The 266,587-nt window shown below is 55.5% G+C and overlaps 80 protein-coding genes and 13 non-coding genes across 93 annotated transcripts, besides 22 other annotated features; 48 read left to right on the forward strand and 45 right to left on the reverse strand.

Moving 5' to 3' along the window:
• Positions 1-1,815: 1,815 nt before the first annotated feature.
• CYME_CMH048C (hypothetical protein) lies at positions 1,816-2,553 on the reverse strand (the record flags this gene model as incomplete). Its single annotated transcript, XM_005535976.1, has 1 exon — positions 1,816-2,553. The coding sequence occupies one exon, from the start codon at positions 2,551-2,553 to the stop codon at positions 1,816-1,818; it is 738 nt and encodes a 245-aa protein (XP_005536033.1).
• A 435-nt stretch (positions 2,554-2,988) lies between these two features.
• CYME_CMH049C (unknown homeobox protein) lies at positions 2,989-3,975 on the reverse strand (the record flags this gene model as incomplete). Its single annotated transcript, XM_005535977.1, has 1 exon — positions 2,989-3,975. One exon carries the CDS (start codon positions 3,973-3,975, stop codon positions 2,989-2,991), a length of 987 nt encoding a protein of 328 aa, XP_005536034.1.
• Positions 3,976-5,765: 1,790 nt separating this feature from the next.
• CYME_CMH050C (hypothetical protein, conserved) lies at positions 5,766-6,293 on the forward strand (the record flags this gene model as incomplete). Its single annotated transcript, XM_005535978.1, has 1 exon — positions 5,766-6,293. One exon carries the CDS (start codon positions 5,766-5,768, stop codon positions 6,291-6,293), a length of 528 nt encoding a protein of 175 aa, XP_005536035.1.
• Positions 6,294-7,726: 1,433 nt separating this feature from the next.
• Positions 7,727-8,944: a sequence feature (possible transcribed region).
• A 2,138-nt stretch (positions 8,945-11,082) lies between these two features.
• Positions 11,083-12,879, reverse strand: CYME_CMH052C (pyrophosphate--fructose-6-phosphate 1-phosphotransferase, beta subunit; the record flags this gene model as incomplete). Its single annotated transcript, XM_005535979.1, has 1 exon — positions 11,083-12,879. The coding sequence occupies one exon, from the start codon at positions 12,877-12,879 to the stop codon at positions 11,083-11,085; it is 1,797 nt and encodes a 598-aa protein (XP_005536036.1).
• A 767-nt stretch (positions 12,880-13,646) lies between these two features.
• Positions 13,647-16,287: a sequence feature (repetitive element).
• Positions 16,288-17,709: 1,422 nt separating this feature from the next.
• On the reverse strand, positions 17,710-19,041 carry CYME_CMH054T. Its single transcript, XR_002461296.1, has one exon. It is a non-coding gene; the product is annotated as a hypothetical transcript (transcript).
• Positions 19,042-19,229: 188 nt separating this feature from the next.
• On the forward strand, positions 19,230-25,820 carry CYME_CMH055C (hypothetical protein; the record flags this gene model as incomplete). The annotated part of the gene is made up of 1 exon (XM_005535980.1): positions 19,230-25,820. One exon carries the CDS (start codon positions 19,230-19,232, stop codon positions 25,818-25,820), a length of 6,591 nt encoding a protein of 2,196 aa, XP_005536037.1.
• Positions 25,821-26,882: 1,062 nt separating this feature from the next.
• CYME_CMH056C (protein kinase YAK1) lies at positions 26,883-28,955 on the forward strand (the record flags this gene model as incomplete). The annotated part of the gene is made up of 1 exon (XM_005535981.1): positions 26,883-28,955. The coding sequence occupies one exon, from the start codon at positions 26,883-26,885 to the stop codon at positions 28,953-28,955; it is 2,073 nt and encodes a 690-aa protein (XP_005536038.1).
• On the reverse strand, positions 28,952-31,135 carry CYME_CMH057C (hypothetical protein, conserved; the record flags this gene model as incomplete). Its single annotated transcript, XM_005535982.1, has 1 exon — positions 28,952-31,135. The coding sequence occupies one exon, from the start codon at positions 31,133-31,135 to the stop codon at positions 28,952-28,954; it is 2,184 nt and encodes a 727-aa protein (XP_005536039.1).
• Positions 31,136-32,011: 876 nt separating this feature from the next.
• On the forward strand, positions 32,012-33,886 carry CYME_CMH058C (eukaryotic translation initiation factor eIF-5; the record flags this gene model as incomplete). The annotated part of the gene is made up of 1 exon (XM_005535983.1): positions 32,012-33,886. The coding sequence occupies one exon, from the start codon at positions 32,012-32,014 to the stop codon at positions 33,884-33,886; it is 1,875 nt and encodes a 624-aa protein (XP_005536040.1).
• A 282-nt stretch (positions 33,887-34,168) lies between these two features.
• CYME_CMH059C (eukaryotic translation initiation factor 3 subunit E interacting protein) lies at positions 34,169-36,433 on the reverse strand (the record flags this gene model as incomplete). Its single annotated transcript, XM_005535984.1, has 1 exon — positions 34,169-36,433. The coding sequence occupies one exon, from the start codon at positions 36,431-36,433 to the stop codon at positions 34,169-34,171; it is 2,265 nt and encodes a 754-aa protein (XP_005536041.1).
• Positions 36,434-36,978: 545 nt separating this feature from the next.
• On the forward strand, positions 36,979-40,944 carry CYME_CMH060C (eukaryotic translation initiation factor eIF-3 subunit A; the record flags this gene model as incomplete). The annotated part of the gene is made up of 1 exon (XM_005535985.1): positions 36,979-40,944. One exon carries the CDS (start codon positions 36,979-36,981, stop codon positions 40,942-40,944), a length of 3,966 nt encoding a protein of 1,321 aa, XP_005536042.1.
• Positions 40,945-40,997: 53 nt separating this feature from the next.
• Positions 40,998-41,882, reverse strand: CYME_CMH061C (eukaryotic translation initiation factor eIF-2 beta subunit; the record flags this gene model as incomplete). Its single annotated transcript, XM_005535986.1, has 1 exon — positions 40,998-41,882. The coding sequence occupies one exon, from the start codon at positions 41,880-41,882 to the stop codon at positions 40,998-41,000; it is 885 nt and encodes a 294-aa protein (XP_005536043.1).
• Positions 41,883-43,138: 1,256 nt separating this feature from the next.
• On the forward strand, positions 43,139-43,798 carry CYME_CMH062C (hypothetical protein; the record flags this gene model as incomplete). Its single annotated transcript, XM_005535987.1, has 1 exon — positions 43,139-43,798. The coding sequence occupies one exon, from the start codon at positions 43,139-43,141 to the stop codon at positions 43,796-43,798; it is 660 nt and encodes a 219-aa protein (XP_005536044.1).
• A 1,800-nt stretch (positions 43,799-45,598) lies between these two features.
• On the reverse strand, positions 45,599-46,441 carry CYME_CMH063C (similar to Surfeit 1, a protein involved in cytochrome c oxidase assembly; the record flags this gene model as incomplete). Its single annotated transcript, XM_005535988.1, has 1 exon — positions 45,599-46,441. The coding sequence occupies one exon, from the start codon at positions 46,439-46,441 to the stop codon at positions 45,599-45,601; it is 843 nt and encodes a 280-aa protein (XP_005536045.1).
• Positions 46,442-48,168: 1,727 nt separating this feature from the next.
• CYME_CMH064C (similar to guanine nucleotide exchange factor) lies at positions 48,169-49,806 on the forward strand (the record flags this gene model as incomplete). Its single annotated transcript, XM_005535989.1, has 1 exon — positions 48,169-49,806. One exon carries the CDS (start codon positions 48,169-48,171, stop codon positions 49,804-49,806), a length of 1,638 nt encoding a protein of 545 aa, XP_005536046.1.
• CYME_CMH067T lies at positions 49,537-52,244 on the reverse strand. The gene has a single exon (XR_002461297.1). It is a non-coding gene; the product is annotated as a hypothetical transcript (transcript).
• On the reverse strand, positions 49,824-50,246 carry CYME_CMH065C (60S ribosomal protein L14; the record flags this gene model as incomplete). The annotated part of the gene is made up of 1 exon (XM_005535990.1): positions 49,824-50,246. One exon carries the CDS (start codon positions 50,244-50,246, stop codon positions 49,824-49,826), a length of 423 nt encoding a protein of 140 aa, XP_005536047.1.
• Positions 50,514-51,191, forward strand: CYME_CMH066C (mitochondrial ribosomal protein S15 precursor; the record flags this gene model as incomplete). Its single annotated transcript, XM_005535991.1, has 1 exon — positions 50,514-51,191. The coding sequence occupies one exon, from the start codon at positions 50,514-50,516 to the stop codon at positions 51,189-51,191; it is 678 nt and encodes a 225-aa protein (XP_005536048.1).
• A 1,529-nt stretch (positions 52,245-53,773) lies between the features above and the next one.
• Positions 53,774-57,118: a sequence feature (repetitive element).
• Positions 57,119-57,315: 197 nt separating this feature from the next.
• CYME_CMH069C (conserved GTP binding protein of unknown function) lies at positions 57,316-59,172 on the forward strand (the record flags this gene model as incomplete). Its single annotated transcript, XM_005535992.1, has 1 exon — positions 57,316-59,172. One exon carries the CDS (start codon positions 57,316-57,318, stop codon positions 59,170-59,172), a length of 1,857 nt encoding a protein of 618 aa, XP_005536049.1.
• Positions 59,173-59,715: 543 nt separating this feature from the next.
• Positions 59,716-60,322: a sequence feature (possible transcribed region).
• Positions 60,323-60,878: 556 nt separating this feature from the next.
• CYME_CMH071C (60S ribosomal protein L5) lies at positions 60,879-61,775 on the forward strand (the record flags this gene model as incomplete). The annotated part of the gene is made up of 1 exon (XM_005535993.1): positions 60,879-61,775. One exon carries the CDS (start codon positions 60,879-60,881, stop codon positions 61,773-61,775), a length of 897 nt encoding a protein of 298 aa, XP_005536050.1.
• Positions 61,776-62,755: 980 nt separating this feature from the next.
• CYME_CMH072C (hypothetical protein, conserved) lies at positions 62,756-63,529 on the reverse strand (the record flags this gene model as incomplete). Its single annotated transcript, XM_005535994.1, has 1 exon — positions 62,756-63,529. The coding sequence occupies one exon, from the start codon at positions 63,527-63,529 to the stop codon at positions 62,756-62,758; it is 774 nt and encodes a 257-aa protein (XP_005536051.1).
• Positions 63,530-63,719: 190 nt separating this feature from the next.
• CYME_CMH073C (hypothetical protein) lies at positions 63,720-64,676 on the forward strand (the record flags this gene model as incomplete). Its single annotated transcript, XM_005535995.1, has 1 exon — positions 63,720-64,676. The coding sequence occupies one exon, from the start codon at positions 63,720-63,722 to the stop codon at positions 64,674-64,676; it is 957 nt and encodes a 318-aa protein (XP_005536052.1).
• Positions 64,677-64,776: 100 nt separating this feature from the next.
• CYME_CMH074C (ubiquitin-specific protease UBP15) lies at positions 64,777-67,221 on the reverse strand (the record flags this gene model as incomplete). The annotated part of the gene is made up of 1 exon (XM_005535996.1): positions 64,777-67,221. The coding sequence occupies one exon, from the start codon at positions 67,219-67,221 to the stop codon at positions 64,777-64,779; it is 2,445 nt and encodes an 814-aa protein (XP_005536053.1).
• A 745-nt stretch (positions 67,222-67,966) lies between these two features.
• On the forward strand, positions 67,967-69,058 carry CYME_CMH075C (similar to mitochondrial carrier protein; the record flags this gene model as incomplete). The annotated part of the gene is made up of 1 exon (XM_005535997.1): positions 67,967-69,058. The coding sequence occupies one exon, from the start codon at positions 67,967-67,969 to the stop codon at positions 69,056-69,058; it is 1,092 nt and encodes a 363-aa protein (XP_005536054.1).
• A 479-nt stretch (positions 69,059-69,537) lies between these two features.
• CYME_CMH076C (similar to FKBP-type peptidyl-prolyl cis-trans isomerase) lies at positions 69,538-70,041 on the reverse strand (the record flags this gene model as incomplete). Its single annotated transcript, XM_005535998.1, has 1 exon — positions 69,538-70,041. One exon carries the CDS (start codon positions 70,039-70,041, stop codon positions 69,538-69,540), a length of 504 nt encoding a protein of 167 aa, XP_005536055.1.
• A 210-nt stretch (positions 70,042-70,251) lies between these two features.
• CYME_CMH077T lies at positions 70,252-72,087 on the forward strand. Its single transcript, XR_002461298.1, has one exon. It is a non-coding gene; the product is annotated as a hypothetical transcript (transcript).
• On the reverse strand, positions 71,573-72,526 carry CYME_CMH078C (hypothetical protein, conserved; the record flags this gene model as incomplete). Its single annotated transcript, XM_005535999.1, has 1 exon — positions 71,573-72,526. The coding sequence occupies one exon, from the start codon at positions 72,524-72,526 to the stop codon at positions 71,573-71,575; it is 954 nt and encodes a 317-aa protein (XP_005536056.1).
• A 70-nt stretch (positions 72,527-72,596) lies between these two features.
• On the forward strand, positions 72,597-74,267 carry CYME_CMH079T. Its single transcript, XR_002461299.1, has one exon. It is a non-coding gene; the product is annotated as a hypothetical transcript (transcript).
• A 229-nt stretch (positions 74,268-74,496) lies between these two features.
• On the reverse strand, positions 74,497-76,077 carry CYME_CMH080C (hypothetical protein; the record flags this gene model as incomplete). The annotated part of the gene is made up of 1 exon (XM_005536000.1): positions 74,497-76,077. One exon carries the CDS (start codon positions 76,075-76,077, stop codon positions 74,497-74,499), a length of 1,581 nt encoding a protein of 526 aa, XP_005536057.1.
• Positions 75,583-77,156: a sequence feature (possible transcribed region).
• A 987-nt stretch (positions 77,157-78,143) lies between these two features.
• On the forward strand, positions 78,144-80,321 carry CYME_CMH082C (DNA polymerase epsilon, subunit B; the record flags this gene model as incomplete). Its single annotated transcript, XM_005536001.1, has 1 exon — positions 78,144-80,321. The coding sequence occupies one exon, from the start codon at positions 78,144-78,146 to the stop codon at positions 80,319-80,321; it is 2,178 nt and encodes a 725-aa protein (XP_005536058.1).
• A 1,183-nt stretch (positions 80,322-81,504) lies between these two features.
• CYME_CMH083C (similar to mutator MutT protein) lies at positions 81,505-82,173 on the forward strand (the record flags this gene model as incomplete). Its single annotated transcript, XM_005536002.1, has 1 exon — positions 81,505-82,173. One exon carries the CDS (start codon positions 81,505-81,507, stop codon positions 82,171-82,173), a length of 669 nt encoding a protein of 222 aa, XP_005536059.1.
• A 682-nt stretch (positions 82,174-82,855) lies between these two features.
• On the reverse strand, positions 82,856-82,990 carry CYME_CMH084R. The gene is made up of 2 exons: positions 82,926-82,990; positions 82,856-82,891 (listed from the first exon to the last, which is right to left on the reverse strand). It is a non-coding gene; the product is annotated as a tRNA-Phe (tRNA).
• A 709-nt stretch (positions 82,991-83,699) lies between these two features.
• Positions 83,700-85,088: a sequence feature (repetitive element).
• Positions 85,089-85,236: 148 nt separating this feature from the next.
• Positions 85,237-86,590: a sequence feature (repetitive element).
• Positions 86,591-86,774: 184 nt separating this feature from the next.
• Positions 86,775-87,068, forward strand: CYME_CMH087C (hypothetical protein, conserved; the record flags this gene model as incomplete). The annotated part of the gene is made up of 1 exon (XM_005536003.1): positions 86,775-87,068. One exon carries the CDS (start codon positions 86,775-86,777, stop codon positions 87,066-87,068), a length of 294 nt encoding a protein of 97 aa, XP_005536060.1.
• Positions 86,940-87,426: a sequence feature (possible transcribed region).
• Positions 87,427-87,550: 124 nt separating this feature from the next.
• Positions 87,551-90,289: a sequence feature (repetitive element).
• Positions 90,290-90,301: 12 nt separating this feature from the next.
• CYME_CMH090C (cysteine--tRNA ligase, cytoplasmic) lies at positions 90,302-92,242 on the forward strand (the record flags this gene model as incomplete). Its single annotated transcript, XM_005536004.1, has 1 exon — positions 90,302-92,242. The coding sequence occupies one exon, from the start codon at positions 90,302-90,304 to the stop codon at positions 92,240-92,242; it is 1,941 nt and encodes a 646-aa protein (XP_005536061.1).
• Positions 92,243-92,485: 243 nt separating this feature from the next.
• Positions 92,486-93,406, reverse strand: CYME_CMH091C (hypothetical protein; the record flags this gene model as incomplete). The annotated part of the gene is made up of 1 exon (XM_005536005.1): positions 92,486-93,406. The coding sequence occupies one exon, from the start codon at positions 93,404-93,406 to the stop codon at positions 92,486-92,488; it is 921 nt and encodes a 306-aa protein (XP_005536062.1).
• A 245-nt stretch (positions 93,407-93,651) lies between these two features.
• On the forward strand, positions 93,652-94,269 carry CYME_CMH092C (hypothetical protein; the record flags this gene model as incomplete). The annotated part of the gene is made up of 1 exon (XM_005536006.1): positions 93,652-94,269. One exon carries the CDS (start codon positions 93,652-93,654, stop codon positions 94,267-94,269), a length of 618 nt encoding a protein of 205 aa, XP_005536063.1.
• Positions 93,789-95,425: a sequence feature (possible transcribed region).
• A 246-nt stretch (positions 95,426-95,671) lies between these two features.
• CYME_CMH094R lies at positions 95,672-95,740 on the forward strand. Its single transcript has one exon. It is a non-coding gene; the product is annotated as a tRNA-Glu (tRNA).
• A 1,034-nt stretch (positions 95,741-96,774) lies between these two features.
• On the forward strand, positions 96,775-97,701 carry CYME_CMH095C (similar to inositol monophosphatase; the record flags this gene model as incomplete). The annotated part of the gene is made up of 1 exon (XM_005536007.1): positions 96,775-97,701. The coding sequence occupies one exon, from the start codon at positions 96,775-96,777 to the stop codon at positions 97,699-97,701; it is 927 nt and encodes a 308-aa protein (XP_005536064.1).
• Positions 97,702-100,501: 2,800 nt separating this feature from the next.
• CYME_CMH096C (hypothetical protein) lies at positions 100,502-101,050 on the reverse strand (the record flags this gene model as incomplete). Its single annotated transcript, XM_005536008.1, has 1 exon — positions 100,502-101,050. The coding sequence occupies one exon, from the start codon at positions 101,048-101,050 to the stop codon at positions 100,502-100,504; it is 549 nt and encodes a 182-aa protein (XP_005536065.1).
• Positions 101,051-102,180: 1,130 nt separating this feature from the next.
• Positions 102,181-103,539, reverse strand: CYME_CMH097C (hypothetical protein, conserved; the record flags this gene model as incomplete). Its single annotated transcript, XM_005536009.1, has 1 exon — positions 102,181-103,539. One exon carries the CDS (start codon positions 103,537-103,539, stop codon positions 102,181-102,183), a length of 1,359 nt encoding a protein of 452 aa, XP_005536066.1.
• A 351-nt stretch (positions 103,540-103,890) lies between these two features.
• Positions 103,891-107,161: a sequence feature (repetitive element).
• Positions 107,162-107,975: 814 nt separating this feature from the next.
• Positions 107,976-108,280: a sequence feature (pseudo-gene of 3-oxo-5-alpha-steroid 4-dehydrogenase).
• Positions 108,281-108,446: 166 nt separating this feature from the next.
• On the forward strand, positions 108,447-110,501 carry CYME_CMH100C (probable trehalase; the record flags this gene model as incomplete). Its single annotated transcript, XM_005536010.1, has 1 exon — positions 108,447-110,501. The coding sequence occupies one exon, from the start codon at positions 108,447-108,449 to the stop codon at positions 110,499-110,501; it is 2,055 nt and encodes a 684-aa protein (XP_005536067.1).
• A 642-nt stretch (positions 110,502-111,143) lies between these two features.
• CYME_CMH101C (hypothetical protein) lies at positions 111,144-113,864 on the reverse strand (the record flags this gene model as incomplete). The annotated part of the gene is made up of 1 exon (XM_005536011.1): positions 111,144-113,864. One exon carries the CDS (start codon positions 113,862-113,864, stop codon positions 111,144-111,146), a length of 2,721 nt encoding a protein of 906 aa, XP_005536068.1.
• Positions 113,865-113,896: 32 nt separating this feature from the next.
• CYME_CMH102C (similar to splicing factor 3a, subunit 2) lies at positions 113,897-114,400 on the forward strand (the record flags this gene model as incomplete). The annotated part of the gene is made up of 1 exon (XM_005536012.1): positions 113,897-114,400. The coding sequence occupies one exon, from the start codon at positions 113,897-113,899 to the stop codon at positions 114,398-114,400; it is 504 nt and encodes a 167-aa protein (XP_005536069.1).
• A 1,063-nt stretch (positions 114,401-115,463) lies between these two features.
• CYME_CMH103C (similar to short-chain dehydrogenase) lies at positions 115,464-116,378 on the reverse strand (the record flags this gene model as incomplete). Its single annotated transcript, XM_005536013.1, has 1 exon — positions 115,464-116,378. One exon carries the CDS (start codon positions 116,376-116,378, stop codon positions 115,464-115,466), a length of 915 nt encoding a protein of 304 aa, XP_005536070.1.
• A 302-nt stretch (positions 116,379-116,680) lies between these two features.
• Positions 116,681-118,123: a sequence feature (possible transcribed region).
• Positions 118,124-118,783: 660 nt separating this feature from the next.
• CYME_CMH105C (hypothetical protein, conserved) lies at positions 118,784-120,544 on the forward strand (the record flags this gene model as incomplete). The annotated part of the gene is made up of 1 exon (XM_005536014.1): positions 118,784-120,544. The coding sequence occupies one exon, from the start codon at positions 118,784-118,786 to the stop codon at positions 120,542-120,544; it is 1,761 nt and encodes a 586-aa protein (XP_005536071.1).
• A 782-nt stretch (positions 120,545-121,326) lies between these two features.
• On the reverse strand, positions 121,327-125,124 carry CYME_CMH106C (hypothetical protein; the record flags this gene model as incomplete). The annotated part of the gene is made up of 1 exon (XM_005536015.1): positions 121,327-125,124. One exon carries the CDS (start codon positions 125,122-125,124, stop codon positions 121,327-121,329), a length of 3,798 nt encoding a protein of 1,265 aa, XP_005536072.1.
• A 427-nt stretch (positions 125,125-125,551) lies between these two features.
• On the forward strand, positions 125,552-126,379 carry CYME_CMH107C (ubiquinone biosynthesis protein COQ7; the record flags this gene model as incomplete). The annotated part of the gene is made up of 1 exon (XM_005536016.1): positions 125,552-126,379. One exon carries the CDS (start codon positions 125,552-125,554, stop codon positions 126,377-126,379), a length of 828 nt encoding a protein of 275 aa, XP_005536073.1.
• Positions 126,380-127,157: 778 nt separating this feature from the next.
• CYME_CMH108T lies at positions 127,158-129,277 on the reverse strand. Its single transcript, XR_002461300.1, has one exon. It is a non-coding gene; the product is annotated as a hypothetical transcript (transcript).
• Positions 129,278-129,528: 251 nt separating this feature from the next.
• CYME_CMH109C (raptor) lies at positions 129,529-134,787 on the forward strand (the record flags this gene model as incomplete). Its single annotated transcript, XM_005536017.1, has 1 exon — positions 129,529-134,787. The coding sequence occupies one exon, from the start codon at positions 129,529-129,531 to the stop codon at positions 134,785-134,787; it is 5,259 nt and encodes a 1,752-aa protein (XP_005536074.1).
• A 611-nt stretch (positions 134,788-135,398) lies between these two features.
• Positions 135,399-137,717, reverse strand: CYME_CMH110C (hypothetical protein; the record flags this gene model as incomplete). The annotated part of the gene is made up of 1 exon (XM_005536018.1): positions 135,399-137,717. One exon carries the CDS (start codon positions 137,715-137,717, stop codon positions 135,399-135,401), a length of 2,319 nt encoding a protein of 772 aa, XP_005536075.1.
• Positions 137,718-137,984: 267 nt separating this feature from the next.
• CYME_CMH111C (similar to 4-hydroxybenzoyl-CoA thioesterase) lies at positions 137,985-138,707 on the forward strand (the record flags this gene model as incomplete). Its single annotated transcript, XM_005536019.1, has 1 exon — positions 137,985-138,707. One exon carries the CDS (start codon positions 137,985-137,987, stop codon positions 138,705-138,707), a length of 723 nt encoding a protein of 240 aa, XP_005536076.1.
• Positions 138,708-140,760: 2,053 nt separating this feature from the next.
• Positions 140,761-141,115: a sequence feature (possible transcribed region).
• A 1,010-nt stretch (positions 141,116-142,125) lies between these two features.
• On the reverse strand, positions 142,126-143,861 carry CYME_CMH113T. The gene has a single exon (XR_002461301.1). It is a non-coding gene; the product is annotated as a hypothetical transcript (transcript).
• Positions 143,862-143,982: 121 nt separating this feature from the next.
• On the forward strand, positions 143,983-145,221 carry CYME_CMH114C (similar to FKBP-type peptidyl-prolyl cis-trans isomerase; the record flags this gene model as incomplete). The annotated part of the gene is made up of 1 exon (XM_005536020.1): positions 143,983-145,221. One exon carries the CDS (start codon positions 143,983-143,985, stop codon positions 145,219-145,221), a length of 1,239 nt encoding a protein of 412 aa, XP_005536077.1.
• A 1,031-nt stretch (positions 145,222-146,252) lies between these two features.
• Positions 146,253-147,314, reverse strand: CYME_CMH115C (2-C-methyl-D-erythritol 4-phosphate cytidylyltransferase; the record flags this gene model as incomplete). Its single annotated transcript, XM_005536021.1, has 1 exon — positions 146,253-147,314. The coding sequence occupies one exon, from the start codon at positions 147,312-147,314 to the stop codon at positions 146,253-146,255; it is 1,062 nt and encodes a 353-aa protein (XP_005536078.1).
• A 2,430-nt stretch (positions 147,315-149,744) lies between these two features.
• CYME_CMH116C (similar to indigoidine systhesis protein IdgA) lies at positions 149,745-152,051 on the forward strand (the record flags this gene model as incomplete). Its single annotated transcript, XM_005536022.1, has 1 exon — positions 149,745-152,051. The coding sequence occupies one exon, from the start codon at positions 149,745-149,747 to the stop codon at positions 152,049-152,051; it is 2,307 nt and encodes a 768-aa protein (XP_005536079.1).
• Positions 152,052-152,596: 545 nt separating this feature from the next.
• CYME_CMH117C (RNA polymerase II second largest subunit) lies at positions 152,597-156,151 on the reverse strand (the record flags this gene model as incomplete). The annotated part of the gene is made up of 1 exon (XM_005536023.1): positions 152,597-156,151. The coding sequence occupies one exon, from the start codon at positions 156,149-156,151 to the stop codon at positions 152,597-152,599; it is 3,555 nt and encodes a 1,184-aa protein (XP_005536080.1).
• A 300-nt stretch (positions 156,152-156,451) lies between these two features.
• Positions 156,452-157,696: a sequence feature (possible transcribed region).
• Positions 157,697-158,479: 783 nt separating this feature from the next.
• On the forward strand, positions 158,480-159,127 carry CYME_CMH119C (20S core proteasome subunit beta 4; the record flags this gene model as incomplete). The annotated part of the gene is made up of 1 exon (XM_005536024.1): positions 158,480-159,127. The coding sequence occupies one exon, from the start codon at positions 158,480-158,482 to the stop codon at positions 159,125-159,127; it is 648 nt and encodes a 215-aa protein (XP_005536081.1).
• A 328-nt stretch (positions 159,128-159,455) lies between these two features.
• CYME_CMH120C (hypothetical protein, conserved) lies at positions 159,456-161,162 on the reverse strand (the record flags this gene model as incomplete). The annotated part of the gene is made up of 1 exon (XM_005536025.1): positions 159,456-161,162. One exon carries the CDS (start codon positions 161,160-161,162, stop codon positions 159,456-159,458), a length of 1,707 nt encoding a protein of 568 aa, XP_005536082.1.
• A 2,819-nt stretch (positions 161,163-163,981) lies between these two features.
• On the forward strand, positions 163,982-165,505 carry CYME_CMH121C (cystathionine beta-lyase; the record flags this gene model as incomplete). The annotated part of the gene is made up of 1 exon (XM_005536026.1): positions 163,982-165,505. The coding sequence occupies one exon, from the start codon at positions 163,982-163,984 to the stop codon at positions 165,503-165,505; it is 1,524 nt and encodes a 507-aa protein (XP_005536083.1).
• Positions 165,506-166,088: 583 nt separating this feature from the next.
• CYME_CMH122C (similar to DNA invertase) lies at positions 166,089-166,409 on the reverse strand (the record flags this gene model as incomplete). The annotated part of the gene is made up of 1 exon (XM_005536027.1): positions 166,089-166,409. One exon carries the CDS (start codon positions 166,407-166,409, stop codon positions 166,089-166,091), a length of 321 nt encoding a protein of 106 aa, XP_005536084.1.
• A 298-nt stretch (positions 166,410-166,707) lies between these two features.
• Positions 166,708-167,784: a sequence feature (possible transcribed region).
• A 268-nt stretch (positions 167,785-168,052) lies between these two features.
• CYME_CMH123C (hypothetical protein) lies at positions 168,053-169,795 on the forward strand (the record flags this gene model as incomplete). The annotated part of the gene is made up of 1 exon (XM_005536028.1): positions 168,053-169,795. One exon carries the CDS (start codon positions 168,053-168,055, stop codon positions 169,793-169,795), a length of 1,743 nt encoding a protein of 580 aa, XP_005536085.1.
• Positions 169,054-171,251: a sequence feature (possible transcribed region).
• Positions 170,119-171,633: a sequence feature (possible transcribed region).
• Positions 171,634-171,719: 86 nt separating this feature from the next.
• On the reverse strand, positions 171,720-174,848 carry CYME_CMH126C (eukaryotic translation initiation factor eIF-3 subunit C; the record flags this gene model as incomplete). Its single annotated transcript, XM_005536029.1, has 1 exon — positions 171,720-174,848. The coding sequence occupies one exon, from the start codon at positions 174,846-174,848 to the stop codon at positions 171,720-171,722; it is 3,129 nt and encodes a 1,042-aa protein (XP_005536086.1).
• A 1,642-nt stretch (positions 174,849-176,490) lies between these two features.
• On the forward strand, positions 176,491-180,261 carry CYME_CMH127C (hypothetical protein; the record flags this gene model as incomplete). Its single annotated transcript, XM_005536030.1, has 1 exon — positions 176,491-180,261. The coding sequence occupies one exon, from the start codon at positions 176,491-176,493 to the stop codon at positions 180,259-180,261; it is 3,771 nt and encodes a 1,256-aa protein (XP_005536087.1).
• Positions 180,262-183,299: 3,038 nt separating this feature from the next.
• On the reverse strand, positions 183,300-184,406 carry CYME_CMH128C (cyclin dependent kinase, B-type; the record flags this gene model as incomplete). The annotated part of the gene is made up of 1 exon (XM_005536031.1): positions 183,300-184,406. One exon carries the CDS (start codon positions 184,404-184,406, stop codon positions 183,300-183,302), a length of 1,107 nt encoding a protein of 368 aa, XP_005536088.1.
• A 486-nt stretch (positions 184,407-184,892) lies between these two features.
• CYME_CMH129C (hypothetical protein) lies at positions 184,893-185,384 on the forward strand (the record flags this gene model as incomplete). Its single annotated transcript, XM_005536032.1, has 1 exon — positions 184,893-185,384. The coding sequence occupies one exon, from the start codon at positions 184,893-184,895 to the stop codon at positions 185,382-185,384; it is 492 nt and encodes a 163-aa protein (XP_005536089.1).
• A 1,211-nt stretch (positions 185,385-186,595) lies between these two features.
• Positions 186,596-187,386, forward strand: CYME_CMH130T. Its single transcript, XR_002461302.1, has one exon. It is a non-coding gene; the product is annotated as a hypothetical transcript (transcript).
• A 2,623-nt stretch (positions 187,387-190,009) lies between these two features.
• On the forward strand, positions 190,010-190,846 carry CYME_CMH131C (similar to basal transcription factor ABT1; the record flags this gene model as incomplete). The annotated part of the gene is made up of 1 exon (XM_005536033.1): positions 190,010-190,846. The coding sequence occupies one exon, from the start codon at positions 190,010-190,012 to the stop codon at positions 190,844-190,846; it is 837 nt and encodes a 278-aa protein (XP_005536090.1).
• A 156-nt stretch (positions 190,847-191,002) lies between these two features.
• On the reverse strand, positions 191,003-192,076 carry CYME_CMH132C (succinyl-CoA synthetase alpha chain; the record flags this gene model as incomplete). Its single annotated transcript, XM_005536034.1, has 1 exon — positions 191,003-192,076. One exon carries the CDS (start codon positions 192,074-192,076, stop codon positions 191,003-191,005), a length of 1,074 nt encoding a protein of 357 aa, XP_005536091.1.
• Positions 192,077-193,149: 1,073 nt separating this feature from the next.
• CYME_CMH133C (hypothetical protein, conserved) lies at positions 193,150-194,088 on the reverse strand (the record flags this gene model as incomplete). Its single annotated transcript, XM_005536035.1, has 1 exon — positions 193,150-194,088. The coding sequence occupies one exon, from the start codon at positions 194,086-194,088 to the stop codon at positions 193,150-193,152; it is 939 nt and encodes a 312-aa protein (XP_005536092.1).
• A 3,810-nt stretch (positions 194,089-197,898) lies between these two features.
• On the forward strand, positions 197,899-201,188 carry CYME_CMH134T. The gene has a single exon (XR_002461303.1). It is a non-coding gene; the product is annotated as a hypothetical transcript (transcript).
• Positions 200,553-201,380, reverse strand: CYME_CMH135C (unknown transcriptional coactivator; the record flags this gene model as incomplete). Its single annotated transcript, XM_005536036.1, has 1 exon — positions 200,553-201,380. The coding sequence occupies one exon, from the start codon at positions 201,378-201,380 to the stop codon at positions 200,553-200,555; it is 828 nt and encodes a 275-aa protein (XP_005536093.1).
• On the forward strand, positions 200,908-202,692 carry CYME_CMH136T. The gene has a single exon (XR_002461304.1). It is a non-coding gene; the product is annotated as a hypothetical transcript (transcript).
• A 538-nt stretch (positions 202,693-203,230) lies between these two features.
• CYME_CMH137C (similar to pyrroline-5-carboxylate reductase) lies at positions 203,231-204,265 on the forward strand (the record flags this gene model as incomplete). Its single annotated transcript, XM_005536037.1, has 1 exon — positions 203,231-204,265. The coding sequence occupies one exon, from the start codon at positions 203,231-203,233 to the stop codon at positions 204,263-204,265; it is 1,035 nt and encodes a 344-aa protein (XP_005536094.1).
• Positions 204,266-205,452: 1,187 nt separating this feature from the next.
• CYME_CMH138C (pantoate--beta-alanine ligase) lies at positions 205,453-206,514 on the reverse strand (the record flags this gene model as incomplete). The annotated part of the gene is made up of 1 exon (XM_005536038.1): positions 205,453-206,514. One exon carries the CDS (start codon positions 206,512-206,514, stop codon positions 205,453-205,455), a length of 1,062 nt encoding a protein of 353 aa, XP_005536095.1.
• A 365-nt stretch (positions 206,515-206,879) lies between these two features.
• Positions 206,880-207,419, forward strand: CYME_CMH139C (hypothetical protein; the record flags this gene model as incomplete). Its single annotated transcript, XM_005536039.1, has 1 exon — positions 206,880-207,419. One exon carries the CDS (start codon positions 206,880-206,882, stop codon positions 207,417-207,419), a length of 540 nt encoding a protein of 179 aa, XP_005536096.1.
• An 862-nt stretch (positions 207,420-208,281) lies between these two features.
• Positions 208,282-209,112, reverse strand: CYME_CMH285C (hypothetical protein; the record flags this gene model as incomplete). The annotated part of the gene is made up of 1 exon (XM_005536040.1): positions 208,282-209,112. One exon carries the CDS (start codon positions 209,110-209,112, stop codon positions 208,282-208,284), a length of 831 nt encoding a protein of 276 aa, XP_005536097.1.
• A 1,372-nt stretch (positions 209,113-210,484) lies between these two features.
• Positions 210,485-213,928, reverse strand: CYME_CMH140C (hypothetical protein; the record flags this gene model as incomplete). The annotated part of the gene is made up of 1 exon (XM_005536041.1): positions 210,485-213,928. One exon carries the CDS (start codon positions 213,926-213,928, stop codon positions 210,485-210,487), a length of 3,444 nt encoding a protein of 1,147 aa, XP_005536098.1.
• A 233-nt stretch (positions 213,929-214,161) lies between these two features.
• CYME_CMH141T lies at positions 214,162-215,817 on the forward strand. Its single transcript, XR_002461305.1, has one exon. It is a non-coding gene; the product is annotated as a hypothetical transcript (transcript).
• Positions 215,818-216,023: 206 nt separating this feature from the next.
• Positions 216,024-217,040, reverse strand: CYME_CMH142C (hypothetical protein; the record flags this gene model as incomplete). Its single annotated transcript, XM_005536042.1, has 1 exon — positions 216,024-217,040. The coding sequence occupies one exon, from the start codon at positions 217,038-217,040 to the stop codon at positions 216,024-216,026; it is 1,017 nt and encodes a 338-aa protein (XP_005536099.1).
• Positions 217,041-219,811: 2,771 nt separating this feature from the next.
• On the reverse strand, positions 219,812-220,420 carry CYME_CMH143C (hypothetical protein; the record flags this gene model as incomplete). Its single annotated transcript, XM_005536043.1, has 1 exon — positions 219,812-220,420. One exon carries the CDS (start codon positions 220,418-220,420, stop codon positions 219,812-219,814), a length of 609 nt encoding a protein of 202 aa, XP_005536100.1.
• Positions 220,421-221,316: 896 nt separating this feature from the next.
• Positions 221,317-223,899, forward strand: CYME_CMH144C (1,4-alpha-Glucan branching enzyme; the record flags this gene model as incomplete). Its single annotated transcript, XM_005536044.1, has 1 exon — positions 221,317-223,899. The coding sequence occupies one exon, from the start codon at positions 221,317-221,319 to the stop codon at positions 223,897-223,899; it is 2,583 nt and encodes an 860-aa protein (XP_005536101.1).
• A 512-nt stretch (positions 223,900-224,411) lies between these two features.
• CYME_CMH286C (chloroplast ribosomal protein L10) lies at positions 224,412-225,134 on the reverse strand (the record flags this gene model as incomplete). Its single annotated transcript, XM_005536045.1, has 1 exon — positions 224,412-225,134. The coding sequence occupies one exon, from the start codon at positions 225,132-225,134 to the stop codon at positions 224,412-224,414; it is 723 nt and encodes a 240-aa protein (XP_005536102.1).
• Positions 225,135-226,037: 903 nt separating this feature from the next.
• Positions 226,038-227,856: a sequence feature (possible transcribed region).
• Positions 227,857-228,749: 893 nt separating this feature from the next.
• CYME_CMH145C (hypothetical protein) lies at positions 228,750-231,434 on the forward strand (the record flags this gene model as incomplete). Its single annotated transcript, XM_005536046.1, has 1 exon — positions 228,750-231,434. The coding sequence occupies one exon, from the start codon at positions 228,750-228,752 to the stop codon at positions 231,432-231,434; it is 2,685 nt and encodes an 894-aa protein (XP_005536103.1).
• A 203-nt stretch (positions 231,435-231,637) lies between these two features.
• Positions 231,638-234,367, reverse strand: CYME_CMH146C (polyribonucleotide nucleotidyltransferase; the record flags this gene model as incomplete). Its single annotated transcript, XM_005536047.1, has 1 exon — positions 231,638-234,367. One exon carries the CDS (start codon positions 234,365-234,367, stop codon positions 231,638-231,640), a length of 2,730 nt encoding a protein of 909 aa, XP_005536104.1.
• Positions 234,368-234,579: 212 nt separating this feature from the next.
• CYME_CMH147T lies at positions 234,580-236,214 on the forward strand. The gene has a single exon (XR_002461306.1). It is a non-coding gene; the product is annotated as a hypothetical transcript (transcript).
• On the reverse strand, positions 235,598-236,551 carry CYME_CMH148C (hypothetical protein; the record flags this gene model as incomplete). Its single annotated transcript, XM_005536048.1, has 1 exon — positions 235,598-236,551. The coding sequence occupies one exon, from the start codon at positions 236,549-236,551 to the stop codon at positions 235,598-235,600; it is 954 nt and encodes a 317-aa protein (XP_005536105.1).
• Positions 236,552-239,241: 2,690 nt separating this feature from the next.
• Positions 239,242-240,584: a sequence feature (possible transcribed region).
• A 1,062-nt stretch (positions 240,585-241,646) lies between these two features.
• CYME_CMH150C (hypothetical protein, conserved) lies at positions 241,647-242,393 on the forward strand (the record flags this gene model as incomplete). Its single annotated transcript, XM_005536049.1, has 1 exon — positions 241,647-242,393. The coding sequence occupies one exon, from the start codon at positions 241,647-241,649 to the stop codon at positions 242,391-242,393; it is 747 nt and encodes a 248-aa protein (XP_005536106.1).
• A 1,198-nt stretch (positions 242,394-243,591) lies between these two features.
• Positions 243,592-245,774: a sequence feature (possible transcribed region).
• Positions 245,214-247,054: a sequence feature (possible transcribed region).
• Positions 247,055-248,145: 1,091 nt separating this feature from the next.
• CYME_CMH153C (probable leucine aminopeptidase) lies at positions 248,146-250,068 on the reverse strand (the record flags this gene model as incomplete). Its single annotated transcript, XM_005536050.1, has 1 exon — positions 248,146-250,068. One exon carries the CDS (start codon positions 250,066-250,068, stop codon positions 248,146-248,148), a length of 1,923 nt encoding a protein of 640 aa, XP_005536107.1.
• Positions 250,069-251,310: 1,242 nt separating this feature from the next.
• On the forward strand, positions 251,311-252,153 carry CYME_CMH154C (20S core proteasome subunit beta 1; the record flags this gene model as incomplete). The annotated part of the gene is made up of 1 exon (XM_005536051.1): positions 251,311-252,153. The coding sequence occupies one exon, from the start codon at positions 251,311-251,313 to the stop codon at positions 252,151-252,153; it is 843 nt and encodes a 280-aa protein (XP_005536108.1).
• On the reverse strand, positions 252,116-254,881 carry CYME_CMH155C (probable ATP-dependent DNA helicase RecQ; the record flags this gene model as incomplete). Its single annotated transcript, XM_005536052.1, has 1 exon — positions 252,116-254,881. One exon carries the CDS (start codon positions 254,879-254,881, stop codon positions 252,116-252,118), a length of 2,766 nt encoding a protein of 921 aa, XP_005536109.1.
• Positions 254,882-259,674: 4,793 nt separating this feature from the next.
• Positions 259,675-261,318, forward strand: CYME_CMH156C (hypothetical protein, conserved; the record flags this gene model as incomplete). The annotated part of the gene is made up of 1 exon (XM_005536053.1): positions 259,675-261,318. The coding sequence occupies one exon, from the start codon at positions 259,675-259,677 to the stop codon at positions 261,316-261,318; it is 1,644 nt and encodes a 547-aa protein (XP_005536110.1).
• Positions 261,319-261,906: 588 nt separating this feature from the next.
• On the reverse strand, positions 261,907-262,878 carry CYME_CMH157C (hypothetical protein, conserved; the record flags this gene model as incomplete). The annotated part of the gene is made up of 1 exon (XM_005536054.1): positions 261,907-262,878. The coding sequence occupies one exon, from the start codon at positions 262,876-262,878 to the stop codon at positions 261,907-261,909; it is 972 nt and encodes a 323-aa protein (XP_005536111.1).
• A 1,789-nt stretch (positions 262,879-264,667) lies between these two features.
• Positions 264,668-266,167, forward strand: CYME_CMH158C (hypothetical protein, conserved; the record flags this gene model as incomplete). The annotated part of the gene is made up of 1 exon (XM_005536055.1): positions 264,668-266,167. The coding sequence occupies one exon, from the start codon at positions 264,668-264,670 to the stop codon at positions 266,165-266,167; it is 1,500 nt and encodes a 499-aa protein (XP_005536112.1).
• Positions 266,168-266,587: the final 420 nt, after the last annotated feature.

The raw sequence follows: 266,587 nt of genomic DNA on the forward strand, positions 1-266,587 counted from the left end.
CCGGCTCATTGCATCATACCGGCGCTCAACTTTGCGTCTGGGCCTCGATCAGAGCGGTTTCGCTGCATATCAGGAGTGCTTACGTACAAAGCAAATTTCATATTGAAATGGAGCGGATCTATTCAGCTAACTTGGGTATACGCGCTGAAGTTTTGGTTTCTTCCCACTGTTACCAACACCGGCGTTTGCGAGCTTTATCTGCAACTGCTTTATTTTCTCCTCTCTAGGCTTCGACATAAGATACACTGGTCATTCATTTGCCTCCAGATCCGATTCAGCAGACGGATGATGTTGATGGCATGCTAAAATCCTGATTTCACCGCTTTCGACAGTAGTCCACATATTCAACGTGCCGGCTGTATACACGACTGCCTTGCATACCATTTTCATCTCTATACACGGCATCGGTGCGCCCTTCGCATCTTTAGCACTTGCCCGTTGTCAGCTGTTCCTGTGTATCCATCAAACCTCCTCCGATGGTCGCTGCATGGCGCGTGAACGTCTACTTTATCGCTCGGCAGAAGTCCTTGACGGTTCCAGGAGGTGTTCGTGCATGCTTTCCTCCGTTTCTGCGCCAGATGCCATGCCTACGATCAGGGGTTTCTTCTGTAAGATCCCTTGGGCGGGTACTCTGTGTTCTGCTTGCGCAAGCGCACGCTGTTCCATTCGATGACGCAACATTCGCCTTCTTGCACGCTCTTCATTTTCTCAAAACTCTGACTACAAAGCGTTGGCTCAAGCATGATGGGCATCGAGTTACATAAGACACTCGCGGGTATCCTATCCATACATTCCACCCGAAAGTGATGCTGCGACGAAGGCTTCTGCAGAAGCCGTCTGTTTCGCTCGCTTCGCGAACGATTCTTTTATTCCTTTCCTTCCTCTGATACTAGATTTAGGGGCACTCGAGCACAAGTTCTGGCGTTGGGCACAAGTCGGAGGGTTCGAAACCCGTGACCCCAAAGCGTTGCAGTTTATCGCAGGTCGGACCGCTCTTCAGGTATCATGGTGGCGCATGTGTGGCGCGTCGCTCTCCCGCGTTCCGACCTATGCAGATCGCGTTCGGTGGCAACTTTACGATGCTATGTGTCTGTATTAATCGTTATTCCTCTCGGAATTTCTCCTCCTAAGAAAGGAAGCGTATGAGCTCTAAGAGAGCCGTGAATCGTTTTGTGACGTTTGCGTTCGATGTCGGCGGGTGTCCGCACGAGATCGGTTTTGATTGAGGACAATATATCTCCTCCACGTTGCGCGAACCTCCCTTTCCCTCCTCCTGCTTTGCCATAGCATTTTTCTTGAACTACAGTCTCTTTTTTCCTACCGCGGTTCATGAGCGCTTTAACAAAGGAGGGCATCGGTTCGATCCTTCTTTACCCGTCAAGTGCATGCGCCAAACGATAAAGCAAGCCGCCATGCGCCACAGAGCGGCGCATGGAACAGAATATGTGGTGGACAGATCAGAGCACATGACCATAGTCAAGTGTTAGGGATGCGAAGGGCGCACAAAGACTGGTTACCCTGAGAATGAAAATGGCTAGCCAGGCATAGCCCCCAGCTTTCAGATGTACATTGCATGTGTCGAGAACATCAGGCAGCGGCGCAAACCGGACCTTTATCACTACTATCGATATCCTTCGACAAATGAGAACGGCGCTCGAGCGACACGAGAGACCGATGTATTTCAAGCCGCAGAGAATGAAAAGGAAAAGACAGCAGTCGCGGATAACCATCCCAAAGCCTTCTGCATGTGACACTGGGGAAGACCCGAAGTTTAGCGTGTGACCGCACGAGTTAGCTGAGTGGACCCGTTCCATTTTAGCCTGACATGGGTTTAAAGCGACGCGCAACTGGCTTGACGACGAACTGGTCTACAAGCGGCGCCAAGAGCAATGCACCCGCAATGCGAAACGGACGGGAGAAATTATTCAACAACCACATGCCCGCCACAACTTTCAAAAAGTTTTGCCAGGTTAGTGGTGCATTATCTGTCGCCCTTTTGAAAGTGATAAGTGCGATAACGAAGCTCGCTGAATAAGTGATTGCGTCGAAAAAGCCGTACGCGAGGATTGCAGCGAGCCCGTATGAACGCAGCCGTTGAAGCGCTGTTTCCTTCTCCGGGAACAAGTTAGTGAATGCACCCTGCAACCGCTTCCAAAACCCCTGTCGTTTCCGCGCTGTGTTCATGGCCTGCTCCGGAGCGCTGTCTCTCGGTCTGACAGCGTTATTCGACTGCTCCAAGCGCCGTTGCTCCAGCTGCTCAAGGTACGACAAAGGGCGCGTACTAGTCGAGCTTGAGGAGCCATCCTCCATAGGCGGACGCCGCGTACTTTCAAGCCATTTCATATATTGGTCGGTTTGGCCGGTGCATGAAAGTCGCAACGCAAACGGAGGCGTCCTGTGGAAGCCTCGTGGAAGCTTCCGGCGAGCGCACTCTGAATCCACTGTTCGGTGTCCGTGCACGATGAAGTCGTTACGCGCTTGTTTGACTGAGGAAAACCTTTTTGCGTGCAGCGGCGCTGTGAACTGTGTTGCCGTGTTCAGAATCAAGAACATTATGCTGGCTCCTTCTTGTTCTTCTCACGAGAGCAGCAGCGCAAAATAACCGTTTCTTCGAGTGATTTGAACGCAGGGTCGTCCAGGGCAGTCTCTCGTAACATGATGGACATAGCGGACAGTGCCGCATTGAATGTTAGGGCGCTCTGCGCGCTCCCTCGTGATAGCTCTTGGATTAGAGACTTCAACCAGTAGTGAAGCGAACGCTGGTTTGACCGGGAAACCTCGGGTAGAGAGCGGGCTAGTATAGTCTAGCACAGCGTTTTCGTGGGAATGGAACGACGAGTTTTCGAAAAGTCGCGGACTCTTTGTCGCGCAACGCGGGGCTGCTCAGCGTCCTCGCAGTGCGTGCAAGCAGCAGGGTCAGAACGAGGCAGATTGGCGATTTGACCACTGCAGCTTGGCCACTCTTTTGGAGCAGTTTGCGTACTCCTCTCAGAACGTTTCCCTTGACAGCAGATGTTTGGCGTACGGGAGGACGCGAGCGCGCCACACCGCGCCGCGCCTCGAGAAATCGACTGCCACGTCTCTGCCGAGTGGTACGGACCAGGATTTTTGCATGACCCCAGGCGGCGAGCTCGGAGGTACCGCACGACGGCGCAAAGTTTCGGCTCGCCGGCGGCAACGCACCCTTTTGTTTGCAAAATAATCGTTCACCTGCCGCAGGGTTAACCCGCTTCGAAAGGCGAGTTCGCATTTCTCCCTCTCGGAAGGGTATGGGTGATCAAAATGCTTGAAAAACCAGTCTTCAAGAATAGAACGGTCTGGGCAGTACGTGCAACTCCGTGATTGTAGAGTATCGCTTGTCTCGCGAAGATCTCGCTTTGTATTGATGGATATATTCCCGCTGTCTTGGCTGCTGGAATCGAGATGCGCTGCAGATATAGGACTCGCTGGTCGGCGGCGACCAGCGCCCGTCGCTTCGGCATCTGGAAGGAGCAAGTCGAGCGTGTCCGCGGGTGTGTTGAAACGTTGCAGAGCGACCCAAGCCTGCAGGTTCCGTACATAGCAAACCGCCGCAGCGAGGGTATCCAGGATCGTAAGTATTTGTAGCTCCTCGGCGGAGGAATCTGCCGGCGGTGCCACTACTACATCTTGTACGCCGCTTGCTAGTTTTCCGAAGAAGGAATGGCTACGTACGAGGGCGAGCAACTGATGGAAAGGTACCAGCAGACCGACGGCACATACGTTCACTGGTCGCTGAAACTGTGACTGGAGACACGTATGCATTGCGCCAGCTGACTTTCGAGTTCCCCAGCAGCTGTTACCCGATCCAGGTGATAGCAGTGGCTTCTCTGCTGCTCCTCCTTGGCTGTCCATCGAAGAAACCTCGGCCTGTATGGCCGCTGCCAGGGTCTCAGGCCCGCTGTTGATACGATTTCGCTCTGTTTGTGTCTGTTTGAATGTGCAAGGAGGGTACATAATATGGCCATCCGACTTGGCGAACGCCAACAGCCATACTGTTAAAAAGACAACTCAGGAACACGAAACGCTCTATCGAACTGGAACGGGTGGCGGCTTCTGAAAGTGGTCCATTGCCGCGGAAAACAGCTGGACTATGTCACGGCTGCTGGCGATTTGAGAAACAGCCGCGGCGAGCCCTGGCGCGTCCAGGATCCGCGTTGTCCTTTTCGTCTATAATTGAGAGTCAGATTAAAATAGGACATTTAGCGACACGTTTTTTCCAGCATATTCTTTTTCTTTCGAACCATGTTGTTAGATACACAGCCTCGATACTCGAATTGCAGCAATAAGGGCCTACGGATTCATAGACCTTTTTGACGCTCTCGGTCTTCATTTTCGAAAAGTGCGAGCGACTCTTTGCCACTGGAAATCGTTCCGCGACGGGAATCAAGATGATGCGCGGTGCCTTCGAACAAGGTTTCGTAAAATAACCAATTCCATGATCAGATTCATTTGTGAAATCATCGACGCCTCTCCTCTCCTCTCCTCTCCTCTCCTCTCCTTACCTATCGCCTGCAACAAGCAAGCCTTCTTCAAGTGCACGATCTTTTTTCTCATGAATACCCTTGGTCACGGTAATTCGCGACCCTGGAGGGACAAGCGAAGAACTCGACGTCGTCTCATGAGGACTTTTTACCATCTCACGCCGGAAGTTTTCTGTATATGTACCGTCAAATAATCGATTCCATTCGAAGCACAAATCCTCCCCTTTTTGTGGCCAAAGAAGACACTCTATTCGACAGCAACAGAATGATAGATTTCACGGGAAATGCTCCCAGAGGTCCCTGGATCTTCTGTTTCCATGGAACGGCGCCTCGGATTCGGAACTGAGCTATCGCAGCGATCGCATCCAGTGGGGACCGCATAAGCGCTTTGCACGATGTGAGCATAGACGGATCGAAATTTCTTGACTTTTACCCAGAATGAAATTTTTTCAGCTACTTGTTCCTTCGTGATAATCATCACTTTCCACAAAAATCCTCTATTGAATCGAACAGCTTGCGCTTTCATGTGCGGCAGGTAATGTTCTGGCGGAGAATATAGCCCCGGAAAGCCCATTAACGCACGATACAGCATCGGGCGAGGAAACGGAGGAGCGTATCCAGAGAACCTTTCTGTACTCTTCTATTGCATGCACGGAGTGGTATAGCAAGCGTTCACGTGCCAACGGTCGATCCCGGAGAAAAACGAGGAGTCGTGGACAAATGATAAAACCTGAAGACAGTCAAGTGCCAACTGTGCAAAGGCGCGCACCGGGGTTGCATACAAATAAGTTGACAATGGCAAGCGATGTGTAGATCGCAGCTACCACCTGTGAATGAAATGCGTTGACAACTGCGGGAATCAGCGAAATCGGGAAATTAACGCTGCTACCAACATCCTTCGAATGCTGACTACTCGGCGCACGATAAAACCTATGAAACGAGCAATATATCCGAGAAGAATGGCTTATGGAACTTGGAAGCAGAGCGTGGTATGATGGATGGTTCACTGTGCGCTGATATCAAGCGCGCTGTTGTGGAACGATGGCCTGCGTCAACGTCTTGACAAATTGATACGAATAACAGCTCGCGTTGTACGAACAGGAAGCATTCACTTGTCAGAGTGAGCGTGCATGAGTTGCTCATAGCCGCACCGGCGTCAAACGGGGAAGAATCGCTCTTCGCTGAACTCGAACACCTGGCTGACAGACCCTACAGCAAAAGAACGTACAACTGAGACGCGCCCCGCGTGAAACTGTTTCTGCTATGTTTCTTACTGCTGCGCCCTGGTCTCTGCGACGGAGTAAACGGAGCTGCAGTCAGTGTCCGCGAACGCTCTTTTGTTGCACAGGTACGACGCGTATGGGAGCGGAGGGGTCACTGTGGCGTTTGGCAAATGCGGGACACGCGTTGCTGTTAGTAGACCACGGCAGCCGGCGTAAAGAAGCGAATGAAGCGCTTTTCGATATGATTGAGCTATTGAGGCGTAGAGCACCACCCGGAATAATCATCCACGGCGCTCACATGGAAATGGCAGAACCGACGCTGGACGACGGTTTTCGCGCCTGTGTGGAGGCCGGAGCGCGGCATATCGTTGTGGTGCCGTATTTTCTCGCTCCAGGGAGGCACTCTACGACCGACATTCCGAATATGGCTGCAGAAGCAGCTTCAAAGCACGCCCATGTTACCTATACCGTGACCGCGCCACTGGGTGTACATGAAAGCATCGGCAACGTGGTCATTGAGCGGGCAATGGAAGCCATGGGGCTGGACGCTCTGCGAGAGCGCGACTAGCGCGACCTGGTTTGGAGCCATACGCCCGAAGCGTATTAGGAAGCTCGCGGGAATGTACGAGCGCTGGTGCGTGAAGTGGAATCATCGGGGTAAGGCAATATGGAGGCCTGAGTCTCGTCCGCTCGTGACTTTGCATCCAGGTCGCATCTCAGGAAAGGTACGTAGAAAATGTTCGAAGTTGTGCTGCAGGGTCTCTTGCTCCGTAATCCAGGAATCGGCACTGGCCGAGTTCAGTGACGTACAGCCGGATACGGGACTTGTATGTAGCGGCCCGCTACACCACTGGTAGCAACGCGCGGACCAGAAACTTGAGATCTCTACTCGAAAGTTGCCGAAACTCCTTGAATGGTCGGCATTGTTCTGACTGAGAGCGAGACAGAAGCTGCGTGCACGTGTCAAGGACCTGATCTATCCCGCATGGGCATACGCAATCCGCTTACAGACCACGAAGGACTGTTGTTGTTGTTGTTGGAGGCATCCAGGAAAATACCTGCCGGGGAGCCGCTGCGCGAGCCCGTGCGAAGAGCTGCGTCACTCAGATTTGTAAGGTCACTGGCTGGTACCTTGACCTGCGGCAAGTCTTCTTTCCATGACGAGGTGCTCGCTTGACTCCATGCTCGATGCGTGAATACGCTGCAGATCAGTGAAGAGTTCCCTTGCGAGGACGAATGCATGTGATAGCGCTTTCGCCTGTTGAACAAGGCTGCCGAAGAACATGACGGCTCCTTAAGGATTCTGTTCGCTTACCCAATGACATGAACGAGCATGCTCCGCACCACAGCGGTAACCTCGCGAAGTTCCGACGAAAAACTTGAAGAATATTTTACGAGACCGCGTCCACTGAAATGATGCATCTGACGTGACGCATCTCCCGGATCGAGTCCCATTCGACACCAGAGACGGGTCGTTCAACTACTCGGCGAACTCTTTGATCGCGGTTGAGTTCAGCGCCCACAAGGTGATGTGCGCGCTGCGTATACAACCAACAATACCCTGAAACTCTCCGCAGAGAGGCATCATTGGGCATTGCAAACTATCAGGTGCGTTCCAGGTAACTCGCCCGTGCCTACAAGAAAGAACACTCAAATTTTGAGGTTTACGGCGTCTTTTCCGTGACATCAGGCATCCGTGGAAGTCCTGAAGCCCTCTGACTCCTGACTGGCTGTGTCTGCGCATCCCTGGAACACAGAAATGTTTCATGCGTGTTTCACCTTAAGCGAGTTGCGAAAAAATCACGTGAACAGGCGAGCATAGAGTCCACGGGCATCCCCGATCTGGGATTAACCCCATGAATTTTGTCCCAAACGATGATACAGACTTTAGAATGCATTCACTGCTCCCGAGACGTCGAACATGCACCATGAACTCATGAAGTCTTCGACCGACGCCCGCAAGGGTATGGCAATGGCATTATCTCTCAATGCAGCGTTTGCACGGTGCTGTAGACATCACAAAGAACGTTCGCGGCAGGCACGTAGCACCTGAAGAATCGTGTAAACTGTCGAGTTGACGTCCGCGAGGTTCCGCCAAAGCGGGTCTGTCTATGTGCAGTGCTAGCACGGACGTTATTGGCATCACAGCGGACACTCACGGCTGGCGTAAGGCTCTTTGGCGATCGTACGAACTGACCAGCATCCCCTAAGGTATGTTTCGGTGGTGGTGGTGGTGGTGGTGGTGGTGGTGGCTCGCGGAACATGCAGGTTTGATGCAAAGTGGTAACCGCTTCCCTTGCTACGAAAAACCATCTCGCAAACTGGAATTTTCTGGTTAGGTTCAACGATCGCACGGACTCCAAAAACAGCTGACGACTGAGTGCTGTTGCCTCTGACCTGAGCGGCGCCCCGTTTCCCCTCCGGCGATGCTGGCGGAAGCTTGTACTGAGACGCTTGCACCAAGATTCACCCCAGAGGCGCGCAGCATCTGCGACCAGACCGCAATAGCGCGTCTACAAACTCGAACAGACGGAACTAAGAACTGTTCGAAAAGAAGGTCGCGGGACACGCCGTCTCTGACGTCTCCGGGCGTAGCCGCCGCTACCCAGAGCGCACGCCGTCTGTTCACGCTAACAAGTCGTTGCAACTTGTGTATGATGCCGCAAACGGTTCCACGGCATTGAAGGCCTTTGGCAAAGGACGCGGTAAGATCAGCACCTGGAGCATTGCTGTTGAAAAAGAATTCGCATTCCGCCCGGGCCTATGAGGAGCATTGTCCAGGAGACAAGCTGCGACGCCGGGTTCGCCACAAGACCCCGGCATTGAAATATGCTCTACTCGGAATAATATTTCTGGAATACCTCTACCTGGATACCATTTCTGTGCTTGTTTGTATCTCTCGAAGGTATTCAACAAAAGGATACATCCTATGCACTGGAGAAATGTTGAGCGAAGACATTATGCTGTTAATGGAAGTTTGCTACAAAGCGCTCGCTTGTCCAAGACAGTCATTCGAGCGATAGCAGGAGGATGAACTGCTCTTTTCGCAGTCCTAATCCTGAACGTCCTGCACCAGAACGGAACTCATGAAAATGCTATCTATGGGACTGTATAGTGGTCAATCCGCTCCACTCTATTCCTTCTGTGGAAAATGCTTCCGAAGAAGACAACGGATATGAAATATCCGCACCATTGATACGAACGACAGTGAACAATTGCTGATGGATAAAGAGAAAACCACGCTTTTTGGAAGACCGCTGCGCGTTCAAAAGCACACGATCGATTTCGTGCTGAAACGCGAACGCTTATATCATGCAAAGCTAATGATCGTCTCACCTGATGAGACTTCATTCGGGAGGAATGGCATCTTTTTATGTGAGTCCTCCAAAAAAGGGAAACTGATGTTCGTGAAGAAGAGACAAGCGAGCATGCCGACAACTTCAGCATTAGCGGAGATTCTGCCGTGCGGTCGACTATAAATCGCCAAACGAACAGGACCATTGAATAATTCATGCTGCGTCGAAGCACTTTGCGGCCTGTACATTCCACATTCTTCCGTCCTGCTCTTCCACAGCTTTGCTTTCCATGACTAAAATATGTTCATCGATTACACAGCTGAGATTCGTGCTGAGCTGCTCTTTTTACCAACCTCTGATCCTCTTTCAAATCAGTCGAAGGCGCCTCCTTTTTCGAACGGCATTTCTACGCGCACAGATCGATAGACGACTCGTCCGTATCTTTGATACCCATGATCCTTCATAGGTCGTTCTCTACAGTCTCCAGCCCTGACCTGCTCTGCTGCTTCTCCGTGCGTGGGCATGTGGGAGCGGAGAGCCGCGCTGCGGTCCGTATGCATCTTCGCTATGGAAAGGTGGCGACGATGTACTCGAGGAACGCCAGATACGTGCAAATATAGAAAAGGCAAGTTTCGGTCCCATCGGCCATCCAGCGCCTCCGAATTAGGCGAAAAAGAACGAATATCGAGGTTTTTGACTACAAAGATGCCACCACGCCAACTGAAGAAGCTGTGACCAAGGAGCAGATCTCTGAGAACGAGTATAAAGCATTCAAATAACTTCGCGGAGAGCATTTCTGGAGCTCCTTCATGCTCTCTCGTTTAGAGGCCGGATAGCGGGAAGAATTTTCCAAGGACGACGGAGACCGATGGAATTTCAGTCTGTATGGAACTTGCGAAAACCTAAGCCTGGAATGAGCAACGAAACCCGTTTCCAACCGTTCGGGGTAAGGGAACAGAAATGCATCGTGGGGCGCGTCGTAGCCGTCTCCGTAGGTCTTAATCAAGACGAAGGAGCCCAAATTCTCAACAGAATGCGTACGAATCCGTTCAATTTATCCAGGCCTCGTTATAATCGGGAGGCGGCCATGGTCACCACCCTGAGGCATACTAACAAAGGGATGACGGCTTCAGCATACGAGTCTCGACGCTCTGAGCACCGCTTCGAGAAGCAGAGACGCCTTGCACGCTTCTTTCCCGATAGTGTACATGAACTTCCATGGGGCTTTTTCGAACGATGTATGGCTTCGGTACATAAAGGTGTGCTGGGGTCAGCGACGGTTTCGGGTGTACGGCGGTAAGAGGCGTGCATTCGCCAACTAGTGCAATAAGTCGAAGAGGAATACAATGGATAATTCGCGTCGTTTGGCGGTAGCATACGGTGCTGGTCGTGCTGGAGCGCGCAATAGTTGCGCTCCTGCTCCTTCGACGAGAGCGCACAAGGAGTGCAGGAATCATCCTGCGCGATTCCAATCGATACATTCGGTACGACGAACACGGTTCATGAGTACGAGTACGCACTGAAACAGTTGGATAGGAAGAGAATGAACCAGGGACAGACGCACGAGATGTTGTGCGGTCAACTGCATGGACGTCAGATGGAGAGGCAACCGATCACGAGTTACTTCCTAAGGTTTGATGCTACAAGCGGCAATGCGCAAAAGCTCATCCCGTGCCGATACTTCAGCGCCTCGATTGACATCCGGAAATGTATCGTGCTTTCGGCGCCTTCAGTGGCTTAGAATCAAGCGAACGTTCGAGGGACTACTTTAGTATTGAGTATGAGCATTTTACTGGAACGCGTATCGCCTCTGATGAAAAGAAACAGTTGTCAGGAGAGAATGGACTGCATTCTAGACTGGAGGAAGACGCTGGAGCGATACGGTGCAGATATCCAGCAAAGCCACAGCGCCGTACCTATCCACGTAAAACGATTCTCCCAAGCAACTGGTAAACTATAATAGGGTTCTTTATTGTGCATAGCTGATTATATGGTTCTTTTAAGGAAGACTTTTCAAAAAAGGTTTGCAAACATCACGAATGTAGACTGTTGAATTATGAACTAATCACCGATTTGCATGGAGATTGTCAAACAATCCGCTCCATCACCGTAAAACTGCATCGGACCGACGATACGATAGTCGTCGGAGAGGGCCCAGCTGTGCCGTTCTCTCTTGAAGTTCTGGAATATGGGACCCGCCATATCGACCACAGACTTGCTGATGACGGGGATATCCCGGCCTTTGCGGCGCTCGATGGTCATCATGGCGGTAAGCGGCACGCCGCCAACGTGCCACAGCTCAGGCGCCTGAGTCAAACCAGTTGCGCGGGCTATATAGCCATTGCATCCGTTTTCAACGAGACCTCCAGCAACGAGACCCAGTACATAGCAGTAGTTACAATCGAAATTCGATGGCAAGCCGCAGCGACCCTCATAGCCCAAAAAATGCGTCACCGCTGAGAATTTTCCCCGGTAGGTACCCTCTTGCTTGCGCTTCTCGAGTTCGCGCTCCACCATTTCCGCGACAAGTCGTTCTGACTCTATTTTGCTTACCTGCACATTGCCGTGAGGATCCCGGTCCATGCAAAGCTGAACCGCAAACGCAGATGGAAGTGAGCTCAGTAGCTCCGCGGATTCTTTGCTAAGCCTCTGGGCAATGCGGCGGATGACGACCAGAGACGCATCCGGATCGCCGAGGGCATTCGCCTCATCGGCTTCCTCGGAGGGATTCTGTGGTGCGTCTCCGGCGGCAACGCCGTTCCGCGCTGGTGCTTGAGCGAGCACTTCGTTCAGTTCTTGGATCAGGCTTTTGATATCGGGCATGAACTCGACGAGTCCTTCGGGCAGGATAATGACACCGTAGTTCTTTGCAAGGGCGGCTCGCTCGCAGACCAGATCGGCAATTGTATCCACGATCATGCCCAAGGTTTGTTTGTGTGCAGCAACTTCTTCGCTGATAATCGCCAAGTTTGGATGTGTCTGGAGAGCCACCTCCAGTGTAATGTGTGAAGCAGAGCGCCCCATCAAACGGCAGATATGGTAGACTTTTTGCGCTGAAACGGCATCCAATGCCAGATTGGAGACAATTTCGGCATACAACTTGCAGGCAGAATCGAAACCAAAACTCGCTTCAATGTAGGCGTTCCGCAAATCGCCATCGATCGTCTTGGGAACGCCAACCACACAGGTCGTGCCACCTCTTGCAGCAATGTACTCTGCCAGTACACATGCATTGGTATTGGAGTCGTCACCACCGACAATGACAAGGCCGTCCAGTTGCAGACGTTCACAAGTGGTGAACGCAGCATCGAGCTGCTCAGGCGTTTCAATCTTGGTCCGTCCTGAGCCAAGCAAATGAAACCCGCCCTGATTGCGGTAGCGGAAGAGCGTCTCTTCTGTGATCTCCTTGTATTTGCCCTCGATCAGACCGGAAGGGCCTCCTAAAAATCCAACTAATGAGCTAGAAATATTCCGGGAGGCTAAAAAGTCATGCAGACCGGCAAGAACATTGTGACCGCCAGGAGCAGGTCCGCCCGAAAACAGCACCCCCAAGCGTAGCGGTCGCCCGATGCTCATTGGCTTCTCACCGTCATGAAATGCGATCTCTACAATGGGCTTGTGATGAACGTGGGGAAACAACGCCTTGATTCGTTCGTCATGGTCCATAGCGGACTGCGGTGACGAGGCGCGCCGCACCGTGAAAGCTCCCCGTAGTACCGGTGGGCATCGCGGCCGATACAAGTGCCGCTGCAGGGCGAGTGGCGTATGCTTCTCGACACGGATGCCAAGTCGTTTGCGCGATAGCTCAATCGCTTCCGGATCTTGCTCGTAGGGCAGCTTTGCAAGCGTCAGTGGCATTTTTAGAGATCCGTCGCTTGAGAAACAAAGGAACGCGGCACACTATGAAATCCGGCTACTTGGAAGTGCGGATACGAACGATCAAGCGTGCAGAGAGATAGATCGGTGCGCTGCAGAGCTGATCCACGCTTCTCGGAAGTGCTGAAACAAAAGATCAAGCGTACGATGAACCAGATCACTGCCTCGCGGACCTGATACACGCACAACTAGCCAGATCGAGCGCTACTCAAGTTCTGCACAGCCGTTGACTCTTCCAGTACCTTGGAGACACCAGGTTTTCAAAGCGCTAACAAAGTTGCAGTTTAGCAGATCTGAAGAAGATCACAAAATCTCTCAACAAACGTATTCGAATCAGGATTACCAGGAAAAAACTGGTCACCGATAAGTCACGATTCCGCGTACCAGGTGTGGCGTTCACGAATCCGTATCTATTGTATGCGCTGCTGCGGCGTCATCGCCGAGTGGCATCTCGCCGTTCGGTGAGGGATTCGTGGAGGCGTAGCGGTGGACGCCTGCGCTCGCCGCGCCTCATCGTGCGGCCTCCAGAGCGCATTCGATTCGCGATGCTCTGCGGCGTGTTTTGATTCTCTTCCGATGGACAGAGCGTCGTCGCCATTGACCATGGATTCCAGCTTGCGGGATGGATATTTTCATTCGGGAAAGCGTGCATCATGCTGCTGCACCCGACCTCCAAATTCCATTATTTATACTTGCTTTCGGGTGTACTGGTCGTTTTGTACGTTCCATCGTGTGCCGAGAACTTGACTGCACCCGCCTTAACGCTTATACCGCCGGAGCAGATGCATCACGGAGGCAGAACAGCGTTGCCATACCGCTGAGGGCGTCGGCTCGAGGCGTGGTGCAACTGACTTGGAATCTGGATTCAATATCATTCTGGGCTCCTGAAAGTTGTGCTGATAGACCTACTGCCTGCGGCAGCGCGAAGCGATACACTAGGAGTCCACTGCGAACAGTGTGACGCTTAGGCGCAGCCCATCTGCTCATAGTTCCTGAGTGAACTGCGTTTCGGACATGCTGCTCAGATCTCGCCACAGCACCTGCCTCTGAGGGAGCGTATGAAGAATTCGCCTAGCAGACTCGTCCGGCTCGCTGGACCTTACGCCTGTAGGGTAAACTTTCGACATTACGGAGAGCTTTTCGTGCTTTTAACGCTTACCGTAGAGGGGCAAGGAGATTGTTATCTCGTTTCGAGTTCGTGGTCAGCCACTGTTCTTTTTATGCAGCGCGGTCGAGACACGCACCACCAAACCGAGCAGGAATGAGAAACGACGCGCATCTCGCGGTTGAAGGGATATGCGATCCTGATCATTATCGCGTAGTTCTAAATTACAAGATGCGTCCAGGCTGAAGCCATGACAAAGTATAGTGTTTCATCTCAATTGTTTTTCGACCATCAAGTCAGTGTATTCACGTGATTTTTCGGGGCTTTATAGCAGAAGCGTTCTAAATACGTTCGTTTTCAAAGATAAGAAAGGAAAAATTGGGGGGTGCAAGTCGAGGATCCTGGAGGGCCGGTATCGTCGGCTGCCGTAAAAAAAACGAAAAACAGAGCAGCATAAAGGGCAGCAAGACAAGACGAAGAACCAGAAGCAAGAGGCTATCAGAAACCGTGTCGCGTCCTCCTCCATGGGTGTTTGGGAGGCTTCTTCAAGGACGATGCATTTGGTGAAGGAGATGGATCGCGACGTCGCGGATATCAACACAGTCGAGGCTCCGGAAGAATTTTTTAACAAGACCTTCATCTGTCTCCTGATGCTTGACACGGGGGAAACGTCGAGGAGAAATGAGGGAGTGCACGCCCTCCACGAAAATCACGCCGAATTCCACTTCAACAAGACTAGATACAGGGGTGACGCGGATATTTATATTTACGGGGCCATCAAGTGCCTCATGAACCTGAAGAACCACTTGGCCATGAACGTCAAACGCTTCATGATACGTTCCATCTTTGCACCCTAGCCGGGCCTGTCTCGGAAAGAGATATGAGCATCATAAACGGCATCACGAACGATAGTAAGAATGAACAGGAGATCGAATTCGTCGACAAGAAGACATCACACAGGAGAATGAATGAAGCTTCTGTAAACCGTACGACTATTAAAGAGCACCGCGCGGCTCTGGGGCTGGTCAACCCAATAGAGAACGTATCAGATATGGAAAAAGATAAAAAAAGCTGTTCCCTTATACTGCGCTATGCCGTTTTTCTGAACCGAGAGCATGAACGCAAGGCAGTGATGGAGCCGGATGTGGAGCATAATGAAGAGTCGGAGAAATGGAAGGCTGCGCTTCCAGAGAAGCGCTTCAACGTCGTTCCGATATGCAACATCAAGTCGCATTTTGTGGCAATCGACTCCAGCGTCCTTCATGACATTATGAAGAGGATCAGTACGGAGTTCGATATAAGGAGGGAGGAATTTATTGGTGAAAACCCGTAGACTTACTGGTAAATTATATTCGACTTGAAGCGCGTCAACACGAGCAAGAGAAAGATTTTCAGGGCGACGATCGAAAGCGATGGAATCTCGGTATATGTGCACCCTGCAGGCGCCTAAAGGTAGATCGTCCAGTTCCGTCTTCGTTTTCGCACTTGACGGAGCAAGCAGACAAGAACGGGGTCCTGATGCGTACAAGGCACAGGAGAACGACTTCGTAGTCGGCGCGGATCTCGGGAACACGAATGTCATGACCGTAGCAGTAGCCAAGTGTGGGGAAGCTGGCATCGAAGGCAACTTACGACAAAAGGACATGCGTCTTTTAAAGTTCTCAATAGCGAGATACTACCGAGAATCGGGAATGGTGAATCCGAAGGGAAAAAGATAGAAATGGATCTCAGGAGTGAAGGGGCATCTGGGAGCGATCAGCCTGGTGACTAGTCGAAGTGCGAACTTTCCAGCTTTGCGGGAATTCATGAAAGTTCGTGCTGCTCATGACGAGGAGCTGTGGAAAGAGTATACAAAGCCCCGGTGGGCTCGTCAGCGTATGAAATTGTACCATGGGAAGCGACATGCATTCTCCAATCTCTTCAACCAGTTGAGCGCTATCAAAGAGACCAAGAGTCAAAGGCTCGTAGTAGCATCCGGAGCAGGACGCTGAGCGTCAGGAAAAGGGAGCATACCGATTCCGTCGACTCCAGCGTACAAGGAGTGCGCACACCGTTTTGTCACAATACTGGTAGGTGAGTTTCGAATGTCATGCATAGACCACGAGCTGGGGTGTAAAGTTCAGAAGGTCGAGATGGAAAAGTGCCAGCGGAGCGCTGAGGATATAGAAAAGCACGGAGAGCTGACAGAACAGGAAATGGAACGCAGGGCGCAAGTTCGAGGACGACACGCATTACTGATTACAGCCAACGAGCAGAGAAGCATGGAGTTCGTGAATCGAGACTTTGACGCCGCTACAGATATATGGAGATATGCGGTGCCGGAGAGGAGACTCCCGGCGCTGATGGGAGCGAATTTTCTCGAAATACCACATAGCGAATGCATGTAGCTAACTTAGGCGTGCTTTCTAAGGATTAGTTCTCTCCCTGCTGTCATCAACACCAGTCTTTGCGGGATGTTCCTGCGCATGCTTCATGTTTCTCTCTCTTAGCTCCGGCTTGGGATACGCTGGTGTCTCTGTTCCCAGCAGTTCTGCTGCCAAGAGATATTGATCGTTAATCACATTTTTCATAGCCAAATTTCGCAATGTCCGGCTATTACTGACGAATTTCATGCACAGGTGCAAGTCGCGATCGACGCTTCGCTTGCCATTTCCATCGTATTGTTTACACGACCTGTGCCGCCTCTGCACCTGTGGCAATTTGCTCCAGTCCGGCGTACCCAGATGTCGATCGAACCTTCTTCGATGGCTGCCCTGTGGCACGTGAACACTTGCTTTAAAGATCGGTGCACACCCTTGAGAGGTACAGAAGGCTCCGCTGGATGACCTCCTACTTTTCTGTTCCAGGTGCCGTTGCTTAGGGTCATGGGTTTCGTCTGGGAGACACCCCTGGCAATTACCCTGTCCGCTGCATGCGTCATCGCGCGCTGCTCCATTCGACAGAGGATTCGTTGAACGCAATACTTGTCGTGGCGAAACTAGTGCCAAAAGGAGAATTCATGTTGGAGAAAACGATGAGCGTTTTCGATCCGTTGACGCCCCGACGTGCAAAGCTATGACGCACGCGTCACTGGAAGTGATCGCTGCGATGACTGATGACTATGCCCAAGACCCTTTTCCATGCAAACAGAAGAGAGGAGAGCCTCTGGGAGCAGATCCTGCGAGATGTATCATGTTTTTGTCGAATGTCGTTTCTTCTGTGACCATAAAGAAAGAAAGATTCGTATTTTGAACGAAATGGATTATTTGGCGTGAAAGGCTAAGTGAACTTTTGGTATAAACTTGCGAACAAGTCTTCAGGAGACCACAACGTCGAATGTTTTTCGCTCGTCGATCCACCTGCTCGAATTGTGACGCCACGAGTTGCTTGGAAACACCAAGATCGATAACTTGAAGCATGCGTGAATTGAACATGCCGCACGTAATGAAAGGAGGAGAACGCAACCTTGCACTTCTGAACTGGATGATTTTTTTCGATTCTTTTACGAGCCCTCGTTCGAGGGCATCGCGTATCACTTTGGTTTCGGTGACGTGACGAATTCCATCGACAAAAAGATTCGAGAGCGTTTTGCCCGATAAACAAGCGAGAATCCTAAGACTTCCTCTGAACCCATACGCCCTCATTACTGTGCTGTGAGTGTCGAGGCAGCGCATCTACAAAACCTGAGAAAAAAGAAATCTTAGGGTAGGAACAGAGCGCGCAGCTCACTTTTCTATTTCTTTACTGAAACGAGTCTAAAAGTCCATGAAGGACCGTGTGCCCGAAAGAGAAAACCGTCCCGAGTCTGCGTTGCTCGCTGATGTCGTGATTGAAACTCGATGCTAGACGTATTCTTTACTTACGAGATTTTCCAAATGAGCCCATTCCAGAAACCTGTTGGTGGCTGCTCGATTTCTAGAGCCAGCTTGTGCACGCTGGCGGCCACCAGGTACAGGAAGAGCTAAACGCAGACTTGAAAAATAGGCCGCTCGGCAAGCAGGTGCCAACTGGCCAACGTAGCGCCCTAAGCTGCTTTGTAGTCGCACCTAACCATTCCATGCAGGATCGCAGAGGATGCAATTCATCGATAGCTCTCCACCGTTGCGTGAGCATGCTTCCAATTCAACAACACGCTGGTATCACATCGGATCCATATACTGCATGCAGTTTTGCGAAGCATGCATCGAACGAATGCATCGCTATCGATCCTATATACATTTTTGCATTTTCATACTCGTTTGTACTCCGTTTCGTGTTGTCCATGCGCTCATTTCCAGATTCTCGTCAATTATCCTGGGTATTCGCAGATGGTGCAAGTCAGCGAGCATCCTGCAGCTGCCCCAAGTGAGATGCATTCTGTGAGCTCCTGGGTCCGAGTCTTCAAAATTACATTGCTGACGGTTTCACTGCCAGAAAAATTATCTTCCGAATATTGACCGATCCTCAATTGCCACGGGAACATATCCACGCTCGCCGACAACGGGTCTACTTGCGTAAGAGCAGGATCAGGCCGTGTATACACATCCGAGGATACCGTGCGAGCGCTCCAGTGAGCCGTACACCAAGTGTCTCTGTTCCGTGATATACGGTTAGCTCTAAACCGCAGTTCTGCCTCTATCGATGCGGTAATATGAACTTGAAACAGTCCTCCAGTAGACTTTTGCGGCAGAAACAAAGTAATCTATGCAGAAGCGTTTTTTTGCCCCGGAAACGCTTCTGAATAGTCGTTAGGCGTGATCGTCATCCGCTGAGGATGCAAACGCCTATCCGTAGACATCGTCTGACTTGAGTGCAAAACTCAAGCACGGCAGCACCATAACTTTGTGAACCTCAACAGGTCCCGCGCTTTGAGACACGCAGCCTGCACGCGTGTCGCCGACTCCACTCGAGCGCTGCTCGGCATATCGGGTGTTTTCAGCAGTCTCACAGGTCTTCTAAACACACCCCACACGTTGAAGAGAGGGCTCGCTGCCCTTTCTTTTTATAAGCCAGTGATCAGCGCTTGCCCCCGCAAACTACCTCGAGCAATTATCTGCAACGCACAGAGCGTACAGCTTAATGGACGGCCATTGAGATGTGCGCTGCGGCATCGCTGTAGCCGCCTGGCAGCAAACACGCCGCTCGATGACGGTGGACTCTCGCGACTTGCAAACACGCGTTGCTAGCCACACATGCGTCAGAGCTTGTATTCGAAAGCGTTTGGGTTTCAGAAGGAACTTGCTCATTGAAGCTCCACGCTCATCTGAAGATGGAAAGCAGCGAATTGGCGGACTCTGAACCCAGTGCACAACAAGACGGCGTCGCTGCGAGCGACAGCCCAGCGTCTACCGATGGCACTCATGAGCCTCGGAGCGGCAAGTCTTCTGAACACGAAGCCCACAACTTTCCCAGAACGGGCAGCATCATGGAAGTAGAACTTGAGTTTGATTACATCGAACATCTCTTAGAAGAGAAACTGCACCGAATCTTGGAAAAACTCTGGGAGCAACGGCGAGTTGAGCGTTCGCTCGTGACCGCTGCCACAGCACGACTCTTTGCAGCTCAAACACTTCGCAGGGTGAAGTTGGAGATTCGCGATGCGCACGGAAGCCTGCTGGGGTCTACCTCATACGTCGACTACGACAAGCAGTCTAACAAGGTACAGTTTCGTCGGCAAAAGGTGAAGTTTTTCGTGCACATCGCAGACAAGCCTACCGCTAGAGACCTCATCCGCGTGAACGTCATTGGCCGAACAACGCCGCTGAAAAGGTATTCATCGTATGTGCTGCCAATCCCGCCAGCGCTGGCGAAGCAAGCAGCAGCTAGTGAGCATGCTACCTTGGAGCACCAATCGCTTGCGGTTCGAGAGCAATACTTTGCGAGCTTGCCTGTGGATGAGAGCGCTGCCTTATCTCCAGTGCCTTTCCCCAGCAAGCTTCTTCTGGAGCATTCCAAGCGAAAACCCACGTCAAGCGCAGTGCACCAAGACGCGACACGTGGCGCATCCACTGTGGATACTGAAGACGAGCCAGAGGCGCTGCCGAACACGCAAAATAGCACTGAGGCATCACCGCCGACGGATGCTGCTGTTGCTTCTTCCCATCATAGCTTACATTCGACTAGGATCCATTTAGGTCACTGCAGCCTGGAGCTGCATCGCCTGTGGGCACACCAGGGTAATGCGGTGTACCACGCCCTCCATGCAGCGGGGCGTCACGCACGTTTGTTGCTGCGTCGTCAGGTGCACCTGTTGCCGTTCTGCTCGCTATCATTGGCGGCACGACTCCCGACCTTCCCGCACGGCAGCTACTCTATAAGGATTCATGTCCATGATGTATCGATCTTTCAGTCAGGTCCGAAGGCTTTCACATCTATGAATCCAGTCGTTCACGTGTACGCTCTGGGCGATACCCAGCACACGCAGGTGTGTCGCTGGTCATTCACTGCAATCTTCGACCGAATGTTGTTCTTCAGCAAGACGCTGGGTCAAGAGCAGATCCGCGATGAAGTGATCACACTGGCTGTGTGGAACTGGAACTTTTGGCGACCTTCGCAGCTTATCGGCTCCTATAGCTTTGATTTCTTAGCCTTGTGGAACCAGAAAGATCACTGTTTCAGAGAGCGGTGGCTTCCTCTCACCAATACGACTGGCAATGAGGACGATCTTGTTGGTTATATTCGCATCTCTGCTGTTGTCTACGGACCAGGTATCATGCCGGTTGCAGAGCACTCGACACACGCAGCACGTACAACTGCAGCCGCTCCTCGTTTGCTCAAGAATCTGGTCATTCAGCGCCCGAGCTTATTGATAGAGCGCTGGAGACTGTATATTGCGATTCTGGGTATCGAGCTGGCGCCATCGACGCCAGAGGCGGCTCTCAATGCCTCAGAGGCATCGCATACGCCAGCTGGCACCAACGAGAAAAGCTCCAAGCTGACGAGACATCGGGCGAGCCAAGCACGCCTCCTATCGAGAAGGTCAGAGGCCGGGGAGTCCAATGGGAAGCAAGTATACTGTGAAATTGTTTTTGCGGGACGCGAGAAAAAAGCCGTTATCGCGTCCGAAGTTGTGCGCGTTGGGTTCGGCAAGGAAACGAGTTTGTCCATGGGATTCTGTCTCCCGATCTCGCTTACCAATCACGAGGAGGCCAATTTTGAGGACATCTTACTGCGGCTGCGAGAATCTCCCAGCAGTCGCCTCATAGCGGATGTTCATTTGCCCTTGAGCGGCTTGCTGCAGCGGGGATGTACCGCAAGCATCCAGTATCGCGATCAAACGCAGCTGAGTCTAACTGCAGATACAGAGATGCACCATCACCGCACAAGTGCCGCGAGTTCGCACTTGGGTCATCGCACCCACGGCGAATCCACGACCAAGCTGGAGCGTTTGTTCCGTATCGTGCATTGGCTGGAGCAACTTGTCCACAGTCACCTGCTCCACCAGCACAAGCAACACGGCCACATCCGCGAGCGTCGAGTGTTTGAGATGCGGCCGCACTACATCCATCTGAATGCGTCTCCCACGAAGTATGTGGGGAGAATTCTGCTCGCTGCCCGAATGTGGCCGCATTCGCCCCATTGCAAAGCGATCCCGCTGTGGTACCAGCGGCTGAACTGGGCTGAGCTGTTCACGGCCAGTCAGCGGGCCCCGCATCGTCTCCAGTACACGCTGTATGTGAGACTGCAGCGCATCACAGAGCTCCCACTGCCGGATTCCAGCTTGGTTCGGGTGTACCTGAAGATCGGCGACCGCCTCATTGCCCAGACTGACTTGGCTCCGGTGCATCATCACAGTGCGGTGACGGGGGCGCTGCTTCCGGTACCACCGGTTCAGTCGGTGACGAACCAAAAGACGCAGGCCATGAAGCTGGAAGTAGAGCAGGACCTGCGAAATATTCCAGACTTGTTTCTGCAAGTATTCTATCGGATGGGGCACGATGCCCCAGAACGATATTTTTCGCTGTTGCGGCTGCCAGCGTCGCTGCTTCACGCTCTGCCGGATGACGGCCTGTGTCGATCCTGGCTCATGGATATGCCTGTGACGGAAACGGAGGGCACTGATGTGTCCGTTGCCGGCACCGCGTATCTCTATATCTGTTTGCGGCACCAGGGGGATGCGCACGCTCCGACCAAAGTCACCCGAGAGCCATCCAGGTCGCGTCATTCAGGGACCAGAGAGGTGTCGTCAACGGGACCTGTGGACGGACACAATATCTCAGCAGATACTTACTGGGTTGAGTGCAATATTCTTCGCTGCCGAAATTTACCGGCAGCGGACCCTACCGGCTTCTCGGATCCTTTTCTAGTTGTGCGCTTTGGGGCGGCGCGAGCGTTTGGCACCCGTCTCTGTCACCAGACTTGTGATCCGAGCTTTCAGGAACGACTGCTGGTGGGTCCTGTGCAGCTCAGCCGCTTCGAAGCGCTACCACCGGTGTCCGTCAAAGTCTTCGATTGGGACGATGACCCAGCCGCGTTTGATCCTAGAAAACTTGATAAGGCGGAATATCTCTGTCGTGCTGAGGTGGATCTCACAGCGTTGGACGCTTCGGAACCCACCTGGTTTGACATGTTCATCACGAACCCCTTGATTGTACATGGCGGTATGCTGGCAAGCTTCAGGCTGCTAAATTCGAGCCTAGCGAGTCCGAGCGCGCTCGAGACACGAGTTCTGCGGGATCCGCACATCCATTTGCGAGCGCATGTAGATACTCCGACGCAGGCGCTTACATCAGGTAACAACCCGCAGTCGCCAGACCAACGAGACGGGGATATGGCGGTGCAGCGGCCGCCGCTGACGATTACACCAAAACCTGCCGACCTGCAGTCGCAACCTAGTCGCGGACCCGCTGCCTCGTATTGGATGCTCGTGGGTCTTGTGTCCATTCACCATCTGGGTCTGGGCTGCTTTGGTCTCGATCCGAGCCGAGACTCACTCAGTTTGCGAATGTTTCTCAACTTTCGTGATGGAATGCAACGAAGCGAGCCGATCCACCTGAGTGCTGGCAGCAGCGGCAGTCTGGGCGCAGACCAGAACCATATAGGGGATGTTGTGATCCTGCGGTTGCCCCCTGATATTGGTGATCTTTCCTCACTGCATATTATACTCGAGAGCCGAGATGGTGAGCGCTTCTACGCGAGCGCGAACATCACTCCAGAGGAATTTGCAAAAAAGCATCTACTCGTCGGCGGCCTCCAGCAGTACGGCCTAGAGTATCTGGAGCAGAGGGTGCTCATGCGGCGTGCGAAACGTCAGCACGGGCCGCTTGCGGGTATGCAAGAGGCCTTGGAAACTGCCAGCAATGGAGCGCCTCAACGAAGCGGTTTCGATCTGAGCAGCTTTCGCCGACAACTCAAGCAAGTCTGGCAGCACGACGTGCGCGCATCGGGACTGGCGCTATGGGCAGCGCTTGTGAATTACCTCGTGGAGATTGCTCCTGAGATTGCACTGCGATTTGGACTGGAGGAGATGGAATTTCCGTCATCGCGCCTGACGCCGTGGCTTCTCCGTTTCTTTCGCCTCTTGCACCACCGGGGCCTCGTGACGGCCCTAGAGCATTACGAGAGATCCGTCATTGGTGGGCGCTCTAAGGGCCCCGAAAGGCCAGACCACGCTGTTTCAGACAAGTCGGACGCACACGGCGTTCACTCGGTCTCCGATGAGCTCGAGCGAAGCCTTGAACCGCATGCCCAGTTCAGCGAGGCCCTTCTCCGACATGGCCTCGTTCGCCGCAAGAGGCGCCGGGTCAACCTGACTGCTACTGGCGAGCGCGGAATGCTTACCGGAATCAAGAAGATGCGCTTACCGCAGATTCGGCCGAGTTTCCGAGCGGAGCCGTCGCGGAAGCCGCGGCATGCTCCGAGCACAATACATCCAGAGGCCGCCGCACTCGAACAAACAGCACCTGCTCCATGCAGCGTCCTTGCAGCGGAAACGCCGAACTCTCCCGCCACCGAAGATGCTGAAGTTGTCGCGGAGGAGCGTTCCTTGTCAGGGGCTCAAGCGGGTCCCACTGCGGGTACGGTAACCAGACGGTCATCGTCGACAGCGGTGTGCGCGGCTGTAAGCCCGGTGCGAAGACGCCTCCGAAGCGGCTCAGGGCATGAACGTCGAGGTGCGAGACCTCTGAGGCGAGGTCGCGTCTCCGGCCGTGCAACCGCCTCGATGCTATATCGTAGAGATGAAACCGAGCGCCGACTCAGTCTCTTGCACCACGAGTCGAGGCGTTACAATGACCCGGTTCCGGTGGGCAAGCTGGCCCTCGACTGGCGCATCGTGCGAACCGGATACGCTGCAGTCGCTGCTGACACGAACGTGGTGACGGCACTGCAGCGCGTCGAGGATGTTTCCGATCTGGAAGCATACGCGGCAGCGTTTCGAGAGCAAATGCGACGCCGCTACGTCGAACGGAACGACGTGGTGGTGCGCTTGCATGTATATCATGCACGCGGCCTTAGAGTACCCAGCGGAGATCCAAACATCTACCTCAAAGTGGAGCTCAACGGCGGCGAGAAGACCCTATCGACGAAGCGATCACCGGTTCGGCACTCTTTGAACCCGGACATATTCCAGTCGTTCGAGTTCACCAATGTGCGCCTGCCTGGCTCTCGCCTCACGATCCGAGTGAAGCACTTTGCCGGTCCGGACTTTGAGGTACCGAATGCCGCAGCGCTGGTGCCCAGGTATGCGACCTGGACGTTTGGCCCATTTGTCCACCGTGCGATGAGCAGGGACGTGCGCGTGGACTTGGTGCGGGCGGGAATCGGACGCGCCCTGCTCCTCGGCGAGACAGAGATCGACCTGGACCAGCGTTGGTACACGGACTTGCCGCCGTTATCTCGTCTGGAATCGCCAATGGAGACGCGGCGTCTGTTTGTGCCAGACCGTGTCATACCCCGTGGCGAGCTGACGCTACGACTTGAGCTGCTCAGCGCTGAAGAGGCAGCGAATAGACCGTTTCGTCCACTGGAACCGCTCGATCCGCACCAATACGAGCTGCGGCTGGTCATATGGCGCGTCATAGGTTGCAAACTGGAGAGGGTCTCGGAGCCAGTCCATGGCGGCGATGTCGATGGAGCTGCGGACGGTGGGCGCACCAGGGGAACGACCGCGTCAGCAGCGGTCGGCACGACTCCAAGTGGCAACGCCAACGCGTCTGTGCCGTTGCAGGACCTCCAGGTGCGAGCGCAGCTCGGAAACGACACCTCTTCCGAGATTCATACCTCTGTTGTCCATAATTGCGACGATGGGTCTGCGAATTTCAATTACCGCCTCGTGTGGCGCCCGCTGCACTGGCCGGATCCAGAGCTGGTGCCACGGCTGCGACTGCACGTCTGGGACGTCCACAGTCCGTCGGGCTTCCCGCTCGTTGGTCAACTGGCGCCATCTGATCCGCAGCTGTTAGCGACTGTCACTTTAGACCTTTCTTCCATTTTCGAGGAGGCCCATCGGAACAACGGGCGAGCGCAGCGCTTCCGCCAGTGGATTATGATGCATCGAGTGGGCTCCGGGCCGGTCGCCGCATCGCCGCGCATACAGGTCTCGCTCGACCTGCTCAGCAAAGAGCAGGCCATGCAGCATCGGGCAGGCTCGCAAGTCGGTCAGAGTGGCCTCCCGGAACCGCTGCAACCGGTGCCATTTTCAGCCTTTGCGCCTCAGAGGTACATCCGCTACCGCATTGCTCGGCAGTGGCAGGATGGATTCTGGTATTTCGTGCAGGCGGTCTTGCTGGTGCCTGGCGGCATCGCTGTGCTCAAAATCCTTGCAGCGCTGCCGCTGCTGCTGTACATTGCCGGTGCGATTGTTGGGATTTTCCTGGTCTTGCGTATGCGTCGAGTCGAGCAAGAGCTCGAGGCCATGTAAAGCGTGCTATGTCGCAAACACCATCACTGTTATCACCAGCGGCTACGGCAGCAGCCGGCCTTCTTATACGAGTCTAAGACGCAACGGCTGCGTTGCCAGCGGATTGATATGATCCGGCTACTGGGAGAGCCTGCTACCCACGCAGCGGAGCGCTTGTTGCGAGAATCTGCATGCTTGGGCGGTACTGTCCCACGCAGCCATGTACACCAGCATCTCTACTACAACTACTTCTGATACTACGACTGCTGAGAAAGAGACCAGCGGATTCTTACTGCCTGTCCTTGTAACGACAAATGCCTGCTAGCGTTCACCATTTGCCGCCATCGCATCCATGCGTGCTGCTGTGCACGCATCTACAGAGGCACGCATCGCTTAATATCTATGCACGCATATCCCGAATCATGAATAAAGTGCTGTGCTGTCTATCTATGCACGCATATCCCGAATCATGAATAAAGTGCTGTGCTGTCTATCTATGCACGCATATCCGAATCTTGAATAAAGTGCTGTGCTGTCTATCTATGTATGTATATCCCGAATCATGAATAAAGTGCTGTGCTGTCTATCTATGCACGCATATCCCGAATCATGAATAAAGTGCTGTGCTGGTGGCGGAGCGCGAAAGCGGCATCCGGCATGAATCACCCACCATAGCGCCGCATTGATGCGGGTCTACAGCACGCGAGCGCTCTGTCAAAGCGCGCAACTGAACTCGTTGAATGCCGCCGCGTCTGCGATACGCTGCGATCCACAGAACGTCTCTACTGACCATGGATTCCCGGATTGCGCACTGGCGATCGGTTTGTCAAGCCATCTGCGCTGCTACGTGTCCGTGTGGCAATCGCAGCATGGCGCAATCGGCGCGTCGCATTGCGGGTCGTGTACCGAGCGTTGGGCGCGCGATGCAAGCCGCAGCGCTTGCGGTTCATCCATCGCTGCCTGGGGCGGGGCGAGTCTCGAGCGGAGACTAGTGCTCCGCGGAAGTGCGGGTTTTCTCAGGCGCTTTGTTCATGGGTACAAGGCGTGTTTCCATTGACTGGCACGTCACGCACTGAAGTCCACATGTCGTATGGAGGACACGAAAGCTCTCTGCAGAAGAGGGCGTGGTCTGCTAGAACGCGCTCGACGCCGACTGCAGACGGGGCGAGCACCTCTGCCTCCGCTGGTGCGCGTCAGCGGAAGCCGCTGCTGGAGCTCCTAACCACCGATATTTTACGCACGTACCGACGAGTATCTTCCGTATTCGAGTACGATCCGAAGCTGAATCCTCGAAGAACTTTGACGAGGCCAGACCAGCCGCGGTTTAACAACGGCTACGATAATGAGAATCACGACTTCATTCTCCGTGTGCATGATGCTATTCGCTCCCCGAACGGGGACGTTTACGAAGTGCTGGACCTGCTTGGTGTGGGCACTTTTGGACAGGTAGTGAAATGCTTAGAACTGGGCAGCAGCCGGACGGTGGCTCTCAAGGTGGTGAAAAACCAAGAGGCATACCTGCGACAGGCCCTCATGGAAGTCTACGTGTTGCAGATGCTCCATCGCACTTTTCCTGCGGAACGCGTCCGCCACGTGGTTAAGTTACTGCAGCACTTTCAGTTTCACCATCATCTATGCCTCGTCTTGGAGAAGCTGGGAATGTCCTTGTTTGATCTTTTGAAACAGAATCGATTTCGAGGCTTGGGCCTCCTCATTGTTCGTTCCGTGCTGCAGCAGTTGCTTCCGACGTTGGATCTGCTCGCGCAAGCGGGAATCATCCACTGCGATTTGAAGCCTGAGAACCTGCTCCTCTGCCGAAACGATGGTGTGGAGGTGAAACTCATCGACTTTGGCTCGGCGTGCCAGGAAAATCACGTCATATATTCGTACGTCCAGTCGCGTTTCTATCGCTCACCCGAGGTGATCCTGGGACTGCCCTACGGAACGAAGATCGATATTTGGTCTCTGGGCTGTATCGTTGGGGAACTGTTTTTGGGTTTGCCACTGTTTCCGGGCCACGACGACGAAAACATGATTCAGCGAATGGTGGACATGCTTGGTATGCCGCCGGCGTGGATGATTCAAAGCGGCAAGCAGAGCCATCGCTTCTTTCACAACGGGCATCTTCGCGGTCTGACTTCGGACGCGCTGACAGGGCAGGGGCCTGTACCCTGGAAACAGTACTTTAAGCACCGGAAACTGGAGGATATCATTGTGAAGAGCCCCATGAAACCAAACACGGATGAGCGCGAGGAACTGGCACAGCGGCGCGCACTGCTCAGCCTCTTGCGCGGAATGTTGGAGTGGGATCCTGGTCGGCGTTGGACGAGCACCGAATGCATGCTGCATCCGTTTCTGAGTGGACGCGGCATGATGGACCAGGAGACATGGTTGCCTCCGCGCCTTCGATCGCCGAACATGGGCCTTCGTTTCCACACCCGCGATCTTGCAACCTATGGCGATGAGGCAGCGGAGGATGCACGGGCACTGGCTTCAGCATCATCAGCAGCACATGGTAGCTCGAAAGCGCAGCTACCTCCGGCGTACGTGCTGTCCACAAGCGCACCAGCATTCGCTCTGCACGAGCGTGCCGGTGACGAGGCGGCTTCGCTGCCTGCTGCAGCCTCCGATGCCACCGCCAGGGAGCAGCGCACGCGCAGACTCGCACGACCCCGCCAGGACAGCTCCATGATGCAATCGCTCAGTGCGACACTGGAGCAGGCGCTGCAAACCGTCCAAGATTGTCAGCGAATGGAGCGCACGCCCCAGCAGTCGAACGCTCAATGCTCCATCGCCTCCGGTGCGAGCCGCACATTCGTCGAGGGCAATCCAATGCTTGCCAGTTCGCCTGGTATGCTGGCAGACATTGCTGCATGCACATCGAGCGCGCTGTACGATGCCGCATGGAATCCATTCGCCATTGAGGAGGCGGTAGAGCCCACGAACGCCTACATGTTGGGTGACGCTTCATCCAACATGCCGCACGATCCTGAGATTCCCGAAGACGATGCAGATATCGTGCCACCCGCTGTACCAAAGGCACCGACCACGGCTCTGGACTCAGGCGCTGTGGCTGCGGCGAGCGCACCAGAGCCGGGCGGTTTAGCGAGCAATGTCCGAATATGGCCGTTTGCGGGCCAAGGACGCGGCCACTAATCGCAAACGCGTGCACCGAAAGAAACTGGTGCCGGAAACTCGAACTCGCGACGCAGTTGATTCGCGGTGATGTATGCCATGCGCTGTGATCCGACAATGCGGTGCAACGCCAGGGCATCATCTGGCATGATGAACAGCGTGCATGCTTGTCGGAAACTCGACCCAGAGGCTTCTAAACTCGCAACGAGCTCGGTGTAGAACTGGGGGAATTGAGGAACTCCGTAGAAGAAGATGTACTGGGAGCCTCGAAGATGATAGCGGCGATAGAAATGGAAACGCTCGGTAACGAGGAGGAAGCGTACGCGCCCTTCGAAGAAAAGCAGGCGATAGCGACTGATATCCTGAGGTTTGCTGTACTCGGAGCAGGCTGCGAAACTGAGTTTCGAGGCCGGGTAGACCGCTTGCTCTGTCCATTTGCGGAAGAGGTTGCGCACCCGCACAAAATCGAAATACGAGGGAATGTAGATTAGAATGTGCGTGTGCGTACTCTGGACAAGTTTCGGTAACCAGTCGTGGGAAAACGCAGCAAATCGCAGCTCTGCCGCCTCCACCGCCGAAAGTGTGTTCGTTGCAGCGCCTTCGCGTCCCGACCCGGTGCCGTGCGGTGTCGCGAGCCGGCGGAACACATGACGGACTCGTCTGGGTGCTGGAATATCCGCGATCACCCCAGCGTGCCGTGTTCGAAGTAGTTTTAGCACGCCACTTACATTACCTTGGTGATCTCTTCGCGCTAGACGGAACCATGCATGGCATTCGGGAAAATCAAATGCCGACAAGAGAATATCCTGGCGGTAGGCCGCAGCGTGGTCTTCAAGAAAGCGCTGCTCCACTCGTGAAAAGTCTGTCTTTTGCGGCACCTGAGCCGGCATTCTGTTCACGGCCTCTCGCACAACGCGCAGCAAATGGTCCCAGTTCTGCATGAGCATCATATGCGACCGTAAAATCACCGCGATTTCAATACTGGAAAGTGGATCTGCTGCACCGCCTCGCATGCCGCCCTTGTCGGGATCGTCGAGCACACGCTGGAGGCCCAGCGGGGACACAACCACAAAGTCAGAGTCCGCGAAATCCGCGAAAAAGTGGAGGGATCGGCGCTCAACGCGAACCCCCAGACGAAAGTCATCATCGATATTGCCTTTGAATGCGGCTCGGTGGTCGCGAGGTTTTGCACGCCAATGTCGAGCGCGGCTGGTATCTGCACCTGGATCAGGCACCGGTTCCGTAGGCGGCACCAGTAAAGTGTTCGGCTCTTCGGAGACAGTCCCATCGTCTGCGTCGGGTCCGAATGCTCCCTCAAAGCGCTGCGCGTGCCCGATCTGCCGTGGGTTCAGGTATCTGAGCACCGCAGACAGGAACGCATACGCTACCTGCCGGGTTGGCGCAAAGACAAGCACTCGAGCGCGACTGAGGCCCCGGTCACGGTACTGATCCCAGTCGTCGTCGACGACAGACGCACCCGGCCGCTGTGCCAGCTGCACATTGTGCTGCTCCTGTCGCGCCTGTGCCTGCAGAATGTGCGCACAAGTGTAGGCCGCAACGATCTCCAGGTGAAGCTGCTCCTCGTCAACGGAATCGATACAAGCAAGCAGAACATCGGCCTTGGTAACGAGAGCTCGAGCGAAGCACAGACCGCGCTGCAGGAGCAGGTCGCGCTCTCCGTAACGAAAAGGCGCCGAGGCGGCAACGTCCCCGGCACTAGGATCCACCAGTGCCGCGAGGCGCCGCTGGAGCATGGGCGTAGCCGCCACCAGGTCTGGTATGGAGCATAGTCGACGCTGCGCCTCTTCATAACGTTTTCTGGTGACGTGTCCTTTCACAGCGGACGCAAAAATGTCCGGTGCATCCCAGGAACGGGCGTGCGCTCCAGTGACTGGCTCCGTGTCCATGCAGTTCGCCTCGCAGCGTTGCCACGTAAGGGCATCTTCCGTGGCGTCCGCCGCCGTGGGGCTCAAGCTCAGGTGCTCGCGTAGCATCTGGACGCTCAGGTGCTCAGAGGCGCTCTCCGGTGCAGGTCGCTGGCAAGTCTGGCGATCGGAAACAGACGAGCCTACGGTGTTCGCCTTTGAGGTAACACCACCAGCTTTCGTTGCTGTTTCGAAGGTCAGGGAGTCAGCTTCGTCGGCGCCGCGCTGATCGCCTACCACGACAGACGCCCGACGCTTCCCCGCTTCGGCGCGCATGGCAGCAAGCGCCCAAAACTAGGCCCTCCTGATACCAGGCGCCGCTCACTGGTCCGCAGCACTCCACGAGCAAGAGCTCTGAACGTCGTCTGTGAAACCGCTGCGGTACCAGAAACAACAGCTTCGTAAAATACTGCTATTGCTACTGCTGCTGCTGCTGCTGCTGCTGCTGCTGCTGCTGGAGCCATCGATCCTGCGTTCGCGAATCGCCACCGAGACGCCGCTGCGGTGACGTCGGCGGAAGCGCGCTGTCGGCTGGGAGCGTCCACAGGGACACGCACCCGTATCGCCTGGATCGCTATTGGGGAGTGTGGGTCATGGAACTTGGAGATAGAATGTGGAACGATAGCTGCTTTACCAGTTTCTAATACCAAACGCGCCATCGGAAATCCCCTGGTCTACTTAAACGCTCTTTCTACAATGGAGCGGTGCACAAGCATCGCCTGGATCTTTTGGAGCGGCGATTCACTCGCTGGAGACCGCCACCGCCGTCGCGCGCCGGCAGCGCAGGCGTCCCGCGACTCCCGAAACTGCCTCGTGCGCTACATATTCTTTTGACCAAACGCGGCACTGAACGTCGTTCGAAAGAGGCGTCCTGTTTGACCGCGAACGTCGGGTTCTTGCCAGAACTTTCTCCCACGCTTAGTAGAACCGCAAAACGCTGTATGAACGCGTTGGTTGCGGTGTGCAGCGAACGCAGCGAGCGAAACTGGCGAACGCTTCGTACGAACATAGCGCTGGAGCGGGGAGTGCGGGTCTCGAAACTGCCGCGTTACCGGTGGCGATGCGCATGGACTTGCACGTGAACTGCCTGCTTGGAGAATAGACTATCAACTACGGCTCTGATAAGAGAGAATCCGTTTCGAGTTTCACGTCATGGAGCTGGGAGGATCTTCCGGACTCGTCAATATCGGAGGCGGTAGTGAAGATGCGCACTACCGCTACAAGATGCCTCGCATCATGGGCAAGATTGAGGGCAGGGGGAACGGCATCAAAACAAGAATCGTGAACTGCTCCCAAATTGCCAAGGCGCTGCACCGGCCGCCGGGGTATATCTGCAAGTTCTTCGGCTGTGAGCTCGGAGCGCAGACCAAGATCAGCGATGATGAAGATGTATACATCGTGAACGGCGCGCATGATCAGAAACTGTTAGCCGACACGCTTGACAAATTCGTGCGGATGTTTGTTTTGTGTCCAAGCTGCAATATGCCGGAGACGGACCTCGTCATCGATAAGCGCGGCAACATATACCACGTCTGTAACGCGTGCGGTGCGCAACATCTCGTTGACATGAGCCACCGCGTGACCACCTACATGTTGAACAACCCCCCTGATGGCGCTAGATCGAAGAAATCTGGCAAGTCGAAAAAGGAGCGGAAGGAGTCGAAGAAAAAGAAAGGGCACGAAAAAGGCTCAAATGTACACGAGGAGGCACCGGATGCGGACGACGCACCTGATTCCGGAACGGACGGCAAAACGAAAAAGAAAAAATCGAGCAAGCGGCGAGATGGGGAAACAGAAGAGGCGTACCGCGAGCGCCGAGCGGCAGAGAAGGCGGCGCGTCGTCAGGAACGTGCTGCGCAAAAGGCTGGTGCGTCTGCTCCCTGGCACGCAAATGGAACCGAAGCGCTCGTTGCACCCACGGATTTGGACGCGTTGGCTCAAGAAGCGGAGGCCATGAACGCTGCACTGAATCAGAGACGTCGCCAGACAAATGCTACCGGCCAGGAGGACTCTGAGCTGGACGAATCCGGTAGCGGCGATACCAGCCCGAGCTCACCAGCCGCTGCGCAGCCGCATGGATTCCCGTCTGATGCGGCTCAGCGGCACGCTGGCGATCGCGGCATGCGCACGGCATCCCACAAGTCCGGTGGGCATCTCGAGAGCGATCGCAATGCGTTGCGTCCAAATGGTGACCACCACTACAACGACGATGACGACCATGAAGATGATGATGACGACGATGACGACGACGGCGAAGACCCGCAAGCAGACGGCGACTGGACTGCACACGACGATCAGACGACGTCCCAAATGAAACTGGCGGCTGCGAGAGCAGCGGCGCTCCTGACCAATGCCGGAGTGAATGGCAACGGGGAATCGCCTCAGCGTGCCGTGAGCAAGACAACGTCGAAACTGGACGAACTGCACCTCGTCAGTAGCAAAGGAACAGTGCAACGCGCTACCACAGATGTGTCCGTGGACGACGAGAAGCTGGATCGTTTTGAAGCGTGGCTTCGCCAAGGTCACCATTCTCCCGCGTCCATTGCCAGCGAAGCGCGCAAATATTTCCCGAACGATAGCGCCAGTGCTGCGCAAGCGATCTTTTGTGCTGTTGTTGCGCACGCCGCGCATCCGGAATGCAGACCCGGAGAATCCCCCGCGCGGCACGCAGTGCACGCAGTCGATGCGCTGCGTGCGCTTTCGCTCAATCACGCAGCACAGGCGCGCCTGTTGGATGCGTTCGAGGCATTGGCGGGGGTCGGATCGGACGAGGCGCGCAACCTAGCGCCCTCGGATGTGCAGCGTGGAGCCAAGCTTAGTCTCCAGAGTCGTCTGAATTCGATACCCCACATCCTGAAACTGTTTTATGATGAGGATATTCTGGATGAACAGGTGATTATCGATTGGTTTACTCGGAGATCGCCAGGTTCATCGACCGCGGCGGGCGAGCGGGCACGGGATGCGGCCAAGCCGCTCGTTGAATGGCTGCAGCAACCCAGCGAGGCAGAGGACAGTACTGAGGAATAGAGGAAAGCATGACTCCACCGAAAGTGAATGCGAAAAACGGATCTGCAAGGAGCGTAAAACGATTGTCGACGGCTTGATTGCGGGTCGCGTGTCGCTGGCGCGCATTCCATATCCCGATATCCGTTCCGAGTCCGTGCAAAGCGCTGCGTTTGAGCATGTCATGGAGCGGAAGCGAGACACTTTTCATTTTGAGGCCGCTTATTCTCGATTCCCTACATAGACGAAGAGCGGTGATTCACGGTCTGTTTAGGTGATCGCGGTCCACGGATCGTCCCGGTCGCGCTAGTGACTGCGTTCGACACCGGCGAGGCGCTCAGCGAGACTGAGCGGACGCGGCGGCAGTACCGGCATCGTGTCGGGCGCCTGCGAGAGACGGGCGTATTGCTCGCTGTCCAGGCGTTGTTGTTGTTGTTGTTTCTCTTGGGCTTTGCGTTGTTCGCTCTCGCGCTGCTGTCGTGCTTGTTCTTTCTGCGCGAACGCAGCGGCGGTGGCGGCGAGGCGATCCCTTTGGATGCGACGGTACAAGCTGACTTGTTCACCAAGTCTCGGGATATTGCGTAGGAAATAGTCCTCTGGACGTTTGCCCGTGCGCGTTTCAAACACATCGACCATGCCGACGTCGTCGATAACGAATTCGGTGTCGTTCGTACCGATATATTCGCTGTCCATCGCAGTGCCAAGCGCGGGTGATCCGGAAGCAGAGGCGGTTGCGGCGCGATGCCTGAGCAGCGCCCGGTACTTGAGACAGAAAAGCGCAGCGAGCACTTGTTCGGTGCTGTGGTCCGCAGACCCGCCCAAACCTAGGTATTGTGAGAGCTTCTGTACGTCTATGGTGCGATAGATGCGTAGATAGGAGCTCAGCTGCGCAGGCAGACCTGATTCGCTCTGTGCAACTTGCTGCAGAAACACCTCACGACAGGTGTTCGCAACGCTCGGTTGCAGAAACTTGGGACACGCATGATTATAAAGTTCTTCGAAAGCACTCAGATCGCCCTGTCGTATGCGCGTGGTGCGATCGCCGAGTTTTTCTCTCAGCCAACTGTTCATGGAATCGTCGAGACGGTTCCGCCCTAGGCACTGAGCTAACGAGAGGAGCGCAAGCATCTGATCAATCCGCTTGTTCACCTGTTCATATTGGAAGGATCGGACGTGGATATGTTTGGTGCGCGTGATGTGCACGATGGTCGGCTGCAACGCTCTAATCGCCTCCTCGTAGCGTCGAAGCATCAGCGCGCTGAATCCTATGTAGTAGTACACGGCTACATGGCAGGCGGTAACGTGGGTATGCAGCCGCAAACGGAGGTCTGTTGATTGCATGAGGCTGCCTTCGGTTCCCGCAGGCTCTGCGTTAGCGGCACTGGGGATAGGTTTTTCTCGCGAAGCCCTGGCAACTGCGGAAATGGTTACAGAGCGAATCCACTCGGTTTCAAATAGTGATGGAGGATCTAAAACTGAAAGCGCCGCGAAGAAATCTCCCGTGGCACAGTGCAAGCGTAATAAACCGACCATCGCAAAATAACCGAGGTAGCGATACAGCAGCGAGTCGGCAGCCAGACAGCGTTCAGGGGCGAGTGTACCTAGATCCTCATCCGCATCCGTTAGGCTCTGGTCTTCAGAATCGTTGGCCATGTCTTCTTCATCTTCTTCTGCAGCTCCAGGTGCACCGCGAAAGTCTTCAGCATCATCCTCGTGGACGCCGATATTGTCAGGGCTCGCCTCCCCAGCTCCGCCCCCGGTATCTTTGGCAGTTTCCTCGGCAGAGTCGCCTCTTGCAGCCGGCGCGATGGAGCCCGTAGCGGCTGTCGCTGCGCGTGCGCCCTCTGCTGTTGCTGTTGCTGCTGCTGCGTTATTCACCGATGCAAATGGGTAGTTGTCATCGGGTTTGGGAGCACCGACCGCTTCTCGCAGCCAGCCGACGATGCCACTCTTCTCTACTAGTGTACTCAGTATCTCTAGAGTTGTTCGGACATTCCACATCGAATTCATGTTCTCCGTTTCGAGCTCTTCAAGCGTGTGCCCATCTTGGCTTCGGGCGCGATACTGATGGTAGTCCTCAAACTGGTAGAGAAACTCGTCGATCAGATCCCAGAGCCAGGAGGCTGGCAGCGCACACTCCTGCAGGTGCCCCTGGGCAAAATGCGCAAACAGAGCAAGATAGTTTGACCACGACTGGGACCTCTGTTTCAGGGTCGGGTGCAGCCTCATGTGCATATGTCTATATCCCAGTTCTTGGTAAAGCAGCATGAATAGCTCGATGTAACTAGGGGCATGCCCAGCAGCAGCGTTCGCCGATTCGTCGTCGTCGTCAGCTTCGGTACCGCGCTGCACCTTGGCCTCCAAATCTCGCAGTAGCTCACGCACAACAGATGATTGCGGCAGCAGGCAACTTTTGTAGAAGCGCTCAGCGATACGCGTGAAGCCACTCTCGTAGAGGCCGTGTACTGCCACGCTGTCACCGTCCACGAACTTGTTATAAAAGTTTACCAAGTACTGCGATACCTCTTCGGGGAGCGTTGATTTCCGCGGATCAACGATTGTTTCAACCATATTTCCGATTCCTGACTACGATCCGGCAACGGGTGGCGTGCGAAGAAACCGAGTCGTTATGCTAGGAGCAAACTGATGGAAGCAGAGTTGCCCCAGTGCGTCGAAGTGCGCACAGTCAGGCAACCGAAAAGAACGCTCTCCAAGGAAACGCGTCTGTAACAGTCTCCGTCTACCCTAGCAACCGACAAACGTTCGCCAGGAACAAGTGCTTGTGAGCGGTATATCGCGAAACTCAGCGATGAGGCGAAGAGCGCAACGTCGACGTTGACTCCGAAGCATGCATCTCGCAACACGCAGCTCTCCCTGCGGCACATCGCGGCGCGCTACGATCATCCAAGTGGCAATGCAAGCGGGATCGCGCGGCGCGCGGCATGCCATCGCAGCGTCACGTGACACCTGAGGAAGGAAACGACGGCGCCTGACTCGGAGACGCTGCTGCATGCGTGCTGCGGCGTTGCTGTCCAAGCACGTGCGTGCAACGCAGTTTGTAGACACGAGGCAAGGCTCCCATAGTCTACCACTGCGGCAACGTTTTCACTATCTTCATGAGTGGTGCTTACCCAGGGCGTTACGGTAGTATGAGCCGCGGTGGTGGTACTGGTGGTGGTGGTGGTGGTGGTGGTGGCTACGGTGGTCACCGCGGCCGTAACCAACGGTTCGGTTCGCGTTACGGCAGGCCGATCCTCAAGCCCGAGAACGCCCTGAACCGGGCAGAGCAGCTTCTGGCAGTGGGTCAAAAGTCTGCAGCTCACGAAGCGTTGTACACGTTGATAACTGAGCATACACCGATAAACGTCGGCGGCCGCGAAGCCCAAGCACTCGTCGCCCAGGCGCAAGCGCAAGCGCAGGCTGCTGCACAGGTGGCTGCGAACGCGGCTGCCGTCGCTCAGGAGCAGGATGAAGGCGGTGCTCGCAGCACAGCTGCTGCAGCTGCAGCTGCGGCCGCGGCCGCTGCCGCAGCTGCAAGCGCGATCCAGTCGTCAACCTCAGGCTGGAGCAAAGTCCACGAGGGTATCATGATGCGGCTGGTTGAGCTCAGCGTTGAGCTTCGCCGGCCACTGGCACTCAAGGAATCGCTACACCGTTACCGTGCGCTCTGCGGAGTCGCGAACACTGCTTCCCTTGAAGCCGTTGTGCTCCATGCAGTGGAGTGCTCTGAGGCGGCGGTGGACGCGGCAAGGACGCTGGCTATGGAGAGTTTCCACGCGAGCGCCGCTGCTCAGAGCCCAATTACGGAGGACGCTGGAGATGCGGAAGGCGACGGGAATGAACTGATATCCGAGGGCACGGACGACATCGTTGCCGATGAGGTTGCTGACAGCGACGACCGCGGCAACGCCACCGACGACGATGCCCAGCCCGCATGGGGCGTTGAGGTGCCCCAAACGCTGCTGCTTGAGGCCAATGGTATGCTTGCGTCTCGCACACGAATAGAGAGACAGCTGCTCGCACCAACCCTTATGTTCGCATGGGAAGTTTTCCGCATGTGCCTGGATATTCTCAAAAATAATATTCGTGTAGAGAAAGCGTATAATGAAGTAGCAGAGCGAGCGCTGCTTTTCACGGCAAAGTTCAATCGGGCAACGGAGTTCCGCCGATTATGCGACATTCTTCGGCAGCACATGGCAGGTTTGGTGCGTACCATTGTGCGCTCGCCGCAGAGCGAGATCGACCAGGTTCATTGGCCGACCGTCCAGCGTATGATTCGGATCCGCTTTCAGCAGGCAGATCAAGCGATGGCCAGTGGACACTGGCAGGAGGCCTATCGTACCATGGACGACCTGCATGAACTTTTGCGGATATGTACGCGAGGTCGCAGCCCTGAAATTTTGGCTGGTTACTTTGAGCGACTCGCAACTATCTTCGAAACGACTGACAATCTACTTCTGCATGCACTTGCGCTTTACAAGTTGTATCTGGTCCGGCAGGCTGCCGCAGAGGCTCTCCAGAACCAGGATCCGAACCAGGATGCGGACGGGCAGGTTCCAGGACCCTCGTCGGAGACGCCACGAGACACAGCAGTTCGACTTTTGGTGGCGACGCTTTCCATCCCCGTCAAGGAGCTCTCTGCTCACAGTAAGGTCATGGAAGTCTTCGCCGATGCAGCGACGCTAACGAGCTTTGAGCAGGCGCGTCAGGCCAAAATGCTAGACCTGTTGCAGTGGCCAAGCGCGGCCTCTGCGGGCTCGAACGAGGCATGGGATCGCTTGATTTCAAATCCAACAAAATCGTGGCTGATCGGAGAAGTTATATCCAATGGTATTGAGGAGGCGTGCCCTGAAGCGCTTCGCGAATTGTTGTACGAATTCATCGATCCGGGACTGCTCCGCTGGAAGCAAGCGGGCAAAGCTCGACTTGGAACGCCACAGTCGCTGGCTGCTAAGGCACAGCGCTGGTTCACCAGTATGCATCTTGACGTCGGTTCCGAGGTCGCCGGAGTTACTGGCTCAGGCGGTGTCGATGGCACCGGTGGCGACTGTACCGGGGCGGGCGCACCCAGCAGCAAACCTGGCCAGAGCGCACGTGCCTCCATGATGCCGCTGAGTCGTGCCATCATTGCTGAGCTTTTGTTACGAATCGCTCAGTACTACGACAGTTTCTTGCTGTGGGAGCTTCGCTCTATGGTGAATTTCCTTCCGTTTGTGCAGGTGCATGCCATCGTGCTCGAATTTCTTCGAGCGGAGCTGGTCCCATTTCGCCTGGATTTCCGAAAGGGTGTCCTCTATCGCTTCTGCAGAACCATAGAACAGGAGGAGCTGGGCGATGCTCTTTGTCGCATTGCCACGCGCCTGCAAGCAGCGGCTAGCACCATCACACAGCGAGCATCCACAGCGGACGAGCATGAGATCCGTATTCTGAACGCCAAAGAGGCAGCATTTCCGTTGGAGCGCTTGGAGAGAGAGCAGCAGCGGCGCGTGACGCAGTTGGAAGTGCTGCAGTCATTCCTGAAGCAACTGGATGAGGTTGCACAACGCATGGAACGCGAGGAGCAACGCCAAGCGCAGCTTGAGGCCGCAAGACACGCCGAGGAAGAAAAGCGGCGCCTCGCAGAAGAGGCGCGTCGTCGCGAGCTCGAAGCGATCCGGCGCGAAATGGAAGAGAAAGAGCAGGCTGAATTGCGGCGTCTGAAAGCTGAAATGGATGCACGCCGAAGAGTCGGCCTCTCAGCGAGTGGTGCAGCGGCTGGGCTTGCGCTGCCCTCAAGTGTTGCTGGGATAGAATCCACCGCCGCCGGAGCGTCCCTAGGAACCGTTGGTATCGGAGTGGATAGCGTGGGCGGGGCTGGCGGGCCAGCGCGAAGCGTCTGGAGTCGCAGCGGATCCGGGACAGCGGCCGTGCTTTCCGGTGCTCGTGCAACAAGCGCGCTGCCTGGTGTTGCCGTCGACTCTGTGCCGGGCATCGGTGCCGGTGCAGCAGATGGCTTCACGGCGGTTGGCGCCGATGCACTGGATCATGACGGTGATCGCCTCAGTCGACAGGAGCTTTTGCAACAGCAGCAGCAGGAGCGTCTCCAGCAACGCAAGATGCTCGAACAAAAGATATTCCAGCTGTCTCGTCGAATGGACTATTTGGATCGTGCGCTCCACGAAAAGCAGGCGACGCATCTGGATCAGGTTCACAAGGAAATGGTACGCGAATTGATTGCACGTCGGCAGTCGGCAGCAACCTGCCGTCTGCGTCAGCTGCAGGAGCAGTTTGAGAGCGATCTTGCACGCCGTGCGCGGCTGGAGAGCATTTTTAGGGATCCGCTTTACCAGAAGGCTGTCGATCACATCAAAGAGGAGGCTCGGGCACGTGCACTGCGTGAGTGGAAGCCGCGTCAAGGCAACGGTTCTCCGAATCAACAGACGCCTATAGGCAATGTATCCGCAGAAGAAACCCCTGCAGAGCAGACACCTGGTCGCACAGCAGCAGCAGCAGCAGCAGCAGAACAACAACGACAACAACAACAACCACGGAGCGACACTGGGTCCAATGGAGTGCCTGCTTCTGCGTACGAGGCAGCGGCGGAACATTCGCCGACAGCGACTGTCCCGTATCCCAAACAGGTGCCTCTGGCGGGTACACCCACTGGCAATACCGTGAGCGCGACTCGCTCGAGCGGCGATAACCACTCGGGGCCTGAGCGGCCGGTGCCACCCGCTGGAGAAACAGTCTCCGAACGTGAACAACAAGCGCGGCACGCACCTGCACCTGCACTTGCACCTGTAGCGCCCCGTTCTGGCATTGTGACGATCGTTCACGCTGCGGACAAGGGTCTCCTCGGTGATCAGCCGTTTGTCACGCCATCCACGGCGACGTCAGCTGGAATCCCGGCCCCGAAAGCGACAGGAAATGAAGAGTCGAGCCAAAGGCGTGGCTACGTACCGCCACACTTACGCCGTCAGCAACAGGCACCACAGCGTCTAGCTGCAAACCAAGAACCAGAGCAACGAGCAGGGCTAGGTGCCAGGGCCGGGCCACGGCGCGGTTTTGGCTTCACGGACTCGAATCCACGCCCGTCTTCATAGTCGTCGTCGTCGTCGTAGAAAGTGCTTCTCTTGGGCGCTTTCCCTCGTTACGACTAGGCGGCGTCACGTCGAAGCGATCTTCGCTCGGTCTGTGCCATGAATCCCTGTCGAATCGGAGCCACCGACCGAGAGGAGCCGCAGTTTTCGCACTTCATAAAGTAGAGCCGCGTATGGGCATCGCGCATGAGCACGGTCTCGGGGCTCTTGCAACTCGCACACATGACGTATTCGCGGATGTAACGCCGCAGCACACCCTCGAAACCAGCGGGCTGGAATCGCCCTTTGAGAACCAGACGGGCACTCTCCTGCAGATTCCCGGTGGTGCCGAGCTCAGCGGCCATGTAGGCTGCCAAGTGCTCCGGTTGTCGACGCAGTGACTGGCATATATCCCCAAAATTAAGGAAAACGGTACGCTTGGAGCCTTCTCGTGCAATCTGCGGAGGTCGTAGCGATAAGCGGCGACGACCGTCCGGGTTCCCGCCCAGACCCGGGTGCCGTCCGTGGAGCATGTCGAAGATGCGGCGAAGGAGCTCGTCGTAGGTGTAGTCACGATCCGTACCTTGCCACGGCTCCGCTGCCTCCATATTGTTTTCATGGCTAACGCTGCTGCTGGACGTCGTGATGGTGCCTGCGTTCACCGCTGTCCCGCTGTCGACAGGCGACGCCGCTCGATCGCCGTCGGATTCGACCTGGAAGTGCACGTGCCGTTCTGTCGGAGCCTGTTCCGAGTCAAGCGCAGTTGTCGTATCCCCGGCATTCGTTCCTTGTTCTACAGGTTTCTTCTTCTTCTTTTTCTTCATCGATGGGTCGAACAGCAGCGGCTCCGCTGTGTTCAAAGCAGCAGCGGTGTCCGCAGTTGCGCCGGCGCCAGTCGACGCGGACACCTCGGCAAGGTTCCCGCTCGACTCCTGGAAGGCACCATTTTCATTCGGGGGCATGTTAGACGTCCAGGTGCACGTTTGGAAAACTGCTATCGAGACTTGCGGAAACGCCTGCACCGCAGTAAGCAGCTCTGTTTTTCCTCGCAGAACGCGTAGCGTACAGCGCAAAGCGTCAGCGCGGCGGTGGATGCGGCGGTGGCGGTGGCGGTGGCGGGCGCCCCGCCAGTGTGTGTGTGTGTGTTTGTGGGTGCTACCTGGGAGCCGAGTCCTAGTGTTGACTCCCGGGCATCGCTGTGACGATGTTTACCATGAAGGTTGTGATTCCTGGAATATCTATAACAGGGCTGGTGCTTGCCTCCGATAGTTTTTTCTCGATGGTATGCCCTCAAAGGAGCATATCGTGTAGACTGGGGTACCGCCATGGGGAAGCTGGATGCTAGAGCTGCTCTCTAGAATAAACCGAACTATTTTTTGATTTTTGTTGTGCATACGCGAGAAGCGTGCATTTGGGCACCTGTTCATGGAGTTGGAAAAGGAAACGACAGATACGTTGCGTCGCTTGGTGGTAGCGTATGGCGCTGGATTGCTAACGATCGGGAACAATTGCAGCACACCTGCACCGTTGACGTGCGTGTCCAATGCGTGCAAGCATCGATGCTGCACGATTCCCATCGATGTGTTCAGAATGCTATACAAGTATCACAAGCAACATTGCACGCTGAAACAGGTGGACCATACCTGCGTGAAACAGAGCTGGATGCACGGAATGGAGTGCGGCAAGCGGAGCGAACGTCAGACGGCGAGGCAGTGGAAGGTGACCGGCATTCTACGCTGCGATTCTCTGACACCTAGTGCATGGTATCACTGTCTGCTCCGAAACTTGACCCTATAAGATCAACGTCCGGTAATATCTTGTGTTTTCAGAGCGTCCAGCGGCTTTACGTCGAGCGCGCTTACCAGGGAATATGGGAGTACTCAGTATAGGCAGTGGTGTGAAGCGCGGAAGACTTGTGACTAAAAAATCAATGTGCTGGAGAAAGTGATTGGAAACTCGTCTAGTGCGAGACACTGGTATCAGGTGGTTCAACAATCAAGCCCGAAAAACTGAAGCGCCGTCGATGCATACTCGGAACCATTTTCCTGCGCAACTGGTGTACCACACCATCGTGATCCATCATGATTCGATAGATACCAGGGAAAAGGCCTTGTGTACGTTGGGCACGTTCGCGTTTTGCTGCTGAACCGTGTGTGGGGCTCGTTGGTCTCGTAGGGAACCGGAGGATGGACGCGGGGAGCAGGTCGGTTTCCAAGAGATGGACCTAGAGAGTGAGTGGCGAGAAAATCCACACGAAACTGCGCGGTTCGAAGTGCTGCTCGAGCGCGTACTCGGCAACGGCACTGACTCGGACACTGTGACGACTCCTGAACCGTCGTTGAAGGTACCAGCTTCCTCGTTGCGGTTGCAGCTGGCTCCACAAGCTGGCGAAAGACTTGACTGGGAATCAGAGGCGGACGCTGCACACCACAGAGGAAACGAGGCGTTTCGCGCGCGTTTCCTGTACTACGCGTGGCTCGAGTACACCCGTGCGTTGCTCTCTAAACCAACGAACGCAGCTGTGTATGCGAATCGAGCGCAGGTAGATTTGCTGCTGGCACAATCCGTTCCCGAACATTCGCTATCAACTGCTGTTGACTGGTACCAGCAAGCGCGGCGAGACGCACGACACGCGTGGGGTTGCCTCGGCGGGAGCGTTACCGCTGAAGGCAACCCTGACTGGGACGAGCGCTCTGCCACCGCGTCTATCCCTGAACCCAAACTAGCCCGTTTGCGATGGAAGGTGTGTTTACGGTACGCAGCAGCGGCTCGCGGACTAGGTTTGGTGGCTGAGGCAGACGCCGCAGCTGCGAGCGCCCAGCGCCTGAAACTTGCTGCGCGAGCGTCTCAGCAACGACAGCGAAACGCAAGCTTCTAGCGTATGGAAGAGCGCTGCGAATGGGCCGTTTGCTGATCCAGCGAAACCTGGTTGCATCTGCCGAAACCCAGACGGCAACGCGTGACTTGACTCTTGCGATACCCCGAGCTGTGGATGAGGTCTGGGATCGCGTGCTCAGGATTCGTGTCAGTGGCGGCGCTTGTGTGCGACACGTGTGGACGCGCATCTGAGCATACTCGTGAAAGGCAACTGGCACAGAGAGCCCAGCTCGGCACCTGGCGAAGACTAATACCGCCGTCTCCGCAAGTCGTCGATGTGCCTTTCCTGGTATCAGCGAACGATACAGCGGTTTGCAACGCCTTCAAGTCCATGCATTGTACATGTATGCCGCACGGTGCAGAGTAGGATAGCCTAGTATTTCACGAGTTTGTTGCCCGACGCCGTCGATACCGACATGACTTTATATCGTGCGAGGACGTGCACCCGAACCTGCGGATTCTTGGCGAGGCCATACCGCCGGTGTCAAGGCCCGCGTCATCGCCTGAGGCCGTTCGGTATGCGCTGCGACAGGTGTTGGCGGGATCATAGATCATTTGGGAGCACACGTCTTTCCATCCACATTCCGAGTGCCATTCCATTGATCAAACGCTATGAAGGAATAGAGTCGATGCTTCGATCAAGAATAACCGAGTATGCGGGCGCTCTCAAGCAGCAAGCAGTACATGACAGCGTACGCGCCAACTGCGCGTCTCGAATGGCTGCGTACCGAAGCTGTCGGCAGGAGGCGGTCGTGCCGCGATACCCGCGATTCCGGTCTATGGTCGCCGCCGTTGCCTTTTGGTGCCAAGTGCGGTGCCTCTAGCTGACACGTGCGTCCCGAAGACCCTGGTTCAACGCATACGTTACAAAACCGAAAAAATTGGTAGGTTTCGCACCGCCACCAACGGCTGGTCGCTCGTTGGCTTCACCAGGGCCGCACCACGCGCTCAGTTGGCCACCTGCACCGAGGCCTCGGACGCTCACGAGCGCTCGGAAACGCTTCGGAGGAGCTGCTCTTCTCAACAGTTGACAGAGGGGCTTGCGAACTGTGCGGATGCAGTTATGTGCTTGTTTCCTACGCGAGTTGCTTGCGTGCGCGTGACGGAGGCGTTCTGTCACGGACACGGCGGGTTTTACCCGGCCGCAGCGCTGCTCGACCAAATCGTCGCACTGATCGAAAGATGGCAACCCGGCTCGAAAGCAAACTTGCGAGGCGTCAACAGCCTGGTTGGTGGTTCACCCACAGGCACCTCGTGGACCGCTGAGGCTTCGTTGGTTGACAACCCCCAAACCGGGGCCCGGAGCACCGCGGTCACCTGCTCTCGGGGAAAGCGGCCGCTACTCCCCGAACGTATCAGTTCGGCAAACACCCCGTTTGAACTCGTGCAGGCACGCTTTCGGGAGATCGTACGACCACCATGTGATCTGGTTTTACGAATTGAGCGACACGAGGACGGTCCGCGAGGTCGCATGGTATTCGTGACGGCTCGTAGCGCGTCACGACTAGTCGCGGATGTATGCTTCATGTTGCCCGCAGGGTCAGCGTAGAGCGTCATGCAATCCTCCAGGAGGAGCGCTTTGGTGTACGCGCACCAGCTGCTGCACGTGCACAAGGCGAGCAGCTGTTTCATCTGCGCATATAGCACTGAGGCCAAGCTCCTGGCCCGATGCATAGAGCATGCGTATCTCTATGTCAGCATTGGGGTTGCTGCACGCCCTGGACACGCCATCACGTAAAAGCGCCTGTTCTGAATGGTGCTCGCTATGGCTCTGCTACCGTAATCGCAGTTCCCCGGTAGCTTATCGCTTGTCAAGCAGCAAACGACGATTACGATACCATCCGAGGAACCCAAGCGCAGCACTCAATGTGAACCAGGTCATACTGTATCCAGCGTGTGTCTCCGGTGAAATGTAGAACTGACAGAGTTCAGCGGTTAACGGGCGGGAGACGGACAAGTCGTGGAGCGGATCGTTTTGCGCAGTCTCTCCTGGGATGGTGCTTGCCGGCTCTGCGAGCTCCGCAAGCAGCAGCTCGCCCCCAAGATCGGTAGGATCAAGACGAAACCACTTGTGCTCCGCGGGGTGGTTGCGAGGTATAAAGAATGTCGAGCGCTCTGTTTTCTGCAGAACGGCAATCAAGCTGTTCTGGTGTTCAACGTGACCGGTGAGGTTTTCCTCGACCTGCCGAACACGCTGCCAGTACTCATTGACTTCCAAGCGCGGAATCCAGCCCCGATTGACGAGGACAGGCCAGTTTATCAAACCGCCGTCCAGTTGAGGCACGTTCGGCTGTTCCGTGCCCGCCACACGGAAAGGTGTTACGACAAAATAGCCGTATGGATCAGCCGCAGACGCTTGTGCTCCTTGGTCGCCGCGTGGGCAGGGACGCGGCCCGACTAGACGAGTTTCGTGGTGAACCCACTCGCCCTGCAAACGAACCAACCGATAGGGTTGTGTTTCGAGTGTTCCCCTGTCCTGTGAAAAGATAGACTCATCGAGCGGTGGAAGTGCAACTTGCTCCCTGCAATCGTTGAGTTGTTCGATTTTCTCTCGACGACGATCGAGCTGCCACAGTCCAAGACCAAGCGTTATACTCGCTGGTACATAGGAAATCAGTCTGCTCCATGCTCGAGGGTAAATCATGCACGAGAGCCAAAAACCCCTGCCGCATCACAGGGAGAAGCGCAGTCAACGCATTGTTGAACGTGCTCGCTGGCTGGGCGTGCTGTCGCCGCAGGACGCCGCCGCAGGAGCGCCAGCGCTCTGAACGCTGCCCGCAGGCCCTGCGGATACCCGGCACGCTTCTGGTGTGTATCGGGCAAAACAGGACGCTGAAACAGACCACAAACCGTTGCAAGGAACCGCAGCTGCAATGACGGAGACGACCTACGCGAGTCGAGTGTCCGGTGGAGGCGAGCTCATCCAGAAAAAAAAGCGTCTGCATGCGCAGTTGCTTCGATGCGGCGAGCTGTTCAACGAGTCCTAGGCGGAAACGCGTCTGTTGTCGTCGTTGCTGCATCCATGAAGTGCGATACCAGTATTGTCGTGGAAGCTGCACCCGCACACTGACTCCATGCATGCGCTTTGCGTTCACGAAACACGCTCGGGGAGCGGGTTGCGGCGGTGAACACGAATCGAAGGGACGTTGGTCATGTGCAAGTGGTACTGAGCAGCACAGGCGTCGCTACTTTGGTGCACGAGCGCGAGTGTCCAGATCGGATAGCGTTCCCGCGGACGTAGCGGGCAGCAGTGCGTATCGCGCTACCCACAAGTGCGTCGACGAGGTACCCGAAGGCGAGCAGCATGCCGTCGAGGTGCGCCCTAGGAGCAAGTGTACTCGCGCGCGCTCTCTCTCTCGCTCTCAAGTCGCAGGCAATGGATCCAGGAACGTGCGCTAGTCCGCGTATCTCTGCCGGCTCTGTTGACAGCATCGATTGTATACACCAGGATACGATTGGTTGCTTCGCTAAACAAACTTTCAAAACAATGGAACACTGGCGCAGGCGTCAGGGCGTCGCGCACTGCAGCATAAGGGAAGAGTGCTTTTGGAGTCACTGCTGCAACATATGGAAATAAGGACTCCAGGTCGACTCGCGTAGCATGGCTGCGGTAAGGCCTGCCGCCCGCCATGCGCCTCTTCTGCCTCGTACGCAGCGGCGTTCGGACGCCGAATTCTCGCGTCCAGTTCTTTTTTTCAGATTCCAAAACGTTTACATTGACCATGCGTCCCAGAATTCGCAATGGATAATGGCGCTCGGGAAAGCGTCCATCATGAAGCACCAGCCTTCAAGTTCCATTACCCATACTTCCTCTCGGATAGACTGGTCGTTACGTATATTCTATCGTGTGCCGAGTGTCTGCCTCGAGCACCCGCCATAGCGCTTATATACCGCTGAAGCAGGTGCTGCACGGAGACAGAACGGCGCTGCCGTACCAGTCAGGGCGTCGGCTCGAGGCGTGATTCATCCGACGCGGGGTCCGGGAACATAACCATTCTAGGAGCCTGCGACAGTGCGAACCGATCTACTAGGAGTCCACTGCGACCAGGGCGACGCCCGGATGCAGCTTTACTGCGTCTATTCCCAGAATGAAATGCGTTGTAGAGGAGCTGCGCACGTCTCGCCACAGCACCTGCCACAGAGATAAGCATGAAGCACTAGCTAGCCCTGCAGACTCGTCCGGCTCGCGGGACCTTCCGCCGAGAAGGTAAACCTTCGAAGATACGGAAGCTTTTCCCCTATCAACGCTTATCATACAGGTCGAACGAAACTGTTATCGAGTTGCTAGTCAGTGGTTAGATTCTGTTCTTTCTTCCCCAGGAGAGTGCTCGCAGCTCAGGGGCAGGCACCCTCGCATCCACTGCTGCTGCAATGCGATTCGCAGACCCGAAGCCGCAGGCGTCGATACAGACACCGTGCTGCGCCAGCCAGTCGCAGCCTGCTCGCTTCGAGGCGATACCACGTCCAGCGAGCCAGTCGTGCAGCGCGGGAGGCAAAGCGGTTTCCATGGCTCCCGCCAAGAGCGACGAGCAAGTGGTGCCAGACGTGGCTTCCGAACGAGGCACACCGCAGAGAACAAGTCTGGAAAGCTTGTTCGAGGAAGAGTCGCTCGCACAGGGAGAAAGGGTACGTTCGCAGGTATCCCGCCTGGGGCTGCGTCGAGCACCTCCCCTGGCTAGTCAAGGCGACGAAAGCATAGAAACTGCTGCGAGCCTTCCTGAGACGGAGGTTGAGTCTTCCGTCCAGACAGAGAGCAGGCAACGCAGCGAAAGCGTTGGCGTCACCGTGGACCTGGAGCAGGTCTATAACCGGTTGCGCGACTCGCAGACGGGTCTGCAGCTTGCTGACCGCCGCTGGCGACTAATCACGTATTCCCGCTGCTTCGTCGGATCCGAGGCGGTTCAGTGGATGCAGATCAACCTGGGAATATCTCGTGAAGAGGCCATTGACCTGGGCCAGCGACTGATGGATGCTGGTTTGTTTCACCACGTGACCTACTCGGAGCCGTTTCGTGATGGAAACTTCTTTTACGCTTTCCAAGAGGACGAGGAATCGAACGTTCTGAATACGAAACTAATATGGGATCCGACACGGCGGCCACGGGACCCGGTTGTCGTGGCAAAAGAGCTGATTACCCGCCTTGCGCTGCTCTGCGAGGTCTTTCGCCATCCATCCAATGCGAACGAGGTCGACTTTGAAAGTCTCCGGTCGAGTGACGCGTTTCGCAAGTACACCTTTGCGGCAGCTGAACTCCAGCGGGTCGATTTAGGGCCGCTCAGCCCGGAAGAGCGCCTCTGCTTCTTTTGCAATGTGTACAACGCGCTCTGCCTGCATGCTCACGTCGTCCATGGACCACCGAATACCGTGCTTCGGCGATGGAGCTTCTTCAAGTCGCTTAGCTACCGAATAGCGGGAATGGACTTTACCCTTGATGACATTGAACACGGTGTTTTGCGCGGGAATCAAACCCGTCCCTATGGCTTGATCCGACAGTTCCGGCCGGGCGACCCCCGCATGCAGTACGTGCTGAGTCGCCGCGACCCGCGCATCCATTTTGTGATCAGCGCGGGTACGCAGAGCGATCCGCCCATGCGCATTCTCGATGGCGAGAATATCGATGAAGAACTTCACTTTGCCACAGAATCGTTTCTCGAAGAGAGTTGCAAGGTATCCGCATCTGCTCTTGAGGTGACGTTGCCGCGAATTTTTTCTTGGTATCGAGACGACTTTGCCAAGGGGAATCTTGAGCTTTTACGATGGATTTTGCCGTACCTGGGTCTGGAGAAGCGGCGAGCGCTGGAGTCGATGCTTGACAATGCCAAGAGTGACTCGAGCATATCGATACGATACGAGGCATTCACCTGGAATGCAGGGGCCCGCTTCAGTGCTGCCATTGTTCGCCGCAAACGCAGACGATTGGAGCAGGAGCGGGCGTCATCGCAGCCGCCTGCCGACGAGGAACCTGCTGCGGCTACTGCCGCAAGCCCTGTTTCGAGCAAGCCAGCGTAAATACGCGCTCATCACTCCTACGACGCAGAAGTCTTTGTTTCAGATCGGAGTCGTCCCAGTTCATGTTTGATGAGCTGGCTGCGTCGCTTCCTTGCAACCATCACGCGAAACCGATCAAAGTCGGTTAACCGGGCACGCACTCGTTGCTTTTCAACCTTTTGACCCCATGCAGTTTCCCGGAAACGCTGCACAGCCTGCTGCGCCTCAAGAGCTTTCCGTACGACGCTCGTTTTGCAAGCACGAGGCAACTTAACGACCACGTCCGTCAACTTCAAGCGCTTCACGTTGATGACCGTACGAGGGACTCCGGAGTCGGCCGTGGCATCAATCACAACATGACCCTGATCCTGGATATCCACGATAACACAGATCTTGTCAGCATGCTCACCGTAGCTGATAATACACAGTCGGCCAACTTCCACAAACCTTTTGAAAGCCATTCCTGTTCGTGTGAACTGCGTACCAGCGAGGCAACGCGGTAAGGAGCTAGTTGCAAAAGCACGCGCGCCCGTCGTGGACGACCATGCAGGCGTCCGCCGATCGATCGGCGGCTCATGTGGGATAAACCTGAATCTTTAGGAACAAAAATGATAATTGTGGAATGAAACTGACACACAGCACGTATGACGTCGACGGGTACTTCCAGCTGCGAGGCTTGACGTACATGCTTCGTTTCGTGCGGGGCGTCACGCGTGACCACAGCGTTCATGAACAGCGGGGCTGTCGGTCTCTGGCGGCGACAGACCTGGGCTCTTTCTGCGCTTTCACGGGCTGCTACAGGGCTATGTCCAGCCCTGCGGCCGCTTGCAACTGAGGCGACTGACACCAACGGCAGTAGCGTCGGCAGCGGCGGCAACGGCCAAACGGCTGCAACGGGCAGGCCTGAGGACGTTTCCGCAGAACGAACGTCGGTCACTGCACCGCCACAGTCGTTCCCAGTAGCTGCGGAGCTCGTCGGCATACCGCGAAACGTTTACGACTCGTTGCCAGAACCTGTGCAGACGGCACTGCTCGCGGAGTTCGCCACAGGGGAACAGCTCCAGACCTGGCGGGAGCGCGTTGCAGTGAGAGCCTTTCAGCGACACGAACTCGACACGGGCTCTCCCGAGGTGCAGATCGCTATTCTGACCACTCGCATAGCGAACCTGACCCGACACTTGCGACTCCATAGGAAAGACGTGAGGACGAAACGAAGCCTGGAGCATATCGTCGCACAACGCCGAAGACTTTTGCGATACTTGTTTCGCACAGAACCAGGGCGCTATGAGGACACCGTGGAGCGACTCGGTATTCGCTCGGGTTCTCTTGTGGATCCACAGACAGAACGTCGTGCACGTCGACCCGGTGATCTGAGTGTACCCACCGGCAACCGTAATCGACCTTGAGCATGACACCACATGATCGCTGCAGGTCTCTAGATGAGGGCAGTACCGACCCACGTCGACGTCGTCGTGTTGGTAGAAAAAAAAGCCATGCGAAGAGAATGATGCGCTGATGAATGCGCTCCCAGCAAGAATGCATACTGCCGGGAGGCGTTTTGCGCTACGTTGGACGCCTACGAAAGGGGCGAGAGCGGCGGCCCTGGCAGTGAACCGTTGGCGCTGCTTCGGCGCTGTTGGATGAGGTGCTTTGAACCAATCCAAGCGCTTTCCAAGTCGGTCAGAGATGACGGCGACAACAGAATTGAATAGAATTGAGAGGTACTCGTGTCTACCCCGGTTGTCGTTCTGGTGCTGGCGGCAGGCAATATCGGTTTCAGCCGTAAACGCTTCGCTGCATTCCTGGTCGAGCAGCAGCAGACTCGCGTCGAGCTGATCTACGAGGTCGTTTCTGCCGCTCCAGACACAGACACACACACACACAGAGCCATATGCGCTGTGACTTTTCCCTGTCCAAGCTTTTGTTCTGCGTTCTTCGAGACAGTTATGGGCCAAATAGCTCCTGATGCTCTGTTGCAGTTCCTGTCGACGCCATTGTCGAGCATCCTTTGCCGCAGGTCAGGACGAGGATCGCTCGTCCTCAGAGTGAATCCGACGGCCGGTGGCGCCGCTCGTTGTGCCCACTCGACCCTTCCCGTAGAGGTCGTTGCCACCGATGAGCACCAAGTCTGAAGCACCGGCGCCACGCACCGCCGGCGTTCGGCTGCGAGTGCTAGGTTTTCGCTCCCTCTCGGGTTTGTACACGAACCAGTAGAAAACTGCGCCCGCAATCGACCAAGCAAGCAGGTTCCTGCTAAGCGGAAGCTGAAACCCCATGGCCACGTCCAGCACGTTTACCAAACAAACTCTAGTTCTATTCAGGGACGCCTTTTTTCCTCGACAAAGCGAACGAGGTACCGCGACCAAACCCAGTTAGCCAGCGTACGCTATCGCGTCGCTTGGTCGCTGCGTGAACCGCACGAAACCTGCTGCTCCTGTGGAAGTGTACTCGACTCGGACGAAAACTGACTGCCAGTGTCACGAGAACCCTGCGCGAATTATTTTCATGGACAAAACGTTTCCTTAGGCCAGCGATCTCCGATTATGCGCTTTTCCTTTCTTTTTGTGTTTTTTCTCAGTGCACGGTGAAGTATCCATCAAACCCCTACCTCCAATTTACATTTCCTATACTTCATCTCGGATATTCTGGTCATCTCACAAGTCCTATCGTGTGCCGAGCCTGCCGAAAGAGACCGCAATGGCGCGTGTAGCATCGGTGCGGTCGCTGCACGGAGACAGGACGGCGTTGCCGTACCACACAGAGGGCGTCGACTTGAGGCGTGGTATCGAGAGTGTCCCTGTTGTCTCGTCTTCTGGGGTCACCAGTATCATCCACTACGCAGGGATACCGTCGATGCCAGGTGTTTTGCGGTTGCTTGAGCATAGCACGGTCCGAACAGATTCAGGCCAGAAGATTGGGTCGTTCCATTCCGGTACCGGGTCGAGGCGCGGTAGTTGTGCAGCATATCGGTGCCAATAGATTCTGTCCTGGCAGTGCCCAGTTGCGTCTTCATGCAGCTCTGTCCAGTGGTCTGTGCAGGCCTCATTCACTGAGGCACTCTCCGTCCTCAGCGCCTCCTTTTAACAGTTGGTGTGAGCCCCAGGCACTTTTTTGGTGGGTCCAGTCTCGATCGAATATAGCGCCAGGTCTCATTCTCGTTGGTGCTCTCTAGCATAGATTTCGCCAGGGAGGCGATTTTGCGGTTTCGATCCTCTCGTTTGTCTTCTCTGGGAAGTTTCTTCTTTCTTTTGATAGCATCCTCATGTTCCGCCTGTAGCGCCGGTAGCGCTGCCTTCGGTTCCTCTTCTCCGGCGTTGGCATGTATGGCGGTGCGGTTGACGATCTTGTTGAGTCGGTGGCATTCATCATTCCGAGTTTTGGTACGTCGTTTCAAGAACTGAGGTTTGCAACTGTTGTGTTCTGGTCCAAGCAGTCCCAGCTCTCTGGCAATCTTCTGATTCCCATCTACAAACTCGCGTCCTAGTTGGTCTCAAAATCTGCATGCACGGCTTTTCGGATCTACAGCGCTGTGAGTAAGTGACTGGGTTTGGCGACGGCTTTCTTGGGTTCCCGCTGGGGCACTCTTTCAGGGGATCACTCATGATGGGTTCGTTCGGGAGTTCTTCTCTCTATTCTTCTGTTTTTTCTTGTTGGTCTTCTTCTTCTTCGGGCTCTTTCCTGAGCTGCTTTCTCTGGATATTTTGCATCTAGGTGGATCATGAGGTTTCTGTGCCTCCTTCTCCGTATCTGGTTGGGTCTCTTTACCTAACGCAGAGTCCTCCACTTGTATCAGTTCTTCGTTACAGTACTGGTAATTCGATATCTCGTCGTCTAGTATCGAGGCTGTCCCACAAATATTCCATGATGCGAAACTTATCGAGTCGTGGCGCGTAAGGGAATAGGAGTAACGCTGCGGTGCTCCAGAGATACGTCGTCGATTTAGGTGCACCCTCGACGAGGTGTGTGAACGCACATGCCACAAGCGCCTCCCGCATTCCAGTCGTTCATTGAGTGCTTGGCGCAGCGCTAGCATAGAATCAGAAGTACTCTAGTCAAGGTCGATTCGAATGCGACCGTTACGCTGCCGGACGCGTGAAGCTACCCGCAACCACAGGGGATACTCTATGAACCACCCTTTCAGCAGCTTCGTGTCCGCTCCCCAAATACATAGGCGGGCAAGTCGCTTATTCCAGCTTCGACCGCGAACATGCTGCCAGCCGTCTTCCAAAATATCCGCCGAGATTGTTTCCAAAGTTGAGGTAGGTACCCATGGTAGGTGGTAAAACGGAGCCCGAGTTCGAGGATGGATCTAGGATTTGCGCCCGAACCTGCAGCGTTATTTCGAGAGCAGCGGATAACTACTCAGAATTCTCGTCAATATTTTCTGCTGCTACTGCCTCCGCCCCTCCGTTCGTTGCGGTCAAGGTCCGTGTCGTGGGCTCCCTTCGTTGTCGCACGAACACCACGGTTTAACCCACTTTCAGAGCTTCTGCGGAAAAACTGGACCCCTTAGGCGGGCGTGATGTGTAGAGCTTTAAGATAGTTGGTCTTTAATAAATAGTTTGCGACTAGTTTGCATTGCGCTCGGTGAGCACGCCTGGGAGATCCGGCAGGCATGAGACACGACGCACATGTTGCCGTTGAAGGGGAACGTGATCCTGATCTCTAGCATGTAGATCTAATGTAAAAGTTGTAATTTCTTTAACTTCATAGCCAAGTACAGTTTTTCAGTTCATTTTTGTTTCAAACCTCAAGTAAAAATATTCAATTGATTTTTAGCAGTATATAATAGAAGCGTTCAAAGAGCGTCCTTTTTCACAAAACAAAAAAGGAAAGTCATGAAAAAGCAAGTTCACGATTCTAGAGGCCCAGGGTCGCCGGCTGCCAGAAAAAAACAAAAAACAGTGCCGAGTCCAGAAGAAAAGGAAGAGAAGAAGGACCGAAAGGGGAGGTCGTACGTCGAAGGCGGCAAGATAGACGGCTGTACGACGAGATGGTGGTGAAAACCTTTCTTCTTGGACATATCAAGGATCCCTACAGAGAAAAGTTGCGAGACGCTATCAAAAAACGTGTCGACTCATACTCCAAGAGTATTGTCAAGGCGTCGTCAGGACTGATGCATTTGGCGAGGGAGATGTATCGCGACGTGACGGACATGGAAACGGTCGAGATTCCAGACGAGTTCTTCGACAAGACCTTTATTCGTCAGCTGATGCTTGGTACAGAGGAAACGCGGAAGGAAAATGAGCGGGTTCACGCTCTTCACGAAAACTTCGCGGAATTCCGCTTCGAGAGTAATCGATACAGAGGTGATCGGGATATTTAGACATACGGAGCGAAAACGCACATCACGAGTCTGAAGTACCATTTGACAGTGAACCTCGAACGTTTCATGATACGCGCCGTGGTTGCACTCTACCCGGGCATCTCTCGCAAAGGAATATGGGCGATTATCAATGGCATCACGAAAGATCGTAAGCATGAAGATGAGATCGAATGCGTCGACAAGCAGGCGTCAAACGAGGGCACGAATGAGGATTCTGTAATCCGTGCGGCTAAACAAGAGCATCGTGCGGTACTGGGGCTGGCGAATCCAACAGACAAGATATCGGAGTTGAAAAAAGAAAGATATTATCGCCTCGTCCTGCTCTATTTCGTGTTTCTGGACCGAGAGCTCGAACGCAAAGCAGAGATGAAGCTGAGCGAAGAGATAAATGAAGAGTGGGAGAGACGGAAGGCTGTCCTAATGGGGAAGCGCTTCAACGTGGTTCCAATGTCAAATATCAAGTCACATTTTGTGACGATCGACTCCAGAGTCCTTTATGGCATCATGAAGGAGATCAGTCCGGAGTTCGATGTTAGCAGGGAGGAGTTCACCAGCGGAAACCGGCAGACATGCTGGAAGAGTATCTTCGATTTCAAACGTCTCAAAGTCAGCAAACGAAAGGTATTCACTGGGATGATCGAGACCGATGGAGTAGCCTTGTGTGTACACTATCGGCGATTGAAGAAAGATCGTCCAGTTCCGCCCTCGGCTGCGCCTGTGACGAAGGATGCAGAAAACAAAGAGGAAGATCCTGCGACGCAGGAGGTGGAGGATAACGACATTGTCGTTGACGTGACGAAGGATGAAGATGAGAAGGTGACGGATCCTGCGACACAGGAGGTGCAAGATAACGACCATGTCGTTGATGCGGCGAAGCATGAAGATGAGAAGGAGGAGGATACCGCGACGCAGAAAGTGCAGGATAACGACTTTGTCGTTGACGTGGCGCAGCATGAAGATGAGAAGGAGGCGGATCCTGCGGTGCAGAAAGTGCAAGATAACGGCTTTGTTGCTGGCGCGGACCCCGGGAATACGAATATCATCACCATCGCAGCACCGAGGCGTGCGGAAGATGGTACTGACGGTTCCTTGCGTCAGAAAGACTTGCGTCTTTTGAGGTTCTCGAGAGCAAGATACTATCGAGAATCGGGAATCATGAATGCGAGGAAGAAAATTCCTGCATGGAATGCAGGAATGAAGGATCACCTGGAAGCTTTGAGCGAGGTGACGAGCCGAGGAGCAGACTTTCAAGCTTTTCGGAAATTCATGGAAGTTCGCATTGCGCGTTGGCATGCACTGTGGGAGGAGTATACCAAGCCTCTGTGGGCTCGTCTGCGAATGAGTCTATACGGCGGGAGGCAGCGCGCGCTCGCGAACTTTTTCAATGAGTTGAGCGCACTCAAAGAGGATGAGAGTCAGAGGCTCGTAGTAGCATACGGAGCAGGGCGCTGGAAGACCCAAAAAGGGACTACGCCAGCTCCAACGACAAGAACTTACAAGGAGTGTGCAAGGCGTTTTGTTACGATACCTGTACATGAGTTTCGAACGTCCTATACACACCATGAACTGGGGTGTACACTTCAGAGGGTCGAGATGGAAAAGTGCCAACGGGGTCCTGAGGAAATAGGAAAGCACGGAGAGGTGACTGAGCAGCAAATGGAAAGGAGGGCGAAAGTGCGAGGGCTACTTGCATTAGCAAATACAACCACTGATGGCAAGGAACGTATGGAGTTTGTGAATCGTGACCTTAATGCCGCTATCAATATAAGGTGATGTGCGGTGCTCGAGAGCAGATCTCCAGAGTCGACAAAAGAAAACGTTATTGGCCAGCCTCTAAAAGTTGAACTATATGAGAAACAATTGGAAGCAGTGGCAGGTGGCCGCTCCAAAAAGACTGGCAGCCATCAGCACGTCAGTTGGAGATGTCTAGCCTAGGGCGCGGTTGCCGCCACTACTGTACCACAGGCAGCAACGTTTTTCTTTTGAAAGACGTTTGTTTCCAGGGGTACGCTCTCGTACACCACCGTTCAGTACAGTGCAGTGCAGTGCAGTTTGGTACAGAGTACTGCTCATCAAGTGAACACAAGGTCTAGCTACGCTCTTCGTGCACAGGCACTACGCAGAGCTACCGAAGAAAGTGTAGGAACCCTGTACAGACTCAGAGCGCTGGAAGAGAGAAAAGGCTCTGACACGTAGTCGGCAATATGCTCGTGAAGGCTCCGCTTCCGACTGCTGAGGAGCTGCCGCAGGCCAAGGGCGCAGCGCACACGGTTGGGAGCAGCACGCCCACCGATGTGCAGGATACAGACCGTGCACTGGACCTGGAGAACCTGAACCTGGACTCCAACACGGAAGTGTCTCTGATAGCCGCGGACTTGCCCCCAGAAAGCGACGAGGGTAACACGGAGTACAAGCGGCAGCTGGTGCAGCCGTCACCCCAACGTTTCGCAGAGCTGGTGACACAACTCAAGTACCGCATGGCAGCGGGGCACGGGGAAGCTATGTACCAGCTAGGGTACGACGATGACGGACGCGCACGTGGTGTTCCAGAGGACGTTTTGGAGGCCTCAATTGAGACCGTGGAACGCATGGCTGCAGAGCTCCGAGCAGACGCCACCGTGTGGCGACGGGCTCGCGGACGCGACGGCTGGGTCGCACAGCTGCTCATTCGAGCGCGACCGCGAAGCTGCGAAGAGTTTACGGATACTCGTATTTGTGTATCTGGCAATGTGGACGCGGGCAAGTCCTCTCTTCTCGGTGTATTGTGCGGAACCGGCCAACTCGATAACGGACGAGGTCTGGCACGAGCGCAGGTCCTGACACATAAACACGAGCTGGAGAGCGGGCGCACCTCGGCGATTAGCATGCAGCTCATGGGATTCGACAGCGCCGGTCATGTGGTGAACTACACGAACGTTACCACGAATCGCCAGCTATCCTGGGCTGAGATCGTCACAAATTCATCCAAACTAATCACGTTTTGTGATCTCGCCGGGCACGAAAAGTACCTCAAAACGACAATGTTCGGCCTAACGGCACATGCACCAGACTATTGTATGATGGTCGTTGCCTTGAATCAAGGCGTGCTGCGAATGACCCAGGAACACTTTGCTATAGCACTTGCGCTCAAGATTCCAGTTTTTGTTGTTTTCTCCAAGAGTGACCTGGCACCTGCCAACGTTGCCGAGCATACCATCAGCGTCATGACGCGTATGCTCAAGTCGAGCGGTGCTCGCAAAATCCCCGTCCTGGTGAACTCCCTGGATGAGGTGAGCATCTGCGCGCGAAATATCCCGAACGACCGCATGGTACCGATGTTTGTGGTCAGCAATGTTACCGGAGCCGGACTCGATCTACTGCGAGCGTTTCTGAACCTGTTGCCATGGCGTCACGACTGGAACGAGCGGAAGAAGAGCGCTTTTGCCGAGTTCACCGTCGATGATCACTTCAGCGTACCAGGAGTTGGCACAGTTGTTTCGGGCGTGTGCCTGCGCGGTGTTCTCCAGCAGGGACAGAGCGTTTTTCTGGGACCCGATCGACATGGTCATTTCGCGCGCATTGCGATCAAGTCCATCCACTACAAAAGGGTCCCTGTGCAGCGACTATATGCCGGTCAGTCGGGATCGTTGGCGCTCAAGAAAATTCGCCGTGAGCGTGTTCGCAAAGGCATGGTGGTGCTGAGCACCGCTGGCTTCTCCAACGGAGCCAAGTCGGGGTCGTCACCGGCAGCGTCCGGAAACGGGAATACGCCGACGACGCCCGTATCTGTCATCGAGTTCGAAGCGGATGTTGCGCTCATGTACCACAGCACGAGCGTCCGGGCGGGCTACCAACCGATCGTTCACTGCAGTACGATCCGGCAGGCCGCCCAGGTGACCTGGATGGATCGCGACGTGGTGCGCATGGGTGAGCGTGCACGCGCTCAGTTTCGCTTCCTCTACCGCCCTGAATGGCTCCGGGTCGGTGATCGTTTCTGTTTTCGTGAAGGAAGGACCAAAGGTATTGGTCATGTGACGCGCCTTGTGGAGTGCTGGACTCGTGACCTCATCACGATAAATTGAGATGGAGTTGCGAAGCGGGCTGCAGCACATTTTGAGCAGCGCTCCAGAGAAGCTACGCTGGCGGTGGCACGCTTACCACGAATGCAGCGCAGAACGGTAATTGATGCGGGAAGCACGACGCTGTGAAGCTTTGTGTTGCATGATGCGGCATGTATCCGGGGCTTTGGTTGTGAGGAAAATGCGGGTTCAGGCGCTCTTGAGGCGTTGACAGTGCAAAGCATGTTCATTCGAGGTACATTGTCCGTGCGATATGGTTGCGGGCTCGCACATCTGGAGGAGGACTCTACGGGACTCGAGCTATCGGTGATGCAAGACCCGGGGGTACGAAAGCTAGCTGGCTAGCTAGCTGGCTGAGCGCCGAGGCCCCCTGCAGGACAACCTGGTGCATATTTGTGCAAGTCCTCGCAAATCGCTCGACAAGACATGCGGCCTCGTGTCTGGAACTGCACGCGTATCAGATGCCGCGGGAATACCAGACCGCTGGCTCTATTCCTGCTTTGCGATCTTTTCGGAGCCTGTTCAGACTTATTGTCTCTATTTTCAAATTTAAGCGATAAGGGCTTACGGATTCAGATGCAGTTCTAGGATGCTGTGTCGTCGTTTCGGAGACGTTCGTTCGAGTCTCTCTGCCACTGCAACTCGTTACGTCAGTGGAATCAAGATGCTACGCGGCATTCCGGAATGTGCGTTCGTAAAATAACCGACAGCATGATGCCGTGCATGTGAGCAAGCTTCCGTGCTTCTTGTTGCTCCATGAAACACCGCCATGAACTCGTTCACATGGGTCATCGCAGCGATAACTTCCAGCAGGGCGTGCGTCGACGTTTTGCATGAAGCGACCAGAGACGCATCGAAGTTTCGTGACGTGGTATCCAGCGTGGATTCCCATTCCTCTACCAGTTCTATCATGGGCAACGTCGAGTTTCACAAATCCTCGGTCGAATTGAATGGAGCGTGCTTGCGCGTGCAGCTGGCACAGTGCTCGCCGAACAGATCGCCCAGAGGCGTCCCGTGATCACGGGGTACTCCAGCGGGCGCGGCAACGGAGCGGGGGCATCCACGGAATCCTTCCGTGCTCGTCGAGGGCATGGATCGACTGTTAGCACAGGCGTTCATGTGTCACAGGGCGGTGTTCAGAAGAGGAGATGCGGCGAACGCGTGAGAACACCAGACCCCAGTCAAGCGCTGCGGATGCATATGGCGCACTGAGGCCGTCTACAACGAGAAATACATGGACCTAAACAGACAACATAGCACAGTTTGAAGCAGTCATGACGCGCCAACGTGCCGTGCGTATGCGTCGCAGCAGCTCAGCGCCCAATGTTTTCCGCGTTACGAAATCGACGTTTCTTATCCTGGCAACCCTGGATGTGCGCTGGTTATCGATAGCTATGGACGCTCCAGCGTAGACCGCCTCAGCGCTGGCTAGTAGACGCTATCGTCACGAGAGCGCCTACCGCCGCAGCACACTTGTTTGACAGATCTGAATCTTATTGTAACATTACGTATAAAAATATATCTTATGGTCACGGGTGCATTGCGGCGGCGGCGATCGTCGGCGTCGATGCCCCTTGTCTCCCGTAGCCTGCATCGGCAGCCTGTCTGGCGTTTGCACGAGCTTTGTTTCGAGCGCGCTGCACCACCCTAGGACACGAGGTGTCGACAACGTACCTCGTTCCGTGAGCAGTGTCTAGAGATCGAACGTCATGGCGTTCGTCAAAGTCGTCAAAAACAAGGCATACTTCAAGCGGTTCCAAGTCAAGCCTCGACGCCGGCGGGAAGGGAAGACTGACTACCACGCTCGAAGGGCCTTGATCATCGTTGACAAAACCAAGTATAACACCCCAAAGTATCGTCTTGTCGTTAGGATTACGAACTCGGATGTGATCTGCCAGATTGTAACGGCTCGTGTTGAAGGAGACAAAGTGATAGCAGCGGCGTACGCGCACGAGCTCCCTCGTTATGGCATCAAGGTTGGTCTGACGAACTTTGCTGCAGCCTATGCCACTGGTTTACTCGTAGCCCGGCGGACGCTGACGATTCTCGGGCTTGCCGATGCATACCAGGGTAAGGTTGAGGCGGACGGCGAGCTTTACCAGGTGGAGCCGGTCGGGGAGACCCGCCCCTTCCGAGCGGTGCTGGACGTCGGGCTCGTGCGAACGACGACTGGCCATCGGGTGTTCGCGGCGATGAAAGGCGCGGTTGATGGAGGAATCGATATTCCACACAGCGAGAAACGTTTCCCAAAGTATAAGAAGGGATCCGAGTTCGACCCTGAGGAGCTGAAAGCACGCATATATGGTAACCACGTGGCCGACTACATGCGAATGCTACGAGAGGAAGATCCCGAAAAGTACCAGCGGCAGTTCTCTCGTTATATTCAAGCAGGAATTGATCCCGATCAGTTGGAGGACATGTATCGGGAGGCCCATCGACGCATCCGAGAAGATCCACGCGCGGTTCTAACCGACAAGTCTCGTGTAACGAAGCGCCCACGAAAGACACCTAAGTTGAGTCGCGAAGAGAAGCAGGCGCGGCTGGCGGCGCGGTTAGCAGCGCTCGCCCGCTCTGGCGCCACGGAATCGATGGTAACCGTTTCATGAAATGGCAACACAGGCGTACCAAAAATGCTTACCGACGAGCACGGTCAGTCGGGTCGCGCGCTTCACCAAGGACAATGCGCAGCTAGCGCAACTCCCAAAACCGCACCAGACGCAGCGAAAGCTAAAGGAGTATCGTTGCCGTTCAAGAAGCTCGAGATGCTCCTTCTGTGTATCCAAGTTTTCAGCGCAGCCGCAACCTCGTCACAAACGGTACTCGATTCAGAGCGCAAAGACGCAGATTGCCATAGTACTTGAGCGCTCGTAAACCTGCCTGCTTTACGAGCCTACAACGAACGCACATGGAATAGCCTTGAGCATGCCGCCTCCAGCGCTGTGGTGAAGAGCCCGATACGCGGTAGCGACTCCGATCGATGGACGCACACTGCTAGTCTACAGCATCCAGCCAGGTTAGCTGAATCGATTGCTTGATCTACTGATTGACCGATTGATTGATTCTGTACGCCCGTCCGGAATACTCATGCGGCGCTGGTGGAATCTAGAAGCGTCCGCAGACCAAAAGACGATGCTTTGACCGGTTCAGGAGCACGCGCATCTCGCGGGAATTCTGGGTATTTCCATCCATACGGTACCGTTCGAAAAACGCATCTATGCGGTGATTCTCAATGGTGCACGATCCAAACATATTTGTTGAGACTGCCGCGAGCGCTTGCAGTGCTTTCGAGAGCCTCGAAAGACACCAGCGTAACTCGATAGGAAGAAAGCTGCGTTCGACAAACATCAGCCGGCATTCCCGCTGCGAAACTAGGTTCGCTCGATCCAGCTGCCTTTCTGGTGTCGAGCACGACGCAGGCGCTTGTCCCAGCACCGGATGCACTGTTGCCATAGTCGCGCTATGCAACTAGGACGTTGTTTCGGTACCGTAGAGGGGGTGTCGGGTCGCGGATCCAGGGGCGATACCCCTGTTTGGAATACCCCACCACGAAGCCGGTGCTGTCGTCGGGTATCCCCACAGGACACCCTTAGTTCAGCGGGAGCAGCGAGGCACGCAACTTCTCGATGTACGCCTGTGGACGTGGAACGTAGCCTGCACGGTGCTGCTCTACTGCTGCCAAATACTCAGAAAGAGGCATCCATCGAACCTGCTCCACCTCTTCTTTTTGAAGGAGAAAAGTGTGCGACGTCGCTGACGTGCCGAGCGCATCGGCTTCATCGGCGTTGGCGGTGGCGGTAGCGGCCCCTGGGATGCACACAACGTAAACGCTCTGAACCTCGCGGTCCCGGAGGTGATCGTCGACGTACTCGCTCCGTACAGTAAACAAGAGTTCCGGCTCGACGCTCCCAATACCGAGTTCTTCTTCGAGTTCCCGCTTAGCAGCTGTCGAGAGGTCGTGTTCGCCACTATGCAAGTGCCCAGCAGCAGACACATCCCAACAGAGCGGGTGCGTATCCTTAGCCGCACTTCGGAGCTGGAGGAGCACTGCATCAGACGCGGGGTCGTACAACCATACGTGCACCGCGCGATGCCAGTCGCCGTCCCGATGAACCTCGTGCCGCAACTTTTTCCCGACAATTGTATGCAAGTCAGTCTGGTCGAGAACATCGAACCACTCGGGCTTGCTGGTACCTCTATGACGTATGTCGGTGTAGTGGCCGCGTAAGCCGCGAGCACCGCACGAGCGCTGCACGCGGTAAAAGCCACGCCACGACAAACCTGACAGCAAACCGCACCTTGCAGGAAGACTCGCCGGACCTGAAACACCGACACCCGACAGCTGCACAAAACCTGCTTGCATAAAAGCGGATCGGAAACCAAAACCCGGAGCTCGTTCCAGGCCAAACAAGCGCTCAGTTCCACAGTAGGGCAGTTGCAGCAACGCCAGCACGCTGGCACGAAGTTTTCGCGCACTCGTCGGTGGTGCCTCCTGTTACCAGATAACGGCAGCGTTGTAGCGCGAGAGCCGATACCTCGGTAACGACGCGCTCATGCTCCGTCAACTGTCACTGGTCGTGACAAGTAGATCAACGAGCTCAAGGCTCTTCGTCTCTCTAACCAAGAGAAGAGGACTGGCGTCGGCGGGAAACGACGGCACCGAAGAACCGCCCAAGTCGCCGAAACCCCAGGTACCACCGGCTGACGTCCTCGACGAGGACCTGCTCACCGAGTTGTTCGCTGCTGATGAAGACCTGCGCAGGCTTGAGAAGCAGCGCCAGCTTGAAAGCGTCCAAGAAGAGGGTCAACGGCGTCAGGAGCAGGTCTCACCTGCTGCTACCTTCTTTGGTCCAGCGTTCGCAACGGACCTGGCGCCGGCGGAGGTAGCGGCGTTGCTCACGGAGCTGGAGAAGCGCATTACGCAGGACGTCGACCCGGATACGAAAACACCTGTATCCAGACTACACGTTTCACTGTTACCCCTGCTGCACTATGGAACTCGTCTCACGACGCATCGTATGTACGTTGCGGGGCACGAGCTGGGCGAGCACCCGATGGAACACAAAGCCTCCCTCGAGGTCGATACCGACGCACTCGTGCAACGCGGCCTGATATCGCAGAGCTTGCGTAGAGCGATGGAGGTTATCGCGGGGCAGCGCTTTCAACCGCCGTCATGCATACGTCTAACATGTGGTCGTTTCGCAAGTCGTGCGGAAAACGTCCGCTGGCTTCTTTATGTTTTCGACTCGCTGGTACAACACGCACGCTACGCAGTAGGCGAATGGGACAGACAGCAGCTCCAGCGATGGCGGTATCCAGGCGGTACCGCGGATGCTCCATCATCACACGAGATGGACTGGTTGCAGTCGCGCTGGGACGCGTCCTCTGAGCGCCAATTGAACGGATATCTGGAAGGTCTGCCTCAGATCCTGGTCAACGAGCGGCAACGCTGGTTGCGTATTGATCGCGATCTCGGTGAGCCTTTTCCCTATCCAGGAAGCGAGCCCTGAGGCCCCGCTCCGAACCGCGCCGATATCGACCAGTGCCGGTGATCCAGGCGCGGCGTTCAATGACGATGATGAGACGATGATGATGGCGAAGCGATCCGTCCTAGAGCGACGATGCTGGTGCCGTGTCTCGATGACCGTTGGGTTGTTCTCGGTCGAGTCGGCGTTGGTAGAAGAGAATATATGCAGAGGGCGATACAATGCGTTTCGCGACCTCCTCTGGATCTTCGGGAAGCGCAGAGACGTAGGCATCATCGAAGTAGAACCAACGTGAACACGAAGCCCGATAGCAAGACGCCGTGTAGTGGCCGCTACCAAGGCCGCCCATGTGATGGCTCACCGCATACAGGTCGTAGACGACGCGGTTGCCCGCAAAATCCAGCTCCAAATTGCGGAGCGGAAACTCTACGAGCACATCGAGTTTGTCCCGGAACCATGACGTGTACTGGAAACGCTTCAAATGAATGATAAGAATCGATGGTGCTCGATAGAGCGACAGCTGCTTCCAGGCGCGTTGGTGCTTCTTGCACCGCGGACAATACCACAGATTGTCGTCATCGAGTTGCTCGGTTTCACTCCACAGATGGAGACACTGGTGGAGATCGATGGCGCCGTTCGAGTTCCGCCGATTGCCTCCGTTCGATTCACTGGCAGGGTTCAGTGCCAGAAAGCGATCGACCTGGGCAGCGTCTTCTGCGCGATGCCACTCCAGCTCGAACAAGAGCGCGCTATGCGGTGTGTGCGTTCGCGGACGAAGCGTATAGGCGTCAGCGTCGAGTTGCGGGAGTGCGCCTCGTAAACGCTCGTTGATCGACTTGCAGACTGAACGTTCATCGAGCGCATCCTGGGGTAGCGTGAACAGCAGGGGAATGCCAACGGGATCCCGATTCGGGCTGTACTGGTGTACTTCAACGAGTTTGGCGTCAGCGCCTGGGATCGCACCATTACCACACGCGGTTGCTCGCACCGCTTCCGGAATGGCGCTGAGAAGGCCTTTGCTTCCGCTCTGTGATCGCGTTCCGCGGCCCTCAAGCTGGGCCAAGGCGTCAGGGTCCTCAACTTGGATCGCTGCCAACTCCTCGACATCGCTCGCTTTCTCGATGCGTCTGCGGGCGGCTACGAGGCAACTCGTATCGAGGGCCAGACTCGCAGCCCCGCAATCCACCACAGCTATATCATCAGCATCGATGCCGGCTACTTGCTGGAGTCGCTCTTTGAGCATGCGAATATTCGCCCGCCGTGGGATGCGCAAATCCAAACACTGTGGTGGCTTTCGATTCTGCATGTCGTCTAGAGTCCACAGTCGAATGGTGACCAGGCGTTCGCGTCGTCCTGGCAGTGGCAATGACAGATACATGAAGGGATCGTGTGTTACGCTGATTTTGTCGCATTCGGGACACTGCACTCGAGAGCGGTACTGGCCGTGGAACAAATCGACGATAACCGAGTCATTTCGCGCCTTGTGATATCGCCATGCTTCATCCGGTGGAACGTCTTGGTCGGGATCCAGCGGTATGTACGGTTTTCGCCGTACTCGATTAAGGTCTTCGTGCAGACCGTCTAGCAGGAAAGTTATCCATTCTTGCGCATCGTGCTGGCCGTATCCCGAGAACTGGGGTGCATATCGAGAGACCTGGTACTTGAAGCGCCGCGGCGCCACCGTTCCCTGGCTCGTCGACCATAACTGGCGTACGAGCGCCGCGAACTCCTCCGCCAGCACACCGCCCGTTCCCAGTGGGTTGCTGCGGTTGAGATCCTTTCGATATTCGCCGGAGAGAAAGAACTCAGCCAACGGCACTGTAGATGCCAAGCACTGAATAGCCGAATTCATGAAGCATGTGTTTCCCAGGTTACTGAGGCCAACAAGGCCTGTCGCCCGAGTTGCAGCGATCGCGTTTGTCTCTGTGGAGAGTTTTCGTACCCTCGCCCGTCGAAGACTCTCTTCACTCGAATACAATTCCGTATTATCCGTGATCATCGCATCGCGTACGGTGCCAGTAGCAGGTAGCGGCTCGGCGGAGTCCGCTAAGAAGAGCGGACCAGCGTGGAGACTCTGGATATCTGCCTCCTGGGAGATAAACCGCTCTTCGCCGTCGACTAGGACACGCAGTGGGCGAACTTCAACAAGACCGTTGCTCATCAGAGGCAGCGGGTCTGGAAGCGGTGCGTCTGTGCCGTATTCCTCGGCGAGTTGCCGGTACTCGGAGTCCGGAATCAGTATAAAGTCCTCGTATTCAACGAGACCCGCGCGCAGGAGCTGGGGCCGCTGTGGATCCGTTAGTGTTGAAATAGGCATCGCCTCCGGGTGTTCAACACGCTGTTGGACCTGCTCACGGTACCAAGTCGCTGGTACAGCCCCGTAATAGCGCGTTGGTGCAGCGCCGTTGTGCTTGGGGCCGGCGGGCTCCGCCTCGGTAGGCGCCTCGTGCGTGCAGCCGCCGTCACCAACAGGGGAAGCGCGCACTGCCCCGTTCAAGTCCGTTGCACTTTCCTGACGTGCTGCACTCGCATTTGGTCGCTTGCTTTCCGGTTCCTGATAAAGTGTCATACTTCAGTACGCAGTTTATCACACCCGTGTGTGTCTGCAACGTCGAGCAACACAGCGTTCGCTGAGACGGCTACGCAAGCGCCCCGCGACTGGAGGAGTCCCTCTGCCAACGCAGGCGGCTCGTACGCGTGGCGTGTCGTCTGGGGCGGCAGCGGCTTCGCGAAACGCGCGTCGATGCCCTGTTGCCGCCGCGCTACACAGCGCGTCCGCACAAGCGATCTGCGGCAGCGGCCTGCGGAGCGCGGGTGCTGATCAGCGAATCGTCCAATGGATCTCTATGTCCACTTATAACAAACATGTATAGATACGTTCTACGTTAGACAACTTGTTAAGCGGATGCTGCCGTGGGCTTCCCTGTCCGTCTAGCACCATAATATACATTTATATTCTATATTGTATAGTTGTTTTAGAGCGTTCATGCCTGGATGGAGCATGCGCCTCGGTGTCGCGGCGTGCGGGCAACAGCGCGCGCCCGCTGCCTGTGGCAGCCTGCGCACAGATGGCAGCTGCAGCCACGGCCGCAGGTATGCGCCACCATGGACCGGTCGGTACGCTATACCGTACACGTTGACGCGCAAGCGATATACGGTGCAGGTGCGAAAAGCGTATTGCACCTGCACGAAGGGAGCTTGGCTACGGTTCCATTCAGGTGGTCGGGCTGGTTCGGTAGTGGGCGCGGACTGACGTCTGAGGATAGGTTCTCCTGTTGCTGCGTCGGTTGTCCAAAAGGGAACGCGCCTGTGCTATGAGCTCGGCAGACTCCCGAGAGCATAAGCGGCTTGCCAACTTTTTGGCTGGTGCACTGTCGGGGCTAACGACCACGTTGGCGCTTCAACCGCTAGATGTCGTGAAGACGCGCATGCAACAGACGATGCTGTTCTCGAAGACCGTCGGGCTGCTGGACGAGAGCCGCGTTCGGTTCGATCCGAACCGCGCCCAGCTGCGGAAGCCGCCTTTTCGCCCAGGCAAGGCCTGGCGAGCTGCCCGCAGTGTCGTTGAAGAAAACGGTTTACTGGGTCTTTGGCGGGGCACAACGCCTACAATCCTGCGGAACATGATGGGCGTAGGCGTTTACTTTGTGACGCTAAACCAGCTCGCTACTCGCCTACGAGGCTCGGATCCGGAGCTTGCCCCACAATATGCGCTCCTGGCCGGTGCAACTGCCCGCTCCGTTTCCGCGACGCTGCTTTGCCCGCTGACCGTCATCAAGGCGCGATTCGAAGCTGCCGGGCCGCGCGAGTACCGACATGTGTTTGATGCTCTCTACAAGATCGGTCGCTACGAGGGTATTCGGGGACTGTTCTCGGGGCTTTTGCCAACGGTTCTACGCGACGCCCCGTACTCGGCGCTTTATGTATTCATTTACTTGCGAACTCGCGATCGCGCCCAGGAACTCGCTCCCAATGTGAACAGCATGGTGATTAGTTTCACTTCGGGGTTTGTTGGTGGCGGCCTCAGCACGCTTCTGACTCAACCACAAGACGTTGTGAAAACTCGAATGCAGCTCGCTCGACATGTCGAACTAGAGCGCGATCAGTACGCAACGGTACGAATGGCCATTAGACGCATCTGGCGCGAGGAAGGCATGTTCGGGTTTTTCCGAGGAGCATCGCCGCGAATACTAAAACGTTGCCTGGGATCCGCCATTACGTGGATGATATACGAAGAGGTCGTCGTGGTGATCGACAGGTTGCTCGGGGCAGCGATTCCGGCGCCGGGAACATCGCCCGCTGCATTAGGTACGAGTGCGGACACCAAGACACGGCATGGTGGCACACGCCAGACTGCCGCTGCCGCCGCCGCCGTTGTTGGCTCGCCAGGTGCTTCGCAACGATGACTGGCGAATCGTCCGTATCCAAAAACGTTGCAAACCTCCTTGATTCTACCAGGATGGGACGTGCACGCCCCAAGTTTGTGATTTGAAAGGAAATCAAAGCTCTGTGTACATATATGAATAGGAAATAGACCCACTCTCGATCGCTCCGACAGGCAACTCTTTCCCAGAGACCATTCATAGGTGCGAATCGGATGTCCCTGTCGCAGCAATACCCCAAATACGTGGCATCCGCGGAACGAAAGCTGGGCGCTGTTCGAGCGATACGCAGCGTAGAGCGACCCGCTTACGGAATTATCGATACACGGATTCCTGCTCGATGCGGATAACTGGTTCACGTTTCTGCACAATTCCGTGCCTATGCGCTTGTTACACGATGCAATATGATCGCGACAAACGCACGGCTACGTGCAACATATCAGCCGCAGAGGGATTCTCATGAATCGCTTCCACTTCCACACCCGAGTCCAGCGAGCGTTCGTCTACGTACTGGGCACGAAGTCGAGCAGTTCGACCTCGAACTCGAGTGCTGCCGACGGAGGAATCACGCCGGGTATCCCGCGCTCGCCATACGCCTCACTGGGATCGCAGTAAATCCGAGCAAGTTCGCCTCTATGCATGGAACTTATCGCGCGATCCCAGCAGGGAATCACTTGACCGATTCCGAGTTCGAAGGTAAAAGGCTTCCCTCGTTTGTATGAAGAGTCAAACTCCCGACCGGTATTGACAATAAAGCCGCGATAGTGCACAGTAACGATGCTATTCGCGGCGGGCTGCGAGCTCCTCGGGTCGCTGCCGGCGGCAGGTTCACCGGGTCGTAAAACCCGCTTTCGAACTCGTCTCGAAACGATCACGAAGTTGGTCACTCGGTTGAGTAGAATGATGAAACACACAACGACAAGGACCACGCGTACGGTGTTTGCTCGCGTCCAGAAGCGGTTTGCAGTGCGCGCGGCGCTGGACGTGCCCCGCACAACCGAGGCCATCAGTGGAGGCGAATGAACTGGAACACGTCTCCTTCGCGACTGTTGAAGCTGTACTTATAGCAAAGCTTAGATGTTACGGATATATCTATGAAAATCGTTCTCTCGTACTTGTTCTTTTTCTAGTTGAACACGGGGCACGCTTTCTGCAGTGGCAGATTCGCCTGGAGTCGTTGGTAGCGAACAACGCGGCGCGAGCGCAATGGTGTTTGCATTCGGATGCACTCGGAAGGATGGACAAGCCGGTGCAGGTGAGGTGTTTCTGGGCTACGACCTTGGCGTACTCTCGCTGAGCGTTTTCCAGTGGTCGCAGTATGCGCTTCCGTGCCGACATTGGGAGCTTACGCTCGAGATTGTTTCATGTGAGACCTGTTATTCCCGCTGGGCAGAGCGTTCGCACGACAGTCGCATCCAACGTGACACATCGAGCAGACGCCCCTGCACACGAGGGTACTTTATAGTCGTTCTGTCTCCGCGCGGTGCGCACAGCAAGCACTCGGCATTCAGAGGGTCGTACGAACGGACCACGACCCCCAAAGGCAAGTCTGGGTGACGGCTGCTGGCCCGCTGAGCTCTAGCGCTGGTTGATGCCTGCTTTCCTAGATGTCGATAGCTGACGCGCACTCGATGCTCCCTGCATAGATATAACGAGCCTGCACATTGAAGACTCCAAGGTAGCTCAGCGCTGGTGATAATGGAATTGGTCCTGATAATATGCCTCTTGTCTGGAGGCGTGCGTCGTACAACTCGTCTATGGAATGCACGCATATCTGGATCGGTCTCTTTCATGGTGTTTACATCTGTCCACAATGGACGCTATACGATGCCACGTGCGCTGCGCTTATCGAATCCATAACTCCACACGAATTCTGGGGTGCTTGCCTGCCTGCCTGCTGCCGGTAACCAGGGAGCAGTCCTCCGTTTCTCTGCGGACGATTCCGGAGTTCACGCGCTCCGGTCCACGATGTCCATCTAAAATCGCGGCTCGATGGATCCAGCAATGTTGTGGGTACCGAGCCTGTCGAGGGCGTTCGTCGCGGTGACGGATACGACAACGCAGTTTCCGTGTGGAGACGGCATCGCCGACGACGACGACGACGCCATATGGGCATGCGGCACCTCTAGTTGTATGCGCTGCCGTCATTCCACCCAGACAGCTAGGTGCATTTCTGCATAGGAACGTTGCGTGCTCGTTTCAAACCGTGGTGCATTACGCGCGGACGCTCCTCCCGATGCGATCAAAAAGGCTGTCGCATTCACGATACCTGCTGGATCTATGGTCAATCGGTGAGCGCGCTCTGCCCACCGGAATCGAACAGGTTCCTGCATGAACGATGCGTGGTGGACACGTCGCAAGCGGAACAGATCATGTGGATTAGTTTCCAGGGGTTCAATGCAGGTTTCAGTGGGCGCGTGGCCGTCCGTTCGCGCCCATGCCAAAGCGAGGAGCTGCTGGTGTCCCGTGCGCTCACGATGCAAGCCTCCACAAACGAGACGAAGCTTCACGGCGCGAAACGCATGTTTATATGGCCTGTTATCGCCAGAGGTCTGGAAACAGACGCTGTCGAGCTCGTTGCACATAGACGAGATCCTCGCCGGGGAAGCGTTCAAGGAACCATTCCGGAGTACGTGACGGGTCACCGAGTTGTCTCCTCCGGGTCGCTCGATAATAATGGCATTCATAGAGTTCGCGATTCTTTCGTCGATCAAAAATGGTGCTTCCCGACGGATACGGCGGCATAATGATATCGAGCATAGCGCACGGCTCTCGAACTGCAACGAGCTCGTGAATATTGCCTCCAGACCTGGGGTAAAGCGCCCAGGCGTCACCAGCTTCGCGCTCTGAGCGCTGAATTGTCGACTCTGCCCAGCCTCCATTGCAGTGCATCCATTCCAACTCTTCGTAGTTGGTGTAATGATCCGTCGCAAAATCAAACGCGCGCATAACAAGTGAGCCCCAGAGCACACGCGAGACGACCACCATTCCAAAGTGGTCATGCAGTGGCAAGTACGCTCCCTTCGGCAGGTAAAATACCCCGACGGAAAATAGATCAGACTGCTCGGCACCGAAGACGTACTGGATACGGCGAGTTGGCCACCTGCACTCCTCTGGCCAGCTGGCCTCCGGGAGCGACACGTCTTGGCTATGCTCCGCACCGTCCACAGCGCTAACTAGGTCCGATTCGGAAAGTTCGAACTGCGCAACGTCCACACTATTTACAACGGCCATGAGAGCGCTCACGTGCTGTCTAGCTTCGGCTTCGTACGCGTCGCTGAGAACGTGCGGCGTGCGCTGGCGTGCGTGTCGGAGCTCCAGCGCGACTCGCTGGACGCTCTCCACGAGCACTTCCGCATCGCGCCTATGACTCGTGCCTTTACTCGCAGTGCCGCCCATGTACGGCCCGCAGTGACGCGAGCGTATACGAGTGCTTCTCAAACGAAACACGCTCCGAAAGCGAGGCACGGCAACGCGTACCCAAGACAGCATACCACGAGCGTCAACGATGAACGTCGGTACGCGCAGGCCACGTGCGTCGTCGCAGTGCGAAGCGCCCGGCATGCGCTGCCACCGCGGCAAAGCTACGAGGTAGAGTGTTTCGGAGGGGTTCAGAAGGAGGACACCCATGTGGTCGTTTTTCTGCGGCAGTGAACACGTTGCCTAGTCTTCCGGAAAGTCTGAAGCCAACTGGAAAACGCTGCGTTGCTGCACTACTGCAGCGAGTCCTGTTTGAGAGCACGGGCCTGTGCTGGGTGTTGTTGTGGCTGCGCAAGGTGTCAGTGCCGGGTGTTGTTGTGTGATGCTTTCCGCGAAGAGGCGATGCAGAGCGCTGTAACTTGGGCTATTATGAGTCCAGAACCAGGGTCGTCACGCTAGAGCTTTCTTTGGAACAAGTCAGTTCCAAGATTGTACAGTATGATGTGCGGAACAGCGCTGCTGCGCGCGTTGTAACCTGTTCAACTTCTTTTCCAGAAACGCAGTGTTGAACGTGCGTGAAGAGTTTTGGGCTTCGATGAGCCTTGCTTGCGCTGCACTAGTTCTGGTGCTACGATTGAAACCGGACCGGGTACAATACTCTATGCCAAAGGCGGCTCGGAACCGAGACTTGACCACAGCATAGCGAGCCCTCGAGGCCTTTTGCGGGTACGCGCTTGCCGCTTCTTGCGGACCGGGCCAACGCAACGCTTGCACGTGCAAACGTACCGTTGTGTTTCGTGACGTGACGTCGTCGCAGGAAAGAAACTCGAATCCCAGACTCGGGTGCGTACCGTTTCGGCGATATGGATACGAGGGCGTGTAGTCTTTCAACCCGAGTGCGATTCACCCCCAGGTGCATGATTTCAAATGCTTTTTCGCGGTTTATAGCAGATGCGTTCCAAGTGCGTGCATTTTGAAGAAATAATTATCTAATGAAAAGGCATGGAGATGGAAGGCGGGGGATCCTAGAGGGCCGGTGTCATCGGGGGCCGGAAAAGTAACGAAAAGAAATCCACTTCTCGCCGGCCAACGAGCGACAAAGAGCAAGGAATGAAGAAGAAGAAAGAGAAGCGGCGCGAGAGACGGGAATGTATTGGTACACAGGGCACGAGGTCCCGGCATCCTTGTAATGGTGCGTTCCATCAGCGGCAAGAAACGGATGGAGTTCGTGAACCAAGACTTCAACGCAGTCATCAAAATCAGACGGTGTGCAGTGCTGAAGAGAAGAGACTCGAGGAACTGACGCAATCCAATTTTGCGGGGTTACCTTTCAGAGTCGAAGTGTACAACGAGAAACTCAAGCCGATAGCAGCCGGCCGGTCAAACAAGACTGGGAGGCGTCTGCGGGTGCGTATGTGTATATACCCTCCATGGTCGTGAAACGTTGTTCGTTTTAATGGTCACATATAGCATGCGACTCAACGGAATGCTGCGACGCAGAAACGACCTACCGACCTCAGTATCCATCATGCGTACTCTGCAAGCGTGGTCGGAACAGGTTCGTGGCGGGCCAGTCATGGACCATTGCATACGCTGCCACGAAGCTGAACGGGATACTGGACCCTTGTCGATGTATTCGACGACGACGTACGACTTGAAACTGTGATGATATTTGGTTTTACAAATGCCGCTGGTACATCCATGCCTGCGCACTTGAGCTTGTCTCTGCAATGTTCCCCGAATACCATCGCGCGCTTTAGATCATCAATACCTGTATTGCCAGAGATAAGCATATCGTATAAATTCGGATCATGTCTTCACATGGTTTGCATTGATTTCGATATCAACAGCTCGCACAGCGTGCCCCAGGCTGAGGCGTCGAGCGTCGCCTCGAGGTCGCGAGACGCTGCCAAGAGGTGCCGATGTGCCTTTGCGCAGCGTCTTCGCAGCGGGCCCAGCGCGTACCATACGTAACCGGCAACGCTGCACATGAATCCATGCCCTGCCACAGACCGATGAACACATGACCTGTTTAACGAATCTTAGCTGTTCGGCCAGGCAACTGGAATCCGCAGCCTCGCCAAAACCGCAGAATGATCCGAGAGCGAAAAGTCCTCTTCAGGAAAAATGCGGGTTCGTGCCGCCTCCGGCACCGTGTAGCGATAGATGCGCACCGCACCGTTTTCGTCGCCATGCGCTATAACGGGTCCCTGCCGCGGATCAAACAGCAAATAATCGATACACTTTCCGTCATCAGTGATGGGATGCATCCCGCTGTGGGCAAGGCTGACTAGGTCGACGACCTGGAGGGCAGCGCCTTGTCGCGGTGCGCTTCCAAAGCGCTGCATCAGCTCCCGATACCAACGACTTTCATGCGGATTCTCCGGCGAGATTCGGGCGTTGATGTTGAAATCGCCAGTGATGAGTACCGGCCCTGCGTCATCCGCGACCTTGCGTGCGATAAAGTCACGCATTTCCTCCGCTTGATGAAAGCGAATCTCGGCGTGGTAGGCCTCCGGTTCATAGCCCGGTCGATCACCTGCTTGCATGTGCGTGCTGAAGATATGCAAGTAGCGTGCATTGGTCTGGCTCTCGACCCGCTTCGCTTGAACTGTGCTTGAAGGAAACGCGGAGCGATTCCATTTGCGCGGGAAGTCGGCAGGCCAGTACACTGGCAACTCAATGCGCGCATAGAGCACGCCCTTACCAACCAGCGCGTCGATCGTGTGGTACACCACGTTTCGATAGTGAATATAGTCCCATGCAACGATCGGGAAACGGCTGAAGATGCTGACGCCTCCATCGACGAATTTCGGAGGTATGCCAAGGATCCGCTTTGGCAGATAGACATGGTGGCGCAGGCCGTATTCCTTGAGCGCCGCCTGCATGGCTGAACGGCGATTGCTGTAGGCATCAAAGAGCTCTTGGAAGCATATGATGTCGAAGGAGGCAAGCTCAGGGAGCAGAAGTTTGAGGCGCTCATCTTTCAAGTCGTCACCGCTGGAGCCGGACACACCTGGCGGCCGTACGCATATATTGTATGAGAGGAGGCGTACCGGCAGGCCCCGGCTACATACGTCATCCAACGCCGGGTCGGCGAAGAGGCGCGCTCTGTGCTGCCGCGCCACAGCGATGTATTCGCGGGTCCGGCGTCGATAGCTGTTCACCAACGTTGCTGCACCGAGCAGGAGCAATGCAAGGCCGAACGCCAGGGCAACAATATTCACCTTGGTCCGGTGAGTCTGCAAAAACCCTCTGCCACCACCAGTATTCGACAGGAAAAAATACGCAGCACCAGAGTCGAGAAACGCTTCGCTCGAGTCGCTATTCGCACGTGCTCCGAAGTACACAAGACCCAGGCTTGCGGCAGGTAGAGTTAACATAAGAACAGGAAACAGCTTGCGCACACTGACGCCAAGAAGTGTGGCCTTTCGCACCTGCTGGAACGAGAAGAACAAGGCCAGCAGCAGCTCAGAGATAACGGTGACGCCAAGTGCGAGCCAACAACCTCTTTGTGTTATCCACTTTCTCCACCAGGTGCTCCAACGTTCCACAGCATGAGACACAGCCGATGCTAATCCAATGCATACCTGAGTTGCATATGTACTCGCATCTGATTCCATCAGTTCTAGTTGGCTACAAAGGATATTACGGCTTAACGGAATCCATGGTTAACGCGGCTATCATGGTGTTCCGGAAGGTCGGCTCCGATCCAGAGCCGCAACCCGCGATCTGGACGGCGCGATTTGATCCGTTTTGTTCGCCGATCGTTGCGCGATCGTCAACGGTATCTGCACGCGTTTCAGATGCCGCGGGAATACCAGACCGCTGGCTCTATTCCGGCTTTGCGATCTTTTCGGAGCCTGTTCAGACTTATTGTCTCTATTTTCAAATTTAAGCGATAAGGGCTTACGGATTCAGATGCAGTTCTAGGATGCTGTGTCGTCGTTTCGGAGACGTTCGTTCGAGTCTCTCTGCCACTGCAACTCGTTACGTCAGTGGAATCAAGATGCTACGCGGCATTCCGGAATGTGCGTTCGTAAAATAACCGACAGCATGATGCCGTGCATGTGAGCAAGCTTCCGTGCTTCTTGTTGCTCCATGAAACACCGCCATGAACTCGTTCACATGGGTCATCGCAGCGATAACTTCCAGCAGGGCGTGCGTCGACGTTTTGCATGAAGCGACCAGAGACGCATCGAAGTTTCGTGACGTGGTATCCAGCGTGGATTCCCATTCCTCTACCAGTTCTATCATGGGCAACGTCGAGTTTCACAAATCCTCGGTCGAATTGAATGGAGCGTGCTTGCGCGTGCAGCTGGCACAGTGCTCGCCGAACAGATCGCCCAGAGGCGTCCCGTGATCACGGGGTACTCCAGCGGGCGCGGCAACGGAGCGGGGGCATCCACGGAATCCTTCCGTGCCCGTCGAGGGCATGGATCGACTGTTAGCACAGGCGTTCATGTGTCACAGGGCGGTGTTCAGAAGAGGAGATGCGGCGAACGCGTGATGACACCAGACCCCAGTCAAGCGCTGCGGATGCATATGGCGCACTGAGGCCGTCTACAACGGAGATGAATACAGCAGGCGTGGCGTGGATCGCAACTTGCTGCTTTGCACGAAATGCGTGAAAAATCACCCAAAGCAGCGGAATCGGGATTTGGACCATGCCATCGACACGCTGCGACTGTTGACATCGGAGCTGGAGGGTGGGGAGAGATCGGTGTATTTAAAGGCAGGGGAAAAGAGAAACAGAAAACAGGGGTCTCAGAACAGGCGCACAAAGGCTGATATTGATGGCCTCGCGAAGACGAGACACAACCTTAGTCGTACACAACCGAGTCAGAGGGTACGACCCTTTCTATTTCATCCTGCTATGTACATAGAACAGTGTCGATTCTTCAGCACCAGACCTGAATAGATTCGATTTAGCGTTGAGCGCGTCTAGTGACGGGCAACGCCTACCGTCCACGACACCAAGATTGCGTTTTACGATCTGGGACAGAGGTCCTGCGGACTAGACACGTCCGCAGGGCTCGTGCTGTGTGCGCCACCACGGCAGCGACTGCAGAGGCGGTGCAGGCGCAGTCCCAATGCAGCGCATCTCAGTCAGGCTGACCCCGCTGGAACGAGGGAGAGTGGCGTCTCCATCGTCGCCGGGATTTCTCCAGCATACCGCTCCGTGCAGCCAGCACGAGATCTGCATGCACCAACGGTTTGGTCCTAGGAAGAAGTCGAATTCTGCCCTTGAATGGTATCACTCACTCCAGAATCCGAAGGCTGCGATGTTTCGCAAAGCCGCAGTATCACCAGGGTATGACCGCGACGACGCGTAGCGTAGCGCAGCGAGCGCGCACGGCAGGCTCCTGTTCAAGGAGGCTGCAGGGTCCAGCGTACATATTCTCCTCAGAAACACTGCTCTACGGTTGAAGTAAGCAGAAACGTATTTGCAGCGATAAAATCTCTTCCAAATTCACCAGCAGCGTCTACGTACCTCAAAGAATCCGGTTCAAAATATCCATCTCATTGCTTGATAACATTCAAACGAAACTTTTTGATGCTCTTTGCACATGAGGCAACCTGTCGAAGCGCGTCGCAGATGCACACAGCCGGATCGACATATTACCGGAAGCGCTATTCCGCTTCGTGGCGCGAGAACAGAGCGGCTGGTTTGTGGACGTGGCTGCGGATGTCGGTGGACCCCCAGACGCGAGTTTTGGTCGATGAGCTTCATAGACTGGGATTTGTTGTAGAACCAGCTGCTGTTTACTTGCTGCAGGAACGATTTTGCTCTGATCTTGAGCTTAGTCTTCTGGATGAAGAGGAACGAGTCGCGGCACTAGCAAGCCTTGTGCAGCGCTTGCGGGAAACTGCACTCGAGCAGGGAACGCGAACAATATCCACGGAGGCAGTGGAGCGAACACTGAAACTGGGTTCAGGCGGCAGTTTCGGAACGGATCGGAGTGGGACTGGCGCTGGCATAACGAAACACGGGCGCGTGAACGTGGCGAACGGGTGGAAGCTCCATGTTACCCGAGAGTTGAAGGAAACAGACTTGCTGCAACTGCCGCCCATAGCCAAACGCAGGGAAGCGCTAGCGTTTCGATATCAGACGCTTTACAAAGATCTTGAGCGTTGTTTGCAGATATCTGCTCTACGTAGGGAAGGTACAACACAGGAGAGTCCCTGGCCAAGGCAAGTCGTTCCTGTTGGCGTTTTGCGATCTGCCCGTGCGAGCGAAAACCGCCTGCAGATCGTGATGGGCATGCTCAGTGCTCAGGGTGTGGATGAGTGGTTGCTCGAAGATCCGACTGGATCGATCGCTCTTCGGCTACATGGAGAACGTTCTGCTGTGGACGATTACCGGCTCTGTGGCACGAAATCGTGCTCGCTCGTGTGCGCAGGATGTATGCTCGTTGTAATTGGCGTTTACGACCCGATAGGAGATGCGATTGTCGTGCGCGAGCTTCGACAACCTCCGCTTTGTCCTGACTGGAGCATGAAGTTGCTGCCGCTGGAAGAGACTCCGGAATCATCAGCACCGCTGAGCCATGCGGGCGACCTGAGATTCACTGGGACCACAACTCTGGATGCTTCGCTGGACGCGCACGCCAGCGATTGCTCGGTCAGGTTGCCTCACCCAGAGTCACCGCAGGTAATGGATGCTTCTCGCGGGAATCTATTGGCCGCGAAGGATTTTCCTGAGGTACATGGCGACGTATCCGTGGCGCAGGAATTACAAGGCAATGTATCTCTTCCTCGAGCGGATCCTGAGAGCGAGGTCGAATCCCTGGACGACCCGGACGGCGAACTGCATATTCTGTTTGCGGCCGATTTGGCCCTTGATGACAGCACCTCGTACGCAAAGTGGCGAAAGCTGCTCAGGGAACTCTACCTACCGAACGAAGCCTCAACGATGCAGGGGACGAGCACACTGCCTCCGACCGATGAAGCGGCCGAACACCCTTCCAGGCCAGAGGCCTCCTTGCCTCACTGCATTTTTGTCCTTTGCGGGCCATTCCTAGGTTCAAAATGCATGTCGTGGCCGCCAGTCACGGAGCCTGCCCATGAAGATGCACCAACGGCTGGTGCTGTGCAAGGCGAGTCCTCGCTCACGCCGAACGAGCAAGCGTTGCTTCTGGCTTTGCGACGTTTTGGGAAGATGCTGGCAGCGTTCCGAGCCCCATTGCGGTCGTCTGGCTCTGAGTTCATTCTGATCCCAGCGGAGCGGGATATGGATTGCTTTGGTGAGGTGTTGCCGCGGCCGCCTCTGTCGAACCTCTTTGTGGAAACGTTGAGAGTGCATAGTGGACTCCGAACTGAGCAGATCCGCACGCTCTCGGATCCAGCACGATTCGATGTGCTGCGGGGAGAGCGCTGCCGCTACAGCGTCCTCGTCCACGCAACGGAACGCCTGTGTGAACGTCTAGCTGCAGAAGCACTTCCATGGCCAGCGGAACGTGAGCAGCGCAACTACGCTGCGGATATGCAGCAGTTCGCTTCCAATGTTTTCCGCACGATTCTTCACCAGCGTCATGTCGCCCCGTTGCCTGTATACAAGCAGCCTATATTTTGGACGTTTGACCGGCAATATTTATGGACGCTCACAGACCCTAACCGTTTTGTTGATTTTCTCGTGCTCGCCGACAATACGCTTCCGTTGTGCATGGAGACATATGCAGTTGGCGGCTTCGCATCTCTCGCGGGCGGTCTCGAACCCAGCATGGTTCTCTGCATTGCCCCGGGAAGCTTTTCACGTGATGGAACTGCAGTATGGATTCGGCTTACTGGTCAGGCGCAGCAGCGTATTCAGCCACGATCGCTGCATCTCGTTGCAGGGCAACAAGCAGAGCCGAGCGACCTGTAGGACGTTCCCGGCAAACGGTCCTGAACTGCAAGATGCAACGCATCAACGACGAGGCGGCGTTGAGCGCGCCAGCTCGGTTGGCGGAATAATCTGTCAAAGAGAGGTTGCTGCACTGGTCGGGCGCATGCATTTGCGCGATGATCTCTGATGATAAACATTTTGTTCGGCGAAGCGTACGGAATACAAGTTTCCTGACGATGATTAGGGGAGCGAAAATTTCGCTACTGCATGGTTCATACAGCTGAGACCCAGCATGGTCACCATTCAATACTTGTTTGCAGCATACCCATGTTGATCGTGGCATGCAGCAGGCTTTCATTACCGAAGCTGACTTTTCAACATACGAGTAGCCGCCCAAAAGTGACAGGTAGTCCCAGCAGCACGATGCTACGGAGCTCGTTGAGGATGCACTGCGAGCAAACCGCCCAGCAGCGCTCTTTTGCACGTACCGTAACTTGCAGGCGTATGCGATGACCAAAGTGATTTGGATGGCGTGCGTTGTTGCCTGACAAGAAGCTCGACTGTTCACGGAGGCGTCGCAGACCCGTCGTCGTTCACAAGATGTATGCACACGTACGAGCACAGTGTCCATCGCTATTCGATTTCTACGCATGCTGCTGAACAGGAATGCATGCATCCGAGCACACGCATCGATTCGTGCGTGCGTGCGTGCGTGCGTGCGTGCGTGCGTGCGTGCGTGCGTGCGTGCGTGCGTGCGTGCGTGCGTGCGCGGTTTCAAGCAGACTGCGACTTTTGCACGAACGACGAGTGAAGGTCGTTGTCGCATATGCTGTAAGCGTGTCTGCACGGTTCGGGAGTGGAATGCTGACAGACGCAGATTTATTGCGCTTAACGTTGCGGTTAGGTTTCTTCGTCTGGATCTGCGTCGTTCTTTACGTTTTTCTCGCGGTACCTCTTCCGTCAAAGCAAACAAGCGAGGCCAAGGGTCGTGCAGTGACTCTCGCAAGTGCGGCAGGCCCAGCGAGCTCGCGAGACAAGTCTGGGCGGCGCTGACGCTCCTGTTCTAGGTGAACGGTTACAGCATACTGAGCTAACGCTTGCTCTTTGATATACTAGGACGGATCAGTACTGTGTCCGAGGCGGTGCGGAGATAGGTCGACGAGTATCTGCAGACTCGCGTATCCACCGGAATACTCCTGAGACGGCCACAAAATATTTCGTCATGGTCTATCTGCGTTCGTTGAAAGTCCCAAGAGGATACGCGGCGGCCTTTATGGTGGCTGGACCATACGCAAGGTCGGGTTGCTGCTCCCGTGGGGCGTGCGTGCATCGTCGAACAACCGTACGAGGGTGCGAGACCAGTAGCGCGCCGCTGGCGCCTCGCGTTGCTGTATCCTCTGTGGTCTGGCAGCTGCCGGAGGCGGCCGCGCAGGCGTTTCAGGAGCGCAACTGGCAGGACTGTGCTTCTATTCTCGTGGAGACTCCCGTTCAGACTGCACAGTGCTTGTTAGTACAGCGCACGAAAGAGCCGGCAGCGAACCTTTGGTCTTTTCCCGGTGGCAGTTTGCACTTCGGCGAGTCAGTGCTCGACGGCATAGCTCGTGAGCTCTTTGAAGAGACTGGCCTCGCCCGGTCTGACGTCATGCTTGGATCAGAATACGAGGTGTATGAGTACATTGCACGTGAATGGCACTACATTATCTTGACTGCAGTTGGGCTGGCGCGCCACGGTGTAGAGCCTGTTGCCGGTGATGATGCTCGCCGAGCTTGCTGGGTGCCGCTTCGTGATCTGATGAATCCGAACTTTCCGAGTACAACACGCTGTCTGGAAACAGCGAGGAAGCTTTGGGACCGACTAAGAGTACATTCTACTTCAGCCCGACATAGTTAATTGGGGGAAGGTGCGTGGGATCGTCGAGACGTTTCGCTGGAAAGCGCCCATTTGGTCTGTATGAGGCGTTTGCGCACTGCTCGTCCGCCCATAACTCCGCCATGGCTTTCTCCAGTGAATCCTTTGACGCCAGCCTCCAAGCGCGGCCAAGTTAGAACGGGATAGCCTCCTGGTCCAATGGACAGGATTATCGCGGGACAATGCTCGACTGTCTCCGTGTTGTTCGTTTGCAGGAATGTAGGTGATCGAGGCAGACACCCAGTTGTGCTCGCTCTATTGGAAACAGAGGTTTCGATTACGTGCTCGGTTTCGCTCTGTCCAGAGCTGCGAAAGATCCACGACGGCCGCGGCTGCTATGGTGCGTACAGTGTCTGCGATCGTCAGAATACGTAAAAATCAGGGTGCGGAAAGATTGCTGGAAACGTTTTCTGGCGTCATAGCGCCTATGAGACCCCTTTTCCCTGGGAGTCGAGCGACAAGCGGTGGCGCGTTCCCTTGGCTGTCTATCGGACAAGGAAGATAGGTTGAAAGCAAGTCTCGAGCATGACGGTAAAGGGGACGTATATGTTCAAGTGCTCAAGAGCTTTCTCGGCTGTAAGGCTATAGCACTATTGCCACGTGCACGGTGGACTTTTAGCGGGTAGTGAAAGTAGGTGAAGCGACTTGGCTTCTGACAAAAGGTTGCCATCGCGCGGGATCGAACCGCGGACCTTTGCATCGCTCGACCGATTGCTGACGATCGTTGCGAGTGCCTTCAGTGCAACGCTTTCGGGCGAGCATCGAATGATGACTCCTCTCCCTGCTGAGCTACAATGGCAACATTCATGTGATATCGATTGCATAAATTGGATATAAAGGCTTGTTGGCGTCCGCTCCCACGCGCAGTTGGACAATCATGACTTTAGCGTATATTTATGTATTAAACGGACACACTTCTCTGCATTCCGTTTTGCGGCTCTCCGCATGGGTGTCGATCACGGCTAGGCGAGCCCATTCCGAGCAACTAGGCGTCAATCGCTGGCGCTGCGACCCACGGACTGATAGGACGCGCTTTAGACAGAATGGCCCATTGTCTTGCTCCTAGCGCGCTGCGTGCCGCGTCTCCATACGCGTCGGACTCGTCGCGGCAACGTTGCGAAGACCCGTCGCCTCCGCGGCTGTTCGTTTTGTACACGGCAGAGCGGCGACTCGGTCCTGGACCATGCGCGTGATGCCTGTCGTCGCCCCGCAAAACGGCTGTCTCTCTAAGCGCTACACGTTTGCGCATTGTTTGCGTGTCGGCATGACGCGCAACTGGCAGAACAGCGCCGTATAGCACTCGCACAGACGCGAGCGTGGACAGAAAAGCAGGTACAGGCATAGGTACAGGCATAGGTACAGGCATAGGTACAGGCATAGGTACAGGCATAGGTACAGGTGTGGGCTCCAGGTCGGCCCCGGAGAAGGAAGCGTGTGCAAGTACCATGGCGGCTAAAAATCGTTCGCAAAATATCACTTTATAGGCATCGAGGCTACGCATCAACGCACGGACGATCACTCACTCGCTTTCCATAGGTCGTATCCTTCCTCCATTGCATCCGGTCTTCCTTACATCAAGGCTTTCACCGCTCTCCGCTTTAGTTCCCCTGGAACTTTTCCTTGGTGGCATCTGCTGCGTGCTCTATTCCTTTCTTCGCAGACTGACCGGTTTCCTTCAGGTGATCCACTGCATCACCCGCCTTGTCTTGAGCTTTCTCCTGTGCGGACTTTTGCCCGGTGAGATCACGGAACTTGTCAGAGATCGTCTCCTTCGCCGATGAAAACGCACCAGTGACAGACTCTTTCGCAGAATCCAAAGCGCCACCCGCTTTCTTCTCCGTATCTTTGAGAGCCGACTGTGCTGAGCTTGTATCTTGAGCTCCGGAAGACATATCACAATTTATAATGCTTTCGTAAACTCGAAAAATGCATATGCAAATGAGGTACCACGGCGCGCGCGGTGGCCGCACAGCCACAAACACAGGAGATTTTACCGCAACAGGACCCGCACGCACCGCAGTTTGAAAGTCGAACGACGGCGGTGTACAGTAGCGGCGAACGATGCGCCCTAGACGACGTCTCCAACTGAGGTGCAGACGCCTCCCGGCCTTTTTGGACCGGCCACCCGCTACTGCTTCCAACTTTTTCTCAAATAATTCCACTTTGGGAGGTTGTCCAATAACGTTCTCTCGTGGCAACTCTGGAGGTCTGCTCTCGAGCACCGCACATGTCGTTATCTTGATAGCGGCGTTAAAGTCTCGGTTCACAAACTCCATACGTTCCGTGCCATCATTGGTTGTACTTACTAATGCAAGCAGTCCCCGAACTTTCGCCCTCCTTTCCATTTGCGCTTCCGTCAGCGGTCCGTACTTTGCTATTCCCTCAGGGCTGCTCCGACACTTTTCTATCTCGACACTTTGAAGTGTACACCCCAGTTCATGGTGTGTATACGATGTTCGGAACTCATCTATCGATATCGTAACAAAACGTCGTGCACACTCTATGTACGTTCTCGTCGTTAGAGCTGGTGTACACCTTTTTTGGGTCTTCCAGCGCCCTGATCCGTACGCTACTACCAGCCTTTGGCTCTCGTCCTCCTTCAGGGCGTTCAACTCATTGAAAAAGTTCGCGAGCACGCGCTGCCTCCCACCGTATAGACTCATTCGCAGACGAGCCCACCGGGGCTTTGTATACTCCTCCCGTAGCGCCTCCCGATGAGGAACACGAACTTCCATGACTTTCCGAGAAGCTTGAAAGTGTGCTCCGCGGCCCGTCACCTCGCTCAAAGCTTCCAGGTGATCCTTCATTCCTGCATCCCATGCAGGAATTTTCTTCCTCGCATTCATGACTCCCGATTCTCGATAGTATCTTGCTCTCGGGAACCTCAAAAGACGCATGTCTTTCTGACGCAAGGAACCGTCAGTACTATCTTCCGCACGCTACGCTGCGCGATGGTTATGATACTCGTATTCTCAGGGTCCGCGCCAACGACAAAGCCGTTATCTTGCACTTTCTGCACCGCAGGATCCGCCTCCTTCTCATCTTCATGCTGCACCACGTCAACGACAAAGTCGTTATCCTGCACTTTCTGCGTCGCGGTACCCGCCTCCTTCTCATCTTCTTGCTGCGCCACGTCAACGACAAAGTAGTTATCCTGCACTTCCTGTGTGGCAGGATCCGCCTCTTTGTTTTCTGCATCCTTCGTCACGGGCGGAGCCGAGGGCGGAACTGGCCGATCTGTCTTCAACCGCCGATAGTGTACACACAAGGCTACTCCATCGGTTTCGATCATCCCAGTGAACAACTTTTGTTTGCTGACTTTGAGCCGTTCGAAACTGAAGATATTCTTCGTTGGGATGATCGAAACCGATGGAGCAGCCTTGTGTGTACACTATCGGCGGTTTCAGGCGGATCATCCAGCTCCGTCTTCGACTTCGCCGGGACGGAGCATGAAGCGAAGAAAGAGGCGGATCGTGCCACGCAGAAAGTGCAGGATAAAGAATTTCCCATTGACGCTACGAAGCATGAAGATGAGATGGAGGCGGATACCGCGACGCAGGAGATGCAGGATAACGACTTTGTCGTTGGCGCGGACCCTTGGAACACGAATATCATTGGCATGGCTGTACCCAAGCGTGCGGAAGATGGTATCAACGACAGCCCATTTCAGAGAGACATGCGTCTGTTGAGATTCTCGAGAGCAAGATACTACCTAGAATTGGGAATCATGAATGCAAGGAAGGAAATTGAGGCATGGAATGCGGAAGTGAAAGAGCATCAGGAAGCTTTGAGCGAGGTGACAAGCCGAGGAGCGGGCTTTCAAGCTTTTCTGAAATTCATGGAAGTTCGCATTGCGCACTGGGATGCATTGTGGGAGGAGTATACAAAGCCCCGGTGGGCTCGTTTGCAAATGAATCTATACGTTGGGAAGCAGCGGGCCTTCGCGAGTTTTTTCAATCAGTTGAGTGCCCTGAAGGAGGATGAAAATCAGAGGCTCGTAGTAGCGTATAGAGCAGGGCGCTGGGCGCCCAAGAAAGGCACTACGCCAGCTCCAACGACGGGGGCGTACAAGGAGTGCGCACGGCGTTTCGTCGCGATACCGATAGATGAGTTCCGTTCGTCCTATACACTCCATGAACTGGGGTGTACACTTCAGAGAGTGGAGATGGAAAAGTGCCAACGGAGCCCTGAGGAAATAGCAAAGTACGGACCTCTGACGGAAGAGCAAATGGAAAGGAGGGCGAAACTTCGGGGGCTACTTGCATTAGTAAGTACAACCAGTGATGGCAAGGAACGTATGGAGTTTTTAAACCGAGACTTTAACGTCGCTATCAATTTAAGGAGATGTGCGGTGCTGGAGACGAGACCTCCAGAGCTGACAAGAGAGAACTTTGTTGGACAACCGCCCAAAGTAGAACTATATGAGAAAATATGGAATCAGTAGTAGGTGGCCGGTCCAAAAAGGCTGGGAGGCGTCTGCACGTCAGTGGGAGATGTTTCGTCTAGGGCGCGTGCTTCGCCACTATTGTACACCGTTGGCGTCGTTCGAGTGCGAAAGGTGTTCCCTTAGCGTCGCAGTGACAATGTCTTCTGGGTCGCAGGATACCTCTTCTGGTCAATCAGTTCTCAAAGATGCCGAGGCGAAGGTAGGCAGTGCATGGGAATCCACGAAGGAGTCAGTTTCTGAAGCGTTCACTTCGGCCAAGGAGACTATCTCTGACAAGTATCGTGATCTCACCGGCCAAAAGTCCGCGCAGGAGAAAGCCCAAGACAAGGCGAGCGAGGCGGTGGATCACCTAAAGGAAACCGGTCAGTCCGCGAAGGAGAGTTTGCAGCACGCTGCAGATGCAGCCTCGGAAAAGTTAAAGGACGGCTAACGGAGAGAGCGTAGAAAGACTTGAGTGAAGGATGCACGGAAGTAAAACAGGAAGGATACGACCTATGGACAGCGAGTGAGTGATCGTCCGTGCGTTGATGCGTAGCCTCGATGCCTATAAAGTGATGTTTTGCGAACGATTTTTAGCCGCCATGGTACTTGCACACGCGTCCCGCTCCGGGGCCGACCCGCAGCCCACACCTGTACCTATGCCTGTACCTGCTTTCCTGTCCACGCCCGCGTCTGTGTGAGTGCTATACGGCGCTGTTCTGCCAGTTGCGCGTCATGCCGACACCCAAACAATGCGCAAACGTATAGCGCTTATAGAGAGATAGTTGTTCCGCGGGGCGAGCGCCCGCAATCGCAGTCGAGGGCACAATCGACTCGATCGCTGCCGCACGGGGCGCGACGCATCGCACGCTGTGGTGCAGCGCAGCGCGTACCGGCCTCTGGAAGCAAGTTGTGCGCAGCAGCGATCTGAGGCCTTTATCCATCGGTGCAGCGTCTCGCGCGGTGCACGCATCGCGCTCGGTGAGCGTACCCGGGAGATCAGGCAGATATGAGACACGACGCGCATGTCGCCGCTGAAGGGAAACGCGATCCTGACCATTCGTTGACGTGTTGTTCTAACGTAAAACTTGTATTTGCATTGGAATCGTAACAGAATATATTGTTTCATCTCAGTCGTGTTTCAACCTTCAAGTAAAAATACTCGAGCGCTTTTTCGCGGTTTAGAGCAGAGACGTTAATAGTGCGTTCTAAATCAAAAAAAAAAAACTAAAAAAGGAAAGTTCTGGACAGCGAAGTGGAGGACCCTGGAGGGTCAGTATCGCTGGCAGGCGAGAAAAAAGGAGCAAAAGAGCCAAACATAGAAGAACGAGACAAGACGAAGAAGCAGACGGGGGAGGTCCTACGTCAATGGCTGCAAGAAAGACGACAGTACGACGAGATGGAGGTGAAAACCTGTCTTCTCGGCTATAGCAAGGATTCGTAGAAGAAAAAATTGCGAGAGTCCATCAGAAACTGTGACGAGTCGGACTCCATGAGTTTTCGTAAGACTTCTTTAGGAATGATGCATCTAGCGAGGGAGATGTATCGCGACGTGACGCACATGGAAACAGTCGATGTTCCAGAAAAATTTTGCAACAGGAACTTTATTCTTCACCTGATGCTTGGTACAGGGGAAACATCGAGGAGAAATGAGCGGGTTCACGCCCTCCACGAAAACTTCGCGGAATTCCGCTTCGAGGGTACTCGGTACAGAGGTGACTCGAATATTTACATATACGGGGCGATGAAGTACCTCACGAATCTGAAGAACCATTTGACAGTGAACCTTGAACGTTTCATGAGACGCTCGGTGTTTGCACTCTACCGGGGCATCTCTCGCACAGGAATACGGGCGATTACCAATGGCATCACCAACGAGCACCAGAATGAAGATGAAGTCGAATTTGTCGACAAGAAGGCGTCAAACGAGCGCACGAATGAAGCCTCTGTAATCCGTGCGGTTATACAAGAGCGCCGTGCAATCTTGGGGTTGGCGGATCCAATAGACAAGATACCAGAGTTGAAAAAAAATATAAGGAAAGACACTATCGCCTCATCCTGCGATATTTCGTGTTTTTGCACCGAGAGCCCGAACGCAGTGCGCAGATGAAGCCGAGTGAGGAAAAAATATGAAGAGTGGGAGAGACGGAAAGCTTTCCTAATGGGGAAGCGCTTCAACGTCGTTCCAATGTGCAGCATCAAGTCACATTTTGTGACTGTCGACCCAACGTACGTTACAGCAAATTGAAGGAGATCTGTCCGGAGTTCAATGTAAGGAAGACAGAGTTCGCCGGTGAAAACCGGGAGACGTACTGGAAGAACATCTTCAATTTCAAACGGCTCAAAGTCAGCAAACAAAAGTTGTTCACTGGGATGATCGAAACCGATGGAGTAGCCTTGTGTGTACACTATCGGCGGTTGAAGACAGATCGGCCAGTTCCGCCCTCGGCTCCGCCCGTGACGAAGGATGCAGAAAACAAAGAGGCGGATCCTGCCACACAGGAAGTGCAGGATAACGACCTTGTCTTGACGTGGAGCAGCATGAAGATGAGAAGGAGGCGGATACCGCGACGCAGAAAGTGCAGGATAACGACTTTGTCGTTGACGTGGTGCAGCATGAAGATGAGAAGGAGGCGGATCCTGCGGTGCAGAAAGTGCAAGATAACGGCTTTGTTGCTGGCGCGGACCCCGGGAATACGAATATCATCACCATCGCAGCACCGAGGCGTGCGGAAGATGGTACTGACGGTTCCTTGCGTCAGAAAGACATGGGTCTTTTGAGGTTCCGGAGAGCAAGATACTATCGAGAATCGGGAGTCATGAATGCGAGGAAGAAAATTCCTGCATGGGATGCAGGAATGAAGGATCACCTGGAAGCTTTGAGCGAGGTGACGGGCCGCGGAGCACACTTTCAAGCTTCTCGGAAAGTCATGGAAGTTCGTGTTCCTCATCGGGAGGCGCTACGGGAGGAGTATACAAAGCCCCGGTGGGCTCGTCTGCGAATGAGTCTATACGGTGGGAGGCAGCGCGTGCTCGCGAACTTTTTCAATGAGTTGAACGCCCTGAAGGAGGACGAGAGCCAAAGGCTGGTAGTAGCGTACGGATCAGGGCGCTGGAAGACCCAAAAAAGGTGTACACCAGCTCTAACGACGAGAACGTACATAGAGTGTGCACGACGTTTTGTTACGATATCGATAGATGAGTTCCGAACATCGTATACACACCATGAACTGGGGTGTACACTTCAAAGTGTCGAGATAGAAAAGTGCCAGAGCAGCCCTGAGGGAATAGCAAAGTACGGACCGCTGACGGAAGCGCAAATGGAAAGGAGGGCGAAAGTTCGGGGACTGCTTGCATTAGTAAGTACAACCAATGATGGCACGGAACGTATGGAGTTTGTGAACCGAGACTTTAACGCCGCTATCAAGATAACGACATGTGCGGTGCTCGAGAGCAGACCTCCAGAGTTGCCACGAGAGAACGTTATTGGACAACCTCCCAAAGTGGAGTTATTTGAGAAAAAGTTGGAGGCAGTAGCGGGTGGCCGGTCCAAAAAGGCCGGGAGGCGTCTGCACCTCAGTTGGAGACGTCGTCTAGGGCGCATCGTTCGCCGCTACTGAACCACTGGCGGCAGCGTTTTTCTTTTGAAAAGCGTTTGCTGCTCGGGGTGCTAGCGTTCCTGAAATGGAACCGAAACCTACTGTGTTCAACTCTTTAACTCGTGAAAAGGAGCAGATTACCCTTTCATCGGATCGCAGCTTTCTGAGCTGGTATATCTGCGGACCAACGGTCTACGATGCCGCACACGTGGGGCACGCGCGGAACTACGTCTCTTTCGACATCGTTCGACGCTTGCTCGTTGATTATTTCGGCATACCGGTACTTTATCAAATGAACATAACGGATGTTGACGATAAAATCATTCAAAAGTCGTTTGATTCTGGGGAGAGCTTCACAAACATAGCGCGTCGGTTCGAGGCGGACTTTTTCGACGACCTGGAAGCGCTGCACTGCCTGCCACCGGACGTTGTTACCCGAGTGACCGAGTACATTCCTGAGATAACGGCATATGTTCGCAAACTTATGGAACGTGGATATGCCTACGAGGCGGCCTCTGGTTCCGTCTACTTTGACGTGGAAGCGTTTGAGCGAAGTGGACGACACCGTTTTGGGAAGCTCAGGCCTGCCGCTGCCGCAGCAGCAACGAGCGTTGAGACCCGACCGCATGCGGGTGCAAACGGGGTCGATCCTCCCAGCCTTGAGCAGCTCTCTGTCCAGGAAGAAAAACGGAACCCTCGAGACGCTGCTCTGTGGAAAGCCTCCAAGTCAGCAATGGAGCCAGGTTGGGAAAGTAACGGTCTAGCGCGGGGGCGTCCCGGCTGGCACATTGAATGTGCGGTCATGGCGTCGCTGGTCAGCTGTGCGGGTACGACACACTTGGATATTCACACCGGTGGTATCGATCTCGAGTTTCCGCATCATGACAATGAGATCGCGGAAGCGGAAGCGTACTTCGAGACCGACCTGTGGTCACGCTACTTTCTCCATTCGGGGCATTTGAATATTGAGGGCCTCAAAATGTCCAAATCGCTGAAAAATTTCATTACCATTCGTGAAGTTCTCCGTCGATGGAATTGGCGCCAACTACGTGTTCTGTTTCTCATGCACCATTACCAGACGACCATGAACTATTCTGAAGAGAGCATGACACATGCGGCAGCAGTCGAAAGGACCATCCAGGAATTTATGCGTTCTACAGAGGCAGAGCTGCGGGCGCACTTGCCCGAGGAACGCCATCGGAAGCCCACAAAAGTCGATCTAGAGCTCTTATACCAGGTACTGCCTGCAACTGAGGCCACTGTTCGTGCCCACCTGAGCGACAACTTCAACACACAGGACGCGTTGCAGGACTTGCTTACACTGATTCGCACGGTGAATCTCCATCGGCATGAAACACCGGGGGGCGTTGGATACGCCACTCTACATCACATACGCAGCTCCGTCGGTCGTATACTATCTTGTTTCGGTCTTGACTACGACGTCAAGGATGATGTCGCGTCCCAGGGCGGAGCTGCACTGGCCTCCGTCGAACCGTGGATTCAGGGGGCCGTGCGCCTCCGCGACCAGATTCGCGAAGTTGTACTTTCGGCGGATGCAAATACTGACGCGAACGCCCTCAAAGAAAGTATTCTTGCGGTGTGCGACGAGTTTCGGGATGCGGTATTACCGCCTCTGGGGGTACGGCTCGAGGATCGGACGTATCCGAAACCAGCAATCTGGAAATACGATGATCCTGCGGCTATTCAGGCGGACATCGAGCAGCGGCGGCAAGCCGAAGCTGCGCGAGCAGCGGAGAAAGAGGCCCGTCGTAGAGAAGCGGAACAGCGGCTCTTGAAAGAGCTCGAACAAGGTCGCACGCATCCTAGTCAAATGTTCCTGGACCCGAGTCTCTATTCCCAATGGCGAGAGGACGGCATTCCGACGCATGACGCCGAGGGTCGCGAACTCGAAAAATCTCGCGTGAAGCGACTCTTGAAAGAGCAACAGCGTCAAGAGCGTCTACATCGCAAATTTCTGGAAGCACAGGCTTCGGGCCTCTTGTCCAAACTTGGCATGGAGCCTTGACACCCATCTGATCAATATGCTTCTCGCACCGAGACTGGTTTCATTCGCGAAGATGTAGACGTCGGGCTTACGATCTATCACGTACCATGAAAGTCTCCAGCGAGCGCTTGCTACGAAACAGCAGCGAATTTGGCGCCGCCGGTTACGTTCGCAGACAATCGCTCAGCGCCAAGGCCAGCAACGTTATCGATACCCAAACGCATTCGGCCCGACAAGCGAGCTGTCGCGAAGGAACTGTACGTTTCAAAGCGAGCGGAAACGTTTCTGACTTGGCGTACGGCGCCGAGTGCGCAACCACTGCCAGTCCAGCGTTGGCAGAAGCGTGCACAAGGCATCTTCTAGTCGCGGTTGATGACCATGATCTAAACGCCACCAGTACTCGACGACGTTCCAAAACACGAGTGGTGACACCTGTGCCATTTTCGCTGGTCGCAAATTCTCTCTATGTTCAGGAGGCATGCCGTAGACCTCCCGAATGATTTCCCGCAGCACATCCACAGGCAGACTGCGCACATGGGTGTCTTCGTGCATTGCCGTGCGTGCGCCCATCTTGGGATACTGCACGATCCAAAAGCGAGACGCATTCCCGGAAGCACCAGTGTCAGCGTGGTCGGACTCCTCGCGTACCACGTGATATGAGCGTGCGAGTGCCGCTCGGTACCGATCCGCCGCTCGTACCTCCTGGTCGTGTTCAGTGCGCGCTTCACGCAGCGCTCTGCGAAACGCCTGTGCTTCCCGAGCACTCCCCGCTGAGCCCGATAACGCGTTTACGAGTTGCGTTCCCAGTGCAGCAGTCGCCTCAGCGGGTTGAATCGCTGCATCCGTTGCCAGTTGTTTCGCACCCCGGGTGCCAACAGGTCGCTTTCTATTTCTGGACGCAGTGTTCGTGTTCGTGCTCGGTCTTCGTCGATGGTGTGGCGTCTCAGGCACAGTGCTTTCCAGCAGAATCGTATCCAGGGGCTGAATATCCGCCGCAGTCTCCACTAACCGCGGTGGAACGCCAGCCCGCAGACGCTGACATGCAACGGGTACAGCGAACACCTGCTCAAGCCGCTGTCGCAGAGCCTCCAGACCGTGCTCGCCGGTCAAGTCGACCTCGTCGAGCACCTCCGCACGACCGGTACCCACGTGCCGCACACATACACGAGCACAGTTGCGAGACATAGACTAAGAAATGAGTGGCGATACGGAGTAGCCGGTCAGGGCGCCACACGGACCATTGGTGCGTCAGCGTGTGGTCGATTTGCGGCCGCGTTCGTATCGCTGGTGTTGCGCTATGCGCCGACTCCAGGCTTTCGCTCGCTCCTTACTGGGCATTGTCGATACCTACATACGTACAGACGTACGAACAAATCGTAGACTCGGTGGAGTTGACGCGTTGACGGACTGGCGAACGACGGACGAGACGTATGGCCTGTGCGCAAACCATGTCTCTTTTGGTTGAAGACGAGGAGACCGGCCACGCTGACAAGGAAGGTCAAATCAGCGGGGCGCGTGTTCGGAAGGTGGTGCCAGCGCCCTGGTGTCGCAACCCGTTGGTCGAGATTCTGGTGATTTACAACGCCGACTCGACACTCGTGGGAGAGGTTCGATATTTTTTGCAAAAGGTGCTATTTCATAACTACTGCGCTGCTTGTGTGCTGACGCACGGACGGCGTAGCGAGAAGCCCGAGTGGGTCGCGCTCAAGTCCGGGCAGCACGACTGGGGTTCCAGGGTTCGCCTCCGGAACGTCCACCGAGACGAGATAGGACCAGAGGCCCGAAAGGTCGCCGGCAAACATCTGCCTTGTGTGCTGGGACGACTGGAGAACGGGTCGTACTTGTTGCTGCTCACGCGCGAGGAGCTCGAGCTCTGTAACGGCCACGTGGGCGGGTTCCGGGAGCGCCTCAGCGAAACCCTGGTCCGGCACGGTCTCTTTGTCTGGCTGGATGGCACTACAGGGGACGCGACCTTAACCAATGGTGCCTGCAAGATGGTCGCGGAGCACCTCGAGAATACGAATGCGACTGTAACGCATTCTCGATAGGGATGCTAGTCTGTGGTATATTGGTTGTGTGTTTGAATTTCACTGCATCCGAGCAGAAGCTCCCGGATGCGTCCGTGTTACGGGCAACCAGGACAAAAACCCGGATTCTTCCTCGAATGCTTCCACTGTTGACGGGCCCAGTAGAGTTTTCCGGTAAGGAGCAGACAGCGGCGACATGCCGGCACCGTCCGCGTGCCGGCCTGAGCGCAAAACTCGCATCCAGACCGAACCGTTTTTGGCGGTAAGATGCGGATGTTTGCCCGATGCAAGGTACGGTTGCATGCCCCTTGAAGTGCTTTCTCGTGCGAATGCCACATTTATGTTCGTGAACACGATTGCTCATCATGTTGTTGGATACGGAGATCGATATAGCAATCAGACAGGAAGGATCCATACGAACGGCCTGCGCGGTGCATTTGAAATCTCTTTTTTCAATCCATTATCGGCGTTGTTTGAACGCCGCCCCATACCACGCTGATTTAGCTGCTCCTTAAACCCCAGAGTACCTCAATTGTGGACCCGCTCTTGCAGTGAACGCTGGCGCACCTATTCTTGCGGTAGTCATTCGACCGCGGCGCTGAACAACGTTCCGAATGGCGCAGCGTGCCACGCCCGTGATAACTCCCGCTTCTGGGGTTCTGTGCAGTCCTGGGGCTCCCAGACTCGTAGCGTATTATTCTTGTCTATGCACGGCGGGTCCGGGTTCCCGTGCGCATCCCAGGATATTGCACTGGTTTGACGCTTGGGAACGTGTGCTCCCGACGCAAGGCGCCTCAGACTCGCATCGACTCGGTTTACGGCAGGGGCTCCTGCGCAAAGCCTTCATGCTTCGATACGCAACGATCTTGACACTTCGAAGCGCTATGATGAGCGAAGCACCCGTTGTACGCAGTTTTGCTGCGTCGTTCCGTGCAGGCCTCTGACGCACCTGTTTGCGTAGCAGCGGTCAAACGTGGAACGTCAGCAGACGAAAACTGCCCTGACGCATCGATTATACGCAGTTTTGCTGCGTCGTTCCGTGCAGGCCTCTGACGCACCTGTTTGCATAGCAGCGGTCAAACGTGGAACGTCAGCAGACGAAAACTGCCCTGACGCATCCATTGTACGCAGTTTTGCTGCGTCGTTCCGTGCAGGCCTCTGACGCACCTGTTTGCATAGCAGCGGTCAAACGTGGAACGTCAGCAAACGAAAACTGCCCAGTATCAAGCCTCGCCACCCCGCGAGCCAGGCCATCGGCGCAGTGGGCAAGCGCGCAGCAGCGGCAACTGGAACGATCGGCATGGCGCAGTGAAGTCTTTATATACAAATTTTGTGGAACGTTCATAGCGAGTTCCTGTTTCTCGCGTGGTCTAGTGACCGCATCGAGCGACTAGATGTTAGCGTCAAATCGCGTCTGCCTGAAGCAGACCTTGACAACTCAGATGCCTGGCTTTCACCCAGGAGATCGCGGGTTCGAACCCCGCCGCGAGAAACCCCTTTTGACATCTTTTCGAATTGGCAGCGTACTGAGCAAGCGGCTCCCGCGCCGCGTTGGACGTGAAAACGCGTCACCTAAAGAGGCTGCCATCTGTTGTGCATAGTGCAGACTCGTGTTTTGCGTCGATCTTGCTTTTTGATGCCTATGGATGTGTGGGCATGAGGCCAGCATCATCAACGCTTTACCGTTCCATGCGCGCAAGTTCACGAGATCTGTCCGGGGCCCAGACGTTGCGTCGCACAGGTACGGTGTGCGAACGGGTATTCGACACTGAATGTGCCGCAGCGACGAAGCGGGTATTGTCGGGCGGGTACCCGGCGAGCGCTCTACCTACCAGCGCAAGCGCACGAGGGGTGCAAGGAGCAGTGAGCGGGCCCGGCGTCACGTCAGTAACGACGTTGTACGCGAGCATTTGGGGTACAGGTGTGCCAGGCTGGTACCCGGAGGACGTGTTGTTAGCACGCTCACAATGCGTCCATGCGGAGAATCCGGGGAATCCTTTTCTGCCGCGCAGTGCTTTCAATATGCGGGGTCATGCAACCGAGTCAGCGCGTGCATGTTTTCGATCGCGACGCGGGTGCGATTCACGCTGCTGTACCCAGTGGGACGCTCAGTTGCGGAAATAGCGTGGAGTTGGTGTGCAATGCTGGGGCCTGGTTGCTCGTGATCCGTTTCGCTGCAACCTGATCATGGGTTCTCGCATGGGGTGGCGGATGGCATTGGTAGTGCCGTTTGTCGGCTGTGCGCTTGAGCGGGCAAAAAAAGAGCCGGTTGAGAGCGCTGTATGATAGCCGTTACACCACGCCGGATGTGGACGGGGCGATTTCCGGCGCCGGGATGTTCGAGGTGTCCGATCGAACCCGGATCTCAGCGGCGCTTTGCCGGAGCTGTCAAGTATAAGCGTGAAATCCGTATATAAAGCCTTGTGAGGCTTTGGATTGATCGATGCCAGTCGGCTGATGCCTTGGGCGCTACGGGGTGCTGCAGCTTGCCGGTGTCGAGGATTCCAGCCCAGTATTGCAGTCTTTATGTGGGTCACGAGTGCGTATGCTCGTGGAAACCGGTTTGCAAGGTTCTTCGGCAGGCCCCGTTCTGCAGGAACGTGCGTCAGCGGGAGAATGTGTTCCATGGAGGTGCCCGCTCCAGCACACTATTCCGGGAACGTCAGCGACGACTTGGTCGCTCTCGCGCGAAGGATCGCTTCGGCCGGGTCTCAGGTGGTTGCTCGGCACTTTCGCCGAAAGGATTCCTACGTATCTTATACGAAAAAGGACCGCAGTCCTGTAACTGAGATTGACCGACAGGCCGAAGAGGCCATGCGTGCGGTTATTCGACGTGACGCGCCCGCAGCGCTGCAGGGGGTTCTCGGCGAGGAGCTGTCCGACTCGGACGTCAACCCACGCACTGGAGGCTTTCTCTGGGTGCTGGATCCGATTGATGGAACCAAAGCTTTCATGTGTGGAAAACCGACTTTTGCTACCCTGGTGGCCCTGCTGCGAGACGGCGAGCCCGTTCTCGGTATCATTGAGCAGCCGTTTCTTGGCGAGTGCTGGCTTGGTGTCCACGGGCGACCGACGCTATGGAACACCCAAGTTGCGCATACTAACCAAACAAATACTGAGTTGTCAGCTGCAATTCTAAGCGCAACAACACCGGCTATGTTCCAGCACGCAAACCGCGAACGTTTCTTCGAGGGACTGGCAGCAAAAGTTTGGCAGGTGGTTTATGGCTGTGATAGCTACGCGTATGGCCTGCTCGCTGCCGGGTTCATCGACATCGTTGCTGAGGCAGATTTGAAACCCTGGGACTACATGGCCTTGGTTCCGATCGTTACTGGTGCTGGAGGTATCATCACTGACTGGAATGGTCAGGCGTTAACAGTGGAAAGCGACGGCCGAGTGTTAGCAGCTGCAAACCCCGAACTTCACCGAAAAGCGCTCACAGCATTGCAGTAATCGTGGACGAGATGATCAGGCTGTTTGCAGTAATGCCCGCGTATTTCCTCAGGGCGCTCCGTACCGATGGTGGCACCAATACAGGTACCTTGGAACCAGCATTCCACCTGCGTATCGGGGCGATTCCTGCTCGCTTTCAGAGTGCATTCTTTCGGTCGGTGTGCCTGCGTCGACGTGGTGCGGAAAAGCTGCGGTAGAGTTTGTTTTTGCGCGTGGTTCCGCTTGGTAGCATCGATTTATCCAGCCCCGGCAACTGAGCCGAGCTTAGCACGACAAGAGCATGCGCTCGCGCTTGTTCAGGGATATTCTGTGTACGCTCTAGGCGCTCTTTTTTTCTACATGGTAGAAACTCGAGTCCATGCGCCTCCAGCTGGTCGAGGTATCGCATGCACCTGCTGGTCTTGTTTTTGACCGCGAACCCGCCTCGCGCATCATTCGTACCGGTTTTATTCGGCTGTTGCTGCGCTTTGCAGAGAATTCCGGAACACCTGTACTAGCACGCCATTTTCTCTGGTAGGTATTCTATAGAAGAAATGTCTCTTGTAGATCGCGGGAAGATCGCGGAGAGACTTGATGCATTCAACACATGCTCGAGACAAAAGGCCTTCATTCGATAGGTCTATGATTCTAACATCTGCAAGAGGATGAACCACGCTTGTCGTAGTCCTCATCCTGAACATCATGCACTAAAAGCAGGACTTGTGGCACTCTACGTATCAGAGCGTCTGCTCATTCATGCATTCCACACCGTAAGTAGTCTAAAAAGTCCCCCCCCCCCCCACCCCCAAAGAATCCATAAGATATAAAGTTTCCATACATTTGATTCGAAGGCTGACCAAGAGATGCGCATGGACATAGAATCATGTACGCTTCTAACTGCGAATGTCGTGCGCTCAACAAAAATTCTGTCCATTCCGTACGGAAACCCGAACGCTCATTCCATTAGGAATTGATTTCGTCTCAGTCAGTGAAAGCCCATCCAGGAGAAACGATTCATCTCTAAATGGATACTATAAGAATACCCATGCAACGATGCTGGTGAAGAAGAGCTAAACGAGCACGACGAAGATGCCATGCCAAGCAGCGGTACGGTCATGTGCTCGCCAACAAATCGGCAATCGGACAGAACGGATCTGCATTTCATCCTCTTTAAAAAAAGCTCTCTTCGCGGCTTCTCAATCCCGAATGCTTTTGGCCTGCACTCAGAAAACGTCGCTTTCCACCACACAAAAGCGATCAAGGAGTGCCTGGTTGAGACTGTGATTGAGCTGCTCTCCGTGGGAGCCCGGGTTCCGAGGTTCAGTCGAGTCAACGGCGTCTCCGCTGTTGACGAAAGCTCTGTTTCGGCTCACGGCTCATTCGACGAGTCGTTCGCATTCATGGCACCGAGAGCTGCCGGACGGCATTCGGGATGGTGTCGGTTCTTGCTCATGGGAGGCTCGGCGAGCTTCTCCCGCACTCCTGCAGCGTTTCGAGCATCCGAGGGTAGTAGTTCCGGAAGCGGTGATGTCAGTTGTCCGCATTCCTGTAGCATTTTTTCATCAAAACTTGGTGCAACAAGACAGCTGATACTCGGGATCCAAGTCTAACACGGCCTCATCTTAGGATCAGAGATATGCACACACGCTTTCCGAAACCTCAAGAGAAGTAGCTGTACGTGGGTAATCAGAACGTCTACAGAGCAGGCGCCTGAAAGTATCCAACGAAACATTAAACCCGTATGCGGGTCAATGTCAATTGCTTCATGAAGCGCACCCTGTGGGCGTAGTACCCCCAACGTACCGGTCTTCGAAAAGCGAGTACTCATCACACAGGGGCCTTGGAATGTCCATGATGGCAAATGACGCGAGCGAGCATCGCCTCGGATCGTCCAGACCCATCGTGTAGCGCTTGGCTTCGGATCGACGAACGTTGTATCCAACGGATGGTGGGCGCGTCATGCCTGTCCTGCTTGCATCGTACGCTCCTACGCTCTGCTGATTAGAGCTCTCCAGCACAGAGCAGACTCCATCCACGAATAGAAGAGGATAATCAATTAGAAACTGATACACAATATGACGGACGACAAGCCGCCCGGACTTGCGTTATCGAGACAATCGAATGCGAGATTCTCTCTACAGCGTGATCCTAGCAGCAAGCATGCGCACAAGCATTTCCTGAATCGAGACTTGGGCGCCTCCAGCTGCATCTCAAAAAGCGTCGTGCTTCCGGAACGTGCAGCGGTATTGTTTCGAGCGAGCATCCCATGTAATGGTGTGGTACGCAGTGCGGGCAGCATCTGGAAACGCTCAAGACCTCCGTTTCGACCTAACCATTGGCCAGGAGTGCGGGTATTGGATTCTCGCCCGAAGCAAGGCACTCGTATGGCACGGTCAGCGATCTAGCAAGGCTGCGATACCGTCCATATGGATCGTAAATAACTTTCCTGGGCTATTGGTGAACGATCGTGAAAGCCCATGATTCGATGCTACTTGGCATACTGCGCAGCCTCTGATGCGCGGCTCCCGGATCACTGGTGGAAAGATGGGTAGTAACGTCCATCGTTGCACATCCACAGGCATCTCTCTGTGTCTCTCTAATGCAAGACTCTTGGATTCCTGTTGAAAAAAAGGGCGTTGGCGTCTGTCGCTGTACAAAAACCGGCATCTCAGTGCGAGTGCCGCTGCCCTCAGACTGCTGCGACCGCGAGTCATCGCAGCGCCGCTCTGAACCTTGATCAGATGCTTTCACCAAGCGAACCCAGTGCTCTTTGCATCCGCCTTGTTAAAAAAAGGTCATCAGGGTTGGCACAACAAGTTCGTCACTCACCAAATGTGTTGGTTGCAGGGTGCGCGCTTCGCCACTGCTCGGCCCGCGGTGCGCTGAAACACGACGCGTTGCCCTCGACTTCCCCCAGGATACAACAACGCACGGCTATCCAGTCAGAAACTCGGTTATAATGGATCCAGCGAGCCTCCGAGGCGCCCTGTCCCGCCGCCTCAATAAGAACTGCCGCCAGTAGGTGCTTACATAACGATATGTCCGCACAGCTACACGAACAGCGTAGAGGGCACGATTCACACAGGTAGGGCGCCCCTGAAAGCGGTCGACCTGGTCGAACAAGCGCAAACCACTGAGCCTTAGTACAGTGCAGCGTGATGCGTTTTGATTCGCTCGCAGCGAGTTCCAGTGCTGCATCCAAGGTTGCCGCGTTGCAGCCACTCAGAACATAGAGCGCAACAAGCTGGTCGTTGGTTAGCGTGCCGCGACTTGCTCGAAGCTCTTCAACGAGTCGATTGAAAAGCTCTTCCGTCCATAGTTCTGCTAAACGAGCTGCTGCGTCGTCGTCCAACCTGCTGTCTACGTCCATGACAACACAACAGAAAGGTGTGGGATTTTGAGATCTGACGTCAACGCGACGCGGTCTAGGCACCTCACCGTTGCAGCGAACGCGGCGCTTCCAGTCGTCAGAAGCAGCGTCTCGGAGCTCTATTTCTGAAACAAGCAACGCAAGAGCTTTTAACTTTATTTAAAAACACTATCCGCCAGACAAATACGATGGTGTCAGCGAAGAACGCTGTACGCAGATCATACAACGAGCGGTGGAGCCGGACGAAGCACACGAACGACACCGTCGTGAATCCAAGCAGGGGCACTGGTGCCGTTCGAGCCCCCGTGGATACCATCGAGGCTCCAACGCGTTGACGCGAAGCACGAAAGGTTGCGGAACGCGCTATGCCGCAAATATGGCACTGCCGTGTCTGCTGGCTTTCGATCAGCAAACAAAAGGTTCAGTTGTGTGCTCTGAGACGCAACTCATCAATCCAGTGCATCGGTTTTGGAACCTTTGATGTGCAGCGCAAAGCATATCGTAATGCAGAGCGGGTGTTTCAGAAACACGCTTGGCCTCGCCCGCGGCATCAATGGCCGGTGCGGACGCTTGTGATCCTTCCGTGCACATGTGCAACATTCCCAGAGATGCCCGCCATATACTGATGCCCATGAGCGTCGTAGCAGCAGCAGCAGCAGCAGCAGCAGCTTCTACGCAAATGCCCCGATAACCTGCCAACACCGCCGTATTCGCAAGCGATCATCGTCTGAACGAACAGTGATCTCCAAAGGCAAGTCTCGATGGTGGCGATGGTGATGCCGATGGCATTCGCGTACCCAAAGATCCCTGCTTCAGTGCTAGAATCTCGCACACCATAAGAAAAGCGAGCGAACATGATGCTCCACTGACGTCTCATGGCGAGCGCATACCGGTGTCGATCGCCGTGCACGAGCAGCATCGGCCCCGGCAAGCGCACAACACGACGCACGACAAGCAAAGTCGCAGGCGTGCAAAAATGTAACGCAAAGGCGAACTCGCTCGTTCATCTGGGAGCATCTGGTTGCTCGCTTCAGCTCTAGACCATAAATAAAGCGCGAACACAAACACATAACGTACCCTTGATCATATCCAGTGAATCCGGGCAGGGCACACCACAACAGCCTTCGACATCAACCAAACGTATCATAGTCACGGTTTGCATTACGGTTCGATGACCAGAAGGGTGCGCGTTGCAGAGGTCGCCACCGCGTGCCAGCGGCTGCTTGTCGCACTGGTGATATCGCTCCTGCTGGTGTGTCGAGAAGCAGAGGCTCGCTCAGAATCGGACCGACGGCAACGTTCGCGCTCGCTTCGTGATCGCGCTCCAGCGCCTGACTCGCCTCAGTGGCAGCTTCGTTTTCAGTTCGATGAGCGGCCCGCTCTTCCCAGCGGTAAATACACAGGCCAATGAGGATCACGACAAGGCCAACGAGGTCATACCAGTCGACGGGTTGCGCCTCATCGCCCATGAAAAATGACATGCAGAATGCAAAGCTCACCAGAGGGAGACGGAGCGTCATCAGCATCGTATAGAGCGTTGCACCCCCGTGTTTGATCACCAGGATGCCGAATACATTATACAAGATGTTCGCAATCATATACAGAAGAACTGGGAGCCATGCCCCCCGACAATGGTCGCACGGCGGCAGGGATGTGCCGTCGTCCCCGCGCTCTATTATGCAGTCGGTGCGAAGGACATCTTGACCGAGTAAGCACTTGATTCCGTTCAGAAGAAGGCTAGGCAAGTCATGCAGTGGGACGCGGGCCGGTCCAAAAAGCCGCAGGGAATTCACCGGAATCAAAGAGAGCCCGATCAAGGACTGATACCAGGCGATGTAGAACATGACTATGAACACGCTCATCTCTTGGCCGCGAAGGGCGTATTCCTTGTACACATGGGCTAGAGATTGCGGCAGTTGTGCAGCGAGAAACACCAAATTGAAGAACAGGAGGTCAACAGTGCCTGTGCTTGTGCTCCCGCTGCTGTGGATACCAATGAGCCGTGGCGTTAACACGACAAGTGCCCCTCCGATGATGACGCCCGCCGCAACAAACTGATGTACGACGTATCGCGTCCCGAGAATGCAAGCGGACCAAAACATGGTCATGGGGATGCTGGCCTGGACGAGGATCATTTGTGTTGTGCCGCGAGTGTAGACACCTCCGAGGACGGTGCAGATTCCTGCGATTGCCTCTAGGAGACCGACAAAAGCGAGCTTGAGCTGCGGCAGCTCCTCATCTTCCAATGGCGACGGCCGATCGAAAACGCGCTTGAAGAGCAGCACGAGGCCCAGGACTGGCAAGTAAATCCAGCTCGTGACCTGCGATAGAAAATAGGGATAATTTGGCATGGTATTTGTCATACGCTTGAAGAACACAGCATTCCAAACCGAGAAAAAAAGCAGTGCCGATGCATAAACGCCCAGAACGCTCTGCTTTAGCCATCGGTCCGCAGGCTGGGACGGTTTCCAACTCGAAGCGCTGCTCATATTGCTCGCTTATCGCGTGCGCTACGCTGTCGACGGACAACGTACCAGGTTTTTTCGTCGTTCCAAACAGGTTCTGGATCTCGATGTGGTAACGCAATATCTTTGCCAGAATAAATACAGGACGCGTGTCCACGCAGCGCCTCCAGCTAAACGAAAGCGAGTTCCGGGCCCAGGTGCGTACGCCGCAGACGGACCGGAATCCTTCTACGAGGACTCGAAACTCGCAAGTGACTGTTTGATGGAGCTTCTCGGTGATCCGCGGCGGAGTGAGCTCTTCATCGCCTTGACTGCAGCAGCGGAAAGCGGATGGGACTTTGTCGCGCTGGCTGCGCGATCGGCGAAGCCTGTGCTCACACACCAACAACGCCGCTCTAAAGTCGAACGACGTCGGGCGTGTACAGTAGTGGCAGCAACCGCGCCCTCGACAAGACGTCTCCAACTGACGCGCAGACGCCTCCCCGTCTTATTGGACCGGCCACCGATTACTGCTTCCAACTTTTTCTCATATAGTTCCACTTTGAGAGGTTGCCGCACAAAATTCTCTCTTGTCAGCGCTGGAGGTCTTCTTTCCAGCACCGCACATCTCCTGATATTGATAGTGGCATTAAAGTCTCGATTCACAAACTCCATACGCCTCTTGCCATCATTGGTTGTACTTACTAGTGCAAGTGGCCCTCACACTTTTGCCCTCCTTTCCATTTGCTCCTCCGTCAGCGGTCTATACTTCTTTACATCTTCAGGGCTCCTCTGGCACTTTTCCATCTCGACCCTCTGAAGTGTACAACCCAGCTCGTGGTGTGTATAAGATGTTCGGAACTCATCTATCGGTATTGTAACGAAACGCCGTGCGCACTCCTTGTACACCCTCGTCGTTGGAGCTGGCGTAGCTCCTTTCTTGGGCGCTCAGCGCCCTGCTCCGTACGCTACTACCAGCCTTTGGCTCTCGTCCTCCTTCAGGGCGTTCAACTCATTGAAAAAGTTCGCGAGCACGCGCTGCCTCCCACCGTATAGACTCATTCGCAGACGAGCCCGCCGGGGCTTTGTATACTCCTCCCGTAGCGCCTCCCGATGAGGAACACGAACTTCCATGACTTTCCGAGAAGCTTGAAAGTGTGCTCCGCGGCCCGTCACCTCGCTCAAAGCTTCCAGGTGATCCTTCATTCCTGCATCCCATGCAGGAATTTTCTTCCTCGCATTCATGACTCCCGATTCTCGATAGTATCTTGCTCTCGGGAACCTCAAAAGACGCATGTCTTTCTGACGCAAGGAACCGTCAGTACTATCTTCCGCACGCTACGCTGCGCGATGGTTATGATACTCGTATTCTCAGGGTCCGCGCCAACGACAAAGTCGTTACCCTGCACTTTCTGCGTCGCAGGACCCGCCTCCTTCTCATCTTCCTGCTTCACCGCGTCAACGACAAGATCGTTATCCTCCACCTCCTGCGTCGCAGGATCCGCCGCTTTGTTTTCTGCATCCTTCGTCACGGGCGAAGCCGAGAGCGGGACTGAACGATCTTTCTTCAACCGCCGATAGTGTACACACAAGGCTACTCCATCGGTTTCGATCAACCCAGTGAATACCTTTTGTTTGCTCATTTTGAGCCGTTTGAAATTGAAGATGTTCTTCCAGTACGTCTCCAGGTTTTCACCGATGAACTCTTCCCTGTTAACATCGAACTCGGGAATGATCTCCCTCATGATGCCATAAAGGATTCTGGAGTCGATAGTCACAAAATGTGACTTGAAGTTGCACAACGGAACGACACTGAAGCGCTTACCCACTAGGGCAGCCTTCCGTCTCTCCCACTCTTCATTTTTCTCTCACTCAGCTTCATCTCTGCCTTGCGTTTGAGTTCTCGGTCCAAAATCACGAAATACCGCAGGACGAGGCGATAGTATCTTTCCTTATCTTTTTCAACTCTGATATCTTTTCTGTTGGATTAACCAACCCCAGTACCGCACGATGCTCTTGTATAACCGCGCGGATGACGGAATCCTCATTCGTGCTCTTGTTTGACGCCTTCTTGTCGACGACTTCGACCTCATCTTCATGCTTACGATCTTTCGTGATGCCATTGATAATCGCCCATTTTCCATTGCGAGATAGGCTCTGGTAGAGTGCAACCACGGCGCGTATCATGAAACGTTCGAGGTTCGCTGTCAAATGGTTTTTCAGATTCGTGAGGTACTTCATCGCCCCATATGTGTAAATATCCCCGTCACCCTTGTATCGAGTACCATTGAAGCTGTAAAAGGGATGTTTTTCGTGGAGGGCATGCATTCGCTCGTTTTCCCTCCGCGCTTCCCCTGTAACAAGCATCAGCTGACGAATAAAGGTCATGTCGAAAAACTCGTCCGGAATTTCGACTGTTTCCATATGCGTCACGTCGCGATACATCTACCTCGCCAAATGCATCAGTCCTGACGACGCCTTGACAATACTCTCGGAGTCTGACGCAACACGTTTTTCGATAGCGTCTCGCAACGTTTCCCTGTTGGGATCCTTGATATGTTTAAGAAGACAGCCTTTAACCACCATCTCGTCGTACAGTTGTCTTTTTTGCCGGCTTCGACGTAGGACCTCACCTTTTGCTTCTTTTTCTCTTCCTTTTCTTCTGGAATCGGCACTGTTTTTTGTTTTTTTTTCTGGCAGCCGGCGACACTGGGCCTCCAAGATCGTGGACTTGCTTTTTCATATCTTTCCTTTTTTTGTTTTTTTTGAAAAGGAACGCTCTTTGGACGCTTGTGGTATATGCTGCGAAAAAACACTTGACTAGACTTGTTTGAAGTTTTAAACAAAAATGAGCTGAAAGACTGTACTTTGCTACGAACTGAACGGAAATCCAACTTTTTACAGCTGAACAACACGCTTCTGATCGAGATCACGTTTCCCTTCAACGGCGAGATACATGTCGTGTCTCATGTCTGCCTGATCTCCCAGGTGCGCTCACCGATCGATGAAGGTCACGTGTCCGACACCCCGCCTTGGCACTTGCGTGTTCGCATCGCGCAGCAGCAAAAATCAGGTGTCCTAAATCGAAAACTCACGTGGAGTAGTCTCGTGCTATAGGCTATGTCGCTGGTGCTGACGCTACTGCCCATCGCATTACCGCCCTGACAGACATGGAGCTGTTGGGGCCTGGCACGATACCTCTCGACGCTTCTATCAAATGCGTAGCGTTCTCTGCGGCTTACGCTTGTGTGGATAAGATACGCATCACTCTACTCAATAGGAATTTTGTTAGTTTTATTGATCGTAAACAAACAAGGTACGGTAGGATTCCTGAACACGGATACAAGTTTATTTCCTATGCTTGTAATGCATGCTGCACGGACGCTGGAATAAGGAACTGACATGAATTTTGCTTCTTTCCGGCGTCATGGGCTGGTACTGATGACCGTTCAAGTCATTTTCCATGCTATCGTCATTGCCCAAGTTATGGTGCCTGCTACTGTCTCGGACCCGGTGATCTTGACAGAGGCATAGCACACAGGTAGCGTCCATATCTGCCACGACGTTTGAGCCTTGCATCTCGCCTGGCACGATCGAGGAACCCGATAAAAGCACATACTGTATTCTTATCTACTCTATAAGATTAGTTTCAAGAGCCTAACCTGTATGTAGTTGTGCAAGCACCAAACCGTAAACTTATCTGCACCCCCTACGCCCCCCGCCATTCCTTAAGCAAGCGGATGTTCGTTAGCCACCTGCTGATTTTTCCCTTCCAGTAGTAAAACTGCTCAAGAGACGGATTTTTTCTCTATCCCTTACCGTTCAATGGAAAGAAAACGTTTCACGACCATGTAGGGTAAATTAATATCCAATCACAGACGTCTCCTAGCCTTTTCCACCGGCCCCCTGCTATCGGTTGCAGCTTCTCTTTGTACAATTCGACCCTGAGAGGATGTCCCAGAAAGGTGGACCGCGTCAGCTCCGCCGGTCGCGCCTCCATCACCATTCGTCTTCTGATATTGATGAGGTTTTGTCGAAAACGCTAGTGATAGAGCTGAGGTCAAGAAACGATCCATCTTGACTGGCGCTATCAAACGATCGGTACCAGAAGCTGGAGGCTGCAGCCGGCACCAGGTGCTCTGGTGACGGCATGCTGGCCGTGAATAGTGCGCGACGAAGCCGCACAGCATGCTACGGTTTCCTAGTACGTAGGTAAAACAAGCGCGTACCCTAAACGTTCATATTCAGGGCGATGACTAGTCGCCGCCACGGTATCCTGGGAAAAATATGCGAGTGCACTTTGGTTGCTCGACTATCGAGCACCATCACGAGTATGGGTGCACTTCACTACACGGTTTCCAACGATCATTGAATCCACCATCATCCAAAAGTGACGAAAAGTCACAAGCGCACCGGCCTCGTACCTCCAAGTCAGGACTTGCCCATCAGCACGCACACAAATTTCGTGACCCGCTGCGCATTCACCAAACGAAAGGAAGCACGCGTTTCTTCATCCAGGGATAGAGGGTTCCAAATTCCTTCAGAGACTGCCGATGCTTCGCCCGAACCCAGACCATCAGCTGCGGTATGCCCACGAGCATAAACCGGATGCCTGCGATTATCTGCGTCATCAATGTAAATCCTGCCCACACCAGTACCTCAAATGTGTGTCGTTCGGACACGACACAAGCTCGAAAACCAAGCCGTATGGGGCCTGTCGCAAGCGCCAGTGGCACACCAGGTTGCCAAGCTCACAAATGCCAAAGCACACCACGCCTATCCAAAAAAAGGCGGCAGCGTCAGCAGCGGAAAGCACCAGCTCTATTGATCAAGAAGCGCATCGATGCGCTTCTCGATCGACGAAACGCGAGCTCCGCGAGACGCATTCGCCATCAGTTGACGTATAGAACGTGTGGTACTATGCAACTGTTCAGTACCGTAACCTGAGCACCATGACATTGAAAGTCATAGAAGCGTATGTGCATATGGCTTTTCGTCTGGGCGCGTTGGCGCCTGCATTTCCGAGTTCGGTTGTATACTGTGCCGCCAACTGCGCTGAAACTAGTGCCGGCTGTGAAAAGTCGCTGCTCGCAGTCGTTCAGCGACTCCGCATTTTCGCTGACTCAAAACACTTTGTGGATCTGCCTCTGCTACCTGGGCGAATACCGGAGCGGATCATAGAGTACTGGGACGCTGAGTTCGGTCGCCGCGTTGTTGAGGAGCCGCTGGCGGGCCCAGGCGAAGCAACCAGCGGGCTCCGCGAGGCCGAGCGCGAGCCCCCTGTGCCCACCTTTCGGCTAGCACGTGTCGAGGGACCTGACACCGACTTCGAGGAGGTACGTCGCTTTCTGTTAGAGCACTTTGACTACGCGCCTGGTGGCGACTTGCTTGCCTGGATCCCGCGGGACTTGCCGCAGTTGGAGCTGGACCCTGAACCTGGAACGACAGCGACTGGTTCGCCACCGTTGCTGCACCAGATCTGGCGCTGGATGAAAGCACAGGATGTCGATGCGGGAAACTGGCTCATGGATATGGTCGCACGCTGGCGAAAACTCGGTCGCGAGACCTCGCCGATGGTGTTCAGAGAACCTGAACGCTTCAGTCTGCTGCCCCTGAAACATCCATTCATCGTGGCTGGTGGTCGATTCCGCGAGTGCTACTACTGGGATACCTACTTCATCGTTCGCGGCCTTCTGGTCTGCGGTATGTGGGAGACTGCGCGCTGCTGCGTTGAGAATCTTCTCGATCTGGTAGAGCAGTTCGGCTTTGTGCCCAACGGTGCCCGCATCTACTATCTGAATCGTACCCAACCACCACTACTTTCGGATATGGTGCGCTGCATTGCAGAGCATGCACATGCCGGATGGGACGTGATGACATTTTTGGGGCGAGCGTTGCCGCTTCTGGAGCGTGAATACAACTTCATGATGGAGCAACGGGCGGTAAAGATGCGCGCAGGGGGAACCCTAAATCGTTACCATGCGCCCGCAGCCGAAGGACCGCGACCGGAATCCTTCTACGAGGACTCGAAACTTGCAAGTGACTGTTCGATGGAACTTCTCGGTGATCCGCGGCGGAGTGAGCTCTTCATCGCCTTGACTGCAGCAGCGGAAAGCGGATGGGACTTTTCGTCGCGCTGGCTGCGCGACCGGCGAAGCATGTGCTCCATCCGAACGCAGTTGATTATCCCTGTGTGTTTCAACAGTTTCATGCTTCGCATGGAACGCAATCTCGCTTTTCTCTACCAATGGTATATCAGCGGTAGCCGACCGGAAACGGAAAAAGGTAGCATTTTCGAACAGCGGTTACCTGGAAATGAGGAGGTCCCCAATGACCCAGTGACAAGAGACTTGCTTGATCGAGTCCAACAGCGGGTCTCTACGATGCAAAAGTATTTATACGTACCAAGCCGGGATCAATGGATCGACTACGACCTGGAGGCCGATACAACGACCCTGCAAACGGTTGCAGATTGGCGGCAGACGGTGAGTTCGAGCAACTTTTTCCCGCTCTGGAGCGGCATCCTCGAGCATATCGAATCGGAACAAGCGGCTTCCATCGCGCGTGGCGTGCTCCAGTCGTTCGAGGAGAGTGGTCTCCTGCAAAACGGAGGCGTTGTTGCAACATTGGTGACCGATTCGGGTCAACAGTGGGATTACCCGAACGCGTGGCCACCCGTGCAACTCCTGCTGCACGAAGCGTTTGCGTCGCTAGCGACGCAGTTTTCCGCGAATGAGCAAATCTCCAACCGAGCTCGCGAACTTTCTTTGCAGATAGCCATCCGATTTCTGCGTTCTGTATACCAGGGCTGGCTTCGGAGTGGTGATCTTTTCGAGAAGTATCACGCGGAAAAGGTCGGAGAGAGTGGCAACGGCGGTGAATACGTTCCCCAGGTTGGATTCGGATGGACAATTGGGGTGAGCCTTGCGCTCTTGTCCAGTGTATGGCAGCTTGATCGAAGCCTGCTCGCACAAGTCTGGCAGAGGGTATCCGATGAAGCCACATAAACCGTGCGGGTCCTGATGCTGTCATGACCTCTGCGTTTACCTCAGCGTAGATTGGCGCTCGACGATAGATTTTTGTTTATGAATGCATGTTTATTTATGTGTATGTGCTCCAAGTTTCCCGCGCTGTTCATTCGCGAGCCCGCGATAAACACAGCCTCCAACGAGCGACAAGAATCTTGATTTTATTCGAGACGATTGGCGTATCGCATATTTGATCGATTTGAGGCACTTGAAGACTGCAGAAGTTTTCCATCAGCCGAATACATGCATAAATAGATGTATTGTCTCAAGGGAAGGGCAGTATCCCTTTCTCAATGATCCGCAGCTGGCTAGCTCGCTTTTTCTGAACGAGGTACCCAAAATCAGTCACCGAACAACGTATCACCGGGTCAGGCTCGAAGCGTCTACGCTGCGTCCGGCGTGAACGTGCCTAGACTTGCTCTGTCCCGGATGCTGGACCCTGATAGGCCGTTGAAAGCACTCGAACCGTGCATTCCGCCTCGGATACGCGTTCAACAACGGAGTCGTATGTCGTTTCATCAATCTGCCGTCAGCAAGAAGGCAGCGGCAGCTGCGCTCGTACAGACTCGGCATAGCGAGGTCGATCTCGCATCGAGTTCGCCCGAGTATTCACGATTCGCATCAGTTGCTGTCGTGGACAGTTGCGAGCACACAATGTTCACCAGTCAGTCGGTAGAGGAGGCGAGCGCGCTCCTCATTGTCTTCGGTTCGCGCTTCCAAGACATATTCCCGCATGTGCGGGGTTTCCAGAACAGCCGCCTCATCGAGGTCAAAGATCGAGCGCGTCAAGTACTCCAGAAGTGCTGTTTGCACCGGTGCTGCTGTTGGCGAAGCATACGGCCCCGGAAGCGTCAGCTGCCCATGTTGAAGCAATTCATCTAAAAGCTCCATACGATCCTGGAAGACTCGTCGCAAAAGTTGCACGTGCACCCAAAGCGTCAGCAGTTGATCGATCTCGTCCATGCTGTGCTGCAGGTGCGCACCCAGAACACCAGTCTCTGGCACAGAGGACTGGAAAAGCGCAGCACACGCAGCCGCTGTGGACTCGAAACAGCGACGAAAGCCCGTTACATACTGGCGTTCGATGCTAGACTGGCAGCAGATCGCTTGCCAGAGCGCTCTCACACACTGCATAGCCCCGAACTCGAGCAGTCTCTGCCATTGCTGTCGACTTGGTTCCGAGTCATCCGGAAAGAAAGATGCCTCAGCTTTGGCAGTCGCGTTGCCCGTGGGTGTCCCATTGGCCCCTGGATTTGCGTCGTACAGGGATGCGCACCGGTGTGGATCGTTTTCAACAGAAAAGATGCCTTCCGTCGAGGTGTCATCCGCGGCAACCGGCATTTGCGCATCAGAATCCACTTCAGCCTGGCCTAGCGCCTCAGGATCCGACTTTACAGCATGCTCGCTTGCCGCACCATGCAGTTGCTTTCGTGTGCCGGCCGTCTGCAGGTGGCCCGGTCTACTGGGTACAGGCGCTGGCTCAGGTGACGGGAGCGAAGCTGAAGCAACCCCTTGCCCAGGGCTGACGGAGCCCAAAGCGCGTCCCGGCACCCGTACTGTGTATGCCTGCGATCCGAATGCATCGGACGCAAACGCTACTGCCGTTTGCTCAAGAGCTACCGCACCGGCCTCTCCGCGAATTCCAGCGTTCAGCGCATACACAGGCGTAGCAGAGGGAGCCTGTGCTCCAGCGCTCTTTTCAGATGCGACGGCTCCTCGATTCCTGGCAGCTGGGCATGTGCTTTCCACTGGAACCCGTTGAGATTCTACGCTAGCCGCTGCGGCGTCAAGAGGTGTCGCCTCCGGTGTTGATTTCTGCAGATTCGCACTCGCCAGTCTATTCAAGCTCTCTAGTGTCACACGAAGTTCTGCCGCAACCGTCCCGTCGTTCTCGCTGTGCAGCCCTTTTGGCCATGAATTTGCAATCAAGGCGTCGTCGACGCACGCTCTCAACGCTTCCAAGAGCGGACAAATCAGGTGCCTTGACGTGAACACCCTGCTGGGCTGCTCTGGATCCAGGGACTGCTCAGTATCACTGATCGATACGGAGCGGAGGATGCGAATCAGTTGCACAAGTCGTCTGACGAGTTGTCTCAACAGTCGCATCTGTGTCCAGTGTGGCACCGGCATTACTTTCCGTGGCATGCTGGACATGGGTTCGGCGTCCAGGCTTTCGCTCGGTAACCAGAGGATCCACTCTGGTGCATCCAGCAGATCCATGCTTTCGTAGGCAGCGAGCGACCTCAGTGGCCATCGCAGCATCAACGCAAGCCGCAGGGCATCCGCATCTACAAGAGGCGATGTGACTAAGCCCTCGGACTCGACCGCTTCGGGTTCCAGCACTACCTCATAGGTCAGGGCAATCTCAAGCCGCTCTTGTGTGATGCTCCTGTTCGTCTCCGTGGCGCCTGGCGAGAGCGAAGGTGTTACGATATGCTGGCGAAAGAATGCCAACAAGGATTCCAGATCCTCGATATTCGCAGGAGGTGTAGATAGCACGCGCATTTCGTAATGCCGCAATGCAAACCCATCACCAATCCCTAGTCCGCGGTACTCGGTTGCAGCTTCCGTCATCGTAGCGCTTGTTTCAACGAAAACTGTCGTGGGCATCATTGTCATCGAGACGCTGGTGCAGTGCTTACGGTCCTGGGGCTCAGTCGACTCTACAGAGTGTGTGCTTCCGTTTCGCTTGTTGAGCGTCGTGCACTTCCTCCTGGGACCAGTCTCGACGTCTGAGGTACAGTCGGGTGTCATACACTGGCGCCCCGCTCCGCGAGACTGCCATAGAACGCACGCGCTTTCACCAGGCTGGTCTTGATCGGTCTGTAGACAGGTCGTGGCAACGAAGAAAAGTGCGCCAACTGCAGCTTGAACCCAGTCACGATATGACGATAGTGCTGGCGTCAAACGGAGTAGCCAGTACGCAGGAACGCCAAAGAGTCTCACGAGCCCCAGAGGTTGCGCCACCTGCCAGGTTTCATCGCATACGAGGAAGAGCTCTGCAGACACACGAGTGCTTGTCGATGCGTCTTCCCTGCAGGTCGTCCAAGGTGTCCAGGGTGTCCGGTCCAGTGCTGGTGGCAGTGCGACCGTCAACGACTGTCGTACGGCTCCGGGTACGGTATTACGAGTTGCCACCTGCGTAACCAAGGCCTTTGCGGCTTCTTCTAAAGCGTACACGAGGTCCTCCCAGGGCGTGTTCCGACTGAAGTCTTGCGTGACGCTGGATTCTCTTGGTAATAGCAGGCGGAAGCCCGGGATACGCAGGTTTGGCCACCGGAAGTCTGCTGGCGTGCCACCGCTGGGCACTTGTTGCTCCTCAGCGTCGGAGCGGCCTGCCATAGGCACCTGACAGCCTTGAGGCTGGGCCCGGAATGGACGCCTACGCACTCAAAAACCGGCTAGGTGCCGTCGAGTGCAAGCTCTGCCGCACCGTCCACCCCAGCGAGGCGAACTACCTCGTACACACTCGGGGGCGTCGTCACCGTCAGGCTGTGAAGCGTCGCGAAGAGCGCGACACCCTGCGACGACGCTTTCCCGAAACAGGAGTCGTCTCTGGGTCGGTTGTAAACACAAAACTCGAAAGCAGACGCTCGGAAGGAACCGAAGCAAGCCCGCATACACCAAAAGTCGAGTGCTGGCGTCTTCCGGGGAACGCGGGGTTTCGGATAGCCACAGAGCTGTCAGCAAGCGCGGACGTTGAGGTGCTGGTTACCCCGCAACCCAGACGTCTGGGTCAAGAGATCTGGCTGATTCCCGATGTCGCTTGTATGCGGCTTGAGCAGGGGAGTTTTGTGACACGCGTACGGACACGTAGGTTCCCGGTTTGCTCTGGTGCTGTGCGTTTCGAGGTGGATCTGTATGTGCGAAGAGACTAGCGCGTGTTCCGTTCACTGCGCCTTGGGGTATGCATCGAGCGCATTCAGTATCGAAACGATGAGTTAAGCCAGCGAAAACGGCTTTTGTTTCGATGCGGAGGCATCTTACGTGCATACAACAGTGATTGCACCCAGGAGGGAATGAAGCATGGAGCGCTACAGCAGCAACATCTCCGATCATGCGACTGCTGTATGAGCTAGTTAGCGAAGGACGGACGCTCGCGTCTGCTGCACTGCTGTGGTTGTCGCTGACGTTGAGCCTTCAAAGGTGATGATGAGGCGGGAAGCGTTTCGGGTCCAGCGTTCGATAATGCGCTGGAGGTTGCGGGTACCTCGTCGCCTGTTTCCATGCTGTATGGAGTGGGCATCAGCTCAGAGGCTTCCAGTGGAGGCGCGTCATGGTTGCCTCTCCACTGCCACCTGTGGTTTTGTATGTATCGTAAGCATCGGCAACGAATGCAAACGAGTACAACATGTCATAGAGTGTTTATGAGCATGCTCGCACCAAGAAGCAAGCAGGCCGTCCGACGCTGCGTTGCCTATAGCGATTGTCGGTGGCTGCGAACCAGTCCTCGCTGACGGATGCCTCGCGACTCTTGAATCCTGTTCTTCTACATCTCCGTTACAGAGCTGGCGTTTAGCTTGCCGAGTGCATATCCATTAGCACGTTTATCAGCTCCGTATCTCGAAAATGGAGAACGCAGTCATCTGGACTATGGACACCTGAGCGAAGGATACACAGCGGAACTCGGTACTGAGGAGAGCTCAGGCGCTTCAAAGGCTGCTGGTGACGATTGCCGCGCTCTGCAACCGAATCAAGGTTCGATTATCCCCGTTTGTCGTTCGTATCTGGAGGTATCCGGGTGAGCACATTGAAAAGAGCGCAGCGCTTTGTAGATAAACACCTGCTATACCAGTTGCCAGGCGCGATGCTCCAGCGCGATCACTGCACATGTTTCGATGTGAAGGCGCACGAGGCTTTGATACCTGACCCAGCGATCTCGACCTGTGCACTACGTTCGAGATGCTAGCTTGCGCATTCCAGTGCATGCTTCAGCAAACCTCATAATTTGGACGGTGCTAGCGAGACACCAGGTGGTAGCGCTCTGGGGTCCTTCGCGGTTGATGCCCACGGTTTGCGTGGAGGCCAGGCTCGCTCTGGCTCCACATCTGGATCGCAGCGGTACTGGGAAAAGTCTCGGACACCGCGGGAGCGCAGGTAGTCTTCGTCGATGAGCGCACGACCGCTCAATGCGTTGCGCTCAGGGTCATGGAGAAGCATGTGGACGCAATCAGCGATAATGCTGGCTTTTCGCCATTGCGAGCGATCTCCGAGCTGGAAGTTCTTCGTCGCGAAAGACTCTACCATCGTAGCTGGCCAAAGAGCCACCGAGGTGACGCCAGTGCCGGCAAGCTCGCCACCAAGCCCGTGAACCAGCATGGTCATTCCGAACTTGCTTATCAAATACCCGGTCATTCCGGGAAGCGCGTCAAGCTCTACCGGCGGCGACATCGTTATAATGAGGCCGTTCTTTTGACGCACCATAGCGGGCAGAACTGCGCGGGCACAGGCAAACGAGCCTCGGGCGTTGACACCATGGACGAGATCGAAGCGCTCGAGGGGCGTCTCGGCCACCGGTTTCCACCATAAAGCACCAGCGTTGCACACCAGCACGTCGATTCGACCGAATCGCTGTAGCGTCTCGTGCACCATTCGCTCGATCCCTTGGTCGTCACGGACGTCAAGCGGGAACGGGAGAACCGCAGCAGCACCACGAGCCAGGCACTCGTCAGCGACGCTCTGCACTGTTCCAGGCAGGTTTGCACGAGACACCCGGCTCTTAGCCGCGAGTACGAGAACCATGCGGTCCCTCTCGGCAAGGGTCAAGGCGATAGCCCGACCTATCCCCCGGGATGCACCCGTTATGATAGCTACCGGCTGGCTCGAGCCGAACGATGCCTCTTTGGCTTGGAGCATCGCGCTGTTACGACTGTTGCGGGAGCTGTAAAACAAGGATTGTCGCCGACTTGCGTCTCCACTTCCGGAAACACACGAACGTCGTCCAGTCCCGACTTGGACGAAGCGCTCTTTCGAACCGAACGTGATACGTATGAAAGCGCTTTTGAACGGTATCCGGTGCCTGCACTTGCTTCAAGCCACGAACGGAAGCTGTTTTGGGATGCTTTGCACCCGTTCCGCCACGTCGGGAGATGTAGCTCGCCCAGCGCCACGCTTCTCGACGGGCTGCTTCCCACACGTGTACCCAGCTGACTGCGTTCGGTATGCTCCAGCATATCCTGGACAGTGGTGAAGCGGGTTCGCCAATGGACCCTGACGGTGAGGTGCGGAACAAGCGACACGCTCTCGGATACCAGTGAGCGTCGTGCAGTGGGGAATCCCTGGTCATGGTAAACGATCCTCTATTCTCGGGAAAGATTCTAGCTGGTAGGCATTTAACCATGGCGCTTGCCATCGATGGGTGCAGTGAGAAAAACATCGAATCCTGCGAGTGAAGTCTTCTTTGCAGGCACGATACGCGTGTTCTGTGCTGAGATGCCCGCGTTTGCTGGTGCTATGTCCGGTGCTGGACTAGGATTCAACGCTTGGAAGCTCGTTTGGTGAATGAAACGCTCATTCTCGATAGTCAGACTGGAGCGTGATTCACGTGACCCAGAGGTCTCCGAAGCACATGAGGGCTCGCTTCCCTGGGTATAGGCAGCGGTTGTATATCCCGGGCATTGCTGGTCAGATTCGTGGATCAATCATCAAAAGATATCTCGCCTTGACGCTATTTGGAAGCAGTGCTTCGCGCGGCTACCCGCACAGCATCGCGCCTGTGTTTTTGATCGACGGAACCCCCAGAGGAACCGACGACGCGCTATTGTACGCGAAAGGTATCGACATAAGTGAAAACGCCCATCATGCCGCATCCGACCTCCAAGTTAAGCTAGTCACTGAACATGCTTCCCTTCGGAGTGCATGCCCAGTTCATATGTCACTCGGGGTGCTGTGTGCCTGCTGCTGTGCCCGGCAATGCACGGAGAGAAGACGCAGCGGCGGGTAGAATCGTGTGCATGAGCAATCTCGAAGAAACGAAATGCGCACTAGCAACTCGAGAACCTGGTGTTTGAATGGATATGGTGAGCGATGAAAGGGGAAAACATTCCCTGTATATTCGACCATTTACGTCTAAGAGGCAGGTCCTGCGAGCCGGATGAGTGTTCTGGGCCAGCGCTTTGTGTGCTTCTGCACTGGCGGGTGCTGAGCCAATACATGGCTGCTTGTCCGAAACGCATTTCATTCTGGGAATCGTAGCTGGTAAGCTGCGTAGGGGCGTCGCTATGGTCGCAGTGGACTCCTAGCACATCGCTTCGCGCCTCCACAGGCAGTGCTTCCGTATGCGCAGGATTCAGGCTCCCAGAATGATAATGCATCCCGATTTTGTGACTAGTGAAGCGTGCCTCGAGCCGACGCTCCCGAGAGTATTTCGAAGCCGTTTCGTCTCCGTACTGAATCCGCACCGGTTGTATGGGCGTTATTGCGGGTGCTCAAGACAGCCTCGGCAGTTTTTTGTCGCAGGAAATGACCAGAATCTCCGAGAACGAGTATAAATAATCTAACGTGGATGTAGCGTCAAGAATGATCTGCGCGTTCCTGGATGTCACTATCCATCGCGGAATCTAGCATCCCTAGTCCATACAAGCATTCTGTCCAATAAACGATAATCTTCGATCAGCGCCGAGTACCCGCCTTGCGGAACCCGCAATAGCGCCTAATTCGCTGATGCAGGTGCATCATAGAGACAGGACGGCTTTGCCGTACCACAGAGGGCGTCGGCTCAAGCAATGCTTCACCTGAAACGGAGTCGGAGTACCTGATCATTCTGGGAGCCTCCAAATTGTACAGACAGACCGACTGCCTGCGGCAGCGCGAGGCGATGTATACTAGGAGAGCACCACGACCAGGACGACGTCGAGACGGATTCTCCCCAATGCGAGCCCCAGAATATACTGCGTATCGGAGAGTCTGCTCAGATTTCACTACAACACCAGGCACTGGTGGCGGAGGCACATGAAGCACAAGTCTAGCAGAAACGTGCGGCTCGCGGCAACTTCCACCTAGACGGTAATCGTTCACCAATATGAAAACCTTTACCCCCTTTCAACGCTTATCATACAAGCCGAACGACATTGTTATCTCGTCACTAGTTAGCGCTTGCCTTCTCTTCTACCATGTATTCGAGCCTGCTTATCGATCCGGATGCTTCTGTGCTGTAGTAGCGCTGCATCCTTCGTCGCCGCTTCGCGGCGATCCTTCAAGCTTTGCAGCGAGCTTTGCAGGTACGGCGTGGCGTTGCGCTCGAGTATTTTGGTATCGTGACGATGTTTGTGGTGTCTGGACACACTACAGTAAAGAGCTTTCGAAAACCCTTGGTAGGTAGTCGCTATGCTGGTGCTCCCCTAGAAAGAAGACTCTGGAACAAACGAAAGTGCGCTCGGCTCTGGATGCAACAAACGAGTAGCGCGGGAACTGCCGGAACTGGAACGGCGGACGCTTCATCCACGGACTCGAAACCAACCGCAGGGGTAGGTACGGTTGCCGTTTTTGGGGCAAGCGGTCGGACCGGTAAGCAGCTTCTGCGGCAACTCTGTTCACAGCGGGCTTGCCGCCAGGTACGAGCCATTGTACGTGACGCGAGTCGACTGCGGAGCGAGCTTGCATCCTGGAAGCAAGACCCGTCCCTCAGTGGTGTGCATGTTGACGTCAGGGCCGTTGGTGACTTAACCAGACTTGACTCCAATGCGTTGAGTGAACTCGTACGAAGTGCCGACGCGATCATATGGAGTGCGGGAGCTTCCGGTGGTCGTGACGGGTTCCAGACGTCGCCAGCTGCGCTCGATGAGGCCACGCTACAGCGTTTATGTAGTGTGCTCGCCACGGAGTCGACCGCAAACGGTGTGACATTCCGTTCTCCGGATGAAATGGTACGCGTGCTGGACTTTGGACGCGGGCCGCTAGTACCTGCAGCCTTCACAGCAGTTGACGACGTCATTATGGGTGGCCAGTCGAAAAGCAGCTTTCACTTCGACAGCAACGACTCGGTAGGGCTTTTCACAGGGCTCGTGACGACCGATGGAGGTGGTGGCTTCTGCCACGTTCGCTGCGACGCGTCTGCGGTGATGCCAGCGGAGCGCTTCGGAGACGCACCTCTGGTCAACGTTGACGAAAACGGTCGAAGCGTCCCTCACTGGGACTTGGCGGCATACGATGGTATCGCGCTAGTCGTACGCGGCGATGGACGTCGCTACAAAGTCAACCTCAAGACATCATCTGAGCCAGAATTGGTTTTCCAACAGGAGTTTGTGACAAGTGATGACTTACCGCCGGGCACCTTCGAAACGCATTTCCTCCCGTTCGCGGACTTTGTTCCCGTACGACGCGGAGAGCCCGTGTACAGCACCGGCAGTGCGCAGTTATACGCCATGAAGCTTGATCCGAATCGTATCCGTTCTGTGGGGCTCGTCTACTCGAAAGTAGCCATCGGTGGTGGACCCGCCATCGACTTTAGACCCGGAAGGTTCCATCTGGCCTGTCGTCGCATCTGCGCATATCGTCAGGTGCCGCCACGCTTCCTTGCGTTGTCGTCGGCAGCGGTCACCCGTCCGTACTGGCCACCGTTGAAACGCCAAGCGTACCCGGAGCTCGCGCAGGTACCGATTGTGAAGCTCAACCCCGCCGGAGTTCTTGGTCACAAACTCGCTGGCGAAGACGCTGTACGGACACTGGTGAGTCATCGCTCGAGTTTGGGAGCACCCTACGCTATCGTGCGGGCAGTGGGACTCAACGACGGCGATGATCCTGATTTTCCGGGAGCTGCCCAGGGCGAGCTACGGTTCGGCCAAGGTGATCTTATGGTTGGGAAAATCTCGCGGACGGTTCTGGCGGAGCTTCTTGTGAACCTGTTGAATGAACCCGAAGGTTTCTGCAAGACCTTTGAAGTGAAGCAGGAACCCAAGACGATGTCGCGTAATGGCACAGGGGCATCCGCTGCAACGCTTTCGCTCGCGGAGAAACTGCGACAACTGCGTACCGACGTGGCGCGTGCCCTGAAGCCCTGGAACCCGCCTCCCTCGCTATCATGAGCGCAACTTTCGGGGGGCGCAGTAAAAACGCAGTTGCGTGTGGTGTGGTTTCTTTCCTCGGCGGCGGGTTTATGTCGGTGTAGAGCATTGTAAAGGTTTGGTAAGCATGAAGCGATAGGGCATCGAGTTGGCCTCGAAATGCGATCGTGAAAAGTCGTGAGACGTGTCGGCAAACGCTGTGGCGCCAGCGTAGCACGCGTGGTGACGAGAGCGAACCTAGTGGGGCAACCGCTCCTGATCGAGGTGTGCCAGGAGAAGCTGAAACCGATAGCATGCGGTCGGTCGAAAAACAAAAGGCTGGGAGGCGTCTCCATGTCGGTGCAGAGACGTGCACTCTATGGGTGTCACAGGGAGCGCATGCTGCTCGAAGGAGGCCGCTGTAGCGGAAAGCAACGCGTAACACCGGCAGTACGCGTGGTGCTTGACGATGCAGGGATACACACACGGGGGCATGCTTGTGTCGAGGCCGCTTCGCATCCGAAAGCTAAGACAAAGACTGGTGCTGCGCTAGCGGACTAGGAAGAGAGAGACGGATTACCGCATCCGCGCGCTCCGAAAGGCAAACGTATTGCCGCAGAGACCTGCTGTCGTTCAAATCTCGCAAAGCAGGAAAGCCAGTATAGCGTATGGAAACAATGCTTGATCTGTGCGGTGAGTGTGCATCTCGACGCTGACCGCCGCAAAGGGGACTCGTGTACGACTCGTTGGGTGCAGCTGGCGCCGGCAACGGCATCACGCGACAGGTACCGTCACCAACACGGCCAAATCATTCGTCGAGCTGCTCAGCCGGGCTCAGATACGTTCGAGCGAAAGAATGCCCCCTTCGAGATCCAGGCTTTGACGCGTGCCCGCCGTCGCTCCCGGCACCGTCGGAGCAAATGACCCAACGCCTGCCCGTGTGCTATGCGGCTCGCTATACAGGCGATATCCTCAAATGCAACGCATGCAGCGCAGGCGTCTGCATCGTTCTCTGGACTGGCGTGCCAAGTGGTGTAGGGCGTCGCGTCGACGACATGCGCATCCAGTGCGCTCTCGTAGCATCGATACTGGCAATGTTCAAAGTGAATGAGCGGATACACCGGGCTAATGCGTGCATCGGTGCCATTCGATGACCGCGAATCTAGTGCCAGACAACGAGGTGGATGCACTGCGTCCTCGTAGCGCAGCCTGATGACAAGGAGCGGTCCGTCCGGGTCGTCGGCAGCGTATGCGTACCGCTGCGCCTGGCGTATATCGCCGCCGCGCAGCGCACCCACGTACAGCAGGCGCAAGCCAGGTGCTGCGTCAAACGTATCGAACGGGGTTAGCGTTTCCAGCCCCGATACCCGGATGCGTTGCCGAGGCCAGTGGACATATACGCGACGCGTGAACACACGAGCACCCAACTTGCCGTCAGTCTCGAGTGGAACGATATTCACACCGAATTTGGCGGAGCCTAGTAGCCGCCACACCCCGGGCTGTGCAGATACCGGCACGACACAACAGAGACGCACGAGCGAGCCCTCGTATTTGGTTCGCAGGAGCTGTGCTAGGTCCAGTGGACAATCCCAAACCTCTACCTTGGCTAAATGTTTGCCCAGCGGGTCCGCCACGCCAAGCGTTAACAAGGAGCCTATTTTTGGCGGGAATTTGTCTACGTGTCCTGATGCGTGCACCGCATCCGTGCACGCATCGCTTTCGAGATGCTCAGGGTGCCCGCACGCAGACCAGGCGCCAGGCGTACGAGGCGCCGCATCTGGGCTCCACGAAAATATGGGTACAGGGCAGGCATGGAGTTGCCCGTGTTCAGCATCTGCGACGATCTGTGCGGTGTAGGTTGCGCTCAGAAGGTATCTTGGCTTTCCGGGGAGAGTTCCCGGCTGACGGGGTGAAACATAGGCCCCATTTTTGTCCAACTGTCGTTGTTGTTGGTGGTGGTGTAGCGTTTCCGCGACGAACCTTAGTGGATGGACTCGGTGCAGGACGACGTCCAGGGCGGGAACGGTGCCGCCCAAGGGATCGGTCTGTGGCAGGGTCACCGCCATCAATGCGGATTGCACACGACCTATTGCCTGATGAACGGAATCGCCGATACGTTTCATCGACCAGCGCTGCTTCTGGAACAGTGGCGCTGGATGGACGCTGTTCAGGGACAGGGTTAAAGAGATTCGCTCGATCTGTGCAGCCGCTGTACGGATGGAGCGCCTGCTGGCATGGTGCGGTGCCGCAGCGCTGCACTCTACCCGAGCCGCACCGATGTAAAGACAACCTGCCCTGGTCCATAGGCGATGAGGTGCAGAAACCGATCTGTAGCCAATCTGCGGTCGATATTGTAACGCTCGCTCCGTTGCTGCGAATACGCGCAGGTGATGCAGCCACGCTTCAACGGGCTGGGTACCTTTCGCAAAAACCAAGTAATGCCCGTCGCAAAGCAATAAGCATACATGCTCAGTCTCGATGCTCGTTTCGCAATCGTAGCCTGGAACGAGGAGGAGTCTCATCGGGGGCAGATAACTAAAAGCGTCTGGAGCTCGAGCAATCGCTTCAAACATGGAACTAGAGCGTTGCTGTTCCATGCGACGATGGCAACGCCAGAAGCGCCCGATGAGTTGATACAGCACTTGCCATACGGTTAAGACGCGACCGAATAGTGCTTGCGGCACAGCGAGCTCTATGAGACTCATCTCGTAAATAATCAAGCACCAGTAACGACGAAACCAAGCAAGGGAACCTACTCGATTGACAACCTGGGAGGCATTAACAGTCGGCTCGAAATCTTGCTGAGACACCAGCCAAAAGGTGTCCGTTGGATCCGGCTTTGGGTTTTCTTGAACGGTATCGTCAACGCAGAAGAAACAGAAGAAATCCCACGCATCTAGGACTGCACCTTGGGCACGCAGTTTTGTAACAAGGCGCTCAGTGGCAGTGTCGTCGCGCCCAGTCGCATGCAGCGACTCGAGTTTCGTGATCAGGGCATCCGCATCGTTGCGAGAGCACTTGAACCGGAAACGTATGCTTTCCCAGGGCGCAAACGCCGCACGAATCGCATGCACGGAAGGATGTTCCAGGTCGATATCACATGGAGGGCGCGGAAAACACTTTGGAACCAAAGCTGGCGACCAGTATCCCGTGCGGCGTGCCGCATCGCCGCGGAAGGCAGCATGTGCACCAGCCTTTGGGTCATGTTCAGGGCAGACAGGCAGTGACTGGATCTCTGGTGCATCCCCTGCTCCATGAGCATCGGTACTTGTCTTGCTTCGATGGATGCTTGTCATTGGTGCCTCAGCCTTTGACGGTGGCGTGAAGCGTCGGGCCCGCGAACTGAGCGGTCTTGCAGGCGCTTCTACCGAAGTCACGTCTGCAAACGGTGGTCGAGCGTGACAAACGGATATTCCATTGTCTTGATCGTTGATGTTTCCCGCCCGTTTCGAATTGTCCATGGAGCACGGCGGCCTTTTTCGTGGAAGATTACTATTTGAAGCGGGCCAGATGCATCGCTTGCTGGGAGCTGCGTATGCATTGACGCACGAGCTCGGGCCCATATGCGCTACTTGTGGCTCATTCATTCCACAATCAATAGACATAGATGAAGCGTCTTGGTTGCGGAACTCGCATGGAAAAGCTCGCGAATTTGCAAACTCTTGCCGTATGTGACAATCCTCTATGGATTTGATCTCCGAAAACGGCGATGCATCACAAGCGACTGGTGGACGATTCTCTGCCTCCTCGCTAAAGAGTCGCGCGACTCGGGCGAGAGAAGCGCTCGATGCGACTTGCAGCTGCTGACCGTGACCCGTTGAGAAACCAGTTGCAGCGGCTGTAGCTCGATGTGATGCAGCTCGGGCATCCTTGTCTGCGCCACCTGGAGCGGGATCTTCATGAAAGAGTCGCGCGACTCGGGCGAGAGAAGCGCTCGATGCGACTTGCAGCTGCTGACCGTGACCCGTTGAGAAACCAGTTGCAGCGGCTGTAGCTCGATGTGATGCAGCTCGGGCATCCTTGTCTGCGCCACCTGGAGCGGGATCTTCATGAAAGAGTCGCGCGACTCGGGCGAGAGAAGCGCTCGATGCGACTCGCAGCTGCTGACCGTGACCCGTTGAGAAACCAGTCCTCATTGCAGACTTTGCTTTGTCAAAGTTCATTGCCTCTGCCCGTGTCCCCATGTGCTGTAAATCACCGACACGTTCGACTCCGGTTGCTTCTGTTGATCGGGTAAACACGCGCAACAGTTTCTCATTAGCAGGGCACGTACCCGTCGCTTTGTCATCGATGCGAGCGCGCCCTGGAGACGCGTTCGGTGCGTGAACTAGCGATAATGCTGCACAACCAGCACCATATCGTTCCTTATCTCCTAAGGGTGTGTCAAAAATAGCACTAGTTTCTAGGAACCTGGTCGGTTTTCTACCAAACGCGACATCCGCTGTACTGCCTTCATTATCGGATACTTGCGACTTGAAGTCACAGTGGTTGGGTTCCACGTTCCAGCTGTGTATTCCTTCGTGTCGGAGATCAGCGTCGCTCCGACCGAGTTCCTGCGTTATGCTCGTCGGTGTGCAGGTATCTACGCGGTCGACGATAAGCGACTGGGGCGGGTTTTCCATAGGCGCCGACCCAGCCCCCGTTTGCGCCGCTGCGTGCGGGAAACGGCTATGTTCTCCCAAGGCGACAAGATAGCAAGCCAACAAACCACTATTCAGGGCACTTTCGCTCTTCTTGAGACGTTCCGCTCGAGTCTCACACCGCAGTCGAAGCAGACAACCGACGTTCTGCTGGCCTTCAGCGCGACACACCGTTTCTCAGCCACGGGGATTCGAACGAGAGCGCCGAGCGCCAGGCGTAGCGCGGGGGTGGCCCTGGGCGCCGCACACGCATCGGCATGCATTCTGAATGGGCAGAATTATATAATAATGATTCATAAGGTGCATGATGCATGCATGCCCCATTCTGATCACGACTCGTCTACGGACGCCACAACATGAAAACATCATCGATTCATATGATCCTTGCAATAGGCAGTGTGCGTACCCTATGGCGTTCTACAGCTCTTTATCGCGTCCGCATTGGTATCGACTACTACGGGTGCAGGTGCTGAGGCTTTCGATCGAAAATCGACAGGAAACGTGCAGGTTGGCGTTTCATGAGCAGAAAAGGAACTGGCGGCAGTTTGCGTCTGCAAACGGCAATGCTGCTGGTGCTGCTGACGGGAACGCTGTACCCAACGTAGAGCCTTCGGGAACGGAGCAGAGCTCGAAGGAACCTAATGATCTTTGTACGCTAGAATCTCAGAGGAAAGCGGTTCTAGATCGGATGATTCGTGTAGATCACGCAGGCGAGATCGGTGCTCGCCGCATCTACGACGGGCAGTTACGCGTCCTCGGAGGTACGCCCGCAGCCCCAATCATACACCACATGGCGGAGCAGGAACGACGGCACGCAGAAGTCTTCGATGAGCTCGTAAAGCGGTACCGGGTGCGGCCGACAGCGCTACTACCGCTTTGGAACTTGGCCGGCTTCTTACTGGGTGCTGGTACAGCGTTATTGGGGCGCGAGTCCGCCATGGCCTGCACCGTTGCCGTCGAAGAGGTCGTGGCACAACACTACGATGATCAGCTGCGGGAGCTCATTGCTTTGGAGAAACAGCACGCCTCGGTAGACGGAGATGTTGGACCCGCAGGAGCAGCCAAATCGCCTGAAGCGCAGCTGCGTCACTACATCCGACAGTTTCGTGACGAGGAGCTAGAACACAAGGATACTGGTCTGGAACACGGCGCCGAGCTGGCTCCGGCATATCGTTTACTTTCTTTCGCTGTGCGAACAGCATGCCGCGCAGCTATATTCGTTAGCGAACGGATCTAAGTACGAAGCGTGTTTCACCAATGCGGGGGCGTGTCGGTCTCGCATGGAGCGCGAGCTGAAGTGCGACTGAGCTCCATGTTTTGACGAAAGACCCAGACACGACCGCACGGACTTTATTGTGCATGAGACCCAAACTCACGGCTGTACCGACGTTAACCGCGTGTTCTTTGGAGAGTCACGTTGCACGGAGCGGAGATGCTGCATGGGCTAGCCAGCCGTCTTTATAGCCTTTTATTTCGGTTGTGTTTCACACCCAGGTGCGAGCAATGAAATGCGATTTCGCGGTTCATAGCAGGTACGTTCCAAGTGCGTTCTTTTTCAAGAATAAAAAATCCAAGGGAGAGGTATGCGCATGGAATCGGGGATCTTAGAGGCCTGTCAGCATCGGGTGACTGAAAAAAGACGAGGAAAAAATCCTCGTCTTGCCGCGCATTGCGCAAGGAAGAGCAAATACGGAAGAAGAAGAGTGGTGATAGTCGAGAAACGGAATTCGCCCGACGCTACGTTGCCGAGACTCTAGTGGAAGACAAAGCACGAGTGCTAGCCATTTTCGCAATGGTGCGTTCCACCTGCGTCAATGCATGCAAGGAGTTCATCAATCGACACTTCAGTGGCACCATCAACATAAGACGATGTGTCGTGCTGAAGACGGGACACGAGAAGCTGATGTGATACAACTTCGTTGGACAGCCTCTCAGTCTCGAAGCATGCCTGGATAAACTGAAGCCGATAGCAGGCCGCTGGTCAAAATAGGCTGGGAGGCGTCACTGGATGGTTATCGGTTTACCGTCCATGGTCGTGGGTCAGTTTTTTTGTTTCATCGACATGTACATATAATCTGCATGCAGTATCTGCTGCACCAGACAGATCATCAAGCGAACAGTGGCAGATAAATCACTGCTGGACACTCGTGCGAGATTTTGGGGAATATCGGCAACATGCACGTTGCCATGGAAAGGACCTCCCATCATCGGAACTGAAAGACATAGAAACGCGCCTCAGAAGAACCCTAGACTACCATTTCCGTCTCGGTTTGTAGCCAGACGAACGGTACTTGGTATCATCTCTTCACCGTTACGGAATGGCAATCCCTATCGCCCAAGCGCTATCCACAAATATGTGTCTCGATCAGCGCCACCGCATCCGCGTGGTTCTTTAGTTCGCTTCTGGTGCCGACTTCTGTCAGTGCGGCGCCCGAAGAGACTTGATGCATTGTCCACGACCTAAAGGCGTCCGAATCATCGTAGCGACTGACCCAGAATACGACGTCATCGATCTGAGCGTGCAACATGTGGTGCAAAATTCGCAGTGGAGTTTTCGCATCTGATCCATGCACGTTGTTCCAGCGCACCGTTTGAGACCCCGAACTACACTTACTGTGTGACGTACCTGATCCACAACACGGAACGAACGCCTATGACCGGCTCTAGGGGTCCCAAAATGCACAAATCTCCAGAACCAGAGGCAGTGCGTTCCATTCTGTGTGAAGAGGAAGCCGTCTCTCCTGCACGGGATGGAGGCACGAGAGTGCGAGCACCCGCACGCTCATCAGCCGCAGAATCCCATATTGAGCACTGGTCTAGGAAGAGCGCCGCTTCTATGTGGTCCAGATATGCGCTGAGAAGCACGACACTGAAAATGTACGCGCAGATCCTCGATCAAGGTTGGAACGAGGTTCACCGCGACACTGCGCATCTACTTGGTGTCGAACGGACATCGCGTGCGAACATCCCTCGGACAGCGTCTCTATCAAAGTCAGCGATCCATTGTGTCTATACAGTTAAGAGCCCTGTCGTAGCAAGTTCAAGTGGTGCCGCATATCCATTCTTCGCAGAGCACGGAGTTGATCTGTTTAGCAGCAAGGCAGCTGGCGAGACGCAGAGCCTCCCAGGCACCTGTTCTCTGATTCACGGATACTATACCGAATCTATTTTGAGCGCCGGATGCAGACAAGGTACATATCGTTGGAACGCGAACCATCGACCGGAAACGCGACGCGCAAAGTGGCACCAAGCCTGCCCTCGTCTGAAGCGAGGCTCACAAATGCCTTGGAACTGCGGCATCGAAACCATCTACCCACACCTGTCCCGTATCAAGATCGAAAACACCCTTGAAACCCTTGTCTGTCAAGGGTGCATGCCGGATCCGACCAACTGCCATGTGAGTAGGTCAGTGCATCGCGTCTGTGGTGAAGAGAGCGTACGGAGGCGTGTAGCGGGCTGGGCGCTCCCCCAGGAGCCATGGCGATATCGGGAGCATCGCGCTTTCAGCATCTCGACGGAAGGGTTGTAGAGAGCTGCCACCGTCCGCTCTAAAGCGTAGATCTTTCTCAACTTCTTCTGGAGCAACGCTCTACAATTTTCTGTGCTGTCTGGAACGAAGATCCATACTGCAATCGTCTAGCACGTGCGCTCCGCTCGGGTTGCCGGCAGGTGCATGCACGAGTCTCCATTAGCTGTGCCCCTGTGCTTTGTCATAACGCTATATATGTACTTTCCCAGTCTGTACAGCGTCGGAGCTACCGCGAATTCGAGTGTAACCGCCAGAGACGCGCAGTTTCGCTCAGTGGCAACGAATAGCTCCTGCCGCGCAATCTTACCTCTTTTCCCGAGGAATCAGTAGGTACTGCTTCCCGAACTGCTCCTCTGGTTCACATCCCTGTTTTGAGGCGTCAAGGCCCTGCGATTCGCAAGGCAGTAGCGCCCCCGTCCGTTGCAGAGCTCCACTGGACTGGGTGTACCCAGCGCTTCGGCCTGAAGGCAGATAACTCGACACGTCGGCCTCGTACAGCGGCCCTGTAGCGCTTATGCACTGCTTAAACCCAGTGGACTGGAGTTATCCAACTCTGACTCCAGAAAGAAGAACAACACTTTACCAGTTGGCGGTAAAACAAAAGCCACTCCTGGAACGCTTTTCGGGCAACGATCGCCTGTGCAGCGCGTCAACGCGAACTCGTTGCCGTTTCCCCAGACTGGAGCGCCTTTCCTGCGTCGTGCGTTGCTAGCTACGAGTCAAGTCGGCACAAAGCCGGACTTTAGCAGAGGTAGTGGTCCAGTCTAGCACGTACGTCGCTATGGCCGTCTTTTTCCAGGGCAGCAACAGTGGCTTCAGTAGCGGTACCGTCTTTTGAGTGTGTAGAGGTCCTCAGCATGCCTTCGTTGGTGTCACGCGTCTCGAGGCTTCCAGTCGAAAACGACGACGAGCACTTGACGGACGCTAGCAACGATGATGCGCTTACAAATGAAACAAAAAGCGAGTACTCCGAAGCTCTCTCGACAGCTATGAGTGCATCTTTGAGTCTCGATACAACCAAGGAGCTTCCCGTGGTGTACGCAGAGCCGTACCGCGCTATGCTCGTGGATCAGTTGCTTCTCGAGTCGACGCGGACCCGGTCGACTTCCGTCAGCTTCACGAGAGGGATAGGCGCTGAGCTGGACGATTCTATGGGCAACCAAAACGGATCCGTTTGCGAACTTGCAGCGCAGCCGGAAACCAACCTCACACCGAGCGGCACACCGAACTTGGCCGGCAGTTGGCAACGCCCTAGCCGCTTTGAGACACCGCACGGCTCGTTGGACACCATTGTTCACTATTTGGAGAATGTCCGCCAAGATATTCGCGCAGAAAACATATCAGAAAAGTACGTTCCCGGGACGCCAGCGGCAACACTCGAGGTACTGGACCCCACCCAGATTCTCAAGTCCTGGCGAGTTCGAGATCGATTCAAGACAGCAGCAGTCGCGTTGGTGCTCTGCCTCAATGTAGGCGTGGATCCACCTGATGTCATCAAACCGACACCATGTGCTCGGGTCGAGTGCTGGATCGACCCCTTCAGTATGTCACCGCAGAAAGCATTGGACTCGATCGGCAAAGCGCTGCAGCTACAATACGAACGATGGCAACCACGTGCTCGGTATCGGGTGCTCACAGATCCGGTCGCGGATGAGGTCAAGAAACTCTGCCTAGGTCTACGTCGAACTGCGCGTGAGGAGCGGGTGCTGTTCCACTTCAACGGCCACGGGGTACCGAGACCAACCGCCAACGGCGAGATCTGGGTCTTCAATAGAAACTATACGCAGTACATCCCGCTGAGCCTCTATGACTTGCAGAGTTGGCTGGGAGCTCCAGCGGTCTATGTTTTTGATTGTCCTGCTGCTGGACTGGCGATACGTGCCTACCTCCAGTTTGCCGAGCAGCGCGAGCATGAACAGCCGTACCAGCAGCACCAGACGGGAGCGTCGCATCCCCATATGGGTGCAGAGGACGTTCCAGTGCAGAGTGCCGCGTTGGCTAGTAGTAGTAGCGGCGGCGGCGCCAACGCTCGAACAAGTCGTGCTAGTTTGGCAGGCGAGTCACTCGCAGCGGGTGAACGTGCGGCAGCTGCTTCCAGCGCATCGAGCTATGCCTCCTTCGTGCGTGACTCGTTCCTGCTGGGCGCTTGCCAGGCCGATGAATCGTTACCGACTACCCCGGACTTGCCGGCGGATTTGTTCACAGCCTGCTTGACGACGCCCATCAAGATTGCACTGCGGTGGCAGGCACTGCGCTCTGCAGGGAGAAGCATCACGATGGACATGATTGATCGCATACCTGGACGTTTGAATGATCGAAAAACCATGCTCGGTGAGTTGAACTGGATCTTCACGGCGGTTACCGACACGATAGCGTGGAACACATTCCCACGAGCAACGTTCAAGCGACTCTATCGCCAGGATCTGCTGGTTGCGAGCCTTTTCCGCAATTTCCTTCTGGCTGATCGCTTAATGCGGCAGTTTAACTGTACACCGGTGAGCTATCCCCCGTTACAGGCAACACATCAGCACCCGCTTTGGCAGGCCTGGGATCATGCTGTCGAAGAGTGCTTCGCACGGTTGCCGTCCTTGTTGCAGCAGGACGCATCGGAAGGTCGCGTTTCGGGAACGGGAGCAACAACTTGCCTGGCAATGCGCACCGTGGCTGCCGCTGGTGCTGGACGAATGGCAACTGCTGGTCCGTTGCTGAACAACGCGAACCCGCTCCACCAGGGTTACGGCGGCATGGGAGGCGTCGCCGTCCCTGCTGCTGCTGCTGCTGCTGCGAATACGACAGTAGCGCAGGCGCCTATCCACTTGCTTCCTAATGCACCGACGGATCCTGGCGCTCCACTGACCGCGGCGAATCATCTGATGCGTCCAGAGCCGCGTGGGAATCTGGAAGTGCTCCACGACCTCTACGACTATCGTGAGGCCGGCACCACCTCGTGCCGAACGCACGACACAGTGCAAGCGCAGACACACCATGTCGGAGGAATGCATCGAGTGCAGGGGCCTGGTGTCACCAATCCAGCGGCACAGCCGACGCTGGACCTCTCGGCAGCGACTGGAGCCGGATCGAACGAGACGGGTTTGACGGCCCCGCTGTACGCTCACTCGCCCAGCGAAGGAGACGTATCGCTGCCGAGTCCGTTCTTTGAGAACCAGATGGCTGCGTTCGAGGTGTGGTTGGACTTGCCCGCACATCGACGAAGTCCTCCAGAGCAGCTACCAATCGTCCTGCAGGTGCTCTTGTCACAGGCGCATCGTCTACGTGCGCTTCAGCTTCTCTCTCGCTTCCTGGATACCGGCCCCTGGGCCGTTGACCTGGCGCTCTCGGTAGGCATCTTTCCGTACGTCTTGCGGCTACTCCAGAGTCCAGCTGCAGAGCTTCGCGCGGAGCTCGTGTTCATCTGGGCGAAGATCTTGGCCGTTGATCCGGCGTGCACAGAGGAACTATTCAAAGAGAGTGGCGAGCGTTACTTTCTCACCAGCTACGCTGCTGAGGACGCGAGCGCTGTGCACCTGGCTTGTGCGGCCTTCGTGCTCTGCCATGTGTTGAACAAAGCCGTGGACGCATTCGGGGATGCGAATCTCCTCGCACTCTTCCTTCAGCGCCTGGAGCATGCCTCTGAACCGGTCCGCCGCTGGACGCTCTTCTGCCTAACAGCCTGGATGGAGTCAAGTCGAAAAGTGCCTTCCACGGGGACCGTCTCGACAGTACTGGAGCTGTTGCGCACGGACCTGTCGCCCAAGGTGCGCGCTGCCGCAGCACAGACGCTAGCAACGATGTTGCGCTTCGATTATTGCACCGCTGATATCATCGAGGCGTTCCAGCAGAGCGCATTGAATGAAGTATCTGCAGTGGTGAGAAAGGAGATAGCGCTGGTGACACTGGCTGCGAACCGGCCGGCACAGACAGTGCTGGTGCGTGACCCACACCCCGTTGTTGCCGCTCTCGCGGAGCACTTTGGGGCAACGCTAGCGGATGCGGGCGCTGAAACCGCCCCAGTGCACGTGCCAGGATCGCCTCCGAGAGCTGCCCAGATGCCGGCGGCGGCAGCAGCAGCAGCAGCAGCAGCAGCCGATAACGATATTGACGACGATGAAGAAGACGCAACAAACGCGGGCGCATCCCAAGTGCCTGCAGTTTCCGAACGATGGACCGCTAGCCGGCCGCCTGAGGCCATGCAGTTGCGACCTGCATCCGCGACGGGCACGTCCTCGAGTGATCCAGTGCAACAGCAGCAACAGCAGCAGCATGGACCGAGGCAAATCCTGCGACGTGCCTCGGCCTCGTGGAGCAACCTAAGGCGATACGCGTGGAGCAGTACTACTGCTGCGGCTGCGGCTGCTACTGCGCTTGCCGCGGAAGCACCGCGCACGACCGGCGACCGCTCACAAACGTCGTCAGCATTTCCAACGGACGCTCACACTGAAGCAGCCAAAGCCCAGAAGCACATCATGGGCGAAAGAGGTTCCAGTGACGCGGAAACTCGTACCAGCACCGCAATAGCCGTTCGACTGGCACGTCCACAGAGTCAACCCGAGTTGCGTGCCGCAGCGACCCTGGAGCTGGAGGAGCGTCGTGCGAGTCGCAGTCGCCACGGTCGACTCGATACTTACCAGCCTCGCGATTTGTTTCGATTCCCGCATGAGGCGTTTACGTTCTCCCGTCGACGTCGCATGATGCATATTCGCGACTACAGCTACCAGGAAGTGCTGCAGAGCCAGACCCGAGAGCGATGGTCAGGTCACGAGCCCATGGAACCAACCCGGTTGCAGCAGCGGATGGAACGGCGCTCAGAGGCTGCCGCTGCCGCCGCTGCCTTGACGCGGCTCAGAGAGCGCTGGGTTACGCGTTTGCAGGCAGAGCAGATTTCGGCATTGTGCTTCCATCCGTCTCAGCAGCTCGTGCTATCCGGCGATGCCTCTGGCAATGTCGTAGCACTGCAGCAGGAAAACGGTGAACGCTGCTGGCGCCTTGGGGTTGGGTCGAACGCCAGCGCTATTGCCGCGCTGCGTGTGGTGAATGCACACACGACCTGGCCTCTGCTGCTCGTTGCGACTGCCGACGGGATTGTACGCTTCTATGAGTCACAACAGCAGGTGTTGGCAGCGTTCTCCGCAATATCACAAGCGAGTCGAATGCCTGGCATGACGGACGCGACTCCTGCTAGCCCAGGTACGACAAGCAGGCGGGTATCTGCGACAACACCGGGTGCCAGCACGCCTCGTGATCGGGAACTCGTATGCTGCACCACCACCACCACCACCACTGCGTATTCGAACACTGCGGGATCGAGACAATGTCGGTCACCGTCAGCACCAGCGATATCACAGACGCCAAACGCGAACTCGCATGCAACGATGCCTGCAGATGTAGCGGGTCTTGCTTCTCCTCCATGGCGGGTGTCATCGGCGGGAGGTGCTGGAGAAGCAGCAGCGCTTTCGCCGGTAGATCGAGCGAGATACGACGAAAGCATGGCAACTGGTCGAGCGTTTGTCTGTGACTGGAGCCCCTGGCACGGTTGGCTGCTAACCGGCGGCCTCGAGCAGGGCACCATTCGACTCTTTGACGCGGAACGCGAGATGTGTATCTGGAGCTGTATTGCCTCGTCGTATCGAGTGACGGCGGTAGCGCACCTGGGATCCAGCCTCTTCGCGGCAGGCTGTGCGGATGGTAGTGTCTACACATACGATACGCGCACGGGAGCGATTGAAACGGAACTCTTGGAGCACTCCAGTCCGGTTATATCCATTGCCGGTCGATGGAGTCCGACGCCCGCCCTGGTGACTGCCGCTGCCGCCGGTGACATTCGTGTCTGGCCCTTGGCCGCTGCCTCCAGTTCGGTGTGTGTGGTTGCTCATCGACGCGATCTGACGGCAGCAGCTGCGCATCAGGGGATGCCCTGGATCGCCACTGGTTGTGCAAGTCGCTGTATCAAACTCTTTGGCGAACAGGGTCAGTTGTTGCAGTTGATTCGGCACCATGATGGAGCCGAGAATCCTCGTATTGGTTCGATTAGTTGCCTCGAGTTCGCAGCGCAGGATCTGATGCTAGCAGCCGGAGATGTCGACTCGTCGGTGACACTGTACACCGCAAGCAGCAACTAGCTGGTACCGATGCAAACGTGTCTCTGGATGGATCTGGATCCTGGCTTGCTCTGTTCTGAAGCGCTGCTGTTTCAGCTCGTGTGACGCGGTGTAAGCGGGTGCTGGTCCTTGGAGATGACGCGTTGGAGGCTGTGGATCAGGGTCCAGGGCTGCTCTGGCATACTTTGCTGTCGGTGCCGTTGCCGCTGTTTTTGCAGGTAACCAATGGATGCCCCGGATATAGAAACCAGCAGCAGGTATAGTCGTAGGTTTGCTTCATTTGATACTGCTTCACGCGTTTGGCTCCCCCGTTGACTCGACCATGTCTCTGGGGAGGTCGCTTGCTCGCCTCACTTCATCATCATCCTCATCATCAACCAGTCTAGACTAGACCACGGGATTATCCGCGTGCAATACAGTCTGAAACTCGTTGTACCGCGTTCGGTTTTCTGGCGACAAGCATGCTGTTCGCTTGACGTTCCAGCGTTGCATCGGGTACCATGCCGTGCAACGACTTCATTACAGTGCTCACTCGCAAATGCGCACTTGCGGATTCCACCGCAACACAGACACTGGTCGCATCTCCTCGATGGATCGTTCAAATTGCTGCGTCGCGCACCGCAGGGACTCACTCACTGCATACGGCACTCGCGGCGCTGACCGCTGAGCGTACCACCACTACTACTACTACTACTACTCCGATAGCGCAGCGCAAACTGCCGAACACAGAGCGCGATCAGATCCCGCTGTTCCGCACTGTTCGCTCGAAAGGCAAAGGTATGTTTCAGGGTGAGGCTGAACGCATGCGCATCCGTCTCATCGAGGGCGACTTTGATGAAGGACGTCCAAGACTTCTTCTCTTCCGTAATCCAGTGACCCTCGCGGGGGTCAAAGTCCTCCGTCGCATGATAAAGGGATTCAGTCCAAGGATCAGCGGCACCAGCACCAGCACCAGCACCGGATGCTTGGTACGACTGCGCCGGGCGCTGAACGCTCAGATAGCGCTTGTGGACGAGGATACAGCGTGGAGCGCCCGACGCCTCGTCGCGAACCAGAAAAGCAGCGCGACCTTCGAGCATCCACACCGAGAGGCGTTCCTCCATGGTCGGATCTACCTCGATTGGTGCAGTGAACGCTTGCAGCGCGGGTAGCCCCGCGGTTGCCTCGGTAACCGCGGCAAGTCGCATACCCACATCATCCGCTGTCGTTCGATAGCGATAGCCTTCAGCGCGGTAGGCGTATGGTGTAATGGACGCTGTTCGACGCGACAAATGATACCAGCGCACTCTTGGACCGGAACTCGATTCGAGACCGTTCATCACTGCTGTCAGCGTACGATTATTGAAACATTCACCCTGGATGACCAGACGGGCATCCGCTTGGATGCGATCACTGGGAATCTCGGTACGTTCGGAGCGCTCTGGTCGAGTACCCTGCGAATGTTCATGCAACGTTGCTGTTGCTGTTGCTGCTGCTGCTTCTGCTGCAGGTGCTCCGCCTCGCGCCAAGCTCCCTGCTACGCTTGGTGAGAGATGTTGTGAGGTTTCGTGTCCATGCGGCTGCGCTTGGCATCCTAGTTTGCGAGAAGGAGTTAGCGGCTCAATCTGGTCTTCGTGGAGCGTTTCGATGTCCTCGGGAACGCGTTCAGCGCCGCGTCCACCGGGGGTGTCGGCAGCACGCCAGGCACTGAGCCTGGCAGACGATGTGGCTGGTTGCGCCTCTACAGCAGCGAGATCAAGCGGTGCGACCGTCTCTATCGATTGTTTGCTCCAGCTCGATGCTAGCCTAGCAGCGGCTGGGCGTGCCCTTCGAACGGAAGCGCCGCTTTCCAGGCGTGTACTGTGAGAAGCTGACGGTGTCTGTGACAAGCGCATCTCACGAAGCGGCACGCCTGGGGCATCGTTCTCGGAAAGCTCGCGGGGATGCGTCCAGGGCATCTCTGGTATTTGGGCGTTATTCTTCAAGGAGACGGATCCCGAGGTGCGTTCTGGGGAAACACCACTGGCAACCGCGCAGATGCTGAGGTCCGAAGTACCACCGGACGACCCTGGCACGGATTCCGGTACCGCAGGTTCAGCACCCGCACGTGAAACGATGCCTATCGGGTGTCGCTGTGCTGGTGCAGTGGCATCGGGACTTGCAGGTAACGCACTGGTAACGAGTGCTTGTTTTTGTGCACGCAAAACCTGAACCAAGTCTGCCTGGATCGCATTCTCCTCATCAAGGCCCTGGAGACGTTGCAGCTGTTGATCTCGCTGAGTTTTCAGCTTGTGAAACTCCTGCTCTCCTGCTTGAATTTCATTTTCTAAAGAAGAAAGTTCGGCAGCCAGACGTGTCTTCTCGCTTTCGCCGGCGGCAATCTGAGCAGTTCGTTCAGCGTTCTCTCGACGCAGTCGCTCGATCTCAGACTGAAGATGCTCCAGTCTTCGGCGCAGTGGTTCAGTCATTCGCGTGACCTGTTGCCAGGCTCCAATACGCGTCTGGAGGAGTTCGCGTTCGCGCAGGTATCGTTGCCGCATAGCCTCGCGCTCGCTGAGCTGGTGTAACAGCGCTCGTAGCGTTTCATCTTCGCGTGGTTCCTCACCACCAGCTAGCTCTAAACGCTGCCGTGTCAGGTCCAAAACCTCTTCATACGCTGCATTGAGTCGCTCTAAAGCAGCGTTTGTATTCTGGAGGAGACGAAGCACCGAGCTCTCCAGAGCGCGTTTTGTTGTTGCCGCTGATCCTAGAGAGCTTGTTCGACGCTGGTTCACTGCAACCTGCACTTGAGACAGACTTCGTTCCCGTTCCGTCAAAAGTTGTTCCAAGTTCGCTAGACGTGTACGCTCCGCGGCGATTTGGGGCTCCAGGGTTTCTACGCTCGGGTCGAGAAGGCGACTGGGCTCCGCGCTCGTCTCTGCTTCTGAGCGCAGCGGCGGATGCTTCAAGGAAGCGTCCCAGCTTGCATCCATGCAACTTGTGGCTGTCGTTGCCTATCGTCTATTCTTCTACTCTCAAATTGATGTGGCAAAGCGTGCCAGTAGCCGCAAGTCGCGCAGCACCACAGAAACCTATCAGAAGGAGAAAAAAGCTTCAGCCCGCCGGCGAGATACCGACACGGCAGTCGTACCCGCAGCAGGGCAACGCGTAACGGTCGCTTCTTGTTTGGCGTTCGGCATTCGCTGAGCGAGGGAGCTCCACAGAGACTAGGCTGGCGGTGTGTAAACAAGTTTTATAGGATGTTTGTTAGTGGTTGCAAGTTTTGGTGGTGTTCCTTGACGGATGCGCGCGCCAGGTCAACAACAGAGTGGTCGATGCCGGTGCGCTGGCGAGCGTCTACGTCGGAGCGGACCCGCAGCCGCACCTCAGCCGGGGACCTGAATGCTATAGAGCGACGACGCTTTTTCACCCCTGTGTGGTCTTTTAGGACAGCTGTTACCTCGTGTATGGCTTTGGACGAAACAACACCTACCCAGAGGGAACGACGCGAGAGCAGCGGAGCGCATCGACTGGACGGCTGGTTTGCGCTGCGGAAACGGGTACTGCCTCGGGACACGGACTACGCTGGTGTGGTATGGCACGGTCGTTACGTGGACTGGTTAGAGGAGGCGCGAGTGGAGTTTCTAGCTGCGCGCGGCTTTACATACGAACAGCTGGTGCGGGAGTGTCAGTGCGAAACACCTGTGATTCAGCTGTCGCTGAGCTACAAACGGCCAGTGCGGTTTGGTGAAGTCGCCGACGTTCTTCTCCGAGTCTGCCCGAGACAGCGAACGAGTGTGCGTATTATTTTCGAGTGCCGCATCGTTGCGGCAGCGGCGACAGTTGTCTTACCTGAAAACGAACAAACGCCTGTCGGCACCGTTTATGTTGACGGACGCGTCGAACTGACGATCGTGGATCGCAACACCGGGCGGGTATTACGGAAACTCCCGCCCCAGCTGGAGAAGTCGCTTTACGGCTAGGTGCTGTGGCTGTCCTGCGCGTGTACTGGCTCTGGGTGCGTTTCTTCCGTGTTTCCGGGACAGGACGCCGTGGAAGATACATCCATGAACATTCGTTTGAGGCAATGCGCGAAGCAGACCGGTTCTTTCGCCTGCTATACAAGCTGCCTCGAACACAGATGCATGGTATTGCTGGCAACGCAAATGCATTGCGAGAACGTTTGTATTCCGTGCTCGAGGATGGGCGAGATGTCCACGTTCACAGCAGTCCGGGTTGTTTCTGGTGCAGCTTTCCATGCGCACGCTTGTGCGGGACTCGAAACGTACCCTGTATTTTCTACATTATCCAAATAATTGTCAGCCTGCTCTGGTCTAGCTGGCACGGAGACGTGTTCTGCTCTGCACTCGAGGCTGTTGCGATCATCTCCAATGAAATATTCGAGATCCTACGTGCTTGCTTCAAATGGCGCGCGGATAATGCACTACGGAAAAAAAAGTCACGGTTTTATACCATGCGCATCGTGGTGTAAAAGCAAGTGCTTGGTGCACGTTTTTGCGCACACGCGTTTGCCGCTGGATAGTCATAGGACAAGTGTGGGCGAGCCCCAGCGCATGCGATATTCCTCTCGTTATGATCCTGCACGTCGACGGTGCTTCACCTCTAGGTGCACGTCATCAAATGCGTTTTCGCGGTATATAGGAGATGCATTCGAAGTGCGTTCATTTGAACAAATAAAAAATCCAAGGGAAAGGTAAACGCATAAAAGTTAGGGAACCTGGAGGGCCGGTGTCGTTGGGTCCCACAAAAAACACGAATAAAATCCCCGTCTCGTGGACGATGGAGAGACGAAGAGCGGAGATAGGCGGGGAGAGGGCATTCGCCTGACGGGACGATGACGAGACTGTGGTGGCCTAGAGGGCACGAGCTCCAGCAATTCTTGTATTGATGAGTTCCGCCAGATGCAATAAAAGTACGGCGTTCGTGAACGGAGAATTCAACGCCTCCATCGATACAAGATGATGTGCTGTGCCGAAGACGAGACCCGGGGAGCTAACACGAGCTACCTTTATGGGGCAGCCTCTCAGGCTCGTACTCTGCCTGGATAAACGGAAACCAGGAGCAGTCGGCCGGTTAAAAAAGGCCGGGAGGCGTCTGTGCATGGGTATGTACTTACGATCCGTGGTCGTGGGACATTTTTTGTTTCATTGACATGTACATATTCTAAGAACTGTGAGTTCCGGAACACCTGTACTATCACACTCTTATGTTTTTGTTTGATTTTCTGCAGGTATGCAAAGAAAGGGTTTGTATCCCGTAAATTGGAGAAATGTTGCGTCAAATCCTGGTGCTGGCACTGCTTGCTTGGGAAGAGCAGCTCAAGTCGTAAATGCAAGTCCTTCTCCGGTGAGGAGGTGGATGAACCATCGTTCTTATTGCGTTTGCCCGAAACGTCTTGCACCCAAAACATAACTTCATCACGGCTTTTTTCACGATCTTCGTATCGTCAATCCACTCCACTCCATATGCTCTATTAGAGAGGCGATCAAGCAAGCCGTAGGATGCGAGAATTCCGCCTCATTGACACCAACGGTCGTGAAGCGACATGGATGGACGAGGTACAAAGCGCGAGTATGCGCTAAAAAACGCCGAGCGCTCGACAACACACTCTCGATTTCGAAGTGAAACACAAACTCGGACTATAGAAGAGACTTTCGCTCATAGAGGAAGAAATGGTAGACCTGTATATAGGTTCTCAAAGAGTGAGGGTAAATCGGTGTTCGTAAAGAAGGGACAAGCGAGTATTCCGACAAAATCTGCGCTGAAGGCGATGCTACCTTGTGGTCGCCTAGGTCACCAGAACGGACGGGTTCGTCAGTATTTCATCCTCCGTCAAAGCAAATTTCATGGATTCTCCATCTGACATTTTTCTGTCCCGGTCGTAGACGATGACGCTTTCCGTCACACAAAAAAGCAGTGACGGAGTACGCAGTTGAGATTGTCGTTGAGCTCGTGCTCGTGCCGGCCTAGGCTGCCTGGTTCAACCCAGTCGATGGCGTCTTATCTGATGTAAAACTCTGTATTTACGTTTACGGGCCCATAGACGGGTCGTTCGCATCAGCGACACCGTTCTCTGACAAACTGTTCCTCGACAAGTCGTTCTCTACTTTCATCGGCACTCCACTAATGTGATGCTCCTCTGTTCTTGCGCTTGAGCGAGTGAACAGGTGTGCTACAGTTCGTGAGGATTCTCGCGGTGGAAAGGTGACGAAAAAGTGCTTAAATGATGATCGATGCGCTCATGGAAAAGGCGAATTCGAGCCCCACAGTCCACCCGGTACGAGTGCAACACGTAAAAAAGTAGGTATATCGAGTATAGCGAGCATATTCGCGCCGTCCAGTCTGATAAAGAACAAGGAGAAGGAACGCCAGACTAAGAGGAAGAAAATTTCCCCAGAAAGTCGACGAGGGACCATAACGTAAAACCGTCGAAGAGGGACAATCTGCCTGAAACGATGATCAGGTGCTTCGCTTTGAACCACGCCGTCGGGAAGAATTTTCCGAAACGCAAGTTTCAGGAAATCGTTAGGTGTTGCATAGCTTCTTCCAAGAACCGGGTTTCGCTCACGTTGCCCTCGAGTTTCAAGCACTTGGTTACGCAAATGTTTGTACGGGTCCCAGACGCACTGCTGCTAGATATCCACATTCCTCTGGAATTTTTCGATCAAACCCGAGTACGACCATATACCTGATACTCAGGACAGAAGATGAAATGCGGCCAGATCGTAGTATCCACGCTTTGCATACTCGCGTTCCAGAATGCCTTGATGCTTCGCCACTCCTAGGCACTGATCGGAGCATCCACAGCACAGGTACGAACCTGAGTCTAGCAATCTCAAGAACTGTGTGCGTGCCAATGCCGAGCGTTTCATGGGGCACCTCCTGTGGGCGTTGTGCGCTCACCGCACTGGTCCAGAAAAACGGGTACTTACGGTAGGGATTCTCGGGATACGCGTGCGAGAAAAAAACGAATCCTTGGCGGCGGAAGCGATCCAGGCGGTCAGGCGCTCGGACTCGATGTCGCATTGATCGCGAGATTCGCTTCAGATCGCCCGAGCTCATTGCGTAGCTCTGGGCCTCAGACCGGAGCACATCGTATCCAAATGATGCTGGAAACGTGACCCATGCAGCGCTTTCATCTTGCGCATCTATGTGTTCCAGAATAGAGCCCTCTAGCGCAAAGCGAATCGTCTTTACGAATACGTCCGCGATAGCCTCCCCGACGATCTATCCAAAGGTGTCCCGACTGGTCTGATCGATGTCCATCATTTCCTAGAAGAAGCTTCTGTTCTGTAGAGGATTTCTGAATCAGTGAGCTACGGCTGGTCTCTGCGAGCGACTCTGAAGCAAGCGAACAACTTGGCGAAGAGCATTGGCAGAGCGCGTCCAAGAGCTCTCGTTTACGGGGAGGAAATGAGACGCAATTTACAGTGACGATCGATATAGACGGCGTATCAAGCAGCATGAACTGGTGGAAACGTTTATCTGCGTCGATCAACGAGGCTCATTTCCAGTCTTTCTAGACAGATGACGAGAATGATTCTATGGTGTGTATGGATGCAGTGCTGGAGGTTTCCAGGTCCATCGCAACCCCTCCAAGTCAAGAGGATAGAGTCAAAGATTCCAACGGGTAGCAGATGAAGCTGCTCAATTTTTCAAAATGCTCTGTATGCTAGGGAGTCGGACGTGATGGACACCAGCAGACACACCAGCAAATAGAATAACGGCTGCAGGGCCCATGTCGAAGCTCCAACCACCATACCGAGTAGAGGCGCATCCTTGATACGCCTCGTTCAGAGCGTACATGAGCGTCCAAATGATGCATGCGGACGACCATTCGCAGGTGTATGTGACACCGCGCTGGATCGCCGACAGTGTTGTTTTTTTTTTGCTGAAGCCAGCATCGTCCTTTGGTCAATTTTTTTCCAACGAATTCGAGTACGGAATACCCGATATGTCGCATGGTTTCATGGCGGCCAATGGCACTAAACGTGCCGTACACCACAAATACCTCATTCCTGCACCTTCGACGAGCGTGTCCAACGAGCGCATCAATCGGATCTGTTGGATACCTATCGATGCATTCGGAATGGCGTACGCGTATCATGAGCACGGGCACACGCTGGACCCGGTACAGAGGGAGAAGCAAGTGGAATAGACGCATATGTACGAGGTGGTGTCCGGGAAGCGGACCGCCCTTCACCTGGCGAGGAAATCCATGGAATGTGAGACTCGCTCTGGTTTGATGCCAGCAGCGGCTATCCGCGGAATCAGTCTCTGCACCGAGACTTGAACGCCTCGATCAACGTTCGGAAGTGTCTTGGGCTCCTCGACTTCGAGCGGTTTTGTCGAGCGAACATTCGACGGAATCCTTTCGTACTCAACAGGGGCTTGTGCTCCTATGCAGAAGCGTTGCGATTCGAGAAATCAGTGGCCGAGACAGAGGGCATCGGGTTCTCCTAAGCGCCACGGCACTGGCATGGTACGGCGCAGCAATCAACAAGTCCGAAACGCCGTCTCAGTTCACGGGGAACGCTTTTCGTGGGCTAAAATATCCGGGTTACGCCTTGCACTCCTAGATGCGGATCGTTACCATGACAGAAATTGCATCCAGAGGCGCGTATGCCTCTGATATGACCGCCACGTCCTCGTCATGATACACGCTCGCGCAGACACTCGAGTCGACACTGCTTCACGCGGCCCTAGGATTGGCTTCCTTCTGCTTGACGTGATCAAGTGCGCGGGAGCAATTACATCCTGACGCCTTTTAACGATGAAAGAGTCGCACCATGCAGTGCGCAGTTGCTCCATGTTGTTCCTGGCAAGGGTACTCTCGAGTTCCCAGTGTCCATACAACGTCCAGTACAACTGCTGCAGCGAGCTCTGTGTGCTCGAAGCACTGTCGTGGGCACTTGCGACGTCTACCTCGTTGGGCACGGCTCCACCGTACCCACACCGCACTACGAAACGCGTTTCATTTTTCCTCGGACACTGTCTTGACCAGTCGCTAGATCCACCTCTAATCTTTACACTTGAAACCAGTCTTTAGTCCTGGCATGGAGCGACCCCACTTTGCCCCTCGACGTCCAGGAAGCGTCTCGTGTGAGCAGAGCCTCAGCGGAGCGCGGCGTCAGCGGCCCGCAACTAGAAACGCCTGCCCCAGTCAAGCGTCGACGCAGCGTTTTTTCCTTGAAGCGCTGCTTTGCGGTGTTCGTTTCACGAAACGTTCCGACAGCAATGTTCGGCATAGTTCGGGTCGCTTTCTCAATTCACACGAGCGCCAGCTTCAAGGCCGGTAGCAGTGCTTTCAAGTCGCACAACTGCACCGACGTTCGTTTCCAGCACAAGCCGCTGCCTCGGGCAGCGGTTGCTCGGCGTCGGCTATGGCGTTCGCCTCTGGTACTGTGCGATCAGAGGCGTAAAGACGCTTCGTCGAAGGCGGAGACTTTCGGAAGCGCAAATTCAAATGAAAGCACAACGAACGCTGACGCAACCGTGAACCTCGAACGAGGTCAGAGTGCAGAGGCAGCAAACCCGGGGGTGCCAACGTCCGGCGGACCGCGGCGACGTTCCCCGTTTGAGGACTTGGTCGACGGAGCTTCCGATGGTTTCGGGGGACCCACATCCCCAGGGCTTCCTCGACGACGCTCCAACCTATCCGAGCAGAACGAGAGGATTCGAGCACTCCTGGGCCTCGAGAAACGTGACACCTCGGAGCGTACCCAGCAGCGGCCAGCGGCGCCCGTTCCCGAGCGCCCAGCAACCACGGTGACGAGCACGGAGAACGCACCAGGCCTGATCGACCTAACAGGGGACGGTGGTGTGCTCCGCGAGTTGCTCTCCCGAGGGGCACCAGAGAAAGCGGCGAACAAACAGACGCCGGTGCAAAGTACGTCGGGCAGTCGCCTTCGGGTGCACTATGTTGGCAAACTAGCGGAGACTGGCCAGATATTCGATGCATCTCGCGAGCGACAGGAACCTTTTGAGTTTATCCTGGGTGAAGGGAGTGTGATTAAGGGTTGGGAGGCCGGTCTGGTTGGTCTAGCGGCCGGCGATGTCGTGCGTCTGGTATGTGCTCCCGCTTATGCCTATGGACTGCGCGGAGTGCCGCCGGTGATCCCGCCTCGCGCGAAACTTGAGTTCGAGGTTGAGGTGCTGGAGGTGTTACCGGCCGCACCGGGCAACAGCGAAGCCCAGAGCAAATCATCTTTGCGTGCTCTCGACGAAGATGACGTTCCACGTACCCCAGAAGATATTTCTCGCGCCTATATCAAACGTCTCGAGGAGCGCGCCGCGAATCCAAAGAAGGAATCGAAATGGTTTATCATCTCGCCTTTTGCGAGTGCGACTGGAGAGCGACCGCCGTGGTGGTTGAATCCTAACATCACTTTCCTGATCATATTTTCCGTGCTCGGTCTGGCGACGTATGCCGTATATGTGTCGGGTGGCATTCGTCAGGGGTTTCCGCCCTCGTAGGGGGCAAGCCACGGCCGCCCAGGTGCAGACACACACACACACTGGGGCGCGCTTACGCTGTATGCTTATAGAGACGTTGAGCGGCAGACATCGCAGCACCTTGGTGCTGCTTTGGTGACGAGTCGAATGCTACAAACGCGAATACTGGCGAGCATGATAGCGGTGGTCTCGTCGACAACGGAAAAAGAGCGGCTCTTGGGAGCATTCATGATCCTCAGGTAATCGACTTGGAGGAGGGCGCAAAAGTCGTTGCGGGTGCCTAGGGTACCGAATCCTGAACCCGAGCGCAATCCGCAAGCGCTACAAGGGCTCGTTCGTTCGTTGGTTCGTTCGTTCGGAGTATTCGAGAAGCAAATGCGTTCCTAGCATTCGTCTCCTGGCATAAATTGGCATCAATGTATAGAGAAACGGTACCCATGCGCTAAGCAAGGGGCAGGACACACGGCTCCGTGGGACGCATTTGTATCGACACATGGTCCCTTGTCATGGTTGACGCAGGCGTTTCCGGGTGCTCGTCTCATACCGCAGCCCGACGCGTTGCCATCCCTTCTGTCTATCCATTGGGATCCGCGCTTTCGATGGACGCAAGTCATGGGCTTTGGGGCATTTGACAGGAAACATAGGCCTAAGGTGAAGTTTTCTAGCGTACAACAGCGCCCTGCGGACCGCTTGCAATCTTGTGCATTGCACTGCATTGCACTGCACTGCGCATACGCATCCATCACGACTCAGGTTTTTCTCGGCAAACCGTTCCTTTCCGCAGCAAAACCAACGCAGCACCTCCTGTAGGCACCAACACCAACCTCAACATCAAGAGATGCACCATTAGCCGTCACTTCGCCTTGGGATACCTCATTCGCGCTGCAGCGCGCGACGTTGTTCCAAAGTAGCCGATGCCGCAGCCGCAAACCCCATAGTCGTTTCCAGTGACGCTCAGATCGCCTTGGTGGTCCGATGACGGCCCCTACAGCCTTTTCAAACACTGGCCACGATGAGTCTATTGTACAGCTCGCAAAGAAACGGCACGTCGATCAGATATTCTCACATTCCGGATGCGTTCCCTCGATGGCGATCCCGTTCATTTTGCAGCGCTCTCGAATAATCATTTCTGCGAGAATCATATCTTCCGGGGTCGTGATTTTGATATTCGCGTATTCGCCCATAGTAATTTTCACAGGATAATGCTTGTCGTCGAGCAACTCCACGACGCTCACGTCGTCTGTTACGCGTAGGCCCCGGCGCATGGCGTTCTCGAAGCCCTGACGCAGAAGACGAGCCCGAACCACTTGTGGTGTTTGGATCTCCCACAACCTGCTGCGATCGATAGTCCGCCTGACAAACTGTCCATCCTCGCTCTCCTTAATCGTCGCTTTCACTGGCACGCCAATTGCTGCGGCCCCGTAGATCGAGGCGTCCCGCAGGCACGACCGTATGCAGGAGCGTGAAACAAGTGGTCGCGCCGCGTCGTGAACACACACGAGGATGTCGTCTGTTTCATCTTTTTCACGATCCACCGTATCTGGGACGAGGGCGAGTCCAGAGCGAACTGAGTCTTGCCGCTCTAAGCCCGGGTCCGCGAATAAAATCCGCTTGTCGCGCAAAACATAGTTTCCAAAATACGCTTCACGATATCGTTTTTCAACGACGATAATTATCTGAGTCACCTCGGGCAAGCCCAGAAAGAGCAACAGAGAACGTTCGGATACAGTCTTGCCACAGAGCTGCAGAAACTGCTTTGGCCGGTCGGCACGCATGCGGCTGCCCAGGCCCCCCGCCAGCAGAATCACCGACACCGGCTGCCGAACCGGCGGCGGCACCAATCCGTTTCCCAAGTCATCCATCGGCCCGAACGCCGGCAGTATAGACTCTCCATTTTCTAGAAGAGTCATAAACTGCAGACGCTCGCTTGTAAAGTTCCGACGCCGAACAGATCCAACCTGGGTGCACCAGCCTTGCCGTGGTGGCCGTGAGCGCCGCTCTGCGAACGCGCCACTGCTCACTGCGGACGTTGCCACTGAGGCGCGACAACTGCAACGCCCGGGAGCTCTAACTGGTGCCTGCAGACCGTGTACTACGAAGTTCAACGGTGTCATCAACGTAACTTGTGAAATGTGGAGCTTTTCGTCGGTCAAGTCCCCGAGGGAACCCGCGGGACCTCTACCTAACAGCCGGAGCGTGCGTGGCGCATTAATGTGTGCGCTCCGCCGGTCGGAGCGCGCGCGCACGCGTACACCATCCAGGAGGCTGCGATTGGTGCAGGTGCTGGTGCAACGCATTCTGTAGGCGCGGATGCACATGTCCTTTATGTATAGGAAGGATCAGTTTGGGTGCATGGGTGCGCGCACGCGTACACCATCCAGGAGGCTGCGATTGGTGCAGGTGCTGGTGCAACGCATTCTGCAGGCGCGGATGCACATGTCCTTTATGTATAGGAAGGATCAGTTTGGGTGCATGGGTGCGCGCACGCGTACACCATCCAGGAGGCTGCGATTGGTGCAGGTGCTGGTGCAACGCTTTCTGTAGGCGCGGATGCACATGTCCTTTATGTATAGGAAGGATCCGTTTGGGTGCATGGGTGCGCGCACGCGTACACCATCCAGGAGGCTGCGATTGGTGCAGGTGCTGGTGCAACGCATTCTGTAGGCGCGGATGCACATGTCCTTTATGTATAGGAAGGATCAGTTTGGGTGCATGGGTGCGCGCACGCGTACACCATCCAGGAGGCTGCGATTGGTGCAGGTGCTGGTGCAACGCATTCTGCAGGCGCGGATGCACATGTCCTTTATGTATAGGAAGGATCAGTTTGGGTGCATGGGTGCGCTCACGCGTACACCATCCAGGAGGCTGCGATTGGTGCAGGTGCTGGTGCAACGCATTCTGCAGGCGCGGATGCACATGTCCTTTATGTATAGGAAGGATCAGTTTGGGTGCATGGGTGCGCGCACGCGTACACCATCCAGGAGGCTGCGATTGGTGCAGGTGCTGGTGCAACGCATTCTGCAGGCGCGGATGCACATGTCCTTTATGTATAGGAAGGATCCGTTTGGGTGCATGGGTGCGCGCACGCGTACACCATCCAGGAGGCTGCGATTGGTGCAGGTGCTGGTGCAACGCATTCTGTAGGCGCGGATGCACATGTCCTTTATGTATAGGAAGGATCAGTTTGGGTGCATGGGTGCGCGCACGCGTACACCATCCAGGAGGCTGCGATTGGTGCAGGTGCTGGTGCAACGCATTCTGCAGGCGCGGATGCACATGTCCTTTATGTATAGGAAGGATCAGTTTGGGTGCATGCGTTTCCCAGCTTGCGGCGAACGCCGGAGTCGCGCTGCTCCTGCACCTACATACTCCAAGCAACATGCGTCTATATCACACGACGTGTACCGCCGCGGACGCGCAAATGAGAGGCAGCACTACCAGCCTGTGGGCATTGCCGTCACCGCTATACAGCATAGATTCGATTCATGGAAACAGGTTCACGCGGATACGTGAAACGCAGCGGCGATTTGTCGTGATTCTGCGCTCGACTGTATGCATCCCAGGAGTTTTACTTGCGCAAGCCTAGCATCCTCTTTCGGAATAGAGGTCTGGTTAATCCAAAGACCCAGCAGCTGCGAACCTCTATTGCGCACGCCTTGCTTTACCATGACGTGTATCGACTCGATGAGCTCAACAGTGCCGCTCCCGACACAGCTGGGTAGCACAGACAGCGGCAAATGACATAACGCTGGGCGAGCACGGATCCTACGGAGGTTTCCGTATCAACACGGCATTGCAGCATTCGTGTTTATAAATCCTGGGAACATCCTGCCTGCTTCTGCAGTTTCCACATTACCGAATTCCCCCATAACATGATTCTTCTACAAATCCTGGGGACTAGCGAGGGAGAGCGTCCACCTCTATCACCGTAATCGATCGCCAAGGAGCCTCGAGGCGCGCACAGTGACGCGCCAACATTGCCTAGGGCAGCGCTTGGTACGGGCGGCAGACACGGGGCGACTGCACCACTTTGCAGAGAAAACCAGAACATTCTCGCTTACACGCCGACAGAGAAGGCTGCCGCACCACGGCACTTGTCTGGAATATCTCGTTCAGTGCACATCGCTTCGAATGCATCGCATGTGCAAAGGAAAGCCTCCAGACAAAACACTCTTGAATACAAGCCTCTCTGTTCGAAGCTGCCCGCTCGGCGTATGCTGACGCTCCGGTCTATCACGATGCACCAGAGATGCTTGATCGCTACGAACCTTTCCGACGCTTGCCATGCATACAATTCCGACTGGTAGCGTTTGCAGCTAGTCTATGGGATCGAAGAGTCCCAGCAGTAATCTAGCTGATCTGTAACGCTCGTAAACGCTCATGGGGCGATACGGAACTGGTTCAATAGGTCGCACCGGCTACGCAGTGCGTCTTGGTGGCGCAGCCAGTTTCCGCACAAGGTCCAGAAAAGCTCTGAGCGTTTGCCGTGCACCGCTCCCCAGTGGTGTTGCGTCCAAAACATCAGCGGGCATTTGTTAAGCACCATGAGATTGATTTGGAAAGGCTGGCCAATCGAGCTGTCGGAGCGACTTGCTGCCCAGGCTGACTGGGAGCGACGACGCTGGCGAACTGCTATCGTGGCGCTCGAATCAACCGTGGTTACCCACGGCTTGCCATACCCGCAGAACTTAGAGCTCGTCGACCAGATCCAGACGAATATTCGTCAAAAGGGTGCACAGCCGGCACTCCTGGCCATCATTGACGGGGTCATTACCGTAGATCCCGACTCAGCGGTCAGTCAGCGTTTAGCTGAACAGGGAGCTCGGGTCTTTCGCAAGTGCAACCTACGCGACCTGAGTCTGGCGGTTGCCGAGCGTTGGAACGGTTCTCTAACAGTCTCGGCAGTGATGGAAGTCGCACACGGCCTTGGTTTCCGGGTGTTTGTGACCGGCGGCATCGGTGGCGTCCACCGTGACTTTACACAGAACCACGACGCCTCCGCAGACCTGACTGCACTTGCTCGAATCCCGGTATGCGTTGTCTGCGCGGGCGTGAAAAGCGTTCTTGACATTGGAGCTACCCTAGAACGCCTTGAGACAGATGCAGTGCCCGCCATAGTCTTCAACTCGTCGGAGTTTCCTGCGTTCTGGTGCCGACGCTCCGGGTATGCAGCACCAGCGCGCCTCGATACCGTGGAACAGGTCGCGACAGTGCTTCGGTTGCACCTGCTACCGCTGCTCTCATCGGCTAGAGTAGACCATGATGGCGAGTGCACCAACGCAGAAAGACTACCGTGCGGTATGCTGGTAGCTGTGCCGATCCCTGCTGAGGCGGAATGCTCGGAATCCGAGACCGCTATTCAGCAAGCGCTGGCGGAGGCGACCCAGAGAGGCATTCGCGGCAAAGCGTTGACACCGTTCCTGCTCGAGCGGGTCGCAGCGCTCACCCAAGGAGCCTCAGTGCGTGCGAACATGGCCCTGCTGCTTCATAATGCGTCCTTTGGGGCGGCGCTCGCCTCTGTCATGCACCACAGCTGTCACGGGTTGCCGCTGGGCAGTGCCCTTCGACGATACCAGCACCAGCAGCACCAGCACCATCAGTTATCGTATGCATCGATCACGGGATCGCGACACACAATCGACGAAGCGCTCAATGGGTGCCCGTCCGATGATCCCGAGCAGCGCCTCCTTGCCAGGAACGGCCCCGTACACGACGACAGCTCCGCATCCTTGGAGCCGGCACTGGATGCGGACGCAGCGCAACCTGAGCTAGCGCAGCACCCGAAGCAGCGCCTGACTGCGGATTGTGGGGCAAGTGCACCGCTCCGCTGGCTCCCGGTGACGGTGCTGGGTCACTGGACACTCGATATTTACGCTTTCGCCAGCAGCAATGTGCCATTTTCCTCAAATCTTACTGCGGTACCTGCATCTTATCCTGGTGTGATCCGCAGCGCCTACGGTGGTGTCGGTTACAATATCGCCTTGACTCTGAGCTACCTCGCAGGCGGCGGCGCCAGCCCGTACTTCACGGCCTCTGAGGTGATGAGGGATGCACACTTGGGACGACTTGCCGAGTCATCACTCACTATGGCGAACGAACGACGCCTAGGCACGTTCTGGTCGACACGGCACCCTGCGGCAACGTACGTGGCCGTCCACAACGAAGCACGCGACCTGCTCTTCGCCGTCTTTGACGGAGCCGATATCACGCCCGCGATGCTTGGTCACGTGAACTCGTCTCGCCCGATTGTTTGGGATGCCAACCTGACCCCGGCAGCAATGGCTGCACTACCACGAGCAAGCAGTTTCTGGTATGAGCCCACGTCACCGGCCAAGGCAGGACGTATTGTCGCTGCGCAGCGGCTCGAGGCGCTGCCGTGGATGTCGCCCAACGAACTTGAACTCATAGCGATTGCACAGGCTGCTGGATTCTCGTTCCAGGAAGGTGCCATCGCGGATGACGGCTCGATATCCGATGCGCTGATTACCGCAGCAGCCGCGTACCTGGTGAACACACGGGGCGTTCGGAATATCCTGGTCACCCAGGGTGCCCGCGGCGTCACCTGGTTCTATCCGGATGCTGGTGCACTAGGTGGCATCGCATCCCGCCATTTCGATGCGATTCGTGTAGAAAAGTCTAATGTTCGTTCAACAACAGGTGCTGGCGATGTCTTCGCTGCGGCGGTCATCTTTGCGTTGTGCGGTTGGGGGCCGGCGCCGCCTCTGGCTCCCGCCCAGGCGATTTCTTTTGGACTCGAGGCGGCAGCGATCGCTTGTCAGTATGAGACTGCAGTGCCGCCTGCAGACGCCCTAAGGCCTATTGTACAGCGAATGAGGCGCCACCGGCTCTGAGGCGGTGCTTAGCGTGCACCGGGCGACGCACTGTTGACGTGGATGATGACGATGTATCCACGATCAAACCGGCACATTGCCGGAACAGATGGGATCGTCTTTGCCGGCTGCTGGCTGGTCCCCCGGCATGCTATTGGAACTCCGCTGCCGGCTTTCCGGGATACCAATGGAACTCCGTTGCTGAGATCGCTGTGTCTGGCGTCTGTGCTGAACCGCTTCACTGGACATGAAGCCAGCCTCGCTTTACGGTCGAGGAATGCGTTCTCGCAAAGGCAAGAACTTTTCCGCAAGTCGATGCTTTCAAGGACACCGCTTTTCAAGTCGGTGGCGGCAAGTCATAGAGGCTGGATCGTCGCAGCCTATGCATTGCCAGGGAAGCGAATGGCATGCAGACGACAACAAGCCAGCCAGCCAGCCAGCCAGCCAGCTTGCCTGCCAAGTTTTCCCCGCTCAGAGCGGCCCAATGGATGCTGTGGAGCTCGCGGTGCTGGACCAGCATGCCAAGGCGCGTGCTCAGACGCCCGGGATCACCCCGTACGCTCGTGCTATTCACCGAGGTCGGTCAGCACCATCCGCGGAGCAATAGCCATGGACATGAGCTCCTGGAACAGTAGTTTGCAGGCATACGGAATCTCGACGGCGGCAATTCGCGTCTTGTTCTTACATCCCCGGCATTCAAAAATAGAGCGTCGGAGATCAGCGATAGCAATGAGGCCGCACCTTTCGCACACATGCACGCGATACTTATCGCTCACGTCGCACATGCGCTCTTTGAGTACTGCTGAGGCGCCGTACGCCACAAATACATCTTTCTCCATCTCACCGATTCGTAGGCCACCGCCTCGACTTTTGCCCTCAACGGGCTGACGCGTAAGCACCTGCACGGCACCGCGAGCACGGGCTCCCAATTTTTGGTAGACCACATGACGGAGACGTTGGTAGTAGTTCACGCCCATAAAGATGGCCGCATTCATCGGGCGACCCGTTTGACCGTTGAAGAGCAGCTCCCAGCCGCGCGGATCGTAGCCATGGCGAACAAGCTCCCGTCCAATGGCGTCGACGGTGACTGGTGTGAACGCAGTTGCGTCGCCCTCGACCCCGCTGAGCGCACACACTTTGCCCAGGAGCGCCTCAATCAAATGTGCAATCGTCATTCGACTGGGTACAGCGTGCGGGTTCATGATAATGTCCGGCCGGATACCGTCCACGTTGAACGGAAGATCCTCCTCGGGCATGCAGAGGCCCATGGTGCCCTTCTGACCGTGTCGGGATGCAAACTTGTCCCCGACTTGCGGGATGAGCTCCGTTCGAACGCGCACTTTCACCATTCGCGTTCCCGCCTCTCCCGTACAGATGAGCACCTTGTCGGTAACACCTCGCTCGGTGCGCTTCATGACCAGAGAGCAGTCTTTGCGCGTTCGCATACCACTTAGGGCGGCCATACCTGAGGCCGTTTCCTGTTCAGCCGCGTCGACTGCGGCACGGGATGCTCCCAGTGGTGCGGTTTTACCCACGAGCACATCACCACCGCGAACACGTTCGCCCACACCGATCAAGCCGTCGGATTCGAGTTTTGAGTAGGCGTGTGCTTCTTTCATGCCCAGGGTGACCGCCGGATCCGGTTTGCTGATCGTTTCCTGCTGCCCGAAGAGTTTCTTCTGTTCCTCCTCTTTGAAGGTCTTGTAATAGACAGAGCGAAAGAGACCGCGATCCACTGCAGCTTGGCTCATGATGAGTGAATCCTCCTGATTGTAACCAGAGTAGCACGCAATAGCCACCACAGCGTTGATACCGGCGGGAAGCGTGCGAAACTGCAAATGTTCCATAACGCGCGTCGTTACCAGTGGTTTCTGGGGATAATACAGCACATGCGCCATGGTGTCCATACGCAAATTATAATTCGTCAAGTACATACCCATCGCTTGCTTGCCCATGGCCGATTGATAGGTGTTACGCGGTGACTGGTTGTGATCCGGGAAAGGAATAATCGACGCACAGACACCGAAAATCATGGAAGGATGGATCTCCATATGCGTATAGGTCGCGTGGTCGCCACTCGTCGCCAAATGCTCTTGGTCCATGGCAATCATTACGGTCTCTTCCTCGTTCACGTCGAGATATTCGACCAGACCTTCACGAACAAGTCGCGAAAAGGTATAACCGGTGGTTTCATAGTCTCGAAGCAGGTCGATATGTTGCTTGCGGATCCGCAACAAGTTCGTTTCCGTATCCACGATGAATAGTGGCCGGCAGACGCGTCCAGCGTCTGTTCCAATACGCAGCTCACCGTGGCTGACATCAAACACAATGCTGACCTCGTCAGCGATCTCACCGGATCGACGTAGCACCCGCAGCGCGGTGACGAGCTCTTCGGGTCGTGGATGAATGCCCACCCAGGAGCCGTTCAGAAAAACTTTTGTTTGGCGCTTAATTCGTTCGGCGGTTACTTCGTACAGGGGCTCCATCTCGAAGTTGTACAGCATCTCGAGGATATCTGCCACGGGAGTGCCGACGCTGATGTACGCCATGAGCGCGAGGTTTTTCACGAGGCCACAAGACTGACCCTCGGGGGTCTCAGCTGGGCAAATCATGCCCCACTGGGTGTTGTGGAGTTGGCGAGGTTTCGCGAGTTTGCCCTCTCGTCCAATGGGCGAGTTCAAGCGTCGCAGGTGCGATAACGAGGCCGCATATGTTAGGCGATTCAGAACCTGTGATACACCTGTTCGAACCGCTGCTTTGCGGTCTGCACGCCAGTTACCCGTTGCGATTGCGTATTTGAGGTTGTCAGTTATTGTGCGACCTTTCACAGCTAACGCAATATTCAACTCCTTGCCCATGTCAAGTTGATGCTGCAGAATCGAACGCGCATCCTTGACGACTTTTTGGAACAGCTGACGAAAGAGCCCCGTGAGCAATGGACCCGCTAGATCCAGCCGCTTCAGGCCGTAATGGTCGCGATCATCTTCTTCGCGGCGCCCGAGAACAGTAGCCAACAACTGGTGGGTCATGTACCCCAAAAACCAGGCCTTGGCAGGTTCGTACGCACCGATACCGATGTGCGGCAGGAACTCGAGCTGCAGAACCTCACGGGCATAGCGAATGCGTCGGTCGCGAGTGGCACCAACAGAATTGCCTCGCTTGCCAATAAAATCCAGAGCCAAGTTTTGATCAGTAATCACTGAGCCCATATCCAGAGATGGCATCAAAAGCGTCTGCATTTCCTCATCATCGGTGTCGTAAATGACACGTTCCATTATCTCCCGATCAGACTCGAGGCCCAGGGCGCGGAAGACGACCGCCAGTGGAATATCGGCACGGATATACGGCAAGCTGACCATAATGCATTGACCGCTCTGACCTTTGACGCCACCGCGGGTGATTTTGACCTGAGTTGTTCGCGCAGGCTTATTGCCGCGATCGAGAACAGATCGACACTCTGCCACATGTGAGTACGGGGCCGTTGATGCTCGCTTGAAAACGTAGACCGCATTGTTGCCCATACGCTCCTGGGCAATCAGCGCTTTCTCCGAGCCATTGATGATGAAATAGCCTCCCTGATCGTAAGGGCATTCGCCGATGTTCTGCAGTTGGTACTCTGTGAGGCCATTCAGATGGCAAAAATCCGAGTGCAACATCATCGGAACCCGACCGAGGTAGAGATTGCGAGCTGGATGTCGAAACTCGCGCTCCTCCTTGGTAGCGGGATCTATTTCGATGTCGATGCGCGTGACCTCCACGTAAAGCGGCGACGAGTACGACAGGTTGCGCAACCGCGCCTCGTGTGGGAAAAGCACCGTAGGCGTGCCGTCAACCTCCGTGAAAGTTGGCTTTCCAGCGCTCAACTGACCAAAGGAAATAATGGTCCTCGTCCCCTCGGGAGGCGCTCTTTTGCCTGGCACGTGCTGCGGCTGGGGACGAAGAACAATATCCGGCGTCTCGTCTACGATTGTTTGACACGCGTTCCCTATGAACTCGTTGAACGAGTCCAGTTGCTGCTTTACGAGACCCTTCTCTCGAAAGTGAGCAGATATAACGTCCCAGATGTCATCGGCCGAGAGCTGATCTTCTGCGGAAACGGATGCTCGCTGCGGCTTTGCCATGAACGCCAGCGTTCAAACCAAAGGTCTCAGTACTGAGCGCCGCTCCGTAGAGGTCAGTCCGAATTCCCAGGGTTGCTTCTCCTCAACGATTTACTCGCTCAGATCCGCCTACGGGCTACGAACAAAGGAAAACCAGGAAGGCTCGCAGCGCTAACAAGCTTGCCGCCACAACAACGATAACAACAGGTACACGAAAAGCGTGCCTTCCTGAGCGAATCCACAGAGGGCGCCCCCTGGGTTCCGCGCTAGCACAAGGCGGCGCTGTACGCGGTAATCCGTGGAACGCCTCCGGATGCAGGTATCCGTTGCGGAAGCTAGGATTCCGGGTTCTTGCAAACGTTTCCTTGATCATGACAGGTTGATGCAACACGGGTTGACATTTCCAAAAAGCTAGTCATCGCTGCGCATACTCGGATCAGGGTTCAGTGTGAGTGATCCGTCGACGAAAAACGATATGTTACCCGGCGTACTTTCGCTGAAACACGCAGCGGCTAAAGCGTGCGCTGGACTCGTGGCCCCGGCAACATCCAGGTGTTAGCGCGTGGACTGTGCGCAACGTTGTTACAGCATATGGTTTTTCTCGTTCGCGGCTCCTTGGGATACCATCCGGAGGTGTGTGGCTCCGCGAAAGTCGTGAGTTCATGGCGCCGGTTGGCGGACTCGATTCAAAAACAACGTGATGCGTCTTTGTCAGAATACAGTGGAAAGGGTCCACTTTGCTCCATCATGCGTGCGCATTAAAGTTTGGGTCTCTTCCCATGGTCTTTTAGACCGGCGCTTTGGGGGTTCTCCTGCAACTGCTTCCTTTTCGTGGATCTCGCATCCGGCATGAAAAACGCCGGTCTCTCTTGTCACTCCAGCTCTGTTGTCAGCCGTCCGAAGATTTTGATGACAGCGTTCAAGTCCCGACGCTGCCGCTTGTGACTGTTGGCAACGCAGTTCATGCGCAGGTGATGGCTGCGATCTACGACTCGCTAACCATTTTCATCCATTTTGTACGGAGCCTGGGTGTGCCCTCTGCAACGGTAACGCTTGACTTGGGCCGTACGTTTCCACACGCTCACCATGTCAGCTTATTCGATGGCTGCCCTGAGGCGCGTGAACGCTCGTTTCAATCCACGGCACATACCCTTGACGGGTACAGAAAGCCTCCACAGATGCCCTGCTCGGTTTCCGCGCTCGGGGCCGTACGCGACGATAACCGGCTTCATCTGGAAGATGCCCTCGATACGGACGCTGTCCTCTGCACACCTAGGCGCAAACTGCTCCATTCGACAGAGGTTTTGTGAAACGCGATGTTGACCATAATGATTCAGGTACCGTACGGAGCACCCACACTGGAGAGGAAATAGAAAGATTTCGATCCGTTTAAGCTTGCGACTTGCAGTGCTGTAACGCACGATCCACTGGAAAGGATCGCTGCTGCGACTGGAGTCCGAGTATGGGACACTTTTCGGTGCACATAGTGGAGATGAGCAGCGCTCGGAGCATATCCGCTGAAGGGTATCATGCTGGTATCGAATGCTGTACCGTTGTCTTCATAAATGGAGGATGATTTGCCTTTCGAAGGCAATCGCTTATTTGACTTAAAAATGTCCGTGAACTTTCGGCATGAGCCTGTGAAGAGACCTCCAAGAGGTGACCTCGATCGTAATCCACGGTAGTCCCCGGGTGAGGATTTCTGCGCCCCCGCGTACCCAGAAACACCAGGATCGAGAGCTTGATAACGCGTGATTCGGGTTTGCCGCTCGCAAGAAAAGGAGACGAATAGAGCCTGTTCGTATGTATTGGATAATGGTTTCGGTTATTTTAGGAACCTTGGTTCTAGGGATAGCGAATCATCCTCGATCCGTTGACGTTACGAATGCGAGCAACAAAGCGTCGAAGGAGCCACTCCCAAAACGAAGACCTAGAACCCCACCCGCCAACAACCAGGAATGAGTCCCAAGGCCCTTAATGCTGTACTTGCAAGTTCGAGGTTGTCCAATTGGAAAGTTTCGGACAATCTCCACCGCGGATGAAATCGAGCACCTCAGGTTTCCGCGTTCATCTGGTACGAGTCTCGTCCAGAGACAGATCGCCACGAGACACCGTGATCGCGGTGGAGCGCGCACGCGCCCGACTGCTTCGCCTTGGCTGAAAAAGCGTTCTGCCCAATACCGGGTGCATCGCGATACTCGCTGTTGTTGAGGTTTCGTTCATAGCTCGCTCTGTGAAACCAGCACGCTTCGGAGTATTTCCTCCGCGTAAACTGGAAAGGTTACACGTCGGTGTGCGGCTCTCTTGATAACAAGTGGTCCAGAAGGCGACCGTCTCAAGCCTGCAGGTATGGACACAGCAATATCGCTCGCGGGAAAGGACTTTGTTCTAAGCGCAGCCGACGTGACAGCTGCACGCTCGATCGTGGTCATGAAGGAGGACCAGGACAAGATCCAAGAGCTGGATCGTTTTCGGCTTCTGAGCGCTGGCGGTGACCTCGGTGATGTGGCACAGTTCACCGAGTACATCCAGCGTAACGTGCACCTCTATGAGCTCCGAGCGGGAACGTCGCTGAGTACCCGCCAGATCGCCCATTTTATTCGTGGAGAGTTGGCGCGTGCCCTGCGCGAGCGTCCCTACGAAATCAACCTGATCCTTGGAGGCTACGACCAGGGCGAAGGTACGTCACTATATTATATTGACTATTTAGGGAGCTTACACATGATGAAATACACAGCTCAAGGCTATGCAGCATATTTTGTGTTGAGCACGCTCGACAGACTCTATCGCCCGAACATGAACCTGGAGGAAGCGCTTGAGGTCTTACGTGCGTGCTTGGATGAAATGGGTCGACGTTTTCTCTTAAAACAGCGCCACTTCATGGTCAAAATAGCGGATGAGCGTGGTGTACGCGTACTAGAAAATGCCTTCGTCGATGCATCTGGAACGCCAACGTCGTCGGTGACAGGGGCGGCAGCGGCAGCCGCTACTTCTTGAACGCTCGTGCAATATTTCTCCACATCCAGTCAGGGTGTACAGACCAGCTGCATTGTGCTCGACGGGTGTACAAACAGACACGTGTACCTCGATAAATATTGCACAAATACCATTTTGAGCGATGAAAATATGCACTCACGACAGCTGATTTGCTGGTGACGCATCATCTACCGGTGCCGAGTTCCATCGTGAACGCTGCCTGCACCTTTGCGCATATTCACAGATATTCTTTGATTTGGAACCGTTTTCATGGACCTGGTACCAGTGCATAGTTGGAAGCTGACGACGCTCGCAGCGCCTCTTATACTTGGACAATGTGCAAACTTCCTCAATCCCAGAGCTTGATACTGCCGTCCGCGGAACAGGAAGCAAGCATCATCGAATGCGGATGGAATGCAACGCAGTAGACACGATCACTATGCGCATCGATCGTTTTCACTGCCTCTTGGGCGCTTGATTGCGAATCGTACAAAAAGATGCGACCGTTCGTACTCCCTGTTGCCGCAACGAGGCCAGAGGCTACGCTGCTGGCGTTCAAAACCCCGTCAAGCTGTTGACTCCGCTGCTGGGATGCAGGCGGTTGCCCGCTACCATCTATTGGAACATCACTGGCAGCGGCCAGTAACGTCCGCGACTCGTGAACCACTGCGGTAGCGGCGCCGCTGACATCAGCGTCCGCTGCGTAGAGCGCAGGCATGCCGCTGGATGCTTTGGTGCTCGCAGGTGCCGCCAATGCTGCAGCGTCAACGATAGATGCACCCCGATCTGACGCGAAGCCGCGCTCATAGAGGCTGCACCGCAACGGCAATCGCCCAAGACGATGACCTCGATGCGTCTGGTAGAGCACGAGTTGCACGTCGTTGGTGTTGGTGTTCTCCTGGTGCGTACGCAGCGCTTTCACTTCGTACATTCGCAGGCAATCGTCGAAGGCATTCACTGCCACGTATCTACCGGATGGTGATCGTTGGATATGCGCGACAGGGCTTGCCGCTTCATCGTTCAACTGACACGAGAGGGCCGTCTCCGGCCTTCGTAAATCAAAGGTATGCAAAAGCCCTTGCGAGTCCCCGATCATCAGAATATCATGCTCCAAGAACACCATCGAATTCACCATCCCTATGCCAGATGCAGAGGTCAGGACGCGGCTCATGGTTTGCTCGGGCCGGGCAGATACACCCGCAGCAGGCGAGCTCGGGCGCGAGCCGGTCACTTGGCTCATTTGTTGCACTCTTCGATCTAGTCGATAAACGAAACCGTTCGAAGTACCCGCATAGATACAATGGGCATCGTCAGGGTCGATGGCCAAACAGAGTACCAGGCCGCGAGGAAGGCTCCAGCTCTGGACGGCCTGTCGTCTGGCATCGCTCCCGTTCCCTTCGGTAGCGAATGCGGACCAGTCCCAGACACGAATACAATGATCAAAACCAGCTGAATACAGGTAGCGATTATCCTGCGTCCAGCAGAGGTCAACGACGTTCGCTGCATGCGCGTCTGCAACGGCCACAGCACAGCGCGGCGACTGGTCCACGCTCCAGACGCGTACGGAGCGATCAAAGGAACCAGAGGCAAGGTACGACCCACAAGACGACCAGGATAGCGCATATACGGCTCCTTTGTGTCCGATAAGCTGGGAACGACAGCTCAGTGAACTTGAGCTTTGCCGTTCTCCACTCCGTCTCACTACGACCGGCAGCGATGCCGCTGGCGAAGCCGCTCTAGAGCCTGGTATAGACTCCGCTGCTCCGAGACCGGCCTCTGTTCGCTCGCTCAGCACTTGGAAGTCCGCGACAAACCGTGACGCTTCCGGCACATGAACGCCCTTCGAAGGATTGGGGCTAATATCGTTGAGGGCAGAAGTTAGATCGAAAACCCCAGTCTCGCTAGCAGATCGTCGAAGGCTGAGTTCGAACACCGAGCGTCGCAGGTCTCGGTTCTCCTTCTCCAGTGCCTCTAGACGCTCCTGGAGAAGCTTTCGCTCTCTTGCGGCAATTTCCAACTGCTTTTTATAGAAAGCTTCTCCCTCGTGCTCCGTCATTCGTTCGAATGTGTCCTGTTGGAGCAGAGCGCCTCAGAATCAATGCCAGAAGCATGGAATCTTGCGGTTTGTGTTCGAACGCTTCGCATCTCCGCGAACGATGCGGTGCCCGAACTGGTGCGAGGGATTCTCGGATTCTGTGCTCCGTAGCCGCACTAGCGTCAGTCGATGCCTATCTACCCAAAAGTACATCTTCCAATGGGGAATACTGTAAGTCTGAACACGGGTGTACGGATAGAGAGAGGGACAGGCCGCGATGCATGCCCGCGACTTGCAGATGGATCGGAAGCGGCAGTGAAACTTTGCCGCTTCGAAGGACACGGTTGCGATACACTCCCACGCGCTGCTCTTTCGTGGACATCGAACTTGGACGCCTGTAGCATTGGACCCAAACTGGAAACCCTGCTTCATCGCGAACGTATCATGGACGCTATCTGGATATGTATCGTTGTGAGCGCTTCCGGATTCGGGGACCCTGCAGTGTTTCATGGATTGCGCTCTGCTTTGGTTGATGGATCAGAGACGCTGGCCCCCGTGGTGGTACTCCCGTGTGTTTCCGTGATTTTTCGATGATATTGGATCGTTAAAGCTAATCAGAGATACTCAGGTCGGCGCTTGTTCTCGGCATTCAGGGAAGCGGTCTTCATTTTGCCCGAAACCTTGCAAGTTCCATGACCCAGCTGCGAGACTTCCCACTCGAGTATCGTGATTCGTAGAGTGTGCGCTGTAATGCCAATAGCGCTGCGGCATCGCCCTGGCTGCAGTGTTGCCTCCTTTTGCGTGTCAGGCTGTGCGCTAGCGCAGCACGGCTGAGCGCGTGTACCGTCTGCCACCTCGAGACCGAAGCAGAGCGGCTGCCAACTCGCCGTGGCAGACGACCGTATTTCAGCCACTGTGGTTGATACCGCTGCACTCGATTCTTTTCGCATCTGCAGGGATAGAGAGCAGCATTGTGATGTCTCATGCTTGCGAAAACACGTAAAGCTTCACATTTATCAGCATCGGCATTTCGAGTCCAAATGCTGCTGTCGCCGCAAAGGCAGCTACATGGCTGCTTGCATGAACCCATGAGCGATGTGCTATGCTTGAAATACCGGATGAGATGCGCTCCTCTTTCACGGTTGGAGCATGAAATGGTGCACCTGATGCATAAGACGCTGCGACGATGTGGATGGGGAAAGACAGGACGCGCGATGCTCCCACCACGGCCATGATTCGCAGCGGAACGGCCTCTCGATCCTAAAGATATCGAACATCGTGCATGAAACAGAAAATGTACCACGATCATGTAGGGTAAATTAATATCCATCTGCAGTCGCTTGCCGGCCTTTTTTGACAAGCGCCCTGCAATCGGCTTCGGTTCCTCCTTGTGCATTTCGACCCGGAGAGTCTGTGCCGCACATTTAGGTAGCGTGAGCTCCTCGGGTTTCGTCTTCAGCACAGCACGTATCCCGGTTCAGATGTCGGCGTTAAATTCTCAGTTCACAAGCTCCATGCGTCTGTTGCCTCTGGTTGAACTCGTCTATGCAAGGATTCCTCTCAATGGTGCCCTCTGCGGCACCACAGTCTCGTTATCGTGCCGTCGGGCACGCCCCTCTTCTCGCACAGCGCTCCGCTTCGTCTTCTTCTTCGTGTTCGTCACCGGTTCTTCTTCGCTCGATGACAGGCGAGAAGATTTTTTTATGTTTTTCACGTCGAACTCGGCGACGACGGCCCTCGAGGATGCTCGACTTCCATGCTCATAACCCCTGGATATTTTATTTCTTCAAATGAGCGCACCATATTATCCCGATAGATGAGGAAATTCCTGGAGGGAGAAGCATTTGCGGCGGAAAGAGGAACTGCGTCCCATTGTATCATCATGCTGAACACTTCACTGGTTTGCCCAGCAGTGCGATCGTTACGTTTTACGATTCAAAATACTCCTTAAACGGGGTTGAACCACAGACAGTACGAAGGAATGCAACCAGCTCTACCCAGATAGAATCAGGAAAACCTCTTGCGCAAAGGGAATGGTGAGATGCCACAGTGTCCAATAGAAGGACGTTGCCAGATCGGAAAGCGAACAGTCTTCATTGATTCGACGAAGTGGGTGCTGTTGTATGTGCCTTCTGAAGTTGCGAAACTGATGCCGCAAAATGAATCTGCTGTAGCTCGAACAGATGATGATTTCCTCGTTCTCTTCGAGTTCAATTGTATAAACAGACGGGCTCCCTGCTCCGCGAATACTCATATACGATTCGACCGTTTTACCCGAAACAAGTCTCATGAACCAGAATAACAAACCGATCGCGACGGTCTATGATTGCTGTCTTTGCGATTTCGGTGGAAGATGGCCGTGAATGCATGAGCTCTTTTTTTTGCGACTGTATCCCAGTGTTTTCAGGATCACACGAACAAGCTATTGAGAATCGGAGGTGCCCGTGGTGGCAATTATCTTCGCTTTTGCTTTCCGTAAGGTGATGAACGGGTTGTTTTCTGCTATGGGCGGCAAGCACCCTTGAAAACATCGCTTCTTGACCCGAAGCGCGTATATCTGTTTCCTTCTTTCCGTGTTCCTCAACCATCTGAGTATTGTGGCACAACTGACCTCAAGAATGAATACACTACTTGCACTTTTCAGTAAAGAATAGATATCCCACAGGGAATTCTCCCACGACCGATACAATACATTGCATCGTAACGTCGATCTGCGGCTGCACAGCGTTCGCGGGACCGGACCATCCCTGAGAGCCTCTTTCGCTGAGCGCTCGCTCGTTTCCAGCGAGTTCGTTGCAAGCGGCGATCGTTCATACCTTTATACTCGTGGGCGCTGCATCATGTTCGTAGCAGTGAGCCAGCTGTTTCCTGCTCGTCACCAGGGTGCTCCGCGCACCCTCCGCGGGGCCAACGGACGCAGCACCGACACGTACCGTCGCACCGTAGGGCCGGCAGTGCCGAAGGATGCAGAGGGTGCGTACGAGTCGGCTTCTGGCCGGGTCTGTTGGCAACGATATAGCGCTTTAAGGGCGGCAGCTGACTCAGAGTCGTCTCCGAAGGACGCCTCCCAACGAGTACACTCTTCGCTTTCGAGTACCGGCAAGGGCGAGCACTCGAAGCATATGCGCCTGGAAACCAAAGTCGTGCATGCTGGAAGCCACCCTGAGGAGTACACAACCGATCCATACGGTCGGACTGTAGTGAATCCACCTGTGTACCACGCTTCTACTGTGCTGTTTCCAAACGTAGCTGCTAAAGACTTTGCTAGCAAAGACTGGCCGTTTCGTGGTTTCTCCTACGGACGGCATGGGACGCCCACGCACTGGGCCCTGGAGGAGGCTTTTGCAGCACTCGAGGGTGGCGACAATGCCTGCTGTGTTAGCAGTGGGGTTGCAGCATGTAATGCAGCGCTCTTGGCGTTCCTGCGCTCCGGCGATCACATTCTGGTTGCGGACACCGTGTACGAACCGACGCGCCTGTTCTGCAACAGTTTTTTAGCACGATTCGGGGTGGAAACGACATACTACGATCCCGCTGCTCCAGTTGAATCTTTGGAGCCACTTTTCAAACCAAAAGGTCGCACAAAGGTGGTTTTCGTGGAGTCACCCGGCTCGCTCTCGTTCGAGGTGCAGGATGTGCGGGCGGTGAGCGCACTCGCGCACGCTCATGGAGCGGTGGTCGTTATGGATAATACGTACGGACCAACGCTGTTCCAGCCTTTCGCGGCAGGTGTCGATGTAAGCTACAACGCAGCAACCAAGTACATCGGTGGTCATTCTGATTTAATGATGGGCCTGATCGCATGCTCCCGTGAAACGTACCGCAAAGTGAAACGATCGGTGATGGAGCTCGGATGCCCCCCAGGCCCTGATGACTGTTATCTGGCACTTCGTGGCCTGCGGACGCTCACAGTTCGTCTGAAACAGCACGAACAGAACGGCCTTGTTGTTGCACGATGGCTGGAGACACGCCCTGAGGTTGCGCGTGTGATACATCCGCTGTTACCGAGCCATCCGCAGCACGACCTCTTCAAGCGTGATTTCCGGGGTGCGAACGGTTTATTTACCATACAGCTGCGTGACGTTTATTCGCAAAAGGCAGTGAACGCCTTTGTTGACTCACTGAAGCTCTTTGGTCTGGGCTTCAGCTGGGGCGGCTACGAGTCCCTGATCCTTCCGATCGACATCAACGCTGTCCGAACAGTGACGAAGTTTAAGTATGGTGATGGCTATGGGCCGACGCTGCGATTGCATGTCGGACTGGAGGATCCTCAAGATCTTTGCGCGGATCTCGCCCAAGGTTTTGCGGTGTTGGATGCGGTGGCCGGACTCGCAGGTGAGGTTGCTCGTACGCCACCGCGCTGATGCCGATTTACCTTCCTCGCGTGTCCGGGAGCGTGAACAGGCACCGCTGCTGTTGAGCAACAGGTATCCGCTACCAAGTCGCAATACAGAGAGTCGTGATGAACGCCTCTTGGCGGCGCTCGTCGATAACCTGCCCACAGGGTGTGTGCGCGTCCGTTCGCAGCACCGCTGCGAGATCGATGGCGCTGCACTTGCCGGCACTGGCGCACGTACCTACGATCCACGTTGCATACGATCCCGCATATCGGAACCTTAAAGCATGCTTTACGACATGAAGAAAAATTTTGCGCACAGCAAGACACTGTCCAGAACCTGCTGACCGCGAGCGTATCACGAACGAAACAGCATTCGCAACGACGTACTCACCGCCTTAGACGATGTCACACGAAGCCAACTGTCTCCCGTAAGCGCATCATCACACCCAGTTCTACGTCAAAGTATCGCCGTTCTCGGCTGTCCGACTGATCAGGGAAAACCTGCGTAGATGACGAGGCACACGGCGCATACTGTGCGGCAGGACGTGTCGCAGATAGCACCCCGTACATACCGAAACCCACCACATGGATTGAAACGCTTTGACCACTCACGGCCGTTCTTCTTTCTTTGGATGCGAGGTCCTCTGTTGTATTTCAATGACAGAGCTCGTGCGTATGCGACGGTGGCCACCCGGAGTCCGAAAATGTTCCAGTTTGCCAGCGTCGCACCACCTCCGTATTGTTTTCGGACACACGGCGAATATTTCAGCCGCGCGCGCAACTGTTATAGAACCAGACTCTTTCAAATCATCTCCAAGCATAAGACCTGGAGAGGCACGGTTTTGGTCGTGAACGTGCCGCTCCATGCCAAGATGCCCGTCATTTTCGACGGGTCCGCCGATGTAGAGTTCCGTCTCCTCCCCGTCCATTTTCAAGCCAGACCTATTCACGAAACAAGCCACTGAACTCCTGAAAGTTCTACTCGTAATTGTATAGGGTTGCGGAGGCTACCCTGGCGAAAAAGACAAAAGTTGGTGCTCCCGACGTGGCTATATGGGTTGCCCGCGAGCGCTTTAAAACGTTGTTGGAGAACGACAAGCGCGAATAGAAGCTGGTTTAGCTAGGACAAAGTTGTACAGATGAGTACAATTCACTGCGAAACCGCTCTCGCGATCCATTTCGAATTGCGCACCTGCTGGTAATTTATGTCCAGAAAAGTTCGATTCGGAGGATGGAAGCGCGCGATTCAAGGCGCGTGTCACGCGTACGCAATTGATTCGTGACACACCGCGTGGCACGCCTGCCGATCGGCGCTGCAACGCTTGCGCCTCTGTCCGAGCGACGCGTCGAGCGTGGCACCGCATGTGTCCATCGTACGGAATCAGGAGTCAACCTGGACCCGACTGGCCCGATGCGGTATCGATGAGCGCCAAAACACACGGAGGACATTTGGGTCTCCTGGAGCGATAGGGTGCAGGTCGTATGAGCTATGGGGATCGGCCATTTGGTCCTGGCGTGGCATCGATGGGTCAAAGCGGGTGCCGTCGGATACGCCAACGCTTCCTGTGAAATCGAGGATGCAGCCTCAGCCTGTTCGAGGACACTAACGTGTGCCGGCACGCTCGGTCAAGAATTGCTTCACGGAATAGAGACGCGATCGATCACGCAAGATTTCGGATTTCTCCATAGAGTCAAGATCATGTGTCAAACTGGGGTTCGGCCGGTTGCGAATGTCGCTACGACCAGCTCTGGAAGCGTTCAGTGTTCCTGTTTGAATTTGACGACGTTCCACAGAATCCAGATGTGTTGTTCGCTTGGGCGTTCTCGTTTCATCCAATGAAATACGCATTGCCGAGCCTGCCGCGTTTGTCTGCTGGGACGCTGGGTGCGCCCCGCCGTCACATTCGCCCTACTGGAATGGAACGGTGTTGCCGTACCATGACGGAAGCTGGCCCCAGAAGAGCCGCTTTTCAGCGTCAACCCAGTGCGTCGATTATCCGGTGTCGTCTGCGCCATAAGAAGCCAGAAATCCCGCTTCGTCCAGCAAGCGTCCGGATGGCGGCGCTTCTGTTGCTGCACAGACACAGCACGTTCGCAAGTCCGCTCGGAACATCTTCTGGTACCGTGGATGCACGTCGATAACGTCATCAGGCGCGTACGCCAGGACACCTCCATACGCTGGTGCCGCGGACACGGCGACGATCCTGGTACGGCCTAGCAGTTAGCGCCGGACCAAGAGCTGCCTTCACGTCGTCACAGGCGTTGTTCAGGCGTATCGCGCTGGGCCGGGAACGCATGGAACTCACCCCATGGATTTCCCGTGCGATTCATGGAGCGGACGCTGCTCGGGCACCGGCATCGATGCGGGAATTTGCGAGAAAGAGAGACTGTCCAATACTGCCTATTGCTGGATATAATGGTCAGACACGGGCGCTGTGCTGCCGTCGCGGTACGTGAGGTCATCATGCGAAGATAGCAAACAGCGCCAAGTACTGCGGGCCTGCCCGGTCAATCTCCTGCCGTGTAAACCTGTCGTAACGGGAAACTGTGCTCATGCGCCAAGCAGGTTCGTATGGAGCGCCTTCGAAACCAAGTGGATACGTCCCTGACACGAACTGTTGCCCGATCCGTGGTTGTGGGCAATATTCTCACTGTGCTTCTGCTGGGTGTGCTGTACGCCAACTATCGCATCTTCGAGGCCTACATTTCAAGTTTTCTTTTGGCGCTGCTTGCTGCGGAGGCGCTAGCTGAGAGCCGCGATCGACTCGTTCGCTGGCTCTCGACCTCTGAATCAGAAGCTGAAGGAAACGATGTGCAAAGGCCGCGGCGTTTGTGGCACTTCCTCCTCAACCAACTTGGCAAGTTGCAGCAGGCCGTTCGCGGAAAGCACTGGTTTGTCTGGTTGCTCAGCGGCACGGCGTTGTTGTTGCTCACGGTACGTGTCCAGCACGGAGGTTTTCTGGTGTTCATCTGCCTTGCGGTGCTGGGAGGCTCCGCGCTGTGCACTTTGGCTGCTGCACGGTTTCTAGTTCGGCTCCGTTGGATACATGCACGGACTGCTGCAGCAACGTTACTGCTCGCCGCAGTGGTATCTCTCGTGTGCATTTTCGTGCTCATTTTCGTGACAGGTGTCGTCCAGGATCTCGTTGGCGCTGCTAGAGCGTTGGCGCGACTCGCCCAGGACGCAGCTACCTGGAATCGCATCGATCCGCAGGGTATCTTGGCGAAAGGCCTCGAGCAGCTCCAGACATTCCTTGCCGCCCATGTGGAGGTGGCGGAGCGCTTCGCTTTGCGCTTTCGTGATGTACTCAAGGATCTGGGATTCGATATGGAGAATACGGAGCGCTGGTGGGTCAAAAGCAGTGACCCGTCCTGGTGGCGGGACTTTCTCACGGGGGACTTGCACGCAAACGCAATGCTGCGGGAAACGACATCTCTGAGGGTGCCCAGCTGGCAGCAAGCACGCACTGTGGCCAAAAGGCTCTGGGAAGGTGCTCGGAAGAACGTCACACCTGGATCAATCGCACGACTTGGCAAGCATATTCGTTTGCACGCAAGTTCGGAACAGATTTACACTGGAGCCCGTCTCGTCATGATCCCGGTCATGCGACTAGCGCAGGCCTTTGGAATTTTGCTGACGTACAGCGACGGCACTGCAGCTTTTCTTGCTATGTTTTTCTTCCTGCTCCGACAACCCGGTTCAGTTGTACATGCACTGGTCCAATGGATCCCGTTCCAGAACACAGAGCGCAACCGGAAATTGGAGCAAACGCTGCGTACGGACCTGCATCGCTTCGTGTGGAGTGCGCTGAGTCAACTGTATCTGCAATCGCTTTTTGCATGGTGCGTCTTCGTGACGTTCGGGTTGGAGCTAGAATTCCTGGTAGCGCTCTGCGTTGGTGTATCCGTGCTCATACCCGTACTGCCCGGGCCGCTTCTCTGGACGACACTGCTTGGCTTGCCCCAGGTGATGATGCGCACGTCTCTGGGTAGACTTTGGCGTTCGCATGCCGCCTTAGCCTTTGTCTGCATCAATCTGGTTGGGCAGAAAGTCTTGGTGCGTTTCTCGCGAAATGCTGACGACGAAGACGCAGAGCAGGTGCAGCAACGTGCGGACGGTACCCTGACGCCCACGAACGGCCTGCTCACATTATCCGCTCTGTTGGGATGGCGGATCCTAGGTGGACTGCGCGGTGCACTGATCGCAAGTTGCTGCATCTTCCTGACATCGCTGCTCGTGCAATGTCTTGTAGATGATTCCTCCACCAGGGGATCTGAAAATAAGATACCTCACCAAAGCGGAGGTGCGGCGTAGGATGAACATTTCATCGTTGCATGCCGCGCAGGCGATGCGGCTTCTCGCGTCCTGTGAAATTTTCTTGCTAACCTGGATTCCCGCTGAGCAGCCGACGTTATGATGGTCAAGGCTCGCAGCAAGCTTACCAGCACTGGGACTTGTAGCGCGACCAAATGCAGCACCGTACTAAATGGCAAAACAAGAGGCACGAGCATGTTTTGGGCACAGGGGTATGAGGCCAACGCCTCGAAGCTCTCACCAAGAACAACGCGATGTGCAGCGGACGATTCCAGTGCAAGCGATCGTTAATCGCGATGTAAAGGACATCAGACACATGTCAGACTGAAATAGAAGGGGTCGCACTGTGCGAACGCTGACCTACACTGCGCGCTTTCGGATCCTCCCCATTGCCATGAACATGACGCTTTGCGGGCATCTCTTGCGCCTGCCTCGTTTCGCTCTCTACGGGCTCGGTTACTCGTTGTGGTGATCCCTCCCGTCGCTCCAGTTTCGTTGTCAGCAGTCGGTGGAGGTCACTGGGAGCGTTCCAGCCCCGATATCGCGCATTCCCGCTGTTATCGGGGCGCTCCATCCACAGGCGGAAGCTGCGATCCCTACATCGCTTGCCACTTTGATCTTCTTTGTAGGCAGCATCGGTGCGCGCTTCGCAGCGGTGACACTCGACTGTGGTCAGGTGTCGCTGTGTGTCCATAACACCCACACACACACACACACATCCGTCTATGAGGACCGTTCTATAGCGCATGCTCGCTTAACTCCATCGCCCGGTACACGCCCTTGACGGTTCCAGAAAGCTCGGGTCGATGTTTCCGCCGGATACGCGACCGGTCCTGCATCCTGCGCGCAGAGACGCTTCTTTCGTGCGACTTGCTCGGCAAGTACGCTGTCCGCCGCACACGCAAGCGCACGCTATGCCCGTTTGATAGACGATTTGTGGGGCGCACTGTTGTACCCGACGAAACGAACCCCCGGGAAGGAAACGCTACGCTCGAGAACAGGTCGGGACATCCCGATCCGTCAACGCTCCCGTCGCACAAAGCGGCGACGCAAGCTCCTCTAGAACTGGTCGCTGCGCTGCCCAAAGTCCGAGCCCAACATCCACCTCCACGCAAACCGTGACACGAGAGCAGCTCCGAGCGTACTCCCCCAGAGGTATCGTGCTGCTGGAGCGTTCCGCTCGATCGATGAACACAGAAACCCGCGAATGCATTGTCTTTCGAACGGATTCGGGAGTATGGGGCGACAAGGTCAGTGAGTTTGCGGCTCGGTCTTGTGAGCCAGTCGTCGAGGAACTAGGTCGACGTTTTTCCTGGGCATCGCAGGTGCCCGGACCGCTGCGCCCACCAGTTGCCTTGAAGCGGACAGATCGAAACCCTGAACCGTATTTGGTATGTGCATGCGACACATCGTATAACGGAAAGGAAGCACGGACACTTCTCCAGATGACGTGGATGGTCTATCGTCGTTGTTTTGTGAAGGCTTATGCGGGGACGTCGCGAATCGACATGACGATGGTGCGGTGACGGATTCCATCTGGGAAGAGTCGACGTTGCCGCTCCGAAACGTCGATCGAGCACCCTACAACCGGATATGCATCTGCGAGCCTTTCTGACTGGCACTTGAAATGGCGACGCTGTATACGCGAAACAGGCTCCGGAAACAAGTCATCGAAAGGAAGGAACCGAGCGAGCAGTTCAGGGTTGCGTTTCAGTCTGACGCCTTCCCAGATCCTGTTTGTGTGGACACGAACGATTACGAAACATGAACGCATGCTCCATAGAAATGTTGTTGCATTTCCGTTTCTTTCCAGTCAAAAGAGCACATGTAAACGCGACTGATTGACAGAGCGTCTTTAAAATATGCGGATACAAAACCAACGTAACCTGGTCGAGAGCGCCGCGCTCTGCAGCCTGACACCCGCCTAGGCGCTGACGCGTGGGCCGTGCCCGGCACTACTAGCCGCCGAAGGCGTATGCTCGGGGTCTGCCGCTGAGGATGTGGCCAATTCTACATCCGACCGCATGTCTACGAGTCGCTCGTTGTTCTCCAGCAGCTGCGTGAGTTTCTCGGCCCACGCGATGCTGAGGCGTTGGAGCCGCGTCATATGCCGATGATGCACCGCAAGTACCCCGGTGGGTTGATCCCAACGGGCCGACAGCTCGCCCTGAACGATCATCTTGCTCAGAATCGCATGAATGCGTCGAGGTTCCAATTCAAAGTGCTCGGCCAATTCTGTCTCTAGGGCAAACGTGTCACAGTATGGGGCATAGGCTAGTACGAACGCCTTGAGCGCAGCCTCCTTCAGCTGGGGCTGCAAACGACTCAAGCACGATGCATGACGGCCAGTCGGGGGCCCTTCGGTCTCAGCGGATGACGCCGCCTGTGTTGCTTGTCCAGCCGCACTTTCCTGACTGGAAGCCGAATCACTCAGGCCAGGTTCAAGCTGGGCCCATACCTTGGCGCTCGCGAGCACTTCATAGGCAGCACGCCAGTCACCCTGCAGCAGATGCTTGCTCGCCACTACAATGTGATCGCGGGTGTTCTCAGGTGGCCCCGATATCTGACCTCGGAGTGAGCCACGCATGAAATGCTGCCAAGCCCGCGAAACGCTTACTTGTCGCGCTTGTTGCTGTAGACTACTCAGTCCACTAGCTTGCGGCAGATTCTGATTCCACCCACTGGTGAACAATTCACCATGGGCTGAAGCATCGATCCGAGCGAGCCAGTCCGCGTTGCGAGCGGATACCGCAGCCATCAGTGGCACCTCGAGGAGCATCGCCGATGTCAAGTGAACAGCTTCAAGGAGTTCAGTCGAGATCTGCATGTGGAAAGGGACTTGTCGGCGTCGATCCGCGTCAGAGGCGTTACTGTTGACTGTCCCTGGTCCAGCTGGACGCGTCGGGGGTGCATGCTGAGCGAGCAGTTCTCGGATCCTCGACATGGATGTGGAGGCAGTTCCAGTACGCGGATCAAAGAACTGCGGAGGTGAACAGAGATCAGCGAGACAGGCATGGGTTTCGCCAATGAGACCACAGCGGAATGCACAAAGACCGAGCTGGGCCAGCGCCCTGTTGTACATGATCTGCAAGCCAATATCCTGCTGCTGAATGCTCTCCTGCAGATGCGTCATCAAGAAAAGGTCTCGGGCCCGAAAGAATTGATTCTCGATGGCGAGGTGGTACACATGCGCGAGCATTGTTTCCGCCTTGGCTCGTTCGTCGCCGTGGCGGTACACGAGGACCGTCAACTCCGTGAAAAGCGTTTCCAGGTCAGACCCTTCCGCTTCCTCAGCAGCTGGTTCCGTTGCACTCTTCAAGAGACGCATGCGCTGGTACATAGCGCTTGTCTGATAGTAAAGGTGCAGAATGCGACGAGCTGCGACGCGCGCCGCTTGGCACGCATCCCCCACCTGTTCTTCATAGTAGTGCTGAACTCGTCGTGCGAAATCAAGCCAGCGAGGTTCGTCTCGCAGCCGTTCCACGTATTCTGTGGAGTGCGGATTCGATGCTTGGAAAGCACGGGTCAGTTCATCGTCCAAACGTTCGACAAGAGCCGCAAAATCCACCATCACGTATTCGAGGGTTTCGGCTTCGGTCGACCCCAGAGCGCCGGATGCTGCTCCCAAGTCGCGGATCGCCGAGCGCACAACTTTGGGGTGTGACTTTGCGATCTGCAGTAACCTTTCCGCCGTGTTTGCAGCAGCCTGGTACATATCCCGGGGCATGACGCCGAGGGTATGCCCAAGATCGAACTGGGCGGCGATCATATGTAGCAGAACGCGCACGAGCTGTGCTGGCGTCTTTGCGGCCCGGGAAAGCCACTCCATTTGCCGTACTTGTTCGCGGCGATCCGTTCCTTTGCGTCCGCGAGCAGCAACAAGTTGTACGATGCGCTCTTCCACCTGCTCGGCGGTTAGATCCTCGGGTTTCTCCTCACGAGCCGGCGATGCGTATTTCCTGATGAATCCATCGGCGTCCTCGTCGGCACGGCTCTTGCGTCTCACCGCACGGGCGCGTCGCTCCTGTCGCCCGCGACGTCCCGATACGGAGGAATCGTCAGAACTTTCATCACTTCTCGATAATGAAAGCGACGAGGATGATGAGGAGGAGGCGGATGACTCGCGTCGGAGCCAGCGAGCCGCTCTCGCACCGCGCACAGCCTCTGCAGGTTCCTCTGCTGCTAGGCTCTCTGACGATTCCTCACTTGAGCTTTCGTCCTCATCGGAGCTCGAAGTAGCCCAGGAAGACGATGCATCGGATTTGCTTTCGCTGTCGGTGTCACTGGCGGTGCCGGCCGACGACGATGAAGCTTCCGACGTACCGCGGGCAGTGCCAGCTGGACGCGATCCAACGAAGCTTGCTTTTCCCGATCTACGTTTGCGATCGAGAACTTCAGGTTCCAAGGTCTCGAGTTCGGGCGTTTCTGACTCGCCGGATGAGCTCGCACCCGCTTCACTCGATTCCCAGGGATCCGCGCCACTGGCTCTGTACTCGTTGATTGCTTCTTCGTACTCTCGGTTATTTTTGCGAAGGCGCTGCCGAGTCGTGTTCAGTGCCTTGGTATTCGTTTTGCTTAATTTCGGTTTCTCTGCGAGCGTTTTTGCGATCTCGTCCTCCAAAAGTACTAGCGCTTTCACATAGGGACGCGGCACAGGCGGACGCCCGCCTCTGGCAACGTCCGTGGACAGTGCCCGCTCCAAGCGTCGGTTTAGCTCGTCAAAATCTTGCTGCACGCTGGTCCAGTCGTTAATTTTGAGGTGATTTCGCAACTGCCGAAGCGAGTGCACAAGCGCCTCATACTTTTTCGTCTCCTTGGACTTTACGACTCGTCTTCCATCGCTGTCGGAGTCTGATTCGTCCTCATCCATGAGAAACCGGGCCCTGCTGAACCCTCCTCCCACGGTGGAACTCACTGCGCCGGTGGCACCTGTGACGCGAGCTGGCCCGGATCCGGCGCGCGGCACGACGTCCACCGCATCGGAGAGCTCCCCCGAAGACGAGGAGGACTCCTCTTCGGAAGTGTCGCCGGTTGCAAAGAAGCGTGAAGTCATACTACTTGTCTAGTTGTTTCAAGTTGAACCAGAAGCTCAACAAGTCGGCCCGAACGTTCGCCTCGTGCCCGCGTGATCGAGACTCGCTTGAACCAAGGGTACTGAAGTTTTCAGGAAACGTGCTTAACAGCGGCCCCGCTTCAACCCTTCCGAGGCGCTGGAAGAGCGGCGGCCGCGCCAGGCTTCGCAGAAAAGCTGTACACAAACGGACATTCTTTGAAGCAACGCGTGCGCGCGCTCCACCGGCTACCACATCCTTTATGGAAACACGGAATGATCTTGGCAGTCTCTACGGTACGTTTACGGCATCAGATCGATGCATCGATTTGTATGCTCGCTGAACCTGCGTGTCCTAGCAGACCTGAGAAGAGAAATCAGTGCCTCCACAGACGTCGGTGCGAATTACAAACTCCAAAGTTTTATTTCTGTGAAGAATACTAGCCAGATTCCAGCTGCCTCTCTGGTACCGAGCACGTCAGGAACCGCACAATGCGACGCTGGATATGCGCCGCAGTCGCGCTTTCCCCGCAGAAACAAAACGATTATGCGGCGCCTTTGCGGGTGTCTGTTCAGGGCGTTGCCAACCCGAGCCACGGCCTGTCCAGTCCTCGGGCCGGGCTCTCTCAATCTGCGGAAGCAGACCGATTACCAGCGACGCGGAAAGAAGCAATGACAGGAACTCGGTCGCTAGAGCGTAGGCTGGGCGTCGAGCGCCCCTTTGGCGTCGTGGATTGGCTGCCCGGACCTCGCGGCAGTGCCAATCACCGAGAAGGCGCTCCGAGCCCTGGCGCGGCAGACACAAAAAGACCGGTCCGCAGCGCATTCGACCGAAACACTAAGATATCGCAATCGTGAGTGTCTGCAGCCCAACACAGGGCGGTCGGCGAGTCAAGCCTCGATCCCCTCGGATAACCCTGATCTGAGGCCTGGCCTGCAGACCACGGAGACGCCCATGCCTATCGCGATGCAGCATATCCGATCATCGGACACGTTCGCGCGTACCGAAGGCAGCGTTGATCCGTAGATCCAATGCTGTCCCAAACTGTCTAGATACGTTCTTGAAATCGCATCATCGTCCGCATTCTGCGTTCCGAAGGCAGCATCGATCCGTAGATCCAATGCCATCCCATAATGTCTAGATACGTCCCTGAAATCGCCATCACCAGTGGCATTCGTGCGTTCCATAGGCAGCGTTGATCCGTAGATCCAATGCTGTCGCAAAATGTTCAGACGCGTCCCTGAAATCGCCATCTCCAGCGGCATTCGCGCATCCGCATCATAGCCCAGGCGCCGTTGCACACACGCGCGCAACGCATCGTGCTGCGCAACCCTCCGGTGTGTGCATCACAGATCGGGGGGCACGCAGGAAGCGCGGGCGTCACATGTGACATCGAGGATGCGCGCTGGCTGCAGCTCCGTCTCGACGGCGGTGCCAGTGATCGCGGGCGTTCACTGCACCTGGACGCCGGTGTGCGGCGCGCGCGCCTCGCCAGCGCCGAAATGCGCCGTTCATAAAAATATCTTCTAGGTCATTTCCAAGGCTTGTGTAGACTGGTGAGAAGCGCAGACTCTCGTCGACGCCGGAGGGTTCTGCCGTGACGTTTTGTTTGTATCTTGAGGAAGTATTTGCCAGGCACTGTAGATGCCGAAGCTCCACCGTGTTCGAGCGGCTTGCGCTCTATGCAAGGAGAAGGAGGCGGTGGTCTACTGTTGCAGCCACGGCTGTGCGCTCTGTCTCACCTGCGATCGGAAGGAGCATAAAAGCGCTGTTGACTTTGGGACAAGACAGTTCAACACAAGGCGTAATGTGAGCGCAATGGAGGCAGTGGACTCCAATAAAGAAGGCTCGCGAGGAAAAATTACTGAGAAACTGCTTCGAGAAGGGCCGCCTTCTGCTTCGCAACTGGAACAGGCGAGTCGACGTGCTGAGCGTCGAGCAGGAGCGTGTGCGCAGAAGCAACTGCAGTCCGATGTTGAAGTCGCGGCTCAGGTTGGGGCAACGGCTGAGAACAATTCAGGTTTACCGGGCGTGACGCGGGACTGCGTGGATGCTGCTTCCGTCGCGAAACGGTACCTAACCGACGGCCCGCAGGTGCACAGCGCACTGGAGAATAGCGGCCTGGATACTTGTCGCGCCGACGCGAGACCTGTGTTTCCTGTTATTGTGCCAGCTATCGGGGTCTCGGCTCTGACACAGCGGCCTTCGGAGAGCGTGCCAGAGCCTCAAGCAACGGAAACGAAGAACTGCGCTTTAGCCGAGAATCCGCTGTTTTTCAAGCCTGACTCGGAGCTGCCCTCTGGGGACTCACACTGGGCGAACCAGATTTATATTTCTAGTTCAGGATCGTCGAGTGTATCTGGTTCAGGTGAAACAGCAGAAAAGATCAGTGACTTTCGCGAGGGCGCGCCCTCGCTGGAGACACCACCTAACGAAGGACAATCCAGCTCTCAGTCGTCTACATTCAGGGACGGCCCCGGCCGGACGACAAGCTCATCGGATTTGCAAACTGCTGGTGTACTTCCATGTGCATCCGCAGATGTGCAAGCTCATGTGCGGCATCCGATTGTAGCGCCCGCTGTACTCATTCTTTGCGATTCCTGTGGCGCCATGCCGGCCGTCGCGTACTGCACAGAAAGGGCGCGTTTTCACTGTGAGCTTTGTATGAAATACGCACACGCATCGGGCTCTGCACCGGATGCACCACAGGAACTGCCTATGGCGTGGCAAGTGCAGTGCATGAAAAGTGGGAAAGCCGCCGATGCAGACATGAAGGGCGCCCACCGGCACGAGCAAGACCCATACGCCTCAAGTCGGAGTCGATGCGGGGATTCTGGGGACAGCGGCAGTGCCGAGCGTGAACCCACAAGTGAATCACCCAGCGGCGGTGATCAGGGAACCTCTCATTCCGGCAATGGCGGCAGTAGAGAGCCGACATCATCGTCCCCGGCAGAGACGGCCGCTACGACGAAGCCACAGAATCTAGAGGGTCCAAGTACTACGGCAAAGAGTGCTCATTCGCAGCGAAAAACATATTCCGATCGAGGGCTCTCGCGATCTGTCGCTATGATGATGCTTTTGGATTGCTCTGTCGAGGTCCCGTCCCGCGGCTCCGAAGAGCTGTCTGCAGAGGGCGGCGATGATGCCTCAGCTGAAAGCATCAGTGAACAAACAGACGCCGAGAGCATGAGTCTCGGACACGAAAGCGCGCGATCCGGGGAATTTCGCGCAGACCCCTGTACAGAGCCGACGCTCACCTCAACTGGTTTGCCCATCAAATGGGCAACCGCCATTTCCGAGGAGGATCTTGCTGCAGCCGCTGAGCGAGCCGTTCGCGTATTCGCCGCCTCGTCGAATAGCAACGGCACCCGAAGCACGAGCAGTAGACACGCAAGCAGCAATGACTTGTCTTCTGCAATCGTGCCCGGGACAGGTACCCATGATGTTGCCACAGCAGCTCCAGCGGTGCAATCTGAAGCAGCAGCAGAGGCGGCTCCGGCGCAGGTAACCGGTTTCGAACAGCCGCCTTTACCTGCCTGCTGCATCGATATAACGACCACCGATGCACGAAGAGCAATCTCTATCGCAAAGAATGAACCATTCATCATTGGACAGCGCTCGCGACCGGCGTATGCGCCTTCGTCGCCTCTTGGACAGCAACCGACATCGCAGTCTACAGGGCGCCGAGGTGGTACCCATCAGCGCAGAACAGCGGATGCAAGTGAAGGTGCCAAGCGTGCGCTACCGCTCAAACATCAGGCAAACACAACTGCGAGCCGCTGGCGAAAAGGACGCGCCACCGGAAAGAACGTGGATATGCGCCCCGACGCCAATCATCCCGAAGAGGAACCGCTGGCACCACATTTAACTGGGTTGGATGTCTGGGGACCTCATCCGGAGACGATGGCGATCATCGACAGCAGCACGCTCGCTCAAGCTGAGACGGCCAGGGGGTTGCGCTCCAAGACAGGGGCGCCAAGGAGCGCGGAGCAAATGCGCGGCACCGCTCTCAAGGTCGAAGGCGCTGCCATCTGTGCGTCGAGCGCACGAGCCGCATGCTCAGCTGAAGGCCAGGCAGTGTCCGCACCGAGGATGCGTACCTCAGCGCGAGCTTTGGAATCCTCGACCAGAGTGGATAGTACGCCCCTGGTGCCTTGGCGTGATCTAGAGGTGCAGCAGGCACCGTCTCTCTCGAAACCGCAGGTCCCGGCTTACGTTGCGGCGTGGTCTGCCTCCCCGAGTCAGCCGAGTTTGGCGGACTTTGTGGAAGCACCTCTTGAATGCAGAAGAAGTATCTCAAAAGCGGCATCAGCGCAGGAGTTGCGAACGGCATCCGGTCGAGTACCCGATAGCCGGCATCGCTCTTCACGGGAAACCGCCCCGGGCCTAGCAACGCGAACTTCACGGGAAAGCGCTTCGCATCCTGCGAGTGCACAGACTGCACATCTCGTGGAAGAAGGAGCCACGAGCCGCGGTTGTCCGGCGGGTTTGGTTCATCTCGACGCTGGACCAAGAGGCGGGCATGGTGTTGCCTCCATTGCAGTGGGGACGATCGACGGGAACCCAGCCAAACTCCGTGGCTTTGACGATGGCACCCCAGCAGCACGTCTGAGCCCACGTTCCGGGACACCGGTTGAAGGCTCGTTCAAGATGGCATCTGGTGCGGGTATTCCAGGTAGCGGATCCTCGCAGCAGGCCCGTTATCCGACCGTGTCGGGTTTGTCGCGTCGACGGGCAGAGTCAGCGCGCGCGAAAGTGGATCGCTGGCTGCTTGGCGCTACCCAGCCAGCGGGTGTGCGGCGCTGCGAGTCACCCTTTCGACAGCCACAGGCATCGTATCGCGAAGTGGATGTCTTGGATCGGGCAGCAGCTGGACCTGGAGTCATCGCGCAGCCGCAAGCGGATCAGGGCAACGAGGACACGCTCATGGACGACAGTGACCCGGCACTGGAAACAGGTCAACTGCGTAACCGCACTCGTGAACTCGACAAGAGCGCCGCAGCGGAGCCCGGTCAAGGCAGCGAGCTCGATTCAAAAGCCGAGGCGGATTTGGCCATGGTGGATATGCTCGTCCCAGATTTCAGCAAGTACGCGACGCCACTACCACATGGATTGATGTCACGAAGCACACCATCGAGCAGTAGTGGCAATGGTGAAACCTCCAGCACCGGTGGTGGCGATCTGGAACCGTCGCCGCTGGCTGCGAAACGCACCTTGCGTGTGGAAGTCGCGTCAGAGGAGGCTAGGCGGATGCATTCTCGGCTGCAACAACACAAGTCGTCAGGTATGCTGGTGCCACGAATGACTGCTTCCTGGTCGGCAGAAGTGAAGTCGGCGGCTCATCGACGCCACAGCCATGCGCATCTATCTTCGAAAGATGCGGAACAAAAGCATCCCGATGAAACATCAGCGTAGGATCCTTGTCTTCCAATGAACATATCAAGTTTTTAGGAACAAACAACATGTAGCATCAAAACTGGGAATGTAAACTAGCGATAACGCAGCGGATGACAAAGTCGCGCGAGTCGTCGGTAACGGGCCCGTGCATCTTTGGCGAGTTACTGTGCACCTGGGACGTTTCCTGCAGGTGCTGTGCGTACTCCACGGACCGTCGCAGTTCTATGCTCATGTTCGTGCTTGCCTTGTAAGCTATTGACGATGCAGAGCACTGTTCGGGGAAGCTCGAAGGAATGCAAAGGAAGGGCGGGTTTCCCGAAGCGTGCAATTAGGTATTATACGTGCACTACGCATCCAGCATCGGTAACCGGGGGAATCACAGCGAGAGACCGAGAGAAGAATGAATAGTGTACACGAGTTGGCAGCAGCTTGTCTTTGAAGTGTCTATGTAGTCTCTGTCGTATGCAAGCGCTGCCACCGAGTTGTGAGCTGGAGCTTAAACTTGCGAACTTGCCTATTGATGCTCAGTCGAAGCATTGGACTCGTTCAAAATTCTGCAGGTCTTCCCAGGAGCCACAGTGCTATTCTTGGGACTGTTTCCGTTTCTGGATATCTGGACCGCACTTGATCGTCGAGTGGTGTTCGTCTGGGCTATTGGTTTCAGCCCAGACCAGTCAGTCAGTCGTTTGCTCGTTGAACGCTATTCAGTATCGGGTAGTCGTTTTCACGCTCTCCGAGGGATAAGGAGATTGCATCGGAACCGCGGAGCATTGTGCGTGTTTGGCTTCCGTACGTAAAGACGAGGAGGTGCAATGCGGCCTTGACGCAGAACCCGAGACGAACACCCGCTTGTCCCGGAATGCATTGACGCGTCGCCGCCGCATGACGGTGGTCGGAGTATCTTCAGCGCAGGTGCCGAAAAGCATCAAACCGAAACCAAAGCCATATGCGCGGCAATACCGAGGGCGTCATGAACTAGACCCTCTCCGAATTGTACCCGTTTTAGCGCAGCTCATTCACAGAGAAAAGTGGGTGCTGATGGGAAGCATTCTCGGGATGCCACCTGAGGCGGACAACGGTTTCTTGGCAAAAGTCCTGCATCTGGAAGCGAGCTCGACAGCGATGTCGCAGCGAGAGCGGGAGCCGCTTCAGATCGTCAAAGCTCACGGGATTGCACTTGGTCTTGGACCGGTGGACGTCCTCTCCAAGACATGGTGGACGTGTGATGCCCGTCCTGCTCGCGTGATGCGAATCGACGTATGCCTCATGAGAGCGCTCAAGAGCAAAGCGATTTTCTTCTGCGAATCCGAGCGCTCTAGCTTCCTCAAAAATGTATTCTTTATCTTTCCCGTGACTCAGGTCAAGGCACACTGTATCTCTAGAGACACTTGTTTCGTGTGCTGCAAGTCGTCCTCAGAGAACTACGGTTGGTTTCTGCGAGCAAGGATGCAGCATTCGAACAGCGTGCTGAAGCGCATAGCCGGAGATCGCTCAAGGCCGCTCCATCGCAGACAATGAACGGGAAACAATTCTCAGGGTTCATGGAGACAGACGGACTAGCCATCAGTGTGGGTCTTGTGAAATTTTTGAAACCCATGTCCGAGTCGAGCCAGGGGCCTCATTTTCAACTGTTCACGTTAGAACAAGACAAAGACTTCGCAGTGAGCGCAGTTCCTCGACTCAAGGAAAGTACGACCGTCACCGAGTACCTGCATGGAAAGCAGATGGAGCTCGTCTGCTCTGTAGTGGCATGGTACGATTGAGAGTCGAGCATGATGGACGCAACGAGGCATACCAGCAAGTGGAGCGCAGGCTTCTGGACCCATCTCCACGCTCCGGGCATCGTATCTCGCAGAGGGTTGTGTTTTGCACGCCTGATTCAGAGTGTACGTTAGCGTCCAAGTAGATCATCAAGACGAGGTTTCGCAGGAATCCTGGACATGGCTTTGGCATAGCCGACGGTTTCCGTTCTTCAAAAGCAAAAAGCGTGCAATACGCAACTTGTTGAATGCTTTCCAAACGGAAAAGACCGAAAAGTCGCATCGTTTGTTGGTAACTTGCGGCACCGCGCATGCTGTGACGCGCTTATACTGCACTGCCCTTCCCTGGTCGCGAGCCGATAACGAGTGCGGGAGTCGATGCTATGCGATTCCCATTGAAGCGTTACGGACAGCATGGATGGATCACGAGCAGGGGCGAACGCTGAAATCCGCCACACAAGAAAGCTACAAACAAATCCGAATGCACGAAACGGTGCACGATAAGCAGATCGAGCGTCGTATTGTGAGGCACTCCAAGATGAGCTGCTTCCTATAGCGCGATTCCGCTGGCACCCAGGCACACGAACACACTCTGAAACGGGAATGGAGCGCCCGGGTCATCATCTGGCAATGTATTGTGCTTGTGGAGCATCCAGCGGCTTTACGTCGAGCGAACTTTCCAGAAAATCGTTTCTTACTCATTCTGATCATCGTGCTGGAACGCGGAAGACTCCCGAGGAAAAAGTTTCGTGACAAGGAGGGAGCGCATTGGATTCACGTCTGGAGCAAGGCACTGGCATGGTATGCGTCAACAGTTCTGAAATGTTGGAGTGCCAAGAATATACACCGAGAATGGTTTGCCCAGGCAACTGATGAACGGCAACGGTGCTCCACGATGCGGTATGAGTCCGCAGTCGACGCTGCGAAGCGTGTAGCGCCCTGCGGCACCAAAAAGATCTTAGGCCGCGCGGAACACCGCTGCGATGCAGAAAACGAATCAGAGGAACTTTGCGATACAACCCTCTCTGGTATATTTGAAGAACGTTGGTCGAGCTTTCCGGAAGCGTGTCGTTACCGAGACCTAATACCGAGCTCGCCTGTTTACAGCAGACTCTAGTGGAGTGCACGAGGCTTGAACCATTTGCAATCGATTCATCGATCCAACAACTTACAAAAACCGTCTGCTTCGGGGGTCTGAAGTCTCACGCGGGTTTATGAGCAGCGTCCATGCCACGGGCAGACGCTGATTCGAAGCATCGAACTCGCATCAGAGCGCATCGGATGCAGTGACGACCGTCACGGCAGCATGACCTCGTTCTCTGCTCCGGGGGGAATGTTCTCGTCCGTTCCCGTAGAGGTGTCGGAAACCATGATGTCTTCAGGCAACTGCAACGAGTCCTGGTGATCTCGGAGATTGCGGTTGTAGTTCCGTGCCGCGATGTCGCTGGCGTTGAGCACTGGCATCGCGCGAGGCGGAGCAACGGCCAGCGTCGCGCTTGCGTACAACGGGCGCACATCGTCGAAAAATGGATGGCGAAGTGCATCTGCTGCCGTTATTCGACGAGCTGGATCGAGCTGGAGCATTTCGGACAGAAGTTTGCATCCGCTTTCACCGAGATCGGGCAGTATCTGAATTAGTGGCCGTGGTTTCCATTGAGGGAAATCATGCCAGTCGCGGAGCTCGACTACAGATGGCCAAGTCTGTTCGTTTGGCGTACCGAGAACCCGAAATATTGCAAGGAGCTGTTCAATCTCGCTTTCCCCGCAAAATAAAGATCGTCCCCGAATCATCTCTGCGAGTATGCAACCTACACTCCATATATCTACAGGCGTCGAGTAACAACGCGTCCCGAGAAGGATCTCCGGCGCCCGATACCACAAAGTCACAACCTCATGCGTGTACCTACCGACAGGAATACAAAAGGCACGCCCTAAACCGAAGTCTGCTAGCTTGATGGTACGATCTTGGTTTGTGACGAGTATATTCTGCGGTTTAAGATCGCGATGCATGATCCCGCGGAGATGACAGAACTGGAGCCCGAGCAACATTTGGTACGCAAAGCACTTGGCTTGCTGAAGGGGTAAGCCCTTGCCGCGCCCCCGGTGCCGATTCATATACTGCTTCAGGTCGCTCTCAGCGTATTCGAAAACGAGATACAGAAGCGGACGTTTTCCGCGACTCTCGGCGTGGATAACGTCGATGAGCTTCACGATATTCTCGCAGTCTGACAGTGCTCGAAGGATGCTTACTTCCCGAAGCGTCGTAGCTGGAATGCCTTCATCATCATTCGAAAGCGTTGTTTTTTTCAGCGCCACAATTCGATTGGTCTGCAAGTCAAGCGCTTTGTAGACAGTGCCGTAGGTTCCCTGTCCCAGCACTTCCAGGCGTCGAAAGCGCTCCATGGAGGACAGGAATCACTCGAGGCGCCTTGACGACGATTCGTGTATGCTCTCGAGCGTGCACACACGAACGACTACCCCAGGAGCCGCAGACGCTAACCAACTGATGACGACACGCACCGTAACGGCACCAGAAGCGCCGCTTCTGGGCAAACACACCGGGGACGCACGCACGACGATGATGGCGACGCAACCGATCGCGCGTTTGAAATCCGCGCACAGCTGGCGTTTCGATAGCGGCGCTTGCGCGCATGGCGCCTGGGGCACCAAGCACAACGCTGGGGTATGGACGCGATGACTGGGTGCCTCAGGACGCGATCTAGTTCAGGTGTTGCCTGGACTGGTTTATGATGTGGGATCGTTGGCTGAAAGTAGGGAATGCCTGGTGCGCAAACGCTATCGGAAAGGACATCTATGCGAGAATAAAATGGAACGATGTCAGCTTCATGAATTCTGGTGTTCACGCGAACCCATAGGCCTGCTACCAGGATGATGAACACCGGCCGGTTGACGCTCATTCTGTCAATGCTTTCTGGTCTCCTGCATCGTATCTCCGATACGAAATACGCTGGACTGCCGTCTCTCGCAAGTTACGCTGCCAGCAGTCGACGGGTATTCGTGGCGGCACGGGAGTCCCGATTTCGCTGCATGGGGCGGTTGTCAACGCTTTTCATCCAGAGTCGGAAGTTGCAATCAGCGTTTCTCTTGCCATTGGCATATTCCTTGGACACATCTCCGGTACGCCATCCGCAGCGTCGGCACTCGGCTGGCGTCAGACGTTCGGTGGAGTCCGCCAGAACGCCCCCTTCGATGGCCATCCTGTGGCTCGTCCATGCTTCCCTCAGCGTCCGGTACGTGCACTGGACGGGTACAGAAGGCTCTGCTCGATGCCCAGTTCCGTTGACACAACCGGTGCCGTATCCCCTGATCACGCGCTCCTTCCACGCGATCCCGACGGTGAGTACCCTGCCTGCTGCATGAAACAGAGGATCTGTGGAACGCGGTGTTGTCTGTGGTGAAACAAGTACCAGAAGGACTATCCAGACTGGAGACGAAACCGAAAAGCTTCGCTGCGTCTATGCTCCCGCTGTACAAGCCGGTGACGCACGCTCCACACTGACACCGGTCGCTCCGACGACTACAGCCCGAGCCCAAGACCCGTTTCCATGCAAACGCAAGTGACTGAGGCCCCTGGAAGCGCACCCCGCGAGCAGGCCCATGCTGGTGTGGAATGGCGTTCCATCTGTGGCCGCACTGAGCGTGTGGAGGATTCGTCCTTCCAATGGATTCGGTTCATTGGCGTTACAAGTGCAGTGAACATGCGGCATGAGCTTGTGGAGCATTCGTCATGCGACGGCGTTGCGTTCGTTTTCTTCGCATGGCTCCAGCGGCACTACTCTGGGGCGCCCGCGAGGTCTCTCGGGATCGAAAGATTGAAAAGCTCAAGAACGGGTGATTCGCGCACGCTACGGGCAAGCGGGGTAGAGGCATCGAGGCGTGCACGTATGGACTGGGTGATGGTATCGAAGGCTGATTCTGGGGAACGTTCACCGGCTGGGTTTCGAATGATGTTGATTCTGGTGACGTAACGAAACCGGCGGTGGCGATGCGTCGAATGAGCCACACGGACACGGCATCAGAGAACTCTGAGACTACCTAGGAACGGGAGAGCCCTCATTGCTGTACTGGAATGTCGAGGCTGGGCATCTAGAAAGAGTCTCCGAACAAAACGTAGGGCTGGAGCAGAGCGAGCAGTGTAGTCTTTAATTTTTATCTGATAATGTAAGCACGAATATTTCAATCCAAATCAGACCTCCAAGGTGCACTGGTTACCACTACAGAGCCGTCCCTTTGGAGTTAATGGTTCGTTCATACGATCCTGCGAATGCCGGGCCTGGAGTGTGTACCCCGCTGCAACAGAGCAGCCTTGCTCTACGCTTGTGCACTTGCGGTGCCGCCACGATGCACCTGACGCATGGTCGGGTATTGTTCCCAGTTTATGCCCCGATAGTCTGCGTGTGCAGGTGTGCCAGCACGGAACGACGCACCGGAGAAACTCAGCTCTTTGGACAAACCGCTGGTATCGAGACTCGCCAGGCAATCTTCTATGGGATATGGTGCGGGTTCAGGGCGCGGGCCTTCCTATGTGTATATTGCGTGCGCGCCGCAGCGTTCCTGGATGTTGAATCCATTGGTGTCTGCGCTCGCGACACATCACATTGTTAGGCTAGTCGTTTCACTTTTGTGGCGTGTATTCGAATAAAGACCGTTAGTTCAGACAGACGACGCTCAATCTTCAGAGTCATGTGCTTTCTCGTCCAGTGCGATAACTGCAAGAAATATACCTGGAAGGGTTGTGGGAACCATATTCACAGTGTGAAGCAGCAGGCGGAACGCGAGGGGAAGCCTTGGTGTGAGTGCGCACCAGAACAGCGGCGTCCTCGCTGAGTGCATTGAACTGGAGCGTTTCCCGCTGGTTGACGAAGTCGACAAGCTCGTGGGCAAGTGGTTCACATGCTGTTGCGAATCCCTGTTTGTGGACTGTGCGTTGTACCAGAGGCGATGCGTGCGGAACTCGCGTGAAGTTGAAGGTGTGAAGCGCTTTTTCCCTGTGCACGCAGGCGCTGTGCTCGTGAAGCGCTACTGCATTACATTTCTTCATACAGGCCAATGCATGACTTGGGGGTTTGCATCCAGGACTTTGGGATGTCGTCGGAGCTTGACGTGTTACGCGGCTGGTCGTGGCGGTTCCACAGCTGCGCACGGATATCTATGGTTCCTGTCAGTTTCCCAGGCATCGGTTGTCTGTCAGCGTGAACCTGGCCATGGAGAACGACGAGCTTGGGCGGCAGCGCTTTTGGAGAGACTTCATTGGCAGCTGTGACTGGATTTGGATGAATGGGCGGCAAAAGACAGCGATGCCAGGCGGTTACCAAGCTCATGCCGGAGTTTTTACAGAACATAAAATCGGATATTGCTATATGTTGAAAAACTACTTTTGGAGCGAAGCGGGAGCTTTTCTTATGGATTTGGCTTCCTCAAGGAATGTCGCCGAAAGCTGCGAAGGCGTCTATCCTTGGACTTTGCTGTGAGGTATTTGAAGCTAACGCAGTTGGCCTCGTGATGCATCATTCCGCAGCGACCCGAACGTCATGATCTTCTCGCTTTTTGATCAGTTTTCTGGTCCGATCGAAGTCGGTCAAAGGTAAGAGGGAGAATCTTGCGCGAAATTCGCGGCCGGCTACTCGTGGCAAGTCTCCATAGACAGCACCAAGCTTCCTTTCGAGTCTTGAGTTCGCCAAAGGCAAGCAGGCTGACTGAAAACGACTTGACAGTGCGAGTCGAGCTGCTCCGTGGTTTCATTTGAGGCGTCTGCATGAAAAACGACTAAAAAATGACATTCTTGATGGAGTTCGCATCATGGGTTCAGTTTGGGGAAACTCCCAGTCCCGATGTGCACATTCCAGCAAAGCATATCAGTCGTGGTCCAAGTCTTTTTATCCGTTTTTTTGATAAGGTTCGGAATTATGATCGACTCTGGAACAGAAGAGATTGTTGGTGCGGCGCACTAGTCCTCGCGACGGCCTAGAAACCTCACTGTGTCCGCTTTTTCTGATTTGGCACAGAGGGCATCGCTGGAAGCTTGCAAAGCAAGACTGTAATGATCTTCTCCACGAATTCCATGCGATGAATGAAACAAAAAATTTCCCACGACCATAGAGGTTAAATGAATACCGACGTACAGATTTCTCCCAGCCTATTTCGATCGGCCTCCTGCTATCGGCTACGGCTTCCCTCTGTACACTTCGAGTTTGAGAGGCAGCCCCAGAAAGTTGGATCGCGTCAGTTCCGCAGGTATCGTTTTCAGCACCGCACATCGTCTGATATTGATGGCGGCGCTCAAGTCTCGGTTCACGAACTCCATGCATGCTCTGCATCTGGCTGAACGCATCCATGAACGGATTCCTAGAACTCGTGTGCACTGTTCCATTTGCTGCTCTGTCAGCTCTCCGTGCTTTTCTATCGCCGAAGCGCTCGCTGGCTTCTCTCCAGCTCGACCTTATGGGGTGTGCGCCTCAGGTCATTCGTTCTTTTTTTCATGAATGCACTTGTTGATGACTTCAGATGAGCACCTTCACAGAGCGAGAAGGAGTTGCGGAGGGGAGACGAGATGTCCTCCGTCCCTCGTGTGTCAAAGTATGCTGAAAGCTAAAGCGATTCTGCCAGTGCAGAGAACATTGCGTTTCACAATAGAAAATACTCCTTCGATGCGGTTGAAGCATGGCGAGTATATAGGAATCAAAAGCAGGTCCTCTCTCCGACAGAATCGGCAAAGGCTCCAACGCAAAGGAAATGATGAAATACCACACTGTCCAATAGAAGAACGTTGCCAAACCTGCAGGGGAAAGTCTTTATAGAATCGACGTAGGGGTGCTGTTGTATGCGCCTTCCGGAGGAGCGAAACTGAGACCGCCAAACGAATCCTCTGCGTCTAAAACAGATGACGGTGTCGGTCTATTCGAGTTCGATCGTACATACAACACGCGCCTTATCCGCGAATACCCAAGTACGCTCTGACCCCATCGCGCGAAGCAAGTCTCATCGACCGAAAAAAACAAATCGACGTCCTTGTGCATCATACTCATCGTGACGTTCCAGGAACGCTGTCGTTCCGATGTCGGTGGAAACTGGCGCTGCTTGAACTATGATGCATCCTTTGCGACTGCATCTCAGTGATTTCAGGACCCCGCGAACAAGCTGGGGAGAAACAGAGGCGCCAGTGGTTGCTACGATCGTCGCTTTTGCTTTACGTGAGATGATCAACGGGTCGTTTTCCACCATTGACTACAAGCAGTCTTCGAGAATATCGGTTTCTGGCACGGAGCGCATATACTCGTTCGTTTCATTGTTCCATACTTATCTGAGTACTGTGGTATGACTGACCTCCAGGAGGAATGCAGTCCTCCTTGCTTTGTTCAGTAAAGAATGTATCTTAAAAGCAGTTCGTCTACGGTCCCTAGGATATATTGCATAGTGATTCCCATCTGTTATACACTGCGAAAAGGCACTCGATTCCACGTAGCACATGTGAAACAGCATTGAGTTGAAAAACGATAACGAGTAGCTATGAACCAAATTGCATACTGGGGCACAGCCAGCGGAAGCTTTATGCGCCTGCGCGACTTTAGGACTCCACAGCGGCGCTCGAGTTGGATCCTCGAGCGTGAGCCTAGTTGAGGCTCCGGTGCCGTACAGGCTCGCAGCGTTACCCGGCCAAACAAGTACGCGAGCGGGAGCCGTGTCGTGTTCGCGGCATTGACTCGTAACCGACAAGAGCGTTGCCAATCAGGCGCTCGGGGGGACACCTGCTGGCTCACCTACGTGCGCGTTCGAGACGCTGCCTCAAAAGTCGACTGTCGTACGAGACTTTCTGCGTCGCAAGGAATAGCTTTTGGGCCCTAGGGACGCGCGGTCCGTGTCCGTTGCGCGCACTGTCGAAGCTTTCGCTCTTCGTGAGGAAGTTGCGTCTTTAGCGAGAACTTTCGATAAATAAATCATCCACGACTTTGAAGCCTTAGAACGCTTTGTGGGTCGTTGAAAGGTCGATGTCGCCAGCTGATTCAGAACCAGCTTCCCGTACGGAGAACTTGGATCAGAGCCCGACGAACCCGTTGGGCACCTTCTCTAACGCCGCGAGCGACACTTCAAAGTCTCTGAACGAGAATCAACAGCGAAAACGGCCTGCTTCTGTCGCCGGCATCGTTCACGTACGTCGAATTCCCCCGGGATTGAGTGTCGCTGAACTCAGACGCATTCTTGAAAGGTATGGACGCATAGGACGCGTGTACTTGCGCAAAGAGCAGGAAAGTGAGCGACGCGAACGCATCATGCGTGGCGGCAGTCGTCGTAGGATGGCGTTGGAAGCTTGGGTCGAGTTCCTGGATCAGCAGAGGGCCGAGCAGGTGGCGGCTTTACTGAACGCAACCCCCATGGACCCTCAGCGAAGAAGGAGCCGATTTCACGGGGATCTGTGGTGCATTGAATACATCCGTGACCTGCAGTGGCACCATCTTTCGGACCAGATGGCAGCCATGCGAAGAGAGCGCGTCCTCCGCATCAAGAACGAGGTGCATGCCTCACGAAGGGAGCGCGATCACTGGCTCGAGCGTCTGCGCGAGGCTCATGTTGACGCGGCTATCCAGCAAAAACGGCAAAAACGATTACAGCGAAACCCAGGAGACTATCGCGCGAAGTCAAACGAGTCACGCGAGCGTAGGATGCCACCGCAGCACCGTCCACGTGCACAGCGTGACATCGCACCGACCGAGCGTGGGGTGGAAGCGAGCAGCACCTCGCCGGCAGATTGCGAACCGTGCTTGTCAAGCAAGGAGCCTTCCGTTGAGCGGATCCTCAGACAGATCGCAAATCCGACCTATACGTAAGTGGTGCACAAAAAATCCGTAGCATGGTGCGATGCGAGCGAGCGCAGCACCCAGGAGATACAGCAGGCGAATGTGCCGGTATTCTCGCCCGGCATCCGCGTCCGGCAAGAATAAAAAACGAGCTCAAATCGGCCATGCACGCGAGATACTAGTCCTTCACCTTCCGAGCGCTCTGCGTAAGGCGAGTCCAAGTTCGGATGGCGTCTGGACAACATGGGCGCCTGCCTCTCGTAGAGCCTGCACTTTGCTAGTGGCAGTTCCGAGGCCGCCGCTCACAATTGCACCGGCGTGACCCATTCGTCGTCCCGGCGGTGCCGACAAACCCGCAATAAACGACGCGACAGGCTTATGACTGGACTTTTCGCGGATAAATGCAGCAGCCTCTTCCTCGGCCTGCCCGCCAATTTCCCCAATCATCACGATGCCGTCCGTGTTGTCGTCCTCAAAAAAGTACGACAGACAGTCGATGAAACTCGTTCCGTTGAAAGGGTCCCCGCCGATCCCAATACAGAGCGACTGTCCGAGCCCGGCAGCGGTCGTCTGTGCAACCGCCTCATACGTCAGCGTCCCCGAGCGAGAGACAACGCCGATTCGCCCTGGTTGCACAATCGACGTCGGCATGATTCCCAGTTTGCAACGTGCACCTGGATGGAGAATACCCGGGCAATTCGGTCCCACGAGACGCGACATCTGTGTGCGTTCAAGCCGTCGCTTGATTCGCACCATGTCCTGCTGGGGTATGCCCTCTGTAATTACGACAATAAGAGGAACTTGCGCGTCGATGGCTTCCTCGATTGCTGCTGCGGCGGCCGGCGGCGGGACAAAGACCACGCTCGCGTTGGCACCGGTCTCTCGCACCGCTTCCGCGACAGTTCCAAACACCGGAAGACCCAAGTGCTTGGTGCCCGCCTTTGAAGGTGAAACGCCGCAAACGATCTTTGTACCGTAGGCTATTGCTTGTTCAGAGTGAAACGTACCGTGTTTGCCAGTGAAGCCCTGTACGAGAACCCGGGTCTCTGGGCTCACAAACGGGGACGGCTTCCCGCGGAAAACTTGTTCCGTGTTCTGTTTGGTCGATCGCGCCTGATGGGTTAAAGTCCGGTACACGGCCAAACCGGACACGGGAAGCTGCGCCCAGCGCCTGGTCCCGCGTTCGAGAAAACGCAACATGCTGCAAGGACTCTGACCGTAAACGCTGAGTTTCCCGTGAAGCAAACGTAAAGCGTGCATATCCCGCTTCCTAACCGTTCCTACTTGACGAGTCGATAGCGCCTAGAGCAGTCTCTGCAATCGACGTATCCTGCAGCAGTTTTGAGGACGTTCAGTTGACGATAGCATCATCCCGTGAGCCAATGTGGTCTCGATGCGGCATGTCGCGCGCGCCCCCAGCCTGAAGCGTGCGCGCATCGCCGGCTATGCCCAGGCCGATGGGTACCAGGGTGCAGATCCTGCGGATCTGACAGTTGGAGGCGATGTCCATTTTATACCAAGTCAAACTCGATGCGTCTGTGGCACTGTCCATCGGTTGCTCCGTAGGTATGAAGTTCACTTTGTACCAATTCAAAATCGATGCTGGAGGGCACTGTCCATTTCGTTCACACTTGCGATCTGGTAACGCGGGAAATCCGCGGCGGGGCTTTGGCGCATGCATGAACGTGCAGCTCCTCAGGGGGCGGGGGGTCACGAAATCGCGATGCTCGTGACGACTGCAGCCACGGCAAACGCTCATATGTCAACGAGTCCTGGATGCACGATGAGCACTTGTTGATCAGCTGCACCTATTCCATTTGGACATATGAAACTTTCAATTCGTAGAAGCGCGTTTTGTGTTGTTCTGCACGCGACGCTGTCGGCGAGAGCGGGCAATTCGTTGTCTCGTTCTATGACGTGCAGCGCGCCGCTGTCCGCCGCGAGCTGTCCTACCACCGAGAGCAGGATACCGAGGGCGCTGCTGCGATGAGGACGCTCGCTTTCCGGATCATGACGACGTTGCTCGGGGCGCCACGTCCCGCCCGTTCCATCTGCTGCTCCAAACGAGAACATCGCGTCTAGTCAGTTGGATGCGGTGTCTACATTCTACTGGTTCACGCTAGGGGTTCACGCTACAAAGAGGCGAGCGCAGATTCGCCGCAGATTCGCCGCATCTCCAGCCGAACACTGCCTGCTCTCGTTCCAAAGCAGCCCTTATACCAGATCCGAGCGAAGCGTATAGTGGATCATTCAAACCAAAAGTTCGACATTTGCCAAGGCTGCTCTTTTCCAGCGCGTGCATGGGTCACCCCATCAGCGAAAGCCAGCGGCGCTCACGATGGTTTCGCAGCGCGCTGACGGCACCTCTCTACGAGTTCCCAGTGCAGCGGCGTTCGCTGGCGCTCAATGAACCATCCGTTTCGCCATCGATATTCCTTGAATCCAGCAACGAAATCAGGGATTTTCTTCGAATAATCGAGCAGAGACTGCAAGAGCTGCCCCCGATCTAGTGCATGCTTGCCTTCAAGCCCGACCTCGCGTTCCGCGATTGGAGCGAGTTCGTCAACGAGTTGTCGGACGCGGTCAGGCTGCTTTTCTGCGATCTCACCGACAGGCATGCCGTTTTGACTTTCGCTCAATACCCCAAAGATGCAAATCCATAACAGTTTCTCTATCATGCGGCAGTCGAATTCCTGTTTATCTTCGAGTACCGTGCACTGGCAGCCGCAGCTGCGCACACGAGCCGCAAACGCAGCGGCCCAGGGGCCCCAGACCACCGTTCCACCGCCGTCTGCGGGCGGGTCTCCAACGCGAGGCACCGCAAAGAACACGAGTGCCTGCGTAGCGTGTTCCAGGTTGTGCTCAAGCAGAAAAGAACGTAACATGCCGTTCTGCAGAAAAACAAGGTCGCCACGACGCACTGGCGGACACTTGGCCACTACTTCCGCCAGGTCATCGTTGCGGGTGCAGACGTAAATGGGACCTTTTCTCCCGCCCTCGATGCTGTCCTGTCTTCGTAAGAGACGTACCGGAGCCAGCTCATCTCCTTTCGCGCTTGCCAGCAACGTTCCGATACGGCCAGCACCAACAACTGTAGCAAGCTCGCCCTCAAGACTTGCCCCCAGCGTCATGATACCCGGAGAGCGCTCGGTTCGGTGTCGTCGACAGCTGGGCGAATTCAAGCGAGTTCCGCCGCACAGCCAGCTAGTAGGAGCACAGCGGGTATGCTGATGTATCCAGACTCCCGCTGTCGAGCTAACGAAGCCCAGCATCCTAGTCACAAAGCGCACACCACCTTTTCCCAGCCTTCGACACAAGTCCAACAGCACGTCTTTGAACTGCGTGCGAGCCGCTCTGATGCCGAGGCGTGCACGCAGTGGGATCACGGACCGAGTCAGCGGTGCCTGATGCATCAGCGTACGCACGTGCGCAGTTTTCCTTCATGGATAAAACGTTTCCTTGGGCCAGCGTTCTCCGATTATGCGCATTTTTCTTTTCTTTTCGGGTTTTTTCAGTGCACTGTGAAGTGTCCGTCAAACCCCTGCTCCCAAGTTACATTAGCTATACACGCTGTCGCAGGTGCGCATACGAGCACGCACAGGCGCAAGGATGATAGGTTTATGACTGACATATATGGATATTATTGTAAGTGCGGATCTGACGCTTCCAGCACAGGTAGGTGCGCAAACGTAGCCGCCTGGCATGCACATCCAAGATGGGCATGGTATACAAATGGACCTTCGAGCAACCGCCGGCTTTCTGCAGCCCGCTGCGCCCTACTTTCACTGGCGCGTCGTTGCTGGCGCTGAACGGCATGATGCTGTCCGTTCGGACCCAGTGCAGACAAATGTTGTCGTGTTTCGCTACCGTGTCAAAGCGTCATTCATCTGGTTTTTCTTTGGCCGATATCTGTGCACTGGGGCTCGCTTATCGCCCCGATCCGCGACATGCATACGGTCGACGGCGTATGGTCATCGTGCAATGAGCTGCTATCCTCAGAATCCAGAGTAAGAATCGCGCTATCGGATATCCCTGGCTAACGTTTAAGACCCTGCGTCCAAAAACTGATTCTCGGAATATACGGTTCCTATCGCCATATTTGAGGTCCTGGATGGAAAAAGGCGCCACCTCGAAAAGCGCTGTGCGGGGCATCCGCACGACTGAACGCAAGATCCTGGACGAAGTAAAAGCTAAAGCTCCAGCGTTGCCTATGCATTAGGGAAGCCTTTTTGAAGAAAAACTAGCAACCATGTAGTACAGCAATCATAACGTACAACATACCTATGAAGATCCTTCATGATATCACAAAGCGACTGACACGGCGAATATGCGGAGGCGAGTATTGGTATACCTCTATCTACAATAACAAGTTTAGGCATTCGAACAGGTCGAGAGCAAGGCCCCCGCGTGCGTACTATACTGGGAGAACAAGCATGTATCGTTCACATGCGCGCCATGCACCACCGTGCAGAAGCGTTCTTCAAAAGTAAATCTTGATGAGACGAACCAGGGAATATTCCCGCCCGCCCAAATTTGCGATTTCAATCGACATCCAGAGAAGAACCCACCAGTTAACCGGAGATACCCTCAATTCCACAAATCCTAAACTTGACTTGCTTCCGGGGATCATGGTTCGTTGAAGCAATCCTCCGGATGCCGGGCCCAAAGTACGTGCCGGCGACGCTGTCGAGGCCGCCATACGCACATAGGTCTGCTTTGTATACCCTGTTGAGGGACGGATCGCTTGGTGAAGCCCGTGCATTTTCCCGTCCGCTCGAAGCCGCAATGCATCGGCTCGGCTAGCTAGGTGCGTTGTTGCCGAAGTCAGGGAGGTGCAGCGGCCCGAGCAGTCTCCTGCTACGCAGCGATCACTTCTCAGTAACAGAGGCCTGGGCTCTTCAGGACATGTGCATGTGATGGTCAGCAGTGCCTCCGAACAATGAACCAACTGTTCCGTTGCTTCCATGAACCACAGAGTCTATCGGCTCGCACCAGTCGCCGCAGTGCGCTAACGAAGATGCATACCTGCAGAAGAGGCTCCCGCTACCTTTGGTCGAGTTCTGCTCGGTCAAAGCGCGGAACTGCACTGCGCAGTCGTCGCATGTTTTCCTCATGCTCCTTCAGCGCTGCCTGTATTGACCTACGGCGCTTGTCGTCTAAAACCGCATCAATGAGACGCATTTGATGATGCCCCTCAAACAAAAGCTCTGGTTGGTCCGTGACAGGATCACCAGACAGGCCGCCGGTAGTCCCGAGAAAAACCCGGCGGCCCCGTCCAAAGTCCCAGCAAGGTACGCGCACAGACCAACGCGGTGTCGGTGTTAGTTGTAAGCGGAAGTATGGGAAATCGCACAGCTCAACACCGAAAGCGACCTCTGACGAGCCGTCTATCCTGGATACGCAGCTCAGCACCGCGTTGAAGAGCGAGTAGTACCGCAGTTTTCCCTCTGCGATGAAAGCCGGCGACGGGTGCAGCTCAAACTTGAGCGTTGGGCCCTCCCGAACCGACATGACAGGCCTGCTTTTCTCAGTGACCTCTCTAAGCGCTTCAAGTGGACGCAACGTCTGCGTCGTTGCACAACAGAACAAGTGGCGAAACGGCGGCTACTGCAGCGGTCCATTCCGAACTGCAATTACTTCAACGCATAGCAGACTAGAATGGAACGGGTCCGCTTAGGTGACCCGGGCGACGACATTTTAGACCTATGCGAGAATAAAATGGAAAGATGTCAGCTTCATGAATTCTGGTGTTTACGCGAACCCATAGGCCTGCTACCAGGATGATGAACACCGGCCGGTTGGCGCTCTTTCTGTCAATGCTTTCTGGTCTCCTGCATCGTATCTCCGATACGAAATACGCTGGACTGCCGTCTCTCGCAAGTTACGCTGCCAGCAGTCGACGGGTATTCGTGGCGGCACGGGAGTCCCGATTTCGCTGCATGGGGCGGTTGTCAACGCTTTTCATCCAGAGTCGGAAGTTGCAATCAGCGTTTCTCTTGCCATTGGCATATTCCTTGGACACATCCCCGGTACGCCATCCGCAGCGTCGGCACTCGGCTGGCGTCAGACGTTCGGTGGAGTCCGCCAGAACGCCCCCTTCGATGGCCATCCTGTGGCTCGTCCACGCTTCCCTCAGCGTCCGGTACGTGCACTGGACGGGTACAGAAGGCTCTGCTCGATACCCAGTTCCGTTGACACAACCGGTGCCGCATCCTCTGATCACGCGCTCCTTCCACGCGATCCCGACGGTGAGTACCCTGCCTGCTGCGTGAAACAGAGGATCTGTGGAACGCGGTGTTGTCTGTGGTGAAACAAGTACCAGAAGGACTATCCAGACTGGAGACGAAACCGAAAAGCTTCGCTGCGTCTATGCTCCCGCTGTACAAGCCGGTGACGCACGCTCCACACTGACACCGGTCGCTCCGACGACTACAGCCCGAGCCCAGGACCCGTTTCCATGCAAACGCAAGTGGCTGAGGCCCCTGGAAGCGCACCCCGCGAGCAGCCCCATGCTGGTGTGGAATGGCGTTCCATCTGTGGCCGCACTGAGCGTGTGGAGGATTCGTCCTTCCAATGGATTCGGTTCATTGGCGTTACAAGTGCAGTGAACATGCGGCATGAGCTTGTGGAGCATCCGTCATGCGACGGCGTTGCGTTCGTTTTCTTCGCATGGCTCCAGCGGCACTACTCTGGGGCGCCCGCGAGGTCTCTCGGGATCGAAAGATCGAAAAGCTCAAGAACGGGTGATTCGCGCACGCTACGGGCAAGCGGGGTAGAGGCATCGAGGCGTGCACGTATGGACTGGGTGATGGCATCGAAGGCTGATTCTGGGGAACGTTCACCGGCTGGGTTTCGAATGATGTTGATTCTGGTGACGTAACGAAACCGGCGGTGGCGATGCGTCGAATGAGCCACACGGACACGGCATCAGAGAACTCTGAGACTACCTAGGAACGGGAGAGCCCTCATTGCTGTACTGGAATGTCGAGGCTGGGCATCTAGAAAGAGTCTCCGAACAAAACGTAAGGCTGGAGCAGAGCGTGCAGTTCAGCGTTCCACGCGAATCTGACGCAAGTGTTTTTGCGGCCTTCTTCTGTGCGTTCGCTTGCATTATCCCTTGCGCCAAGACGATAGCGACTGTTGCAACGAATCCAAATATTTTTTCGATCGTCGAGTTGGCAACGAAATGCAGATCATAAGTGCCTACCAAAGCACCCTGCTGTAGAGCATGGAGTCTGCTGGATCGTGGACAGCGTCGAATCCAAGTCTGGCACTTGAGCAGCGCAGCATACGGACGGTGTTCGTTGGACACTGTCAAGAATTCACGTCCTGGGTATCGCAGCAAGATCAACCGCGCGTGTTTAGTTCAAACCCAAGAAAAGATGGGTCACTCGGTAAGCGATTCACGTCCTGTCATAATCGGAAGGCGCAGCTGCCGTGCTCGTCCCTTGTACCTGTTTGACTGGTGCCGAGGGTTCGCATTCATGAACGCCTAACAAGGCTTCCAAAGGATTGCTGCAGGCCTCGTGGGTATCGGTGCTTGACTGAGAGCATACGGGCTCCGTATCGAGTATTGTCTAGATGTTGAAGATTCGTGCACGTTCGGCACCAGAATCGTCCGATGTTTTTGGTTCGCATTGTACAGAAAACAGCATACGTGGCATGGATACAGCCTAATTTGATGTTATCTGGTGCTCCAGTCGGCATGTCGTCTCTGTATCATCCGGCACAAGTCGAATTACTGAAGCAGGTTACCCGGCAGCATGCTCTGTCACGGTTTCCGGTATCGCAACGTTCCCCGCAGTTTCTCTCGCGTCTGACGCACGCCCGGCACCAGGTTTTCAAGCATTTCAGTGCATATATGTGTATGTATGTATGTATGTGTGAAGGCCTCTCGGTCAACGCATGGGCCTGCATATGGATCAGAGCGCTTCACCGAATGATCTGCCATGGGCACGAAACCCAAGGCATTTTTGGTCTGTGGCACCCAGCTCAGACCAGAATATCACTGGGGCACTTATGAACGCGATGTGTGGTTTCATTGCCCGTGCCACTGGCTGCTCCAGAGTGCGTTCCGCAAATACGCTTTGTCCATCATCATTCGACAGTCTATTTGAAGACATCTCTCGTATAACTGCTGCCACAGGTGCGGTGGCTCGCGTCGTCATCATGCGCTCCCGAGGCACAAGTTTCGCCTCAGGACGCCTCGACGCAACCTGAAAAACGCTTACTGAGCATCCTGCAGAGTCGCTGGATCGCCCGAGTTGTCCGCTATCCAGGGGCAGCAATTTTCATGGAAAATCACCAGAGGCCTCAGCCGAGATACCATTGGCGTCTCTGGATGATTCCGTTACAGGCCAACGTGAGTCAGTAAGAGAAACCTCACACTCAGCACGGCAACACGTCGCAGGCGCGCACTAGTCGCGGTAGCCAATGACATGTTCAATGAACAATCATCCGAAAACTTCGCATCGCAAATCTCAAAGTTGTTTCAGATTTTCTGAGGTATCTACCAGCGAGCCCTGCTACCTCGTCATGCTCAGAATCGATAAGCAGCGCTTTTGTAGGCCATTCCACGTGCAAATCCAGGTCGTGCTGCCCGTTTCTGTTGTAGCCTCCTGAGCAACTGGCGCAACATGCGTCCTCTCTAACGACCAGTGACACGCTTTCTGGACGACCTTTGCGCCAAAAACCTCATACCCGGTGTTCTACAAAACAACCCCGACACTAGTATACGAACAGAAGCGCCTGCAACCCCGCTAGGCTCGCAGTATGCATACTAGCAAACATTGTTGCCAGTGATCGATGAGTATTGGAGCATACGGGAGCGCCCCTACATTCAGTTGCAGGAGCCTCGATACCATCCATGGTAGCATGCGCGGGAATCGCGAGAAGCAGCACAGTGTTCCGTGGCTTGCCTGCATCGCCCGTGAGCGTTCTTCTGCAGGTGCTGCATCCTACCGGCACCTCTGGAATTATACTGTTTTGGCTCCAGAAGCGCTGCAGCGATGCGTCCCGCAGCGACAAGACCATTTCAGAGCGTGCTCAGTTCAACGAGGAGTGCATTAAACATGAGCGTCTCATCAGTCCACAGTGAAGATCCCGGTCTCCGTCGAGGATTCGTGCAAGCCGCGATGCGGTACTATGGACTGCCTCGCGCGATCTACGCCCAGCACGGGACCTCGTTGCTTTTTTGGAAATCGTGGACGTAAGAGGATTGTGTCAGGGATTCGAAACAAAGCCGTTCCGGGACCGAGAGATTTGCAACGTTCCAAGCGCTGCAACTGGTGGATGTCACAAGCCTAGTGCACCGCAGACGCCACGCACCGTCGATGCTGTCGCTCCGAGCATCGCTGGCAAGTCATACAAGGAGCGACTCATCAGGATTCCATGGCCGTTCGTCACGTACGATACAACCATGCGATGCAGCGTCAGACCAGATGAAAAAGTGGTCACTGAGCCCACCGTCCGTATCGAGTCGCTCGCAGATACACCAGCAACACACAGCGGATCCGTCTGCATCCGGGCCGATATGAGCCCAGAGCATGCTCCATGGCGTGAGCAAACCATTGAGGCACGCCGGATACCGCCCAGTTCACAGCACAGATGCGTCGCCTCAGGGGGCTTATCAGCTTTGGTCTCAAAGCACTGCATCATCCTTTCAGCGTCGAATCGTTGGCTTGTCATCTTTGATGCCAGTGGACACTAGGCCATGCCTGTGCACCACAGCTAGCTTTTAATTATCTGCCATTCGGTATTCTTCAAGTTCCCGGTCGAGTTCCTCAGCACTCTTTGATGGAGCTTCCTGTCCACGAGGGCGCGTTGGTCGCCGCATTCGACGACGCCCACGTGCCTTCGTGGTGCGTTTCGCAGTTGAATCGTGTTTCTCGGACTCGAAACCCGGGGTCGCTGTCGACTCAGTCTCCATTTGCTGACCATCGCCAGCTGCCTGCATTCGAAGTCTGCGTCGACGCCGTGCTCTGCGACGCTCCATCGTTTGGGTGCTCTCGAGCACACGAACAACGTCCCGCACACCGCCCTTGCCGGCGACAATGCGCAGTCCGCCAACCGCCTCAGCAGTAGGTTTTGGCACCGGCGGAAGGCGCGCGCCCCGTTCCTTGAGCCGAAGCTTCCGTTTGGGTGTCATAGACGGTGGAACAGCCGACCTCTGCGTTTGAGGGTGCGCCCCGGACGTATTCAGCGCAGCCGCGGCACCCGAGCTTTCGATCTGCACCACAAGCGGCTGCCCGTCCAGCGTCAGCGAGTGAAACTGTTTCACCGCGCGCTCTGCTGTTTCCATATCCGCGTACTTGACAGTTGCGACGCCCTTGCTCTTACCCTCACGATCATGGCGAATGAACGCGGTAATAGTTGGACCAACCGAGTTAAAAAGGTCGGCAATATCTTGAGAAGTCACCGACGGGGCCAGGTTGCTCACGGAAACAACAACAGCTTTCGAGCCGGGTCGCTGACCGGCCTGAACAACCCTGCGACGCCTTTGGGCTTTTCGAATTCTCCCCTGGGCGACCGCCTTGGGAACTCGCGCTGTGTGATCAACTTGCATACGTTAAGCAGAACGGTAAGCGCGCTCTGTGGCGTGTGGAAACAGCAAGGAGATGAAAGCTGCTCTGTGTAGCGCAAGAAAGCGTCGTTCAACGGTAACGTTCGCGCTAAACTCAGCGGCAACACGCCGGCGTGCCGCGCACTCCGGAACGCTGGGATTCATTTTTTTTTGAATGCGCGGGGCAGGGAGCATCCACGAAGCTGTATCCTGATGGATCCGTATGAGCGGGTGTTTGTGGAACTTGCTCGCCGTGGGGCGTATGGATGCTTTGGAACGTACCCCAGTGCAGCATATCTCTGTGTCTGTGTCACGTCCGTGACTAGGAGCATCCACGAAGCTGTATCCTGATGGATCCGTATAAGCGGGTGTTTGTGGAACTTGCTTGCCGTGGGGCGTATGGATGCTTTGGAACGTACCCCAGTGCGGCATATCTCTGTGTCTTTGTCACATCCGTGACTGGGAGCATCCACGAAGCTGTATCCTGATGGATCCGTATGAGCGGGTGTTTGTGGAACTTGCTCGCCGTGGGGCGTATGGATGCTTTGGAACGTACCCCAGTGCGGCATATCTCTGTGTCTGTGTCACGTCCGTGACTGGGAGCATCCACGAAGCTGTATCCTGATGGATCCGTATAAGCGGGTGTTTGTGGAACTTGCTTGCCGTGGGGCGTATGGATGCTTTGGAACGTACCCCAGTGCGGCATATCTCTGTGTCTGTGTCACGTCCGTGACTGGGAGCATCCACGAAGCTGTATCCTGATGGATCCATATGAGCGGGTGTTTGTGGAACTTGCTCGCCGTGGGGCGTATGGATGCTTTGGAACGTACCCCAGTGCGGCATATCTCTGTGTCTTTGTCACATCCGTGACTGGGAGCATCCACGAAGCTGTATCCTGATGGATCCGTATAAGCGGGTGTTTGTGGAACTTGCTCGCCGTGGGGCGTATGGATGCTTTGGAACGTACCCCAGTGCAGCATATCTCTGTGTCTTTGTCACATCCGTGACTGGGAGCATCCACGAAGCTGTATCCTGATGGATCCGTATGAGCGGGTGTTTGTGGAACTTGCTCGCCGTGGGGCGTATGGATGCTTTGGAACGTACCCCAGTGCGGCATATCTCTGTGTCTTTGTCACATCCGTGACTGGGAGCATCCACGAAGCTGCGTCATGTTCGCGTGTGTATCGAGCGTATCGCTGAGTGTGAGGTCGTTGTACACAAACGGAATCCGCAAGTAGCCTTCACATCAGCGGGTTCTCATCTCGAAGTCATCAACACTAGAATCCGCTTCCGGTCATAAACATCCACGACGTGCATGCACTGCATCAAGTTTCTGTATTTAGATCATGTTAAAGGTAGAGTCATCTGAAGAAAGTTACCTTCCGGGGAAACCAAGTACATAGCGTATGATTCGGCAGCATGGAAGCGGTGACGCACGCTCGTCTCTTCATGAAGATGATGACGATCATTATCACCGTCGCTGTAGTGCTGGCGGTGCTCAGAGCATAGACACTGCAACATCAAGAATGTAGGCGGTAGACGCGGACTCCAGGAAAGCGCGTTTCGTTTGCTTCGACTTGGCTTCATCTTGATGCACGCGCACCAGTATGAGGCGTTTTCCACGTCTGGATTCGCGAAAGCATCGTGCGTATCAAAACTGACGATATTCAAGCTGTTAAAACGCAATGGCTCTACAACACGAATTCCACGGATGTGCGAATGCTCTAACTTAGCAGCAATACGACCTGTTGGCAACGGTGCGTCCAGCCAAGCGGCCGCGGCTGCCGAGCGACTCGACGGCGCCGCTGCGAAACGCAAGGCTACGCATCGACTTGTCGAGTCTACTAAGAGGTATGCATATGCAGGGGGCCTTTGTTGCTGCCGGGAAACCGCCTTTCAGGATTCACTTAGTGCACGAGAAGCAGCCAAAATTTTTGCACGGTGCTGGTGTGAGGTATAGCGCTCGATCAACTCGTTGGTATCGTTGGAGTCTACGGTGCACGAGTTCTGAATCGAGGACGACGAATACTGCTGCACCTACCGAGAAACTGGGGTTCATTGGCGGCACTGGGAACATGGGGTCGTCCATCATCAAAGGACTCATTGAAGTGCAAGCACTTAGCCCACAGCACATCCTGTGTAGCGGTAGGGATGCTCAGAAGCTGGAACGCTTCTCAATTGAGACCGGTTGCACCGCGATGACCGACCTTGCAACGCTCTGTGCCCAGTCGACGGCACTTTTTCTCTGTGTAAAGCCTGCTCAGTGTCAGGCAGTTCTGGAACGTATGGTAGCCGAAGCCGGCGAGAGTCTGAACGGTAAGCGTCTGATTTCGGTAGCAGCTGGGGTCCCGGTTTCGGCTCTGGAGCGACCACTGCGCGTTGAAGCCGTGGAACAGTGCCGGTGCCGGGTACTCCGCTGCATGCCAAACGTGTTGGTTCGGCACGGCCTAGGTGCTATGGCCGTATCACGGGGAACGACTGCAACGGACGAGGATGTTTCATGGGCGCTGCAGTTGCTCGGGCGCCTGGGCCTGGTTGCCGAGCTCGAGGAGTCTCTCATGGACGCCACGGTGGCTGCCGCTGGAAGCTCACCTGCATTTGCGTTTATCTTCATGGAAGCGCTGACGGATGCGGCGGTGAGAGAAGGTCTACCACGCCACATCGCACGCAGTTTTGTGGCGCAGACGCTTTGTGGTGCCGCCCAGATGGCTCTTCGGGATTCAGATGCTCACTTTGGAGAACTGCGTAACCGTGTCGAGTCACCGGGTGGCACCACAATCGCTGGCTCATGTGCATTGGAGGAGAACGGATTCCGCAAGGCCGTGATTGCCGCAGCAGCCGCTGCAGCTGCCAAGTCTCGCGCGTTCGCGGACCGCTTCTCCGCGTGATCCACAGGGCGCCGTGTACGTATCGTGGACGAAAACCTTGCACACGCGCACTAGAGCCCCCTTCAGAGCGCGAGCCGCGTGCAAAGTCGCCGGCGTGGCGATGCCCTAGCACTGAAGTCCGATACACAACGAGGGACGGGCGCTCACCAGACAAACAGATAGCCAATGGTACATGCTTCGACACTGGACTTGAAGCACTGGACGCGATGCGTCTGCTTCTTTCATGCGTTTGCGAGACACGCACATCCGCACCTGTCTGTGAGCACAGAGACATCTTGCATGCAACAGCTGGAAGCTGCCGTCACCGGGGCTCATGAATGGCTCTGCTCCACTGCCTTGATGTGAAGGTGCGACGACGAGTGAAGCACGCTTGTGGAATGGACGTGCGGTTGTTCTGCTCCCATGAGCGTCTCAAGGAATCAGCGGTAGCCGAGTCGCCTGAATGGCCACCGTTTGCGCACTTCGGGGCTGTTCGCCACGAATGTCTGCAGTCGATGATCGCAACGGTGCGCTTACGAATACGTATGCGTATCCCGAAACCACATGCCCTTTGCTCCAAGCTTCGAGAAACATGCAGGTATCGAACACATGATTTCCTCGGTCATTCCGGGGCAATGCGAGGGCGATGTATGTATCAATGCCCCAAATCGATGCTTTCATCGACGGAGACGGTGGCACGAACGACCAAAAAATCCTAAACAAAGACGCCACGGATCGCTCGATGACCTCGATGACGACTGGCAAGGCGAGACGCCTCAATGTTGTGCAGGCAACATGCCTGGGCTTCATCAGACGATGCGTCACCCAGGCTGCGTCCGTGTTCAGCAACATGGCGTCCATACCGAGTTCTTTTCCAGGTGAACAGGATCCGGCACTTTCAATCCGTCCGTTCAAGTTATGCACATGTGTACGCGGGATCTCTGAATTGCAAACAGGTCGCGGTAAGCGCTGCACCAGTACTTGCAGTGTGACGTCGAGCATCGTTTACGCATTTCCCCGTGCATGCTTGCTGATTCATCTCCTCTGACGAACCAATGAATGAATGAATGCTTCTTTTTGAATCGATCATCATCGTCGTCGTCATCGATTGCAGCGAGCGAATGACCAGCGAGGTCGTTCAGGGTAGCACTGAACGAGCAGCTGCGAATCCAGCAGCATTGGCGCACTTTCGTCATCAACGACACCTGTTATGATCGCGGCACTTTGGTAACTGTCGAAGGATGCATACCAGAGGCAAGCGCCTCCGACGATGCCGTACCCGTGACCGGCGCATTCTCCTCATAAATAGAGAGCGCTATGTTGTCAATCAAACGCGCTGAGCCGACGATAACGGCTGTTGATAGAATGGCTACCAGAAGCGTTTGCGGTAACAAAGTATCTGCCTGCAGATCCGGTGGCTGTGGCTCCAACGGATAGCCTCCACCGAGATCCCGCCATTCCTCTGCATCGGAGAGGCCAATGTACTGGACACAAACCGCTGACTCTGCCTTCAGCACATCTAAAGCGGCCGTAGCTGCCTCCCAAAGAGCTCCATAGGTTAGCGGTTGCCGCTGCTGCAAACGCCGCTTTCGATACTCCGTCCACAGGGCCTGACCCGCGCTCAGTGCTCGATACACGACCGCTGCTGTGGCCTGTTCCGCATCCGTTAGGTACTTGTTTCGACTGCTCATAGCGAGCCCGCTGGGTTCTCGGCAAGTCGGTCCGATCCTAATGGAAACCGTCATATTCAAATCCTGCACCATTTGTCGCACGACACAGCACTGCTGGGCGTCCTTGGCCCCGAACCATGCGTCGTCCGGTTGCACGATATGTAGCAGTTTACAAACAACGGTGGCAACGCCCAGAAAGAACGTCGGTCGAAAAGCGGCCTCACTACGCGGATGTTGACTAGGCCGCCCCGCAGGGACGTCGATCACTGTTTGTTCTGCAGACCCCCGGGGGTAGAGTTCCGCACTGTGCAGCGGAGCGAAGACTGCGTCCACCCCTAGCTTTTCGCAACGGGCAAGGTCCGCCTGCTCTGTGCGCGGGTACCGGTCCAGATCTTCACCAGCGGCAAACTGTAGAGGATTCACGAAAATCGTGACAAACGTAAAAGTACCCGATGATTTGGCAGCGTTGATCAGGGACTCGTGTCCCTCGTGGAGCGCACCCATGGTCATCACAACTGCAACGCGTGGTGCACTGTTGCGGTTTCGTTGGAGGTCATTTCGAAGCGCTCGCACCTCATGAACAGTGCGTAACACACGCATGATGGGAAACACGCTCGCTCCTAATGCGTTCCGTTCTGGAAGTGGAACTCTGCGACACGCTGGAGCCTGAACGCTACCAGGCTGTACGCTCGAGCGTCAGCAGCTGCACGTGCAGCGCCAAGAACGTCGCGTTACCCGGCAACCTAGACCAGGTCACTGTCGTTTCCAATGGAGCACGCCAAGCTCAATTGTCACTTTCTTGACTCTTGAACACACATGCATACACTCGAACAGTGCAAGCGTCAAAAGTTCAGCGTCTCGAACGCAGCCGCATCGAGAAACGGGACCATTGCCCGCCACAAGGCCGCCATTCGCCGAATACACAACTTGTCATTCTGGTGAAGCGTCACCTCCTCTGAAACCATATGTTTGAACCACCGGCATACATTCCTGTGACTGCTGCTCGATCTGACTTATTTCGCAGCCCGCTTGTCAAGTCCGGTGCTTCTGCTTGTGGCACAGGACGGTTATACGTTGCCAGAGCGACCAGTAGCCTGAGGAGTTCAGGGCACCGGGCGCGCGTTCGACCACTGCATTGTTCCTCGGGACTGAGGATGCTTCTGCGGGGGTTTCCCAACCCCGGAGCTTTCAACTCCGACGGAAAACGGCGAATTATTGAAGAACTTGTGCAGTTTCCCACAGAATTTGAGTTCAAAGTTGTTGGCCTGCGGCAGGGCGACTTTACCGATGACGTCGTGGGACTCGTTGCCGGTGCGCTGCAGCGCGCAGAAAACCTCGACGTTCGCAACACCACCAGCCGAGACGACCGCGTACGAATCACCAAGGTGAGAGATCGAGGCAAGTACCGCTCACTAACGATTGTTGCGTTCTGTGAGACCGGTGCTCAGGTATACAGCGTGTACGAGGCTTTAGAGCGCGACCCGCGAGTCCTGTTCAAATTCTGAGCCATGTCCCTGGATGTGTGTACGTATGCTTGTTTGTGGCGCGCTTCCCGTGCTGCAACTCAGAAAGTTGCCAGAAGGCTTCGTGCAACCGAGTAACTTGCCAGATATGGTTGCGGCGAGCACAAGTGCGCTTATCTCGGAACGCTTATGGATGCATAGCTCTGTCACCAGCGCTCGTATTGCCGACCATGCGAAACCTCCAACCCAATGATATGCACGCGCTAGGACCGCAAAGAAAGACAGTCGATTGCGAGCATCAAAACAGATTCGATGGATGTTTTGCGGGAAGTATGTGCCATGGAAGAAGAGCGTTGCGTGCTTTTTCCCTGAGAATACGAATGACGGATGGCGGAGCAGCGCTATCGTTTCGTCGACGGCAGTTCCGTGGCTGTGGTGATGACGAAACGCTCCCGCATGCCGCCGGCAATATCGGCCGCTTTCAAGAGCGCTTCGAAAGATGCAAGCTGTTCAAGAGAGAGGCCATAGCAGCACGAAAGACATGCACTCCCTGGAAACCGGGCAGCAGGGCATTCGGGTTGATGATGTGCAATGAACATGTGCCCTAGGAACGGCAGCATCGCACTGGTACTTGCAAACAACGCAGTAAAGCATTTGCGGGATCGTCATCAACCTTTGGTTCGGCGAGTTTGCCACCCAGCAAGCAGGGAGCATCCCCGCATCAAATCGTTCGCGTGAAAGTCGTGGCATCGATCGACATGATATGTGTGTGTGTGTGAGCGTCATTGCAACACCGTGCCGCTTCTAGATCTGAAACGAGGCCTGGTGCTGGCAAATGCCGTTCTCGGAGTGGAAGCGTCGGCACCGCTTCGAATAGGCCTCATGACGACACGTACCAGAGCACTCAGTAGGTTATGTCTCGGATCAAAACCGGTAAACGATGCACACGAGAGAAAACTCGGACAAAGTCGCTCAAGGACACATTCAGCTTGAGGTCTGTTGCACCTCCACCGAGCCAAAAGCAATCATCTCGACAGCACTTGAGCCATTTCTCGAGTACTGAGGCTACGAGTATCGGCATCGGTGTGCGCATGCCCAGTGGCGTCACCGCATTATAGCCATAACCGGTGATTCGCTGGCATTGCTCTGCTGGTGCTACTTGATAGTGCACCTGGCTTCGAGGTGCAGGGCAAAGCTGGCAGAGCTCTGAGGAGCAGCGAACTGCCTGCGTTACTTTTTCAGTGTGCAGTCGAGCCGGGTACGGCAGAATGACGCAAACATATCGGGGAGCCGCTCCCGGGCCACTTGCCTCGTCATCAACGTTCGCCCGAGTATTTTCCAAGATCAATGACTTGCACAGGTGGTAGACAGTGGGTGCGGGCTCCAAGAACTGGCGCCGCTGTTCCAGCGTCCACGTGTAGTACGCTGCAGGGCAACGTCGGAAGAGGCAGCGTTCTAGTCCATATGCAGCAGCCAGTAATACGAGGCGCTGGGCAGCAACGCTTCCTTTACCAAGGACAGTTTCTACTCTGTTCAAAACCAGGGACGCTGTTTTGGCGTCTCGACCAGCGAGTGTATCTATTTTGGCTTGCAGCCGGAGCAGGGTGTCCCGCAAGTGCCCGAGACGCAGCTCCGCGCTCTCGTCAGAGACGCGGTTGGGTTCCTGCTGACCCAATGTTCCTAGATTCGCTCCAGCCTCAGCTTCAAGGGAATTATCTGCTTCCACTGAAGACATTTTCGGGCAACGTGCAAGTTTGGACCCAAACCTGGTGCGAGCTGAGCACCGTGCGGTGTGCCAGCCCAGACGGTTAGGGTAGCGTTGCCCCCATTTCCCAGTCGTGGCCCCATGGACAATGGACCAAGATCAATGAATCTCACCAGTCTACGATAAGTACGCAAATATTGTTCGTTGATGGAGGACTTCAACCTTGCCTCTACCGAAGATGCGATGAAACAAGTCCAGTTAGGGCGTTGGTCAAGGAATATATCGACCAGAACCAATACATGTCAACAGGCTGCGATCCATACGCGAAAACTCCACGTTCGTGGGGTCGGTCGACCTTGTCTCTTCCGTGGACACCTGGATGTCACGATACTTTCATAGCATGGTTTCCAGAGAGGCTCGCTCGGATCTCGGCAGACTCTCTTCGACCATCCGGTTACTGTGGACGTGTATGACACAAAAATACCGCTTCGAGTTTATGAGGACGCTGCCCGAGCACCTATCGATAGGAAACATGCAACCCTGACGCTTCCGCTGAAGCGAGCACGAAGCGCGGGACCCGTTAGACGACAGGTCCGAGTCAATAGCTCGCTGGCTGCTATGCCTGCAAAGCGCTCTCGCCACACCAGAGCAGCCCATGGTCAACGATATCCGGGCGCGGACTTCGTGCCTGTACACGGGTCGTCATGAAGAACGGGTACGCTTTCGCTGTACCAGGGGAATATGCGACTCGAGAACGTCTCTACGTACAATGGCTCTGTTCGATGTGACAGCCGCGGGCAGACTGCCGCTCAACCGGCATTCGGTCTCGACGTTTCAATACTTCGAAAGTGACCAGCAGGAGCCAAGTTCTACGCTCTGTGTCGGTATCCGAGATGCGTCTGTCAGGGTCTGTCGGTATACGTCCACGTCCGCGGCGCATACACAACATCGAGTCTGTCCGGCACTGCCGCAGCGTACGCACTAGTCGACTGGAGCGCGCGCTCTACAACACGTTTCAGCGGGGCTTCCTCAGGTTCTTTACAAAACATACGATCCTGTCCGGGGGACGTTCCCCATACGATAACAGACCATGAAAACACTCGTTTTCGGTCCAGTGCCTCCATTGTGACGGCAAATGGCACTCATCCCCGACGTCCCTGATAAGGCCCTCTCCTGTACCTGCATGGAACAGCAGGTGTCGTTCCATGTTGCAGCGAGGTGCATCTGCAAAAGCGCCCAGTTCGAACACCTTCATCGATGCTCGCGAGGACGCTTGCAAATCTTTTCATCGCTTCGTCAGCGCTGTGGATGCAGAGCTCTGAACTCAGACAAGCGCGTCATACCGCGGTGATCGACGGAAAGTGCCTGCCAGCGCGACCGGGTCTGCGCTCCAGGCTCGACTTCAGGCCGGGGATGCTTTTTGCTCGGCCTGTTGGACCTGGCGCCTCTCCATAGCACTGTGTATTCGGGTCCTTGCGCGATACCATACCATGTCGGGCATGAGCGCAAGCACGAGCAACAGTCGCCATATGGGAGCCATCGGCGGATGCGCTGCTCTCGTACCGGGCGAGGTATACGGTATACCACCAGACGCAGCGTCCTCAGCAACGGCTCCGGAAGCGACTCCATTTCCAGTTCTGTTCGGCGTCACCATTTTCGCAGACGCCTTGGTTCGCTCGTGATTTGAATCCCGCTGACGCCAAGCACATGCTCGCAACAGCAGCAATGTGCAGAGTCGATTCACAAACGGATGATGGTGGGCATCGTAGGCGAGTGCTACCGTGGTGAACGCCGCAGTGAATCCGTCAAGTACGGACAGTTTCTTACGCCATGGATTCGAGTCGATCCGCCCGATGTACAAGGCAAAGAGGAGCAAGTAGATGACGACGCGTCCGATAACCCACCAGATACCGCTGGCGAGGATCCAGGCCGACTCGCCAATATCCGTGAGGATAAACGCAAATACTCGCCGGCGGTATAATTGTGTCGCTACCATTCGGTTCAACATCCAGTAGCCCAGGGTGTTCTTCGTGATCGAAATGACACCCGTCGCGAGCCAGGTAAGCGCAATACCGAGTGCAATGACGCGCGAGCGACTCCAGGTGAGCAGGAAGAGCGAGCCCCCGATCACAATGGCCGTGAGCGCGAAACCCCAGAGCGTGCACCACGCCGACATGCCCACCACGAAGCTCACTCGATGCAACTTGTTTTTGTTGACCATGAATTCGCGGTCGACCAGGGAGTAACGACCGGACCGATACGCATGGTTCAGCTTGCGGTAATTCCCCGGCATCATGAAGCTCTCCGCCAGCGTCACCACGAGGCCAGCAACCGCACCAACCGAGAACGACACATAGACGACCCAGGGTGTCGGTGAGATGCGTGTGCCGCGTACCACCCAGCCGACATTCACAATGAAAGTCGCAAACCAAATGAGACCGGCAAACGAAGCGCAACTCAGAATGACCTGAAGAATTTGAGCAATCTGGATGCGAGCAGGAACCACTATACCCTCCTTTTCCAGTAAGCGACCGGTCCAAATTAAACGGTTCGACTCGCATGCGTAGAGAAACTTGCGCTTCGCATATTGCAAAAAGTTTTCACGCGGTTGACCTAACTCGACAAAAACGGATAGATCACCGAGATCTTCAGCCCGACGCATCTTCTCATGCAAGCTGATCGCTTCACGCATGAGCATGAGCGTCTTGCGTCGTCCCCAGGGGAGAAGTTGCTCGGATACCCGCTGGAAACGAGGCCTCCGGATCCACCTCGAACTCGAGCGAAACCATGGAATTCGGGTCCGAAACAACGCCGATTGGACCATAGCCAGATATGCCTGATAGAATAGACAGATGCCCCCGAATATTGTGGTAACAATCATCAGCGCCGAATAGGGTCCCGAACGCAGGTCCGTACGCAGCCGCGAAAACTCGGAACTGCCCCAGTTGATGCGCACCAGGAACCAGGTGACGAAAAAAGGCACAAACGTAGAAACTATCGTTACCCAAGCGGAGATTAGCGCGGACATGGGCGTCGACAGGCGGCAGTTCACCATGTTCAGCGGTACCAGAATGATGAGGCCCACGATCACACTGAGCAACAGCGTCATGATCCACGAATAACCGACTCGTGCCATGACACAGACCGTTGAGCTACATTTCCACGCCAGGTCGACCACGTACAACAGCGCAATCCCGTACGTTACAACTGTTAGAATAAAGAAAAGAAAGACGAGCATGGTGTAGCTCAGGGAGCGCGCATCGTCCAGCACCATGTCGAGGACCTTCTGAGAGTCACGAACCATGCGCATACCCACATCCACGACTCGCTGGGCTTGCTTCCGGAGCTGCTTCGAGGTCGTCTGCGCGAAGCTCTTGCCACGGCTGCGCAGTCGATGCTCGTCGTTGTCGCTTTTCCGGTGCTGGGGTGTCGACGCGCCGCTTGAGACTGTCGAGCTCGGCTCTGGAGTCAGGGTCGATGCTTCGGGTGTCGGCTCCGCAGTTTCCGCATCGTGACACCCGCTATGAAAGTCTGTCATGGTGAGCAGCGTCTCTTCGCCGGGTACCAGCGCAACCGAGCCTCCGCTTTCGGCCACTTCGCGGATGATAGCCAGTTCTGATATGGGGATATCGCGTTCGAGTTCCACCCCGGTGAAAGCTTCAAAGGCTGCGTCGCAATCATCAAAGTACGTCGCAGTTCCGACACCATCGCTCTCAGTGACGTAGAAACCGTCGGCTCCGCCTCGGCCGCCGTGAATGCTCGCCAGCTCAAAATAGTCTGCCACAAGCAGAGAACGAAATGTATCCAAGTCGCACTTGTCCGAGCCGATCTCTGCAAAAAGCAGGCCCACGAGTGGTATGAGGCTTTTCTCTCCAACACGGTACATGTAGGCGCGAAGCCGCTCTGGTGTGAGGACGGCATCCTCGTCGCCGCCCGCGAGTGCCTCGAACGCCAGTCGGATAGCGACATCAGGCACTTCGAGATCGTCGTTGATATCAAAGGTGTGCTCGATAGAGACACGGTTACGCATTCCGGAGGCGGCTGCTTGCATTCGTGAATGCCACAGAGAGCATCGCCATAGTTCGGGCCCGAATAGTTCCGCGGCAATCTCTGCCAAGTCGAGCTCGGGGTTCGTGGGTGGCATGGTCTCCGGTTCCGGGTGGCCAGTGCGCTCACCAGCGCACGCGTCGCCCTTGTTCGTCTGAGGAGCCGCCTCTTCGTCCTCAATCCTGCTACTCGCAACTGGGGATTGTGCACGCTGCGTAACCACGGTTGTGTCTAGAATCAGGGTTGAGTCGTGATTTGGCGGTGTTGTAGCGGCAGCTTGATCGCGCCAGGCTTCGAAACTGCGTTCAGACTCGAGGAGCTGGCAACGTTTTACCAGTTCAAACAGCGCCTCTGTGTCCGCAAACCGTAACAGATTTTCCTCTTCTTGATGCTGCTTTTCCAGTGCGAACGCTTTTATTCGGTAACGGCTTCGAAGAAACCATGAGACGTCCTGCTCTGTGACGATACCGTCGTGTCGCTCCGAGGACTGCGTTGTTCGCATCAACGCTGCAGCATACAGTAGTTCTGCCAACGCTTGCTTGTAGCCGGTGGGCAGCTGGAAGTGCATCGGCGTACCGACGATGCGGAATAACCTCTGCCGCTCCGGAGGCGGGGCATCCGCAACGACCTTCGCTGACGGCTCGCCGTGCGAACGGTGCCAATGAAATGACATGGCCTGCGAAGCCACTGTAGTTGCACTGCGACGAATCGAAGAGGTGAGCCAGCTTGTCACACGCCGATGTGAAGCCGCTTCCGAGCTCTTTCCACTCGAACTTGCGGTTTCCACTTGGTCTGGCATGATGACGTATACGGTGAGCAGCGCACACCGGGAACAAAAACTACAGATCGATCGCGTACTGGTGGAAAAGAACGCATCACTCGCAACGTGTCCATTCAATACCAGAATTGTACAGATATATTCAGAAAAATTCGAAATTGTGTCCGTTCATCTTGCGCGCAGCGCAGCCGCTTCTTTTCCACAGCAGCGGCTACGGTCGCGCACCCCACGCTCCGGATGCGCCTACACGGTGTTTGGCGAAACGGTGATCCGAGGCCATCGATCCTCGCCCGAATTCCAAGTTCCATCATCCATGCTGCTTCTCGGATATACTGATTACCTTATGGGTTCTATCCTTCGCCGAGTGCCTGCCTTGCTGCATCCGTGATAGCGCGTATGCCGCTGGTGCGGATGCATGACGGAGACTGTACGGCTTTGCCGTACCGCTGAGGGCGTCGACTCGAGGTGGGATTCCCCTCACACGGGGTCGGGATTCATGATCATGCTGGGAGCCTGCGGCAGTGCAAAGCGATATCCTAGAAGGCTACCACGATCAGGGCGGCGCCTAGACGCAGCATACCCGCTGCAAGTCTCAGAATCGGCTGCGTTACGGACAGGCTGCTCAGATCGCACTACAGCACCCGCTACCAAATGGGAACGTGAAGCACTGGCGTGGCAGGCTCGTCCGGCTCACGGGACCGCACCCCTTGAAGGTAAACTTTCGAAAATAGGGGAAGCGTTTCCCATTTTCTAACGTTTACCATGCGGGTCGAACGAACTTGTTATATCGTTACTAGTAAGTTCTTAGTTTGTGGTCTTTGTTCTATATAGTGCGGTCGAGATGCGCACCTGCATTTCTGGTAGGCGTGAGATACGACGCGCATCTCGCCGTTGAAGGGGAACGCGATCCTGACCGTTAGCGTGCCGCTCTAACTTACAAGTTGGATCGACGTTGAAGTGATTGCAAAGCATAGGCTTTCAATTCAATTGTATTTCAACCCTCAAGTGAGTGTATTCAAGTGCTTCTTCGCGGTTTATAGCAGACGCGTTCAAAGCGCGTTCGTTTTCGAATGTGAAAAAGAAAAGGTATAGACATGCAAGTCGAGGATTCTGGAGGCCCGATGTCGCCGGATTCGACAGCAAAAAACGAGAAAAAACCCGCATCTCGCCTGCTGCCGGACGAAGGAGAGCATGTGACGTAGTAAAAAGAAGAAGGTAGATAGAAGAGAAAAGATGTTGCGTCGACGGGACGATGACGAGAGTGTAGTGGCACAGAGGGCACGCAGTTCAGGAACCCTTGCAATCGTGAGTTCCACCAGAGGCAATGAATGCATGGAGCTCGTGACCCAAGACTTTAACGCCGCCATCCAGACCAGACGAAATGTGGTGCTGAAGACGAGATCCGAGACGCTGAAGCGAGCCAGCTTCCTGGGAGCATCCTTCTGGGGTCGAAGTGTGCATGCAGAAATTGAAACTGATAGCAGGTCACGGGTCAAAATAGGCAGAGAGGCGTCTGCGGGTGGATGCGCTTTTACCCTCCATGGCCGTGAAACGTTGTTCGTTTCGCTGAACGTGTTTGTCTGACAGAAGCCGTTTAGAATGTCCAGGGATCCCCGATTATGTGATGGATATCAGCAGTCGGGAAAGCGTTCATCGTCGCACCTATATCCAAGTTCCTTTATCTCGATGTGGGTGATCTGCGCTGCTGCGGCTGTAGCTGGCAATCCAGCCGCAATCTATGGATTCGCGTGATGCATTCTGACTGGGCATGTTGGCATTGTCACGAGGTCCAGCGCATAGAGCGTGTAAATGCGAATACAATGATCAAGTACGGACTGCCATTGGTGCAGAATTGTCTGGGGTAGAGATCGGTCTAGGTATTGTACATGGAGCAGGTAAACAGCGACCCAAGGATCAAGTATGAATTGGAACTCTTTACGGAAATGTCTGGGAGGAACTCCGTGACTCCTTTGCACTGTGGCTCTCTATCTCTCCAAGATTCAGGCCTTCGGAATGAAGGCATGCGTAAGGTGCTCGATTCTGTTCGGCTTCTCGGTCAGCGAGGAGAAGGTCTTACGACAAAGGCATCGCGATAGAGCCGCCTCTCGAGATGCGATTACCCAGCCTCATGGGGACAAAGACCGCGGCCGTAGACGCTAGCCCTCCGTGTGATCCGCTCTAGCACGAACGGTTTGCAGTCCAAATCAACGATCGTATGATCGATCACAAAGCCTTGCTCGTCAATTCGGATGAGAATGGAACAGTCGTTCGCAATGCACGCCAAGTTGTACAGTGCGTAAAACTGATCAGACCCGGGCTCCGATGCAGCGCTCAGTTCGATATGCGACCAGATGATCGACTGATTCTGGACAAGCCAGATCGCTGCTCGTCTGTCAAGAGTCTTGCCCACGAACCAGCTTAGGCGCTCATCACGACTCGCTCCACTGCGTAGGCGTCTACCAAACGGCGTTGAAAGCAACCGTCTTCTTTCAAGCTCGAATAAACGCTTCACAAGCGCATGGTCACACGAGTGAAGTTGCTGAACGCGATGCACTCTGGCAAGCGCGGGCGATGTCTGGATAACGCGCGCCATCCAGTCCACTAGACTCGATCCGGCTCGAAAGCGCTGCATCGCTTCAGAGAGGCATTGCTCTCCGTGCAACCAGTGCAGGCGGAGGAGTTTTCGCAGCTGTTGCGGGCCTTCGAGAAGTGAGCGCAGCGCGCTGCGGCAGAGGTCCAGATCATTTGCAAAGAGATCGCAGGCGCGATAGGAGAGACGCTCAAAGCTACCGCACCTCTTCGGTTTGATTTCGATAGTGAGAAAAGGAACTCGTTCGGCACCGTGATCGGAGACCGCCATTGGCGTCAGCAGATTCGGCTGGTACTCAGCGAAATCGTTCACTCGTTCTCTTCGTACGGCGAACGGTTCGAAGATACGTTCAACAGCGCGTCGAAGGGGCTCTGAGTCCAGAGAACGCTCCAGCCGCAACCGCAACACCAGCCTACTGTCCCTCGGCGACGTGAGAAGCAGAGCAGATGAGCCGCGAGCAAGCACTTTCCAGAGTTGCTCTCTTCTCTCAAGGTCTGCGTGAGCTTCTTCATAAGCGTTGCTTCCACGTTTCGAACCACTCATGAGCGCGCGCCTTAATTATAGGCATACTTTTCGGCGCAAGGTGGTCCCGTTCGTTCTGGAGGCGCACTACTACTACTGCTGCTACTGCTGTTGCTATCTTTGAACGTTGTCTATTCCACTTCTAGAAGGGTGGACATGAACCTGTTCACGGCGGCTACCCTGCAGATCAACACCCCAGTCGTTGACGTCATTACCAAAGGTCGAATACGACAACGTACGGACAGTTTGGATACAGCCGCGCTGCTCGCTTGGTTGCTTGGCGGCGACGCGTTGAGCAACGCAACCGGCCCTCGATGACGTTCTGCAGCGTGTTCCAGTCTTTCAACTCAAATTGGTTCATCCCCATTGTGGGGTATAGTAGGCGGTAGGCATCACGACGCAGTATAACCATAGATTGTAGAAGAATTGCCTGTATGATCGATTCTGTACCGAACAGTGAAAGGAAGATTGCATTCCTCCTTCAGTGCTGTCATACAACAGGATTCGGATGGTTGACGGGCACTGAAAGGAAGAAGTATTTACGCTCAAGGCCAAAAACAGATGCTCTCGAAGAATGCGTGCAATCAATTGAAGAAATCGATCCGTGGATCACTTTATGGAAAGCAAAAACGACTATTGTAGCCGCAAAGGGCGCTTCTGTTTCTGAACAGCTCGTTCCAGTGATCCAGAAAACACTGGGATACAGTCTCAAAAAAATATTTTAGTCGGCGAATGGCCATCTTCCACCGATATCGCAACGACACCGCTCCTGGAACGTCGCTCTCGGTATGAATCACCGCCAACTCTGTTTGTTTCCCAGTCGATGAGACTTGCTTCGGATGAAACGAGCGGAGCTTATACGGGTATACGCGGAGCAGGGCACCCGTTACGTTTCCGATCAAGCTCGAGGAGATCGACGAAATCATCTCTTCTAGCTGTAGTGAATGCTTTTCGCGGCCTCGGTTTCTCTCGTAGAGAAGGCTCACACAGCGGCACCCTCTGCGTCGATTCATTGAGGACTTTTCCCTGACATCTGGTGACGTCCTTCTATTGGGCAACGTGACATTCCACTGTTACTCTTGCGTTCCAGCTTTTGCCAGTTCTATCGGGGAGTAGAGCTGCTTTTCATGCCTCCGAAATCTCCGTAGTTCAGCCCCTTGTAGGAGTGTTTTCGATCGAGAATAGTAATGAACGCTCCATTGGCTGAATTGCTGAGCGTTCAGCACACGGTGACAAACCGGAGCACATGTGGTTTATCTTGCAAAAAGTCGTCCTCGCTCCGGAAAGACGCTCACCCAACAGCATAAACAAGTGCGTTCATTTGAACGGTTCAAAAATCTAGGGGAAAGATATTGATATGAAATTCGAGGATCCTGGAACGCAGTCACCGGAGGTTGCCGAAAAAACGGAAAAATCCTCTTCTCATCCAGCATCGAGTGAAGAAGAACAAGTGTCGCAAGGAGGCGAAGCGGAGATATATTCGAGAAATGGTGTTTGACGGATGGGACCTTGACGAGACTTGAATGGCACGGAGGACACGAATTTGAGGAATGAGTTCAACCGGCGGCAATAATCGCACTGGGTTCTGGAATCGTATCGTATACCTCGTCCTCAATCTCAGGAAATGTGCGGAGCTGAAAAAGAGACCTGCGTAGCTGACGCGATCCAACTTCATAGGATAACCTCTCAGGCTCGTAGCGTGCCTGCATAAACTGAAACCGAGAGCAGCTCATCGCTCAAGAAAGGCTCGGAGGTGTCTGCGGGTGTGTATATATTTATCCTCCGCGGTCGTGAAACGTTGTTCGTTTTACTGATAACATATATATGCAGCGCCCAAGTTTCAAGGCATTTGCAACGAGGATGCAGGTTTCGATGGATGCGCATACAAGGCCGCGGCATCTTCGGAGATCGTGGATGGTGTACTGCCTGCTGCATGGTACAGAATCGATGAAGTTGATCCGAGTCTTGTGGATGTATGAATCATTTCCGCAGCCGAGAAGCGGGCATCGATTCCATCAAAGAAAATTCCGCATGCTGCCGATGCTGTACCCGAGTCAGATTAGAATGGAGCACTGTACTGCTCGTTATGATCAAGCCTTTTGTTTTTTGAACTAATTTGCGGGTACAGTCTTGACGTTCGAAGTGAATCAACCGGGTTGAAGGATTCATGAGTAGTTTCAGGAGTCTCGATCGTCGTTGCCGGGCAGCCGCTTAGCCGCGTGGCTGCTGGTATTCGTTACGGCACCGGGATCAAGGTGCATCGCGACGCCCACGAATTGAGGTTCGTAATATAGTCGACTCGTATACCGATGCATGCGTTCGAGCCGGCACTCTTCGCCTTTTCTAGCGTTCAGTACGCTCACGTCACGCATAGTTCGCGCCTTCGATCGTGCGGTTTCCCAGCAACAACACATGGGCGCAGCAGTTCGCGCTGCCCCACTGACGAGGAAGCGTACGCGCCGTCATCGCTTGAACGAATTGCTCAGAGGCACACACGCCGAGCATTCACTGCACTGGGCACCTGCAATACTCGATTCCACTCGAATGATGCATCGTCCATGCTTGTGCGCATCGACGCAACCGCACGCAACCGCACCCAGCAGCAGCAGCAGCAACAAAAACAACAACATAGTACATCTCACGGGATACGCTCGGGGAAGCTCCCGTCTCTTTCCTATAGACGGAAAAGGGTCGTGCACCAGGGCTCGCGTCATCGCGGCGATCATATGCCGTGGAGCGTGCGACACCGCGTTGCATGGACGCAGCTCAGCCGGATCGACTGTGTGTTTGCGTCATGGAGTTTCCTTGCTGCACGTGCTCCACCAGGGACAGCATCGCGATCCACAAATCCGCCAGTGAATGGAATAGTGTGTACGCTTGCGCGCCCAGCGGACGCGGGACTTGTTGCCCTGATCGCCCGCAGCAGGTCCGTGGTCGTAGCGTGCGATACCAGTCGCGGGAGCGTGGGGGCGTATGCAGGCGAGCACGCTGTACCCGTTCGGATCCTGGAACCAAGGGATGAAGCGAGCGCCTACTCGCCGCAGCGCAGCGCTCGGTGCCTGACATGTGGTGGACGCGCACGGGAAGCGCCTCTCGGTAGTCACGCGTGACTGCTCCTGAGCCATGCCGCCGTTGTATGCAAACCAGATGGACATGAATAACGACGCGTCGATCGCAACGACCACCTGCGCGTGAAACGCGTTGAGCACAGCCGGACTCCGCGGGATCGGGACTCGAATGGTGCCATCAGCATCCCTCGAGTGTTGATCATAGAGCCAGAGGGAACAGAGAGACCAGCGTATTGGAAATCGGCGGTAACAGAGACAGAATAAGAGCAGTCGCAGTAATAGACTCCAAAACTTTATCATGGTAACAGGGGCAAGAAACCAAAACTTGAGCATGTTTACCCAGTTGTCTCTGCGTGGACGTATTCCATTTCATTCCGACACGGGTGCAAGGCCGCCAGTCGCAGTGTAACGAGGCACACCAGCCTCGGTGCGATGCTTCCGGAGTAACGCGCTGAAGCGGTGTCGCCTCATCGGATCGCTCTGCACTTGATGGATGGCGCCACGAGGGCCACAGAAAAGCAGACGGCGCGCGGGCGAGCGCATGCACATCATGCGTGCGTGCGTGCGTGCATGCAGGACGCGACAGCACGGAGGAGGCGCCGCCGCACGGACGCACGCACGCAAGCACGCACGCGTATGGACGAAACGGCACTTCGTGCCGGCGTTGCACACCAGGCCGCGCTGCACAGGTTGTTCACAACTTGGTGGTATTTCGGGTGCTTCCGGGAACCAGCACCAGACGACGCTCTTGACGTGGGCGAGAACCAAGCGCACTGAACTCAACTAAAGCTCTAGATTTGCCTACGGTGGTAAACATACGCGTCAAGTGGGAGGCTTCAAAACCAAGCTTCGAGGCCGACACTGTTGCGGAGCGCTTCCTGTCCCGTGCGTTCCGCGTCTTCGAGTGGACCCGCTGCCTTCGAGATCCGCAACTTCGCGTAGCTGTCGTCGTTCTGACTGTAAGTGAGGATACCGGATTCGTGGCCGGACACGGACGGAGCTGCTGCTGCTGCCGCCGCTTTCTAGCAAACGACCAGCGCAACTCTTGATTAACAAAGCTGCACGGGCGTCAAGTTCGAGTCGCTGCTCAAGGCGCACGAGCTCAGAAGCTTTGCTTTTGTTTTTCAACCCGAGTAGCGAAACGTGTGACACGAGACGAGGTTCGCACACGCAATCGAGAGGCAAATCTCACGAAGCAACGAGGAGGCAAGTATCGAGCACGTGAGAACATGAAGGAGGACGGAGAAACTCGCACCCGTTTCTGGGCGTCCCAAACCGATGGTACGGGAGTTATAGCGGACGATCCCTGGCTGGAGCCCTTCCAGCACGATTTGCGATACCGTTACGCGCAGTATCTTGCCAAAAAGAAAGCCATTGAGGCAAACGAGGGCGGACTGGACAAGTTCACCCAGGGCTATCGGCTTTTCGGGTTCAACCTCACGGATGATGGGATATGGTATCGCGAATGGGCCCCAAACGCAGCTGAAGTGTTCCTTACCGGAGATTTCAATGGGTGGAACCGACGCAGCCACCCATTGAAACGAGAGGAGTTCGGTCGATGGAGCATATTTTTGCCGAATAATGAGGATGGGTCTCGTGCGATTCCACACTACACGAAGCTCAAGGTGTTGATCGTCACGCCGACTGGGATGGAACTCATGCGCAATCCGGCATGGAGCAAGTTTCTCATCCAGAACCCTGACACCTATCTCTACGACACGTTGTTTTGGAATCCGCCACCTGAATGGACGTACCACTGGCAGCACCCGACGCATGTGAAACGTCAGGATGCGCTGCGCATCTACGAATGCCATGTGGGCATGTCATCAAATGAGCCGCGAATAGGTACCTACGCGGAATTCCGGGATGTGGTGCTGCCGCGTGTCAAAAAGCTAGGCTATACTGCGATTCAGATTATGGCTATCATGGAGCACGCTTACTATGCTTCGTTCGGATACCACGTAACGAACTTTTTTGCCTGTAGCTCCCGGTGCGGGACACCCGAGGACCTCAAGTCGCTTATTGATACAGCGCATGCGATGGGCCTGCAGGTGCTCATGGATGTGGTGCATTCCCATGCATCATCGAACATTTTGGACGGTATCAACCATTTCGACGGAACAGACAATTTGTATTTCCACGCTGGCGAGCGGGGATATCACCGCTTGTGGGATTCACGCTGTTTCGACTATGGAAGCTGGGAGGTGCTTCGCTTTTTGCTCTCCAATTTGCGCTGGTGGATGGATGAATACCATTTTGACGGATTCCGCTTCGATGGGGTAACCTCTATGCTGTACACGCATCACGGGATAGGCATGAGCTTCTCCGGTGATTACCGGGAGTATTTCGGCCTTCACATCGATATGGATGCATGCGTTTACCTCATGCTAGCCAACGATTTTCTGCATACGTTCTACCCCGATGTCGCGCTCACTATTGCCGAGGATGTAAGCGGTATGCCAACGCTCTGCCGACCGGTCTCCGAAGGCGGTATAGGCTTCGACTATAGGCTGGCCATGGCGATACCAGACAAGTGGATCGAACTGCTCAAAAAGAGCGATGAGGAATGGGATATGGGAAATATCGCCTTCACGTTGATGAATCGCCGATACAAGGAGAAATCCGTGGCATACTGCGAGTCGCATGACCAAGCGCTGGTTGGCGACAAAACCATTGCATTCTGGCTTATGGACAAGGAAATGTACGATCATATGGCGCGTGATTCGGCGCCGAGCCTGCTCATTGACCGGGGCATTGCGCTGCACAAAATGATTCGCCTGATCACATACGGCCTTGGCGGCGAGGCGTACCTCAATTTTATGGGTAACGAGTTCGGACATCCGGAGTGGATTGATTTTCCTCGAGAGGGTAACAACTTTTCGTACCACCATGCGCGCCGCCGATGGGATCTAGCGGATAACCCTTCTCTCAAGTACAATTTCCTGCAGCAGTTCGACATCAACATGCACGATATCGACACCAAGTATCCGTTTTGCCGCCCGGATAATCACCAGTGGCTTGTGCTTGCCCATCGCGATGATCACGTCATTGCATTCGAGCGCGGTGATCGACTGCTCTTCGTTTTCAATTTCCATCCCACTCGATCGTACAACGATTACCGAATTGGTGTCTGGTGGCCGGGCAAGTATCACATTGTGCTCGATACGGACAGTTGGGATACAGGAGGTCAGGGTCGCGTCCACTGGGATATCATTTACGAAACCAAGGCGGAATCTTGGCACGGACGGCCGCACTACCTGCAATTGTACTTGCCATGTCGGACCGCGCAAGTCTATCGCTGTTTCGAAATGGCCGGTACCGAGCTGGTCGACAACGAAGCGCGCGCCGGCACACGACACGAAGGGTTGCAGCCTCCCGCGGAGCGACCCGCCGTCGACGGCGACGCTGCAGCCTCGAGCGATGCTGCTGGACGCGGGCCAGCGACAGCGGCAGCGGCTGGCGAGCAACCACCCCAAGTGACGCCCGAGGTCGCGGCACAATCCGAGACCCCGTCGCAGTCGGCGGCGATCGCGACGCTACCGCGAGGCGGCGACGCCGATGCCGCTGACGTTGCTCAGAGTAGCACCATCGCCCCGAATGCATCATCTGCTCAACATTCGGAGCGTGCGACACCGGCGCAGGAGAGCATGCAAGCGGCGGATGATTCCTCGCGTCCGTCGCCGGCAGCCGAAACGGCAACCGCTGCGCCCCAAAGCGCCGCTGACCCATCAACGGATCGCCGTTCGGGTAGCACAGATCGCCGCGAACATGCCGAGCGGAAGCGCCGAGGCCTCTTCGGGCGCTGGGGATAGACTCGGGTTTATGGAAACGAAAACGACATAGGATGCGTTATAAATTCGTGTGTGAACGTAGTATCGTCTGATCGTTTACCGAGGCAGGTTGCGAAACGAGGCGATGTACCAGAGTCCGACGACAACACCATCATTACTGCTACAGTCATCATCGGCGCACTCTGGTGGTCCTCCTCGTTCGATATCGGTCGGTATCGACGGAGCGGTCGCCATTTCTGCTGTCTGGGAGCAGGTTCCATGCGCTGGTGCTTGCCGCTAAGCGCTCGCAGCCAAGCGGATTCCGCAAAGTCGCTCCAGGGGTGAAGCACTCCGCTCCAAACATGCGGTTTGGTCGACGTATCATCAACACAGCTGGTGTATGTTAGCATTCTACCCTAGGCGAGACATCGAGTGCAGCAAGCGCATGGCAAGCATGAGGCGGTTTCTCAACGTTCTCTTCATGAGCCTGTTGTGTTCACCGTTCGTTTGAATCATCTGGACCACGACACACGCATTCGTCGACGATGATGCAGCTACGATGCAGCCGCATCAACGTCGACTTTGGCTAGCCGAACGGCACGGGCCACGTTCGTTGGCAAAATCTTCAAGGCTCGGGCGAGTCTCGTGGGTACCATGCGCATCACTATGGCGATGTCGCGGTAGAGCTCCTGCTTCGTGGGAATCTTACCCACGCGCGCCATAGAGTCGCCATCGTATAATTGTCCTTCAAGCACGCCGCCTCGGATTTTGTTGGTTTGCTCCAGCTTGAGCTCCTCGATAACTGCCTCGTACGCTCGAATGGCGGCCGGCAAGTCATCGAGATTTTCGGCGAGGAACCAGAAGTTGGCGAGCTTCAGGAGCGGCTTTGCGAGCAGAGCATCCTCGCCCTCTTTCGAGGTCGACTGTAACCAGGTGACGCCGTTTGCTGCTTTTTGGAAATACGAGTTTTTAATAACCTTGCAGTGCACTGTAGCTGGAAGCGAGCTTTTGAGCCGCTCGAGCTGCTGGTGCTTCAGTCCCTCAAGAGGCAACGCAACCACAGCCTCCGCCTTGCGCAACTGTTCACGAAGGCTTTGGACTATAGCCTCCTTCTGTGCCCGGGTTTGGTGTCCCATGTGCAAACCTGGGAGCACACGGCGTGCTGCTGCGCTCGGACGCCGCGGTGCGCTGATGCACACGGAGCCGGAGCCCCAAAACCCTTGTTTTGCGCGCGGTTCTAGACCACACTGGGTAACGCTTGATACGAAAGCGTGCATATGGTATTGCCCACGAGAAACGTAGTTGGGTTCAGCGTGTACAGTGTTATACACCGGCTAGTCGTCCGCGTTTTGCGTCGCGTAGACAGAAGCGCGGGCGTGATGCCTCGCCTGCGTTCGCACACGCGTACGCACGCGCACGGGCGCAGGGCGCCATCGGCGACTGCGGCGGCGCACAGCGGCCCGCCGTAGCGTCGATCAGAATGCGACGCATAAACGGTATAAAGCGGTATTGCGAGGCCAGAGTTGGATATAATGGTCAGGCGCACGTGTATCGCTGCATCGATGCGCAATCGACGATACGAGCAGGGGCACTGTGTGGCACGGGCACTCGTGTCCGATACATACGCAACGGGGAACTGCTCATTGTGTTCCTGGACGATGATGTATATCCCCGAGCCTTTGTTATATGTAGAGTCTCGACAATCAAAATGAAGAAACCGGGTTGAAGGATTCATGAGTAGTTTCAGGAGTCTCGATCGTCGTTGCCGGGCAGCCGCTTAGCCGCGTGGCTGCTGGTATTCGTTACGGCACCGGGATCAAGGTGCATCGCGACGCCCGCGAATTAAGGTTCGTAATATAGTCGACTCGTATACCGATGCATGCGTTCGAGCCGGCACTCTTCGCCTTTTCTAGCGTTCAGTACGCTCACGTCACGCATAGTTCGCGCCTTCGATCGTGCGGTTTCCCAGCAACAACACATGGGCGCAGCAGTTCGCGCTGCCCCACTGACGAGGAAGCGTACGCGCCGTCATCGCTTGAACGAATTGCTCAGAGGCACACACACCGAGCATTCACTGCACTGGGCACCTGCAATACTCGATTCCACTCGAATGATGCATCGTCCATGCTTGTGCCCATCGACGCAACCGCACGCAACCGCATCCAGCAGCAGCAGCAGCAGCAGTAACAGCAACAACAACAACATAGTACATCTCACGGGATACGCTCGGGGAAGCTCCCGTCTCTTTCCTATAGACGGAAAAGGGTCGTGCACCAGGGCTCGCGTCATCGCGGCGATCATATGCCGTGGAGCGTGCGACACCGCGTTGCATGGACGCAGCTCAGCCGGATCGACTGTGTGTTTGCGTCATGGAGTTTCCTTGCTGCACGTGCTCCACCAGGGACAGCATCGCGATCCACAAATCCGCCAGTGAATGGAATAGTGTGTACGCTTGCGCGCCCAGCGGACGCGGGACTTGTTGCCCTGATCGCCCGCAGCAGGTCCGTGGTCGTAGCGTGCGATACCAGTCGCGGGAGCGTGGGGGCGTATGCAGGCGAGCACGCTGTACCCGTTCGGATCCTGGAACCAAGGGATGAAGCGAGCGCCTACTCGCCGCAGCGCAGCGCTCGGTGCCTGACATGTGGTGGACGCGCACGGGAAGCGCCTCTCGGTAGTCACGCGTGACTGCTCCTGAGCCATGCCGCCGTTGTATGCAAACCAGATGGACATGAATAACGACGCGTCGATCGCAACGACCACCTGCGCGTGAAATGCGTTGAGCACAGCCGGGCTCCGCCGGATCGGGACTCGAATGGTGCCATCAGCATCCCTCGAGTGTTGATCATAGAGCCAGAGGGAACAGAGAGACCAGCGTATTGGAAATCGGCGGTAACAGAGACAGAATGTGAGCAGTCGGTGAACAAACCGGCAAGGGCTGGTGTTCATAACCACGGGAATAGATGCAAACTATAGTAGATATGCGCGCGTTGACAAAGCTTTACATTTTATTCCTGCATTGTTGGAGAGCGTACACCCGAACTGGCCAATGGACCTGTTCCGTTCTATTCTTTCGTGGGTGTAAACGTCCCGGGGATAGTCCATGCACCGAACCCGAATTCCTCGGATGTGCGATTGCTATCGGCCGCCAGGATAGCCGCAGTCACTTCTCTCCTGGTGCGTCTACGTTCGACAGACCTCTAGACCACTCCCCTGGTTGGCGATAGAGCTTCGATCAACCCTGCGAACCTGCAGGTGCCGAGCGTGCCGCACACGCTCGATATCCGGACGGATGCGCCGCTGCCGCCGACCGCAAAGAGAACGGCACTCCAGTGCCTTGACAGACACCAGCTCAAAATCTAGCGCATGGACACGAAGCGTTCTCCCGGTTGGGCAGCGTTCGCCCTGCACACCAGTAGGTATACGCGTTCACATAGTCCGTGTACACAAATGCGCTTGGGATCCTTTCGGGCCTGGGACCGCTGATGAGAGTGCTCTAATGGTATCCACGTACAGTAACGGCTGTTACGAGCCAGGACGCGTGTCACCTCTGTATCCTGGACTGCGAGAGTCGACATCCCATTGAATGTAGACAAGTGGACTGGGTGAGGGACTCAAAATCTCGGACCCAGCCTCTGCGCCCTGTACACGGGACTTTTATTCCTGCAGCGGTGCATAAAACCGTTGTTCACAACGTACGCATACTAGCATGACCGAAGTATCCGTTCACAGCTTCAAGGCTTATACTCGTACGACACGAAACTCGGAAGTTGGTCGATCGGCGCCTTCGCCAAGTTGCCCCAAAATCGCTGCAACACCGTCCGTGCAGCCTTCACCGCACTCTATGCACAAGAACAGCGGCGCCTTGCGTTCATCACTACAGTTCAGCGGTTCGTTGTATGCAAACCAGCAACCATACGACGGGACAAATGTCTCGCTGGTCGCTTGCAAGCGTGCTCCATGCACCGCGTTCAGCCAAACGCTCTGGCGTTGAACGCTCATCCACAGTGGCCCTGCGTATCGCACGATGATCCCGTGTCGACGTGCCGCTGCGTTGATCACAAAGCTGCCGCCGCCGCCGCCCCGAGTATCGACGGCGGCGGCGGCGGCGGCATGCAGCAGCACTGCCCGGAGCCTTCCTTGTTGCGCTGGTAGCGTACGCTACTCGTGCTAAGCGCGAACGTTCGTTTCCGTTTCGAACTGCGCAACGCTAGCTTCGGTACCTTTGGTGCAGTGCAGCGTCTACGTGTGCAGCAGGTGACGCCCTCCGCATCGTTGTGCTAGGTGGAGAGTTCGGCTTTCAGGAGTCTTCTCGGGGAGCGAACCTGCAGCTTCAGCACCGCTTTCCACGAAACCGCAAAGGTACGAGTGATTGTCGCTGGAGCCTCGCGGACGACGACTCCGGGGGGTCGCACTCGATACGAAGTGCGCATCGGGCAAGTCTCGCCCACAGTATCTCGTAGGGGCGCTTTCTAGAACGGTCTGAGCTACATTTTACGTTGCTGCTTCGTCGTTCCAGACAAAGACGGCGTCTCACGTGCGACGAGCCTTCAGCGTGCGCTGTGCCCAGAGTAAGGGAAGAGAACTCGCTGGGTGTATTCCGCACGCTCGCACAAGTTACGAGGAGCGCAGCGCGCACGACCTGACCGAGCCAAGTCCCAGACGCAAGCTGTAACCTGAACATTGCGCTGGCTGTCTTGTGCAGCGTTAAAGTTTGTGCACGAGAACAGCGAGCCGTCAGAGAGGGGAAACCGAGTCTCAGACCCTTGGTCTGATAACGAGTGTGAAATCAGCGGGCAGCTTGCGCCGTTCAGGCTACACCCTTGGAACAGTACTCGGTTGGCTTGTGCTCGCACCGGGTCTCGCTGAAGCTGCGCTGCGCTGCGCTCGTGATCATGTGGACAGCGTTCACGAACGGTGTTGTTGTTGTTCCGGGCGGATTCACGCTTGGTGCTATCCGTGCGAAATGGTTCGGAACGGTATCGGGAAATCCCTTGACGAAACAACTTCGGAGGCATTCAGCGAAATTCGCTCAATCTGTACGATGGACAGAGCACATTCGCCGGGATGGACGTCGCGGATGGCGCATGCAGGACGCTGGCAGCGAGGGCGCCAGCCTCTTCATAGAGGGCCCTCACACTTCCGCAAAGAATCAGCATTCGTGGGACGCAGGCGATGATGCAGTCTCAGCGCCGGAATCTGCGAACAAGGTCAAGAAGGGCTCGCGAACAACCTTGGAAGGCGATGCTGATGCCAATCCACCGAATGAACAGCATACGAGCGAGACCAGCACCAACAAGAGATCCATGTCGGTCGCAGACTCCACCTTAGCGAGCAAGCCAGGCGCCGGAGGTAGCGCGCAAACGCGGAGTCGACAGTCTCGGAGAAAAGCAAGCTCGACTCAGGCTACCAGTCGAGAGATAGCCCGAACGGAAGCAGCAGCTGGTGAAACGGGTAGTATTGAGCAGGCTGCGGAGGCGCCGGTGCCTGCGCAAGCCAAGACGAAGCGTCGCTCACGAAAGAAGAGCGACCAAAACTCGGCTGCAGAGTCGACGGAAGATACCGAGTCCGCTGTAGTTGCAGATGACGCATCGGAAGCACCTGGTCATCGTCAGGTACACTCATTGGGAACGCAAAAGCAGACAACCAGGTCGTCATCGACATCGCGCACTACAGGAAGCAAGGCACGGAAGAAGCGCGATGAGAGCGTGTCAAATGGGCAGCTTCCTCCAGCAGATGTTGAATCCCTGCCAGCAGATGCTTCATCCGTTATACCTGATCCTGCAATGAAAACTCTTGAGGTTAACGCCGACGCAGCGGTTACGACGGTCGCCAACTCGCGTGTATTTAACGCCGCGGATGAGCATTTGGACGAAGAACCCGCAGAACAGAGCCGCGTCGGGATACAGTCACGTACACCTAGATCCAAAAAGGCAACAAGAAGGTCAGAAAAAAGCACATCTCGTGGCTCATCCACGACGTTTTCAACCGATGGGTCGGCTCCGAATTCGGGAGAAAGTACCGTATACGGGTCGCCAGGTGAAGCCGGTCCCGTTGCACAACACGTACCCGCAGAGATGTCTGACCTTGGAACAAACTTGTCTGCGAGAGCAAGTGAGAACGACGAGGACAACAACGACGAGCTGAATGCGAGTTCAACAGATTTCTTCGGGGGGCAAGCTGATCTGGCGCTAGATGATGATATCGAAACGGATTTCGACGTGGCGGCTTTGCAGGATGCGAACATTGCCGACGCATTTGATGGTGAGACGCCCACCGATTCGAGCTTTGCATGGGAAAGAGATCCTATAGAACGTGCCAGAGAGCGGGCAAAGGCAGCGCATGAGCGAATGCCATCCGAACTGAGGTTCAGAAGCGAGACATCCTCGACAGAGCATTCGTTTCCGGATGAATCTGAGCCCGTAACCGATTTCGACGAATACGCATGGTATGAGAACGAGCCACTGGTCGCTCCTGAGAGTCCGTTCCAGAAAGCCTACCAACGACTCATTCATTCGCATATCTCATACAAGGAGATGGATCGATGGAGTCAGGGTGGTGAACCGCCCCGCGTTCTGGGCTTGCTGTTTGGACCACCGGAACCGCCCCCGATCCCGACTCCTGGTCAACGGTTCCAAGTCGATGAGGGTCCTCCTCTACCGATTCCCGATCGTCCGGTCTGGAAGAGCCGCGACCAGGCGTCATCGGACCTGAACAATACGGATTTGCTCACGGATATTGGCTTTGCGACGAGCTCCGATGAGGACATCGAGCAAGCTCTGGAGGAACTTCTCCAACGGGATGCTCGGACTGGTGGCGGTCGATTTCGGACGCAAGCGAACAAGAAAAACGACATCGACGCCTTTGATTTTGACACCCAAGGCATGGGCTTTGCTGATTCGGCGTTCACAGAGGCATCAGATGCACGATCTGGTGAGTCTCTGGGCATTCCCGGAAGTCAGGATGATCCAGCTTGGGGCGATTTCGGTGGCCCAGCATCGACCACTGCAGATGCTGAAACCGCTTCGGCAACCGATGAGTATGAGCCGTACCGGCTGCGGTTCGCCAACGAAGCGTTCCCCGATGACGAGAGCACCGCCGGTCCAGATGCGAACGAGCATAGCGAGAGTGCCAGATCACCGCGACTCGGTGGGTCGGGTAGCAGTGCGCGCTGGGGTCCAGCCCGCAAACGCCTCGAGGACGAAGAGGAAGAGCGGCGACGAGCCGGTAACCCGAGTCCGCGTATAGCAGATGAACAGCGAATCGCCGGTGTTCTCACGATGCCGGAGACGTTTCCAGCACAGTACGAATTGCGCCTCCTGTTACGGAACCCGGTACCCAACGAAGCTGTGGAGCGTATCCTCCAGGACGTTGAATCGATTCTACGTTGCGAGGTGGAAGAGGACGCTTTCTGGATCGAGCTCGTGGGCGATATGAAACGAGTGGTTGTTCGGGTTCGCGTCCAGAGCGCGTCGCAGATCGACAGCCTCTACAATCAGCTTTGCACTCACACGACGATCGCTGCGATGCACGGTGACCAAATCGATGGTATCATTGGACGGGATGAGGAGTTCGTTTAACCCCGATGCTCGCTGAGTCGTGAGCCTCTCGCGATACCACAAATCGCGAGCGTGAATCCCGAAGCATTCGATGCATCGATGCACGCGACATACGTACGGTAAATGCGTACTTTTCAGGTGTGCGATCCGTTCTGGTAACCGACTCGCATGCTGTCTCTAATCTGTGTCGTCACAAGCTTCCGTACCAGTAGAGGAACCGCAGTTTATGTCTCTTCCGGAGGCGCCGGCTGCGTTGGTTTTATCGCCGGATTCCCAGACGTTGACGAAGACGATGGTCGATTCGGTGCAGACCTCGGCGCTGACGACGACGACGATGGAGAGCGGCCTGGCCGCGCACTTGACCCCGACCCTGGAGCGTCCGATAAAGTCACGTTTCTGCTTGTATTGGCACGAGTCCCATTCGCGGATGCACCGGCGGCAGCATCAGAGGGCTGCGGTCGTTCCAACAAGGCCTTGCGACTAACGCGGACCTGGCCTCGTGCATTCACCTCAAGAACTTTCACGGCAATAACTTGATCTTCACGCAGAACGTCCTCAATTCGGTCTATGTGGTGCCAAGCGATTTCGGAGATGTGCAACCATCCCTCCTTGCCCGTCAGAGGATCCAATTCGACATACGCACCAAACGGAAGGACTTTGGTTACCCGAGCCTGTTCGAAGACCTGACTCACCTCAACGTCCATGGTGATATTACGAATCATACGCGCCGCTCGCTCCAAGAGCTCTGTCTCGGGTCCGAGGATGCTCACGACACCGTCCGGTTCGATGTCGATTGTGATGTTCTCCTCGCCGCCACACGCTTCGATGATGCTGCGCACGACCCTGCCGCCCGGGCCGATGACGTCTCCGATGCGTTTCGGATCAATGTTGATGATCTTGATCTTCGGTACCGAACTGGGTACCGTTGATCTGGGCGCGCTGCATGCCGCATCCATCACATCCAGCATGTGGATTCTTGCGTCGCGCGCCTGCTCCAGGGCCTCTCTGATGATTCCAAGCGTTATGCCCTCGACCTTGATATCCATTTGCAAGGCGGTGATGCCGGTACGTGTGCCCGCAACTTTGAAATCCATATCGCCGAGCGCATCTTCCATACCCAAAATATCCGTCAGTATGAGATAGGAGGGCGACTGACGCGACACGTCCGGTTCCTCAGTCGTCTGGTCGAGAATGAGGCCCATGGCGACGCCCGCAACCGCTGCACTCACCGGAACGCCGGCATCCATGAGCGCTAGGCTGCCTCCACAAACCGACGCCATGGAACTGCTCCCGTTGCTCTCCATGATATTGCTCTCCACGCGTATCACGTATGGGAAGACCTCGCGAGGAGGTACAACGGGCTCCAATGCTCGCTGGGCGAGCATGCCATGGCCAATCTCGCGGCGGCCTGGTGCTCCAATGCGTCCTACCTCGCCGACCGCAAAAGGCGGAAACATGTACTGCAGGTAAAAATGAGCGGTATGCTCTCCGAGCAGCGATTCGGAACGCTGGGCGCTATCCTGACCGCCCAGCGTCACGACAGCGAGTGTCTGCGTCTCACCGCGGGTGAAAAGCGTCGAGCCATGCGCGCAAGGCAGCGGCGTTTGCACAATATCAATGGGGCGCACTTGATGCGGCTTTCGTCCATCTGCACGGACTTTTTCACGTACAATGAGACGACGCATCTCGCTGGAGAGTACCCGTTTCCACGCCATCCGACAGAGTGTTTCGAACGCTTCCTCATCGGCGGCACCGTGCGTCTCGAGCTCCTGCTCTGTGACAGCATCCAAAAGCTCCTCCAGCACTTGTTCGCGTATTTCCGCCAGTGCCGCTTCACGCTGCTTCTTCTCCGCGATTCGAATAGCTTGCGAGAGACCCATCTTTCGTGCGATCTTCCTCGTCTGCTCCAGCAAGGTGTCGCGCACACGACGCAGGTCAGCGTCATCTTTGGGAGCACGCTCGGGATGCGCTGCAGTCACCAGCGCTTCCAGTCGTTCGATGCCCTCACAGATTTGTGCAATCGCTCGTTGCGCGACTTCAATAGCCTCAGCAATCTGCTGCTCAGAGGCGAAGAGACATCCCGCTTCGATCATAAGCACTGCGCTGCTGGTGCCCGCTACCACCATGTCCATGTATTTGCATTCACCGCGCATTTGTTGCTCGGTCGGATTCACCACAAAGCTTCCATCCTGACGCATTCCGATGCGAACACCCGCTACCCGAGCGCACATGGGCACTGGGGAGAGCGCCAGCGCCGCTCCGGCACCGCAAATAGCCAGTGTGTCCGCCTGGTGGGTGCCGTCGAATGAGAACACGTTGGCCAGGACTTGGGTTTCTTTGAAGAAGCCTTCAGCAATACAAGGCCGCAGTGGTCGGTCAATGAGGCGCGAAACCTGAATTTCACGATCGCCAGGTCGTTCCCGCTTCAGGTATCCGGCGGATGTACGACCGACAGCGGAGAATTTTTCCACATAGTCGACGCGAAGTGGCACGAAATCGATGTTCGGTGAGAGCTCCGCGTCCGAGCAAGCCGTGCAGTAGACGACCGTGTCTCCGGAGCGCACCGCCACGGCGCCACCGGCCTGACGGGCGAAAAACCCTGTCTCGAGTTGAATCGGGGCCTCCGCACCCGGTACATTAATGTCCACGCTAAAGCGCTCGAGTTTCGCAAAAAGCTGGCGTAGACGACCCGTCGGGTTTGCCGTTCTCCATACGCACGCAGCACGCCGTTCGCTTTCAATGGATGCTGGAAATTCGTCCAGAGGGACTCGTATTCGGCGCAACACCGACACGGGTGTCGCGAACGTCCCCAACGTCGTCGTCGTCCAGGCAGCACTAGCTCTGGGCAACGGCGCCAAGTTCGCCACTCCGCTCCGGTGACTTGACCACGTGCAACCCGGGCATAGCACAAAGGTTGACGGGATATAGGCCCAAGGGTTCTCTTGCGAAGGCATGCCAGACGCTGTGTGGTTCACTCACAAGCCCCGAAATACCTTTTGCTTGTAATCGGGCACCAGTACGATACACACACACACACACACAGTGACGTCGACACCACCGTGTGCAGACGCTGTGCAGGTAGTGAGGCACACACCGTCGCTGCGCGACCGCCGCGCCAGACGTGATCGCCTCTGCCGGGTGGCCAGCGCTCCTGGCGTCAAGCTTTGTAGGGTATGCTTCAAGGCTGCACTGGGGTAATCTAGTCGAGAGTAGACTCATCTGGGGTACTTCGTTCGCGTATAGCTCGCTCGGGGAACAGCGGTGCGTGTCAACGCGAGCTGGGTTGTTCATTGGTTTGTGGGTCTTGATTCGAACGAATTGTCGGGTTTATTGGAGGTAGCGCGTGCTGGGTTGTACACTGGTTTGTGCGTCCTTATTCGAACGAGGTTTCGGGTTTATTGGAGGTAGCGCGTCGTGCCTAGGGCATCTTGGATGCGTCACGTGCCCCGTGTGTGTACATCTGTTTGTCCAGGGACTCGTTGCTTAGTGCGGTATCCGGCAGCGTCGTTATTGCGGAGGTACCAAGGGCTTCAGCTTTCCTACACGAGATCAAGTTTTATCAGACGATGTATGCGTGCAGGTGAAAGCGAGCGAAGATGGGTATCGTGAGCGCTGCCTTATCCGTACGTGCGCAGTGGCGTGCCTGCCTGTTTCTCTGTCCAGTGTCGAGTGCCTATATGCAGTCGTTGAGGACGCCTACGCTGCATTGGGAACGGAGACTCTAGCAGCTTGCCCGAATGAAGCACGTCGACAGCGGCTCGATTCGGCACAAGAGCGTTTCCAAAGGCGATCGAAAGCCAACAATGGCTGTTGCCGCACTTTCGCAGACATCCGCAGAATACGCGCATAGTGAAGATACACCTCACCTGAATCTGCTGGACGGCATGCTATTGGTTCCATAGCGCAGCGACTGAGTCGTAAGCGCATGGAAGACAACAGACGCGATGCTGCTCATTCTGAGACAACGGATCTGCCCTGCATAGACGCAGTTGCAGCAGGCGAAAGGACGCAGGAATTCGGGATACCGCCCTGATCCCAAAAGCGCGGACCGGAACATCCACGTTTTCGTTCGACAACGGAAACGAAACACTCCATTGCTCTCTCTCTCCATTTACCCTCATATATAATGGAACGGATTCTGAACGTATCGCCTAGCGCGCACCGTCATTGATGATCCCCGCACACTAGCGGAAACACACAAGCATTCTGGCGAGCGCTGATCGACGTCGGTTGCTCGCCCGTTTCGGGATTCTCTCGGACGGTAGTTTTTCGAACGGCTCCTCATCCCAGCGGCCTGAATCGTTGCTCGATGCAACGATATCTCCCACAGAAAATGCGCTTGCATCGGACTGCGCAGCAGGCGAGACGCTCGGCAGCGACATATTCTCGATCGCTTCGATGCCCGGGAAGTTATTCTTGACAACCCGATCCGGAAGTGAAATTGTCGTTGCGGGCCTAGTCTTGGTCAAATGCTCCGTGTCCGTCGCTGCGGTCTGTTGGTGCTCGTGTGCGTTCTCCGTCGCGGCGCCGGTACCAGCGGACCAGTCGCTGACACTAGCGACTGTGGCGGCACTAACGGGCGACGTCGGCGCTGCTGGTGGCGCACGCACGCTCAGCGCCTGGCGTATCGACCAGCGTCTCGTTTTCGGTACTTGTCGGTACTGGTGATTCTTGGGCGAGGTTTTCGCTCGAGGCGGGGATACCTGTGTCTCGGGCTCTGTCTGGGGCGACGGCTCGACACGAGCCGCATCTGCCACGTCCGCAGCTGTTTTCGGTGACTCGCCATAAATAGCCTTCTCGTCCGTTTTTTCTTGAATATTTTCGAGCTCCCTTTTTTCGACCAGAGAATCCTCCAGGGACACAAAGCGGTGCGCCTGCTGGGCACGTGCCGGCAGCTTCACCGGGGAAGAAATACGCCGCGCTTGCTCTTGTACCAACGGTTTTTCCAGAGGTTCCTTCGCGCTGTCCTGAGACTTACATTCGGTGTGATGACTGAACTTTTCGAGTTTCACTGGGTTTTGCGGCTCGTCGTCCTCCACTTTTTCCAGTTCACGGTACTCGGTGGGGGCCCACACTGAACCCGGCAAGTGGAAGCCCTCAAAACGATGCCTCATAACGCGACGTGAACGTTTCTCCATATTGAACGGATAGTGCACGACTCACCACTGAACAGGGCAAAGGAGAATTTCAAACAGGGGCCTCACGTACACGCAAATTGAATCCGGATTATGGATCGTGTACGCGCGCGAATGCAAGGCTGTTGTTGAGGGTAAAATCGAATGCGAACGTTTCCCGCCGGCGCTAGCGCAGCGCGGTTCGCAGCCACGCATCGGATCCGCGCGGCGGGTTTCGCGGCAAGTGACGTCGATCGAGCGTCTGCGCATGCGCGAGCCGCGTTGCGCTCCACGCTGCACCCGGGATGCCTGGCAGCAAGCGCGATACCGGGGATATCTGGTTGACACCACTGGTGCTAGTCTGCGCTAAAATTGAACGAGTCCCGCGTAGACGCTTTCGGAACGTCCAGAGTCCAGACGGTGGATGCACGTTCTTCATTCGTTCTGATGATATATGTATCGGAATAGGTGTGCGCTTGGGGTCCCGAGCGCGATGCGATTTCGCGGAATAAGCGAGCGACGCCGTCTTCTGGCGACGGGGCGTTTGGGGGTAGTTGCGCCATCCGTCGCTCCCGCTTGAACAGGCCTATCTGCGTTGCGGTTTGTCTTTTCTCTGCTTCAGGTTTGCGTTTACGAGTTTTGATAGATTCTGGAATCAACCTTGTTGCGCTTTCCATGAATACGGGGCGGCGCCACCTCGATCCCACCACAGCACGTTCAGCGGAAGCGGCACCGCGTCGCGATTTCGCGCCGTATCGCGCGGGACTCGATAGGTGGCTGCAACTGGACGCACGACTCGCAGGGCGTCATATTCGAAGCAGCCGCCCGAACGAAGGCTGTCGAATGGAATCAATCCAGTCAGAAGATTAGGTTTCGGTGTGAGGTGTCGACCAGCACTGTCTGCGAATATGTCGGGAGCGGTAAAGCAAGCGAGCTTTCGGGACCAGAGCGGCGCCAAGAAGTCGATATGCATGCGACGACGCGCTGTGCGAGGGTGCCTCTCTACCCGTGCCTCTTTGGCTGATTTCAGCCGACTCACCAGACTGCCGTTTTCCTCTGTATCTGACTCCCAGATGCTCTAAAGCAAAAACGGATCGCTGGGGGTCAAGTGGTCTGTTTGGCAGTGAGGTGTCGGTGACGACGTCTGTGGACTGGGCTTTTTCTTGCTGGTTCGTTTTCCTTTTGACGATCACTGTGATTCATTGCAAAGTCGCTGGCCCCCCCGGGTATGCGTACGAAGACCGCTGGGACCAGCTACGCATCATGGATCTGCGACGTTCGACCGAACCATCCGCCGCACCAACCGCTGCAATGCCAGCCATGATCTACGGGACATAGAGCGTTCAGGAAAACTTTCATTCACAGCAATACTGGTTCCGAGTATCAGCAGATCAACCTGCTGCGATCTCGTACGTGCCCTGAATCGCGTCGTTGCCGGATTTGTGGCGAGGCCGCTTTGTGTCGCCATGCGCACGGATTGTCTAGGTTTTCCCTTCGACTTGTAGAGGATCCATTTCGACAGTCCCTTGTTGCGCGCCGCGCTCATCCTTTCCCCACAAAGCAACGTCGATTCGACTTGCTTCCGCACAGTCTCGTCTGCCACGAGTCCGAGTCTGCAGGGACCCAGTGTCACAGCGTAGTAATGTAGCCACTATCTGGTCCACCAAAGTTATACACCGGCTGGTCTGGGCTGTCCCCGTAGCATGTCTGGTTCGGTGCTGTGCCAATCACCACAAAAGTATACACCAAGTCAGTGCGTAGTACTGCCGTCCCTGCACCTGCAAGGTTCAGCCGTTGCGCTCGGAGCTCGGGACCAAGCTTGTCCAGCAGCGTCGGTACTTGTAAGAGTGCTGCTTTCCAGCCTTCCCGGCCGACAAGGCCTTCGCCATACGTCCAGTTGAAATACGACGACGGCAAGCTCGTAGCCATCTCGACACCCACATAATCCCCACCGTGAAACCCATACTGCTCAAGAGTCTGCCGAATCAGATCCGGTGTAACATAGTGACAGGTATTGGAGTTCACCTCCTCGACACTGCAGTACGTCAGCAGATCGGCAACGTTCGCCGCACCGATCGTCAAGGCCTCGTTGATACATATTTTTGGGTTTTCGTGGTGTAAAGCATTCAGCAACGTGTACTCATAGTGCGTGTAGTTCAGCGTCTCTGCAACGTCCTGGCTAAGCACACCGCCACTGGAAGAAGCTCGAACGGCCACCGCAGCTATGGTGCCGCAAGCGTTCCAGCTCGCGAACAAGAGCACCCAAACACAAAAGAGAGTCAGACGCATGCCGAGCGTGCTGCACCGCAAAGTTCCCGAAACTCGCACCACACAAGAACGCAAACTAAAAAATATGTGGAGCAAAAATCGTCGTTGCCCATCCAGGCGCTACCCGTTGTGGTTCTATTTCGGGATCACTGTGGCGCGCTGATCCACCAGCGCTGGCGGCGCGCGCCATTCTGGGATGACGGCGGCGGAGCGCGGCCTCGCGTTTGACAACGGCGCTGCGCACGCTCCAAGCAGCGACACGTGCCTCATGAACAGCGACTGCAGGCTGATGGCGTGCACGCACGAAGCTGCCAAATTTGGCGGCCGGCTCGCTGTCCGGTGCTCGCTCGCATCCGGTGCCGTCGCCACATGGATCAGATTCAGTGCGGAATTGCGCTGAAATCCGCCGCAGATTGATTGCAACGCATTCGATATTCCGGGTGTGCGAATAGGTGCGAGGATTCAGGGGAAAGCACAGCGCTTCTATCGCAAACGCTGTCGAGCAACGTCAAAGTCGAGAACAGAGTTACGAGTACGAGAAGAAGCGTGGCCGATTTTGAGAGCCAGCCGGTGTCAAACGTGGCCGGCACGCTTGCTGCGACGCTGGAAGCCGCCCCTCAGAGAATCTTCAGGAACGGTGCGTCTCAGGGCTCGGAGCAGGAACGGTGCCGCTGACGGCAGTCACGCCCGTTGTACTGCGCACGATGTGCTATCGGCGATCGGAGCGCGCTCAAAATCCTAACTGTGAGTCTCGAGCAAGTCTTCTTGTCCACGCAGTGCGCAACGTCTCGTTACTATCGGGTTCGCGAGACGTTGCTGCGAACACGCGGGTGCTCTCGTGTACATTCGAGAAAGCGGCTGGTGCAAGCGAGACTGTTGGTGTAATGCAGCGCTTTGCGCAGCGGCGATGTGCTGTAGCCGCAGTCGCCAACGCGAGTCGATGAAATATTTGCACGCCCAGCGCATAGCTGGTGATGGAATTCGTATCGCTCCAGGGCGCGCAGACGCTCGCTGCGATCTCGAGCGATCAACATCCACTCGCTACAGAATACCCTTTTCAAAGTGGAGTCGAAAAGGTACCCGAGCTCCGGCGTACATGCTGTGGTTTGGGTTTCTTCGCTCTACGATCATCATCGCCAGCGTTTTGCGGATTTATTTATGGGGCTGCTTCGGTTTCGTCGCGTTCATCTCCGGGTTGAGATACGCGGGATCCGTCCTTTACCCCCAAATTTCGTTTTTATATGTAGAGGCAAGTTGATGACGAGGTCCAAGTCCCGATGTCGCCATGCCCGTCTGTTTCCAGGTAATTTCATGTACAGAATGGAGATGTGATTAACGTTTTGGTAGCCATTTTCATCCTCGTGGCACACACGCTGCGGTGCGCGCTTTGCAGCGGCGACTTGGCTGTGGTCAAGCGTGCTGATATATTGACCAGCAATATGATGCACAGAATGTAGATGCGATCTACGCTTTGGTAGGGATTTTCATCCCCGTGGTATACACTCTCTGTGGGCCGATATGTTGACCAAGCCGCCTCTTCGGAGCGCCGCCCTGTGCTATGTGAAGGCGCGCTTCATGGCCCGGTACCGGCGCTCGAGGGCTACAGAGGGCTCGCCTCCGTACCCTCCCAGATGCGCGCCACTGGTACCGTACCCGCGGACCATGTGCGTCTTCTAGGCGACGACCTCAGCGATTACTCTATCCGCTGCATACGCCAGCGCATGCTTTATAGATTTGGTAAAGGTTTGTAGAACGTGATGTTGTCCATGATGAAACAAGTAACGACAGTAAAATCCAGGCTGGAAATCGAGTCGAGAAATCTCGATCCGTCTATGTTCCATTCGTGCAGAGCGGTGCTGCACGCTTCACTGGAAGCGAATGCTGCCATGGCCCAAGTCCAAGTCCAGGATCCTTTTGTATCCAAAGAGAAGAGACGGGCGTCTCTCGGAGCATAGTCGATGACAGGTATCACGCTGATGTTGAATGTGATGCCATTAATGACCGAAAAGAGTTGCGGGTTTCTCCTGAGAATCCAATCCTGTATTCGACTTGAAAAGTTCAGTGAATTTTCTGCATGAGCTTGTGAACGAGTCGTCAAGGAGCTACTTTTCACCTTTCTCGTGTTAAATTAAGCGGCATGCATCGCTCTGTCTATGAGTTGCCTTGAAACAGAAAGATCGAAAACTTGAAGAATGCGTGGTTTGAGGACGCTGCGCATCAGGAAAAGAGACGATTGGACGCCTGTCCATATGAATTGGATCACGGTATCGGTTTTTCACGAGCCGTTGTTCGAGGATATCCTAAATCATCTCGATTCGGATATCGTAACGAATTCCAGCAGCAGCAGCAGCAGCAGCAGCCGCATATCAAAGTGACCAATCCGAATAGGCGACCGAGAATTCGAAAACGACGACGCATGAGTCCCAAAGCCCTCATTGCTGCACGCGTATTGCCGAAGCTGTCCATCCGAAAGCAAGGATTCTTAGAACTCGTGCCCTCTGTAACTGAACAGTCTCGTCATGGTCCCGTCGGGCAAACCGTTTTTCTCGACAATCTCCCGTCTTCTTTTTCAAGTGCACTCCTTCGCTCTATGATCAGCGAGAAGGGCATTTTATCGTTTTCCACACTGGCATCCGACGATGAAGGCCCTCCAGGATCCCCGACTTCCACGTCGATGCCGTTCGCTTGGATCTCTTATTTGTTCAAATGAACGCAGTTTGAACGCATCTGCGATGAACCGCAAAAAAGCGTCTGATGGCATTCGCCTAGATGTGGAACGCATTGGAGATGTTCATTCTCGAAACGCTCTGCTTCCCTGAACCAACTAGTGCCAGTAGAACGAGTGCTCCCCATGCGGCGACGCGGTTTGCTCTCCAGTCAGGTAACTGGGTATTGTGTTGGACTAACCGGGAGAGAAACGCTTTTTGGCAAGCGCCTCTGCGCGTTGCGTCAACGCTCCACTGTACGACCTCAAAGCAGCGTCCAATGCACGCTGTCGGCACCGCAGCACGTAAGCAGAGTCCTCGCCAACCTGCTGGTAGCGGTCTCGGTGCTTGTGCAACCTGCCGTCTCACTTGACTTGGAAACAGCACGCGAGATCGGTGAAGCAAAGCGCGCTGAACAAGAGTCACGCCTGCCCCCGCGAGTACGCCTCCCTTCTGGTGTGGTATATCGTGAACTGCGACCTGGTGACGGACTTGTTTTGCACTGGGATGAACAGCCTGACGTTGTCCTCTCGTGGGCGGTGCTGCGCCCGACAGACCTCTATTATCAGTTTGGTAGCTGGAACCGAGTTTCCCTTGAGGATGACCTCTTTCGTGCACTGCCGGCCGGAGAGGCAACCTTGGTATGTGGTCTCGCACACGGGCTCGAAGGTGCGCGTGAACACGCTCTCCGTCGCATATGGGTACCCGCTTCACTAGGATACGTTCGAGGCGATGAGGTGCCACAGCCGCGACCGGATGACTTTGGGGCTCAGCGACGATTTACTCGCCTCCGTCAACGTAACGCGGACCTGGTATTCGAAGTGGAAGTGCGACGTGTGCGCCCAAATGGAGGCTCAAAGCTTCATGTTTGTCCGCTTGGATCAGAGCAATAGGTCCTTCGATGCCGATCTCGAGTGATGGCTTGGTGATTTGACGTTCACGCTTTCGCGATGCGCTCATCGAACGGTGTGCACGAGACTTTGGCATTGTTTCACCGCCGTGGCGACAGCTGCATCGACACTTTGCAGTTCCAACTATATATGAAGTGTTACTCAATGGCTCGTGATCGCCGAATGGTTGTGCCTACATTGGTGTCGGCATGCAAGCAACCATGCATTTCCTGTGAATCGAGAGCATGCGAAGCCGTCCTGCGGGTACACCGAGCGGATTGCACGATCGCCCGTGCGATTCCGAGGCCTTGGACGGGCCGTCCGCGAACCCGCAGCCTGATTCAGCATCGACATTCCGGAATGGTGTGGCCCGATGATACGATCCCGTGATGAGCGAAACCTCGCGGACTGGACGCTTGGTATCAAGAACGCAACACGTGCCACCGCTAGTGCTACTGGTAATCCCGATGTGGCCGCAATCACCACGGAGGCTTGCTGCAGAGACGCTCGTGCACCCTACAATTCGCAGTACTTCTGCCGCTACTTGTGCTGCTGCACTTGCATCGGTAACGAATCCCGGGAGCAATGCTTGCGCCCAAATGATTTCTAGGGATCTGAAATGGGTTCGACCGTACTCCATATCGAAGTTTTGTTCAATAAATGATGCGTTTGCTGGTCTGTTTCTTATCTTGCTAGAGTGCTTGTCATCGCTCATCGCTCAAAAGCACCTGTTACGAGCCGCTCCCTGGTTGTACCTGGATACCGCTGGATCACATCAGGATCGCGATGCAACACCAACAAGTCATCTGCGGTCGCCGGAAACGATCACCATCACGATGGATGCCGATGTCCATGGCGGGAGCGCAATGAAGCATGCTCCTTTAGAAACGGGTTTTTAAAACCCAATCACTGCCGGTATTACTTCTACTCAGTAGTATCGAAGCATGGAACACCGCAATGTTTGACCATTTGCCCAGGAAAATCGTTGTCTATGGAGGTGTGTATGGCGCTCCAGCCTTGATGCGTTGCAGACCCGTACCACACCAGTGCCTTTTCCTCCTCGCTACTGATTGTTTTCATCGAAAGTGTGCGACTTTTCAGCGCAATGTCTACGGTGACTAGAAAGCGATTCCGTCGGATATTCGCGGCGTGCAAAGCCGCCGGACGCTGCGGCAGCAAGAGACATTTCCCGATCTCGGACGAGTCGCTCAAGTCTCTATTCGGAACTCGCCTGCAAGCGCTGGTGCTGGTGGAGTCATGCCCTAGCAAGCCTCTGACTTTCGATTGCCTCGCCATCTGGCGTGCAGTCAACTTGCCCTACACCGTCTCGTGTGTCCGGGTGTGTTTCACGCTCTGCGACTCTGCTAGGCTCACGGAGCGCTCTTGCTTGTGATGCGTTGATCTAGTGCGGGACGCATCGACGGGCGTCGTGCAGCATCGATTGCTGAACGCGTTGTACGCTGGCGTCGAATGAGCGGGAGTGCACCCTCTGGGAGCTGCGGTGCGTCGATTGCCGCAGACTACCACGAGACGAGGCGACGCATCGGTCATGACCTGGTCCAGTGGCTCGAGCGAGCAGGCGAAAGCACGTGTCGTGTATCCGTACAACCGAGACGATTGGCAATGCCGTCGCTGCCTCATGTACGCCAGCCAGGGATTGTCAATGGCAGCTATATCGACGCTCTTGTGATCTCTGCGTGAAAGACGCATACGAAGCGTTCCAGCGTGTTTGCTACGGTGCTTCGAGCATCAGGATAGGTTCTGAGGCTGTCACTACATTTCGTCGTATGCCTGCTTGCAACCATCATACCCGAATGCGGATTACACCGAGCGGTGTGAAAAATCGGGCAGTACGATATTGTCTGTCCCGGGCATTCGTTGTGTTCCCGCATTCTGGCTTGATCGAAAAGGTTCTAAAGGAATCAGGACAGCTGGTAAGCTTGCCTCCGAACCTTGTACAAATACTTATTTAACGAGGATCGTCAAGTCGAGGTAAGCTAAAAGTGTCTTCCTAGAATAAGAAGCTATGCGGTATTGAATCTAGTCCTGCATTTCCCTGTTTCTGGGTTGCTCCCCGTTGGCGTCTTCACTCAGAAAGGCCATGAAACAGTGTACAGACGGTTTATCCTTACACTCTCTGCTCGCCCTCTTTTCGCGGGAATTTCGCCTCCTTTGTCCGGTGCTTCTTTCTCGCTCTTCTTCTTCTGCTTTACGTGGCTGGGCAGCTCTGATGTGGCCGCTACGCTCCATGCTTGTTCCCTTACCTTGAGATGCAGACGCACTGGGTAGTCGATATGTCCGAAATTCGTTTCTTTTAAGTGTGTACTTACGATTCTTCTAGGTACTTTCGTCGCCTTCTCCATCGCGAGCACGTCCACGGACAGCAGCACGGCATGACGCTCCATCTCGCATTCGGGCAGTGTATCCCCAGACCAGTCCATTGCTGGTGAAGACAGATCGAGATTTGTCAAAGAGCGACCGGGCACGCTTCGGTGTCCTTGATCCGAACGACTCTTGTTTGGATCCACAAGCGCAGAAATGGCATTTGAAAACAGAGGAAACGCCGTCGACTAGCTTCAACCAGGGAGATTAGCACGACACAAACCGCAGGTCACGGCGAGATGAGGCGCATGCACCTTCGCCGCTTCTCTTTGATGGAACCTGACGTGGTCCAAGCACAGGACAGAGGATAGCGGCTAGGAGAAGCTACGAACTGCTTCGACGAAGAGAGCGTTGCTGAACAGTCCTCCCTGTTCGGCAGTTTGTAGGAGACGACGCGATAGCATCGTTGCTGGGGGTGATAGCGTCGGGGTGCTCGCTTGACGCGTCTTTACGAGCAGCGGATTTTCCGTCTTTGACCGCTTACATCCAGGTACACAGTGTCCTCCGTCTGCCTTCTCAACGAGTAAGACGAGTACCCCGTTCCTCTTGGTATATAGGTTCCCGTTGCGGTGCGAAAGCGATGGTGTGTGTTTTTCAAAGCGCGACGGTCACAAGTCGAAGCGTACTTTTTTCGTTCTCCATCTGTGGCTCGTTATCGCGGCTCGCATCAACGATTCGGAAACTTCGCGACGTGTGGCTTCTTTGATCGGAATTCCGAGAGAAACCATCGGGTGCAATGGATGAACTTGAAGACAGTCCTGTACGCAGACTTTGATCATGCCTATTTTGGGTGCACAATGTTCGAAATACGGGCAATGAAAAGGGTGCACCATCCGTCTCCTGATCATAGAATAACTGACTTGTACCAGTTAGGTCGTCTTTCGCAGAACTATAGTGCCAGTACCATGCACTTCCCACTTATATCCCCAATATATAGGATGCATTCCGTTTGTTGAATACCAGCGAGATAAACAAATAAAAACAAGAATGGCCCGCCGGCACTGGTGCTCCAGAATTCCCTGTTATGCGTATGAAAAACTTGCACCGAATCGGTGCGAAAGCATTTGCGAACGTTGCTGGCGACGGGAGGTCCTCGACCACTGCACACCGTGCGTTCGAGGTAGCTCCCGATTGTCCAGTGTTCCGCAATCCTATTGGCATTCGCTTTCTAGAACGCCGCTCCATTTCGTGCCACGGGACACGATGCGAGGTCCGGTGCCGAAGCTGGCCTGGCAGCGATAACTCCATCAAACAAATGCGAGCATGCAAGAGTTGCGAAGCGTCCACCATACAAACAGTCGTCCGCAGGTCCTGCGATAACATCGGGATCAAGGCATTCGGCGCCTGGAAACAGGCAATGCTGCCCCGTGCCAAATCTTGCGCATCATCTGTTATCACTAGCATTTTCTCCACAGACAAAGCATTGGCAACTGCACCTGCGTTTCCCGGAGGCACACGCGCAAGGCCAGGAATGCACCTCAGCGCCCGCCATCGACAAGTTCCAGGTCTGAAAACTCCAAAAAAGCGCATCAGGAAACTGGGGTGTCCACTCGGACACTCTCCTATAGGCGAGCTTCTTGAAGTGCGCTCATGTCACATGCAATGTCACGCTTGAGGTACGCACACGCTTTTCCATTTCCCAACACCGAAACGCCGCCAGTCTGTTTGGAACCTGTTGCAGTGCCTGCTATGCTTCGACACCCCTGAACCTGGTTCAGGTCGCGAGCCCTGCCCCAGGGTACGCACGGTGCTAGGCACTGCACCGCACCTGCCGTGTGCGGTATGCACGAGGCGGGTTCAGTCCAGTGGCGTTCGTACGTGCCCAGCTTCCAGAGTACCCATACTGCACCGTCCCTGGTCCTCTGAAAGGTCAACGTCGCGAGCCGTATACCGCTCGGTTTGCCGGAGAGCACGCCGGGTCGGTGCGCTGCACCCAAAAGGCCACCGCAGCCGCAAGTGTCACACTGGTGAACGCTGCGAAGCGGAAAGTTCGCCATCGCTCCACCGGTTCGTAGCCGTGATAGAGTCGGGCCAACGACCAACCTGCGAGCAAACCGCAAAAACCAGTCCACAGGGCTGTTTGCCGAACAATGTCGTCGCAGCGTGTAGCCGCGGGTCGCATGAGCGGAGGTCGCTCCTCAGAGTTGTTCATGGCTAGTCCCGGGAAACGAACGCGGATCACGACCGGCACCTGGACGCAGGACAGAACTCGCGCGACAAGAACCAGGAAGAATCAGCGTAACAGAAAAGCGTCAAGTGGATGAACGTACGCAAACTCTAATGGACTCCGTCGACGGACACAAGCAACTGTTCGAGCGCCCGTCTCTGAGGATATCGCATAGCCGAGTTTGTCTCCGCGGAGCATCCTGTGCTGCAACCAGCGTTTGGGAGCGGGCTCCGCACCCGAAGCGTCCCTGAAACGATCTTGCTCTTATAACGCTTGGAGCAATGGTGCACTAGGGATGAGGGTTCGCTGCAGCATACCCGGAGACACTGTCGTCGCTGTCCTGGTGTCCGCTCATCGAAGCACACCTAGGGTTTCAGGAACGATCCGTCGATCTTGTAGCTTGAAAAAACATGTGCTACGGGTGTGTTGCTAGGAGAGCTGGGCAGCGATTTACCCTTTGGGTGCTGCCCGGCATTTGGACACATGCCTCATGCGGTGCAGACTCGTCCAGGTTCTGCACAAGATGATTCCTGGTTGAGGTCTGTCGGAACTTGAGGGTTCCTGGCTCCTCACGAGGAGCTCACAACGCTGCCTCGACTCGCGTACGGCCGGTCGCAGAGGCGTGCTGCCCAGATGGGTCATTGTGTTCATCGTGCCGCCTGACACCACGAATATAACGTGCCGCAATCACCCCGTTTCCGGAATACTTTCCGGGCATCGAGTCGAGCACGGTCAACGGCGCATCGACACACAGTTTACAGTCTGCTACGCAGCTGGTTACGGCAAAGCGCACTCTAAACTGCGTCCAACAAGCGGGAACAAAAGCTCAGTTTCCACGCTACCGGGCGCAGCGTCCGTCCCACGAATCCAGCGGTTTTGGGGTCTGAACAAAACGAGTACACCTCGTTTGAGCGCGTTCGTTCCGGTCGAGTCCGTAACGCTTCTGTGTATCCGTGACGTACCCGTAAGAGACCCGGCTGTTTGGATCAAAGAAAAGCTGCTGTTGCAGCTGCATCGAATGCTCACAGCGGTTCATCTGGCCCGGTACGCTTCCCGTACAGCCATGCCTGGTCTAACGACACGGTAAGTCGACGCGCGGACTTTTTGCACGGAAGCGCGCATTTCTCTCCGAGACACTTGCTTCTCAGCAAGTATCCCAGATCGGCGTATCCCCAGAGAGCTCGTTCTCAAGTTTGCGCAGACTCGCTACGCCACCTCAGCACCGAGCACCCTCCGCCGGAGTAAGTGATACATTGTATAGAGGCCTTGTTCAGTGCCTCCCTCGGGGCGACCAGCAGATGACCCCACAGCGTATGCCATCAGGTCGAGGTGTATCCAGACTGGGGATCCGCGAGCGCTGCCGTCTGCTGCTTTGGCGGCGGGTGCCGTCTCCGGCGACTGCCGACTCGGGAGCGCCTCTCGACCAGTTTGCACAAACTCTGCAAGGTACAATGCTGCGAGAATCGCACCAGCATACGGACTATCACCGATATTCTGAATATCAGCTACTTTGCTGCGCAGCATTTTGCGGTAAGCACGATGCAGCGGCATGTGCCAAACTGGGTCACCGAGAAGCGATCCCAATTCCATCGCTTCTCTTGCGACTTGCTCGTCGGAGCAGAACAGTGCAGGCAGGTCGGTGCCAAGGGCAACACGTGCAGCACCCGTCAAGGTTGCAAAGTCAACAATGTACTGTGGATTCAGTTCCATCGCATAGGCGAGAGCATCCGCTAGAATGAGTCGACCCTCGGCGTCGGTGTTGCCAACCTCCGTGGTCATGCCGTTTCGTGCCGTCAGGATATCTCCCGGCCGAAGCGCATCCCCCGAAATGGCATTCTCTACGGCGGGCAGTAGTACACAGAGCCGATGTCTCTCTGCCAGCTGCGGATCCGAACGCAGCAGGTTCGCCAGACCGAGAACATGTGCAGCACCGCCCATGTCCTTCTTCATCAGCCGCATCGCCTGCGCGGGTTTGATGTCGAGGCCGCCACTATCAAAACATACGCCTTTGCCAATTAAAACGATAAGCGGCTTGGATGCATTCGGTGACGATGACGACGATGGTGGTGATCGTGATGGCGATCGGCCTTCCGGTAGCGGAAAATGCATCTCTACGAGACGCGGCGCATGACGCGAGGCAGCCGCCCGACCCACGGCGTAGATCTGGGGAAAGTTCGCGGTGCGAAGTGCCTCTCCGATGATAGCACGACAGCTGCCTCCGTATCGATCAGCAAGTGCTCGTGCACAGGCCTCTAACGCGGCCGGGCCCAATTGCTCCGCCGGCGCATTAATCAGGTCCCGCACGAGGTAAGCGGCCTCTGCAAAGCTCTCCACCATCTTCGTCTCGTCCGACACCTGCCATTGAAGTTGACGCAAGGCCCGTGGTTCCCTTGTCTTGTAGGCGTCGAATGTGTAGGTACCAAGCGCCCATGCTAGGGCGATGGCAGACGGCGGGAGTCCAGCGCAGCCACGTCGCAAAGCATACGCACCTGGAGGTATTCGAGATGGAATCGCTGCCAGAGGCCAAGGGACCCGCAGCAAATCACTCGAACATACATAGTCCGTGCGTACGAGTACGCTCCATGGCGCCTGCGGTATCCCGGACCCGGAAGATGCCTCCTCAGCGCCCGCAGCCGACGATAGCGACGGTGACGGAATGCATTGGCAGAAGAGGTCCCCGGTATCCGTGTTTGCCACGGACGAGAGGGTTTCCACGGTGCGAAGCCATACCTGTAGTCCTTCAGGCTGCTGTGCCAGCCAGGCATCAAAGCCTCGGCTGCTGAATAGGTCAATTGGCGTGGTACAGGTTGCAGAAGCCGCCGCACACCAGCTCTGGCGAAAGCGTCCGGCGTATGCCAGCACTCGTTGGCCCCAGGCTAGCAAGAGCTCTGGCGTGCTTTCGTCAGGGACATATTCACTGAAAGGAGTTCCCGCCTTGGCATAAATATGGAATAGTCTAACGTGTCTACTGTGGGAGAGCGAATGCCAGTTGGCGATGTAGCGAGTTCGAACGCGACCGCGTGCCCGCAAGTCTGGTACGTCCGCGCGGAAGCTGCCACAGTTCGACTGGAGAAACGCGTTCCGGCGTTCAGAACCTAGACAAGAAGCTGGACGTACCCACGCACGCATCAAATCTTTCAGATGAGGCTACGGGTTCTTTGCAGGTACCACCGATACTTCTGTGCTGCGAACCGAGTTCGACGCGGACCCGAAAGACGTCGAAACGCCCTGCAGCGTCGACGGCATCGCGCCTCGGGCTGGGCATCCTCCCGGTGCCGACTTCTGGTGTTGGTGCGTAGCGGCGTTGTTCATCCTCGCAGTGCAAGGCATGGGGCAGCAAGCATTTGTAGCAGCGCGCCGCCGTGCATGAACGTGCTGAAAAGTCGCGCTGCCTCGAGGTCGCGGCTTCAGCAAGGCCTCCAGCGTCACACCATGTACTCAAGATGTGCTCGTCGTTGCGCTAATGAACGCAAGCTTTTGGAGCGATCGAACCTGTAGCCCCTGATGGGAATATGCATCTGGGCATCCCGAAGCATACAGGCGTCTAGAGCGGAACGATAGGACGCTTCTCAGCGTGCCGGTAGCGATGGGGTATCAACGGGATTCACGTTTGATGCATCGACCTTGTACGATAAAGCTTTTGGTGTCGGTGTGTGCAGGTATGCGCTGTTGTAGAGGCTGCACATGCAATGCATGCATCCAGACCAAGAAAAACAATGCTGAAGAGCATAGCTGTATCCTCGCGAGCGCTCGCAAGCAAGCGCGATATCGTCCCGGGTCATGCACCTGCGAAGATGCACTGGACTATGCAGCGCTGATCCGTTCAGGCCGTTCTAGAGTCCCGCAAGCGATACCGTTCACCCGCAAGAACGCGAAACACCGGTTTTTCCGAGTCGCATTGCATTCATCGACAAAAGCAGTCATACCACCAACGATTAGAACCGAGCCTGTGCTTCATGGATGCGACTTGAACCCATTCCTCAATCACAGTCGCTTGCATGCCCTCCAAGTACTGGAGCACAACATCCAGCACCCGTTGACCTGCCGTGCTATTCGAGAGCTTACGTCCAGAGTTTCCGAATGTTACACCGCAGTAGGAGTGCCCGTTAGAAAGCTGATCTCCATGAGGTTGCAACGAAGCTGCTCCGCGGAACGTGCGACGGCGGCACCGGGGTTCCCGGGCGCTCCGGAAGCCGCTGATGACAGGCGCTTCCCCCAGTGGACCCTGCGAAATGACCCTGAACTTGAGAGAGAAGTATGGTGCACGGCTCATAAAACCTAGAGCTAATGTTTAGAATGATGGACGCTCTCGCTATATGTCATCCATGATAGCGCCAGCGATGATCTCCAATTCATCTGGACGATCTATCGATGAGCAGGTCGCATGAGGCGACGATCCCCCCTGCTCGTGGATTCAGCAGCAGCAGCGGCGGCGGCCTGAAAACATCCACCCCCGCATCCCTGGAACTGCTCTACGCGGCTGCTGCGGCTTCTGATCCGTTCGAAGGTATCGCCAGTGCCATGTCGTTTACGAAACACCTGCTCATGCACAACTGCGACGTATGGACGCCGGACTGGTATAATCCAACGCAAGATCCGCAGCTTGGGACGACTATCATGGCTGTGGAGTACGACGGCGGGGTGGTGCTGGCCGCTGACTCTCGAACCTCCACCGGTACCTACGTAGCGAACCGTGTCTCCGATAAAATCACTGCCGTTGCACCGCCGTACATCTACTGTGCTCGTTCAGGCTCTGCAGCTGATACGCAGATGCTCGCGGACACGGTGCGGCGGTACGTCACCGCGCTCGCCTTGGAGACGCAGCGCCCGGCCACCGTACGAACGGCAGCAGCACTCTTCCGTGAACTGATCTACCAGAATAAGAGCCGTTTAACTGCTGGTGTGATTTGCGCTGGCTGGGACCCCCTCAACGGTGGACAGGTATACTCGATCACGCTGGGGGGAACGCTGGTCCGCCAGCCGTTCTCAATCGGGGGTAGCGGGAGCACCTACATCTACGGATACTGCGATGCGTCCTATCGTAAAGGGATGAATCGGGAGGCATGCATTGCATTCTGCCAGCAGGCAGCATCGCTTGCCATGGCAAGAGATGGCAGCTCTGGTGGCGTCCTACGAATGGTATGCATTGAGGAGAGCGGTGCGCAGCGTCTCTTGTTTACGGAGGATCAGCTTCCGCGCGGTTGGCAGGGGTAAACGCGTCTTCCTGGGAGAGTAGGCGCTGAAGAACGTGTTCGACGGTTTCCTGGATGTATGCAAAAGATGCATGCACATATTTCCCCCAGAAAGGAAAGGTTTTCCAGCGCGTCGCCGGGAAACCCGGACTCCCTATGCCCTGCAGTATACGCGTGATCTGCAGGGCGGTGCACGGAATGCGCGGTGGTGTGCATAGGTCCTGTTCCGCGTGCATTTCCTGTCCACTTCGATATAGCGAATGCAGTAGGGCGCGAATGTCGGCCATCAAGAGTGCGTGGTCGTTGGCCAGACCGGTATGCGCAGACACTGGAGTACGAGGCGATGAGATGGCAACGCAGGCAGGCGGCAGCTGCCCAGTGCGAAAGTAGTGATCCACCCATTCGCGAAAATGCGCTTCTATCTGGCTAGAACAAGCCTCAGTTCGTCCAAGTTGCAGCACGGCGCGCGCTAGAAGTTCCATCTGTTCGAGACGTTCGAGGAACGCGCGCTGGTGCGCGAGGCGCTCCGCCACCAGCGCATCCGTCCAGGCTCGGACTTGCGTGGCAAGCGGCGGCGGCGGCGGCTGACCAGAATGACATACCACGAGACATTCGCCAATTGTTTGCATCGTGATGATGCCTTGGTACTGTAGACGGCTGCAGCGGTCGAGCACCTCAAAGGGCGACATAGAGAGCGCCTGTGAGACAGCGTCGAGACGAACGTTACAGATGCTCGGGTGGCGCAAGCGATGCGGAGCCTCGGCTGCGGAAAGGCGCACCAGCTCCTGGCAGAAGCTCCGAATATCCTCTGGCAAACAGGATACAGCTTGATGCAATGTGATGCGTAGCGTTGTGGGCACGCGTTGGCGTGCTCTCCACGGCGCTGCGCCTACCGTGGAAAGCGCCTCCCCGGCAATGACAGTGAATCGAATGATGAGTTGTTCCAGGATCGTTGCTGGAATGTCCAAGGTATTCTGTAGTGTAGCGAGGTCGAGGAGCGTAAAGCGCTCCGCAGCGCCTTCATTGCCAGGATGAGAGGATTCCGAGGTAACAACGACGCTCGCAACGAGACTGCGTACAAGTTTGCGAATCAGGGCCGGCTCTACCTGCTCGGCGAGAGCGAGCGCGCGCAAACGCTCTGTATCGGCTGCATCGTAGAACAGGTGACTGAAGGCGCTCGAGCGGTCTTTGCCAGCACAACTTGTCTGCTGCAAAAGGTCCTCGATGCTGTTCGGAATGCTCCAGTGGACTGTGCAGCAAGCGGCGGGTGCGAGCGTTCGCAATGCGGACGAGCTGGTGGCAACAACCACGCGACAATGATGCTGGCGAAATGCTTCTTCAACTTTGCGGCGCTGTTCGGGGTTGAGTCCCGCGTGATAGCTGCGGGCGTCTATCAAGTGGTTTTGGAGCCAGGCTGCAAGTGCATCTGCATCGCGCTGTCGCGAAACGTAGATGAGCACAGGACCTGTCCACTGTTCGTCTTTGCTGAGCATTCGAACGAGCGTGCGGTATCGATCAACGGGTGTCGAAAAGCTAAAGTGCAGCTTCGAAGGCACCAAGTCGCTCTTTGGAGGTAGCGCCTCAACCAATGCTCCGGATACGACGGTGGCAAGGCAGGCTCGTACTGCTGGTGTTGGCGTTGCGGTCTGTGCGAGCAGGACGCATCCAGTATCGGCGGCGAGATGTTGTTTCAGCAGCGGTTGGATCTGCCAATAGGACGGCCTGAACATGGCGCTCCACGGGAGCAGCAGGTGCGCTTCGTCAAGCACGACCGCGCTCGGATGCAGATGCTCAACAAACGACTGCACCTGGGGCTGGCAGAGGCGTTCCGGCGTGCAGAAGAGCACTTTGTACGCACCTATTTGCGTTGCCTCTAGAGACTGGAAGCCGCATGCGGTCTTGAAGCCATTGTTGGTGATCTCAGCGGCAGGCAACTGGGACGGCAAGTTTTCGAGTGCCTCGCGGATAAGTGATCGAAAGGGCTCGCACACCAGAACAGTTCCGCTGGTGAGCGCAGCGTAGAGCTCGTAAATCATGGACCTACGGCTTCCAGGCCGTATACCCAAGAGTACGGACTCGCCGCGGAGCAGGTGTTGCAGAGCCTCGGACTGCTCGCTCCGCAGCTCGAGTCCAGGCATGAGCTCTGGGACCGGACTCCGAAAATCGGAAGATTCAGAGACTTGATAGAGGGCTGGTGCGCGCTCGCACTGTCGCAGCATCGATATATCACATGAAGGCTGCGGGGCGGACTCGAGTAACCAGCTGGTTGCCGCTTGACACTGGAGTCGATGGACGTGTTCCCATAGAAAGAACGAGCAGCGAGGACGCTGCCCACAAACGTAGTACGCTCGTTGGATCCGGCCGCCGTAGCCCCGCGAGACACGCCGTATGCACGGTTGGTTATGTTCGCGGCAAACCGGTGGATCCAATGGAACTTGTTGTCCATCGGGTTGCCAGGGACAATCGGCGACATCCTCCGCAGTGAGTGTGGCCCGTTCTGGATCCGCAAGCGAGTCATCAACGCATGTAGCTTGCCGAAGCGGGTGACTCCACCTGGAGCGGCCCGCCCACAAGCCAGTTCGATGCTCACCGCGACGACGTCGCTGTGCGAAACCGGCTCGAGCATCATTCGGTCGCGCCAAAGCTCGCTTTCTCTTCTTCTTCGTTTGGAATCGACCGAAAGTCGGGGGCGGTGCTGTCACTCGGACCGCTGGAGTGGTGACGACTTGAGGGCCCGGCGCCGGCTCCATGCGCGATCAGGTGCGAGGAGCCAGGCTCTATTGCTGGAAGTGGCGCTCGTGCGTTGTCAGCACGCCCTCGATCTGGAAATGCGATTTCGAAAGTGTGTCCGAAGCCTTTTGCACTTGCCAAGCTCGTGGACGAACGAAGGTCAACAGGAGGAGAGAATCCCCAGTCTCTGTGTTCTGACGGATCAGAGCGGACACGTTCCACTATTCTCTTGACTCTGGATTGATACAGTGGCCTCGAGCAAATCCTGTTTTCAAGGCCACTCAGCGCCGCATGCGGCAGTCTGGCACAGAGCAGCCAAACGGGCACGCGTCGCCGTCACCGCAGCAGTAACGGGAACTTTGGTCACGAGTTTCCCCCGGAGACTGGAAACAGCCTCGAACCCGTGTTTGTTTGGTGAGCGGTAAGCACCAGAGAAATAAGACGCGCGCAGCAGTCCGCCCCGTGTCCGTAGCTGCTCTGTTTGACGCGCGTCACAGGGACTCGGAGCGCTCTACCGACCACAGCTAGCGACCAACGAGCAGCGAGGCTCCTCGCTGGCCGCAGCGAACAGTTGCCTAAAGCGATGCGTTATCGGTGCGTGCAGGCGCCGAGATGAAGAGCGCTCCAGCCCCAACGAAGTCACGCGCGGAACCAACAGGCCGTGTAAAGAAGTCGCTCAACACACACACACACGTTCTTGGTCTACGACGGCCAGTTTCTTGCCCTATTGATTCCTTAAGCGTTCTCCAGGCGTTTCCCGATAACCCAAGACTAGTGGCAAACTATACACTACTGGGCCCGAAACCGAGTTCGAGAGTCATGCAACCGTCTGACCGAATCGCGAGCTTCGGCAACGCCGGGTGTCGCGAAGACTTGTGGACAAAGCGGGGGATGTGCTGATTCCTAATTGAGGGTGTTTTTGGCGCCAATTTTCATGAGGCGCCTTGGGAGCGCTCCCGAGATGTGCGCTCCTTCTTTCGGATTGCATCTTTCCTGCTCTACAAGACGTTTCCATGGACCATGGATCCCAGACTGCTCACTTGGTAGCAGCATTTGGAGAAGCATCCTTCATTCTGCACGCTAGCTTCAAGTTCTATTCCTTGAAGTCCCAGTCGAAGATACCGGACGTTCCTCACGTTCAACAGTCGTGCGCAACGTGCCAGCCACGGGCGTTCGCCATAGCGCCTGTGGCGCCACTGCGTTCATAGGACGGAGACAGAACGGCATTGTAGTACCACTGGGGGCGTCGGCTCGAGGTTCGGATTCCTATCGCATTAGATTCGCAGAAATCTCGGCGATGCTGTGCTAATCCGTGAGCGATCACGCGGCTGTGCTGCTCGCACGTCGCGCGATATGCGTGATCTTGGATAGCGCGCTCCAGTGGTGCACTGCAACGTCATGCTCTGCCGAACAGAGACTTTGTGTTCAGTCGTCTCAAATCAGAGCATTCTACGGCATACGAACACGAGTATCGGTTGCGGTGCTATACAGAACCTATGACCGTCTTTGGACCAGGTGCGACTGCTGTGGAAAACAAGCGCCTCTTGGATGGAGTTTCGCAACACTCCCAATAGTGCGGTGGACTCGAAGCATCCGTTCGAACGGCAGGGTTGCATCTGGAGCGACCTTCGATCGAAGTCATGTTCCACGCGTATCTGCGTGCTCGGCTCCGGTTTGGTGCCTCTGTTCCGTGCAGAGGCACCTGAAGCGATTGGGACGCGAGACTCGGTGCGCGACCAACGTATGTGCCACGGGCGAACAGCCGCGACTTTGTTTCTGGAATGTTTAGCAGGATCCGGTATGCGATACAGAGAAAACGAAAGCCTCCTTGATGATGTATTGGCGACGCTTTGAGGCGTAACGCGGATCTACGAACTGGTGCGCACCAGCAACCCCATTCTAGAGCAGTCGCTTTGCCTTGATCGCTGACATGAGCTCAGAGCCATGCATCTGCGGCATGGGAACCAACGATCATGCTCCTTAGAAAATTATCTTGCTTGTGGTTTGGATAGCGGCCTCAGCATATTTCCATAAAAGTTCCCAGAAGGCCCAGCGCGTGCTCCTACGGGTTTTTCGCTGCCGATGCGATTCGGCCGCCACGTCGCACGTTGGGTTGCATCCCGTCGCGCGAGGCTTCCGAGCCTCCTGCAAAAGAAACTATTGCAGGAGCTAGATATACTCAGTAGTATCGAAGCATGGAACACCGCAATGTTTGACCATTTGCCCAGAAAAATCGTTGTCTATGGAGGTGTGTATGGCGCTCCAGCCTTGATGCGTTGCAGACCCGTACCACACCAGTGCGTTTTCCTCCTCGCTACTGATTGTTTTCATCGAAAGTGTGCGGCTTTTCAGCGCAATGTCTACGGTGACTAGAAAGCGATTCCGTCGGATATTCGCGGCGTGCGAAGCCGCCGGACGCTGCGGCAGCAAGAGACATTTCCCGATCTCGGACGAGTCGCTCAAGTCTCTATTCGGAACTCGCCTGCAAGCGCTGGTGCTGGTGGAGTCATGCCCTAGCAAGCCTCTGAGTTTCGATTGCCTCGCCATCTGGCGTGCAGTCAACTTGCCCTACACCGTCTCGTGTGTCCGGGTGTGTTTCACGCTCTGCGACTCTGCTAGGCTCACGGAGCGCTCTTGCTTGTGATGCGTTGATCTAGTGCGGGACGCATCGACGGGCGTCGTGCAGCATCGATTGCTGAACGCGTTGTACGCTGGCGTCGAATGAGCGGGAGTGCACCCTCTGGGAGCTGCGGTGCGTCGATTGCCGCAGACTACCACGAGACGAGGCGACGCATCGGTCATGACCTGGTCCAGTGGCTCGAGCGAGCAGGCGAAAGCACGTGTCGTGCATCCGTACAACCGAGACGATTGGCAATGCCGTCGCTGCCTCATGTACGCCAGCCAGGGATTGTCAATGGCAGCTATATCGACTCTCTTGTGATCTCTGCGTGAAAGACGCATACGAAGCGTTCCAGCGTGTTTGCTACGGTGCTTCGAGCATCAGGATAGGTTCTGAGGCTGTCACTACGTTTCATCGTATGCCTGCTTGCAACCATCATACCCGAATGCGGATCACACCGAGCGGTGGAAAATTCTGAACAGCATCCTTTGCTTTCCGTACAAGTGTTTGGCGGCGGCTTATTGATTTAAGGGTTCAGCGACGGTCATGATGTTCTTAAACCTGGGATACACGCGCAGCACCAAAGCTCTTTCAGCATCTACCATCATCGGTTGAAAATGAGTCCCGATGCTGGGCTCAGGCCAAAGCATCACGAGCTTCTTGCACTTCATACAGATTGTGATTCCGTAGGTCTCCCACTGCACTCTAACCTGCTCTCGAGTTCCTCGCTGGAAACCAGAAGTCTCGAACGGGCTCAACCAATGCTCATTGCGAGGCTTTTCGGATGCATCTTACATCTTCGCAGAGACCAACGCCTTAAGAGCCATCTCTTTTACGCGAAGAGCTGGCATGGACGCCGCCCCTATACTCCGTATCCGTGTTTCCTCTGGATTCAGACGCACTGGGTGAATCGTGAGGCAAAAGCTCGAATTTCCTATCTGACCATTTTCTTCAATGCATCAACCTTTCGTCAAAGGCCAGGTTCATGGACCGAATCGCGCCTTTCCCGCTAACTACCGCACACGAGAAGACAAACATCCGAGCAGCTCAGGCCTGGTGATATCTCCAAAGAACGATCTGTCGAAGAACAATGTCCCGAATGCGAACGACTCGCCAATGGATCGGTGAGCGTCAGAATAGCGGTTGACAAGCATGAAGACAACATTCACTGGACGGAATGAGGGAAACCGGCTGGCTCGAAGAGCACATCAGCGCCAGTCCCCGTCGCATATTCCTCGACTTCTGTTGCGTGATGGATATTGGCCTTGTCCTAAAGCGCTACGGAACAATCCAGCAAGCAGGTGCAGCGAACTGCTCCGACGAAGGACTCGCATGTTCAGCGATTCTGTCCGTTTGGCGACTGGTAGACGACCCAACGAGAGAGCATTGCCACCAAGGCTGATGCTCCCGGAATGCTCGCGTGTCTCTTCTTGACGTACAGCGGGTTACCTGTCTTTGAGCACCCATCTACCGGTCTACAGTTTCCTAGAAATAATGCCTCATTGAATGGGATGAGCACCCATTCCTCTCGTGATGAACGTTCGTATTTCCATCCGAAATTGGCAGGGTGTCGTGCAACGCGCGGCGGTCGCTCATAAAAGTGTGCGTGTTCCTTCGTGTACCAATGTTGCTTCTTCACCGTTCGCGTCTGCAGCACGAAAACTGGACATACTGTCTCTTATTGGTCGCGTCTCCGATACAACTTGAACGGTATGGATAGACGAGGAGAGAATCTTGCAAATCGAGGGTCATGCATACTGTCTGAGATGCACGATGTTCAGGATACGGGCCTCGAGGGAGGTCGTTCGTCTTCCTGGTGCATGTGGAATGTCTGACTGACTGACTTGTACAAATAAGACCGCTTTCTTTGTAGACGAGCAATGACCACAGCATGCCGCTCCTCGACCCGTCTCCAGTTCCCATTACACAATTCTGATTTTGAATACCTGCGAGGAAAACAAAGAAAAATTAAAAGTACTTATTGGTAAAGGTGCGCAACAACGCACTGCCCAAGAGATAACGTCGCGCAACGGCCAACGGACTGGACTTGGGTTCCTCAAACAACCTGACCTTGGATACGGGGAGCCGACTCGGCGTTTCGCGAGCCTGACGCCCGGTCCCAGCCGTGCGGTAGCGAACGTGTGTTCCGGGGGAGGCCCCTGTTCGCCGTGGGTGTCGTCGTCGACGGACACCATGCCGTCGGTGGACACCAGCTCGGACGCTGACGGAAAGTCAACGCCTATTCAGGTCGCACGTGGCCTTTATAACTTTCTGCGAGTGGTTGGCGGGACGAATTACGAGCGGTCGGCGCTGGTAACAGATTTAAGTATTGGACTTGCGCTTCTGATCCAACGCAAAGAACGGGAACGAGAGCAAGAGCGAGAATCGTGGTTGGCAAGTCTCGAGAGAGAGCAAGTGCAGCTCGAGGCAGCGGAACTCAAGCGACTGCACCACTTTGCCCGACTAGCGCACGGTGCCTACAGCGCCAACGACGAGGAGCTCTTCAAGCATACACCGGTGTACGCGAAGACGCTCTTGAAAGCGCGGTGGTCCAGCAGTCAAGAAGAGCCAGCCTATTACATTGCAATCGACGAAGCCTTCCGTTCGATCGTGCTAGCTATCCGCGGAACCGATACGTTCTCTGATGTCTTCACGGATTTGAGTTTACATCCAACGCCGTTCCTGGGGGGCACTGCGCACGCTGGAATGACCCGTGCTGCTCTGCGACTCTACGATGAGGTCAGGGAAATGTTGCGGACAGCGCGCACAAACTATCCAGAGTACGACCTGGTTTTTACGGGGCATTCGCTAGGTGGAGGCGTTGCCTCTATCCTCACGATGAAACTCTTATGGGAAGACGATCCGCTGCTCCGCCTCTTCGAACAGCACAACCGACCGAAGCTTCTTGCATATTCATACGGAACGCCTGCCTGTGTATCCCTCGAACTGGCGAGGAAAATTCAGGGGAGTCCTCCCGACCTGCGAGACGCATTGACCACCGTGGTGCTCGGAGACGATCTCGTTCCACGGGCATCCGCCGCGAGTATGGATCGTATCGTGCGGGAGCTTGCTGCATTTAACTGGCGAGAACAGATCGCGAACGAGTTTAGCGAATATGTGAATACGAGCAGCCTTGCGCGCTGGTCACAGCATGTTATCCGTTGGTCTATCCCGCGGGACCAGGTGCAGCGCTTTGTCACTGAGATCGGGCAACGGCTGAGCAAAGCATCCTCGTCGATCAAAGGTGCGCGCCTCGGAAATACGTTTGGCCTTGTAGCAGCGGTAGCCGGCAGTGCCTCTGGCTGGATGAACTGGTATGGGAACCTTTTCCAGAAAGAGCAGCCGCAGGAGCGAGAAGCAGTGAATAGGGCTGAACCTCGACTTGCCGAACCGGTAGCGCTTCCGCAGTTCTACCCGCCAGGCGGTTGCATCTGGCACCTCCATGAGGTGTCACTGCGAGCGGGGGATCAGCGAGGGCTCCCTGAAGGCGCCGCCTCAGAACATGGAAGGGTGCGCCAACAGCTCGTCCAAGACATCTCGAATATTAGTCGTGAGGTATGGAACGAATTGCCGACGCTCAAGCAGCCCAACGAGTCTCCCGAGGCTCCCGGCAACGACTGGGATCGCTCCAATGCGCCCGAGGATGCTGCTGAGAGCATTGGTGCGGAGCCTCAGCGTCTACTGCTTCTCCGAACATCACCAGACGCTTTTCATGACATCGTGCTCAGCCGTCGCTGCTTCAATGATCATCTCATGCGCAATATTCGGCGCGCACTGGCAAGACTCTATGAACAGCAGTACAGGCAGCCACGGCTCGGCGAGCATGGATCCAGTTAAAACGAGGGTCTGTGCAGAGCCGCATCGCGACGCGGAAAAAACTGTATTCTAAGAGAATTGGCACCTGGAAAGGTGCGGTGTCAACGTATGAACCGGATGAGCAGAGTTCCCGTGGCGCCAAGGGTGCTCGGGTTCAAGTCAGGATCAGCGTGGATATCGTCTGTTTTCTGGATGGAAACTCTGGATTCGGTCTCGCAGAACATCGATGCATCCGCGGCGGAAGAGAGGCATCGTTGCTGGTCACCGGCAGCAGTCCTGGGTCCGCGGCAGTCTGGTGCGAGCCGTTTGATCCTGCAGCATAAAAATCGAAGCAGATATAGCTGCGCGCTGTGAAAGGTCTTTCCGCATAGGCAACGGGTTCGAGTCCACGCGAGGAAACGCAAGCGCTGACATCGTCCAGCGGCAACGCCCTCAAAGCACGTCTTGACAAAACGGCTCGCAAAATGGCCCACTTTATTCGGCGGACGATCGCTGCGACACAGCTCCGCACGCTTCCGCATGCAACTCCAAAGGCGCTGCACAGTTCCAGCTCTTCAAACGCAAAGCCGCTGGATGCCTTTCATTTGACCCGCACGGGCGGTCGAACAACTACGGACATGCCTCAGCGAAGAGCTGCATCTCAAACTGCATCGCCGGTGCATACGCTATTTCATTCAACTGCTGAACCAAACGCTCTAACGTTTCAGAGGTCGCACTGCACCATTGCTCCGCGTACAAGTCAAGGAGAAGCTCAAAGCTTTCCGCCAATTCTTGAAATTTTGGGCTGGAATACGTGGCCACCCATGTTGCGCGGGCGCTCTTCCTAGGGTCATGGTCATCTGCGGCCTGTATATGGACCGACAGCTTTCTCCCAATGAACGCATAGAGCGACATGCACGGTACCATAGCGGCTACGAGCAGCAAGCGTGCTCGTCGCCAGGATGCTTCCACTGGAGCGATTCCGCCTTGCTCCTCATGGAATGCACCACTAGCGTGTATGAGCTCCTCTAAAAGTCCACGACTGTGACGCATGAGGAGTCGAAGATATCCCTGGCAGACTTTATGCAGTGCAGGGGCGCTGTTCTGCCTATTTGTCGACGAGACTGAGCGCGTCGCAGTCGCAGTCGGAGCCGCAGCCGCAGCCACCAGCTGCTGTGCCCCGTGTTTGGCGGCGACCTGTTCTTGGGCAGAAACGCTTCCACGCTCGGCGGCTATGGCGTGGCTTAACTCGGCGAGCACCTGGTGCTCCCAGCCTGTTTCGGCGGTGAAGCAGAGCAGACCCAGGCACCGCCAGTAGCCTGCTAGGAACTCAGTGTCAACGGAGAGGAAGCTAGCCAAGTTCGATTCCGATAAAGTACCTTGGGCCAATTCGCGAAGCCACGACGTCTGGAGTGCTTGCTCGATTACCGCAGAGTTTGACTGCCACAAAAGCTCGCTAGCGCAGGTCATAAAAAGCCTCTGGAATAGCAGGCAGCGAGGCGCGTTTCTTCCGGTTCGAGACGCTCCGACAAGGCCTTTCGAGAGCAAGAGAGGTTTAGACGGTTTTTGCTCGTGCGACGTGACGTTAGATACACGTTGCATGCAAGCTGTGGTCACCGTTCACGCCGACTGAATACCGCAACCCCATGCTTCAGTTGCGCTTCCCCGGTTCAAGTGTTAAGGTCGATAGGCCGTGGAGTGGTTGCGTTTTTATTGGCTCGGAATCTCCGCTGCAAGCAAGCTATTCAACTATTTGGCGCTGCGTCTGGTGTTTTTCTTGAAATGCCCAGTCTCGTACTCTACCCGTATGAGAATAAAACGGAACTGGTCCAGTAAGCAGAGTTGGGCATACGCTCGAGATTTTGAATGTGTGCCCGGCATGTTCAAAACAAGTCCATGCGGGATATTCTCTGACTGCATTCGTTACCCCGCTCGTCTCACAAGCTGTGCATACGTCGGTCTCTCATGTGCTTCCAGCTCCGTCGTCGTTATTGGAGTAAATCTGATGGCAGCGTTTTAGTTCGGACGTCGCTGCATCCGACTGTAGTCTATGCATTACACGCGCCAGCGGGCGTTGCGATCCACGCCTCATTTGCCATGCTCAGCTTCTTTATAGACAGTCCCGATGCAGTCGCCAAAGCGGTGACACTTGATTATGGTTAGCTGCGCTCACATGCTCACCATACAAGCCGTCTCTCAGCGAGCGGCCTCTGTGGCGCCTGAACGCTTACTCCATCACGCGGTAGATGTCGGTTTCTGGGTCAGAAGGCCCGCCTCGATGCTCGAATCTGTTTTTCGCTGCCAATGGCTTGCCCTCCGTCACGGGCTTCTTCGTTGCGATCCACTCGGCGAGTACTCTGTCCGTTGCACGCTCGTACACACACTGTCCTACTCGATAGAGGATTTCCAGGACATGGTGCTGTCGATGATGAAATAAGTATCGAGTGGAAAATCCAGACTGGAGAACAAGTAGAGAAATCCTGATGCGTGTGCGCTCCCTTCGTGCAACGCAATGGTGCACGCTGCACTAGAAGCAATTGCTTCGACGAATTGAACCAAAGTCCAAGGCCTTTTCCCATGCAAGCTGAAGAGACGGGAGCTTCTGCTTGCGTGTCGCGTGCCAGGCACCATGTTGCTGTCGAATGCCGTTTCCTAGAAAGTTCCAGTGAGAGAGAGGGGCGTGTTGGTATTTCCCACGGAATCGATTCCTCTAGTTGATAGCTTCAGCATACTTGTGGGATGCGCTTATGGACAAGTCGTCAAGGAATTACATCAAGTTTTGTTGCTCGTCGTACCAGCAGCACGAATCGCCGCGCCGTCGACTTGCCCCGACACAGCAACATCAAAAACTTGAAGAATATGCGATTTGAGCGTCCCATACCCAAGGAAACGAGAAACGTGGAGGCTTGTACATATTCGTTGGACCACGATATCGACTACAATATGAATACTGGTTCGAGGGCATCCCCAATTATCTTGATTTCGGTGGCGTCTTCAATGCCATCAGCAGCGCCTCTAAGCAGCCACACCGAGAACACGACCGAGACTCCCGGAACGACGTATGAATCCGTAAGCCCATGGTGCTGCACTTTGATGTCGAGCATCTATATTTTGAACAAGATCGAAAAAGTTTGAAATGATGGAACAGAACGAACAAGACAGTACCCTAAATTTACCGTACACGGATGTGCAACACTCCTGCACCATGCGTGTGACGCCACGCAACGCCACGCGTGGCTACGCTACCCGCGACGCGCCAGCGAGGTTGCACGTGCTGTTGCAGCGGGCGCTTGCGTTGAGCGCGTTTCCCTCTTTTTCTTCAGCCGTTACTCTGCAAGTTTCTGTTCCGTGAACGTTTCCTTTTGAATCATTGGGCACTCTTGCGTTCGCCATGGACGGATTGTGGGCACGGAAGGACGGCGGAAACGGTCTTGTGGACGAGCAGGGACTCCGTGCACCACTCTCGGGTGGACTCGGTTGGGAGTCCAGGATGCGTTCCCGCTGGAATGACTGGCTGCGCAAGCTCGACGTTTACCCCAAGACTGTCGAGGACGTGCGCTTACGTTCTGTGACAGGAGGCATCATCGCTTTATTTTCGTACATTTGCATCGGTATTCTGGTCGTTTCAGAGTTTCTGCGGTGGTTGCAGCCCCAGCTCCACTCTAACGTGCTCGTGGACGCGCGCTCGATTCTCGATACCGAGCCAATCACGGTAGATCTGGGCATAGATCTCCTCGCTGTCGGTTGTGACGAGTTTAGCCTTGACGCGCTCACTGCGAACGGCGCGCAGCTCCCCAACAGTGTTGTGGAGCTGCGTAAACGCCCATTGGATGCGAGCGGTCAACCTGTGATATTTCCCCGAGGTGCATTCGGACGCAGTCGTCTGCGGAACGAGCGAGGTGGCGTAGCGCCAGCACCTCAGGCGCTAACGGAAGACCCGCCAAACACACAGCAACTCGAAGGGCGAGTATCCCAGGAAGTACGCGCGCAACTGAAACAGTATCGCGAAGAGGCGATAGCTTTCCGTGATCGCCTTGCAGCGTTGAACAAGACCGGTGTTGCGTATTGTGGCTCCTGTTATGGTGCTGTGCCTCAAACAGATCAAGTCGGGGAGGCGAATCAAATAACGTCCGGAGTATGCTGCAACACCTGTGATGAAATTCGCGTCCTGTACGAGGAACGGAACTGGGCATTCGATCAAGTGCTTCGAACGGCGGAGCAGTGTGCTGAAAAACGCTACTTGACGCTGCTTCACGAAGCCGGTCGTGTTCAGTCTGGTGGCTGTCGAGTGTCCGCACGTTTACAGCTACCACGGGTGGCGGGCAACTTTCACTTTGCTCCGGGCAAGGGCCATACGCACCGTATGGGCCATCATGTTCATTCGGTAGATGATCAGTTGCTCCACCGCACCTATAATTTCTCGCACCGTATTCGGCATTTGCGGTTTGGTCCGCTGTTCCCGCACCAGCAGAATCCACTTGACGGCGCGATGCGGATTCTGGAGCAACCGCCGCCGGGGTCACCTTTTGGCAACATGGTGCTGTATTATTGCAAGCTTATACCGACAACATACCGTCGAGACCGCCAGCGCGGCGACGCACTTCGATCGATGGAGTACGCAGCCGCAGACCTGACACAATCATCGGAACAGGATCGGGTGGGAATCACGCATAGTACGGGTGCATTGCCAGGAATATTCTTTTTTTACGAACCTCAGCCTTTGCAAATCGCGTACTTTGAAGGTCGGATGTACGGTTTGCTGCATTTCATCGTCCAGCTATGTGCCATTGTTGGAGGCGTTTTTACCGTAAGCAGTATGATCGATCGTTTTGTATTTGGGGCGGGAACCTTCATTCGGGCGCAGAAGCGCCGGCTCGGCAAGCTTGGGTAATATACTCAGTAGTATCGAAGCATGGAACACCGCAATGTTTGACCATTTGCCCAGAAAAATCGTTGTCTATGGAGGTGTGTATGGCGCTCCAGCCTTGATGCGTTGCAGACCCGTACCACACCAGTGCGTTTTCCTCCTCGCTACTGATTGTTTTCATCGAAAGTGTGCGGCTTTTCAGCGCAATGTCTACGGTGACTAGAAAGCGATTCCGTCGGATATTCGCGGCGTGCAAAGCCGCCGGACGCTGCGGCAGCAAGAGACATTTCCCGATCTCGGACGAGTCGCTCAAGTCTCTATTCGGAACTCGCCTGCAAGCGCTGGTGCTGGTGGAATTATGCCCTAGCAAGCCTCTGACTTTCGCTTGCCTCGCCATCTGGCGTGCAGTCAACTTGCCCTACACCGTCTCTTGTGTCCGGGTGT

This window comes from Cyanidioschyzon merolae, chromosome 8 (assembly GCF_000091205.1).
Source record: "Cyanidioschyzon merolae strain 10D DNA, chromosome 8, complete genome".
Classification (NCBI taxonomy): Eukaryota; Rhodophyta; class Bangiophyceae; order Cyanidiales; family Cyanidiaceae; genus Cyanidioschyzon; species Cyanidioschyzon merolae.